This window comes from Coregonus clupeaformis, unplaced genomic scaffold, assembly GCF_020615455.1.
Source record: "Coregonus clupeaformis isolate EN_2021a unplaced genomic scaffold, ASM2061545v1 scaf0239, whole genome shotgun sequence".
In the NCBI taxonomy this organism is placed as follows: Eukaryota; Metazoa; Chordata; class Actinopteri; order Salmoniformes; family Salmonidae; genus Coregonus; species Coregonus clupeaformis.
The window spans coordinates 55,122-343,479 of NW_025533694.1; the positions used below are offsets into that span (position 1 = coordinate 55,122).

The following is a 288,358-nucleotide window of genomic DNA, read 5'->3' on the forward strand; positions in this document are numbered from 1 at the left end:
AACTGTTCTGCTGTTGATCTTGTTCAAGACAAAAAGAAACAAATTGTTCCGAACACAGAGAGCAGAGAAAATAACAGATAAATAGCAAAGGATTTCAGATTTTTAGGGCACAGTCGTTGTACAGGCATTTTAAAATCACAGCAGTCCCTCTCCTGGTGATAGTATTGTTTCATCTTCCTCTGTAAGGATATATTTCTTACATTCATTGTTTTAGAACAAGATCTACATTTATGCCTGAAAATAATAAAAATGTTTACTTTGCAGTGTAACTACCTCAGGTGTGTGAGACAGTTCAGTTCCACAGGCCTCCCTCCCTCCCTCCCTCCCTCCCTCCCTCCCTCCCTCCCTCCCTCCCTCCCTCCCTCCCTCCCTCCCTGCCTGCCTGCCTCCCTCCCTGCCTGCCTCCCTGCCTGCCTGCCTGCCTGCCTGCCTGCCTGCCTGCCTGCCTGCCTGCCTGCCTGCCTGCCTCCCTCCCTCCCTGCCTCCCTCCCTCCCTCCCTCCCTCCCTCCCTCCCTCCCTCCCTCACTGTTACACCCCAGCTGTGATAAAGATGGAACATGCTCTGGGAGCGCGTCATGCTACACTTCTCGTTCTGCTGCACTGCTATTCTGACACTGATCGCCATCAAACTGTCAACGTCGGAGGGAGACGGAAAGGACGTGGATGTGTGTGTGTGTGTGTGTGTGTGTGTGTGCGAGGGTCTGTATAGTGGTCTACCTTATTTTTCCCCATTAATAATTTTCACTCCACCAAAATGAGCAATGAACTGAAGCTGGATTTCCTATTAATTTCCCCTCTGTGTTTTTTCTCTGAGAGGAAATTGAGATAGATGATGTTTCACCTTTACTCTGGTTGGCCTGTCATGACCAGTCTGAGAGGAGAGTGGCGTTAGGCGTTTCCTGGTTTTCGGTCACAGCCCTGAGTGTGTGTGAGGATTAGACAGGCTCTTTATTCAAGTCACTGAGAGGGATCAGGCTGAAAGACACATGGGCACAGCAACTCACTCACTGGAAGACCTTCACGTTTAACGTTCTCCTGTTGGTAAACCAGTAATGGTAATCAAATCCAGGTGTTTCTCTACCCCTTTACTTCTTCTACCATTTGACCTCAGCAGAAATAGTTTGTTGGCAATTTGCCATGCAGTCCTTTACTGTTAGAAGCCACTCCTGTGACACTGTGGGGTAGTTCTGCATATTTGCCAGAACACTTTTTGTTATCATTCATGAGCACATTTGCTAAGCTGTAAAAAGTCCAGTGTTGCAACTCGTGATAACATCAACGTGAGTCAGAAACCAAACACACACTCACACACACACATATTTTAATTCCCCCTGTCTCTGTCACTCTGTATCTTTGAACTATGTGTGTTGTGCAGAGCTTTAAAGCCTGTAGTCTTGTTGAGTCCCTCAGCTCAACGTGTGCAGGGCCCCACAGCCCAGAAGCAGCAAGCGTTGGGCGGCTATAGTCACTATTTTAGCAAACCAAACATTATTAATGCTACCAATTGACTGGATTACTGAGCGCATTCATCAAAGATAGCCTCTCCGGCTCTCCGCTCCTCTCCGCAGCCCGACAGGCACACACACGCTTGCCAAGATAGCAGCAAGTGTAGCAATTGATTTCAGACCGGCAGAAGGCAGAGTCAGAGTATTAAAAAAAGAAAACAGACTACTTTTAAATGGAGTGTGTTTTTATTTCTCATGAGTTCAACCAAACAAAAGGAAATTAAATGTTGCTTAAAATTAATGTACTGATGGTGATGCATTCATTTTATCCTCAACTGGACAAAGCTGAGCTTTTATAGGAAAAACAGATTTAAAAAACAAGCTTTGGTACAGAAGAGTATCAAAACTCTGAAATTATATGGCCTATCCCCCATCTAGTACAGTGAGGGAAAAAGTATTTGATCCCCTGCTGATTTTGTACGTTTGCCCACTGACAAAGAAATGATCAGTCTATAACTTTAATGGTAGGTTTATTTGAACAGTGAGAGACAGAATAACAACAAAAACATCCAGAAAAACGCATGTAAAAAATGTTATAAATTGATTTGCACTTTAATGAGGGAAATAAGTATTTGACCCCCTCTCAATCAGAAAGATTTCTGGCTCCCAGGTGTCTTTTATACAGGTAACGAGCTGAGATTAGGAGCACACTCTTAAAGGGAGTGCTTCTAATCTCAGCTTGTTACCTGTATAAAAGACACCTGTCCACAGAAGCAATCTATCAATCAGATTCCAAACTCTCCACAATGGCCAAGACCAAAGAGCTCTCCAAGGATGTCAGGGACAAGATTGTAGACCTACACAAGGCTGGAATGGGCTACAAGACCATCGCCAAGCAGCTTGGTGAGAAGGTGACAACAGTTGGTGCGATTATTCGCAAATGGAAGAAACACAAAAGTCTGTCTATCTCCCTCGGCCTGGGGCTCCATGCAAGATCTCACCTCGTGGAGTTGCAAGGATCATGAGAACGGTGAGGAATCAGCCCAGAACTACACGGTAGGATCTTGTCAATGATCTCAAGGCAGCTGGGACCATAGTCACCAAGAAAACAATTGGTAACACACTATGCCGTGAAGGACTGAAATCCTGCAGCGCCCGCAAGGTCCCCCTGCTCAAGAAAGCACATATACAGGCCCGTCTGAAGTTTGCCAATGAACATCTGAATGATTCAGAGGAGAACTGGGTGAAAGTGTTATGGTCAGATGAGACCAAAATCGAGCTCTTTGGCATCAACTCAACTCGCCGTGTTTGGAGGAGGAGGAATGCTGCCTATGACCCCAAGAACACCATCTACACCGTCAAACATGGAGGTGGAAACATTATGCTTTGGGGGTGTTTTTCTGCTAAGGGGACAGGACAACTTCACCGCATCAACGGGACGATGGACGGGGCCATGTACCGTCAAATCTTGGGTGAGAACCTCCTTCCCTCAGCCAGGGCATTGAAAATGGGTTGTGGATGGGTATTCCAGCATGACAATGACCCAAAACACACGGCCAAGCCAGTCTCCAGACCTTAATCCCATAGAAAATCTGTGGAGGGAGCTGAAGGTTCATGTTGCCAAACGTCAGCCTCAAAACCTTAATGACTTGGAGAAGATCTGCAAAGAGGAGTGGGACAAAATCCCTCCTGAGATGTGTGCAAAGCTGGTGGCCAACTACAAGAAACGTGTGACCTCTGTGATTGCCAACAAGGGTTTTGCCACCAAGTACTAAGTCATGTTTTGCAGAGGGGTCAAATACTTATTTCTCTCATTAAAATGTAAATCTATTTATAACATTTTTGACATGCGTTTTTCAGGATTTTTGCTGTTGTTATTCTGTCTCTCACTGTTCAAATAAGACTGAAGAAAATAGACTGATCATGTCTTTGTCAGTGGGCAAACGTACAAAATCAGCAGGGGATCAAATACTTTTTTCCCTCACTGTATACTACTTTTGATCAGAGCCCTATGGAAATAGAGTGTTGGTATAGGGATTAGTGTGCTATTTCAGACTCACTTATTGAGGGTGATTGAGGCTAAGTCCATTCTAAGCCTTCAGTGAGAATCAGGTCTAGACTTATTTCGTATTACAATGCTAATGCACTTATTCTTATAGCAACTTTTTGGTTGTGTCAGTTTAACATTCTGGTCACCCTAAACTTGCAGGATAAGCACTATCTATCTTCTCCCTGTACGCAGCCTGTGCCTTTGTCATAATTGTATTTGGCTGCAGGCACACTCAGCGGGGTCTCAGAAAAATCGGCAACATCCAGTTTTCAGGGCAACAGTATCTTCAACCTAGCTTCCTTTTTCCCCTGAAAACCGGATGTGGGGACCACGCTCAGGTGTTTATTTTACGCATGCTACGTTAGATTAGGCTGCAGGAGATGGCTGGCTTTGACAGAGCCCGTTGATTGTAAACTGAACAAAAATATAAACGCAACATGTGTTGGTCCATGTTTCATGAGCTGAAATAAAAGAAATTGTGTGCACAAATGTGTTTATATACCCGTTAATGAGCATTTCTCCTTTGCCAAGATAATGCATCCACCTGACAGGTGTGGCATATCAAGAAGCTGTTTAAACTGCTTGATCATTACACAGGTGGACCTTGTGCTGGGGACAAAAAAAGGCCACAATAAAATGTGCAGTTTTGTCACACAACACAATGCCACAGATGTCTTAAGTTTAGAGGGAGCGTGCAATTGGCATGCTGACTGCAGGAATGCCCACCAGAGTTGTTGCCAGAGAATTGAATGTTCATTTCTCTACCATAAGCCATCTTCAGCGTCGTTTTAGAGATAGTATGTCCAACCAGCCTGACAACCGCAGACCACAAATATGGCGTCGAGTGCCCCATGGTGGCGGTGGGGTTATGGTATGGGCAGACATAAGCTACGGACAACAAACAAAATTACATATATTCTATGGCAATTTGAATGCACAGAGATACCGGGATGAGATCCCATTGTTGTGCCATTCATCCTCCGCCATCACCTCATGTTTCAGCATGATAATGCACGGCCCCATGTCGCAAGGATCTATACACAATTCCTGGAAGCTGAAAATGTCCCAGTTCTTCCATGGCCTGTATACTCACCAGACATTGACCATGTTTGGGATGCTCTGGATCGACATGTTCGACAGTTTGTTCTAGTTCCCGCCAATATCCAGCAACTTCTAACAGCGATTGAAGAGGAGGGGGACAACATTCCACAGGCCACAATCAACAGCGTGATCAACTCTATGAAGAAGATGTGTCGCACTGCATGAGGCAAATGGTGGTCTGATCTACCTTTTTTTTAAGGTATCTGTGACCAACAATCTGTATTCCCAATCATGTGAAATCCATAGATTAGGGTCTAATGAATTTATTTCAATTGACTAATTTCCTTATATGAACTGCAACTCTGTCAAATCTTTGAAATTGTTGCATGTTGCATTTATATTTTTTGTTCAGTATACAGTATATTGACATTCCAAAGTAGTATCAGTTTGGCCCAAGGTTAAGACTGACTTACTCTACAGGAGTTGATGCTGATGCATCTCTTCTAAAGGAACAGAAAAGGTGCAGACCAGAGGAGGCAGGTGGGAGGAGCTATAGGAGGACAGGCTCATTGTAATGGCTGGAATGGAATTATTGGAACAGAGTCAAAAGTGGTTTCCACGTTTGATGTGTTTGATACCATTCCATTTAATCCATTCCAGCCATTACAATGAACCTTTCTACCTATAGCTCCTCCTAACAGCCTCCAGACTCCTCTGGTGCAGACTCATTGTGATGCAGGAATTATATTACCAATATTTGGTTTGAGGCAACTCAATGACAATATTGATCAGCTTTTGGAGAACTCAGTGGTTTCCTATCAAAGCTGATTGATCAGCTAAGAAATATGAATTTCACTATCATTCATCTCTATTTGGTTTTCATATTGCAGCAAGAGAATTATGATTTCTCCTTTGTCCACATGTCTGTCAGTATGCTGCCTTATGATGTGGCCAAACATACTTACTGAGATTTAAATTAGGCTATACACTCCCTTCTTGGCACAGAAAGATGTGGATGGTGTGATAACATTGATCGTGGCGCTGGTATCCTTGTCAGATTAATAATTCAGGGATGCTGAAGACCCCATTGATCATTAATTAGGGGTGTTAATAGTGATGGGTTTTGATGGATGTATGGGCTGAGGAAGACACAGTAGTCTGATCACAGAACACATGTCACCAGCTGAGAGGGACAGGGCATTCTCCAGTGCCCACACTGATCCATTCATCAAGTGTCTCAGAGCAGGAGTGTTTATCTGTAATCTTATTTATTGTGATCTAGCCTAAACTGATCTTGAATAAGCACTCTTAGATGCTTGGTACATACAGCCCCTTGGCTTCAGAGTTACCATGGGTAGGTCTACAATATCATGGTGCCAACAGCAGCAGGATACAGCCTTCAGTTGTGGCCACTCAAACCAAGGTACATGTTTTTTGTGACAAACTATTGCTTGAGATTTTGGTTTGTGATCTGTTCTGGGACAGAGCTCAAGAAGATCTGTTTGGCTAGGTTGGGCCACACGGCTCTGTAAACTCTCTGTGATTGGTCGGAGTAGTCATGTTGGGGTGAGTGCAGCACTGTGGTTAGTTTGTGTCTGTTAATGTGATTTCCCCAGATTTATGAAGTGTTGATGTAATTCTCTCCTGACTGATTGCTGTGCTGAACCGGTCTTTATAGCGTATGGAGGGGATATCCTTCTTGGTTCAACACACACACACACACACACACACACCCTCTACGCTCGTGTCCCTGTCTCCAACAGTGTCTCAAAGCCCATGACCCTTTGTGACCTCTGACTTGAGTGTTTTGGGGATCAATATTATGGTGATTTTGCTCCTATTTCTTCTACATCAGGTATTGTGAAAGCTGGCATTGCAAACGCCATGCTCTACCAACTGAGCTACATCCCTGCCGGCCATTCCCTCCCCTACCCTGGACGACACAGGGCCAATTATACGCCACCCCATGGGTCTCCCAGTCGCGGCCGGCTACGACAGAGCCTGGATTCGAACCAGGATCTCTAGTGGCACAGCTAGCACTGCGATGCAGTGCCTTAGACCAATGCGCCACTCGGGAGACTAGCTTCCGCATTGTCATATTCACACTACACACACACCTGTACCTATCCATACATTCATTCTCCCTTGTAATCGTATTATACCATTCATATTCAACTTCATAGAGTTAACCTTTCACCCACCTATACCATACCTATACCACTTCATTCAATTCATCAGTATGTATGGTTCTCATACATTGACCTTCAGTTCAATCTGCTTTATACATTGCTCACATTTTTCATGTCAATGCATACTTATCGTAACCTATAGTACAAAGGAGTTACACATTACACATATTCATATTCATCCACCTACTCCCTCCGTCATGTCTTCGCATGAATCTGTCCAGTCTGATTCATCTTCTTCTTTCACATTCACATGGTCGTTTAGTCATTCACTCGCTTCTCTTCTCTCCTCTTTCTTTCAATTGAGCCACAGAGACATTCTCTTCTCAGCAAGAAACGGTGCTTCTGTCATGTGAACGGACCGATTCCGAACGCTCAGGCTTCCAATTATAGTACATCCCGATTAACTGATGCTTATTAATTCCCTCCAACTCATTATGGCATGCAAAATAGAGCTCTCCCACGAGAAGAATACTAATGAGAGAGAGGAGAGAAACCTTTCTGAGTCGTGTCTTGTTGCTGCTTCTGCAAGTGGCCCGGTCCTCTGTTTAGTTACTGCTTTTGGAGTTCTACAGTAGGAGTAAATAAACCATAGAATTTACTGACGGCTTCCTCTGACAGACAGACAGACAGACAGACTGTGAGCCAACGGGGCAGGCCAAGGGGCTAACCCAAACAAAACACTTCAATCTCCTGCCGTTGTGCTCCAGCGCTCCCCAAGGGCTTGATTGATTGATCCGCCGGCCAATCAGGGCACATTGATCTAAGAGTTCCACCCCCTCCCCTCCCAAGCCTCTCCGGCAGCCATTCATCTGCTGGCTGTCAGATGAATTCACCGGAGGGCCGTTGGCTATACAGCCGGCACTTTTAAACATACTTTCCACTCCAGACTTTCTGAAGAGAGTGCATCACTCTACAGTACATAACAGGAGTTTCTCTTACAGTAGTACATCCCCCTGGATCAGATTCCTGTTGGAAACTGTCCAAGCCTTAAAGTGTCTGAAAGCTTTTGCTTCAATCACGTGTCAGTGTTAAAAGTACCCCCATAGCCTGAGTAAAAAAGTACCCCCAGCTGATGTGATGTGCAAATTATCAGTCTCATTTTCATTGTATCGATGGACTTGATGGAATTACTGTATATTTTCAATATTTTCTATATCTTGTGAATTGTATTTGACTAACCTTTCTATTTAAATTAGGAGATTGTTGAATTATGAGTACAAGACAGAACAGCATAATCACACACAAGTATGTATGCAACTAGAAATGAGTCAAGAACAATCCTCTCTCTTCATTAAATCTGATTTTATTAACCACTTCGTTCAATTACTGTACTAACCAACTGTCTGTTGTCTATCTGTTTGTTTTCAGGAGGAATATTCGAGTCCATTGAGTCGGGGCCGTCAGGTGCTGAGGAACTAGCCTTTAAATTTGCTTTAAACACAATCAACAGGAACAGAACCCTACTGCCAAACACAACGCTAACATACGACATCCAACGGATAAACATCTACGACAGCTTCGAAGCCTCCAGAAAAGGTCAAGTATTATGAATACAATTCAGAAAGCTACATTCACACCCACATGCTGTAGATTCATCACTGGTGCTGGTCCCCTGAACAATATTCATAGAACAAGTGGTCAAATTTTAAAATATTGATCTGACGTTTGCTTGCTATTTGTGTGACTCTCCTATCCTGTTTAGCATTGTTAGTGTGTTCCCACCCACCCAGTGAAAGTGGGCTCATGCGTAGTTCATTGGTTGGATTGGGACAATTATAATCAGGCGTAGAGAGAGGATGGTTGCATCCCAAATAGCAACCTATTCCCTATAGGCTTTATAGTGCACTACTTTTGATCAGGGCCCATAGGGCTCTGCTGAAAAGTAGTACCCTATATGAGAATAGGGTGCTATTTGGGATGCATCTGATGTCTGTGCAGTTGAAACGTAAACCGAGACAATTGATTGGCTTCTGCTAAGGACTCAGCAGTAATACTAATTCACAGAGCTGGTTGTCTCCCTGGAGACAGGTTTATAAACTGCAATAATCTATCATTTTACTGGGTTGCATTAGGCCTGACATTTCAAAGGCTGCATCTAAAATGGCATCCTTTTTCCGATAAAGTGCACTATTTTTGTCCAGGGCCCATAGGGCTGCCCCATAAGGGTCTGTTCAAAAGTAGAACACTATAGGGAAAAGGGTGGTTTTTCATACGCATCCAAAGTGTCTTATCGATTACTGGCCATTATATCATTTTTCTGTGATTGAAGCGTTTTCTCCTTTTATCAAATTAAGTAATTTGAATGCACCATGTTGTTGTTACAAACTGTTGCAAACCTTTTAATATATTATGGAGGCATACATTGTATAGATCTTGCTCATTCATTTTACACTGTCACTGGCTTCCTTTCAAATATGCTTCATGATGGTCATTCAAAATCATACGAATGGATAGCTTGCCATAGTGGAGTGGGAAATCAATTACTTATCCTCCAGTAACTAACATTAGCATGTCATATAATACTGAATAAACCACTGAATAAAGGATGTAACTGAACGTTGTCTCCTTACCTCAGCCTGCGACCAACTATCTCTGGGGGTGGCGGCCATCTTTGGCCCCTCCCACAGCTCGTCGGCTAATGCGGTCCAGTCCATCTGTAACGCGCTTGGCGTGCCCCACATCCAGACCAAATGGAAGCACCAGGTGTCTGACAACAGGGACTCCTTCTACGTCAGCCTCTACCCAGACTTCACCTCTCTCAGCCGGGCCATTCTGGACCTGGTTCACTTCTTCAAGTGGAAGACGGTCACCGTTGTCTATGATGACAGCACAGGTAAGACCCCCGGCCACTTACCTCACATCTTCATGGTCAATGACGACAACACAGCAAGGCTCACTTCCCGTCTGTCCACCCACTATACCTCACAGCATAGAAATAGAATGAATAGAACAGGCTTGGAACCACCTCATTGTAGTTCTCTGACTCATACCTTCACATTCACAGTGGTCTATGACCACAGAACAGGTTCATTCACAGTGGTCTATGACCACAGAACAGGTTCAGTCACAGTGGTCTATGACCACAGAACAGGTTCAGTCACAGTGGTCTATGACCACAGAACAGGTTCAGTCACTGATCACTTATTGTACTGTACCTCACACCTTCCATCAGTCCTACTTTTTCTCACAGTGATTTAAACAGCTTAGAGAGTTAGACAGAGCATGGTACTGGCCTGGCATCATAAGGGTTGTGGGTTCCATACCCGGATGGGACACATATACTAAATATATGTCCATCATTGTCGACAGTTCTGTAAGTCCCTTTGGATAAAGGAATCTGCTAAATAACAATATCAAAAGACCCAAAAGGCTTGTCCACCTTCACCGAGGGTAGGTGCGAGGTAAGTCTATAATATAGACTATGATTATAGTCCTGTACAGTAGAGTAGCCCTGTAGCCCTACCCCCCCATTCGTCCCCAGATGGCCAGTGTTCCAGTGTTAAAACAGCAGGCACCAAACGTCTCAGCGGGCAGGGTACATGTGCCATATGCCAGGGGTCGAGGAAGGAGCCAGCCTCAGGACAGGATGAGTGTGTGTGTGTGTGTGTGTGTGTCCAGGCTCAACACATGCTTTCAGAAACACACTGGGGCTCCATTGGCCAGTATTTTATCACTTAACCCATTTCGCTTTCGATTTAATTCAGTTGAAATCTATTTCCCAAAAAACTACAACAGAAAACCAGAGAAGAATGTCCAAAACAACTACGTTTTTTTGACAAATTAAAGGTTACAGGTTTCAATATGTTCATCCTGTAGCTAATAATTCATATTTTAGATATTGAGAAAGGCATTGCATTGAAATGAAGGTTATGTACAGTAGGCTTTTCAATAAACCAATATGTGTGTGTGTGTGTGTGTGTGTGTGTGTGTGTGTGTGTGTGTGTGTGTGTGTGTGTGTGTGTGTGTGTGTGTGTGTGTGGTGTGTGTGTGTTAGGCTTGAATGGCGGGAACCCGGTTACCGAGATTTACTGGGATTTACCGCCCAAAACCACTCCCTTTTCCCATGATAAATAACTGTGAGAAACCGGTAAATTATATTAAATTATTTATATGAACAGCATGGTGTAAAATGGAACTGTTAAATTATGTGTGATGTCTAAATCTGGCTTCTCTGCTGCCTCTGCATGAAGAATCAATGCTCAGTGTGGGGACAGACAGCCCATCTCAGTATGGAGATCAGTTCACAATGCATGTAGACCTATCATCTCAATATGGTAACTTATTTTCTTTTGACAGGTACTGTAGGCCTACATTTGCTGCAGCATAGTCTATGCTACAGTAATATATAGACCGAATGCGCGTCTAATTTATCCATCTCCATCTGCCTTTCGGGGTCACCTTGTTTTTTAATTGTAAAGATATTTGTCTTTATTGCCGTTTTAAAACAGCCTATCACTCGAATATTGTTGCTTTAAATCAGTGCATGCGCGAGTACTCTCGCAGTCTTTCTCTCTCTCCATCAACTCCATTCAAATTGCATCCAAAATAGAGCATCCTGTTCTAGATTGATATATAGCCCTATATATAGATGCCCTAGCCTACCTCTTTCAGGTAATACATTCAATACAGTATTAGCCTTATATTTAGCTAATTAATTATGGGTTCTGCATAATAAGCTTCTAACTTATAGCCTTTTCTTTTGCGCATGCGTGATGGCGGTAGGCTATAGCAATTATTTAATCAGACCCATAACCATTCAATCTTCGTGAAGAGAAGAGAAAGCCTTTTGCATCTAATTCTAGTCCTATATTATTTAAGGAGGTCATTAGAATGATGAAGGTAAGGACAACGAAACTTCACTGTAGAAAGTGAGGAAGGAATGAAGCAACAATAGAGAGAGAAAGAAGAGGTAGGCTAATAACATTATGGGAAATATTATGAAAGTGATATATTTGTCAGCCTATTAATTATACAAATAGGCCCTATTATATTTCAAAATTAAAATCAAATTCGCTAGCCTATACTTGTAACTTTGTAGGCCGCATTTGCTGCACCAGAATCTCATGTTCTCTTCTTCTTTATCATGGTTTGAACAATGTGCGTAATTCTAATCCATATACAGTGTCTTGCGAAATGATTAACCCCCCTTGGCATTTTTCATATCTTGTTGCCTTACAACCTGGAATTAAAATGAATTTTTTGGGGGTTTGTATTATTTTTTATTATTTTTGTCATTTAGCAGACGCTCTTATCCAGAGCGACTTACAGTTAGTGAGTGCATAATTTTTTTTTCATACTGGTCCCCCGTGCTCTACGCCATGCTCTACCAACTGAGCTACACAGGACTACACAACATGCCTACCACTTTGAAGATGCAAAATATTTTTTATTGTGAAACAAACAAGAAATTAGACAAAAAAATTAATAAAAACTTGAGCGTGCATAACTATTCACCCCCCAAAGTCAATACTTGGTAGAGCCACCTTTTGCAGCAATTTCAGCTGCAAGTCTCTTGGGGTATGTCTCTATAAGCTTGGCACATCTAGCCACTGGGATTTTTGCCCGTTCTTCAAGGCAAAACTGCTCCAGCTCCTTCAAGTTGGATGGGTTCTGCTGGTGTACAGCAATCTTTAAGTCATACCACAGATTCTCAATTGGATTGAGGTCTGGGCTTTGACTAAGCCATTCCAAGACATTTAAATGTTTCCCCTTAAACCACTCAAGTGTTGCTTTAGCACTATGCTTAGGGTCATTGTTCTGCTGGAAGGTGAACCTCCGTCCCAGTCTCAAATCTCTGGAAGACTGAAACAGGTTTTCCTGAAGAATTCCCTGTATTTAGCGCCATCCATCATTCCTTCAATTCTGACCAGTTTCCCAGTCCCTGCCGATGAAAAACATCCCCACAGCATGATGCTGCCACCACCATGCTTCACTGTGGGGATGGTGTTCTTGGGGTGATGAGAGGTGTTGGGTTTGCGCCAGACATAGCGTTTTCCTTGATGGCCAAAAAGCTAAATTTTTGTCTCATCTGACCAGAGTACCTTCTTCCATATGTTTGGGGAGTCTCCCACATGCCTTTTGGCGAACACCATACGTGTTTGCTTATTTTTTTCTTTAAGCAATGGCATTTTTCTTGACACTCTTCCGTAAAGCCCAGCTCTGTGGAGTGTATGGCTTAAAGTGGTTCTATGGACAGATACTCCAATCTCCGCTGTGGAGCATTGCAGCTCCTTCAGGGTTATCTTTGGTCTCTTAGTTGCCTCTCTGATGAATGCTCTCCTTGCCTGGTCCATGAGTTTTGGTGGGCGGCCCTCTCTTGGCAGGTTTGTTGTGGTGCCATATTCTTTCAATTAATTTAATAATGGATTTAATGGTGCTCCGTGGGATGTTCAAAGTTTCTGATATTTTTTTATAATCCAACCCAACCCTGTACTTCTCCACAACTTTGTCCCTGAGCTCCTTGGTCTTCATGGTGCCGCTTGCTTGGTGGTGCCCCTTGCTTAGTGGTGTTGCAGACTCTGGGGCCTTTCAGAACAGGTGTATATATACTGAGATCATGTGACACTTAGATTGCACACAGGTGGACTTTATTTAACTAATTATGTGACTTCTGAAGGTAATTGGTTGCACCAGATCTTATTTAGGGGCTTCATAGGAAAGGGGGTGAATACATATGCATGCACCACTTTTGCGTTATTTATTTCTTTAGAATCTTTTTAAATAAGTTATTTTTAAAATTTCACTTCACCAATTTTGACTATTTTGTGTATGTCCATTACATGAAATTCAAATAAAAATCCATTTAAATTACAGGTTGTAATGCAACAAAATAGGAAAAAGGCACTGTAATACAGTATAATACAATACAGTACAGTAATACAGTTCACACTCAAAAAGATTAGCCTACTGGAGCTAGTGTCGTTTATTTACCCAAGAGAGCATATAGCTAGTTACATCTATGGGGTTTTATGTTTTTCTGTCGTGCGTAATGTGCTGTAGCCTATATCATATATGTATTGGATAATGACACAATCATTTGGGCTTTTTTGAGCTTGGGCTCATTAAATGTCGTTAATGTATGGCTCATAAAATGTATTTAATATATGGCTCATCAGGCTCAGGTAGCATCGGGTTTGAATTTTCATACTGATCAAAGCTCCAATCAAATCCAGACATACAGTATTTATATGCTTTATAATGCTTTTGAATGACACTTCCGTTTTGGACTAGAAATACCGGGTTACCCGGGAGAAAAGTGATTTATTCTCGGAATGTAACATTTGTAAAATCGGGGAAAATATTCAACCCTAGTGTGTGTATGTGTGTGTGTGTTTGTAGGCTCGGCCCCGATTTCTGCTCTCTGTCACCTGGAGCTGCAAATGGTCCAGGAACACAAAGAAAGCACAAAGGACAATGCCAAGAGACTAGTCAGCCCTTCCCCCTCTGAGGGGCCAACATTTATCTCTCTGTTACAGTATCCAGAGGACTGACTATTGAATGTGTGATAGAATAATACTATGGTATCCATGTCTGGTATCTATCTGAAACTTGTCCCCTAAAAAGGACTCTGAAGCTATATGCATGTGGTAACTTGTATCTCTTTACAGGGAGAACTCTAAATTACTCTATGCAAAGGGATTTATGGTCCTCTCAGGAATTCTGTCTTATTTACATTGGTCTCATCCCCCACACAAGCCATTACATACTGTGACACCCTGTGGAGATTTGGTCTTGGTCTTTACAGCTTACACTGTAAACTTGGTATCGTTTGATTGGTCAATGGTGGTTGGTTTTGAGTTGAAAGAGTTACACCTTCAGATGTTATCAATGGAATTAAATGCCTTTGTTCTCTCTCTTATCCTGTATCCAGTCCATGAAGGAAGGTTGTATGATCAATTCTCATATCCTAGGCTTCTATGACTCTGGACTAATGGGCATCTCTTTGTTCATGCTTTGTCTTCTAAGTTAACTTTAGGATCTACAGTTGAAGTCGGAAATGTACATACACCTTAGCCAAATACATTTAAACCCAGCTTTTCACAATTCCTGACATTTAATTCTAGTAAAAATTCCCTGTCTTCGGTCAGTTAGGATCACCACTTTATTTTAAGAATGTGAAATGTCAGAATAATAGTAGGGAGAATGATTTATTTCAGCTTTTATTTCTTTCATCACATTCCCAGTGGGTCAGAAGTTTACATACACTCAATTAGCATTGCCTTTAAATTGTTTAACTTGGGTCAAACGTTTCGGGTAGCCTTCCACAAGCTTCCCACAATAAGTTGGGTGAATTTTGGCCCATTCTTCCTGACAGAGCTGGTGTAACTGAGTCAGGTTTGTAGGCCTCCTTGCTCGCACACGCTTTTTCAGGTCTGCCCACACATTTTCTATAGGATTGAGGTCAGGGCTTTGTGATGGCCACACCAATACCTTGACTTTGTTGTCCTTAAGCCATTTTGCCACAACTTTGGAAGTATGCTTGGGGTCATTGTCCATTTGGAAGACCCATTTGCGACCAAGCTTTAACTTCCTGACTGATGTCTTGAGATGTTGCATCAATATATCCACATAATTTTCCTTCCTCATGATGCCATCTATTTTGTGAAGTGCACCAGACCCTCCTGCAGCAAAGCACCCCCACAGCATGATGCTGCCACCCCTGTGCTTCATGGTTGGGATGGTGTTCTTCGGCTGGCAAGCAACCCCCTTTTTCCTCCAAACATAACGATGGTCATTATGGCCAAACAGTTCTATTTTGTTTCATCAGACCAGAGGACATTTCGCCAAAAAGCATGATCTTTGTCCCCATGTGCAGTTGCAAACCGTAGTCAGGCTTTTTTATCGCAGTTTTGGAGCAGTGGCTTCTTCCTTGCTGAGCGCCTTTTCAGGTTATGTCGATATAGGACTTATTTTACTGTGGATATAGATACTTTTGTACCTGTTTCCTCCAGCATCTTCACAAGATCTTTGCTGTTGTTCTGGGATTGATTTGCACTTTTCTCACCAAAGTATGTTCATCTCTACATTTAAGTCATTTAGCAGACGCTCTTATCCAGAGCGACTTACAGGAGCAATTAGGGTTAAGTGCCTTGCTCAAGGGCACATCGACAGATTTTTCACCTAGTCGGCTTGGGGATTAGAACCAGCGACCTTTCGGTTACTGGCACAACGCTCTTAACCACTAAGCTACCTGCCGCCTCTCTAGGAGACAGAACGCATCTCCTTCCTGAGCGGTATGACAGCTGCGTGGTCCCATGGTGTTTATACTTGCATACTATTGTTTGTACAGATGAACGTGGTACCTTCAGGCATTTGGAAATTGCTCCCAAGGATGAACCAGACTTGTGGAGGTGTACACATTTTTTTCTGAGGTCTTGGCTGATTTATTTTGATTTTCCCATGATGTCAAGCAAAGAGGCACTGAGTTTGAAGGTAGGCCTTGAAATACATCCACAGGTACACCTCCAATTGACTCAAATGATGTCAATTAGCCTATCGGAAGCTTCTAAAGCCATCATTTTCTGTAATTTTCCAAGCTGTTTAAAGGCACCGTCAACTTAGTGTATGTAAACTTCTGACCCACTGGAATTGTGATACATTGAATTCTAAGTGAAATAATCTGTCTGTAAACAATTGTTGGAAAAATTACTTGTGTCATGCACAAATTAGATGTCCTAACCGACTTGCCAAAACTATAGTTTGTTAACAAGAAATGTGTGGAGTGGTTGAAAAACGAGTTTTAATGACTCCAACCTAAGTGTATGTAAACTTCCAACTTCAACTGTATATGCCTAGAAGTATGCTTTGTTAATGTCAGTATTGCCTTGTAACTTAAGCTTTATGCCTTTTATATGAATCCATTAATTGTACAATGTTAATTAAATATCTGCCTTTCATAACGTGTACGCTGGGAGTCGGAAAGCAAGTACAGGGAGTGAATTTAATAATAAAAGAACATGCAACAAAACACGAAACACAAGTAGCGTACAGACATTAAACACAAGAACAGAATCAATAACGCTTGGGGAAGGAACCAAATGGAGTGACATATACAGTGGGGAAAAAAAGTATTTAGTCAGCCACCAATTGTGCAAGTTCTCCCACTTAAAAAGATGAGAGAGGCCTGTAATTTTCATCATAGGTACATGTCAACTATGACAGACAAAATGAGATTTTTTTTTACAGAAAATCACATTGTAGGATTTTTTATGAATTTATTTGCAAATTATGGTGGAAAATAAGTATTTGGTCAATAACAAAAGTTTCTCAATACTTTGTTATATACCCCTTGTTGGCAATGACACAGGTCAAACGTTTTCCGTAAGTCTTCACAAGGTTTTCACACACTGGTGCTGGTATTTTGGCCCATTCCTCCATGCAGATCTCCTCTAGAGCAGTGATGTTTTGGGGCTGTCGCTGGGCAACACGGACTTTCAACTCCCTCCAAAGATTTTCTATGGGGTTGAGATCTGGAGACTGGCTAGGCCACTCCAGGACCTTGAAATGCTTCTTACGAAGCCACTCCTTCGTTGCCCGGGAGGTGTGTTTGGGATCATTGTCATGCTAAAAGACCCAGCCACGTTTCATCTTCAATGCCCTTGCTGATGGAAGGAGGTTTTCACTCAAAATCTCACGATACATGGCCCCATTCATTCTTTCCTTTACACGGATCAGTCGTCCTGGTCCCTTTGCAGAAAAACAGCCCCAAAGCATGAAGATTCCACCCCCATGCTTCACAGTAGGTATGGTGTTCTTTGGATGCAACTCAGCATTCTTTGTCCTCCAAACACGATGAGTTGAGTTTTTACCAAAAAGTTCTATTTTGGTTTCATCTGACCATATGACATTCTCCCAAACTTCAGACGGGCCTGGACATGTACTGGCTTAAGCAGGGGGGACACGTCTGGCAATGCAGGATTTGAGTCCCTGGCGGAGTAGTGTGTTACTGATGGTAGGCTTTGTTACTTTGGTCCCAGCTCTCTGCAGGTCATTCACTAGGTCCCCCGTGTGGTTCTGGGATTTTTGCTCACCGTTCTTGTGATCATTTTGACCCCACGGGGTGAGATCTTGCGTGGAGCCCCAGATCGAGGGAGATTATCAGTGGTCTTGTATGTCTTCCATTTCCTAATAATTGCTCCCACAGTTGATTTCTTCAACCAAGCTGCTTACCTATTGCAGATTCAGTCTTCCCAGCCTGGTGCAGGTCTACAATTTAGTTTCTGGTGTCCTTTGACAGCTCTTTGGTCTTGACCATAGTGGAGTTTGGAGTGTGACTTTTTGAGGTTGTGGACAGGTGTCTTTTATACTGATAACAAGTTCAAACAGGTGCCATTAATACAGGTAACGAGTGGAGGACAGAGGAGCCTCTTAAAGAAGAAGTTACAGGTCTGTGAGAGCCAGAAATCTTGCTTTTTTGTAAGTGACCAAATACTTATTTTCCACCATAATTTGCAAATAAATTCATTAAAAATCCTACAATGTGATTTTCTGGATTTTTTTTCCTCAATTTGTCTGTCATAGTTGACGTGTACCTATGATGAAAATGACAGGCCTCTCTCATCTTTTTAAGTGGGAGAACTTGCACAATTGGTGGCTGACTAAATACTTTTTTTCCCCACTGTATAGGGGAGGTAATCAGGAAGGTGATGGAGTCCAGGTGAGTCTCATAATACCGCGCAGGTGCATGTAACGATGGTGGCAGGTGTGCGTAATGAACAGTCAACTGACGACCTCGAGAGCCGGAGAGGAGGAGCGGGAAAAGACGTGACACCTTTGATATAGACAAATCTCAGACCAATTCTTGCTAGTCAACGTCAACTCATTGCCTAATGCTTGCTTTTATATTTTACTTATCTTTATGGAGTCAGATAAATATGTTAAAATGCTAATTGCATAGTCTTATTACAAGTTGCATGTGAGTTTGCAAAAGTTTGGACACACCTACTCATTCAAGAGTCTTTCTTTATTTTGACTATTTTCTATAGTGAAGACATCAAAACTATGAAATAACACTTATGGAATCATGTAGGAACCAAAAAATATATATATACATACATACATACACATACATATATCCATACATACATATAAATACATACATATACAGTGGGGAGAACAAGTATTTGATACACTGCCGATTTTGCAGGTTTTCCTACTTACAAAGCATGTAGAGGTCTGTAATTTTTATCATAGGTACACTTCAACTGTGAGAGACGGAATCTAAAACAAAAATCCAGAAAATCACATTGTATGATTTTTAAGTAATTAATTTGCTTAATATTTTGTACAGAAACCTTTGTTTGCAATTACAGAGATCATACGTTTCCTGTAGGTCTTGACCAGGTTTGCACACACTGCAGCAGGGATTTTGGCCCACTCCTCCATACAGACCTTCTCCAGATCCTTCAGGTTTCGGGGCTGTCGCTGGGCAATATGGACTTTCAGCTCCCTCCAAATATTTTCTATTGGGTTCAGGTCTGGAGACTGGCTAGGCCACTCCAGGACCTTGAGATGCTTCTTACGGAGCCACTCCTTAGTTGCCCTGGCTGTGTGTTTTGGGTCGTTGTCATGCTGGAAGACCCAGCCACGACCCATCTTCAATGCTCTTACTGAGGGAAGGAGGTTGTTGGCCAAGATCTCGCGATACATGGCCCCATCCATCCTCCCCTCAATACGGTGCAGTCGTCCTGTCCCCTTTGCAGAAAGCATCCCCAAAGAATGATGTTTCCACCTCCATGCTTCACGGTTGGGATGGTGTTCTTGGGGTTGTACTCATCCTTCTTCTTCCTCCAAACACGGCGAGTGGAGTTTAGACCAAAAAGCTATATTTTTGTCTCATCTGACCACATGACCTTCTCCCATTCCTCCTCTGGATCATCCAGATGGTCATTGCAAAACTTCAGACGGGCCTGGACATGCGCTGGCTTGAGCAGGGGGACCTTGCGTGCGCTGCAGGATTTTAATCCATGACGGCGTAGTGTGTTACTAATGGTTTTCTTTGAGACTGTGGTCCCAGCTCTCTTCAGGTCATTGACCAGGTCCTGCCGTGTAGTTCTGGGCTGATCCCTCACCTTCCTCATGATCATTGATGCCCCACGAGGTGAGATCTTGCATGGAGCCCCAGACCGAGGGTGATTGACCGTCATCTTGAACTTCTTCCATTTTCTAATAATTGCACCAACAGTTGTTGCCTTCTCACCAAGCTGCTTGCCTATTGTCCTGTAGCCCATCCCAGCCTTGTGCAGGTCTACAATTGTATCCCTGATGTCCTTACACAGCTCTCTGGTCTTGGCCATTGTGGAGAGGTTGGAGTCTGTTTGATTGAGTGTGTGGACAGGTGTCTTTTATACAGGTAACGAGTTCAAACAGGTGCAGTTAATACAGGTAATGAGTAGAGAACAGGAGGGCTTCTTAAAGAAAAACTAACAGGTCTGTGAGAGCCGGAATTCTTACTGGTTGGTAGGAGATCAAATACTTCTGTCATGCAATAAAATGCAAATTAATTACTTAAAAATCATACAATGTGATTTTCTGGATTTTTGTTTTAGATTCCGTCTCTCACAGTTGAAGTGTACCTATGATAAAAATTACAGACCTATACATGCTTTGTAAGTAGGAAAACCTGCAAAATCGGCTGTGTATCAAATACTTGTTCTCCCCACTGTATATATACATATCCTTTAAAAATATATATTTCCCTTTATTATTTTCCAACACCACCAGCCATTCCCTAATTGGAGTAAACTATTTAACAACAATGCTTAGTCCTCTACTTCCAGCTTATGCATACTATATACATTTTATGGACACAGTCAATTTGACAATAATTCTATTTTGTTTGTTTTTACTCCTGATCTTCCTCTACCCTCAACCTCTCCGATCATTTTCATGATGTCCATCCGGTTTGCTTCTATATGCCATGTCTTTCTAACTGTGCTTTCTCACAAAAGCTCTCAACCTATAACCTATATACTTATTATGGACAGAGTATGCATTACATTAGTTATCTTGTTGTTATTAGTTGTTGTTAGTTGTTTTTAGTCCCATCCTTCAACTCCATTCAACACCTCCCATCTATCTCTTAACACCATCCATATTGGATTTCTATTTGCCATATATTCTTAACTGTACTGTGATGTTTTACAAAAGTTCTGAACCCTTCTATTCTCAATGTTTCTACAGATTGTAAATTGAAAATAAACATTCAAGCTAAAAGTATTATTATATTATTGATCGAATGACTATGACTTTTCAGATCACCCAGTAGTGCTATCTGCAGGGTTAGCTCCAGGTAAATATTGCAATCCTTCAGCCATTCCTGGACCTGTGTCCAAAAACAAGCTACAAATGGACAGTACCAAAACAAATGATCTAATGATTCTGTCTCTTCGCAGCAAAATCTGCAGAGCTGGGAAGATTGTATCCCCCATATAAATACAATTATATTGGTAGCAAGAATTTTGTCTAATAATTTAAATTGATAAATTGTAAGTTTTGAATCCGGCGTCGTTTTGCGTATCAGTTAATAAACACTATGCCATGGAATCGGTACGTCAAAGATCTCTTCCCAACTATTTTACAATCTATATGGGACGGCTGTCAATCCTTTGGTCCTTAAATGAAACTGGTATACTTTTTTATTTATCAAAATTATCTTTACCCAATTATGTTCTTTAATGCAGGGCCGACAGACAAGTTCCTTACTTTTCCCCCCTTCCACTTTCCTCTTCCATTTTTGCGGTAATGCTGAAATTATTTGGTTGTAATTTTGGGTAGAGCAGACATTTCCATATGTTTTTGTTAGCTGCATGTGCGACATAACTTCACCAGTCCTACCTATGATATAATTTACAAATATTATACTTTTTTTTAACATTTCTTCAAAAAATAATATTTTTTAATAAATTAGTATATTTGAGTTTAACCACAATATTTGTTGCATTATTTGTTCTGTCGTTTCTGGAGGATTAAATTGAAATTGCAACCAACTTTCTATGGCTTGTTTCAGAAATAGTGATATTTGGGAGATTATTTCCTTTTCAAATAACTCAAAGTGAGAGGTTGTAATCTGAATAAAGGGGAAAAGGCCATTCTTGAACATTGGGTGAGACAATCTTACTAATTCGCTAGAGAACCAGTTTGGATTTAAGTATTACTTTTGTATGACTGAAGCTTTTAGTGATAGGTCTAGTGCTTTAATATTTAATAATTTCTGTCCTCCGAATTCATATTCATTATATAAATATGCCCGTTTAATTTTGTCTGGCTTGCCGTTCCAAATAAAATATAATATTTCTTTCTCATAACATTTAAAAAATTGTTCACTAGGCGTAGGCAAGACCATAAGCAAATAGGTAAACTGGGATAATACTAAAGAGTTAATCAGAGTGATTTTTCCACAAATTGACACGTATTTACCTTTCCATGGTAGCAAGATCTTATCTATTTTTGCTAACTTTCTGTTAAAATGTATTGGAGTGAGATCATTTATTTCCTTTGGGATATGTATTCCGAGTATATCCACATCATCATCAGACCATTTTATTGGTAAACTACATGGTAATGTAAAAATTGTATTTTTTTCACCTTATATAGTACATTTATCATAATTTGGTTGTAATCCAGAGAGGTTAGAACATGTATCTAGACCCTCTATGAGGCTGTGGAGGGATTCAATTTGTGGATTTAAAAGAAAACATGAATCATCAGCGTACAATGACACCTTTGTTTTTAAGCCCTGGATTTCTAATCCCTTGATATTATTGTTGGATCTGATTTTAAAAGCTAACATTTCGATGGCCATAATAAATAGATATGCCGATAGTGGACAACCTTGTTTCACTCCTCTTGACAGTTTAAAACTTTCGGAGAAATAGCCATTATTTACTATATTACACCTAGGGTTACTATACATGATTTTAACCCATTTTATAAGAGATTTTCCAAAATTGAAATGCTCCAGGCATTTATATATAAACCCCAGTCGTACTTTATCAAATGCCGTTTCAAAGTCTGCTATGAATAGCAGGCCTGGTTTCACAGATTTTTCATAGTGTTCTATTGTTTCCAGTACTTGCCTTATATTATCTCCAATGTATTGTCCATGTAAAAAACAAGTCTGATTAGAATGAATAATGTCCGACAATACCTTTTTAATTCTATGCCCTATACATTTTGCTAGAATTTTTGCATCACAACACTGAAGTGTAAGGGGCCTTTATATTTTCCGCTTGTATCCTGTTTCAGTAATAATGAAATCATACCTTCTTCTTGAGTGTCTGGTAATCTACCATTTACATAGGAGTGGTTAAAACATGCTAATAACGGTCCTCTGAGTATATCAAAAAAGGTTTGGCATACCTCGACTAGTATACCATCCAACCCTGGTGTTTTCCCGAATTTAAAGTATTTAATTGCATCCAGAAGTTCCTCCTCTGTAATTTCACCTTCACATTAGTATTTCTGTATGGCTGTTAATTTTACATTATCAATAGAAAAAAAATCTCTACAATTAGCTTCAGTTAGAGGAGATGGAGGCGACTGAAATGAAAACATATGCTTAAAGTACTTTGCTTCCTCTTTCAAAATATCATTTGGTGAATCATGGGTGACCAGTTTCAGTAAATTATTTTTGGTAGCATTTCTATGTTGAAGTTAAAAAAGAATTTGGTGCATTTTCCCCATATTCCATCCAGTTTGCTTTATTTTTTATAATATATTACACTTGATCTTTCTTGAATAAGTTTCTCCATTTCTTTTTGTTTTCTCTCTAATTTATTCTGAGCCTCTATTTTTATTGATATCTATCTGTTCTGTTAGACCTTCTATTTCCTTTGTTAGTATGGACTCTTTTGACCAAATTGCTTTTGTTTTCGAGATGAGTATTGAATTGCATGGCCACTAAAGGCACATTTAAAAGTGTCCCATACAATAAGGTGATTTGCTGTACCTATGTTATGTTGGAAAAAATCAGTTATAAATTCCTCTGTCCTAGTTAAAAACAAGTTATCATCCAATAGGCTTTGTTTAATTTCTAATATCCTCGCCCATGTGGAAATTCAGTAAGAGTAATGTATATGCCAATTATATGATGGTCCGACCGCATTCTGTCCCCTATCAACACTTTTTAAACTTTTGGTGCCAACGAGAATGATATAAGAACGAAGTCAAGACGACTAGCTTGATTGAGTCTCCGCCATGTATATCTCACTAGATCAGGATATTTAAGCCTCCATATATCTACTAGTTCTAATGTATCCATGACATTCACAATTTCCTTAAGAGCATGAGGGTGATAGTTTGTAGTGTGATTTCCTTTACGGTCCATTGAGCTATTTAAAACAGTATTATAATCTCCCACCATAATATTAGAGTATTGAATTGCTTGCAGGGTTGATAATTTATTATATATATTGTCAAAGAAGTGTGGATCATCATTATTTGGTCCGTAAAGGTTAATGAGCCATATCTGTTTATGGTCCAATAACATATTTCAAATAATCCATCTACCTTGCGGATCTGTTTGGACAATTTGCACATTCGGATCAAAATTACTGTTAATTAATATCATCACCCATTTTGAGTTTCTTTGCCCATTGGAGAAGTATATTTTTTAACAGACACATCTCAACATCAACTGTTCAGAGGAGACTGCGTGAAATCAGGCCTTCGTGGTCGAATTGCTGTAAAGAAACCACTACTAAAACAAACCAATAATAAGAAGAGACTTGCTTGGGCCAAGAAACACGAGCAATGGACATTAGACCAGTGGAAATCTGTCCTTTGGTCTGATGAGTCCAAATTGGAGATTCTTGGTTCCAACCGCCGTGTCTTTGTGAGACGCAGAGTAGGTGAACGGATTATCTCCGCATGTGTGGTTCCCACCGTGAAGCATGGAGGAGGAGGTGTGATGGTGTGGGGGTGCTTTGCTGGTGACACTGTCTGTGATTTATTTAGAATTCAAGGCACACTTAGCCAGCATGGCTACCACAGCATTCTGCAGCTATACGCCGTCCCATCTGGTTTGCACTTAGTGGGACTATCATTTGTTTTTCAACAGGACAATGACCCAGCACACCTCCAGGCTATGTAAGGGCTATTTGACCAAGAAAGAGAGTGATGGTGCTGCATTAGATGACCTGGCCTCCACAATCACCTGACCTCAACCCAATTGAGATGGTTTGGGATGAGTCGGATCGCAGAGTGAAGGAAAATAATCCAACAAGTGCTCAGCATATGTGGGAACTCCTTCAAGACTGTTGTGCATTCCAGGTGAAGCTGGTTGAGAGAATGCCAAGAGTGTGCAAAGCTGTTGTCAAGGCAAAGGGTGGCTACGTTGAAGAATCTCAAATATAAAATATATTTTGATTTGTTTAACACTTCATAGTTTTGATGTCTTCACTATTATTCTAATATGTAGAAAATAGTAAAACATAAAGAAAAACCCTTGAATGAGTAGGTGTGTCCAAACATTTGACTGGTACTGTATATATAATATGCTTATATGATAATTATTACCCCACTACAAGTGTGCCCTGCTGGTTCTCTACAGCCCTGGTTTCCAAGGGCTCAGTGTGAGATAGGCAGCGTTGGGGAAGCATTGATTCTGGCTGATCCCTAACACCCTGTTAATGAAGGTGTTAGTGGACATAGCAGGTTGACACAGGGTGAGCCAATAGATAGTGAATAAATGCATGTGCTCATCGAGCCATAGGTTTAAGATATCAGGGTGAGAGGGAAGGAGACCTGATTGGGATGTTTGGAATGGTTTAGGTAATCCTCTATAAAACACGGAAATGTGTAGGCCTGTTTTACTTTGCCTGTTTTTATGTGTGTGAAAACATATTGTCCAACATATTGGATAAGTCAGTGTACCAGAACCCCTATTTTGCCATTTAATTCTCTCAGAAGGGACCCATCTATTCTAAGCCATGTTTCCTTCACACCACCCTTGCCCTCCTGCTGTTTCCTCAGAGTGGAACAGGAAACAGCTTTCTCATTGGGCTGTTTCTCCATGAACCAGAGCGCATACAAGTAAATCAATACCCATAATGGCCTTCTTCTAACAGCTCAACTTTGTAATGGCAATGGCATCTACATCCTGCGTTGTGGTGGTAGTATTCATAGCCACACATCCCAACGTTATGGGAGTCATGTTACACTGGAGTTGTATTGGGTAGTGAGGGAGAGATGGAGATGGTAGGATGCCCAATGTGCAGGGTTAGAGGGGTTACTCCTATAAATATTCCCCCCAGTCCCCCTTCCTTCATTGATGGCAGGAGGGAGAGAGTGACAGTTTAACCACCCTGGCTCTATGTTTATGGCCCGGTTTCCATGACAACATCCTCAGACTGCAACCGACCAACCGTGGAGGTGGTAGACTAGAGGAGGGAGTCCCTAAGAGCAAAGAGAGGTTTAACGACCCAACGACCAGCCGCTCCATCCACACCACTCTATAGCCACTCTATAGCCATCACTCAGTTTTCACTCAGTTTTCCTCTATATAGCTGTCAGCCAGGATCCCTTCGAGAATTCCTATGGTTGCATTTCATGAAAGAACAAAACAATATATATATATATATTTATAAAAACAACACAACAAAAAACATAATTTAATTGTACAAACAGCATTTCACCGCATGACTCTTCTTAGGAAAAGGTAATTTACTGTGTCAAATGGGTGTAATTCTGTTATGAGTGAGGGTTTGACCCATATCTGCCTGACATTTTTTTCATTGCATTAGTTGAAAGGTCAGCCTAAACCCCAGTGTAGCAAAATGTTTACAGAGGAGTGGCTGATTGCCTCGTTGTAATCAAAAAGGGGTTGTTTTATTTAATTCAATTTTTTACGGAACGATTTGGCATTTGAAGAAAAGGCATTTCTGATTTGCTATTCTATTTATTTGGGTGTTGTGAATGTGTCCCCTTGTGTGTGCGCACGTACGTCCTAGCGTGTGTCCATCCGTGCGTATGTGTGCAGTGTGTGTGTGTGTTTGCTTAGGCTGAGAGACATTTAAGTGTGCTTGAGACTGAGTCAAGTTGAGTGGAAGTGATTGGCTCTAGAGTCCTAGGACCCCTTCAGTAATCTGTTTCAATTTCATGTGTGTGAGTGAAAACATACACAGACACACCAGCCGCACCATTCCCATCATTCGCTCCACTACCACGCTACAGATTGTTTAGAGAGGCCCGCTAGCTGTCGTTCTACTAAGTGCCATGAGAATTCAGCTTTGGCTGCGTTGGGTTAATAAGTACTGCTGTGATGATGTAGCTTGCAAAACGCCATTTTCATAAATGCTGTGATCATTTGGATTTTCTAAGCGATTTTAATCACTTTGGTTGTACTTTTTGCTTCTCTGTTACTGTCAATTGAATTCTGCTGGTCTGGATAGTTTTTTGGGGGTTTTCTCTCAAGTGCTGTTTGTTTTATAGTAGGTTCAAATTACTCTGATGGTACTGTAGTAAAATAGATATCTTGCTAATATGGGATGTTTTTACAGTGAACAGGAACAATTTTCAAATAGAAATAGACAAAAAAGTACTTGTAGCCTACTTTCACAATTTTATTCCGGTAAACTTTTAAGATTGTTTTATTGAACCTGTCACGACAGTGTTGTTGGTGACATGCAGTGTTAATTAAAGACCACCAGCTGTTATGTTATTGTGCCGACTACGCCATGCATAGCAACAGACGGCCAGATGTTCCAGGGAACTAACTTTAATGAGTCCACATTGTGTTCTTACAACATGGCAGCTACAGAAGAAAGCATCAGTTAGCAGCACACTTCTGGTGTAGTGTCTGTTGTGTCTGTCTAACATCTAGTGAAGCACAGTGCAAAGAATGTGGTTTTAGTAAAGGCATTGCTGAGAGAATGTGGGCCATTGGTGTTCCCTGAGGGAAAACTCCTTAAGGCCTTAGTTATAATGACAGTTGTAAGCTCAATACATAGAGTAAAGTGGTCCACAATTTATAAGCAGAGACCTTCCTTCCACATTCCTGAATGACTATTAAAACCTTTGACCGGAAACACGTTTTAATCTTTTTTCAATTTGTTCAACACGTTTAATGGAACATATATAAGGCCGGCGATGCAGACAGGGCTACATTAACCTTGACCAGCAGATTGTTGGAGAGGCGTGTGACTCACGCAGCCATTACTCCACTCACTCCGTTCTCCCAGCCTCCCACTTCCCATCATGCAACACTCACTGTGCCATAGATAGACCTCCAGGAGAATCACACAATAGGCTAAAGTGGCTTCCTCTCCTATCCTTTCCTTCATCATCTGCACGGATCTGAAAACATAGTAAATGTGAAAACAATAATGATGCATGCTTTGAGGAGGCGAGGAGAGGATGGAATTGTATACAATTGATGAAGGAGCCCAGGTATTTTAACATTTGAGCAAAGGGAAGGAGACAAGGACAGGAAACCAGACCATTAGACTATTGAGATACACGCTATATGTGGTTCAACATTGGTGCAGACAAAGGAAAGGAGACAAGGTCAGGAAACCAGACTATTGAGATCCACACTGCTACATCTCTACCTCTGATGGATGATCTGCAGTGAAGCACTCCCCCTATGAGGGGTTCTTTGAGGAAGTTTGGAGGGGAATACTTGAGGAGAGGGTTAGTGCTGCTGCGTCTTCGCCTCACAGGATATTCATCTAAGGGCTGTTCTGTTTTACGCTCAGGAGACTCCCTGACGGCCCCTAATAAACGCTTTGAGTGGATGAAATATTCATGCAGAGTTAAATATGGATCCTGGAGCAGGCAGTCACAAGGCATTAGACACAGTCAATACAGATCACCACTTCCCTCTCCCTCTCTCCATATTTTTCTCTCTGGATTGCTGTGGTCTCAGGCAGAGAGTTGGGATGGTGAAGGGGGGTGAATCAGCCAGGTAGAATAGCACGGGAGACAGCAGAGGAGATAGACAGGGGGAGAGGGGGGAGAGGAAGAGGGGAGAGAGAGATTGAGTGGGGGGAGAGGAAGAGATAGACTGAGAGAGAAAGAGGAAGAGAGAGAGTGATGGAGAGAGAGATGGAGAGTGAGCGGGGGGGAGAGAGAGATGGAAAGTGTGTGAAAGAGAGGGCGAGGGCGAGAAAGCGGTACTCTGACATGTTGTTTATGATGAGCAAATGCAGCAGTCGGAGGTGTCAGGATGGTTTTATCAATGTTAACTAACTAACCGTAAAACACTGAGCGCTGCTCCTGCAGTGGAAAGCTCACGCAACACTAAGCACCCCAGCCAGATTGGACCACATTCAAACATCACACACGTATGCACACACACACACACACACACATTCACATACTGCACGTTCCAATATTTGACAGATTTATAGATTGCGATTGAAACAAACGATCATAACTCTTTAATTGATTTAAGAACAACCGCTTTTCACAAGCTCCTCCATCTGCTTAACATTCACTGTGATCACCATGGACCTTTGGGGTCAACAACAAAGCAGCTATTTAAACTAACTTTGATGCTCAGTTTAGCTTGTTGTCAAAGGTCTATGGTCAGGTAATGAACATTTTGAAACAAGCTGATGTGCAATGAAGTCTAACTTAGTGTTTCTGTTAGAATTGAGAAGACCAGCTGGACTTATTCATAGGCTGCATCTGAAATGGCACCGTATTCATTTTGTAGTGCACTACTTTTGACCAGGGCATGCACTATAGGGGCACTAGGAATAGGTAGCCATTTCAGTCACAGCCATAGTCTGTAGCCATAGCTACACTGCTTCCTGTCTCTGCCTCATCGTATGTGTATTCTGCAGTGCATGAATTAAGTTAATAGTGACCCACAGTGGGCGAGGTCCTCAGCCCTCCACTGTGTCTACTGTGTCCACTTTGTCACGGACAATGACGCATCATCAGCGTGCGACTGGGCACCGCCGTGGGGCATCATCATCAGTGTGCGACAGAGTGTTGTAGTGATTTAATGAAGGCTTGGGAACTGGCTGCTGCTCAACACTCAACAGCAGGCTGTGAGCTGAGCTGGGCTGGTGTCCCATGGTGCCGTGCGCTCAAGTAGAAACAGGAAGTAAACAAATAATGCCATGGGCCAACCAGCTGGGGACTGACTGTATGGCTGCAGGTTGCAGAAAATAACAACTACATGGTTGTGACTGTGACTGTTACTGTGGCAGGTCTATATGGTACTGAACCAGGGAACAGACTATTGATTGCACTTACAGAAGGACTGGAAACACTTGTAAGAATTATTCAGCCATAGTGGCTCTCTGTCCTATATCTCTATGTAGGAATTGAGATGTTAGCTCAATGACATGCTAGCTGTTCCCATAGACTTCCAGTCATTGTGCCAACGACTATCCATTTAAAAGCATGTATCGGCAGAAATATATATATCATGTAAATCATCGTTTTTGCAGCGGTGGAAATAATTTAGCAGCGGTGAATTCAATGTATCAGTGATGAATGATGATGTTGATGATGAAGTCTGGTGGAGTATTGATAGATGTCATTTTGGTTTCCTTTTCAAAGGGGAATGCACACTGTTGTGATCCGTTTTCTTCTGGCATCAAGGTCTGTGGTACTGGCTCTGGTAAGATACAGTGTGGCGCCAGAAAAAAACAGAGCTTTGAGAGAAAAATAGATGGTGGTGGTAGAACAGGAGGGATACAGACAAAGATGAAGAAATAAGGAAGTGGAATGAAATGTGCGATAGTGCAAAGAAGGGAGAGAAAAGAAGAGGGAGAGGAGGAGGATGGAAGAGACAAGTTGACAGAGGGATGGATTTCATTAAAATTGGAATGACATTAGACATCTATTCATGGAGCTTCCTTATCTATTACTAATTAAAACCAAGGTAGTCAAATTAATACAGAGTATAACTTCAATTACCATAGATACATATTTGTAGTTTCTCTTTGGAAAATGGGGAGCCTGCACTGTTTGTAACAGCAACGGAACTAACATGATATATTCAAAACGGTATATGTATTGTACATTGTACATTGCTTAATTCCCCCACTCTCTCTCTCTCTCTCTCTCTCTCTCTCTCTCTCTCTCTCTCTCTCTCACTCAATCACTCACACACTCATTCACTCAATCACTCTCTCTGTTTCTCTGTCTTTCTCTAACTCGCTGTTTCTCTCTCCCTCTCTCTCTCTCACACACACACACACACACACACACACACACACACACACACACACACACACACACACACACACACACACACACACACACACACACACTTACTCCTTTTTTTGTCTCTTTGTGTTTCCTCTCAAGGTCTTATTCGGTTACAGGAGCTCATAAAGGCTCCGTCTCGCTACAACATCCGCTTGAAGATCCGCCAGTTGCCAGCGGACACCAAGGACGCCAAGCCTCTCCTCAAGGAGATGAAGAGAGGGAAGGAGTTCCACGTCATCTTCGACTGTGGCCATGAAATGGTTGCCGGGATCCTAAAACAGGTGTGTGTGAGGAGGGGAAATTATGTGTGTCTGTGTTTGTGGGTGCATGAGTGAGAAGTCCCAATCCCCAGTCAATTCAGACAAGTTTTGTCAAACTGTGTGCAAAAGTTATTTTTTGTACATTTCCTTGAAAGAAGGAATGTCCTCTAAGGTCCTTTTAGTCATGCAGGATATCAGCTACACCTGAAACAGAAAGAGTATGTTTTATACTGACTAATTTAAAAACATTCATATTCCTCCTCCTGCTTCCAGGATGTATCAAATATTAAAGATAACATGATTCAACCTAGTAATCACTCTTTCTCCCTCACTCTCTCCCACTTGGCTTTTTTAATAAATGTGGTAGCTGGTGATTGGTTATGAAGGTCAAGGACACCTATCATTAGCTAGTGGCTTGTGAGCTACTCCCTGGTAATGGGGGGTAATGAAGGACTTTTCTCTGATTTCCTCATTACAAGACATCCGCCTGACTCAGTGAGGGAAGGATTCCTCTCCTCATTTCACTCGGAGATGACAGTCATTATATCCTTTAGAGCTGCAGTTCCATCTCCTACTGTACAATAAACAACTGGTGGTAGTTTATCATTCATAGTGCCATTGTGGGTCTGCATGCTAAATATCCAGCTTCAAATACTTCATAAGTTAACCTCTATAGGCCTACCTCTACAGTTGATATGCAGTTGGCCAAATGCTCATGATATGCAGGTGCTAAAATATCATTTTGCTTCTGATCCCTAAACGACAAGATTAAAATTACTGCAGATTTCCCCAATCCCTCTGTGGTGTCCATGGATATAGTGCAGTGTATAATAGGGTTGAAGATATCTGATTGGCTAAGAAACACAGAACTCCATCAGGTCCATTCAATAAAGAGGAACATTTTAATGTTGTCATCTTATTGAAAAAGGAAATACAATCATTTACATTCTGCACCGTTATTGGCTATGTAACCTCAATGGCCGGTGGTAATGCTAGCTGCATTATTGGTGAGTAGATTAGAGTATTTTCAACCCACCTGGATACTTACCGTACCCACCTGACACCGGCAGCAATTACTGGCCTGACCCTTTCCCATTTAATCACTCTCCATTTCCCTACACAATCATCATCTGTGATTCCTTATGGTTTAGCGAAGCTGTCAGAGAACTGCAGCACGACTCACCTGTCCCAGCTGCCTGGGAGACCAAGCCACATTTATATCGCTTAAATAGGGTGGGCACTCAGCCAAAGTCCCTAACAGACACACACAGAGTAGACTCACAATATAATGCTGCCATAACAGGGGCTTATTTTTCAAATGGCCTTGTGAGATGTTCACCTATAAGACATAATGTCCCTATAACAGGTGTTATAGCGATATAGAGGTGAGGAGTCTGTAATTCTGTTAGCAAAACATGGCCTTCCCCTGATCAGACCAAGGTAATGACCACAGTCATCTGTCTGTCTGCAGTGATATCATCAAAATTCAGATAGAGTGAGGGAAAGAGAGAGAGACACAGAGAGAGAGAGAGAGAGAGAGAGAGAGAGAGAGAGAGAGAGAGAGAGAGAGAGAGAGAGAGAGAGAGAGAGAGAGAGAGAGAGAGAGAGAGAGAGAGAGAGAGAGAGAGAGAGAGAGAGCTGCAACTATTTTCACTTTTCTCACTTCTGATAGAGATCAGCGTACAGTATATTCACATAGGCAGAGAATGAAGTAGAATCATCCTCCTCACTCACAGCGTTACCTCTCTATCCCTGATGAGAGTGTATCCTGGCCTTTAGGTCTGCTTAATTGCTGTCATTAGTGAGTAATGTGAGCCCTCACTGTTGAAGGGCAAATGGATGGATGGGTGGATAGAGGGGAGGGAGGTATGCAGGGATGGTGGGATGGATGGAGGAGGAGATGGTTCCACCAGGCTTAAAAGAGAGTGGATGTGAGGTTTATATATTTTTATCGCAGAAACACACATAACTCTGTAACATACACACGCAGGCATGCACACACACACACACACACACACACACACACACACACACACACACACACACACACTCACTTACTTACTTACTCACACACACACTGCAAAATGTATACTGTAGATTCACACATTCAGCAATTATATACTCACACAATCTGATTTTACTATCTCTTTATCTCTCTCTCTTTCTCTCTCTCTTTCACTCTCTCGCTTTCACTCTTTCTCTCTCTCTCTTTCTCTCTCTCTCTCACTCTTTCACTCTCTATCTCTCTCTATTTCTTTCTCTCTCTCTCTGTCTCTCTCTCTCTCTATATATCTATCTATCTATCTATCTATCTATCTATCTATCTATCTATCTATCTATCTATCTATCTATCTATCTATCTATCTATCTATCTATCTCTCTCTCTCTCTCTCTCTCTCTCTCTCTCTCTCTCTCTCTCTCTCTCTCTCTCTCTCTCTCTCTCTTCGCTCTCGCTCTCGCTCTCGCTCTCGCTCTCGCTCTCGCTCTCTCTTTCTCTAGGCTCTTGCTATGGGGATGATGACAGAGTATTATCACTACATCTTCACCACACTGGTAAGTAAAGTACAGTCGTATGTTCCACTGCCTGCCGAGATGCTTCACCATCATTTTGCCTGTCTAGCTTTTGTATCCATCTGGAAACTTCTGACACAGTGAAGGTGTGAGCTAAACAGAGTCGCTCTTCAATCTTCATGTTTTCCCTCAAACTGACTAACAGCCAATCCAAAAGTCCTGAAATGTGAAATATTCATGCATCAAAAGTAAAGCAACAATCTATTTTATGTCTTAGGTGTGAGAAAGAAAGTGATATCAGAATGGTTTAGCTCATGTGCGGTGATGATCAAGGGTAACAAGAACATTGAATGTGAAAGTGAATGACAGCCTCCCTATCCTTCCCTGGAGGAGCACAGGGAAATCTGGCAGAGAGGAGAGTGTCAACTTTCATTTCTCTCTTGAAAGAGAGAGATATAGAGACAGAGAGAGAGAGAGAGGGAGGGAGTGGGAGAGAGAGCGTGAGAGGGGGGGTCAGATAGCTGTTCAGTTCTGACACCCCATGGTTGTGTAACTGACATGGTCCTTGGCCTACTTCAGAGGGCTGCTCTATTTCTCTCTTTCTGCAGAGATTATCACACACACATGCACACACACCCTCTACATTATCCCTGACTCCCTCTCTCTCTCTCATACTCACTCCCTGTCCCGTTGTCAGGTCAGAAACATTATTCAAGTCCTACTCCTATTAGAGCCATATCTCTCATTCATCTAACACTAGCTAGAGTTAAGATCAAAACACTCACTTTCTCTTTTGACTCTTCCTGCCCCACCCCCTCCCCCCAGCCAGAATATGAACATCCTTTGAACTAAAACCTTCCGTTTTTTTCACTGTCTGAGCTTTTCATCAAGAGAAAAATAAATCCTTCCATTTAAACGTTTGAAATGAAAGATCTAAATGTCCACATTCTCTTTATAGAAGCCATTCAGTGTATCACAATGAACGCAATTAAGTCTGGCGAAGCCATTTGCAGGATGTATGAAATGAGAAAAGTGAACATGAGTGAAGATGAGGAGTTGGGGAGGGACTGAGGAGAGGGAACAGATATGAGGACGTTCTAACATGTTCCAATGTTGAGTTTGGCAGAGAGGGGACCCAGTACTGAGAGCTTAATTCTCCCACCAGAGTGAACAGCCTATCCACATCGATGAACACATATGGCAGCCATTTTCTGCCAGATTTTACTTTTACAATACTCCAGTGTTAGCTCCAATTGAGGAGCACACAGACACCACACATTAACTCACAATGCTACCATGTCCTTGCATATTCACAATCAGCATTCCTATTTAATTGTTAGTCTATACTTCATCCTTTTTGCTCCTAGTGGAGGAAATGGCTTTGTTTATAACACAATTATAACCCCTCTTTAGCGTATTATATATACAGTGAGGGAAAAAAGTATTTGATCCCCTGCTGATTTTGTACGTTTGCCCACTGACAAAGAAATGATCAGTCTAATTTTAATGGTAGGTTTATTTGAACAGTGAGAGACAGAATAACAACAAATAAATCCAGAAAACGCATGTCAAAAATGTTATAAATTGATTTGCATTTTAATTAGGGAAATAAGTATTTGACCCCCTCTCAATCAGAAAGATTTCTGGCTCCCAGGTGTCTTTTATACAGGTAACGAGCTGAGATTAGGAGCACACTCTTAAAGGGAGTGCTCCTAATCTCAGCTTGTTACCTGTATAAAAGACACCTGTCCACAGAAGCAATCAATCAATCAGATTCCAAACTCTCCACCATGGCCAAGACCAAAGAGCTCTCCAAGGATGTCAGGGACAAGATTGTAGACCTACACAAGGCTGGAATGGGCTACAAGACCATCGCCAAGCAGCTTGGTGAGAAGGTGACAACAGTTGGTGCGATTACTCGCAAATGGAAGAAACACAAAATAACTGTCAATCTCCCTCGGCCTGGGGCTCCATGCAAGATCTCACCTTGTGGAGTTGCAATGATCATGAGAACGGTGAGGAATCAGTCAGAACTACACGGGAGGATCTTGTCAATGATCTCAAGGCAGCTGGGACCATAGTCACCAAGAAAACAATTGGTAACACACTACGCCGTGAAGGACTGAAATCCTGCAGCGCCCGCAAGGTCCCCCTGCTCAAGAAAGCACATATACAGGGCCGTCTGAAGTTTGCCAATGAACATCTGAATGATTCAGAGGACACCTGAGTGAAAGTGTTGTGGTCAGATGAGACCAAAATGGAGCTCTTTGGCATCATCTCAACTCGCCGTGTTTGGAGGAGGAGGAATGCTGCCTATGACCCCAAGAACACCATCCCCACCGTTAAACATGGAGGTGGAAACCTTATGCTTTCGGGGTGTTTTTCTGCTAAGGGGACAGGACAACTTCACCGCATCAAAGGGACGATGGACGGGGCCATGTACCGTCAAATCTTGGGTGAGAACCTCCTTCCCTCAGCCAGGGCATTGAAAATGGGTTGTGGATGGGTATTCCAGCATGACAATGACCCAAAACACGGCCAAGGCAACAAAGGAGTGGTTCAAGAAGAAGCACATTAAGGTCCTGGAGTGGCCTAGCCAGTCTCCAGACCTTAATCCCATAGAAAATCTGTGGAGGGAGCTGAAGGTTCGAGTTGCCAAACGTCAGCCTTGAAACCTTAATGACTTGGAGAAGATCTGCAAAGAGGAGTGGGACAAAATCCCTCCGGAGATGTGTGCAAACCTGGTGGCCAACTACAAGAAACGTCTGACCTCTGTGATTGCCAACAAGGGTTTTGCCACCAAGTACTAAGTCATGTTTTGCAGAGGGGTCAAATACTTATTTCCCTCATTAAAATGCAAATCAATTTATAACATTTTTGACATGCGTTTTTATGGATTTTTTTGTTGTTATTCTGTCTCTCACAGTTTAAATAAACCTACCATTAAAATTATAGACTGGTCATTTCTTTGTCAGTGGGCAAACGTACAAAATCAGCAGGGGATCAAATACTTTTTTCCCTCACTGTAGGCCTATGTATGTTATTTTCCTACTTGCCTGAATCCTTAACTCTTCCCTGTCAGGACCTGTTTGCGCTGGACGTGGAGGCCTACCGTTACAGTGGGGTGAACATGACTGGCTTTAGGATCCTGAATACGGAGAACAGCCAAGTGGCCTCCATCATAGAGAAGTGGTCCATGGAACGCCTGCAGGCCCCGCCCAAACCTGACTCTGGCCTACTGGACGGCTTCATGACGGTGAGTCATCACTACAGCTACTGTATGGGGCCAATCGAAAATAGCGCCCTATTTGCTAACCCTTATTCCCTATAGCCTTTAGTGCGCTACTTTTGGCCAGAATAGGGTTCCATTTTGGATGCAGCCGCTACTATGATAGGGATATATGTCTATAACTCTTTGTTGCTCTTCTCTTCTGCAAAGTTATGAATATTATTACTATGGAATAGGGACTGCTATGTGGCAGAGAAATCCATTCCACCATTAGATTTATTCCTAGTTAATTTAGATATCACATTAGACATTTGATGGAGGAAGGCAGGAATGTTGTTTGGACATAGATTATGCTTTCTCTGTGTGTGATTGTTGCCAATGCATTCGCCGTGGTGAAACAGCCATGCTTCCTGTGAGCACCCAGCCTGTCCCAGAGGACTGAAACACACAACCTCCTGGGTCCCTGGGCTCTGAGCCCAGGGTGATAACATGGCTCCTGTTGCATGGATCCAACCCCTCTCTGATAACAGCACACAACCAGTAATGACTGTTCTACAACAGTCCTGCTACACCGCTACTCTCTCTTATCTGGGAGCACTGCCAAAATATGAACTCACCAGAGACAGGGAGAGAGATGGAGGACAAGGAGGGCGAGAGAGCGAGAGAAAGGGAGCGAGATGACTGGAATTAGGTTTCCAGAACAACTGTTAAGGTGCTAAAAGTGACAAGTGGCTGGACTGACTGGTCAGATTCCAGTTGGAGGGAAGCGGATATTGATAGCTGTGGCTTGCCACTGGAGGATAGAGAGCTTCCTTTTATGTTCAAGGAAGCTTGCTGAAGAGTTAGTTACAGGGTTGCACTGTATCTTAGACCTGTTTGCCTCTTTGTAAGAGCCTTCTGTTGGATTAGTGGGTCAGTTGGTGGTGCTTCTCTCTGGAGGCCTCCAATAGACTGTGAGGATAATTGATGTATTTCTCTGACACATAGTCAATTGAAATCTAAGGAATCAACTTACTTGGTGCTTCACCCTCCACACTCATGTACATAAACTAGCTCTCTCAGATCAATAGGTCTTCACTCCAGTATTTGTAGTGGCAAGGACAACTGCAAAGCCCTCTATCTGCTGTTTGTGTTCCCCTCTGTTCCTTATGTAGTCTATAAGGCTGGATGAGTATTACCTCATAAGACTGTTATTTTTGGATCAGAGGCATCACAAGATTTATTCCAGTGGAGGAATGTGCTGTGACCCCGCTCATCAGGGAATTAATGGCATAGTTGGAAGGCGGGGATTGATTCATTAGACAAATGGCAATCAGTCAGCAGCTAATGCATATTGACATGGCGAAAGGTTCTGTAAACGTTTGATTAACGGATTCATTTGTGAGCTGTATTTACAGTCTTGTGTGCTTAAGTACTGAACCGCTGATGTAACTTATGGACTGGCGATCATGACAGATTACACCCAGAGCAATACAAAGACTCAGCTATTTTTATACAGTACAGCTCCTTTTTTGGGGTACCATTTTCTGTGTATTTTTTGAAGCACTATGGAAATGTGCATTTCTTTGTGTGTGCGTGCGTTTGTGTGTGGATGGATAATTTATTCTACCAATGATGTTGAAAAGAATGGAGAGTAGATGGAGAACAGGAAAAATCATATCCACCAAAAAGGTGTGAAGGGGTAGACAAATCCTAGTCCAGGCACCAGGTTTGTTAAAACAACTTTTAACACTTTAGATTGGACTTTTCTGTGTGATTTAATCCCTGTTCCTCTCCCACTGTTTGATCTGCAGAACAGAGCACTCTGAGAGATTAGAGAGAGGTGGTCCTCTCCCACCTAGCTTGGTTGCAGCCTTGTTATTTCGGCTTAAAGTGGATCTTGGTGCCTGCCTTATTTGGCTGTGACTCTCGAAAGATTCCTGTCGCCTGTAAAACCTCAGAAACAAACACCAGTGCCAAAGAGGATAATGATTAAACCGGCAAATTTTCATTTTCACCCGAGGAGGTTTTTTTCTCCTTCTTCCCTTTTTTTTTTTTGATGTGTTTGTGTGCTGCAGTGCTGTATAATAACGCTTCATTCTGCACCTCATTCCTTTATGCTACAATGAATCTTCCTTTGGAGAAGAAAGTCCTGCCCTGTCACGGCTTAACACGCATAATGAAAATGACCTAACAAGCCCTACAGGCTCATTAGCATAATTTATCCTCCTTGCTAATTGCTATAGCTGCTGTCAGTTTCACTCTGAGGCAGCTAGGCTAATCTCAAGGAGATTCCGAAAACACCCAGGCATGACCACACATCCTACAATTTATCTCCCTGTCTTGAGTTGGAGAGGGGAGGCATTAACTTTTAACCGCCTCTCTCTTTGGGTCAGGGCAGATAGATATCCCCACGATTTGAATGTAGTTGGCCGCTGTTTTGTTTTTGTCAGGAGTTTGAGGATAAAATGGTGTTCATATAATTGAAACCTAGCAACCACACCATCGGTAATCATACCAATACTTTCCCCATGAAGAAAAATAGACATACTGTAGATCCAGGGCAAATTCAAATGGACATGTCTGTGCTACTGGGTGGGATGCCATTTTGTGATTTGACAGGTAGGCTATCATTGCATGTCCGGCTTTAGCGGAAATGGGAAAATACTTTTCAATACCAGCAGTCAAACACATATGGAATCACATTACTCAACCATCCACATATATCATAATGCAGACTGAAAGATTTGCAGAAACTCTTACAGATGTAAAGAATGAAACAGACATAGAGAGAGTATCGAGACAGAGACAAAGAGACCGGTTGAATGGAGAAGGAGAGAGATTGAGAAAACGGAGGAGAGAGAGAGAGAGAGAGAGAGAGAGAGAGAGAGAGAATAGTGAGGAGACATTGAGAGATGAATTATTCTGTGCTCTCTTAGCCGTCCCCTCGGCTCAGCCCCTTCTCCTGATCGATCTGTCCATCATGCCGTCACCATGGCATCTCCGGGGTGATCTCCCTGAGTGGCAGCAAGGGGTGGTGAACATGGCTGCTGCCTGCCAGAGAGGGGGGAGCTGTCCCTGGCCAGTTAGCAGGCTGCTGGACAAGCACTGGACACACCTGAATCACACCTGAACACACCTGAACAGCCCTGGCTAGACATGGCCAGCAGGGTCATCCCCCATTGTCTTCCGACAGGTGGCGTCATTCTAATGTGACATGCATTGCCATCGCTCTATCTGACGTTAAACAATGGGTCAGTCCCTAAACAGCCCTGGCAAGCCAGCAGACCCCTGACACAGCCCTGGACAGACCCTGGACAGACCCTGGACAGCTCATATCCTGGGATAATCCACATTTTATTCCAGTGCTGTGACAACGCTCCAATAGAAGTGAGAGCTACATATGGGAGTGGGCGATATTTCTTTACCAGATATTGGCCTCCTCTTCAATCTTGGTTTTGTGATGAACCCCATTTGAACCCTATTTCTCCACCCCACAGATGAAGCTCCTCTATCTAAGCAGTGGCCGTCTGCTTCTCTCTGTACTTCAGGCCAGCTCGCTCTTTTTGTGGCTGAGGGTCTTAGATTTGGGATTTGGCGCTGCATCTGTCCACATGCGGGGAGAGGAATTTGGAAGTGGAAGATGCCGGGGCATTATTCTGGCAGCTGGGTTGGCATGTGTGGTAGCTGGCAGAGACAGGCAGTGCCCCCCTCTTATCCCAAGGCCAGAGGCTCTACTGCCACTGAGATGACCCAAAGCTAGACCAGTCTCATCCTTTATCCCATTCATCACACCATATGGTTTTAGGTCTTCCTATTGGATTACTATTTGACAAGCTTTTGCTATATTATATAATATACCACAACATTTATTGAAACCTCTTGAATCTGATTGGTTAAACATCCAATTATTTAGTCCAATCAGTGGAAGCAGATTATAGCCCAGTTAAAACACAGAGATATACATACAGTAGTATGTGTGTCCATTTTGTGTTCTGGCTGAGCTGCTGTCATTTGTTTTTGGCGCTGTAGTGGCTGTGTGTAGCATACTGATGGTGTGTGTGGGTGTGTGAGTGTAGGTGTGTGTGTGTGTGTAGCGGATGTGTGTGTTTGTGTGTTTGCGTAGCCGCTGTCACATGCATTTTTGCACAGACACACGGGGCTGCATTAATAACTACGTGCCCCACGGTGTCGCCGCCAGGTACCAGCATAGACAGGTGTCCCCGGAGATGGGTTACTGTGGAAACGGAGTGATAATCTTGATTTTGGAAACAGGGCTGGCATGTCGTCCTCCCTCAATCCCCCATCCCCCCAATCTGACATCCCCCTCTCCTCTCCTCTCCTCTCCTCTCCTCTCCTCTCCTCTCCTCTCCTCTCCTCTCCTCTCCTCTCCTCTCCTCTCCTCTCCTCTCCTCTCCTCTCCTCTCCTCTCCTCTCCTCTCCTCTCCTCTCCTCTCAGGGGCGGCAGGTAGCCTAGTGGTTAAGAGTGTTGGGCCAGTAACCGAAAGGTTACTTGCCCGAGCAGGCAAGGTGGAAAGAATCTGCCGTTCTGCCCTTGAGCAGGGCAGTTAACCCCCAACAACAACTGCTCCCCAGGCGGATTAAGGCAGCCCCCCGCACTTCTCGTATTCAGAGGGTTTGGGTTAAATGTGGAAGACACATGCAACTGACTAGGTCTCCTCTCCTCCAGGGACTGCTGCCAGCTACATACCTCATCCCACTGCTCCCCTGAGAGCGATGAGCCATGTTACTCTATCCCACTATCAAACTTCTACTCTCAGTCTGAAATATCTCCCTCCATGTTTAGGATCTGACTCTATACCTAACTCTTATAATCTCCCTCCAATTCCCCCCCATATACACTGAGTGTACAAAACATTAGGAACACCTTCTTAATATTGAGTTGCACCCCCTTTTGCCCTCAGAGCAGCCTCGATTCGTCAGGGCATGGAATCTACAAGGACGCCGGCCCATGTTGACTGCAATGCTTCCCACAGTTGTGTCAAGTTGGCTGGATGTCCTTAGGGTGGTGGACCGTTCTTGATACACACGGGAAACTGTTGAGCGTGAAAAACCGAGTAGCGTTACAGTTCTTGACACACTCAAACCGGTGCGCCTGGCACCTACTACCATACCCCATTTCAAAGGCACTTAAATCTTTTGCCTTGCCCATTCACCCTCTGAATCGCACACATACACAAACCATGTCTCAATTGTCTCAAGGCTTACAAATCCTTCTTTAACCTGTCTCCTCCCCTTCATCTACACTGATTGAAGTGGATTTAACAAGGGATCATGTGGGGATCAATAAGGGATCATAGCTTTCACCTAGATTCACTTGGTCAGTCTATGTCATGGAAGGAGCAGATGTTCCTAATGTTTTGTACACAGTGTATGTATTCTCATTTGAACTCAGGATAGAATTCACTACTTTGAGCGCAAGGAATGAATAGAAAAATAATAACACAAGGAATAAATACACAATGAGTAACGATAACTCGGCTATATACACAGAGAGAGGAAGAGAGAAAGCGAAAGAGGGAAAGAAAGTCAGAGGATGGATGAAAGAAAAGCAGGAGAAAAGGAACGATTGACATTGCCATGTCTACAGAGTAAGTGAAGAGTTTATTTCCAAGACGCTATATCCACAAATGTTTCACATTTGTGTTTTCTCATCAGAAATTATTGCTTATGGGTACAATATTGTGTATGTAAAAAATATTAATGTTCTCAGATGTTTTATTAATAGATTTTAGATGTGTATTAAAATGTGTTATTTTTGCAAAACACTATGTATCCATTGTTTGTATATTTTACTGTGATATGTAGTTGTCTCACGTAGCTATCTTAAGATCAAATGACTAAAATGTAAAATGTAAACGTTTTACATATACAGTTGAAGTCGGAAGTTTACATACACCTTAGCCAAATACATTTAAACTCAGTTTGTCACATTTCCTGACATTTAATCCTAGTAAAAATGCCCTGTCTTAGGTCAGTTAGGATCACCACTTTATTTTAAGAATGTGAAATGTCAGAATAATAGTAGAGAGAATTATTTATTTCAGTTTTTATTTCTTTCATCACATTCCTACTGGGTCAGAAGTTTACATACACTCAATTAGTGTTTGGTACCATTGCCTTTAAATATTTTAACTTGGGTCAAACGTTTCGGGTAGCCTTCCACAAGCTTCCCACAATAAGTTGGGTGAATTTTGGCCCATTCCTCCTGACAGAGCTGGTGTAACTGAGTCAGGTTTGTAGGCCTCCTTGCTCGCACACGCTTTTTCAGTTCTGCCAACAAGTGTTCCTTAGGATTGAGGTCAGGGCTTTGTGATGGCCACTCCAATACCTTGACTTTGTTGTCCTTTAGCCATTTTGCCACAACTTTGGAAGTATGCTTGGGGTCATTGTCCATTTGGAAGACCCATTTGCGACCAAGCTTTAACTTCCTGACTGATGTCTCGAGATGTTGCTTCAATATATCCACATAATTTCCTTCCTCATGATGCCATCTATTTTGTGAAGTGCACCAGTCCCTCCTGCAGCAAAGCACCCCCACAGCATGATGCTGCCACCCCGTGCTTCACGGTTGGGATGGTGTTCTTCGGCTTGCAAGCAACTCCCCTTTTCCTCCAAACATAACGATGGTCATTATGGCCAAACAGTTCTATTTTTGTTTCATCAGACCAGAGGACATTTCTCCAGAAAGTACGATCTTTGTCCCCATGTGCAGTTGCAAACCGTAGTCTGGCTTTTTTATGGCGGTTTTGGAGCAGTGGCTTCTTCCTTGCTCTGCAGCCTTTCAGTTTATGTCGATATAGGACTCGTTTTACTGTGGATATAGATACTTTTGTATCTGTTTCCTCCAGCATATTCACAAGGTCCTTTGCTGTTGTTCTGGGATTGATGTGTACTTTTCGCACCAAAGTACGTTCATCTCTAGGAGACAGAACGCGTCTCCTTCCTGAGCGGTATTGTCACGCGTGCTGTAGGTGGGTGTAGTGGTGGAATCAAACGCAGGACACCGAAGTATAGTCCAACAGACTTTAGTAACTCTCCAACAAGGAAATTACGAGAACACTTGCCCGTAGGCGAAATAACGCACGAAGGCGAACAAAACAAATGCGCACTACACAGGTGCGTAAACACTCCACGCAGTGGAGGGAAGCTCAACCGAGCGAAATAGCGAACATCAGCCCTACACACGACAGACAAAAATCAATAACACACAACACCTGACAAACACAACGAGAACTAAATAGGACACTAATGACACTAAATGAAAACAGGTGTGACAACAATCAGACAAAAGCAAACGAACATGAAACATACAACGGTGGCAGCTAGTATTCCGGAGACAACGAACGCTGAAGCCTGCCCGAACAAGGGAGAGAGGCAGCCTCGGCCGAAACCGTGACAGTACCCCCCCCTTGACGCGCGGCTCCAGACGTGCGCCGACTCCGGCCTCGGGGACGACCCGGAGGACGCGGAGCAGGGTGCGTCGGGTGCCCACGATGGAATTCCGTCAGGAGAGACGGGTCCAAAATGTCTCTCCTCGGCACCCAGCACCGCTCCTCCGGACCGTACCCCTCCCACTCCACTAGATACTGGAGACCCCCATCCGACGTCTCGAATCCAAGATGGACCTCACGGAGTACGCCGGTGCCCCCTCGATGTCCAATGGGGGCGGAGGAGTCTCCCTGATCTCACTTTCTTGGAGTGGGCCAGCTACCACCGGCCTGAGAAGGGACATATGGAACGAGGGGTTAATACTTTTATATTCAACAGGTAGCTGTAATTTATAACACACCTCGTTCAACCTTCCCAGGACTTTAAATGGCCCTACAAACCGCCGACCCAGTTTCCGACAGGGCAGGCGGAGGGGCAGGTTCCTGGTAGAGAGCCAGACTCGATCACCAGGTGCGTACACCGGTCCCTCACTGCGGTGGAGATCGGCGCTCGCCTTATGACGTCGGAGGGCCCGCTGCAGGTGGACGTGTGCAGCGTTCCATGTCTCCTCCGAGCGCCTCGCCCACTCATCCACCGCAGGAGCCTCGATCTGGCTCTGCTGCCAGGGTGCCAGAACCGGCTGGTAACCTAACACACATTGGAAAGGGGTTAGGTTAGTGGAGGAATGGCGTAGGGAATTCTGGGCCATTTCGGCCCAGGGAACGTACCTTGCCCACTCCTCCGGCCGGTCCTGGCAGTATGTTCTAAGAAACCTGCCCACATCCTGGTTTACACGTTCCACCTGCCCATTACTCTCCGGGTGGTAACCCGAGGTGAGGCTCACCGAGACCCCCAACCGCTCCATAAAGGCCCTCCAGACTCATGAGGTAAATTGGGGACCTCGATCAGACACAATATCCTCGGGTACCCCGTAGTGCCGGAACACATGGGTGAATAGGGCTTCGGCAGTTTGCAGGGCGGTAGGAAGGCCCGGCATGGGGAGCAAACGACAGGCCTTAGAAAACCGGTCCACAACGACCAGTATAGCGGTATTCCCCTGTGAAGGAGGAAGGTCAGTAAGGAAATCCACCGAGAGGTGGGACCATGGTCGTTGTGGCACGGGCAGGGGTAGTAACTTACCCCTAGGCAGATGTCTAGGCGCCTTACACTGGGCGCACACCGAGCAGGAGGAAACATAAACCCTCACATCCCTTGCCAACGTGGGCCACCAGTACTTGGCACTAAGACAGTGCACTGTCCGGCCGATACCCGGATGTCCAGAGGAGGGTGACGTGTGAGCCCAATAGATCAATCGATCCCGAACCTCGAGCGGAACGTACTCCGACCCTCCGGGCACTGTGGTGGACTAGGGTCGGTGCGTAACGCCCGCTCGAGCTCAGCATCGACCTCCCACACTACCGGTGCCACCAGACACGACTCCGGCAGTATGGGAGTGGGCTCCACGGACCTCTCCTCCATGTCATACCGCCGAGACAGCGCATCTGCCTTACCGTTCTGGGACCCAGGGATGTACGTGATCTTAAACGTAAACCGGGTCAAAAACATATTCCATCTAGCCTGCCGAGGGTTTAGCCTCCTCGCTGCCCGGATGTACTCCAGGTTACGGTGGTCCGTCAAAATGAGGAAAGGGTGTTGAGCCCCCTCAAGCCAGTGCCTCCACACCTTTAGGGCCTGTACCACGGCTAACAGCTCCCTGTCCCCTACGTCATAGTTTCGCCTCCGCCGGACTGAGCTTCTTGGAATAAAAAGCACAGGGGCGGAGTTTAGGTGGCGCGCCTGATCTTTGTGAAAGCACGGCTCCTATACCGGCCTCAGACGCGTCCACCTCTACCTGAAATGGTAAAGAGGGATCCGGATGCGCCAGCACCGGAGCCGAGGTAAACAGGTCCTTCAGCCTCCCAAATGCCCTGTCCGCCTCGGCAGACCACTGCAGACGCACCGGGCCCCCCTTCAAGAGAGACGTGATGGGAGCTGCCACCTGTCCAAAACCCCCGGATAAACCTCCGGTAGTAATTCGCAAACCCCCAAAAACTGCTGCACCTCCTTCACAGTGGTTGGTGTTTGCCAATTACGCACGGCTGACACCCGGTCTACCTCCATCTTCACCCCTGACGCAGACAACTGATACCCCCAAAAAGGAGACCGACTCCTGGAAAAACAGACACTTCTCTGCCTTAACATACAGGTCGTGCTCCACCAGCCTCCGCAACACTCTGCGCACCAGGGCCACATGCTCGACACGGGTAGGCGAGTACACGAGAATGTCATCTATGTACACCACGACCCCCTGCCCCTGCATGTCCCTGAAGATCTCATCCACGAATGATTGGAAAACTGACGGAGCGTTCATCAACCCGTATGGCATGACAAGATACTCGTAATGGCCCGAGGTGGTACTAAAGGCTGTCTTCCATTCATCGCCCTCCCTGATGCGCACCAAGTTGTACGCGCTCCTGAGATCTAATTTAGTGAAGAAACGCGCCCCATGCAAGGACTCAGTCATGGTCGCAATCAGCGGGAGTGGATAACTGTACTTCACCGTGATCTGATTGAGACCACGGTAATCGATGCATGGGCGCAAACCACCATCCTTCTTCTTCACAAAAAAGAAACTCGAGGATGCAGGGGAAGTGGAAGGCCGTATGTATCCTTGTCTCAGAGATTCGTCTATGTAAGTCTCCATAGCTTTCTTCTCCTCCTGAGACAGAGGATACACATGGCTCCGTGGGAGCGCAGCTCCTGCCTGGAGGTCTATCGCACAATCTCCCTGCCTATGGGGCGGCAACTGCGTTGCCCTCGACTTACTAAACGCAATAGCCAAATCCCCATACTCAGGGGGAACGTGCAATGCGGGCACCTGGTTTGGACTCTCCACCGAGGTAGCCCCTACGGAAACGCCTAAACATCTACCCACACACTGGGCAGACCACTCCATCAGAGCCCTCTCCTGCCACGAAATAGATGGGTTATGGGTACTCAACCAGGGCATGCCCAGCACCACCGGATACGCAGGAGAGTCAATCAGAAATAGCTGAATCATCTCCTGATGACCCCCCTGCGCACACATCCTAAGTGGCGCAGTGACCTCCCTGATCAAGCCCGCACCCAACGGACGGCTATCTAGGGCATGAACGGGGAAAGGGACATCAACAGGAAGAAGGGGAATCCCTAAAGCTAAACAAAATTTCTTATCAATAAAATTCCCAGAATCCCTGAATCTACCAGCGCCTTATGCTGGGAATGAGGTGCTACCTGTGGAAAACTCACAGGCAAACAGAAATGTGCAATAGAGAGCTCTGGGTGAGTGGGGCGCCTACTCACCTGGAAGGAATCCCCAGTGCGGGACCTGTCGTCCTCTCCCCTAGGAGGCCATCCCCAGCACCTAGCCGCGGTGTGTCCTCCCGACCACAGTTGGTGCAGGGGATGGACCCCCTAGTAAGCCGACCCCTCCTCTCTCTAGCGCCAGCACCCCCGAGCTCCATGGGACACGGCTCGGAGGCGCTGGAGGGTGAAATGGACGGACCCCCTCGGAACGTCCCGCGGGTAGCTAGTAGGTTATCCAGCCTGATGGACATGTCGACCAACTGGTCGAACGAGAGGCTGGTGTCCCTACAAGCCAGCTCCCGACGGACGTCCTCTCGTAGACTACACCTGTAGTGATCGACGAGAGCCCGATCATTCCACCCTGCATCTGCCGCTAGAGTACGGAATTCGAGGGCGAACTCTTGCGCACTACTCCTCCCCTGCCGGAGGAAGACCAGACGCTCCCCCGCCGCTTTCCCCTCCGGGGGATGGTCAAACACCGCCCTGAAGCGGCGGGAGAACTCGTCGTACGTGATGGTGTCCGCGTCGATCTTCCTCCACTCCGCGTTGGCCCATTCCAATGCCTTCCCGGAAAGGCAGGAGATCAGGGCGGACACGCTCTCATGTCCCGAGGGCGCCGGGTGCACGGTGGCCAGGTACAGCTCCACCTGGAGAAAGAATCCCTGACACCCGGCCGCGGTTCCATCGTAGGACCTCGGGAGCGAGAGTCGGACTCCTCGGGGTTCCGGTGCTCGAATGGGCGGACTGGCCGATGGTGCTGGCAGGGAGGGTGGCGGTGGAGGCGTTCCCCAGCCTCGAATGGTGGTGATCACCTCCTGCAGTGCCGTCCCCATCTGCAGGATCTGGTCCCGTTGTTCCCGAACCTGGTCCTCCAGCGTTGTCTGGGCTGCTGCGGCTCCTGCTGATTCCATTTTAAGGTGTGTTATTCTGTCACGCGTGCTGTAGGTGGGTGTAGTGGTGGAATCAAACGCAGGACACCGAAGTATAGTCCAACAGACTTTAGTAACTCTCCAACAAGGAAATTACGAGAACACTTGCCCGTAGGCGAAATAACGCACGAAGGCGAACAAAACAAATGCGCACTACACAGGTGCGTAAACACTCCACGCAGTGGAGGGAAGCTCAACCGAGCGAAATAGCGAACATCAGCCCTACACACGACAGACAAAAATCAATAACACACAACACCTGACAAACACAACGAGAACTAAATAGGACACTAATGACACTAAATGAAAACAGGTGTGACAACAATCAGACAAAAGCAAACGAACATGAAACATACAACGGTGGCAGCTAGTATTCCGGAGACAACGAACGCCGAAGCCTGCCCGAACAAGGGAGAGAGGCAGCCTCGGCCGAAACCGTGACAGGTATGATGGCTGCGTGGTCCCATGGTGTTTATACTTGCGTACTATTGTTTGTACTGATGAACGTGGTACCTTCAGGCATTTGGAAATTGCTCCCAAGGATGAACCAGACTTGTGGAGGTCTACAATTTTTTTTTTCTGAGGTCTTGGCTGATTTCTTTTGATTTTCCCATGATGTCGAGCAAAGAGGCACTGAGTTTGAAGGTAGGCCTTGAAATACATCCACAGTTACACCTCCAATTGACTCAAATTATGTAAATTAGCCTATCAGAACTTCTAATGCCATGACATCATTTTCTGGAATTTTCCAAGCTGTTTAAAGGCACTGTCAACTTAGTGTATGTAAACTTCTGACCCACTGGAATTGTGATAAAGTGAATTATAAGTGAAATAATCTGTCTGTAAACAATTGTTGCATAAAGTAGATGTCCTAACCGACTTGCCAAAAATATAGTTTGTTAACAAGAAATTTGTGGAGTGGTTGAAAAACAAGTTTTATTGACTCCAACCTAAGTGTATGTAAACTTCCTACTTCAACTGTAGATGTCCTAATAATGTATTGATTATTATAATAAAAAAATGTATGTCACAAATGTATCATTGTACAGTTCTTTATAAAAAAATCATTTGACTGTGTAAAACCTAGCAGTACCATCAAGTGATAGGTTTCAAACAAATACATATCTGTCATTGAACAAACCCATGCCATGATTAGATAGTGAAAAAACACACCAATCTCTTTCATAAGTTCTTTAATCAATAAAAGCTAATTTACCAACATTTCTGAAAATTGATATATAGCGTTGTGCAAAGAAACTCTTCAAGTATAGTTCAAGGCTACATCCAGCATCATAACAGGGCACAGCTTTATAACAGAGAGAGACCTCAATGTATGGATGCACTCAAAGCCAGCTCAGTACAATCTTGAATCCTATTCCATTTGCTTTGACCTTCATCAAAACAGTATATCTTCTCATCTTTATTGAAGGTCATTGTAAATAGCAAGTAATGTAGTGTGCCTATCATGTTAGACGTTATTCAAATTTCAAACACATTCAATTTTAAATATTACACTAAAATTGCTGCTCGTATCATTTTACATATATTTTACCCACATCCTGTATAACTGATGCTCATTATAAACATACATATTAAACTGTAGCTCTGCTCAGAGAGCCCTTAAAGCAGATTCCTCCTTTTTGCTCATTATCTATCGTTGCTGGGGAAACCACCAGATTCAGTTGAATGTTTAAGACTGTTAATCCTCCTGATGCTGTGTCTTAGTCACACCACCCTGGATTCTGCTAGTTGAGCACTCTGGTTCTGCGCACATGCACACGCACACACACACACACACACACACACACACACACACACACACACACACACACACACACACACACACACACACACACACACACACTGCACAGCTCTCTGCTCTGCTCTGAGGCTCCATGTCTGTAGTCTGCAGCAGACCCTATTCAAGGCTGGCCTGGGCCACATTTGTATGCCTGACAGAGTGGGGCTCTTTTTAATTGAAAAAGCTCCTCTTAAAGACTTAAAAACTCATTTAAGTTCCTGAGAGCTGAGATCAAATGGTACGCAGGGGGAGGAGGGGGGGGGAGAGAGGGTGGAGGGGGACGAGAGTGGGAGGAAGGGGGAGAGATCACGGGGGGTCGGCTATATAACCCCTCTGCATCATCCTGTCACGTCCACTCAGAGCTGGGTTGGAGAAGGGAGGCTAAACCCCCATCTCTTTATCACTGTAAGACTGTAACCACATTGGACCTCAGAAACCAACATCTCAACATCTCACTACACCCACTCTATGAGTGTGGCACCCCCTTTACTGTTCTGGACTGTCAGGACTAAACTCACTCACATAATCTGAACAGTTGTAACTCACACAGGGTTTATGGTAAGAATTAGCTATATATAGATAACACAGATTATGATATTAAACTAATCTAGTTCTCACACAATAATACACGTTAAAGTGTTCACTCTCATCAGTACCCACATCGTTCTCTCAGAATTACTCATGATGCAGTGTTTTGTTGTTCAGGGATGTAATGTCACTGTGAGCCACGGGTATAAACCTGCAGCTGCTCAGACATGTACACACACACACACACACACATGCACACAAACACACATGCATGAACAAAGACAGCTCAAAAACAAGGCCTCTGGCCTACCTTCCATCTCTTCAAATCAAAAAGACTTCAAGAAAGCCAAAGGGAATCTGACGGCATGGTCTCCCTTTGAGTCTTTTCTTACCTTGACTGAAAGGGTCTCTCATCAGACAGCTAGCTGCTCACAGGGCTTCTTTAGGTGTTAAAGAGCAGTGACATTCTTCTTCTATTCAATCCCTTACCTCCAGGATTATAGGCAGGGCCTGGAGGACATTTTCTTTGTTGTTTGAATGAATTATATTAAATACAAGGTCACAGTCATGTTATAGAACTGGATCGGGTGATGAGCCACCATGATAAACATCTCATGCAAAATCCAATAAGAAAAGATAATACCACAGTCCTAGCTTTGCAATGGATATTATCCAATTCACATTTATTCTGGCAATAATACCAAGGATGTGTAAAGAATTGTTGCAATTTACTGTTAGGCTCACAATGACAGACTCACAAGAGCTGGAGGTTTAGAATAGACTGTCTATTCAAAATCCTCGTCCAAATTTCCTAACAACACATCTCACGCACACCAGGCTAACATTATCATTATATTAGACCTCTGTTATATAAATGAAAGCTCACTTAGAAAAGAACACTACCCTATGGACTGTGGCCAAACAGATTACCTGTCCAATTCAACATTTGGTTACATTTTGAAGGGTAATGTAGTCTTGGATGACCAGTTCTTCCACATTGGTATGGTTCTTACATGTAATGTCTTGTCATATTGTCCTGAGGGTCAAATAAGGGATGGGGTCATAAAGGTCTTAGTTCAGAGTTAATGACATGACAATGCTCCCTACTTGCAGTCACTGTCCTCTTATTAAAGAGAGGAAATCAATTAGGCAGATGAACTATTTAGTCACAATCCAGGATCCTATTCATTAGGCACCAAACGGAAGAAAACGGACTGAAACGGGGTGGGATCACCAGAACAGGTCCAATCAGAAACGTTTGTTTTTGTATTCCGTTGCAAAATGTTTTGCGACCGTGTGTCCTAATGAATAGGACCAGGTGTCCAGTCTGCCCTGTGGATCCTGTCTGCACTGGGGTGGGGTGGGGTGGGGGAGAGAATGGTGAAGGGGGCTCTAGCGGAAATCAAGAGAGACAATAAAACAGACACACAGCAAAAGTGTGAAGCAGCTTGATCTTGAGACTCTTCTTCTTCTTACAAGATGTGATTTTCACGGAACATGAAAGCAAATTCACTAAGCTACAGTCAAAGTACCTGAAGGTATAAAACCAAAGCTTGCCTCTATTAAATACATCTTAGAAAGGAACAAACCGTTTTTCTTCCTTTTTCTTTGAGTTGCTGCTGCTTTTAGACTGTACTCCTCCAGTGGGAGTGTGACAGCGCAGTGAGGTGGAAAGGTTTTGCTCAGCCTGCGGCGATTCCTCATGGTAGCAACCTGATGGCAGGCGCTGGTGATCCGCTAGACTCTGCATTTGCGTTTGTGTGAGTGTGTGTGTGCGCACGCCTGCGCGCATTGCTCCCTGAGTCTATGCAACCTCTGGGTGACAAGTCTCTAGTTAGGTGTGAGTTGTGAGATCTGTTCAGTGTGGATTACAGGAGAGCAAAGAAGTGAGAGAAGTAGAGTATAACATTAAGAAAGGAACTAAAATTAGCAGGTGTGTGATGTAATGTGTTTTGATCAACAGCCAACAACATCTCACATCTATTTGTGGACACAGCTAATAATAAAACTTCTGCTTGGAGGTTTTTATGAGCTTTAATTCCTGGATCTATGTGTAGTCAAGAGAGACACTCAGTTGTGTTTCCATGATATTTCTCCACCACACACTGTTCACCCCAAGACAAAACAAGCCATAGGGAGAGCCAAAGAACTCTCCTGAGAGGACAGATAATCCACACACCCATTCAGACCTCTGCTCTCCCCAGCTAATTACTTTTGGTGTAACTATCACAAAACTCAGTTGTTTTTCAATCAGTTTCTCTGTTCCCTGTTTTAAAGTCATAATGCCTGATGACTCTCCTCATGAGTTTGGCCATTAAGGAGAGAGAAAATGGACTAGTTAATCTGGGTAGAGGAGGGCTATTTGTGAGTGTGCGTGTTTGTGCGCGTGCATGTGTTTGTGCCAGGAAGGGTGAGTCTATCAGGTCCCTAATGGAGAAACCCTGCTGGGGGGAGGTACTTGTCGTCTGGAAGAGGGGTAGTGAGAGCGAGCACAGACCCACATTACAAGCCCAAATGGTCCTATTGTGAACACGCAGTGGAAAAACTGCCCATGCTAGATTAGATAACCTAGGGCCCTCAACAACAGCAATGAGGCTATGTGTGTGTGTGTGTGAGAGAGAGAGAGAGAGAGAGAGAGAGAGAGAGAGAGAGAGAGAGAGAGAGAGAGAGAGAGAGAGAGAGAGAGAGAGAGAGAGAGAGAGAGAGAGAGAGAGAGAGAGAGAGAGAGAGAGAATAAAGTAAACAGGGAAAGTTGGCAAAGAAAGAGAGGGAAAAAGACTGGGTGAGAGGCAATGACATTAAATGTGTGGCTGAAAACAGATGATTTCCTATTTAACACACCATTGAGTTCCCCCATCATTTTGGGTCCTGGCTGGAGCCATGATGGTGGCAGTAGTTTCCCCCTGGTTCACAATAACAGCCATCTGCAGCCACACACTGCTGCTTCAATTTCCCCACAATGGAGCCAAGGAGAATATCAGACATGCTGCAGTACACTGGAGTGTGTGTGTGTACACTGGAGTGTGTGTGCATGTGTGTGTGTGGGTGTGTGTCTGTTTGTGTGCACAGTACCCTGCCCGACAGACTAACAGCAATTAACAGCCCACCCATCACCATCTCAGTAATAGGGAGAAGGGGTTCAGTAGGCGACATTGTCAACAGATGTTTTCTGTGGAAATGATCTTGCAGTGAAAATTGGAGGGACTTTTCATTTTCTAGTATGACAGAATAGCATCCAGTAATGGAGGAATAGAGGGAGAGAGGGGAAGAGGAAGAGAGGGAGAGAGGAAGAGAGCTTTTCATGTTCGCCTCACACACAGTGTGTCTGATTCTGGTGTGTGGTAACAGACTGTAATGGTGGACCAGAATTGAATGATTTGTTTTTCCTGTTTATTAAAACACATAGCCCCATAAATAAATACCAACAGATACCAGGTAGCAGTTTTAATGTGTGCACTAGTCTTAGTAGTACTATCACAGTCTAGGAAGGGAAACACACCCACCCATCAGTGTGTTTGGGCTCGTGAGAGAGGGAGAGGAGGGAAAAGAAGAGAGGAAGAGAAAGAGAGATAGAAAGAGCAAGAGGGAGACGGAGGGACAGACAGAGAGATTGTGGAAGGGAGAAGGAGAGAGAGAAGAGGGATATCCAGATGGAGAGATGGTGGGAGACGGGGGAATGTGACACTGAGACTGTGTGGAGGATAATGAGACACAGTGGCAGCCTGGGCCTCGGTATGCTTTAGGACTGTTTGCCAAACAATGAGGCCCTGCAAACCCAATTAAAGGGCAGATTTCCCCCAGGAAGAAAGAAAATGTGAAATTATCCCTGCTTGTTAAACCTGTCACTTAATTTCACTCAAATTATTAGTTATGATCCCAGGGACCTCTCTGCTAATTGTTTTTTTCTCTCTCTCTCTCTCTCTCCTCTCCTCTGTTTAGGTTTCAGTGACAGGGAGAGGCTGTTCTGTGTCTGGGTTTATCATAGATGTGTGTCTGACTTTGGATGCATTATTTCTCCACTGTGGCTTACGGACAATATTCATGGTGAAGTGATTATTAACCGACCTGTGACCTTTTTTACAGTGGTAGTGTCAGCAGTAGGGGATATATTTAGATGGTTTACTTTGTATTTCTCGATGGCGGATTATCCAGGTGCACATTTTTCCCTTTTGCATCAGTTTCCTTTTCCATGTTTTCCTTTTCTATTGTGTTATTGTGATATGTACCAAAGCTACATTAGGCTGTTAACAGACAGACAAAGGACTTTAATGTTCCACTGGATTATTACAGTTATATTGTGTTGATGTTGATGTGTTGATGTTGTAGCCTTGTGCTCCACAGAGAGCAAAGAGGAGTAAGTAAGTAAGCTATCCATAGACAGACAGAGGTTCTAAGGTGGTTGACTACAGTTTCATAGAGATTCTACCCATAGACAGACAGAGGTTCTAAGGTGGTTGACTACAGTTTCATAGAGATTCTATCCATAGACAGACAGAGGTTCTAAGGTAGTTGACTACCGTTTCATAGAGATTCTACCCATAGACAGACAGAGGTTCTAAGGTGGTTGACTACAGTTTCATAGAGATTCTATCCATAGACAGACACAGGGTTTAAAGGCTTTAGGGTCGTTGACTCCAGGCCTGATTGTAAAACTGAGCCACCATTGAGCCCATCACTAATGAAAGGCTTCTGTAATGACATATGGAAGAAGAAGAGCAGATCAGTTACTGTGAATGAGCGCTGCTTTGACATAGAGAGAAAGTCCTTTCTGAAAGTCACACAGAGCTACACTCCAGCAGTAAATCAACCCTAGAACTATTGCAGAGGGATAAAGGGTCTCGTCTTGAAATGACTTCCTCCATGACAGAGTTTGGAGAGATGAGTTGACACATACTGTATATAGTAGATGCGCACACGCACGCACACACACACACACACACACACACACACACACACACTGCCCATGGAATACGAGAATGCAAGGCTTATTGTGTACATTATTTAAACTTACTGTAAAAACACAATCAATATTAACATTTTAGTCATTTAGCAGACGCGCTTATCCAGAGCGACTTACAGTTAGTGAGTGCATAATTTTTTTCATACTGGCCCCCCGTGGGAAACGAACCCACAACCCTGGCATTGCAAGCGCAATGCTCTACCAACTGAGCCAACTGAGCCAACTGAGTAACACAAAAAACCTTGTATCCATCGGGACACAGATGCCAGCCTACAAATAAATTCAAATCAAATCAAATCACAATTTCTTTGTTACATGCTTCATAAACAACAGGTGTAGAGTAAAAGTGAAACGTTTACTTACCAGCCCTTTTCCAACAATGCAAAACATTTCAATAAAAAATAGAAATAGTGACTCGAGGAATAAATCCACAGTGAATATCGAATAACAATAACGTGTAAAAATAACATGGCTATATACAGGGAGTACCAGTACCGAGTCCATGTGCAGGGGTACCAGGTAATGACATGGCTATATACAGGGAGTACCTGTACCGAGTCCATGTGCAGGGGTATGAGGTAATTGACGTACAGTAACTATGTACAGTTGAAGTCGGAAGTTTACATACATTTAGGTTGCAGTCATTAAAACTTGTTTTTCAACCATTCCACAAATTTCTTGTTAACAAACTATAGTTTTGGCAAGTCGGTTAGGACATCTACTTTGTGCATGACACAAGTAATTTTTCCAACAATTGTTTACAGACAGATTATTTAACTTATAATTCACTGTATCGCAATTCCAGTGGGTCAGAAGTTTACATACACTAAGTTGACTGAGCCTTTAAACAGCTTGGAAAATTCCAGAAAACGATGTCATGGCTTTAGAAGTTTCTGATAGGCTAATTGACATCATTTGAGTCAATTGGAGGTGTACCTGTGGATGTATTTCAAGGCCTACCTTCAAACTCAGTGCCTCTTTGCTTGACATCATGGGGAAATCAAAATAAATCAGCCAGGACCTCAGATCTTTTTTTTTTTGATCTCCACAAGTCTGGTTCATCCTTGAGAGAAATGTCCAAACGCCTGAAGGTACCACATTCATCTGTACAAACAATAGTACGCAAGTATAAACACCATGGGACCACACATCCAAATTATTTGGATATATAGAAGCAACATCTCAAGACATCAGTCAGGAAGTTAAAGTTTGGTCGCAAATGGTTCTTCCAAATGGACAACAACCCCAAGCATACTTCCAAAGTTGTGGCAAAATGGTTTAATGACAACAAAGTCAAGGTATTGAAGTGGCCATCACAAAGCCATGACCTCAATCCTATAGAAATGTTGTGGGCAGATCTGAAAAAGTGTGTGCGAGCAAGGAGGCCTACAAACCTGACTCAGTTACACCAGCTCTGTCAGGAAGAATGGGCCAAAATTCACCCAACTTATTGTGGGAAGCTTGTGGAAGGCTACCCGAAACGTTTGACCCAAGTTAAACAATTTAAAGACAAAGCTACCAAATACTAATTGAGTGTATGTAAACTTCTGACCCACTGGGAATGTGATGAAAGAAATAAAAAGCTGTAATAAATCATTCTCTCTACTATTATTCTGACATTTCACATTCTTAAAATAAAGTGGTGATCCTAACTGACCTAAAACAGGGAATTTTTACTAGGATTACATTTCAGGAATTGTGACAAACTGAGTTTAAATGTATTTGGCTAAGGTGTATGTAAACTTCCGACATCAACTGTACATAGTAGGGGAAAAGTGACTAGGCAACAGGATTGTGAAAGTGTGTGTGTGTGGGCGTTTGTAATGTGTGTGTGTGTATGTGTGTGTTGGGGTGTCAGTGTAAGTATGTGTGAGTGTGTGGGTAGAGTCCAGTGTGTGTGCATAGAGTCAGTCTATCTGACCCAGTTCACTAAGAAACATGCCCCCGATGCCTGCAGACAGATATTTCTAGCGTGAATACTCCCAAAGAGGTTCTCTCGGCAGTCTTCAATCTTCCCACCCTGAGGAAATTTTAAGCAGAGGATTAGCTTTTCTAATTTGTGAATTGAAACTTGCATCATTGTCTACATTTAATCAGGGCCTTGTTTCAGACCAGCAACAAAAAAATGCCTGAGGAAGGAACGAAGGAAGGGTAGACAGAGAGGGAGAGGGAGAAACACACAGTGGTGTATTATAGAGAAATGGATTAAAAATAATATCATATCACACTCTGTTGAAAAGAGGCCTAATCTGGTGGAGGAGAATGGAGGGAAGACTCCATTGAAAAGAGGAATAATTAAGGGAAATCTATTACGGCTTTGCTAATGAATTTAAAAAGTAAGAGATCCATCTCTCCAAGGTAACTATGGGCTCTATGAGAAGATAATAGAGCTGAAGAAATCATCACTGCACTGTTAATGTCTAAAGCTTTACAGCGCATGGCTGCAGGCTGTACTGCTGTACTGTGGAGCTAATGCTATATATAGTATGGTGATACATAATATGATTTTCTATTTCTCCACTGAAAGACTGTTGTTACTGGCTGAAGGGCTGTGCTGTTGTATGATGTAGTGGTACAGTGGGGAAAAAAAGTATTTAGTCAGCCACCAATTGTGCAAGTTCTCCCACTTAAAAAGATGAGGGAGGCCTGTAATTTTCATCATAGGTACACGTCAACTATGATAGACAAAATGAGAAAAAATATTCCAGAAAATCACATTGTAGGATTTTTAATGAATTTATTTGCAAATTATGGTGGAAAATAAGTATTTGGTCAATATCAAAAGTTTCTCAATACTTTGTTATATACCCTTTGTTGGCAATGACACAGGTCAAACGTTTTCTGTAAGTCTTCACAAGGTTTTCACACACTGTTGCTGGTATTTTGGCCCATTCCTCCATGCAGATCTCCTCTAGAGCAGTGATGTTTTGGGGCTGTCGCTGGGCAACACGGACTTTCAACTCCCTCCAAATATTTTCTATGGGGTTGAGATCTGGAGACTCCAGGACCTTGAAATGCTTCTTACGAAGCCACTCCTTCGTTGCCCGGGTGGTGTGTTTGGGATCATTGTCATGCTGAAAGACCCAGCCACGTTTCATCTTCAATGCCCTTGCTGATGGAAGGAGGTTTTCACTCAAAATCTCACGATACATGGCCCCATTCATTTTTCCTTTACACGGATCAGTCGTCCTGGTCCCTTTGCAGAAAAACAGCCCCAAAGTATGATGTTTTCACTCCCATGCTTCACAGTAGGTATGGTGTTCTTTGGATGCAACTCAGCATTCTTTGTCCTCCAAACACGACAAGTTGAGTTTTTACCAATAAGTTCTATTTTGGTTTCATCTGACCATATGACTTTCTCCCAATCCTCTTCTGGATGCACTCTAGCAAACTTCAGACGGGCCTGGACATGTACTGGCTTAAGCAGGGGGGACACGTCTAGCACTGCAGGATTTGAGTCCCTGGCGGCGTAGTGTGTTACTGATGGTAGGCTTTGTTACTTTGGTCCCAGCTCTCTGCAGGTCATTCACTAGGTCCCCCCGTGTGGTTCTGGGATTTTTGCTCACCGTTCTTGTGATCATTTTGACCCCACGGGGTGAGATCTTGCGTGGAGCCCCAGATCGAGGGAGATTATCAGTGGTCTTGTATGTCTTCCATTTCCTAATAATTGCTCCCACAGTTGATTTCTTCAAACCAAGCTTCTTACCTATTGCAGATTCAGTCTTCCCAGCCTGGTGCAGGTCTACAATTTTGTTTCTGGTGTCCTTTGACAGCTCTTTGGTCTTGGCCATAGTGGAGTTTGGAGTGTGACTGTTTGAGGTTGTGGACAGGTGTCTTTTATACTGATAACAAGTTCAAACAGGTGCCATTAATACAGGTAACGAGTGGAGGACAGAGGAGCCTCTTAAAGAAGAAGTTACTGGTCTGTGAGAGCCAGAAATCTTGCTTGTTTGTAGGTGACCAAATACTTATTTTCCACCATAATTTGCAAATAAATTCATTAAAAATCCTACAATGTGATTTTCTGGATTTTTTTTCCTCATTTTGTCTGTCATATTTGACGTGTACCTATGCTGAAAATTACAGGCCTCTCTCATCTTTTTAAGTGGGAGAACTTGCACAATTGGTGGCTGACTAAATACTTTTTTCCCCCACTGTACATATGATGCTGCCATTCACTACTCAAAGACAGTTTTATCTACAAAGCTATTATGTATTTTGATGGTTTATGTTTGCTATAGTTCCTTGAGATCTTTGGTAAACTGTCGAATAATAGTCTTTGGTATATTCAGAATCCCTTGATACACATACATTATGTAAGTATTTGCCCAAATCCTTTCATGATTTAAGTCTTCTTGGTAAAACAACATTCTGTGAGATGGCCATAATCTGAGAATTTGATGTAAGAACAACAACATATGTATATATTAGTAGGAAAGCAGTGCATGCTTTACTGGTTATCAACATTCTGTGTGTAGGGAGAGAATCCTGACATTTGGTCAGTGTGTGTGTGAGAGGAAGGTTGTTGAACATGTAGCAGGGTTTATTGCAGTACATGAGCGTGTTCAAGAGATGCCCAACCAGGATCAATAAACACCCATGATGGTGGGCTGGAGTGGACCAGAGGCCCTGTTCTCATCACACAGTCATCTCTACACGTTGGGGTCGCTGACTTGGAGATTTGTGATTTGTGTGTGCGTGTGTGCACACACACACATATGCACACAATTGTTGGCAACCATCAGCCAGTCATCTTCAAGATTAATTTCCTGGCATAATTTCAGACATAATGTTTCAGACGGTGATGGGGTGGAGAGAAAGAGAGAGAGAGAGAGAGAGAGAGAGAAGGGGAGAGCAGAGAGAGAGGAGGGAGGGAGGGAGGGAGGAGGGAGGGAGGGAGGGAGGGAGGGAGGGAGGGAGGGAGGGAGGGAGGGAGGGAGGGAGGGAGGGAGGGAGAGCATATTATCATTACAATGGAAAACACCAGCCATAATAATGCTAGGTTTAACAGCCAATTTCCTCTCCTATTGAGCCTCAGTCTCGTGACCAGATTCTACAAATGGTAAATGGTAAAAGGTGCAGTCAGTCTCTTACTCCACTCTATTGTTACTTCCTTCCAAGGCCTTTTATTCACCATTTTATCTCTAAACACAAAATGACCTTTAGTTGAACAGAGATCTTTCTACATTTACAATTTTTTTGAAGACATCAGAGGCAGATTGGAGGAGAACAGTCAGCGCCATAGGAAATATTTAGAAGTAAAACATTTCATTTTGGTTAAAAGCAAAGCACATTAAACCATCTGGAATATGGCCTGCCAGTCACAGAAATAAGCAACAGCCTCAAGGGAGTCCTCTCTCTGCTCTACACAGGCACACACACACACACACACACACACACACACACACACACACACACACACACACACACACACACACACACACACACACACACACACACACACACACACACACACACACACTCACTCTGTCTCTTATCAGTCTTTGAGTTGTTTAAACACTGTTTAATGTTCACTATAATGTTTGATAGTGCTGAACAGCTACAAAACAGTATTCAGGTTGTTCAATAAAATAGAAACATCTAACATACATCAAGAGGTTTATAGTTCATACTGAGAGAGGTGCCATAGAGATGTTTAAATGACCTGTAGTTTGGCTTCCCCTCTGTCTCCTTCTTCTGAGGACCTCCACAGTCCCAAAATGTACTGCAGCTGACCATGCCGACAATAGCCAGAGTTGATTGACAGCTGTAGTAAATCATTGAGTAAGTCCCTCCGTGTTCTCTATGTCACCTTCACTCCCCCTAGGCTGCCACATACCTGTAACAAACTCCTTACTCAACATGCCAGCCCACAATAACACCCAGAGACAGGCCAATTTTATGATTAATTTAGCTCAATAAAGAGCCGTTATTAAAGTTGACTTACTTATCAACAATAGGCTGGCTGTGTGTGTGTTATTGGGCCTGGGCCTGCGAGCTGTGGAGAATTGGAGCTGATGGAGAGACTAGAGGTGTAGAGAAAGAGGAGAGGAGGGAGGCATGGATGGATTGGAGGGGGCTTACTCTGCTCCTGCTGAGTGTGTTACCTGTATGAGCAGGGTGTAATCAGGATATCTAAACACACACACACACCGATCTCATATCAACACCAGGACTCAATTTATCTAACTCTCAATTGCACAGGAACATGCACAATCACGATTGCCTACACAATTAGACATCCCTCTAGTTCTCTGCAGTAAGGCCTACAACAACATGGCAGTACAACACAGGCAGAACAGAGGGGCTTGGTATTTGTTTTGCCCACTAATAGATGTCATGTCTATGGTGAAAGCAAGTGGGGGGTTGAGATGGAGAGAGAGAGAGAGAGCGAGTGAGAGCGAGAGAGAGAGCGAGCGAGAGATAGAGCGAGAGAGAGAGAGAGAGAGAGAGAGAGAGAGAGAGAGAGAGAGAGAGAGAGAGAGAGAGAGAGAGAGAGAGAGAGAGAGAGAGAGAGAGAGAGAGAGAGTGAGAGACGAAGACGGGAGACAGAGGGGGGAGGGAAGGGGGAATGTCAGGGTGATTTAGGTGTGAGTGAGAGGGGAGAGAGGGGAAAGAGGGTGAGGAGACACAGACCCGGGGCCTCAGCCCTGGCTGATGAAATACAGATTTTAATCCGAGAGGCTGGAGATCCAGAGGCCCCTAAGGGGCCCGACGCATCACATGGCATTACAGCACAGACAAAACAACACCAGCACCCAGACAACCATCCCAGCCCCCAAATAAAAGAGAACCCTGCCAACACACATCACCATCATCATCACCCAGCCCACTGCTGCCTCGTCCTCCAACACTAATTAACTTCATTGAGGGGATAAGTGACACATCCTAATTGTTTCTTTAGCCTTGCTGTCTTTATTTTCTTTAATAGTAGGGCTTGTGATTTTTTGGAATAGTCAGATCATAGTCATTATTATATGTGTGATTTAAAAACCAAATTAAGAAATGTGCATGTTAAATTAAATACATTTTCATTTAACTTTTTAGTTTTTTCATCTGAAGCCATTAAATGGTCTGTGAATAGCGAGGGCAGGATCTTTGTATGGACTAGTGATGCACTGTAGTATCATAACGTGACATATAACTACAGTATACATGTGTCCAGTGGGAGTTAGGGTAGTGTGAGGGTTTCCGCTGATACAGGTTGGAGTGATGGGGACTTTTCAGTGGGCCTGTGCTGCCAGCGGCTGGCTGGCCTCATAGCTGCTCTGCTCTCTACAGCCTTTCCTTTCCCCCTGGCAGCTCATCTCTCCAGTGGCCCCGCTTCTCTCAGGGTGTTTATGTTCCAATCAAAAGAGCCAGAGCGTCATGACTGAGCTAGACTGTCCCTGTGACCACCAGAGCGCCGGCTTGCAGGTTGCAGCTACGTCGCTCGTGTCACTACTTTAGGCCATGCCACCCAATCTCTTTCCAACCCAGAGGCTGCACGCCGACTTCGGAGGCACCACATCAGGCCTGGGCGTTTTAACAATTTATAAAAAGTATTGAAATCAATCTGAGTTTAGGATATTTAATAAATCTCTAAGACAGAGATAAGACAGAGAGAGAGAGAGAGAGAGAGAGAGAGAGAGAGAGAGAGAGAGAGAGAGAGAGAGAGAGAGAGAGAGAGAGAGAGAGAGAGAGAGAGAGAGAGAGAGAGAGAGAGAGAGAGAGAGAGAGAGAGAGAGAGAGAGAGAGAGAGAGAGAGAGAGAGAGAGAGAGAGAGAGAGAGAGAGAGAGAGAGAGAGAGAGAAGAGGGAGAGATAGAGATAGAGAGAAGATAGAGCAGTGGAGAGAGAAGAGGAGGAGGCAAGAATGAGGCGGAAGAATAGACAGCGTCAGGGGTAATGTTCATATTGGCTAACACAAGGGAAAAGCCAGCTTTTAAAGCGTTTAGCTTTAATTTCATTCAGGAGTGACATAATTGATTTTAATGAGATGTTTAGAGAGTGAAGTGGCGGTGTTGCTAAATCATTTGCAAGGCTTGCTGCCTGCTTGGTTCTTCAGAGGCTCACACAGCACTGGGGAAGAGAGAGAAAAGCACTCAAGTATCCACTGCCAAAATTCACACAGTTCCCCTTTCTCCCCCCACCCGCCCACCCACCCGCCCACCCACCCACCTTTTTACATCCATTCATCCTTGTGTAAACTAGCTGAATTCGGGGGGTTTTCTTGGTAATACTTTTTTGTTTTTTACATTTTGTTTTTATGTCTTTGCACTAGTTATAGTAGATCCACATTGGTGATAATTGTCCATTACGAACTGGGCGTAGGGGTGTTAATTGCGGCAGCATTGTTCCCTGTAAATGTCAATTTGAATTGTGTGTTTCTCATCCCAAGAACCACCCACTTGCATGGCAGCCAACACACTTTCACCACAGTGAAAAATCACAGTGGCAGCAGTAGTAATAATGGCATCTCAGACTTAAACCACCCTCCCCACTTCCCCATCCCAGCCAGCCCACTCTGTGGCCCACCTTCTCTGCACTGACTGACAGGTGTGATTGACAGGTGATGATTGACAGGTGCCACACTACACCAGAGTGATTATAAAGACACTTCTCTCTGGGAAGTTACTGAGGCAGTGTGGACAGCATAGAATGGCCCCTTTCCTATCCTTCACCCCCTCCACCCCTCATCCCTCAGGGAAAGACAGACTGCCGCTCTGTAGCTGGCGACCACACCACTCCACCACCGCCCGTCCTCCTTTAGCACATCTGCCTCCAGAGTGTCACCCACCCTGCAGCAGCTTCACTTCCCTTTTATCAACACCTTTTAAAATAGACATTATTAATATCACAATATTTTATTCCTTAACTCCCACACCCTGACACGACTGACAGTAACCACCCACAACACCATATTATCATCCAAACTGCCGTCACAACATTCAGCTTCCGGCGAACAATCAGGACAAGGGTGGGGAAATGACAGGTTTAGGTCCTGATTTATTCAGCAGGACAGCGGTTTCCAACGGCAACCCTCAGGCATGATTTCCATACAACAAACGTAGGGAGCTATTGTGATTGCTTTCCAATCAAGCGAGACAAACACTAATTTGATTTTTTTGAGGTACTGTGGAATTAGGGGTATGGAACTTGGAGCGTGGATGACTGGCATTTCTCTCTGATAAATTGCTCTCATATCAGTCTCCTTGCGCACTTCTGTTTACTGTCAGCCGTTTATTATTACAGAGAGTGAAGGAGTAAGCTGCAGATTCTGTGTGAGTCGCAAATGGCACCTTATTCCCTATATAGTACATTGCTTTTGACCAGGGCCAATAGGGCACTATGTAGGGAATAGGGTGCCATTTGGTACACACCCAGTATGTTTTCAGAGATTAGAGATGTCTGGGTTTATCAAACCTTTTTATGATTGTTTGCATAATGTGTTGTGTGCTGTAGATGTCATGTCACCATGGTTATTTGGCATATTAGAAAATACTCTTTCTTTGCTATTCTTGCCCTCTTCCCTGTTCCTTTCTCTCCCCTCTTTTTGTTTCATATAATAACATTGTGTATTTTCATGATGGAAGTCTCACAGTCCAACTAAGTTAGGTAGGCAACGAGGATGCAACAGTTTGAATGGTTGACATCCCAATGAAATTATATCTACATGACACAGACATTCCATTGACTGTGATGTGATAATGTGATGATATGAATGATCTGTGATGTGGTTGGTGGTGATGATGACACATTGTCTCTGCTGTTGGAGACGGAAGCTGGTGTCATATTTCTGATGGTTGATATCCCACTGAGTTGGTGACGTAACCTAATGACGGTGATGTGATGACATGACGAAGACACATTCTCTCTGTTGTTTCACAGACAGACGTTGTGCTCATGAACATATGTAGGATCTTTATTTGATCACCCTGTTGCAGGAGAACTTTCCTGCAATGCAGAAAATGTAAAACTTGTAGTGTATTTTAGGTTTAATAAGGCTTCTGGATTTAGTCATTTCCACTTAGAAATTTCTGACTTGATTTTCCCTTAAGAAAAATGTATCAACCCCTTAAAAAAATCTCCATTACTTATAATCCACATAATAATTCACATTTCTGTTGCTGCAGGATTATTTTCCTGCTGTAGCAAACTGACTCATATTAAGATCCTACATCTGTAGACTGATACATGTGATGTGCATGTGGTGTGATCTAGTGATATGTGATGATATGTGATTTGTGATGACACATGGTCTCTCTGTTCCACATACAGACACTGCGTTCATGTCCGATGCTGTGACGTAGGCATCCAATTGACTGTGAAAATCAAATCCAATCAAATTTTATTGGTCACGTACACATATCTTTCAGATGTTATTGCAGGTGCAGCAAAAATTAACCTTGGCGTGACCCTGGACAACACCCTGTCATTCTCTGCAAACATCAAAGCAGTGACTCGCTCCTGCAGGTTCATGGTCTACAACATCCGTAGAGTACGACCCTACCTCACACAGAGAATGGCGCAGGTCCTAATCCAGGTACTTGTCCTCTCCCGTCTGGACTACTGCAACTCGCTGTTGGCTGGGCTACCCGCTTGTGCCATCAAACCCCTGCAACTTATCCAGAACACAGCAGCCCGCCTGTTGTTCAACTTTCCCAAGTTCTCCCATGTCACCCCTCTCCTCCGCACACTCCACTGGCTTCCAGCCGAAGCTCGCATCCACTACAAGATCATGGTGCTTACCTACGGAACAGCAAGAGGAACTGCCACTCCCTACTTTCAGGCTATGTTCAAACCCTACACCCCAACCCAAGCACTCCATTCTGCCAGCTCAGGTCTCTTGGCCCATCCACCCCTATGGGAGGGCAGCTCCCGCTCAGCCAAGTCCAAGATCTTCTCTGTCCTGGCACCCCAATGGTGGAACCAGCTTCCACCTAAAAACCTGAACCAGCACTAGCACTTGATCCCCCCCGCCCTTTCTAGCTCCGACTCTACTGATAACTACTTTATTGAGATTAAAAAAAAAAAAAAAAAAAAATATATATATATATATATATATATATATATATATATATATATATATATATACAGTGGGGAGAACAAGTATTTGATACACTGCCGATTTTGCAGGTTTTCCTACTTACAAAGCGTGTAGAGGTCTGTTATTTTTATCATAGGTACACTTCAACTGTGAGAGACGGAATCTAAAACAAAAATCCAGAAAATCACATTGTATGATTTTTAAGTAATTAATTGCATTTTATTGCATGACATAAGTATTTGATACATCAGAAAAGCAGAACTTAATATTTGGTACAGAAACCTTTGTTTGCAATTACAGAGATCATACGTTTCCTGTAGGTCTTGACCAGGTTCGCACACACTGCAGCAGGGATTTTGGCCCACTCCTCCATACAGACCTTCTCCAGATCCTTCAGGTTTCGGGGCTGTCGCTGGGCAATACGGACTTTCAGCTCCCTCCAAAGATGCTCTATTGGGTTCAGGTCTGGAGACTGGCTAGGCCACTCCAGGACCTTGAGATGCCTCTTACGGAGCCACTCCTTAGTTGCCCTGGCTGTGTGTTTCGGGTCGTTGTCATGCTGGAAGACCCAGCCACGACCCATCTTCAATGCTCTTACTGAGGGAAGGAGGTTGTTGGCCAAGATCTCGCGATACATGGCCCCATCCATCCTCCCCTCAATACGGTGCAGTCGTCCTGTCCCCTTTGCAGAAAAGCATCCCCTTTGCAGAAAAGGGGTTGTACTCATCCTTCTTCTTCCTCCAAACACGGCGAGTGGAGTTTAGACCAAAAAGCTCTATTTTTGTCTCATCAGACCACATAACCTTCTCCCATTCCTCCTCTGGATCATCCAGATGGTCATTGGCAAACTTCAGACGGGCCTGGACATGCGCTAGCTTGAGCAGGGGGACCTTGCGTGCGCTGCAGGATTTTAATCCATGACGGCGTAGTGTGTTACTAATGGTTTTCTTTGAGACTGTGGTCCCAGCTCTCTTCAGGTCATTGACCAGGTCCTGCCATGTAGTTCTGGGCTGATCCCTCACCTTCCTCATGATCATTTAAAAAAAAAAAATATTTCACCTTTATTTAACCAGGTAAGCCAGTTGAGAACAGGTTCTCATTTACAACTGCGACCTGGCCAAGATAAAGCAAAGCAGTGCAATAAAAACAACACAGAGTTACATATGGGGTAAAAAAACATAAAGTCAAAAATACAACAGAAAATATATATATAGTGTGTGCAAATGTAGCAAGTTATGGAGGTAAGGCAATAAATAGGCTATAGTGCAAAATAATTACAATAGTATTAACACTGGAATGCTAGATGTGCAAGAGATTATGTGCAAATAGAGATACTGGGGTGCAAAAGAGCAAAATAGATAACAATATAGGGATGAGGTAGTTGGGTGGGCTAATTTCAGATGGGCTGTGTACAGGTGCAGTGATCGGTAAGGTGCTCTGACAACTGATGCTTAAAGTTAGTGAGGGAGATAAGAGTCTCCAGCTTCAGAGATTTTTGCAATTCGTTCCAGTCATTGGCAGCAGAGAACTGGAAGGAATAGCGGCCAAAGGAGGTGTTGGCTTTGGGAATGACCAGTGAGATATACCTGCTGGAGCGCAGACTACGGGTGGGTACTGCTATGGTGACCAATGAGCTAAGATAAGGCGGGGATTTGCCTAGCAGTGATTTATAGATGGCCTGGAGCCAGTGGGTTTGACAACGAACATGTAGTGAGGACCAGCCAACAAGAGCGTACAGGTCACAGTGGTGGGTAGTGTATGGGGCTTTGGAGACAAAACGGATGGCACTGTGATAGACTACATCCAGTTTGCTGAGTAGAGTGTTGGAGGCTATTTTGTAAATGACATCGCCGAAGTCTAGGATCAGTAGGATAGTCAGTTTTACGAGGGCATGTTTGGCAGCATGAGTGAAGGAGGCTTTGTTGCGAAATAGGAAGCCGATTCTAGATTTAACTTTGGATTGGAGATTCTTTATGTGAGTCTGGAAGGAGAGTTTACAGTCTAACCAGACACCTAGGTATTTGTAGTTGTCCACATACTCTAGGTCAGACCCGTCGAGAGTGGTGATTCTAGTCGGGTGGGTGGGTGCCAGCAGCGTTCGATTGAAAAGCATGCATTTAGTTTTACTAGTGTTTAAGAGCAGTTGGAGGCTACTGAAGGAGTGTTGTATGGCATTGAAGCTCGTTTGGAGGTTTGTTAACACAGTGTCCAATGAAGGGCCAGATGTATACAAAATGGTGTCGTCTGCGTAGAGGTGGATCTGAGACTCACCAGCAGCAAGAGCGACATCATTGATATACACGGAGAAAAGTGTCGGCCCAAGAATTGAACCCTGTGGCACCCCCATAGAGACTGCCATAGGTCCAGACAACAGGCCCTCCGATTTGACACACTGAACTCTATCTGAGAAGTAGTTGGTGAACCAGGCGAGGCAGTCATTTGAGAAACCAAGGCTATTTAGTCTGCCAATAAGAATGCGGTGGTTGACAGAGTCGAAAGCCTTGGCCAGGTCGATGAAGACGGCTGCACAGTACTGTCTATTATCAATCGCGGTTATAATATCGTTTAGGACCTTGAGCGTGGCTGAAGTGCACCCATGACCAGCTCGGAAACCGGATTGCATAGCGGAGAAGGTACGGTGGTATTCGAAATGGTCGGTGATCTGTTTGTTAACTTGGCTTTCAAATACTTTCGAAAGGCAGGGCAGGATGGATATAGGTCTGTAGCAGTTTGGATCTAGAGTGTCACCCCCTTTGAAGAGGGGGATGACCGCGGCAGCTTTCCAATCTCTGGGGATCTCAGACGTTATGAAAGAGAGGTTGAACAGACTAGTAATAGGGGTTGCGACAATTTCGGCGGCTAGTTTTAGAAAGAAAGGGTCCAGATTGTCTAGCCCAGCTGATTTGTAGGGGTCCAGATTTTGCAGCGCTTTCATTGATGCCCCACGAGGTGAGATCTTGCATGGAGCCCCAGACCGAGGATGATTGACTGTCATCTTGAACTTCTTCCATTTTCTAATAATTGCGCCAATAATTGTTGCCTTCTCACCAAGCTGCTTGCCTATTGTCCTGTAGCCCATCCCAGCCTTGTGCAGGTCTACAATTTTATCCCTGATGTCCTTACACAGCTCTCTGGTCTTGGCCATTGTGGAGAGGTTGGAGTCTGTTTGATTGAGTGTGTGGACAGGTGTCTTTTATACAGGTAACGAGTTCAAACAGGTGCAGTTAATACAGGTAATGAGTGGAGAACAGGAGGGCTTCTTAAAGAAAAACTAACAGGTCTGTGAGAGCCGGAATTCTTACTGGTTGGTAGGTGATCAAATACTTATGTCATGCAATAAAATACAAATTAATTACTTAAAAATCATACAATGTGATTTTCTGGATTTTTGTTTTAGATTCTGTCTCTCACAGTTGAAGTGTACCTATGATAAAAATTACAGATCTCTACATACTTTGTAAGTAGGAAAACCTGCAAAATCGGCAGTGTATCAAATACTTGTTCTCCCCACTGTATATACAATGCGTTCAGAAAGTATTCACACCCCTTGACTTTTCCACATTTTGTTGTGTTACAGCCTGAATTTAAAATAGATTAAATTGATATTTTATGTCACTGGCCTACACACAATAGCCCATAATGTCAAAGTGGAATTATGTTTGTAGATAAAACAATTATTAGAATAATAATTAAAAGCTGAAATGTCTTGCGTCAATAAGTATTCAACCCCTTTGAAATGGCAAGCCTAAATAAGTTCAGAAGTTAAAATGTGCTCAACAAGTCACATAATGTAATTTTCATCATAGGTACACGTCAACTATGACAGACAAAATGAGAAAAAAATTCCAGAAAATTACATTGTAGGATTTTTAATAAATGTATTTGCAAATTACAGTGGAAAATAAGTATTTGGTCAATAACAAAAGTTTGTCAATACTTTGTTATATACCCTTTGTTATCACGAACAGAAGAGGACCCAAGAGCGCAAGTTCAAATTCAGAGTTCTTTATTCAAGGTTACAGGCGGGAAGAGGAGTCCCAGGGGTGTCAGGGGTCTTTCAGGGTCCTCCTGTGGGTACCTGTGCTCCGGGGGTCACCAAATGTCCGGGGGTGTCCAGTCCAAGTGCTTAGTGTGTGTGTTCCCCAGTGATGGAGCGGCGTATCGGGCTGAGGGTGGTGAAACGTCTGGGCACGCTCATCTGGTGGTCGGAGACCTGGGGGAACACACACACACAACAGCAATATGAATGGCAGGCAGAAGTACAGATCAGGGCTGGGCAAATATCGTGGTAAGAGACAGAAGGCAGAAACGAGTTACCGGAGGGGCTGAAGATCGGAGAGTAGTCGAGGTCCAGAAGGCAGGTTGGGATAGACGGGGCAGTAGAACAAGGAGGCAGTCAAGAAAGGATCGGTATCACAAACAGGAGTCAGAGCGCAGACAGGCAGGATACTGGTCCGGGTTTGAAGACGATCTGACAGGGCTTGGCTGAAAAACAGGGCTTGATATACTGGGAGAGGTAGTGGGGAAATGCAGTTCAGCTGGCAGAGTAATTAGAACAGAGTGAGGCAAGGTGAGGATGGTGAGTGGGAAATGCAGTGCAGCTGGCCAGGTAACAAGAGCAGAGCAGGGCAGGTGGAGCTAGTTAGGCTGAGTAGAGAGAGGGAGGTGAGCAGAGTGGAAGATAATTGAATGCAATTAATGTTGCTACCAGGGAGAGAGAGTGCTCATGACAGGACCCCCCCTCCAAGGGACGGCCCCAGAAGTCCCAAGAACAACATCATGCCGGGAGGGTGGAGGGGAGCAGGCGGCGGGTCAGAACTCCTCCGAGCGGTCCGAGTGAATCTCCTCATCCTCAGAAGGAGCTGGAGGGTCACGGTCGGGAGACAGGACAGGCACTGAGACAGGAGCAGGGCGGGCCGGACGGCTAGGAACCCCTCTTGGACGGCCCCTACGGATTGCAGGCTGATCAGGATGTAGTCGGTGGAAGTCAGTGATAAGGGTCCGGTCCACTATCCTCCTGGCCGGGATCCAGGTCCTCTCCTCTGGACCATATCCCTCCCAATCAACGAGGTACTGGAGACCCCTACCCCTTCGCCTAGAGCGGAGCAGCCGCCGGACGGTGAAGACAGGACCGCCCTCTACGAGGCGCGGAGGAGGTGGCGCCGGAGCTGCAGGGACCAGGGGACTTTCATGGACCGGCTTGACCTTGGAGACGTGGAAGGTGGGGTGGACCCGCATGGAAGCGGGCAACTGAAGTCGGACCGCCGTTGGACTGATGACTTTCTGCACAGGAAAAGGACCAATGAAGCGAGGGGCCAGCTTTCGTGATACAACCCGCAGCGGCAGATCCCGGGCAGACAGCCAGACCTTCTGACCAACCCGGTAAGTAGGTGCTGGGGTCCTCCGTCGGTTGGCACCGACGGCGTAGCTGGTTCCAGACTTCAGGAGCACAGTGCGAGCCTGGGCCCAGGCGCGGCGGCAGCGGCGGGCATACGCAAGAGCAGACGGACAGGTGGCATCCGCCTCCTGGCTGGCAAACAGTGGAGGTTGATACCCGTAGACACACTGAAAGGGGGGAGAGCCCGGTGGAGGAACTGGTGAGTGAATTATGGGCATATTCCACCCAGAGCAGGTGTTGAGCCCAGGCCCGGGGATTTTGGGAAGCCACACACCTCAGTGCCTTCTCCAGCTCCTGGTTCATGCGTTCAGTCTGGCCGTTTGACTGCGGGTGGAATCCAGACGATAGGCTGGCGGTGGCCCCAAGGAGATGACAGAACTCCTTCCAAAAGGTTGCTGAGAATTGCGGGCCCCGGTCTGACACTATATCCTGGGGTAGGCCATGGATACGAAACACATGTTCCAGGACCACCTGGGAGGTCTCTTTAGCAGAGGGTAGTTTGGGAAGGGGCACGAAGTGGGTCATCTTACTAAAGCGGTCAACAATGGTAAGGATGACTGTGTGTCCGTCAGAGGGCGGAAGGCCCGTAACAAAGTCCAGTGAAACGTGGGACCAGGGCCTCTTGGGTATGAGTAGGGGTTGCAGCAACCCAGCAGGAGGCTGGTTGGGAGTCTTGTTTCGGTTACAAGTGGGACAAGCTCGGATGAATTCTCGGACATCCCGTCTCATCCCCCGCCACCAGAACCGCTGGCGGACCAGATGAAGGGTGCGAGTGATGCCGGGATGACAGGCCAGACGGGATTCGTGCCCCCACTGAATCACAGGTGACCTGAGATTTGCTGGAACAAACAGACGGTTGGGGGCGCTGGTGCTTGGACCTGGCTGGTCCCGAAGAGCCTCCATGACCTGCTTCTCGATCTCCCAGGTGAGGGCCGCTACGACCAAGTGGCTGGGAAGAATGGGAGCTGTCATGGCGGTGGTCTCGTCCTTCTGAAACATCCGGGAAAGAGCATCAGGTTTGATGTTGCGAGATCCCGGGCGGTAGGAGAGCGTGAAATTGAAGCGCGTAAAGAACAGAGACCACCGCTGTTGACGGGAGTTCAGCCTCCTGGCTGTTTGGATATACTCCAGGTTCTTGTGGTCTGTCCACACTACGAATGGTTCCTTTGACCCCTCTAACCAGTGCCGCCATTCTTCAAGGGCGAGCTTGACAGCCAACAGCTCGCGGTTCCCAATGTCGTAGTTGCATTCGGCAGGGGTTAGCCGACGGGAGTAGAAGGCACAGGGGTGCATCTTGCCATCCTCAGCTGCTCTTTGAGAAAGCACTGCACCCACTCCCACGTCCGAAGCATCTACCTCCACCACAAACTGCCTTGCTGCATCTGGCATCTGGAGGATGGGAGCAGAAGTGAAACATGTCTTGAGGATATTGAAGGCCTTATCAGCAGCTGATGTCCATTGGTACGGTTGTTTAGTGCTGGTTAGCGCCGTGAGGGGTGCAGCCACTGTGCTATAGTTTCTGATGAATCTCCTATAAAAGTTGGCAAAGCCCAGGAACTGTTGCAACTTCTTCCGAGACTCAGGAACTGGCCAGGAAGTGACAGCCGACACCTTCGTGAGATCCATCTGAATGCTGCCCTCGGTCACCACATACCCCAGGAATGAAACGGTCTTGGCATGGAACTCGCACTTCTCTGCCTTCACGAAAAGAGAGTTCTCCAGCAGGCGGCGCAGGACCAACCGGACGTGGTGCGTGTGTTCTGACAGAGTCTTTGAGAATATTAAAATATCGTCAAGGTACACAAATACGAACGTATTTAGCATGTCCCTGAGGATATCATTCACTAGGGCTTGAAAAACTGCTGGGGCATTGGTGAGGCCGAAGGGCATGACGAGATATTCATAGTGGCCGGTTGGTGTGTTGAACGCTGTCTTCCATTCGTCTCCCTCCCTCATCCGCACCAGATGGTAGGCATTGCGAAGGTCCAGCTTAGTGAATACAGTGGCTCCCTGCAGCAGTTCGAAGGCAGACGAAAGTAAGGGCAGTGGGTAGCGATTCTTAACCGTGATGTCGTTCAGACCCCGGTAATCTATGCATGGACGAAGAGAACCGTCCTTCTTGCCGACAAAGAAGAATCCCGCTCCTGCGGGGAAGACGACGGTCTAATTATCCCGGAGGCAAGAGAGTCATTAATGTAGTCCTCCATGGCCTTTCTTTCCGGGGCTGACAGTGAATACAGACGACCCTTGGGAGGTGCTGTGCCAGGCAGGAGATCAATCGCGCAGTCATAGGGTCTGTGTGGGGGGTAGAGATGTCGCCTTGGATTTGTTGAACACCTCTTTCAGGCTGTGGTAACAGGCCGGAACATTGGATATGTCGGAGGTAGCGCTAGATCCTTCCCGGTGAACGGGCAGGGTGGCCCCCTTAAACAGGTCTGGTGACAACTCCTTCCCCACTCACGGACTGTTCCTGTCTCCCAGTCGATGTGGGGGTTGTGCTGACGGAGCCACGGGTATCCAAGAATGAGTGGTTGGCCAGGTGAGTGTAGGAGGTGAAACTGGATGGACTCCTGGTGGTTTCCTGACAGCAGGATTGTCACAGGGGCGGAGATATGAGTGACAGTGCCAAGATGATGCCCATCCAGGGCTCGTGCAGGAATGGGTTGTGTCAGTTGATGATGGTTCACGCCCAGTTGCTGTGCAAGCTCAGGGTCCATGATGTTTGCTTCGGCCCGGAATCCACAAGGGCGGCCAATGTATGAGTCTTGTCAGAAAGCTGAAGGCGGAGATGAAGCAGGGTCTTTCGGATGGAGGGAGACTGAAGGCTTGTTGAGCTCACCCGGATCTCCCCTACACCTGGTGAGCTGCGGCTTTTGCCGGACAAGTAGCGACACGGTGATTCTCGCCACCACAGTAGAGGCAAAGGTTGGAGCTTAGACGGCGCCCGACGCTCCTCGGGAGTCAGAGAGGCACGGCCAATCTCCATGGGCTCAGGCTGATTGAGTTGGCTATGGGACTTGACAGGCAGGGGCTGGACAGAAGCGGTATCGACCCGAGTACGGATGGCAGGTTGACTGAGACGGCCCTTCTCCCTCCTCCGGGTCTGTATACGGCGGTCAATGCGAACGGCAAGGTCAATGGCGGCATCAAGCGTTGAGGGCGGGTCATGGGAAACAAGCTCGTCCTTGATATAGTCCGCCAGGCTATGGAGGAAGGCTTGCACCAGTGCCTCTGGGTTAAACGAGCTTTGACTGGCCAGGGTACGAAAGTCAATGGAGAAGTCTGCCACTGTCCGATTGCCCTGACGGATGGTGAGCAGAGCTTGTGACGCTTCGGCTGTTGGCGAGCCTAGGTCAAAGACCTTTAACATCTCCTCCTCAAAGGCACTGAAGGAGGCACAGGCTGGGGTTTGCCGGTCGAATTCCGCCGTTCCCCACAACCGAGCTCGACCGGTGAGATGTGTGATGACATACCCCACCTTGGCTCCCTCTGTTGAGAAAGTCCTGGGCTGTAGTGCAAACTGGATTCGGCAGCTGCTCAAGAATGGTCTTACTTGCTTCTGGTTGCCATCAAAACGTTCCGGGTTCCCAATCCTTGGTTCAGGAGCGTGGGGATCTGGTGGCAGCACTGCCGGGCCTGCAGCATTGGGACCTCCAGCGGAGGGATGAAGGAGTATCGGTGGTACAGGAACAAAAGGACCAGGGGGGGTGCAGGTGGAGTAGCCGGGCTTGAGAGTAGTTGCAGGGCTTGGGCTAGCTGTTGTTGCTGCAGTTGGAACTGTTGTTGCTGCTGGTTGAATAGCTGGAGAAGGGAAGCGATGTCGCCAGCCATCCGATTTATGTCTCCCTCAGAGCGTTCCAGTCGCTGTAGGGCAGTCCTCTCTGGCTCTTCCTCCATCGTGGTCAGGGGAGTGCGCTGGGTCCATGATGGTCAGATCGTTCTATCACGAACAGAAGAGGACCCAAGAGCGCAAGTTCAAATTCAGAGTTCTTTATTCAAGGTTACAGGCGGGAAGAGGAGTCCCAGGGGTGTCAGGGGTCTTTCAGGGTCCTCCTGTGGGTACCTGTGCTCCGGGGGTCACCAAATGTCCGGGGTGTCCAGTCCAAGTGCTTAGTGTGTGTGTTCCCCAGTGATGGAGCGGCGTATCGGGCTGAGGGTGGTGAAACGTCTGGGCACGCTCATCTGGTGGTCGGAGACCTGGGGGAACACACACACACAACAGCAATATGAATGGCAGGCAGAAGTACAGATCAGGGCTGGGCAAATATCGTGGTGAGAGACAGAAGGCAGAAACGAGTTACCGGAGGGGCTGAAGATCGGAGAGTAGTCGAGGTCCAGAAGGCAGGTTGGGATAGACGGGCAGTAGAACAAGGAGGCAGTCAAGAAAGGATCGGTATCACAAACAGGAGTCAGAGCGCAGACAGGCAGGATACTGGTCCGGGTTTGAAGACGATCTGACAGGGCTTGGCTGAAAAACAGGGCTTGATATACTGGGAGAGGTAGTGGGGAAATGCAGTTCAGCTGGCAGAGTAATTAGAACAGAGTGAGGCAAGGTGAGGATGGTGAGTGGGAAATGCAGTGCAGCTGGCCAGGTAACAAGAGCAGAGCAGGGCAGGTGGAGCTAGTTAGGCTGAGTAGAGAGAGGGAGGTGAGCAGAGTGGAAGATAATTGAATGCAATTAATGTTGCTACCAGGGAGAGAGAGTGCTCATGACATTTGTTGGCAATGACACAGGTCAAACGTTTTCTGTAAGTCTTCACAAGGTTTTCACACACTGTTGCTGGTATTTTGGCCCATTCTTCCATGCAGATCTCCTCTAGAGCAGTGATGTTTTGGGGCTGTCGCTGGGCGCACGGACTTTCAACTCCCTCCAAAAATTTTCTATCGGGTTGAGATCTGGAGACTGGCTAGGCCACTCCAGGACCTTGAAATGCTTCTTACGAAGCCATTCCTTCGTTGCCCGGGCGGTGTGTTTGGGATCATTGTCATGCTGAAAGACCCAGCCACGTTTCATCTTCAATGCCCTTGCTGATGGAAGGAGGTTTTCACTCAAAATCTCACGATACATGGCCCCATTCATTCTTTCCTTTACACGGATCAGTCGTCCTGGTCCCTTTGCAGAAAAACAGCCCCAAAGCATGATGTTTCCACCCCCATGCTTCACAGTAGGTATGGTGTTCTTTGGATGCAACTCAGCATTCTTTGTCCTCCAAACACGACGAGTTGAGTTTTTACCAAAAAGTTCTATTTTGGTTTCATCTGACCATATGACATTCTCCCAATCCTCTTCTGGATCATCCAAATGCACTCTAGCAAACTTCAGACGGGCCTGGACATGTACTGGCTTAAGCAGGGGGACACGTCTGGCACTGCAGGATTTGAGTCCCTGGCGGCTTAGTGTGTTACTGATTGTAGGCTTTGTTACTTTGGTCCCAGCTCTCTGCAGGTCATTCACTAGGTCCCCCCGTGTGGTTCTGGGATTTTTGCTCACCGTTCTTGTGATCATTTTGACCCCACGGGGTGAGATCTTGCGTGGAGCCCCAGATCGAGGGAGATTATCAGTGGCATTGTATGTCTTCCATTTCCTAATAATTGCTCCCACAGTTGATTTATTCAAACCAAGCTGCTTACCTATTGCAGATTCAGTCTTCCCAGCCTGGTGCAGGTCTACAATTTTGTTTCTGGTGTCCTTTGACAGCTCTTTGGTCTTGGCCATAGTGGAGTTTGGAGTGTGACTGTTTGAGGTTGTGGACAGGTGTCTTTAAAACTGATAACAAGTTCAAACAGGTGCCATTAATACAGGTAACGAGGAGCCTCTTACATAAGAAGTTACAGGTCTGGGAGAGCCAGAAATCTTGCTTGTTTGTAGGTGACCAAATACTTATTTTCCACCATAATTTGCAAATTAAATCATTAAAAATCCTACAATGTGATTTTCTGGAATTTTTTTTCTCAGTTTGTCTGTCATAGTTGACGTGTACCTATGATGAAAATTACAGGCCTCTCTCATCTTTTTAAGTGGGAGAACTTGCACAATTGGTGGCTGACTAAATACTTTTTCCCCCCACTGTATCTGTAAGGTCCCTCAGTTGAGCAGTGAATTTCAAACACACATACAACCACAAAGATCAGGGAGGTTTTCCAATACCTCGCAAAGAAGGACACCTATTGGTAGATGGGTTTTAAAAAAGGCAGACATTGAATATCCCTTTGAGCATGGTGAAGTTATTAATTACACTTTGGATGGTGTATCAATACACCTAGTCACTACAAAGATACATGCGTCCTTCCTAACTCAGTTGCCAGAGAGGTAGGAAATCGCTCAGGGATTTCACCATAAGGGCAATGATGACTTTAAAACAATTACAGAGTTTAATGGCTGTGATAGGAGAAAACTGAGGATGGATCAACAACAGAGTTTTTTTAGGTTACAAATAAATGGAATAGAGCTAAGCACAGGCAAAATCCTATAGGAAAATCTGGTTCAGTCTGCTTTCCAACAGACACTGGGAGACAAATTCACCTTTCAGCAGGACAATAACCTAAAACATAAGGCCAAATATACACTGGAGTTGCTTACAGTGCCTTGCAAAAGTATTCATCCCCCTTGGCGTTTTTCCTATTTTGTTGCATTACAACCTGTAATTTAAATGGATTTTTATTTGGATTTCATGTAATGGACATAAACAAAATAGTGCAAATTGTTGAAGTGAAATGTTCCGTATTGACTGACCTTCATGTCTTAAAGTAATGGACTGTTGTTTCTCTTTGCATATTTGAGCTGTTCTTGCCATAATATGGACTTGGTCTTTTACCAAATAGGCCTATCTTCTGTATACCACCCCTACCTTGTCACAACACAACTGATTGGTTCAAACGCATTAAGAAGGAAAAAAATCTCCCCCGACCACTGTTGTGTCGTCAGCAAACTTGATGATTGAGTTGGAGACGTGCGTGACCACGCAGTCATGAGTGAACAGGGAGTACAGGAGGGGGTAGAGCATGCACCTTTGTGGGGCGCCCGTGTTCATGATCAGCATGGCTGAGATGTTGTTGCCTACCCTCACCACCTGGGGTCGGCTCGTCAGGAAGTCCAGAATCCAGTTGCAGAGGCCCGGGTTTCAGACCCAGGGCCCTGAGCTTAGTGATGAGCTTGGATGGCCTTATGGCGTTGAAGGCTGAGCTGTAGTCAATGAACATACACAGGTATTCCTTTTGTCCAGGTGTGATAGGGCAGTGTGCAGTTCGATGGCGAATGCGTCGTCTGTGGATCTGTTGGGGTATAAAAATTGTAGTGGGCCTACGGTGTCGGGTAAGTTAGAGGTGAAATGATCCTTAACTAGCCTCTCAAAGCTCTTCATGATGACAGAGTGAGTGCTACGGGGCAATTACATTTTACATTTTAGTCATTTAGCAGACGCTCTTATCCAGAGCGACTTACAGTTAGTGAGTGCATACATTATTATTTTTATTTTTTCACACTGGCCCCCTGTGGGAATCGAACCCACAACCCTGGCGTTGCAAACGCCATGCTCTACCAACTGAGCTACATCCCTGCCAGCCATTCCCTCCCCTACCCTGGATGACGCTGGGCCAATTGTGCGCCGCCCCATGGGTCTCCCGGTCGCGGCCGGCTACGACAGAGCCTGGATTCGAACCAGGATCTCTAGTGGCACAGCTAGCACTTGAAGCAAGTGGGGACAACAGACTGATGAAATTATATTGAACAAAAATATAAACGCAACATGTAAAGTGTTGGTCCCATGTTTCATGAGCTGAAATAAAATATCCCAGAAATGTTCCATACGCACAAAAAGCTAATTTCTCTCAAATGTTGGCCACGCATTTTTTTACATCCCTGTTAGTGAGCATTTCTCCTTTGCCAAGATAATCCTTCCACCTGACAGGTGTGGCATATCAATACGCTGATTAAACAGCATGAGCATTACACAGGTGCACCTTGTGCTGGGGACATTAAAAGGCCACTCTAAACTGTGCAGTTTTGTCACACAACACAATGTCACAGATGTCTCAAGTTTTGAGGGAGCGTGCAATTGGCATGCTGACTGCAGCAATATCCACCAGAGCTGTTTCCAGAGAATTTAATGTTAATTTCTCTAAAATAAGCCGCCTCCAACATTGTTTTAGAGAATTTGGCAGTATGTCCAACCGGCATCACAACTGCAGACCACGTGTAACCACGCCAGCCCAGGATCTCTACATCCGGCTTCATCATCTGCGGGATCGTTTATATTTTTGTTCAGTGTATATAAAACATTTAAATCATACATTCTCTCTGTTGTTTTCCAGACGGACGCTGCGCTCATGTACGATGCCGTGCACGTGGTGGCCGTGGCCGTGCAGCAGTCTCAGCAGATCACTGTCAGCTCCCTACAGTGCAACAGACACAAACCCTGGCGCTTTGGGAACAGATTCATGGCCCTCATCAAAGAGGTACGTAGCGTTATACATTACACACCGGCCCACTGGAAAGGCAGGGGTGAGATGGACATGGAGAGAGAGAATGAAAGAATGAGAGATAGCCTACACACACATAGGAGAGAGAGGCACAAGAGAGCCATATAGAGACACAAGCTAGAAGGGCACAGGGGGGCAATCAAAGAAATCAATGTAAATGAAATAGAAAGTGAAAGGCTTTTTTTTACTGCATTCTTACAGTTGTACTTTCATACTATTCCGAGAGCAGCAACCATCTTAATCTTAAAACTGTCTCTCTGTTTTTATATAATATCCCTACAGAATGGGTCTAAATGATCTTAATCTGGGCTAATTATTCCTCAGTGTGCTAGATAGATTCTGGAAACTGGGGCGGTTAATCCAAACCTCCCTGTCTGTCAGTTAGGCAGTTAAAGAGCAGGATTGGCCCAGGCTATATTTAGGGTCTGTAAAGCCTAACTACCCTGTTCTGTTCTGTTTGCTCTGAGAGATGTCACCAGAACCCTGCTAACACTCACACTACTGCCGGCTGGGGGGTGGTGGGTGGCGGGGGTGGAGGGTGGCGGGGGTGGAGGGTGGTGTGGGTGGAGGGTGGTGGGGGTGGAGGGTGGTGTGGGTGGAGGGTGGCGGGTGGTGGGGGTGGAGGGTGGTGGGGGTGGAGGGATGAGGGGATGAGGGGATGAGGTTTTTGACACATTATAGCACTTTGTCTCGAACCGCCGCACAAATATTCTCACATCTCGCCACTTCGAGTGCTCTCTCTCTCCAAGCCTGTGGACCAGTATAGGGTGGACGCCAGCCCTCGTAAAAGACACTGCTGTTTAGCCTGATGGCCTTTATATACCACTGCACTGTCGATCCAGAGTGACACACAGGCTAACATTACACTATCACTGCATCACCACTGTATCACAGGCTAACATTACACTATCACTGAATCTCCACTGTATTACAGGTTAACATTACACTACTACCACTACATATTATTGCATCACAGGCTTACATTACACTGAACATACTACATGTATTTAGTACGGATTTATTCAAATGTATTTCATATGTGTTTATTTAAATGTATGAGATACCCAACCAAGATTATGACACATTTCCACTGTTATTTTCAACATAACCACATCAAACCACATAGGCAGGTAATTGTGGCTATTTCTTGGAAATTCACAGTCTTCTTTAATCTAGTGCTCTCTTTCCAACAGAGAAGAACAATGTGACTTTTATGATCCTGTAATAACATGACGTTAGATGAGTCATACTGCAGGTTCTTTCTGAAAAAGACATCCGCTTTAAGCCAGTTGCCCCTGCTTCTCTAAGAAAAGGGCACATAATTCAACACTTGCTATGCAATGTAACACAAGAGAGTTCAGTGCTTAGGGCCACTTCTATGCTCGATTTTCAGCATTCCAAAGCAGTGTCTGTATCGTTACAGATTAGGTAATAACTATCTCACTGTTACTAAAGCAACGATCAGAATTACATCCAAAAAGCATCTGTGTCCTGGAGAAAGCTGTATCGAGTTTGTGTGTGTGGTATTAATAAGTAATATACAGTGTGTGTGTGTGTGTGTGTGTGTGTGTGTGTGTGCAGCATACCTTTGTGTGTTTGTGCGCCTTGCTTAAAGGTGAACTCTAATGAATAATGAATGTGTCTATTTTGCTGAGAATGAGTGAGCTCCTGTGACCTCTTGCTCGTCTGGTTATGATGAATCTCTCTCTCTCTCTCTCTCTCTCTCTCTCTCTCTCTCTCTCTCTCTCTCTCTCTCTCTCTCTCTCTCTCTCTCTCTCTCTCTCTCTCTCTCTCTCTCTCTCTCTCTCTCTCTCTCTCTCTCTCTCTCTCTCTCTCTCTCTCTCTCTCTCTCTCTCTCTCTCTCTCTCTCTCTCTCTCTCTCTCTCTCTCTCTCTCTCCAGGCCCACTGGGATGGCTTGACTGGGCGGATCACTTTCAACAGAACCAACGGCTTGAGGACAGACTTTGACCTGGATGTGATTAGTCTGAAGGAGGATGGACTGGAGAAGGTACTGTGTGTTTGTTTGTTTGTGTGTATGTGTGTGTTTGAGTGTGCATATTTACAATACACGACCATGTGTGCACATCTATGGAGGAGATAACTCATAAACAAAAGCTTGCCAACACAACAGATCCAAACATCAAACCACACACGCACGCATGCACACACACACACACACACACACACACACATCCTCCTTATACACATGCTCCCCTGTGTGTGCCTCTCAGCTGCTCCTGACCTCCCCGTCTCTCTCTGTGACGTGTGTCTGCACCTCCATGAATAATTTACTCTATTAATGAAAAAACCTTCAGGAGCCCTCCAGTGTCATGAAGGCTGAATTAAAGAGTTGATTTGCAATTACAAAGAAGCCATCTCTAAGGCCTCAGTAGTGGGCATCAGAGAGAGGAGCAGAGCTGTTGGGGCTGTAGTTGGTTGGTGCTGCAGAGCAGAGTGTCTGCTGAGATGAGAGGCCCTATAGCGTATAAGAGAATAACACAGCCAGGGTGAGAGGACCCTGCAGACTCGTCCCCTCTCCTCCTCTTCTTTCTCCTTCCGCCAACCCCTCCTTACACATACTCTCACATATACACACATATGCTCAGTAGTGTGAACTCTTAACTCTTAACCTGCGGGATATGATATAAGAGCTGATCTAGGATCAGGATCTGCCCCATGCTCTCTGTGGAAGAGGAGTATGTGGGTTTGTGTGTGTGTGTGGGTGGGTGCGTGTGTGTGTGAGTGTGTGTGTGTGTGTGTGTGTGTGTATGTGTGTGTGTGTGTGTGTGTGTGTGTGTGTGTGTGTGTGTGGGTGCATGTTTGTAATTAAGTACCTCATAGACACACTCTCTTCCCTGAACAGTTTTTCTGCATGGAAGATATAACTGAAGTGCACTAAATGCTAATGTTTTGCATGTGTTTTTCCCCTCAGATTGGAACATGGGACCCTCCTAGTGGCTTGAACATGACAGACCACCAGAAGGGGAAGACATCCAACGTCACAGACTCCTTAGCCAACAGATCTCTAGTTGTCTCCACCATACTGGTAAGTACCGTTCACTCTTTTCTCTGGGGTAGACACTTTTTGTCTATTCACAGAGAAATGAAATTGCTGTACTAACTGTCATTAAAGCTGGGTGCTATAACGGAGTTCTATCATGTCTATCTAAGTGATTATGAATGCCCAGAACTGCTCTAAGACTTAATTGACTCCTTGGGAAAGGTGTCATTCCTTTTTAGTTTTTAGGTCATTTTCTTTGAAAAGTGCTCCACTTGAATTTCTCAGGATGGTTGTCAGCCTGTGATTGAATTGAATAGAAGTAGCCCAAAATACACCACTTTTAAATTACCAGTCCACACTTCACTGCTGTGGAGAGGACCCTTTCCAATGGGTTGAGAACAGTTTCAGGCAGGGCTAATTGGCTGATTGATTGTCCAATAAGATTTCATGGTTTAAGGCTCTCTCTCTCTCTCTAGCATTTTATTAGTCCCTCTATTGAGGAGTTGTTTCTCTACCCAGTCATGCTAAACCCAGGCATTCAGGGGAACTCTGGGAAGTTAAACAGTGCCCTAGGATCTCTAATGCGTCTCTATGAGTCACACAGACCAACTCATAGCTGTATTTCCTCAGGCTTCATCCAACCATATTTGGCATTTTAGAAAAGCGCTACAAAAATCTGTTGTATTGTTATTATTCACACTATAGAAGATTTATTTAAAAAACACTTAGCTTCAACAATGAGCTTATCACGCCCCATCCTGTGGCGTCTATCTGTTGGGGTGGAGTTGTCTGTGTGTTGTAAATAAAGTCTGCTCTGGTGCTGTAGTGATTCTGTAGGCTACACGACGACTCCATCCCTCCGTCTGAAAGCTATACCAGAGCCCGCCGCAAGTGACTCATCACGACTAAACAGGAAGCTTCTTGAATCAAGAAAATTAAGGCAATTTACGATCCTATTATTAAGAAGCAGAGCGTAAAAATAACAATATCAACCAAATTGCGGTTTGTCATTATTTATCCCGTGCTGCGCTTGCCTTACCTCTCCCATGCATGCTGCCGCTGTGCGCTGATTGAATTGCTGTTATTAGTTAAGACTCTACATGTCTGTAATTGGTGTATCAGGATTGAGTCATGGGGAGATCTCGGATGGCTTTGAGGGGAGGAGAAAAGAGGAGGTAGGGCTGACAATAATTGGGTTTGTTACATTTGATTGATGCAGACTTTTATCCAACTTCTCTTCATTTTCTCCATGGCAGACTGAAGGATTACAAGCCCCTCTTTAAAAGGTGGAGCTGTAATTAATCAAAAGAGTTTTGGCCATTTTGTCAAGACCTCATACTGGTAATAGACTGGTGGTTAAAGTCACAGTACTTCTAAGACCTCATACTGGTAATAGACTGGTGTTAAAGTCACAGTACTTCTAAGACCTCATACTGGTATTATACTGGTGGTTAAAGTCACAGTACTTCTAAGACCTCATACTGGTATTATACTGGTGGTTAAAGTCACAGTACTTCTAAGACCTCATACTGGTAATAGACTGGTGGTTAAAGTCACAGTACTTCTAAGACCTCATACTGGTAATAGACTCGTGGTTAAAGTCACAGTACTTCTAAGACCTCATACTGGTATTATACTGGTGGTTAAAGTCACAGTATGCCCATGTGATAGTTGAAGAAGTCGTAGTATTTCATAACTGGTTTACTGCAACGGCATGAATCAGATGACTTTTTAACATTATCAAACGTGTGATTTACCTGCTCATAAGGTTGGGTTTGAATCCCCGAGCCTTCAAGGTGGAAAAATCTGTTGTTCTGCCCTTGAGCAAGGCAGTTAACCCCCAACAACAACTGCTCCCCAGGTATTATGCTCTTTTTCACTTTAGAAATTGTCCAGCTGATATAAAAAGGCTTCTTCTCTAACACATCATTACATATACTGTACAGTGGGGTCCAAAATTATTGACACCCTTGATAAAGATTAACAAAAATGACTGTATACAATAAATAATTAAAATGCTGAGCTATATTGTATGCTAAAAAATTTTATACTAGTAGAATTGCTCAGAAAAATAGATTTTGTTCAGCAAGTAATATTTTTTTCAATACCTTTCAATACCTCCCCTTATGAGGATAATGGCACAGAGCCTTTCTCTAAAATGTTTTATGAGTTGGAGAACACATTGGGAGGGATCTTAGACCATTCCTCCATACAAAAGTCTGGAGACTTGCAAAATGTTGATTTTGTGGCCAAATTACAATTTATTTGTGGATTTTGATGTGTGCTTGGGGTTATTGTCTTGCTGGAAGATCCACTTGCGGCCAAGTTTCAGCCTCCTGGCAGAGGCAACCAGGTTTGTGCCAAAAATGTCCTGGTATTGGGTAAAGTTCATGATGCCGTTGACTTTAACAAGGGCCCCCGGATCAGAAGAAGCAAAATAGCCCCATAACATCAAAGATCCACCACCATATTTTAAAGTAGGTATGGGGTTATTTTCTGCTCATGCATTCTCATTTTGACACCAAACCCACCACTAGTATGCATGGCCAAAGAGCTTTATTTTCATGTCATCTGACCAAAGCACCGGTTCCAATACAAGTTATGGGGCTATTTTGCTTCCACTGGTCCTGGGTCCCTTGTTATGGTCAACGGCATAATTAACTAATTAACGGCACAAAGATATTGTTAATTTGACAGACAATGTCAATTTTGGAATGACCATCTCAGTCTCCGGACTTGAACCCCATTAAAAACATGTGATTTGAATTGAAGAGGGCAGTCCATAAGCGCAGACGAAGGATATCAAGGATCTAGAAGGATTCTGTATGAAGGAATGGTCTAAGATCCCTCCCAATGTCTTCTCCAACTCATAAAACATTTTAGAAAAAGGCTCAGTGCCGTTATCCTCGTATGTGAGGTAATGAAAGGTATTGAAAATTGGTGTCAATGATTGACTCCTACCTTTTTGAGAAAAAAATATATTACTTGTTAAACAAAATCTCTTTCTCTGATACTGAGCTATATTATATGCAACAACAAAAAATTGGAAAATTATATTATTTTATACTAATACAATTGTATTAGTATAAAATAATATAATTTTCCAGTTTTTTGTTGTTGCATATATATAATATAGCTCAGTATTTGAATTATTTACTTTATACAGTTATTATTGCTCACCTTTACCAGGGGTGTCAATCATTTCAGACCTCACTGTATACAACACTAGAGAATCATCCTCACCTGGGGCACCAATCGTAGTAGTGCACACAAACAGATCCCACCTCCTATAGCCCCGTTTCCCCTGTGGGGGGGGCTCGTCTCTGCCAATAGGCTTTTAGTCTGCCAGACATGAGGAACAATTAATTAAAACAGAATTTGATATGAGACTTTTATTTACGAGAGAGAGAGAGAGAGAGAGAGAGAGAGAGAGAGAGAGAACGAGAGAGAGAGAGAGAGAGAGAGAGAGAGAGAAAGAGAGAGAGAGAGAGAACGAGAGAGAGAGAGAGAGAGAACGAGAGAGAGAGAGAGAGAGAGAGAGAGAGAGAGAGAGAGAGAGAGAGAGAGAGACAGGAGAGAGAGAGAGAGAGAGAGAGAGAGAGAGAGAGAGAACGAGAGAGAGAGAGAGAGAGAGAGAGAGAGACCATAATATGACATTTGAAATGTCTCTATTAATTTGTTCATTTTTTATTGTTTATTTCACTTTTGTTTATTATCTCATTCACTTGCTTTGTCAATTTAAACATATGTTTCCCATGCCAATAAAGCCCTTTGAGTTGAATTGAATTGAGAGAGAGAGCTCGAGAGAGAGAAAGAAACGATGAAAGTTAGACTTAATATGAACATGTTCTGTGCTCAGGTCTAGATCTGTGCTTCTTCCCTTTGTGTTATCGGTATTCTATGCCTTTTAATGGGCTGTGAGAGAACGCAAACACACAAACACACACACAAGCAATGCAAACACACAAACACACACACAAGCAATGCAAACAAGCTGTGGATAGCCTCACAGTATAATAATGATAATGAACGAGACAGATGTGAAAAACTCATTAATTACCTCACACTGACAAATAACTACTGTAAAGGTTCATTAAGCTAAATGATGGTATAATCAACCATAAGTAGCTAGTGCAACACTATATCCTGTTGATTACCTGTTCTACCCATCATCTGTCAAACGTCTCTCTGGCTCTGCACACCTGCATTGGTTGGGGGATCAGCTTTATATGCATTATATTAGAAACCCTTTTCCCGTACAGCGGACTCTGATTTTACACAACGCTTATCAATGCCCCAAGGATAAGGAGTTGTTACTAAGGTAACGGGGATCTAAATAAATGAATAGACAAATCAACCTTTCAAGCTTATTTACTTTCTTTCTTTGTCTTTTCAAACACTTCTCTTTTGGTTTCTTTAGTCAAAGCACAGACACTCAAATCACTGACTATCTTCACTAACCAACTTTGAAATCAAACCTGTTTCAAATATACACTACATTACCAAAAGTATCTGGACACCTGCTCGTTGAACATCTCATTCCAAAATCATGGGCATTAATATGGAGTTGGTCCCCCCTTTGTTGCTATAACAGCCTCCACTCTTCTGGGAAGGTTTTCCACTAGATGTTGGAACATTGCTGCGATGACTTGCTTCCATTCAGCCACAAGAGCATTAGTGAGGTCGGGCATTGATGTTGGGCGATTAAGCCCGCAGTCGGCATTCCAATTCATCCCAAAGGTGTTCGATGGGGATGAGGTCAGGGCTCTGTGCAGGCCAGTCAAGTTCTTCCACACTGATCTCGACAAACCATTTCTGTATGGACCTCACTTTGTGCATGGGGGCATTGTCATGCTGAAACAGGAAAGGGCCTTCCCCAAATTGTTGCCACAAAGTTGGAAGCACAGAATCGTCCAGAATGTCATTGTATGTTTTAGCATTAAGATTTCCCTTCACTGGAACTAAGGGGCCTAACCCGAACCATGAAAAACAGCCCCAGACCATTATTCCTCCTCCATCAAACTTTACAGTTGACACTATTTATTTGGGCAGGTAGCGTTCTCCTGGCATCCGCCAAACCCACATTTGTCCGTCGGACTGCCAGATGGTGAAGCGTGATTCCTCACTCCAGAGAATGCGTTTCCACTGCTCCAGAGTCCAATGGCGGCGAGCTTTACACCCTCCAGCCGACACTTGGCATTGCGCATGGTGATGTTAGGCTTGTGTGCGGCTGCTCGGCCATGGAAACCCATTTCATGAAGCTCCCGACGAACAGTTCTTGTGCTGATGTTGCTTCCAGAGGCAGTTTGGTACTCTGTAGAGAGTGTTGCAACCGAGGACAGATGATTTTTACATGCTACGCGCTTCAGCACTCGGCAGTCCTGTTCTGTGAGCTTGTGTGGCCTACCACTTCGCGGCTGAGCCGTTGTTGCTCCTAGATGTTTCCACTTCACAATAACAGCACTTACAGTTGACCGTGGCAGCTCTAGCAGGGCAGAAATTTGTCGAACTGACTTGTTGGAAAGGTGACATCCTATGACGGTGCTACGTTGAAAGTCACTGAGCTCTTCAGTAAGGCCATTCTACTGCCAATGTTTGTCTGTGGAGAATGCATGGCTGTGTGCTCGATTTTATACACCTGTCAGCAACAGGTGTGGCTGAAATAGCCAAATCCACTCATTTGAAGTTGTGTCCACATACTTTTGTTTATATAGTGTATATTTCATAAATAGGGTTTTCGTAGTATTTATTTTAATGTTGTTCAACATAATTTTTAGTTTGACCATTTCTAACTATAAGAGTTTGTCATGTTGTATAATGATTAGAAGACAGGCGCAGGAATACGTTTTAGGGGTTTTATTACTCCACCCAACACAAACATGTATATACAGTGGGGAAAAAAAGTATTTAGTCAGCCACCAATTGTGCAAGTTCTCCCACTTAAAAAGATGAGAGAGGCCTGTAATTTTCATCATAGGTACACGTCAACTATGACAGACAAAATGAGGGAAAAAAATCCAGAAAATCACATTGTAGGATTTTTTATGATTTTTTTTGCAAATTATGGTGGAAAATAAGTATTTGGTCAATAACAAAAGTTTCTCAATACTTTGTTATATCAATTTTATTTTATTTATTTATTTTATATAGCCCTTCGTACATCAGCTAATATCTCGAAGTGCTGTACAGAAACCCAGCCTAAAACCCCAAACAGCTAGTAATGCAGGTGTAGAAGCACGGTGGCTAGGAAAAACTCCCTAGAAAGGCCAAAACCTAGGAAGAAACCTAGAGAGGAACCAGGCTATGAGGGGTGGCCAGTCCTCTTCTGGCTGTGCCGGGTGGAGATTATAACAGAACCATGCCAAGATGTTCAAAAATGTTCATAAGTGACAAGCATGGTCAAATAATAATCAGGAATAAATCTCAGTTGGCTTTTCATAGCCGATCATTAAGAGTTGAAAACAGCAGGTCTGGGACAGGTAGGGGTTCCATAACCGCAGGCAGAACAGTTGAAACTGGAATAGCAGCAAGGCCAGGCGGACTGGGGACAGCAAGGAGTCACCACGGCCGGTAGTCCCGACGTATGGTCCAGAAGAGGATTGGGAGAATGTCATATATACCCTTTGTTGGCAATGACACAGGTCAAACGTTTTCTATAAGTCTTCACAAGGTTTTCACACACTGTTGCTGGTTTTTTTGGTCCATTCCTCCATGCAGATCTCCTCTAGAGCAGTGATGTTTTGGGGCTGTCGCTGGGCAACACAGACTTTCAACTCCCTCCAAAGATTTTCTATGGGGTTGAGATCTGGAGACTGGCTAGGCCACTCCAGGACCTTGAAATGCTTCTTACGAAGCCACTCCTTCGTTGCCCGGGTGGTGTGTTTGGGATCATTGTCATGCTGAAAGACCCAGCCACGTTTCATCTTCAATGCTCTTGCTGATGGAAGGAGGTTTTCACTCAAAATCTCACGATACATGGCACCATTCATTCTTTCCTTCACACGGATCAGTCGTCCTGGTCCCTTTGCAGAAAAACAGCCCCAAAGCATGATGTTTCCACCCCCATGCTTCACAGTAGGTATGGTGTTCTTTGGATGCAACTCAGCATTCTTTGTCCTCCAAACACGACGAGTTGAGTTTTTACCAAAAAGTTATATTTTGGTTTCATCTGACCATATGACATTCTCCCAATCCTCTTCTGGATCATCCAAATGCACTCTAGCAAACTTCAGACGGGCCTGGACATGTACTGGCTTAAGCAGGGGGACACGTCTGGCACTGCAGGATTTGAGTCCTTGGCGGCGTAGTGTGTTACTGATGGTAGGCTTTGTTACTTTGGTTTCAGCTCTCTGCAGGTCATTCACTAGGTCCCCCCGTGTGGTTCTGGGATTTTTGCTCACCGTTCTTGTGATCATTTTGACCCACGGGGGTGAGATCTTGCGTGGAGCCCCCAGATCGAGGGAGATTATCAGTGGTCTTGTATGTCTTCCATTTCCTAATAATTGCTCCCACAGTTGATTTCTTCAAACCAAGCTGCTTACCTATTGCAGATTCAGTCTTCCCAGCCTGGTGCAGGTCTACAATGTTGTTTCTGGTGTTCTTTGACAGCTCTTTGGTCTTGGCCATAGTGGAGTTTGGAGTGTGACTGTTTGAGGTTGTGGACAGGTGTCTTTTATACTGATAACAAGTTCAAACAGGTGCCATTAATACAGGTAACGAGTGGAGGACAGAGGAGCCTCTTAAAGAAGAAGTTACAGGTCTGTGAGAGCCAGAAATCTTGCTTGTTTGTAGGTGACCAAATACTTATTTTCCACCATAATTTGCAAATAAATTCATAAAAAATCCTACAATGTGATTTTCAGTATTTTTTTTTCTCAATTTGTCTGGCATAGTTGACGTGTACCTATGATGAGAATTACAGGCCTCTCTCATCTTTTTAAGTGGGAGAACTTGCACAATTGGTGGCTGACTAAATACTTTTTTTCCCCACTGTATATATATACATATCAAAGGGATGTAACCCAAACAAAGAGCGAGGTGTAACCTCTACACAATACACGGAACGAGACCCGTAAACAACAAGAGCACAATACACGGTACTCACGAGACCAACGGACATGGGACAATTATTGACAAGGACAATAGGGAACAGAGGGCACATATATACACATACCAATCAGGGGGAATGGGAACCAGGTGTGTGTAATGAGACAAGACATTCCGGGGTTGGTGGTAATGATCTAGTTCAGTGACACCTAGAAGACCGGTGACGTAGACCTCTGGAGCTGGTGAACGGAATGAGCAGCAGTACCGGGAGGATCCGTGACAGAATTCAACTTTGATTAGACAGTAATCCTATGGGTTCCATGACTCCACATGAGATTTTGCAACTGATAAGGTTGCACTATGCTCTTTTTCACTTTAGAAATGGTGCAGCTGAGGTAAAAAGTATTCTTCTCTGACACAATACACACATACAACACAAAGAATCATCCTCACCCGGGAACCAATCATATTAGTGCACACAAACAGATCCCACCTCCTATTGGCTACACTAATCGTAGTAGTGCTCACCAAGAGATCCCACCTCCTATAGCCCCCTTTCCCCTGTGGGAGGGGCTCGTCTCTGCCAATAGGCTTTTAGTCTGCCAGACATGAGGAACAATTCATTCAAACAGAATTTGATATGAGACTTTTATTTACTACTGTTGCATGATCTATGCGTCGCTGATCGGGATGTATTAAAAGGTACAAATCCACACACGCTCAGTTGGGCGCCCCGAGGATCAAAGGTGTCACAAACGAGGAGACAGAGAGCGAGAGAGAGAGAGAGAGAGAGAGAGAGAGAGAGAGAGAGAGAGAGAGAGAGAGAGAGAGAGAGAATCAGCTTTATATGCATTATATTATAAACCCTTTTCCCCGTACAGTGGAATCTGATTTTACACAATGCTTATCAAGGCCCCAAGGATAAGGAGTTGTTACTAATGTAACAGGTAAAGGGGATCTAAATAAATGAATAGATAAATCAACCTTTCATGCTTATCATCTACTTTCTATTCTTTGTCTCTTCATACACTCTTCATGGCTATGATATAGTACAAGTCTTTCTCCTGCTGTTTTCAAGGTACAGACATTCAAGCAACTCTCTATCTTCACTAATTGACTTTTAAATCAGAATTGTTTCAAATATATTTCATAAACAGCATTTTGGCGATATTTGTTGGGTATTTCACAATTGTTCATCATTATTTCTAGTTAGACCATTTCAGATTGTAAGAGTTCAACTTTGATTAAGCAGTGAGCCTATGGGAAGTATTCCATGACTCCACATCACACGAGGAGAGCCCTGAGTGGGTTCTCTTTGTTCTTTCCTCTAGGCAATAGCCTCGTAGCATACTGGCCCAATAATGATAAAACTAAAAGAAATGTTCAAATGAGCCAGTATCATTTATTTTCATTGGGACACATAATCGATTTTTAAATTTACGAGTAGAAGAATCAAGATGATTTTGCATTCAAGGGTGAGTGAATCGCCGGATCAGCAGCATAAAATACAGAATTACTTTAATGAGGTTTGTTATACAGAGATAGCTAGCTAGTCCTTTTCCTTATTTTTTTCCTCCCTCACTGTTTTTAATTAAAGATGCTACTAGGTCTTCACCACACGAGACAGGGTCAGGAGGTGGCATGTAAGACCTTCCACATGTAGCAGGTGGCTAGCGTGTAGGTACTCCTGAGTGGCGCAGTGGTCTAAGGCACTGCATTGCAGTGCTAACTGTGCCACTAGAGATCCTGGTTCGAATCCAGGCTCTGTCGCAGCCGGCCGCGACCGGGAGACTCATGGGCGGCGCACAATTGGCCCAGCGTCGTCCAGGGTAGGGGAGGGAATGGCCGGCAGGGATGTAGCTCAGTTGATAGAGCATGGCGTTTGCAACGGCAGGGTTGTGGGTTTGATTCCCACGGGGGGCCAGTATAAAAAAAAAAAATGAAGATATGTATTCACTAACTGTAAGTCGCTCTGGATAAGAGCGTCTGCTAAATGACTAAAATGTAAATGTAGGTAGCGTGCAGCGTTGTCAGACACTTCCTGTGGCCCTGAACTCAGCCCCCCCACACACACACACACACACAAAGCGCGTCTGCACATACGCATGCAGGCATGCACACAGAGAGAGAGAGAGAGAGAGAGAGAGAGAGAGAGCATACGCAACAACACAAGCTTATTCAGTGCAGAGCTCAAATGTCCGATTATTTATTTATGTGGTTGCATGTGTGTGGGTCTGTGTTTATATGATTAATTGGGATTAAAGCGCTGTTATCCGCTAATAATTCAATTTCCAGGGAGGAACATTTCCGCAGAATGTATTCAGGACCACATTGAAAATAATGTAATCATGGTGAAAAATAAGTGTTGTATAATACTTTCATGTGTCATGGACAGAGACAGACAGACTAATAAAATAGTGTTAGGTGTTAATGGGCCCACTGCCTGTTTATGATAATTACGCTCTTTCACAGTTGACAGAAGGTGAGAGGTTATACGCTGCTAACGGGCTGACAATAGCTACATTGTGCTCAATGTGCTAGATAACACATATTCCAATGGAAAACATGGCAGCACTGAGAAAGAGGCCTATTCAGAGAGAGGATATTACAGTTTATGTCCAGCAGTGGGAGGGGGGCTAAAGTCCACGTCCATTACAAATGAGCTAATTAGCATACTGGAGCATTCATGTATGTTACAATTGATGTCCTCATGGGTGAATGTTTTACATTGGTCATTATTGTGGACTACTCGTTAGCACCTATCTTTGTTGTATGAGAGGTTGTGATTCTGCCTTGACCTTTTACTGCAGTGGGCTAAATCAGGGTAACACAGGGTGTTTCTTGATATTCTTAAACAAACCTACATTGAAACCAAAGTGTACACCTCACAAACATGGTTATGGGCTTTAAAAAAATAAGACACCTGTACCATGTCAGATATAGAGTTGAAATGTATTCCATTTTGAGTTTGCATCCCAATAATACACTTTATATACACAACAGAAGAATGAGATATAACAAAACCGTTTGACATACACTACCAGTCAAAAGTATGGACACACCTACTCATTCAAGGGTTTTTCTTTATTTTTTTACATTTTTTTACATTGTAGAATAATAGTGAAGACATCAAAACTATGAAATAACACATATGGAATAATGTAGTAACCAAAAAATTGTTAAACAAATCAAAATATATTTTATATTTGAGATTCTTCATAGTAGCAACACATTGCCTTGATGACAGCTTTCGACACTCTTGGCATTCTCTCAACCAGCTTCATGAGGTAGTCACCTGGAATGCATTTCAATTAACAGGTGTGCCTTCTTAAAAGTTAATTTGTGGAATTTATTTCCTTCTTAATGCGTTTGAGCCAATCAGTTGTTTTGTGCCAAGGTAGGGGTGGCATACACAAGATGGCCCTATTTGGTAAAGGACCAAGTCCATATTATGGCAAGATCAGCTCAAATAAGCAAAGAAAAACGACAGTCCATCATTACTGTAAGACATGAAGGTCAGTCAATACGGAACATTTCAAGAACTTTGAAAGTTTCTTCAAGTGCAGTCGCAAAAACCATCAAGCGCTATGATGAAACTGGCTCTCATGAGGACCACCACAGGAATGGAAGACCCAGAGTTACCTCTGCTGCAGAGGATGTTCATTAGAGTTACAAGCCTCAGAAAATGCAGCCCAAATAAATTATTCACAGAGTTGAAGTCACAGACACATCTCAACATCAACTGTTCAGAGGGGACTGTGTGAATCAGGCCTTCATGGTCGAATTGCTGCAAAGATACCACTACTAAAGGACACCAATAAGAAGAAAATACCTGCTTGGGCCAAGAAACATGAGCAATGGACAATTGACCGGTGGAAATGTGTCCTTTGGTCTGGAGTCCAAATTGGAGATTTTTGGTTCCAACCACTGTGTCTTTGTGAGACGCGGTGTTGGTGAACGGATGATCTCCGCATGTGTAGTTCCCACCGTAAAGTACGGAGGAGGATGTGTTATGGTGTGGGGGTTCTTTGCTGGTGACACTGTCTGTGATTTATTTAGAATTCAAGGCACACTTAACCAGCATGGCTACCACAGCATTCTGCAGCGATACGCCATCCCATCTGGTTTGGGCTTAGTGGGACTATCATTTGTTTTTTAACAGGACAATGACCCAACACACCTCCAGGCTGTGTAAGGGCTATTTAACCAAGACGGAGAGTGATGGAGCGCTGCATCAGATGACCTGGCCATGGAGTGCTGCATCAGATGACCTGGCCTCCACAATCCCCCGACCTCAACCCAATTGAGATGTTTTGGGATGAGTCGGACGGCAGAGTGAAGGAAAAGCAGCCAACAGGTGCTCAGTATATGTGGGAACTCCTTCAAGACTGTTGGAAAAGTATTCCAGGTGAAGCTGGTTGAGAGAATGTCACGAGTGTGAAAAGCTGTCATCAAGGCAAAGGGTGGCTTTTTGAAGAATCTCAAATATAAAATATATATTTGATTGTTATTTTATGTGTTATTTCATAGTTTTGATGTCTTCCCTATTATTCTACAACGTAGAAAATAGTAAAAATAAAGAAAAACCCTTGAATGAGTAGGTGTGTACAAACTTTTGACTGGTACTGTAGAAACACCAGATTTCTGTCTTTTAATAAAAAATAAAACAAGTTTATTAGTTATGAAATTAGGATAAATATATATGAATAACATTCCACCCATGAGGTCACTAGTTTGACTGCAGGAAAGGGCTACAGCAGGGTATTTAATTTACATTTAAAATGTTCAATTCTCTGTTAGGTTTATAGTAGCTTTATACAGTAGAAGCTTTTCGGTCACCTTTGTCAGTGTCTGTCTTCTCTCTCTCTCTCTCTCTCTCTCTCTCTCTCTCTCTCTCTCTCTCTCTCTCTCTCTCTCTCTCTCTCTCTCTCTCTCTCTCTGTCTCTCTATCTCTTGCTCTCTCTCTCTCTCGCTCTGTCTCTCTCTCTCTCTCTCTCTCTTTCGCTCTCTCTCTTTCGCTCTCTCTCTTTCACTCTCTCTCTTTCGCTCTCTCTCTTTCGCTCTCTCTCTCTCGCTCTTTCTCTTTGTCTCTGTCTCTCTCTCTCTCTCCCTGTCTCTCTTTCTCTCTCTCTCTCTTTCGCTCTCTCTCTTTCGCTCTCTCTCTCTCTCTCTCTTTCTCTCTGTCTCTCTCTCTCTCTCTCGCTCTCTTTCTCTTTCTTTCTCTCTCTCTCCACCTGCTCTGATGTCTAGATATTCTTAATTGGTTTCCCCCTTTCAAATACTATACATCAAACACTTTCTGAGTGCACTGTACAGAGGCCGTGTCCACTTCAAAGTTAAACTTCAGGTGGCTTTGCCAGACTACCCATCATGCATCGCACCTTTATGCCCTTGAATGCCCTCCTCTTTTTACCTGGCTCATCACCACTCCTCTGACTAGGTTACAAACAGAGAGAGGAGAGCTGCTGATAAGGTCTATAGATAGAGAGGGTGGGAATGTTTAAAAGGACCAATTCAGGCGACAGGATAGAAAGAGAGAGCTATTGAGAAAACAAGACAGAGAAAGAGGGGGAGAAAGAGATAGAGACATCTCTTTGAGTTGGATAGCAGGTCATTAGGCACTGTTATGCTAGTCAGCTATGTTATTGATCCCTTTCAATTTCCTGAGAGAAGATTGTTGGAGTGGTTAGAGAATAATCTCACCAAACCAAAGCAATCAATTTTATCACTCTGTATATACAGTATATGATGTTTTGCTACTATCGTATATTAGATAGCCCCAATGTGTCACAAAGCCTTTCCACAGCACAGCCTCAGACTGAAGAGATGTTCAAGGTCTAAGACATTCAAGTATTACTCTCAGACACCCTTCAGGAATGGAAACTTGAATGTCAAATTCCTTATAGGGAGAAAGACAATAAACATGCTGCTTGACCCACTAAGAATCCAATATTGGAGGATATCTCAATGCAAGGTCAGCAATTCATTGGTACTAAAGTCGGTCTATCTCGCTTTGTGTTTAGATGAGTCAGTGTGAAAGGAAAGCATCTGTGTGGGTTTGAAAAACAGACCGCCATGCACAATCATTCACTCTCGGTCTGTAGAATACCATGGCTCCGTTTCCATGGTGATACACACATACGCAAACAGGGCTTCCAGAAACTCACAGCTTGGTGGGTTATTTGACGGAGAGCTTGTGGAAAACAAGACAGCTCCCTCAGCTTGTGTGTGTGTGTGTGTGTGTGTGTGTGTGTGTGCACGTGCTTGTGTTTGTGTATTCTCATCGTCACTCTCGGATTGAGCCATAATGTGGACAGTACGGTACTTTTTTTGTTTCCATTCTGTCATGAAGATTTCATCATTAAACTGAGCATTTTATAGCACCCTAGGTGTGCTCAGGCACTGTCAGATAACAGCTAGATTGTCTGTGACTGTCTAAAACCACAAGATTGTCAATCAATGGCAGCGGCTGATATGAATTATGAATATGTAGAGGCTGTTATAGACTGAGAAGTGTTTGGGGGTGAAGGGCGATATAACCTTGTTTTACAGTATCTTTACCAATAGATGCTATTACATGTGTTAGCATCTCCTTGTTCTCATAAAATCTCTGAGCCAGTAAAATGTGTGAAAGCTGGTTGAGATCAGACATGATTTTGTTTGTACTGTGGCATGCCACAATTATATGGTAATCAACACCTGTTTGATAATATGTTCTTTGCCTGATTTTACTGCGAGAGACGGGGGTAGAAGGGAGAGAGGGATGGAAAGAGAGAGAGATGAGAGAAAGAGAGAGAGAGAGAGATAGTGGAGAAAGCAAGTGAGAGGGTGAGTGGGGGAGAGAAAAAGAGAGAGAGAGAACGAGAGAGAGAACGAGAGAGAGAGAGAGCGAGAAAGAGGAGAGAGAGAGAGAGCGCGAGAGAGAGAGAGAGAAAGAGAGGCAGCGAATGAGAAAGGGAGGGGGAGAGAGGGAAGAGGAAGAGAGGATCCAGAGAGTGAAAGAGGACATTAGTAATCTCCCCAGCTGTTAGTCCTAACAAAGAGGATGTGCTGGCTCCTGTTCTTTTGTGTCAGTTTATCATTATCTCTGATCTTATTTACAAAGCTTCTGGTGGCCTGAGAGCCAGGGACGGGGACGGGGACGGTGCAGGCCCCCAGCCAGTACGTTCAGCCTGAGAGGAAAGGAGGGGAGCACCGAGTCAGAGATATGGAGGATTATCTCTTATTATGGTCATGCTTCCATCACTCCATTAACCTTGTACTGCATTTCTGAGACTGCATGCCAATATTCCACAGACACACACGCGTGCGCACACACACACACACACACACACACACACACACACACACACACACACACACACACACACACACACACACACACACACACACACACACACACACACACACACACACACACACACACACACACACACACACACACATACACACACACAACCACACACACAACCACACACACAACCTCACACAACCACACACACACCCTCCTGGTTTTAGCAGCAGTGGTCCTTCCTCCTCTGTTCCTCTCCCTCTCTCCTGTAGCCAGTGTGTGTCCAGGCACATCAGGCTCAAAGCCTATCTCACACATCATGCACACTCACAGAAAGGCCTTATCAGAGTGGAAAAGATACCAATCCTTACCTCCAGAGACTGATCCAGCGTTGCTCCACCCCTCTCCTCTCCCCAACCTAACAGGTGGAGCCCTATGTGATGTTCAAGAAGTCGGACAAGCCCCTTTACGGTAATGACCGCTTTGAGGGCTACTGCATCGACCTGCTGAGGGAGCTGGCTAGCATCCTGGGGTTCACCTACGAATTACGTCTGGTGGAGGATGGCCGCTACGGGGCCCAGGACGAGACCACGGGCCAGTGGAATGGCATGGTCAAGGAGCTGATCGACCACGTGAGTCTGGGCCTACCTCACTACTCAGAAATGATCTATGTAAATTATTGATGATTAATTTATGAGGTGGTAAACAGCTAGAGGGCGTGGGGAGTGGGGATGTATTTTGTCTGAAGTGTGTATGACAAGGGTTTGTATAGGTGTATTTTGTATGACAAACATGTTTTTGGTTTAGAGAGAGAGGGAGAGAGGGAGAGAGAGGGAGAGAGAGGTAGAGAGAGAGAGGTGGAGAGAAAGAGGTAGCGAGAGAGAGGTAGAGAGAGCGGTAGAGAGAGAGGTAGAGAGAGAGAGGTAGAGAGAGAGAGCGTGAAAGAGAGAGCGTGAGAGAGGTAGAGAGGTAGAGAGAGAGGTAGAGGGAGAGCGTGAGAGAGGTAGAGAGGTAGAGAGAGAGAGGTAGAGAGAGAGAGCGGTAGAGAGAGAGAGAGAGAGAGAGAGAGAGAGAGAGAGAGAGAGAGAGAAAGAGAGAGAGAGAGAGCCATCAGCTCCCATACTCGTTCCTGACCAGGTGTACAGCATGGATTCTGGTTTGACTCGTTTCCTCTGCAGAGCTTATTAAAACAAACACTCACACACACACACACACACACACACACACACAGTGCCACGGACTAGATCATTAAATTTGACAACGTAAGACCCAGATAGTATAAGCTCTGCGCAGGCAGGCAGAAAAATAACAGGCTCACCACATCCAATACTCAATATCTGACCCCATTAAATAACACTGCATCTCCCTCAACTGTGGTACACTGGTCCGACGACCATGTTTGTTTTGATCATGCAGAGGCTGGAGGGAGAGGGATCCCAGGGATTTGACACACAAATGGCCCAATTCCTGCAAGGTGATTGGAGCGTTGGCCGTTATGTAGATATAGAACCACCTATCTCTAGACAGCATCCCAAATGGCACCCTATTTCCTACATGCTGTAGTGCACTACTTTTGACCAGGGCCCTAAAGTAGTGCACTATATAGGGAATAGGGTGCCATTTGGGACGCATATACAGTTGAAGTCGGAAGTTTACATACACTTAGTTGATTGTGCCTTTAAACAGCTTGAAAATTTCCAGAAAATGATGTCATGGCTTTAGAAGCTTTCGATAGGCTAATTTACATAATTTGAGTCAATTGGAGGTGTACCTGTGGATGTATTTCAAGGCCTACCTTCAAACTCAGTGCCTCTTTGCTTGACGTCATGGGAAAATCAAAAGAAATCACCCAAGACCTCAGAAAAAAAATTGTAGACCTCCACAAGTCTGGTTCATCCTTGGGAGCAATTTCCAAACGCCTGAAGGTGCCACGTTCATCTGTACAAACAATAGTATGCAAGTATAAACACCATGGGACCACACAGCCATCATACCGCTCAGGAAGGAGATGCGTTATGTCTCCTAGAGATTAATGTACTTTGGTGCGAAAAGTGCAAATAAATCCCAGAACAACAGCAAAGGACCTTGTGAAGATGCTGGAGGAAACAGGTACAAAAGTATCTATATCCACAGTAAAATGAGTCATATATCAACATAACCTGAAAGGCCACTCAGCAAGGAAGAAGCCACTGCTCCAAAACCGCCATAAAAAATGCCAGACTGTGGTTTGCAACTGCACATGGGGACAAAGATCTTACTTTTTGGAGAAATGTCCTCTGGTCTGATGAAACAAAAATAGCTGATTGGCCATAATGACCATTGTTGTGTTTGGAGGAAAAAGGGGGTTACTTCCAAGCCGAAGAACACCATCCCAACCGTGAAGCAAGGGGGTGGCAGCATCATGCTGTGGGGGTGCTTTGCTGCAGGAGGGACTGGTGCACTTCACAAAATAGATGGCATCATGAGGAAGGAAAATTATGTGGATATATTGAAGCAACATCTCAAGACATCAGTCAGGAAGTTAAAGCTTGGTCGCAAATGGGTCTTCCAAATGGTTAATGACCCCAAGCATACTTTCAAAGTTGTGGCAAATTGGCTTAAGGATAACAAAGTCAAGGTATTGGAGTGGCCATCACAAAGCCCTGACCTCAATCCTATAGAAAATGTGTGGGCAGAACTAAAAAAGCATGTGCGAGCAAGGAAGACTACATACCTGACTCAGTTACACCAGCTCTGTCAGGAGGAATGGGCCAAAATTCACCCAACTTATTGTGGGAAGCTTGTGGAATGCTACCTGAAATGTTTGACTCAAGTTAAACAATTTAAAGGCAATGGTACCAAATACTAATTGAGTGTATGTAAACTTCTGACCCACTGGGACTGTGATCAAATAAATAAAAGCTGAAATAAATCATTCTCTCTACTATTATTTTGACATTTCATATTCTTAAAATAAAGTGATGATCCTAACTGACCTAAAACAGGGAATTTTTACTAGGATTAAATGTTAGGAATTGTGAAAACTGAGTTTAAATGTGTTTGGCTAAGGTGTATGTAAACTTCCGACTTCAACTGTATACTGTAGTCTATACTAACTAACCAGGACATGGCGAATTGAGCTGAAGAAGCTGAACATATCCAGTCAAATGGAGTTGAAAGAAATCACTTTTGCTCTCTGACTAATGCTTAGAGACATATAACTAGAGTACTGTAGATGCACCTGGATACATTCAGTTGAAATAGGACCTGTTCATGAGCTAGATTAAATGATCTAAATAGGATCGGGTCATGTCACTTGGCCTTAAATTACATGGAACAAATAAAGGCAGCCTACCTCGTATGACTACAGATGATGTCCTGTTTAATATCAGAAATAGTTCTTCAAACATTATAGTTCCTGGGACCAAACCACCTCATTCAATCTAGATTGATGTATGACAACCTTCATGGCGACGAACAGGATATTTACTTGAGAAATTATGTTGCTGACCTTGCTGTGAGTGTTTAGCATGTACCTGTGTCACAATGGAGCCACAGATTTATCAACCACACAGAGGTTTAACCCCACATAGAGAGACCGGATTGGTTGGGACGTTTCGGATGTGACTCGATTGAAAGGTCAAGGTCAACACACTGTATTAACATGAAGAATGACTCCCACTCTGAGCCATGGCGGAGGGATACTTACGGATGGAATATGAGTGATGAGACTGTGGAAAGATTGTAGATCAAAAAGTAGAACTCCTGATTCAGGGTTGTGAAGAAATAGGGTTATTTTGAAATAACATCTAAATATGATCCTCTCAGATCAGAGACACAATATAAGATGTAGATTTCTGTGTTCTTATGAGAATGACGATGGTTCAACGTTATCTTGTTTTCTGGGCACAATTTCTTCCATCACTCACGCCCTCCCTCCTCCACCCTGAAACTCCTCTGCCCCAGTGGCTGTGGTCGATAGGACCATAGAGTTTTTTTTTTATTGGTTTAGGTTCAATGTCGGACAAGGAAAGGAGAAGGGGGATAGAAAGAGGATATAAAAGGGGGGGGGGGTTGAGGGAGAGAGTGTGTGTGCGTGTGTGTGTGGCAGCGAGGGAGTGTGTGTAGGAACGAGAGAGAGAGAGAGAGAGAGAGAGAGAGAGAGAGAGAGATAGAAAGAGAGAGAGAGAGAGAGAGAAAGAGAGAGAGCAAGAGCTAGAAGGGCTCTAAATATCCTCCTAAGTGCCATGGGACAGACTCTGTGATGTGTAAAGGCCCTGTTTTCTTAATTTGATTGGCTCTAAACGCTTCCTGCGCCCCTGATTTACAGCCTATCCCTCTTCCCTTTTATGTTGTCTGTTGACAGAAAGCTGATCTGGCAGTGGCTCCCCTGGCCATCACCTATGTGAGGGAGAAGGTCATCGACTTCTCCAAGCCCTTCATGACGCTGGGGATAAGTATCCTCTACCGCAAACCCAACGGAACCAACCCTGGGGTCTTCTCCTTCCTTAACCCCCTCTCACCCGATATCTGGATGTATATTCTGCTGGCTTACTTGGGTGTCAGTTGTGTGCTGTTTGTCATAGCCAGGTAACATGTCAGTTCCAATGATCACAGCTAATTAATTCACACACTATTATATGCGCTAACGTCTTAATTAATTAACCTCACCCCATCTGACTAACAGGATAATCTCTCTGTGATTATGTTATGATCTTGACACTAAGTAGACTATATCTGTTAGTGTATTGTCTCCTACTCACTCAGATGACACAGACTTTATAGGCAGCCCCATACTGAAAAACTCAGAAACACATTCACTCAAACTTTTAATAATGCAACCAACTTTGAAGAAAAAGGTACATGGATAAAAGTCTATATATCTGAGGAAAGTAGATTTTCCAGCATTCAAAAGACAGTTCCCTATGGTTCCCTTTCAGCCTTCTCTCCCAGTATAATGGAGGAAGGGCAGAGTGCTCCCTATCAGCAGGCCGCTCTAGAGATGCAGGCAGGCAGCTGCTGTTAAGTGATTCCTGGGTTGTCGCTGTGTCTCCACACATCACTGCTGTTCCCTGGTCTGCCACAACGATCTGCTGCTCAGGAGATAATGCACACAAACACAAACCTTACGAGCAGAGACGTTAAACCAGCCGTTTCAGGACTGCGTGTGTGCGGTATGTGTGTATGTATGTGTGTGCTCCTCGGTGTGAACGGCTGCTGCCTCCTTTTCGCTTTAGTCTCCAGTGTCTCAAAGTCACTACTGTCTTTTCTTTTCTGTTTTTTTCTTCACCTTGCCTCAAACATACCGGGTCATAGAATCTACATAGGAATAATATAAGCACAGTAAGAACATATTAGTTATGACAGTCACTTAGAAAAAAACGACAGATGTGGCTGACAATTAAAAAAGCTTGATCACTTGTAAGGTTGATCACTTGTTTGTACAGTATAGATTGTCTGGGTTTTTGTAGGATTATTGTAGAAGCGAAGAGAGGGTATGAAGAGTGAGGCTTTTATGTTTGTTGTCAGGACGCGAGGTAAGCTGGTGTGTGTTAGAACTTGAGGTAAGATGCTGTGTGTTAGAACTTGAGGTAAGCTGGTGTGTGTTAGAACTTGAGGTAAACTGGTGTGTGTTAGAACTTGAGGTAAGATGGTGTGTGTTAGAACTTGAGGTAAGATGGTGTGTGTTAGAACTTGAGGTAAACTGATGTGTGTTAGAACTTGAGGTAGATAGTGTGTGTTAGAACTTGAGGTAAACTGGTGTGTGTTAGAACTTGAGGTAAACTGGTGTGTGTTAGAACTTGAGGTAAGATGGTGTGTGTTAGAACTTGAGGTAAACTGGTGTGTGTTAGAACTTGAGGTAAGATGGTGTGTGTTAGAACTTGAGGTAAGATGGTGTGTGTGTTGTCAAACTCATCAGGATTAGTTGATCGGCTAGTTATCAGCATCTGACCCTGCGCATACATTGGGTTGATCTGATCCCTAATAACTGGCTTTGTCCAAAATGGCACCCTATTTCCTATATAATGCACTAATGTTGATCTGGGCCCATGGGGCTTTGTTCAAAAGAAGTGCACTATATAGGGAATAGGGTGCCATTTCAGTCTCAGCCACTGGTCCACTGGTGGAGGATAGGGCCAGTCCTGTAGGAACTTTAGCATAACGTTTACAGAGAACGCTAACATTTTATTGAAATATTCAATCATGATGTAGTGTAGAAGATTTAAATGTAATTTAGCTTTTACCTGTGATAAACTGTTTTGTGTTGACATTTTATATTGATGGATACCATATTGGTTAGGATGAATTTTTACCAATAGTAGTACGTTTCAGTTCAAGCATTCTTATATTTTTCATCTTGACCTTAAAGGCTGGATATTATGATTGAAATAAGAGCAATGGCATTGTAGATGGTCTAATGCTAAGCAAAATACGTTTTTATGTGGGTAGTAGTTGTGTATCTTTTGTTTTTTTTGTTCAGGCTTAGTTCTCAGGCATGGGAAAGTAGGGCAGAGTTTGACATTTTTACATTTACATTTTAGTCATTTAGCAGACACTCTTATCCAGAGCGGCTTACAGTTAGTGTATTCATCTTAAGATAGCTAGGTGGGACAACTACATATCACAGTCATAGTAAGTATGGGGGGGGGGGTATTTAAGATACTCTTTGAAGAGGTAGGGTTCCAGATGTTTTCGGTAGATGGGCAGGGACTCTGCTGTCCTAGCTTCAGGGGGAAGCTGGTTCCATCATTAGGGTGCCAGGACAGAGAAGAGCTTGGACTGGGCTGAGCGAGAGCTGCCCTCCTGCAGGGGTGGGACGGCCAAGACACCAGAGGTGGCAAAACGGAGTACTCAGGTTGGGGTGTAGTGTTTGAGCAGAGCCTGAAAATAGGGAGGGGTAGTTCCTCTTGCTTCTCCATAGGCATGTACCATGGTCTTGTATCACTCCCCTTGATCTGGTGGCTCTCATCTCACTATGGCCAACGTTTGAGGCACGGTGGAGAAGAAGAGACAGAAAAGTTCATGTTAACTCTAAAACTTTTGGGGGAGCGTAACTCCTTTGAGTTGTACACCCAATAGTTTTACAGTTAATGCACGTGTGTTTTCCAATGTTACTGGCGATATGATCACACAAGAGAATAAAACGCTGCAACTGTCATCTAAGTTGGTTCAGAATATGCACCTATCTTTTTTAAATGATCACAGTAAGTAAGTGTTGTTGGGTAAGTGTTAAAATATCCCTTTCACTCTGTTTGTTGCCCCCCTTCAGACACTAGGCATGGTAGGGCATCAGTAGCATGCATATATACAGTACAGTGTAGTGGCACAAGCCTCAGTCGTTCTCTGGAAAGGTAACTAAGCTAACTGTACATATTTATGTGTGTGTACACATTTTATCTATGTACGCTTGTGTGTGTTCTGTATGTGTGAGGGGGTTTATGCTACTGTATGCATGGGTGTGTGTGTGTGTGTGTGTGTGTGTGTGTGTGTGTGTGTGTGTGTGTGTGTGTGTGTGTGTGTGTGTGTGTGTGTGTGTGTGTGTGTGTGTGTGTGTGTGTGTGTGTGTGTGTGTGAATGCCGTATAGGTGACATTATAAGGTCTGGTTTAGGCTCCCCAAACTGATCTACATGCCATATTTAGAAACACTGTCAGGATACAGTGGGAAAACCACAAGATTACATGATTTAATAAGTTATCCTCCTCAATATCAGCAGTTGTTGTTGTTGTTGTTGTTGTTGTTGTGGTAGGTGTTGTTGTTGTTGTAGTTGTTGTTTTCCTCTAATATCTTTCTTACACTGCTCCTTCTTCCTTTGTTATGTAGGTGATGAAATGAAACAGCTGAAACAGTCTCTATTGTACATCCCACCGCCTTCACACCATCTCTGTGCATTATCACCTTGTTACAGTTTGGGGGAATCAAATTTCCTGCCTCTTCCTTATCAAATGAAATTTAAAAAGATAAAACTTGGAGAGGAGCGAACGAGCTCTCTTATCGTCAACAATTTATCAAAACATTTATGCAGGATTCTCTCTTTCTGTCGGCCAATCGTTTAATTATGTAGTCTCCTACTATTGTTACATGTTGTTGTCACATGCCTGGTGGATAGAAGACTGCCTCAATATTACACAGTCTCTCCTTCATTTGTGTTACTGTGAAACATAGTACATCATATGTTCAATACACAGTCTAACACCGTCTGCTTCATTAACTGCAACATGTTACAACATGCTCATATAACAGGCACATTTCCCACCCCTTGTTCTACATTTGTAGAGAGGGACCGAATGTAATGGAATTTCTATTAAACTCTTCTGCATTTCTCATCCATTAGTAGAATGAGACTCTCAGTGTGCTCTCTATAACCCCATGCCTCTCACTGCAACACTACAGATATAGATTTTTGATCATCCTGGAAATAGAAGCAAACAACAGCATTTGATTGAGCTTTTCTGATTGGTTGCAAGGTTTGTGTATAGAGAGACATATATAAATGTATTTTTTCAAGCCATATAGAATAGTATACGGCAACAGCCTCATTCTAACGCTGTTGATTGCTTGGAAGGTTCATAGGAAGCCTATAGAGATATATAGCCATGTCTTTTCCACAGCCATTTAGAATAGAAGAGACCAGCAACAGCCCCATTGTAGTGCTCTCTCTGTGTTGATTCATCTCCCCTGACATTGGTGTTATCAGGCGTATCATCTGTTGAGTTTTCAGCAGGATGACCCTATAAAAAGATAAAAGCCATTGTTTCTTCTCCGCTGCTGAGTTCCCTTCTTGCCTGCCTGCCTGCCTGTCTGTGGTTATCTTTCTCTCTCTCTCTCTCTCTCTCTCTCTCTCTCTCTCTCTCTCTCTCTCTCTCTCTCTCTCTCTCTCTCTCTCTCTCTCTCTCTCTCTCTCTCTCTCTCTCTCTCTCCCTCCCTCTCTCTCTCCCTCCCTCTCTCTCTCTCTCTCTCTCTCTCTCTCTCTCTCTCTCTCTCTCTCTCTCTCTCTCTCTCTCTCTCTCTCTCTCTCTCTCTCTCTCTCTCTCTCTCTATCCGCTCAGTGGTGACCTTACTCAAAGTCTCTCCCTCTGCGGCTCTGATGACCTGAGATAACGTAAGGGCGGTGTAATTGGATCAAACTGACAGCTAACTGAACGGGATGGGGCCGGCGGAGTGGCCGGGCAGCGCTACCTTCAAAGGCAGGTTAAGCTGCTGCTAGTGGTTCTCCTCGTACGGCGACGGGATTGTTTAGTATTCCCACCGCGGTAAGGTAACTCCCCGCCTCTTACCCCACCCTTTCCTAGTATGCTCAGGCCATCTACGGATGTAGGATGACAAGCTGGCCCATTTGTTTTCCTGGCTTGTGGTAATTGGCTTTGCTCAGAGAGATCTCCACTAAGGGGGTCCAGCCAGGGGTACCAGTCACTAGTCACATACATCTTGCCAAGGTCACAGTTCACATGAACTCAATTTGGCATTGCAAATTGACAAGCAAGCAAAGCTGGGGCAAATTGAGTAGACAGATTGATTTAGGGCCAAGGATTGTGTTAAAACAAGGAATGGTGTGATCTAAAGGACATTCAGAGGTCTTGGAGCTAGACTAGAATACCACCTTGAGTGTGACATGGTGGAAAGGGAGCGTGCACTAACCACATTATAATGGCCAAGCCCATTATTAAATGACAAGGTGCATGTTCTGATGCTGTCATATTATCCATACTGTAATATGTCTTAATGCTGTCACCAATATATAGCTATATAGACTAACCGGTGACCGTAGACTAGCCGGTGCCCCCGCACATTGACTCTGTACCGGTACCCCCTGTATATAGCCTCCCTACTGTTATTTTATTTTACTGCTGCTCTGTAATTATTTGCTTTTTTTATTTTCTTAAAACTGCATTGTTGGTTAAGGGCTTGTAAGTAAGCATTTCACTGTAAGGTCTACACCTGTTGTATTCGGCGCATGTGGTAAATAAAATACAATTAGATTAGATTTGATATATCTAAGCCACCAAGACCCTAGAAAATGATACTAAGCTGACAAGTAACCCTGCTGGATTGTATACTGTTTAATTCTTTCTATGGAAAATCTGATTTTTTTTCATTGGATATTATTGTGGACTTTTGGAATTTAATAGCTTCTAGTGAGTCAAGTCCACAGATTACATCCATCGTCTATTCAATTTGATTAGTCATATACTTCAACCAGGGGGAAAAAAAAGATATTGCTCCTATGATTCCACAACTACAGCACAAACCAAATTGGGTCAGGATGCTTAATTGTAGCCCAATCAACCTTTACTAATGTAATGTCACTTTTATTTAACGTGAATAAATGGGAAATCTCTTTGCTTGAGGAGTGAGCTGAGCTGAAGCTGGAGCAGAGCGGAGTGAGTGGGAGTGAGTACCGCACAGCACAGCACAGGCAGGCAGGCATGATGGGAATTAACTGTTTGATCTGTTGAATTTTAATGCCATCTGTAGATTAGAAGGATTATTAGTGCTTTTCTCAAGTGACATTTAAGTTCTTTTCAGATCCCATCGATTAAATGATGGAGTAAATTGCCTTTGATATGAGCATGTCAACATGAGCAGTGTGTTTTGGACTGACAAGTGGTAAGAAGGGTTGTTTAAATACTTCATCTGTCATCTCGAAGAGATAATAACAAATGCAGACCTGAGTGACATGTAAAGGGATGGTGTACGTCATATTGTTGTTTGGGATGTTTTGTTCGTTTAACCGACATGTTACACTCTAATTGATTAATTGTCCTAACAACAACTAAAATACATTAGCGTACAATGACAATTTCTAGCGTTACCTTGTCGGGCAGTATATTTTTTTTTTTTTTTTTATTTCACCTTTATTTAACCAGGTAAACCAGTTGAGAACAAGTTCTCATTTACAACTGCGACCTGGCCAAGATAAAGCATAGCAGTGCGATAAAAACAACAACACAGAGTTACATATGGGGTAAAAACAAAACAAAAATCAAAAAAAATACAACAGAAATACAATTAATATACAGTGTGCAAATTTAGCAAGTTATGGAGGTAAGGCAATAAAATAGGCTATAGTGCAAAATAATTACAATTTAGTATTAACACTGGAATGATGTGCAAGAGATGATGTGCAAATAGAGATACTGGGGTACAGATGAGCAAAATAAATAACAATATAGGGATGAGGTAGTTGGGCGGGCTAATTTCAGATGGGCTGTGTACAGGTGCAGTGATCGGTAAGGTGCTCTGACAACTGATGCCTAAAGTTAGTGAGGGAGATAAGCGTCTCCAGCTTCAGAGATTTTTGCAGTTTGTTCCAGTCATTGGCAGCAGAGAACTGGAAGGAATTGCGGCCAAAGGAGGTGTTGGCTTTGGGGATGACCAGTGAGATATACCCGCTGGAGCGCAGACTACGGGTGGGTGTTGCTATGGTGACCAATGAGCTAAGATAAGGCGGGGATTTGCCTAGCAGTGATTTATAGATGGCCTGGAGCCAGTGGGTTTGGCGACGAATATGTAGTGAGGACCAGCCAACAAGAGCGTACAGGTCACAGTGGTGGGTATTATATGGGGCTTTGGAGACAAAACGGATGGCACTGTGATAGACAACATCCAATTTGCTGAGTAGAGTGTTGGAGGCTATTTTGTAAATGACATCGCCGAAGTCAAGGATCGGTAGGATAGTCAGTTTTACAAGGGCATGTTTGGCAGCATGAGTGAAGGAGGCTTTGTTGCGAAATAGGAAACCGATTCTAGATTTAACTTTGGATTGGAGATTCTTAATGTGAGTCTGGAAGGAGAGTTTACAGTCTAACCAGACACCTAGATATTTGTAGTTGTCCACGTACTGGGGTATATGTTCCCAATATCAAGATGCCAAAGTATCACATATTGTTGTTGTGATCAATAACTGACTAACCTTTGTTCCTCTTCCCTATCTCTCCAGGTAGGCCAAGCCAAGCCAGTACTGGTCTGCAACACTGTCTGTCTGTTCTATTAGTGCTGAACACAAGTGAAATAAACGTGTGTATGTGTGTGTTCTCTGTCGATTGCCACAGGTTTAGTCCCTACGAGTGGTATAACCCCCACCCCTGCAACCCCGACTCGGATGTAGTGGAAAACAATTTCACCCTGCTAAATAGTTTCTGGTTCGGAGTTGGAGCTCTCATGCAGCAAGGTAGACGCCTCTGCCTGCCCCTCTTTAGCACACGTCCCACTCTTTTGCTGGGGGTACAAACTTGCTCATAACCTGGCCCACAACCATGCATGGGGGCCTCTGTGCATGTAGCTGGAAGCGGACTGACTGACTGATTTGGTTGCGTCTGTCCGTCCACAGTGTGGATCTTGAGATCCTGGATGATGAGCGTGATTGATTGATTGATTGATAGGATAGGAGAGCCAGGCGTTTTCCCCCCCTCTCCTATCTCCCATCTACTGTACCCCTCCTCTGTCCCCAACCCCACCCCACCTGCCTCCCTCCCTTCCCCACAGGTTCCAGAACAGGTAAGTGCTGTCCCCCATGTGTCAGAAGGTAAAGAGCTAGGTGCAGAGAGAATGAGAATGAGAGCTAAAACAGTGTGCTGTCTCTTAGCCTGCCTCAGTCTGGTTTTGTTTCCTTCTGCCAAACCGATGCCATATCTTCTCAACTAGTGTTTGCGTCTTTAGATTGAGAAAAGCAAAACTAAACTAAAGGAACTGCATTAGGGCATCACATGAAATGAAATGGAATGATTTCATTCAGACTTGTCATATCGACTGAGACTGCATGCCAAGACGAGATATGTTGCATTTTCTAATACATTATTTTTTTCATTCCCTGAGCAATGCAACATATTTGAAAGCAGCGTTAGTTAAGTTAGCGATGATGACAGTAAGGTCTGCAGCATGGTTATAACAGCCTGTGTCTGCCCTGCATCTGATTTGGACCATGGAATGGAACATGGAGAAGACTGACTTACCTAGGCAAAGTTCTGCCCGGATATGAATCTTTTGGAGAACAATTTTCCGTTTTTTTTTTTTTACTGGCCATTGTTGATGGCTGGTTGCATGCAATGAATTGGCATGCAAGCCTTAATACTATTTTAAATGAAGTTGATTGAGTGATTCTTTTGCAGGTATAATAATTGTAGATTTGAATACTGTGATTGGTAAGAGTCTAAGTTTTAAGAAAATAAACACATTGAAATTGACAAAATCTAACGGTTAGAACTCTTGGGACTCTTATCCACCTTGTGCAGGTGTGTATAATGAAGATACCCATTTGGGTAGGTTTTTGGCCTCTGTATTTGTGTTAGGCAATTCTACATATTGCACAGGTTAAAGATGCATCATGGCTTGAGAAATGTTAGCTTCTGTATGGGCCATGTTAAATGTGTAATGGATATTCTAGGGTATCTTAGAGCTTGCTGGAATGTTTTCATAAGTGTGTCAAGGGTAGGTCAGGGTATCTGAGTGTAGTAAAGTATGCTGTAGAGTAGGTCTTATATACCTGTCAATGTAACGGTGTTAAGTCCTGTAGTTGAGAAGATGTGGCTGTAGGGCAGAAGGGTTTTGGGGGTTGAGACAAACAGAGGAGCACACTGTGCCTGTCTGCATGGCGTCTCTGTGACGACCGCGCTGGCCTACACTGTAGAGAGGCTCCCCTGCTCCCGCGGCTTGGCCCCGCCCCCAGAAAACTGTGGGATGTGCAGTTTGGACATGACGTTACCTTGGGTACATGACAGTCAGCCCCAACCAGGTTCAGTTGCTTTGGCTCTGACGCGCTCCGCTCCTGGGCGGTTGGTCGGTCTGTTGCATAGTATTGAGCCTCTATGGCCTCAACGGGGTAAGGTCTCTGAGCTGGTATACAATGTTGTTCCACTGAACACAAAGCTGTCTCTGTTTTTCCTGGTCATGTCATGTGTCTTGCTACTGTGTCTTTTCTGTGTTTGTTTTCATATAGTTTGTCTTTTTTTCCTAATTTGAGTGGTTTGACCAATGAGCAGTGTGGGTTACAAGGCATCCTGGGTAATGATGGTGTGGCTGTTGAATCATGTTACACTGTGTGTCTGGCTGGTGGGGGGGAGTGGTGGGGGTGAGAGGAATCAGGGAGAGTGAGAGGAGATTTGGGAAGGGACATGAGGGAGTGGGGGGTGAGATGATGTGAGGGTGGATGTGCGGAGCGGATTGAGTGCAGTGTGTCTCTCTTTGTTCCCCTCCACATTCTCTCTCTCTCTCTCTCTCTCTCTCTCTCTCTCTCTCTCTCTCTCTCTCTCTCTCTCTCTCTCTCTCTCTCTCTCTTTCACTCTCTCTGGTGGACAGGGCTTTGGGCATGAATTCAGATGTTGCTGGACGAGGCTGTCAGGTCTCTGCTCTCTCACCATATCTCTCCCTGAGTGACGGCTCACTTCCCGGACTGGGAGAAAGTTATAAGAGGCACCTCAGAGGCAGAGTGAGATGAGTGGGAGATTGAGTCTCACCTAAGGAGAGAAGTGGAGTTCTTATCCTCCTATCTTTACCACAGTTCATCGCCTTTGAGTGAATGTGCGAGATCGCAGCTTTAAATTGCCTTGAGCTACTTGAGGAGAATGATCTTCTCGCTGCCCGGTCAGACCTCAATCAACGCCCCCAGAGGAAGACCTCACTCCACCCACTCACACAGGCCCCTCCTTAAGAACACACTAAGAGGCAAAAGTTCTGAATAGCATATAGCCTGGAAACTATCCATCTACATGCGGACATTTTGTCAGATGTAAATCAACCATCTAGGGATTTTGATTAAGTGATTTCAGACGAAGCACCTCAAAAGAAGAGAAGCTTTGGTGTATCTACAGTTTTCTCCAGTGTGAGTGAATGCTAAAATAATATGCAGCCAGAGCACACAGTAAAAGCCTGATTCAAACTGCCACCATGTGGCCGGATGCGCATCACAGGCCCAACAATGCACTGCCGCCCTAGACTGCCCAGGGTATGTGTGGATGTGCGTGCGTGCGTGTGAGTGTGTGTGCATGTGCGTGTTGTCTGTGACCCGGTGGGATGCCGAGGTCTGGGCTGGCCCTGGTCCTCTGGCTGGTCCTCTGGTGGTTGCTGCTGGCTGGGTCTCTCCTCTTGGCTCCAGGACCCTGCCGGGGCTGACCCCTCTCTCTGCTCCTCTCCTCTCGCCCCCGACCAGGCTCTGAGTTAATGCCCAAAGCCCTGTCCACCAGGATCGTAGGAGGCATCTGGTGGTTCTTCACCCTGATAATCATCTCTTCCTACACGGCCAACCTGGCTGCCTTCCTCACCGTGGAGAGGATGGAGTCGCCCATCGACTCGGCTGACGACCTGGCCAAGCAGACCAGAATAGAGTATGGAGTGGTGGAGGACGGATCCACTATGACCTTCTTCAAGGTGGGTCACATAGGGCATTGAGCCATACTGTAAATCTATCAGTCTATTCATCTATCAGCCAGTCTATCAAGCAATCACTCTATGTATTTGTGCATCTACTGAACAAGGATACATCAATCAGTCGACCAAATCATACAGTATGTTTACAACATGTACATAATGTACAGTGTGTTGCACCAATAAAGGACACATGGTTAGAGAATACTTGGAGGCAAATGTAAATGCATTTCAGATGTATTGACATGTAAGGAAAAATACAAATAAATTGGTAAATAAATTGTCAAAGAGCTCAGATGATCTGTAGAATCTAGTTCAACAGTAAATCTGTGACAGCTAGAAATTCTCAGGACAATAGAATGGAGTGTTCCGGAAATAAAGATTTTAACGAACAGTATAACACGTTGTCATAAGGTCGGTTACAGCTGTAGTTCGTGCTGCCTGTGAAATTGGCTGCAGCGTGTTTTACAGTTACAGTACTGTATATTTAAGCAATAAGGCCCGAGGAGGTGTGATATATGGCCAATATACCACGGCTAAGGGCTGTTCAAAGCACGACGCAATGCGGAGTGCCTGGTGCCTGGATACAGCCCTTAGCCGTGGCATATTGGCCATATATCACAAAGCCCGAGGTGCCTTATTGCTATTATACACTATTTACCAATATAATTAGAACAGTAAAAATAAATGTTTTGTCATACCCATGGTATACGGTCTGATATACCAAGGCTTTCAGCCAATCAGCATTCAGGACTTGAACCACCCGGTTTATAAAAAAGTATAGCCTTTCTATTTGTTCATTCTCGCCAGCTCTCTCCTCTCCTCTACAATCCCCTCACTGGTTGATCATGTGGAGTCACTGCAGCATATCAAGGGTATCTTATTAAGCCAGCAGTGTTTTAGGGTATTCTACAGTATTCTCTATGCACAAGATCTCCCTGCTGTGTGTCTCTGATTACTCTGCACTGTTTGTCTCTCGTATCCACACCGCCGTGATGCACGGACAGCTCTATGCCAGATGGAGGGAAGATCTGTCTCTCTCAGACTGCTGCAATGGATCTTGATGGCTTCTGGTGTTTTTTTTATTTCACACTTTTCACACTTCACACTTTTTTTATCAGGTCTGTGTGTGTGAAGTGTGAACACATTCTCAAAAGACACACCCATGAAAACACATGCATACTCTCTCTCTCTTTAACAAATATACACATACGTGTGCGTTCAAACACACACACACACACATACATACGCACCCACCAATTCATTACTGTAGCTAATATGGCACGGTGTTAGCGAAGCTTTAAATAGTATTTTTACCATTCCGTAACAAATTACTGAAAACAACAGTTGGCATGAGGGAGCACACACAATCTATTCTGGTGAAGAATTTTACTTATGCTGACATCCCATTGCAACAATACTTTTCTTTGCTGTAATCATTTTTCAATTAAATGTTTCTTTGTTGCCCAACATCCAAAATATTTCGTATTTTAGCTTGTGTGTGTTCAGAAGCCTGGCACAGGAGGTCAATTATTCTCTATCTGGTCATCAGAAGGATTCCATCCAGAGATTTCACCTTTATTTAACCAGGTAAGCCAGTTGAGTTCTCATTTACAACTGCGACCTGGCCAAGATAAAGCAAAGCAGTGCGATAAAAACAACAACACAGAGTTACATATGGGGTAAACAAAACATAAAGTCAAAAATACAGAAAATATATATACAGTGTGTGCGAATGTAGTAAGTTATGGAGGTAAGGCAATAAATAAATAGGCCATAGTGCTAAAATAGTTACAATTTCGTAATTAACATGATAGATGTGCAAAAGATGATGTGCAAATAGAGACACTGGGGTGCAAATTAGCAAAATAAATAACAATATGGGGATGAGGTAGTTGGGTGGGCTAATTTCAGAATGGCTGTGTACAGGTGCAGTGATCGGTAAGCTGCTCTGACAACTGACGCTTAAAGTTAGTGAAGGAGATAAGAGTCTCCAGCTTCAGAGATTTTTCGTTCCAGTCATTGGCAGCAGAGAACTGGAAGGAATGGCGGCCAAAGGAGGTGTTGGCTTTGGGGATGACCAGTGAGATATACAGTGGGGAAAAAAAGTATTTAGTCAGCCACCAATTGTGCAAGTTCTCCCACTTAAAAAGATGAGAGAGGCCTGTAATTTTCATCATAGGTACACGTCAACTATGACAGACAAAATTAGAAAAAAAAATCCAAAAAATCAAATTGTAGGATTTTTTATGAATGTATTTGCAAATTATGGTGGAAAATAAGTATTTGGTCAATAACAAAAGTTTCTCAATACTTTGTTATATACCCTTTGTTGGCAATGACACAGGTCAAACGTTTTCTGTAAGTCTTCACAAGGTTTTCACACACTGTTGCTGGTATTTTGGCCCATTCCTCCATGCAAAACAGTGATGTTTTGGGGCTGTCGCTGGGCAACACGGACTTTCAACTCCCTCCAAAGATTTTCTATGGGGTTGAGATCTGGAGACTGGCTAGGCCACTCCAGGACCTTGAAATGCTTCTTACGAAGCCACTCTTTCGTTGCCCGGGCGGTGTGTTTGGGATCATTGTCATGCTGAAAGACCAAGCCACGTTTCATCTTCAATGCCCTTGCTGATGGAAGGAGGTTTTCACTCAAAATCTCACGATACATTGCCCCATTAATTATTTCCTTTACACGGATCAGTCGTCCTGGTCCCTTTGCAGAAAAACAGCCCCAAAGCATGATGTTTCCACCCCCATGCTTCACAGTAGGTATGGTGTTCTTTGGATGCAACTCAGCATTCTTTGTCCTCCAAACACGACGAGTTGAGTTTTTACCAAAAAGTTATATTTTGGTTTAATCTGACCATATGACATTCTCCCAATCCTCTTCTGGATCATCCAAATGCACTCTAGCAAACTTCAGACGGGCCTGGACATGTACTGGCTTAAGCAGGGGGACACGTCTCGCACTGCAGGATTTGAGTCCCTGGTGGCGTAGTGTGTTACTGATGGTAGGCTTTGTTACTTTGGTCCCAGCTCTGTGCAGGTCATTCACTAGGTCCCCCCGTGTGGTTCTGGGATTTTTGCTCACCGTTCTTGTGATCATTTTGACCCCACGGGGTGAGATCTTACGTGGAGCCCCAGATCGAGGGAGATTATCAGTGGTCTTGTATGTCTTCCATTTCCTAATAATTGCTCCCACAGTTGATTTCTTCAAACCAAGCTGCTTACCTATTGCAGATTCAGTCTTCCCAGCCTGGTGCAGGTCTACAATTGTGTTTCTGGTGTCCTTTGACAGCTCTTTGGTCTTGGCCATAGTGGAGTTTGGAGTGTGACTGTTTGAGGTTGTGGACAGCTGTCTTTTATACTGATAACAAGTTCAAACAGGTGCCATTAATACAGGTAACGAGTGGAGGACAGAGGAGCCTCTTAAAGAAGAAGTTACAGGTCTGTTAGAGCCAGAAATCTTGCTTGTTTGTAGGTGACCAAATACTTATTTTCCACCATAATTTGCAAATAAATTCATAAAAATCCTACAATGTGATTTTCTGGATATTTTTTCTCAATTTGTCTGTCATAGTTGACGTGTACCTATGATGAAAATTACAGGCCTCTCTCATCTTTTTCAGTGGGAGAACTTGCACAATTGGTGGCTGACTAAATACTTTTTTCCCCCACTGTACCTGCTGGAGAGCAGACTATGGGTGGGTGTTGCTATGGTGACCAGTGAGCTAAGATTAAACGGGGATTTGCCTAGCAGTGATTTATAGATGACCTGGAGCCAGTGGGTTTGGCGACGAATATGTAGTGAGGGCCAGCCAACAAGAGCGTACAGGTCACAATGGTGGGTAGTATATAATAATAATAATATGCCATTTAGCAGACGCTTTTATCCAAAGCGACTTACAGTCATGTGCGCATACATTTTTATGTATGGGTGGTCCCGGGGATCGAACCCACTACCCTGGCGTTACAAGCGCCATGCTCTACCAATTGAGCTACAGAGGACCACATGGGGCTTTGGTGACAAAACGGATGGCACTGTGATAGACTACATCCAATTTGCTGAGTAGAGTTTTGGAGGCTATTTTGTAAATGACATTGCCGAAGTCAAGGATCGGTAGGATAGTCAGTTTTACGAGGACATGTTTGGCAGCATGAGTGACGGAGGCTTTGTTGCGAAATAGGAAGGCGATTCTAGATCTAACTTTTGATTGGAGATGCTTAATGTGAGTCTGGAAGGAGAGTTTACAGTCTAACCAGACACCTAGGTATTTGTAGTTGTCCACATACTCTAGATCAGACCCGCCGAGAGTAGTGATTCTAGTCGGGTGGGCGGGTGCAAGCAGCTATCGGTTGAAGAGCATGCATTTAGTTTTACTATTGTTTAAGAGCAGTTGGAGGCTACGAAAGGAGTGTTGTATGGTGTTGATGTAGAGGATCCATCCGAATGACCATTTTTCCGAATGGCATGCTTCTATTTTCCCCTCATAGACCTAGGACCTGGGCTCCCGAGTGGCGCTGCGGTCTAAAGCCCTGCATCTTAGTGCTTGAGGCGTCACTACAAACCCCTGGTTCGATTCCAAACTGTATCACAACCGGCCGTGATTGGGAGTCCCATAGGGCAGCGCACAATTGGCCCAGCGTCGTCCGGGTTTGGCCGGTGTAGGCCGTCATTGTAAATAAGAATTTGTTCTTAACTGACTTGCCTAGTTAAATAAAGGTAAAATAAATAAAGGTTACTGATTGATAGATGGATGTTATGACCAAAAGGACTGCAAGTCCTCATCGATTTAGCATTGTTCTCCATACTGTAGACATTCAGACAGGCATCATGTCCTTATTACTTTTTTTAAAGATATTATTTTATTTTATAAACAATTCAAAACATACACATACAAACGACAACATCATGCAAACATCAACTACGTCACCCCTGCCCAGCCCCACTAGCACACATCCCCATCTCCATCAACTACCTCACCCCTGCCCAGACCCACTAGCACACACACCCATCTCCATCAACTACATCACCCCTGCCCAGACCCACTAGCACACACACACATCTCCATCAACTACGTCACCCCTGCCCAGACCCACTAGCACACATCCCCATCTCCATCAACTACATCACCCCTGCCCAGACCAACTGGCACACATCCCCATCTCCATCAACTACATCACCCCTGCCCAGACCCACTAGCACACACACACATCTCCATCAAACACGTCACCTCTGCCCAGACCCACTAGCACACATCCCCATCTCCATCAACTATGTCACCCCTGCCCAGACCCACTCGCACACATCCCCATCTTCATCGACTACATCACCCCTGCCCAGACCCACTAGCACACACACCCATCTCCATCGACTACATCACCCCTGCCCAGACCCACTAGCACACACACCCATCTCCATCAACTACGTCACCCCTGCCCAGACCCACTAGCACACATCCCCATCTCCATCAACTATGTCACCCCTGCCCAGACCCACTAGCACACATCCCCATCTCCATCAACTACATCACCCCTGCCCAGACCCACTAGCACACACACCCATCTCCATCAACTACATCACCCCTGCCCAGACCCACTAGCACACATCCCCATCTCCATCAACTACGTCACCCCTGCCCAGACCCACTAGCACACACACACATCTCCATCAACTATGTCACCCCTGCCCAGACCCACTAGCACACATCCCCATCTCCATCAACTACATCACCCCTGCCCAGACCAACTGGCACACATCCCCATCTCCATCAACTACATCACCCCTGCCCAGACCCACTAGCACACACACACATCTCCATCAAACACGTCACCTCTGCCCAGACCCACTAGCACACATCCCCATCTCCATCAACTATGTCACCCCTGCCCAGACCCACTCGCACACATCCCCATCTTCATCGACTACATCACCCCTGCCCAGACCCACTAGCACACACACCCATCTCCATCGACTACATCACCCCTGCCCAGACCCACTAGCACACACACCCATCTCCATCAACTACATCACCCCTGCCCAGACCCACTAGCACACATCCCCATCTCCATCAACTACATCACCCCTGCCCAGACCCACTAGCACACACACCCATCTCCATCAACTACATCACCCCTGCCCAGACCCACTAGCACACATCCCCATCTCCATCAACTACGTCACCCCTGCCCAGACCCACTAGCACACACACACATCTCCATCAACTACGTCACCTCTGCCCAGACCCACTAGCACACATCCCCATCTCCATCAACTATGTCACCCCTGCCCAGACCCACTAGCACACACACCCATCTCCATCAACTACATCACCCCTGCCCAGACCCACTAGCACACATCCCCATCTCCATCAACTACATCACCCCTGCCCAGACCCACTAGCACACACACCCATCTCCATCAACTACATCACCCCTGCCCAGAACCACTAGCACACACACACATCTCCATCAACTACGTCACCTCTGCCCAGACCCACTAGCACACATCCCCATCTCCATCAACTACGTCACCCCTTCCCAGACCCACTAGCACACATCCCCATCTCCATCAACTACATCACCCCTGCCCTAACCCACTAGCACACATCCCCATCTCCATCAACTACGTCACCCCTGCCCAGACCCACTAGCACACACACACATCTCCATCAACTACGTCACCCCTGCCCAGACCCACTAGCACACATCCCCATCTCCATCAACTACATCACCCCTGCCCAGACCCAATAGCACACACACCCATCTCCATCAACTACATCACCCCTGCCCAGACCCACTAGCACACATCCCCATCTCCATCAACTACATCACCCCTGCCCAGAACCACTAGCCCACATCCCCATCTCCATCAACTACGTCACCCCTGCCCAGACCCACTAGCACACATCCCCATCGCCATCAACTACATCACCCCTGCCCAGACCCAATAGCACACATCCCCATCTCCATCAACTACATCACCCCTGCCCAGACCCACTAGCACACACCCCCATCTCCATCAACTATATCACCCCTGCCCAGACCCACTAGCACACACCCCCATCTCCATCAACTATATCACCCCTGCCCAGACCCATTAGCACACACACCCATCTCCAGCGCCAGCATCACTTTCCGCCACATGGCCTGAAACTGCACCATTATGTTTCTCTCCGTAGCCCACGCACTTTCAATATTTAAATAATAAATCATTCGATTTTTTTCCCTCATTTGTCTGTCATAGTTGACGTGTACCTATGATGAAAATTACAGGCGTCTCTCATTTTTTTAAGTGGGAGAACTTGCACAATTGGTGGCTGACTAAATACTTTTTTTCCCCACTGTATAAGTCACAAGTAAAAGCCTTGGGTAGCGAGTTGATACTATTCCAAGTCTGGAAGGTTAAAACCACCATCAGACTTAGGAAGATGTAAAACTTTCCTTTTTATTCTATGAATTTTATTTACCCATATAAAGTCTGTTATGTCCAAGTATACTTTAAAAAATAATAATAATTGTGGAGTAATTGGTATTACCGAAAAAAAAATACAAAAACTTTGGCAGCCATGCCTGTAAGATTTATGGGAAGATTATTCCATTTAATTAGATCTGTTTTCATATTGTTGAGTAATGGAATGAAGTTATCTTTATATATGTGTTGTTTGTTGTCACTTATTAGGCATCCTAAGTATTTCATATGTTTTGTGGTCCACTTAAAGGAGTGCTGTAGACCGTGAGCAATTTTTTTCTCCATTCTTTTGTTTTTTTTAACGTTAATTTTATATCCTGAGATTTTGTATTATTCTGAAAATATTTTTAGCAAAGGGGGCATTGAGTTTTCAATATTGGCCAGGTAAACTACGTGACCAAAAGTATGTGGACACCTGCTCGTCGAACATCTCATTCCAAAATCATGGGCATTAATATTTTAGTTGGTCCCCCCTTTGCTGCTATAACAGCCTCCACTCTTCTGGGAAGGCTTTCCACTAGATGTTGGAGCATTGCTGCAGGGACTTGCTTCCATTCAGCCACAAGAGCATTAGTGAGGTGGGGCACTGATGTTGGGTAATTAGGCCATCCACGACAAGCTCCTCCAATATCAGCTGGATCACGTCGATGGAAAGGTCGTCTTTTTCCTCGTCTTCTTGTAGGGACAATATTCTCATATTATTTTGTCACAATATGTTTTCTAGCCGATCCAGTTCATCTTCTAAAGTTTGCACCTTTGCTTCCAGAAGGCCAATTTGGTTGTTTTGTTCATCCACACGCGATAGACTCTACTTTCCTTTCGAGCAAATCTACTTTTTTTACAACAGATTGTAACAGTTTGTTTGTTTTGGTGAGCATCAAGAGCCTTTTAGCTATGTTTTCCTGGTTATCATTCAGCTGTTCATTACTCTCATTTGCATCTCAATGTTGTTCTTAGTCTTTTCCTCTAAGGGAAGTAATGGCGTGTTGGGTTCGAGTCTCGGCGTCACTTTACTCACAGATTGGTTCGCTGTTGTGTATAACGGACCGCTCACTCTCTCCCGGTTGCTTGGGGATATATTGATCTAACGATTTAATGGCTTCATTTAAACTATGTTGTCTGGCTTCTACATGTAATCACGGTTTTGACGGTACAAATCTGAGCTACTATCTCCCCATGCGTCCTATCGGTACATGCATGTGAGTCCTTATTACTATTCAACAACAGGGAAAATGTCATCCCTGCCGTTTGGGTAATTATTGACTCAGATATGTTCTGGAAAAATGCATGTCTAATGGCGGCTAATTATGAAAATGCCAGCATGGGGTGACTCTCTAAAGCCTCCGAAATACACATCTCTCACTCCTCTTTTCTCAGTTTTCCAGCCACGCCATTCTATCCAGCCCTTACGGACTCCTTTTACAATAACACTGAATTATTCAAAAAGCACACACCACTGTGTATCTCTTATTGCCTAACAAAATCACGTCCTATTAAGGACCCTGGCAATGCTATTATTTCACCTCACTGATGTAATCCCTACACCGGCGGAATCCTAGTACCTCAGCAAGGAAGTAGGCCCCTTGCGTCACCACGGCGATGAGGATCGAGATCGCCCCAGGTTATGGGTTGTTTTGCATTAGCTGTGAGACGGCCGTCAAGGCGTAGAGTGTGGCATCACAGGAATGATGATTTAAAGAGAAAAGCAGACAGGGCTTATAGAGATGATGAGTGTGATACCTGCAGGAGGAGAGGAGAGGAGAGAGGAGAGGGAATGAGGGAACATCAGGGGGAAGACAAGAGGAAGAAAAGAGGAATAGAAAGGGGAGGAGGGTGGGTGTTGTTCCCGCTCCTCAGCCCCACAGGCCTGTGCTGTATAGTGTGTTGCTACATTCCTTCAGTTCAGCAGGAATCCCCTACTGTAGCAATAATACTGTAATTCCCCTTCCACAATTTACCCTCACAATTCAGCTGATTTGAACCAAGGTCGATTTCCTGTCAGACTTTTATTTTCTCTCTTGCTTCTTCTTGCACAAGCCCTTTTTGGTTCCAGGGATAACCCTTTTTGGTTCCATGTAGAAACCTTTTGGGTTCCATGTAGAACCCTCTGTGGAATGGGTTCTACATGGAACTCAAAAGGGTTCTACCTCGAACCAAAAAGGGTTCTTCAAAGGATTCTCCTATGGGGACAGCCGAATAACTCTTTTAGGCTCTAGATATCACCTTTTTTTTCTAAGAGTGTTTGGAAGCATAAAAAAACTAGAGTTGGATGATTAAGCCTCTACTTCACACTGTTTTCCTCTGGTTCAAATGTAGTCTCTGATACTTGCCTCCAGTCCAGAGGGTGTTGCTCTGTCTAGCCTTCAGTCTAACCACTGCCTCTCAGGATGGCCTGTGTCACGTCTCCTGCCGTTGCTCCCCTCCGGCGCTCTGATTCGCCGGTCTCCTCAGTACTCGTCACAGCCTGGCTCTCTGGTTTGTGTTAGCCCACAACTCCCAGAACCATGACTGAGACACTTCCCTCTTCTCTTTTGTGTTGGTTGCCTCCATAGTACAGTTCATCTTTGCTTTGAAGCATCCTGGTATCTGTCACATACGTCACAGCCAGCCCCATCACATCAAAAGCATTGTGATCTAGCTAGCAGAGAGGCAGATTGGGTTCTGTGGCTCCTCTCCTGGCTAGTTTGTGTGTGTGTGTGTGTGTGTGTGTGTGTGTGTGTGTGTGTGTGTGTTTTAGGCTCTGCCCGTTCACTAGCCTCTCCACTCCACTACATGCAGACATTTTTTTGCTGAGCAAAGCACAGCCAGTCTCACCTGAACTCCTCTGCCCTTCAATGCTTTCTGCCCCTCCGTTTGTGGAACCGTCTCTCTTTATTTAACAACCCTGATACTGGCATCATCGGTTTTTGAAATTTGTTGTGTGGATGTATTCCAGTATTGGATTAAATCTATGTCCAGCTCTCCCTTTCCTCTCACCTAGCCTCTTCTCTCCATATTTCTCTCTCTCCTTCCCTTGCTCTCTCTCTTCCCCTCTCTCTGTTCTACTTTTTTTTTATCTCTTTCTTTCTCTTTCATAAAAATATCAGATGTAATTTTTTTCTCACTCTTTCTCTCTCCATTCTATCTATTTTTCTATTTCATCACAAAATTGTCACTGAGCCCTTGAGGACTTACCAGTAGTCAGCAGTGAGTTCATTGGTACTGATGACTCACCAGTCTTGAACCAAGCTATTCTACAATACAGACAGTGGTACTTACCAAGCTATCCTACAATAGTGGTCTTGAACAAAGCTACCCTACAGTAGAGACAGTACTGAACCAAGCTAGCCAACAGTACAGGCAGTACTGAACTAAGCTGTCCTACAATACAGGCAGTACTGAACCAAGCTATCCTACAGTATAGACAGTTGTCTTGGACCAAGCTATTCTACAGTACCGACAGTGGTTCTGACCAAGCTATCCTCCAGTACAGACAATAGTACTTACCAAGCTATCCTACAGTGCAGGCAGTACTGAACTAAGCTATCCTACAATACAGGCAGTACTGAACCAAGCTATCCTACAGTATAGACAGTGGTCTTGTACCAAGCTATTTTACAGTACCGACAGTGATCCTGACTAAGCTATCCTACAGTACAGACTGTGGTTCTGACCAAGCTATCCTCCAGTACAGACTGTGATCCTGTCCATGCTCTCCTATAGTACATTTACATTTACATCATTTAGCAGACGCTCTTATCCAGAGCGACATACAAATTGGTGCATTCAACTTATGATAGCTGTAATGAATACTCGGACAGAGTGGTAAGATCCAATCGCAGAATTGCGATGCTTTAATAGAGTACAGACCAGGGAATAGCTTAATCGTGGTCTGGCGAGCTGTGGTCAAAACCGGGCAAGGCAGAGACAGGCAGAGGTACCAAGGGAGCGGGCGTAGTCGTAGTCGAGGGCACGGGCACAGGTTCAGAATACGGTAATCACTGGGATAGACAAGCAGAAGATTAAGTAATTCGGGGAGTCAAACAACGAAGCACAGGTCTGGTACACTGGTAATCAAAAACAAACTCTCTCTCTCTCTCTCTCTCTCTCTCTCTCTCTGAACAAAACGCTTAGCAAGTCACAAAGGAACAATACCTCGCACCGACTGAACTTCTGAGCACACCTTATATCCTACTCTAATTACTGACAGGTGTGCTCAGAACTCAGGTGAAACAGATCGAGTCTGATGACTCCCCCTCTCAGTAGATTGGGGAAGTGTCAGACTCTGTCTAGATCCAGCCAAACCCCGATCCCTTATAGTATCCCCCTCCCCAGGGCCGGCTCCTGACGGCCTTCTACCTCTACTGGGTGGTCTTCCTCTGGGTCGGGGTCCTGGATGATCTGGGTGTTCAGCGTGGAAAGTGGCCTTGAGAGTGGGATCCAGTATGTCCTTCGCAGGGATCCAGGACCGTTCCTCAGGTCCATATCCCTCCCAGTCCACGAGATATTCGATGCCCCCTCGTCTCCGTCTTGACTCCAGTATCTCGTGGACTGTATAGGTGGTGTCCTGTTCATCCTCCAGAGGTGGTGTAGTAGGTTGTTGAGCGATTGGGGGGTACATCGGGCTATAGTGGACAGGTTTCAACAGCGAGACGTGGAACGTAGGGGTTATCCTGTAGTGTCGGGGAAGTAACAGACGGTAGGTGACAGGGTGAATACGTCTCAGTATCTTGAAAGGCCCGATGTACCTGGGTTGGAGCTTCTTACAGCTCCGTCGGAACCGCAGGTCCCGGGTAGACAGCCACACTCGTTGCCCGGGTTGATAAGTGGGAGTAGGTCTCCGGCGTCGGTCGGCGTAGGTCTTTTGCTGTTGTGAGGCCTGACTGAGATGTTGATGGGCCGTCTCCCAGACCTGCGCACTCCGACGGAACCACTCGTCGACAGCCGGTACCATCCCTGGTGCAGGATCCCACGGGAACAGAGGTGGTTGATACCCTAGAACACACTGGAAGGGCGTTAGATGTAGGGAGGTGTGAATGAGGGAGTTCTGAGCATACTCTACCCAAGGAAGAAATCGGCTCCACTCCTGCGGCTGCCGCGAACATTGTTGCCGTAGATATTTCCCAATTTCTTGATTGAGCCGTTCTGTCTGCCCATTGGCCTGGGGATGATATCCGGAGGTTAGGCTCACCGAGATGCCCAAGCGTTCGCAGAAGGCCTTCCATACCCGGGAAACAAACTGGGGTCCCCGGTCGGACACAATATCCTCCGGAACACCAAACTGCCGGAACAACTGGTTAAACATAGTCTCAGCCATCTGAGTGGCGTTAGGCAAACGGGTCATGGGTACTAACCGGCACATCTTGGAGAATCGATCGATGACCACGAGAATTACAGTATGGCCCTCTGATTCTGGGAGATCTGTAACAAAGTCCATAGCAATGTGCGACCAGGGTCGTTGAGGAGTTGGCAATGGCATCAGCTTACCCTCCGGTAGTGCACGAGGCGCCTTGGATTGCGCGCATACTGGGCAGGATAAGACATAGTCTCGGACGTCATCTGTAAGGGAATCCCACCAGTATTTTCGGCTGATGAGTCGTGTAGTTCGAGTAATTCCGGGATGACCAGATCCCAGCGATGTGTGGCACCATTCCAACAGTTGCGGTCGAAGCGGAGCTGGTACAAACACCTTAGACACCAGGGTTTCTGGAGGGGCTGGTTCCGCTTGTAGGCTCTCCTGAATGGTGTCATCAATAGCCCACCTCACAGGACCAGCACGGCAACTCATGGGGAGGATAGGTTCTGGTTCCACGGGTCTTTCCGCGCGCTCGAACCGTCGGGAAAGCGCGTCCGCCTATCCATTCTTGGACCCGGGGATATAAGAGACAGTGAATCGGAAACGGTTGAAGAATAAAGACCACCTAGCCTGTCGGGAGTTAAGTCGTTTAGCACTGTGAAGATACTCCAGGTTGCGGTGGTCCGTGAGCACTTGGAATGGATGCTCTGCTCCCTCCAGCCAATGTCTCCACTCCTCCAGTGCTAACTTCACTGCCAGTAATTCACGATTACCCACGTCGTAGTTCTGCTCGGCCGAATTCAGTTTCCTTGAAAAGAAAGCACAGGGTCGTGATTTAGGCGGCTCACCTTGGCGCTGGGATAACACAGCTCCAACTCCAACCTCCGAGGCGTCCACCTCCACGATAAACGGCAAGGTAGGGTCCGGCTGATATAAAATAGGAGCGGTGGTAAAGCGTTGTTTCAACGTCTCAAAGGCACGCACTGCCTCCTCCGTCCAGTTCAGACCGCGACCCTTGTAGCTGGTCATCGCCGACAGGGGAGCTGCGGTTGTGCTGAAATTACGCACAAACCGTCTATAGTAATTGGCAAACCCTAAGAATCTCTGGAGCTCTTTCACCGTCTGGGGTTGAGGCCAGTCTCGTACCGCTTGCACCTTGGATTCATCCAGTTTAACCCCATCGGGAGTGAGTATGGCCTCAAGGAAGGAAATCATAGTGACATGGAATTCACTCTTTTCTGCCTTCACGAACAGGGAATGTTGTAGGAGTCGGTCCAGAACCTGTCGTATATGGGACACATGTTCACTCAGAGAGTTTGAATAGATTAGGATGTCATCAATGTACACTATAACAAAGCGATCAATGAAGTCCCTGAAAATGTCATTCATGAACGCCTGGAATACTGAGGGCGCGTTGGTAAGTCCATAGGGCATGACACAATATTCATAGTGTCCTCGATGTGTGATGAAGGCGGTCTTCCATTCATCCCCTTCTCTAATGCGCACCAGATTGTACGCACTCCTGAGGTCCAGTTTACTGTAGATTGAGGCCTGCCCCACCTGCTCGAGGGCTGCTGGAATCAAAGGCAGGGGGTAACGATTTTTGATGGTAATATCGTTCAAACCTCGATAGTCTATACAAGGACGCAGTCCGCCATCCTTTTTCTTAACGAAGAAAAAACTGGATGCGGCGGGAGACGTAGATGGGCGAATGGCCACTTGCTGTAGCGCCTCATCTATATACTTGCTCATCGATTCTCGTTCCGGCTGTGACAAAGGGTAGATTCTTCCACGAGGAGGTGTAGCCCCGGATAGCAGATCAATCGCGCAGTCCCAGGCCCGATGAGGTGGTAACACGGTAGCCCTCTCCTTGGAGAACACCTGCGCGTAATCCTGGTATTCTGTTGGAACAACAGTAGACACCACACCCTGCGCATCCTCCACAGTAAACGTTTTGCACGGTAAATTGAGGCACTCTGCCCTACATACCTCACTCCAAGCAGTGATATCGCCAGATTTCCAGGAGATGACCGGATCATGGGTGACGAGCCAGGGGTGGCCGAGAACTAGCAGCTCCCGTGGAGCGGAGATGACGAACAGAATGATGTTCTCATGGTGTATGGAGCCCACTTGTAACTTTATTACCTCTGTACGGTGCGTAATGAACCCAGTGCCCATGGGCTCACCGTCTAGCGCGTTGACTCGCAGGGGAGGTTGAATTGCGATAAGTTGAACTCCCAATTCCTCAGCGAGACCCATATCCATAAAACTGGCAGCCGCTCCGGAATCAATAAGACCTTCCAACCTGCGCACTTTCTCTCCGACAGATAAGGTAACTGGCACATACATTTGTTTAGATGTAATGTTGAAAACTTGAGTCTCACTCACCGGTTTGGCAGTTCCGAGGCGATATTCTGGGGTACGGTTTGGTCGTACGGACATTGACGAATGAAATGACCCGACTGACCACAATACAGGCATAGTCCGTCTTGCCGACGTTGTTGTCTCACCGAACTTTGTAAGGGCGACCGTCCCAGTTGCATGGGTTCCTCCTCAGATTCTCTCCTCCGCTCTGTCGATTGCTTAGGACCTGTGACCGAGGGCTCCCGGACTGCGGATACCCTGTGTTGCACTATCAAATTATCAATAGAGATGGCTATGTTGATAAATTCATGTAGCGCAGTGATATCTCCCCCGACAGGCCAACTCAGTCTGTACTTCTTTGCGCAGCCCTCTTCGGAAAACGGTGAGCAAAGCAGTCTCGCTCCAGCCGCTACCAGCTGCTATAGTCCGAAACTCTAAGGCGTAATCGGCTACTGTGCGACGGCCCTGCTGAAGTTCGCATAGTTGGTCTCCCACGCTACGCCCAGATACTGGGTGGTCGAACACCTCTCGGAACAGTCTCTTAAACTGGACTTCCACATTCAACTCGGGGACCTCAGCTGCCCATAGCGCAGTAGCCCAATCCAGTGCTCTTCCCGTTAGCAGAGAAATCATGAAATCCACCCTGCTACGGTCATCGGAAAACATAGTACGATTATAGGACATATACAGGGACGTCTGAAGTAGAAACCCCTGACATTTGCCAGGTTCCCCATCGTACTTAGTCGGTAGAGAAATCGGAGGTGCATGACGAGGACTGACCATGCTCGGGGTGGTGCCTTCAGCCGCACCAGCGTTGAGTAGTTGCAGGAGTTCATCCATCCGTTTTTCCTGTATCTCCCATCGCCTCTGTAATTCCGCTGGATCCATGGTTGAGGCGAGGTATTCTGTAATGAATACTCGGACAGAGTGGTAAGATCCAATCGCAGAATTGCGATGCTTTAATAGAGTACAGACAAGGGAATAGCTTAATCGTGGTCTGGCGAGCTGTGGTCAAAACCGGGCAAGGCAGAGACAGGCAGAGGTACCAAGGGAGCGGGCGTAGTCGTAGTCGAGGGCACGGGCACAGGTTCAGAATACGGTAATCACTGGGATAGACAAGCAGAAGATTAAGCAATTCGGGAGTCAAACAACGAAGCACAGGTCTGGTACACTGGTAATCAAAAACAAACTCTCTCTCTCTCTCTCTGAACAAAACGCTTAGCAAGTCACAAAGGAACAATACCTCGCACCGACTGAACTTCTGAGCACACCTTATATCCTACTCTAATTACTGACAGGTGTGCTCAGAACTCAGGTGAAACAGATCGAGTCTGATGACTCCCCCTCTCAGTAGATCGGGGAAGTGTCAGACTCTGTCTAGATCCAGCCAAACCCCGATCCCTTATAATAGCCAGTGGGACAAACCCATTTTCTTTCCTTTTTTTTATGGGGGGTGGGGGAAGAAGGATTACTTTATACTATTCCAGGTATTCCTTAAAGAGGTAGGGTTTCAAGTGTCTCCGGAAGGTGGTCAGTGACTCCGCTGTCCTGGCGTCATGGGGGAGCTTGTTCCACCATTGGGGTGCCAGAGCAGCGAATAGCTTTGACTGGGCTGAGCGGGAACTGTGCTTCCGTAGAGGTAGGGGAGCTAGCAGGCCAGAGGTGGATGAATGTAGTGCTCTCGTTTGGGTGTAGGGTCTGATCAGAGCCTGAAGGTAAGGAGGTGCCGTTCCCCTCACAGCTCCGTAGGCAAGCACCATGGTCTTGTAGTAGATGCAAGCCTCAAATGGAAGCCAGTGGAGTGTGCGGAGGAGCGGGGTAACATGAGAGAACTTGGGAAGGTTGAACACCAGACGGGCTGCAGCGTTCTGGATAAGTTTTAGGGGTTTAATGGCACAGGCAGGGAGCCCAGCCAACAGCGAGTTGCAGTAATCCAGACGGGAGATGACAAGTGCCTGGATTAGGACCTGTGCCGCTTTCTGTGTAAGGTAGGGTCGTACTCTGCGAATGTTGTAGAGCATGAACCTACAGGATCGGGTCACCGCTTTGATGTTAGCGGAGAACGACAGGGTGTTGTCCAGGGTCACGCCAAGGTTCTTTGCACTCTGGGAGGAGGACACAATGGAGTTGTCAACCGTGATGGCGAGATCATGGAGCGGGCAGTCCTTCCCCGGGAGGAAGAGCAGCTCCGTCTTGCCGAGGTTCAGCTTGAGGTGGTGATCCAACATCCACACTGAGATGTCTGCCAGACATGCAGAGATACGATTCGCCACCTGGTTATCAGAAGGGTACACAGTACAGACAGTGATTGCTCTGGAGCACTTAGTCGGTAAAGCAGGAGATTTTACATCTGATTCAATCAAGACACTAATTAATCAGATACAATTAGAAGGCTTTTATAGCGGAATAGGTCTGCTTCCAGTCAGGATCCATAAAAGTTTTCATTTCTGAAAAAAAGGAAATGCAATTTGTAATGTGTATTGTCATTTTGCAATGCTATATTTTTTATGATTGATGTATCTTTAATCTTAGAACATAAACCTGTATTACATTACTACCACCACAATCCCCTTCCTTAGCAGCTGGAGAACTTGTGTGTTGAACTTGGGAAATGTTTTTTGTGTTTTGTCTTTATGAGCACTACTGTTCAGTGTTATCAATGTATCGTAAAAAAAATATCTGTCAAATGTAGTCTAAGCGTATGATAAGTGTTGTTTGTGGTGACAGAACTGTACTCTGTTTTCTTCCACTTTCTCCATGCCTTTGATTACAGGCTCTTTGAAAAATATGCTAAACACTTTGCAGAGCAAGACGTGTTGACAAGCCTAACAATAGAGAGTATGCTGGTGGTCTGTAGTGGGAGGGGGACCCCAGGGAGAGGATTAATCTCAGTCAATGCTCCTGCTCCTTACAACACCATCACTCAACCTCCCCGAGAATGGCCTCTCTCTCTCAAGGCCACGTGTAAAACAAGTACATGTACACGCAGACGTGCACACACACACGCACACATGCAGTCACGCCCACACACACAAAAGCATGCACCCGCACATTTATACTCACACACATATTCACTTCCAGCTTTGCAGTACACTACCTATATAAAACAGTTTACATCAAGTTCACTGCCGAAAAATAGCACACGGAAGAGAGCAACATCACCTCATAAAGCCAAGAGACAAATTATCCTTAATTGTTATTATTTACCAAATCACATTATTCTGGATTAGACTGTGGCCAAGCAGGCAGTGACTCACATTATCTCCACTGGAAAGCCTTGAGTGGGTCTAAGGTGAGAGGCAGGCGCGTCATGCACCCATTATTTTAGAGGGGGCACGAAGTACGTGAGGATGGAGGGGAGTGGTACGCAGATTTCACCTGGTTGTGTGAAAATTGTCGGAGAACAGTTTTTTCCGCAACAATCTAGAGCCATAATCATTATACCTAATGATATGTCTATGTCTATTTTTCTGCATAGGTTATTGAAGCATATTTCTTTACCTGTTCAATTGTCATTTTAATGAATGATGCACATTGATTCTTTAAGAATTAAAGCAATTGTAGAATTTTCTCAAGTCTAGCAACCTTGCCAGCAGGCATCCCAGCTAAGGTAGTTAGACAAGCTAGTCTAACTTGATTGACAGCCTGAAATGGCTTGGTAGCTGGTTATGAGGGTGGGAGATTGGGAACCTATCTAGCTGGCTAGCTAAAGCCAACTTCATAAAAAGCTAGTATTACAGAGAGACAACATTTCAGTTTTATTTATTCATCAAGACGGAATCAATATGCTACATAGCTTGATCAAAATCAAATTAATGTACAATCATACCTCCTGCGAGTCCTGCCCATCACAGGCAGCTAATATCAAATCAAACGCTGTGTCTGTCACTTGTCACTCTCTCTCCTCTTCCACTGATGATACTGTCTGCAACCACTAGAGTATCTAGTATCTGCCTAGCATGTCTTTGCTCTGTGGTGCACCTTGGAAGGAACCATTTACTAGGGAGAATGGGGGTTCAGCTTGAGGCTTTGCCTGGTCCAGTCAGTGTGCCCCCTCTGCAAAATATATTTCAGACAGATATTTTTATAAATATGACAAAACGTGGGCTTAAAAATGTATGTTTTGTAATTAATTTTGTCATCTGAAAAATAAAAAACAGAACAAATCTATTGGCATGACGCCTCTGGTGAGAGGGACCTGAAGGTGTATGGTTGATTAGAGTTTATGTCTTGGTACTCCCTGTAGTGCCGTTGTGTATCAGGGCTAACAGCTATTAGCATCACAATGTAGAAATAATAGATTTATAAGAGGAAGAGCTTCCACGGAGACATTAACCTCCACTTCATCTAATGAGGCCATTAGACACATGCAAATCAATTCAGAGATTTCACCCTGAAACATGCTAAACAATGCAAGCGTTGAACATACACAACCTTGCCAAGGCCCCTTTGTGCTTGTTTGTAATGGGGCCACAAGCCTGTAATGGCACATGTACATGTGCAACAAAAACAACACATTTAATTGGGCACTGATATTCAAATATGTGTTTGTGTCCATGCAAACATGACCTTGTTAATGTGTTTGTTTGCCTGTGAAGCATAGTGAAGATACAATGCAACCAAACCTCCATCTGGGTTATTCATTTTATTTCCTATTACTATCCTACTCCTATTGTGTGTCTTGTACCAATGTGGGTAATAGCCATCTACAGTGGGGAGAACAAGTATTTGATACACTGCCGATTTTGCAGGTTTTCCTACTTACAAAGCGTGTAGAGGTCTGTAATTTTTATCATAGGTACACTTCAACTGTGAGAGACAGAATCTAAAACAAAAATCCAGAAAATCACATTGTATGATTTTTAAGTAATTAATTTGCATTTTATTGCATGACATAAGTATTTGATACATCAGAAAAGCAGAACTTAATATTTGGTACAGAAACCTTTGTTTGCAATTACAGAGATCATACGTTTCCTGTAGGTCTTGACCAGGTTTGCACACACTGCAGCAGGGATTTTGGCCCACTCCTCCATACATTCCTTCTCCAGATCCTTCAGGTTTCGGGGCTGTCGCTGGGCAATACGGACTTTCAGCTCCCTCCAAAGATTTTCTATTGGGTTCAGGTCTGGAGACTGGCTAGGCCACTCCAGGACCTTGAGATGCCTCTTACGGAGCCACTCCTTAGTTGCCCTGGCTGTGTGTTTCGGGTCGTTGTCATGCTGGAAGACCCAGCCACGACCCATCTTCAATGCTCTTACTGAGGGAAGGAGGTTGTTGGCCAAGATCTCGCGATACATGGCCCCATCCATCCTCCCCTCAATACGGTGCAGTCGTCCTGTCCCCTTTGCAGAAAAGCATCCCCAAATAATGATGTTTCCACCTCCATGCTTCACGGTTGGGATGGTGTTCTTGGGGTTGTACTCATCCTTCTTCTTCCTCCAAACACGGCGAGTGGAGTTTAGACCAAAAAGCTCTATTTTTGTCTCATCAGACCACATGACCTTCTCCCATTCCTCCTCTGGATCATCCAGATGGTCATTGGCAAACTTCAGACGGGCCTGGACATGCGCTGGCTTGAGCAGGGGGACCTTGCATGCGCTGCAGGATTTTAATCCATGATGGCGTAATGTGTTACTAATGGTTTTCTTTGAGACTGTGGTCCCAGCTCTCTTCAGGTCATTGACCAGGTCCTGCCATGTAGTTCTGGGCTGATCCCTCACCTTCCTCATGATCATTGATGCCCCACGAGGTGAGATCTTGCATGGAGCCCCAGACCGAGGGTGATTGACTGTCATCTTGAACTTCTTCCATTTTCTAATAATTGCGCCAACAGTTGTTGCCTTCTCACCAAGCTGCTTGCCTATTGTCCTGTAGCCCATCCCAGCCTTGTGCAGGTCTACAATTGTATCCCTGATGTCCTTACACAGCTCTCTGGTCTTGGCCATTGTGGAGAGGTTGGAGTCTGTTTGATTGAGTGTGCGGACAGGTGTCTTTTATACAGGTAACGAGTTCAAACAGGTGCAGTTAATACAGGTAATGAGTGGAGAACAGGAGGGCTTCTTAAAGAAAAACTAACAGGTCTGTGAGAGCCGGAATTCTTACTGGTTGGTAGGTGATCAAATACTTATGTCATGCAATAAAATACAAATTAATTACTTAAAAATCATACAATGTGATTTTCTGGATTTTTGTTTTAGATTCTGTCTCTCACAGTTGAAGTGTACCTATGATCAAAATTACAGATCTCTACATACTTTGTAAGTAGGAAAACCTGCAAAATCGGCAGTGTATCAAATACTTGTTCTCCCCACTGTATATAGAAAGTTTCAAGCAAAAGTTAGAAACATCTTCCAGTTTCAGGCTCCAGAGATATTTTGGTAACACTTTACTTGACACACAGTCATAACCATGTCATAATATGTCATAACAGCTGACCTAACTTGTCATAACCTGTCATAATAACCCTGTCATGACCCATATATTTACACCTGTTGTGACATATATTCGTTTTTTTTAATGTCTGGTTATGACATCTACATGAGACTGTAAAAAACTTCATTTATTCAAATGTGGTTTTTCACTGCCAAGAAGTTTCCTTTCGTATTTTAAATAACTTGTAGAAAATACACTTTATGACCATCATAATTATATAAGCCAGATAGACCTATCACGTACATGCATGCCCTTATGCCAGTCATCAGTCAAAAAGAAGGTGTCTTGTCCTGCTCTTAGAATCTGCCCCTGCATTCATCCCAGTCATCAGCAACAGAGCATTGGGGTACATTTTACATTTTAGTAATTTAGCAGATGCTCCTATCCAGAGCGAGTTACAGTTAGTGCATTCATCTTAAGATCATTTTTTTCTTCTTGTTATTCTATAATTAGGTGCATGTCTGACATCAATGTGTGCAAAATTATAATTATAATTGAACTACAATGATCAATTTCAGAAAATGTTATTTACCCTAAACATACTGTTGACAAGTAGGCTATGTTGTAATGGAATGTTTTGCTTTGTGTGGTAGGTTTTGTGGGTTTTGACACTCTTTTATATACTGTAGGTGTCATAACCAGCCATAAAATAACTACCGTGGTAGGTTTTGTGGGTTTTGACACTTAGCAGACGCTCTTATCCAGAGCGACTTACAGTTAGTGAGTGCATAAATTTTTGTGCTGGTCCCCCGTGGGAATCGAACCCACAACCCTGGCATTGCAAGCGCCATGCTCTACCAACTGAGCTACACGCTACCACTTATGTAGGTGTCATAACCAGCCATAAAATAACTACTGTGGTAGGTTTGTGGGTTCGGACACTCTTATGTAGGTGCCATAACCAGCCATAAAATAACGCAATACATGTCACAACTGGTCTAAATATGTATCATGACAGTGTTATGACCATATTATGGCAGGTTATGACAAGTTATGTCAGCTGTTATGACACATTATGACATGGTTATGACCTTGCCATAACATGTTATGATGCTGGGTGTCAAGTAAGGTGTTACCGATATGGTATATGCAGGGATAAATGTACATTGTTGTGTTTCATGTTAGAGTATTGGGATAATTACGATTACCTTGTAGTTTTGTTTTCTCAGTCCCTAAGGTCCCCCAATGCCCACTTTGGGTTTGATTTGTTGTTGCGATGACTCAGCAGATGTTGGCCAGAAATTGGGGCTTCATAGTTCTTGTGTTCTACTACCTGATTGATGAGTTTCACACCTTCCTGACCAAGACGACTCCTAACGGGACTTTTTGGAGGAGTTTTGAACTGAGAACAATTAGCTGTTTATTTTTAGGTACCTTCCAACGTTTTTATATTCTATAACTGTCTGGTTAGGTGTAGCAGGGTTTTCTGTGGTACTTAAGTTAACTTTTCATTAACAAATGGGAAGTTAGTGTTTAGTTTAGCACTTAGTTGTCTGAGTGTTTTCTTTCCCCTGGCATTCTCAGAAGGTGTCTGTCTGCACTAACACAAAGAGAGAAGTGTGATACCCTTTTCTTTTTCCCTCTTTTGTTACTATACGCAACAGAACCCCCCAGACAACTCTGATCTGAACCTGATCAGTGTAACTAACAGCATATGAACTGCAAAATCACACATCACACTCAAAACCCATATTCAACTCACTTTAGCAATGATTATTCACTCAAGCACTACTGGTAAGATTCCTCATTGGCAGTCACCATCACGGCCATATTATGGTTGACAATGGTTTTACCGCCTGTTCTCTCCCTCTCAACTCCAATAATTCAGTGGCGGTTAAGACCTGACTGCGTGCCGTTCCTTCGTTCAGCACTTGAGTTCGAATCTCACGGTAAAGGCGGAGGTATTATGTGTGAGGGAGAGTGAGAACAATGATGAAGATTCTGTTTGGGAGTGCACTGCATAGCATAGTGAATTATTATTTCAGCCTCTAGAACACATCTGGATCCCGGAGTAACGTTAGATTGTAGCGGTGCTAATCTTCAGCCACTTCAGCATGATCAAAGGATTAGGCAGAGCAGTGTTCTAATCATCCCAGGCGCCCAGCGGAGATATGGGGACGCACGTCTCCGCCGAGAAGAATGTGTGATTCTGAAAACAGAGAGGCGAAATAAGAAGAGATGAAAACCTCATTTAAAAAACAGACAAGTTGAGGAGAGGCAAAGGAGAGGAGAGTCCAAAACTATTTTAAAAACTCTAATATTCAGTCCTATGAAAACTCTTGTTCTTCAAACTGTCGTTAATATCTTCTTAAGTTACTTTCTCACAAATATAAACATACCAACTTTTCTAATATAAACTCTGCAAATGCTCTCTCATTTAATGCATTCACGTTTAACAGCTATTTGTGACTCAGTCAAACTTCAATGATCTCGATACCTGTTAGTCTTCTTCCAAGTATCTCATTAGCTTTGTGTGATCAGTGCAGGTATTTTGTAGTCGCCGGTGATTCTGAGGGAAGCCCACCTCTGTACTGTGCAGTGTGTGAGTTAGTGTTAGCTAACTATTTGGTTATCTGCCTCCCCTTCCATGTATTCAGAGCCAGTGCCCCTGCCTTATCAGCAGTCTGTAGCTTGCATGCTCAATCGCCTGATTTGTCAAGGGTGACTCCAAAAGATTCTGATAGGCACTTCGCAAATCACCCAGTTGATCTAAAATATCGACCAGCCACAAAAAGTCATTACACACAATAATGGCGGGCGGGACCTTGGAAGATGTGACTTAATCAGGTTTCAAATGCCTTCAAATGTCTGGGCCCTGGGAGAGTAACACACACACCCCTGGGTCTTCACTGACATTACAGCTGGAGAAAGTCTCCTACTGCTCTTACTGATACACAATCATATTAACTAACTACAGAAATGGAATTGTTTGATCATCCTAATGCTATTATCATTATACTGTTACAACTACTACTACTACTACTACTACTACCACTACTACCACTATTACTACTACTGCCACTACTACTACTACTACCACTATTACTACTACTGCCACTACTACTACTACTACTGATACTACTACTACTACAACTACTACCACTACTACTACTATTACTACTACTGCCACTACTACTACTACTACTACTACTACTACTACTACTACTACTACTACTACTACTACTACTACTACTACAACTACTACCACTACTACTACTATTACTACTACTGCCACTACTACTACTACTACTACTACTACTACTACTACTACTATTACTACTGCCACTACTACTACTACTACTACTACTACTACTACTACTACTACTACTACTACTACTACTACTACTACTACTACTACTACTACTACTATTACTACTACTACTACTACAACTACTACCACTACTATTACTACTACAGCCACTACTACTACTACTACTACTACTACTACTACTACTACTACTACTACTACTACTACTACTACTACTACTACTACTACTACTACAACTACTACCACTACTACTACTATTACTACTACTGCCACTACTACTACTACTACTACTACTACTACTACTACTACTACTACTACTACTACTACTACTACTACTACTACTACTACTACTACTACGACTACTACCACTACTATTACCACTACTGCCACTACTGATACTACTACTACTACTACTGATACTACTACTACTACTACTACTACTACTACTACTACTACTACTACTACTACTACTAATGACTTATATCACTACACATAATAGATTCAGAATAATACTTTCTGTTGAGGTGTACAATATGCACACTTTGGCTGTATAGCTCATAATTGCTGTATCGCTGTAGAGCTGTAATTATTAGATATGCTTTAGATTGCCATTTTGTGAGGGTGATTACAGTCATTAGCATGTTCTACTCTATTGATTTCTCTCTCTCTCTCTTTCTCTCTCTGTCTGCTCAGTACGAGATAATGATTAAATGAGGGAGGAAAGGAACACCAGAAAGTCTCTCAACAATAAATGACATGCATGTAAATTGTGTTGATAGGAATGAAAACATGCCTGGTGTTTAAATGAGTATTCTATTTAGCATTTCTCTGCTTGTCTGTGGGTGTTTGGCTCTCTGCCAACCACAGTGTCATTGGAGAATCTATATTTTAGTGCAAGGTCTCTTTTTCTGCGTCACAAACTGATGAGAATATTTCTTCCTATCTGCACTGATTAAATGACTTTCCTTCTGAGCTCATTTCAATTTGTTCAACCTCGCAGGCACATCTTTTGATAGGAGATGATCCCGACCAATATTTATAAATTCACCATGATATATCTAGCTATTGAAACAAAACTCAAATAAATAACATTCTGTTTTGATTGATTTAGAGTTTGTGTGTGCATCGGTACTACTGTATAAATGTCTGTTTTACACAATAAACGCACCAGGAATATCACTATCAAGACTGACTCTCCTCCAACTCCTTTTATGACATGATTGAATCGTAGCCTAACTTTCACCTTTCTCTCTGTTTCTTCCTTGCTGTGTAGAAAACCAAGATCTCCACATACGACAAGATGTGGGAGTTTATGAGCAGTCGGAAGCACTCTGTGATGGTGAAAGATATTGACGAAGGGATCCACCGAGTCCTCACCTCGGACTACGCCTTCCTCATGGAGTCCACTACCATCGAGTTTGTCACCCAGCGCAACTGCAACCTTACCCAGATAGGGGGTCTCATCGACTCCAAAGCCTACGGCGTGGGAACCCCCATGGGTACGTCCTCCTCTCAACACCTATAGCTACTTCTCAAGCACAATTTCTGCAAATACTTGATCCTATTTCGACAGTTAGGACAAAGGACTGAGCCATACTCCCACCCACAGTACATTCTCATAACCCTGAGACATGACCCATGCAATAACATTCAATGTAATAGCACCATGCAGTAAGATAAGGCTTATTATGCTATTTAATAACACAGTCCACCACACAATAGCATGTGTCTCATTTAATAACCCAGCAAACATACTACATGTATAATGCTTTCATATTATTCAATAAAATTATTTGATAGTACAGCACACTAATCTATAATAGGAAATTCTAATTGTATTCGTCACATACACAGTTTACAGCAGGTATATAAAGTGCAGCGAAATGCTTGTGTGCTAGCTCCCTCAACACTGCAGTACAATAATCAATATCAAATATGAGATTTGCTCTCTCTGGCTTTTCTAACAGAACGACTCCTTTGCACTAATGGGGCTCGCTAACTAGACTAGTGCCAGTCCTTCTGAACATCATCTTTCGTCATGTAAGCCATGGCTCTGTGTGTGTATGTGTGTGTGTGTGTGTGTGTGAGAGAGAGAGAGAGAGAGAGAGAGAGAGAGAGAGAGAGAGAGAGAGAGAGAGAGAGAGCATGTAAGCACCCAGGGACCCTGAGGGGTCAAGCAGCCGATGAAAGAATGGAGAGAAGAAATAACTGACATAAATAAATAAATGAATGGAGAGGGTGTTGGGCGGTGGCACGCTGGTTTACACGTTGTGTGCGGGGGTGCAGGATTTGATTATGGAGCTCAGCAGCAGATTGTCTTAATCCTGTTACACATGCAGCCCCCGGCAGCGGCTGCCACAAATGAAAAGGAAAAACTCCTTGTAAGTACCTGAGTTATAAGGGTAAGATCGCTCTGAGGCGTCGCTACAAGACAACTTAACACAATGACCTGCATGCAAAGGAGGCTGTTTTTTTTGTGTCTTCTGTCATTTATTTGGGGAGAGGTTGTCTGTCTTTCTATGTTTGGGCCACTGAAGAATTGTGGCTTTTATACGCTGCGTAAATGAACTCTAAAAGGTTTTGGTGTAACAGCCTCCCTGTTATTTAGCGTGTAACACATTGTTCAGTATGCAGCAGGACACATGCCTTTAGAGAACACAACACGTTGTGTCCCATTTCCATAAGAGGATGGATAATTCTGTCCTTTATAACATCAGTGGCTATTCGCTCCATTTGTGTATGCTTTATGTATTTCTCGGTCAGAAAGCACAGGGCCATTCAGTAAGTGACTGTATGAGAGAGCAGCAGAGAGGGTGTGTTTTCTGTGTGTGATTGTGGTTTCTGAGTGATTTGTCCTGCAGGAATATTTGCTATGTGTGACCAGGGTGTTGGCGACAGCTGGAATGGAATATGCTTCATGGGCTGTGATGCGTTTGCTAGGCACAGTGCAGGAAAGGGTTTGTCATTGTGTGTGTGTGTGTGTGTGTGTGTGTGTGTGTGTGTGTGTGTGTGTGTGTGTACGTGTTTGAGTGTATGTCTGTGCATGTGCGCATATCTGGCATTCATGTGTGTGCATTTGTATTAAGTGTGTGCTGTGTGTGTGAGTGTGTGTGTGTGAGTGTGTGTGTGTGTGTGTCTGTCAGGCAAAGGGTCAGGTTGTGCATCGCACACATCGTCGGTCCATGCTGAAAAAGGATGTTTAGCATCATCACTCCCTTGTGGCCCATTCACACAGAGCAGAGAACAAGGCATTTAAATTGCTAATCCTACCCTTTTAGTACCCGCTACCATATGTGTCCTGTATTCCCATACAGCCTGGCCATTTAGCATATATCTCATTGACTTTTACAGAGAGGAGTCTGCCTGCATTAGTACCTGGGCCTTGATAGTTCAGTGGTGTACTTGGTTCTGAGTCCCTCTGGCAGCCACTCCCTGTCACCACTTCCTCTGAAGCTGCCTCCCCTCCTTGTTCAGGCAGGCTTCGGCGTTCATCGTCACCGGCCTTCTAGCCACTGCCGCTCCATATCTCATCATTCCATTTGTCTTGTCTTGTCAATTACACACACCTGGTTCATATCCCCTCATTAGTCCGTGTATAAGTGTAGCTCGGTGGAGCTACTCGTACCTTGTATTGCTGGAGTAGATTGTTCCCCTGTGCCTGTATTTTGTTGGAGCTACCCGTACCTTGTATTGCCGGGGTAGATTGTTCCCCTGTGCCTGTATTTTGTTGGAGCTACCCGTATCTTGTATTGCCGGGGTAGAATGTTCCCCTGTGCCTGTATTTTGTTGTCGCAATCCAGCGCTACTGTGTACGACGGAATAAACTCTGTATTCGGTGATTTACCCTCCTGCGCCTGACTCCTTCTAATCACACTCATCACACTCCCTCTGTCTGCACTGTAATGGACAGAGTTAGTGTTAGTTAGCACGGCCGTCCAGATGTTATCCATCTCTAACTCTAATGGGATATTTACTGCATTGGCAACTGCTGTTGATTCACAGTATAACATTTAGCCCATAGAAGAGGAGAGTACACCAGAGCGAAGTATATACATCTGGTAGCTGATGATATTAGATGAGAAGAGCTGAAAGTAGGACCACGGTGAAGTTTGTATCTAAAGGGGATTGTTGTTGGCCTACATAAGGTGGAGTGGAAGGCGGGAGGGACATCTTCCGTACAAGGTTTCCTCAGAGGAAATCTGATGTTAACTATTTGTTGTTAGAGTGAGTCTGTAGGATTGTGTTCAGTCAAGGTAGCTGCAGTGTTATTTTCCCTCTGGGTTGTGTTCATATCACAGTAGATGTGTAGCTGTGTGTGTCCACATTAGAGAGTGAAGCCCCATAGTGAGTAGTCCTATTGTACCTATGGGGATAGATCTCCCCACTCAGCCTTTAGTGTGTCTGTGTGCTTGTCTGTGTGTGTGTGTGTGTGTGTGTTTTGTGTGTGTGTGTGTGTGTGTATGGACGTCCTCCCTGGAGAGGTCATTAAGTGGAGGCATGCACAGTAGCATATCAAACATCTGTCACAGGTTTGTTTACGCAACTCGTGCCACTCGGCCGCTTGTGAGTAAACTGTTACTTCCTCTGCTCCATACGTCCATATCTCATGAGGCTCTGTCACTGCCCTCCTTCCTTCCCTCCTCTTCTCTCTCTCTCTCTCTCTCTCTCTCTCTCTCTCTCTCTCTCTCTCTCTCTCTCTCTCTCGCTCTCTCTCGTTCTCTCTCGTTCTCGTTCTCTCTCTCTCTCTCTCTCTCTCTCTCTCTCTCTCTCTCTCTCTCTCTCTCTCTCTCTCTCTCTCTCTCTCTCTCTCTCCTCTCTCTGCCCCCTGTCTCTCTCTCTCTCTCTCTCTCTCTCTCTCTCTCTCTCTCTCTCTCTCTCTCTCTCTCTCTCTCTCCCTCTCGCTCGCTCTCTCTCTCTTTCTCTCCCTCTCTCTCGCTCCCTCTCTTTACTATCAATTTTAATTTTGTTTCATTAGGCCTTCTTAATCACTTACAGTATTAGGGAAGTGCATATTTTGCATTTCAGCAGGCTGTCGTGTGGTGCGGTGCGGTGCGGGGAAGTTGTCGCCATGGTTCCCCTGTGGGTCGTTTAGCTTCGGATCATAAACGACAGAGAACAGCTCTGTAAGACCTGAATGGAATGCTGGGAAATGGGACATCTCCAAGAGCGTGACCCGCCTTCTGTTTGGGCGGCGACCTTCCTGTCCTAGTCCTGTACATCAGAAATAGAAAGAGAGAGAGAGAGAGAGAGAGAGGGAGGGAGAGGAAGGGACAGAGGGACAGAGAGAGGGAGGGAAGGGGTGAGGGAAGGAGGGAGGAAGGAAGAGATGGAGGGGGTGGGGGGGAGGGAAATTAGGACAAAATTGAGAAAATATGACAGACCTGGCTGGGGCAGAATTAAGATTTCAGTCTAGAAGCGTCTGTGAACTACAGTTTACCAGAAAGCATATGAGAGCACAATCAAAACACAGGGCGGAATATGTTTGCAGAATATTTTTTATAATAACAGTATTCTCCAGGCATTTAGAGGTAATTGTAGGCCCTAAAAGTAATCATTTTAAATATTTACACACATCCATTTGCTCTCTTTTATATTTCCCCCTGATCGACTTAACATGCAAAACACATCTTGAGATGTATTACAAAGAAGGAAAACAAAATCTTAGAACAGGGCTAAAAATACGACATGTACTGAAGTGTGCCAGGCACATTGTAATTTTCCATGCTGTTTTGTGGAGAGATGCATTAAGGGTTGGTGTGCTATTACTGAGCTTTGATCTGACAGATTACAGCTATGTGTCTTATTCTGGAGTCACAATGGTCTGTCAGTTCCCTCTCCTCTGTTTCTTCTGTTGGAGAATTAAGGCTCTACATGTATGGCTACCCCATGCTGCGAGGGCCTGTTTTCAGCTCTTCACATTTACATATTCTGTTTATCACTGAGAAACACAACGGTGCTAAACTTTCTCCTCCATCTCTCACCCAGTAAGACTCAATAGAAAGAGAGTACTTAATTTCCATTTTCTAACTGCTTCTTCACCCGTCACTCCATTGGAAGACACAAGAGAATACACAGTATCTATTAACCATAATACACCAAAGACTGTGGACTTTATAGTGATCTCAGGCTACTGCAAACACATTTTCATGTTTGTTAACTTCAACTAATTTATCTAATTTTTTTAAAGAAAAGTCGCATTACAGTGAGAGAAAAAAGTATTTGATCCCCTTCTGATTTTGTACGTTTGCCCACTGACAAAGAAATGATCAGTCTATAATTTTAATGGTAGGTTTATTTGAACAGTGAGAGACAGAATAACAACAACAAAATCCAGAAAAACGCATGTCAAAAATGTTATAAATTGATTTGCATTTTAATGAGGGAAATAAGTATTTGACCCCTCTGCAAAACATGACTTAGTACTTGGTGGCAAAACCCTTGTTGGCAATCACAGAGGTCAGACGTTTCTTGTAGTTGGCCACCAGGTTTGCACACATCTCAGGAGGGATTTTGTCCCACTCCTCTTTGCAGATCTTCTCCAAGTCATTAAGGTTTTGAGGCTGACGTTTGGCAACTCGAACCTTCAGCTCCCACCACAGATTTTCTATGGGATTAAGGTCTGGAGACTGGCTAGGCCACTCCAGGACCTTAATGTGCTTCTTCTTGAGCCACTCCTTTGTTGCCTTGGCCATGTGTTTTGGGTCATTGTCATGCTGGAATACACCATCCATGACCCATTTTCAATGCCCTGGCTGAGGGAAGGAGGTTCTCACTTAAGATTTGACGGTACATGGCCCCGTCCATCGTCCCTTTGATGCGGTGAAGTTGTCCTGTCCCCTTAGCAGAAAAACACCCCCAAAGCATAATGTTTCCACCTCCATGACGGGCATGTATATGTGCTTTCTTGAGCAGGGGGACCTTGCGGGCGCTGCAGGATTTTAGTCCTTCACGGCGTAGTCTGTTACCAATTGTTTTCTTGGTGACTATGGTCCCAGCTGCCTTGAGATCATTGACAAGATCCTCCCGTGTAGTTCTGGGCTGATTCCTCACCGTTCGCATGATCATTGCAACTCCACGGGGTGTGATCTTGCATGGAGCCCCAGGCCAAGGGAGATTGACAGTTCTTTGGTGTTTCTTCCATTTGCGAATAATCGCACCAACTGTTGTCACCTTCTCACCAAGCTGCTTGGCGATGGTCTTGTATCCCATTCCAGCATTGTGTAGGTCTACAATCTTGTCCCTGACATCCTTGGAGAGCTCTTTGGTCTTGGCCATGGTGGAGAGTTTGGAATCTGATTGATTGATTGCTTCTGTGGACAGGTGTCTTTTTTTACAGGTAACAAGCTGAGATTAGGAGCACTCCCTTTAAGAGTGTGCTCCTAATCTCAGCTCATTACCTGTATAAAAGACACCTGGGAGCCAGAAATCTTTCTTATTGAGAGGGGGTCAAATACTTATTTCCCTCATTAAAATGTAAATCAAATTCTAACATTTTTTACATGCGTGTTTCTGGATTTTTTTGTTGTTATTCTGTGTCTCACTGTTCAAATAAACCTACCATTAAAATTATAGACTGATCATTTCTTTGTCAGTGGGCAAACGTACAAAATCAGGAGGGGATCAAATACTTTTTTCCCTCACTGTACATTTGCACACATTGAAGTAAACCACAATTCAAATCAAGCTGGGAAATTATCAAATGACATAGATGTTGTGGTTCGAGTAGCTTACACTTGTCATCCTCCTTCAGTTTGTGAGAGAGGGGAATTCAGAAATCATTCTCTAAAGACAGTCGGACCACAATCACATGATTTCACTGTCCATTTAGTTGTTATGGAGGATTATGAAGTGCAGACAATGATTCTACTGAAATGCCATGTTCCACTGCCCTGTAAAATATTTAGTTTGGCCTCTGCAGCATTGCTGTTAACTTGACGGAATTGAATGATTAAACCAGCCATAAGCCAAGCCAGCATTATGTGATATCATGCTGGAGCTTTGCTGGATCAGAAAATCCTCATATTAATGTTTCCCCATTGTGGGTTCTCTGGGGTTTCTCAATTTGTTTTGCTACCATAGCACTGGCTCTGGCTAGTATTTCAGGGCTGCCTTTCCCTTAGTTTCCTCAGTCCTAGGGCTGTAGGTAGAGAGTGAGTGATCTGACACACTGGGCTAGCTACAGTAGTGAGTGATCTGACACAAATAGGGCTAGCTACAGTAGTGAGTAATCTGACACACACAGGGCTAGCTACAGTAGTGTGTAATCTGACACACACAGGGCTAGCTACAGTAGTGAGTAATCTGACACACACAGGGCTAGCTACAGTAGTGCGTGATCTGACACACACAGGGCTAGCTACAGTAGTGAGTAATCTGACACACACAGGGCTAGCTACAGTAGTGAGTGATCTGACACACACAGGGCTAGCTACAGTAGCTGTTGTATGAATGAGACACCTGAAGAGAAATGTATTTAGATGGAAATGAATTATACGAGAGTTAGTGCTGCGTGTTTCACATTAGTTATCACCATGGGGATAGATGTTTTGAAACATGTACGCTGGGTTCTGCCTGTCTGTTATTTTTCTGATAATAAAGAGAGAGAGAGTGACACACACACACACACACACACACACACACACACACACACACACACACACACACACACACACAAAGCCTTGAGCTGAGGATGAAGGACAAAGCACATCCAAAAGTATTCAAAGGTGGCCTGGTGACCACAGCACCACTATTCTCTGCTCTTCAGGCATAGCAACAGCACAGTGAGGAAGTGTTACTATGGAGATTGTCAATCACTGCGTGCCTTTTTGTCTGCCCAGATCCTGTTGCTATTGTGTTGGTCCTCATACATACTAACAACTAGCATTGTATTGTTCTCTGCATGGTTGCTTCTCAACAAACAGCCTTGATACTTAATATTCATCAAGCAATGTTGTTTTCCCCTCTCCTCAACACCAAGCTGGCTAAATTTCTGAAGAGTTGTTTTCCCCTCTCCTCAAAACCAAGCTGGCTATAGTTCTGAAGAGCTGTTTTCCCCTCTCCTCAACACCAAGCTGGCTATAGTTCTGAAGAGTTGTTTTCCCCTCTCCTCAACACCAAGCTGGCTATAGTTCTGAAGAGTTGTTTTCCACTCTCCTCAACACCAAGCTGGCTATAGTTCTGAAGAGTTGTTTTCCACTCTCCTCAACACCAAGCTGGCTATAGTTCTGAAGTGTATGAGATAATAATAAGGGAGTGTGATTGAGTTTTAAATAATTCAAGCAGCATTAACATCCTGATTATATAGGCCCCTAGCCATAGGGAGAGCTCTCCAGTCAATGATATGAAAGGGGGTCGGGGAGATTTCAAGTGTTTTCACTTGGTTTCACCCTTCAGGTCTAATCAGAAAGCTCTGCGTGTGACTGGGTTTGATCTGGCCAGCAGGGAACACGAACACGCCAGCCCTGTTTACCTGGCTGGTGCGGGGAGGCCTTGAGGCTGCTGGGAGTTTGGGGAAATTCTCCCGGCACTGTGGAGATGCCGTGAACTCACACACACACACACACACACACACACACACACACACACACACACACACACACACACACACACACACACACACACACACACACACACACACACACACACACACACACACAGGGGCAGAGGGGAGCACTTCAAAGCAACATGTCGGCAGGACATTTATTTATTAAGCAAAACAAAACAATGCCCACTAGAGATATTACCGCTAATTAAGCTAATTAAGCAGTTTTCATTAGAGAAACAAAAAAGAAGCAGATAAAAGGAGGTAAATTGCTGGTCCCTGGAATGTATTTCGGGTTTATTGGTGTATTGTTTGTGAAGCCCCCGTGGGAGCTGCATGGCAGAATCTATGGTGCATTCAGCAGCAGCCAGGACACTGTGGTTGGGATGATGGTGCCACACACACACAGACACACACACACACACACACACACACACACACACACACACACACACACCTACACACACACGTACACACTCACACGATCTCAACCTCACCTGCCTTTTTTGGTCCCTCAGGCTCTCCGTACAGAGACAAGATCACCATAGCGATCCTGCAGCTGCAGGAAGAAGGGAAACTGCACATGATGAAGGAGAAGTGGTGGAGGGGGAACGGTTGTCCGGAGGATGAGAAGAATAAGGAGGCCAGCGCTCTGGGGGTCCAGAACATCGGTGGCATCTTTATCGTCCTGGCGGCTGGACTCGTCCTGTCCGTGTTCGTGGCAGTCGGAGAGTTCATCTATAAGTCCAAACAAAATGCACAACTGGAAAAGGTAAAGCAACATCCTTTCACGTATAGCCAGGTTGCAATGACAATGTGCCTGTGTGTGGTTCTTATTATACCAAGATTTTTGACAAGGAGACAATTTTTCTACTTTTCTATTAGCTTTGTGTTTTGGCCTAGCTTACATTTATTTTGTGGTTTACAAAATATACCATTTTTATCACATATTTTTATTTCTATCACAAAATGCACAACATGATGAAAGTAGAGACATTTAGTCTCATTGTATTTGCACTAAACCATCCCTCACCTCATACTCAATAAAGTGCCATTGATGTTTGGATACGGGTGGAGGGGACATTTACTCATGTGTTCAGTATTAACACTTATTTGAATGTACATGATGTACAAAAAGGACAGACAGACGGTAGCCATTTTAGTTACACTGAGATCACAAGGACAATTTTACATGATGATAGTCAGGTCAGCTCCTGAAACACTGATGTTTATGTAGATACAGTAATGCACCATATTCTTTAAGACACAGTAAGTATGGGTTCATTTTCTTGCCTTTATCCACTTAGCCCCAACGGCACCAAGGTGATAGGAAGCGTGAGGAGTTCTGCTGTCACCACGGACCCTCCAAGCAGCTACCTGTAGACTTTAACCACCAGCTCAAATGACCTCCAGAAAGACTCCAGAGACTCCAGTCATCTACGATTACCTTAAAATGCACAAATTGTATTTTATTTTACTTCAGATAGTTCCCGATTGGGAAGTTTCCTGTCGAAAGAACTGGCAGCAATGTTATGGTCACACACCGTTTGAATGAAAAGTTGCCATTGGTGCATGGTTGAGTGTATGTGTTCGAAAGGTGGCTCTAAAATTATAGGTGCACGGTTTCACACGATGGGAAGGTTGGCTCAAATGCATGATCCATAACGTTCATGTAAATGTACCAGTCATACGCCTTGCCACTCTCGTCTTCATGTCACCCTCAACACACAGCGACAGACATCCTCTCCCAAAAAACGAATAATTATTAACAGACACACACTTTTGGACAGACAAGCCAAACTGAATCAAGCTATAATTGCAAACTCTCTGAAGGCTTAGTTTTGGAAGCACATGTAAGCTTTCAGATATTATAACATATTAATGACTATATTGAATAATCCCATATTGAAAGTAAAATGCTACAACAATACATCACTCATCGTCAACAGCATGTAAACCTTTTGATATTCCCCTGAATACCATGTTCTGTCCTTCCTGTCCTGTCCTGTCCTTCCTGTCCTGTCCTGTCCTGTCCTGATCTGTGTTTCCTGTCCTGGCCTTCCTGTCCTTCCTGGGATTCCTGTCCTGTCCTTCCTGCCCTGTCCTTCCTGTCCTGTCCCGTCCAGTCCGGTCCGGTTCTTCCTTTCCTGTCTAACACAGTGCTCTCTCACCCAACAACAGTCTCATAAATCTCAAATGCCGACCCCTACTTAGCTCTCCACAGGAGCCTGGTCTGCACTAAGAGCTTTTTTCGACACCATCCATCGATCGCACAACGCAGTGATGCTGCTGCTTGGCCATAAGCCCCCATATCGATGATTCAGAGCTCCTAGTCATGAAGTGATGTTCACAGAGTCCTTCTGTCAACGACAACACACACAGCACAGCACTACACTCACAGACCAGCCAGGGTAGACAGGAGGGGAGGTCCCCCATCAATAAATCAAATCAAATCAAATTTTATTTGTCACATACACGTGTTTAGCAGATGTTATTGCGGGTGTAGCGAAATGTTTGTGCTTCTAGCTCCGACAGTGCAGTAATATCTAACAAGTAATATCTAACAATTTCACAACATATACCCAATACACACAAATCTAAGTAAGGAATGGTATTTAGAATATATACGTATATGGACGAGCAATGACAGAGTGGCATGGACTAAGATAGAGTAGAAGAATATTATAGAAAAGAGTATATACATATGAGATGAGTAATGCAAGATATGTAAACATGTGATTAGTGTTCCATTTCTTAAAGTGGCCAGTGATTTCAATAGACAGCAACAACCTCTAATGTGCTAGTGATGGCTATTTAACAGTCTGATGGCCTTGAGATAGAAGCTGTTTTTCAGTCTCTCGGTCCCAGCTTTGATACACCTGTACTGACCTCGCCTTCTGGATGATAGCAGGGTGAACAGGCAGTGGCTCGGGTGGTTGATGTCCTTGATGATCTTTTTGGCCTTCCTGTGACATCGGGTGCTGTAGGTGTCCTGAAGGGCGGGTAGTTTGCCCCTGGTAATGCGTTTGGCAGACCACACCACCTCTGGAGAGCCCTGCGGTTGCGGCGGTGCAGTTGCCATACCAGGCGGTGATACAGCCCGACAGGATGCTCTCAATTGTGCATCTGTAAAAGTTTGTGAGGGTTTTAGGTGCCAAGACAAATTTCTTCAGCCTCCTGAGGTTGAAGAGGCTCTGTTGCGCCTTCTTCACCACACTGTCTGTGTGGTGTCATTGGATGTCATTGAAATAATCATAATGAAGTATAAGGCTAATACAAACCCATAAGGAAGGTTGGTAGTGAGTAGAGTAGGGAATAATAGACAGCCGAGCCAGAGAAAAGAGAAGGAGAGTGATGATTTAATAGAAACCTCAACATCTTTTGATGTTGATCATGATCTCTTCTTGGTGTTCTTCAGCATGTCTTTGTGTCAGACACAGCAGTTGAAGAAGATAAGGTTCACACTCTTATCAGCTCAGAACTAGGTGGAGGAGCGTGTCATACAGATAGCAGATAGATCTAGACAGAGAATAGACCTCACTCACATATCTGTTTTCAGGAAGACTTGAGTAGTTGTCAGTTGTCAGTCCATTTCCAAAAGTTTTTTTGTGTAGCATAACATTTTATTTTCACACTAACTGTGCCTGTATGCTACAATTATGTAAGTTATGTACCTCAATATTTTAACATCCAATTGATAACCAACAAAGGTGTGTATTGCTTTTCATAAATTCTCATAATCATTTTTATTTTTAATGTCAGATCATCTGTGAAGCAATACATGTTTTACACATCCAAAGCAAAAAGACATTCACCAAGAGATTTGAGCCTCACACAACCACAATGTGTAGGTTAGTATGTGTGGTACATTGCTACTGTTTTAACTGTAAAACCTTGACACGATATGCAGTGTACCAAGTATTCCCAAATCAATTCAGTAATTCGTCACATTTGAAAATACCTGATATTGTATTTAATTGCACAAGATCCTTTACTTGAATGTGTCTACAGTACAGGGTTGTTTTTCACCACGATGCTGTAAGTGTCAACTTGAAAAATGTGTTACTGAGCATCTCTTTGTTGGGTTAGTCATGCTTGATAGCGCACACCCTGCAATTTGCATTTTATAATTACTTATTTTTTGTAACTTTGAAAGGATAAAGAGAAAAATAAATAAATAAAGGAAGTAATTTATTTAATGTTATGAGCCATACACCTTATAATGTGAGCATTTGTTAATATTATTTGCCAAATCCAAAAATACATGTAATGACATTAATTGTATGTTTATTTGAAATTATTTAAATTTACTTAACTCAGATTGTGATACAGAATAATTAGGTTTTCAGTCTAATATTTTCCACTTGTTATTAACTTTAATAAAAGATTGAGAAACATTTGAGGTTTTAGTAGGCTTGTCATTCTGCTTCACCCAATGAGGACTTTCTCTCATAACTCCACACATTTCCATCATCACAACATGGCTGGCTTTCAGAAAAATACCATGATCACCATGGTTATCCTCTTCCCTCTCTTCCTCCTCTTCCTTCTCCTCCACCTCTTCCTCTTTCTCATGCCCCTCTTCCTCCTCTTTATCCTCCTCCTCCACCTCTCCATCCTTCTCCTCTTCCTCCTCCTTCAGCTCCTCCTCATCTTCCTCCCATTTCTCCTCCTCCCGCTCCTCCTCCTGCTCTTCCCTCTCTTCCTGCCTGCTGCTGAGGGTGCTGCAGAGTAACCTGGCTCTCCAGGGACAGGGATCACCAGCTGTGTGTGAGGAACCATCCAGCTCCCCGCTTGCACACACACACACACACACACACACACACACACACACACACACACACACACACACACACACACACACACACACACACACACACACACACACACACACACACACACACACACACACACACACAGGAATGTATGCATGCACTTATATATGTGCACACACACACACACCTGCTCGGACAGATGTGCACACACAGACACCCATTGACTACACACAAAAAAAAAGTGACTATTCATCTCTTGCTTGTCCTCCATTTCTCCATCATGCTGTCATGGAGTGAGAGCTGGAGCTGGAGCTACTTTAGTGTCTTTCCATCCCAGCTGTTATACCCAACCTGAGCAGCAGCTCTGGGGGTCTATAGATCCTTGTAGGTGGTGGTACAGACTGACTGGGCTGTACTGTACATGGGCAGCCTGCAAAATACCCACCATGGCCTTCTTCCATTAAGGTAGTAAAAAAGCTGTAAGGCAGTAAAAGTGTTGGATTTATTATTTCTCCATCTCACCTCCTTAAGTGGACGTTTTCTTCCTGTCTTCCTCTGAGCCAGCCCAGTGTGCTCTGAGACCTGAGACTGTTCAGCTCAGGATTGGGTTGCTGGTGGTTGGGAAATGTCGTCGTAAATACTCTGTAATTCAATAGCCACCACTAAACAGCCACCATCAATCCAACCATGAGCCCAGCAGCCATGAGGCCATGATGGAGATGTGTCCCCTGAGTCAGGGAGGGTTTTCTTAGCCTGCCTGGAAAGCCAGATGGGTGGGGTTTTACTTTTGGGACTTTTCTATTGGTCCTAGATGGCCACTAAGCCCACACACTTTATGAGTGGAATGATATCCTAGGTAGAACATGCTATTCAATCTCTCTTTCCCAGAGAAAATCAATAGCCATGAAAAGCATGTTTTCTGAAGGGCTTGTAGTCAATCAGCAGGACTTCAAGGAGTAATTCCTGCAACTCCATTTGTAGCTTTTTACTGTACGTTTTTTTTTCGGGAAGAAGACGAACAATATGATATGATATAGATATGATTTATGAATATGATATACACATACTAACATATAATAACATATACACTCAGATAGGTGTATACCTTCATACACAGCTTATACACCCATATCCAAATACTCCATATGAATAGAATTTTGATTGGTGGTGAATTGATATGATTGTTGGTATGCTGGAAAGCAAAAGCATTAAAACATTTGCATGGGTGGGAGTCCTATAGCCAAAACTATAGAATGTGTTAATGTGAGATACCTGTTCATTAGGACAACTCATAACAATGTCATAACCCAACAATTGGTCATAGATGAGGAATAAATGCACTAAGGAGAAGGCTGCCTGTTAGGTTAGCATTGGCATGAGTCACTGAATGACACTCAATCACTAGCTGACTTAGCAGCATAAAGTCTTCACTGTTTTCTTCATCCCTGTGTTCTTGTTAGTAGACCAACCCAGCCTTCAATTGCTTGAGGTGGGCAGAGGCCTTATTTCTCTTGACAGGATGCTTGACCCCTTTCACATTCCAGCTAGTAAGGTAGACATCCCTGTGTTCTCTATCAACTCAATTGAGGTTCTCAATTATTTGGCATACGTACTGTACCAGACATTACCATAGTGACGTTGTAAAATACAAGTTTTGTTTTTATGTGAATGATTTAACCTAGACTCGAAAAACGACCCCCTCTTTTCAGCTGCAAACAACATTGTATTAGTCCCTTGAAATCTGTTTCCCCAATAGTACCTCCAGGAATAGCAGTCTCAGGTTTAGTTGAGTCACTCTGCGTTGTTCAATGCATCATTCGCAAATGCCAGAGTAGCTTTTGAGAAAAGGAGAAGGAAGCTGAAGAGGCAGCATCGTAATTGGCCATGCAGCTACATGGAATTTGAGTCAGACGAGATGTAATATGCATCAATAAGTCATGCTGCTATCTGGGCCTGGGCTCCGGCTGGGCTGCCTGGCAGAGAGGGGTGAGGGAAATCTGCCATGGAGAAATCGCTTTAGCTAGCCTAGGATGCTCACTGTGTGTGTGTGTGTGCATGTGTGTGTGTGTGGTGTGTGTGAGTGTGAGTGTGTTTGCGCACTTGCGTGTGTGAATGTGTGTTCGCTCGTCCATGTGTGTGACTCCAGATGGACTCCAGCATCTCGGCACTGTGCACAGCTTTCCTTCTAACCCTCTTCAATCCACCCTTCCCAATGCATTACCCCCCCCCCTAGACCATCTAGCCCTTCCTTCATCCCAACCCCTCCACTCACCAACCAAACTTCACACCTGTGCTTGATTTGAAACTGAATCGTTGCCAGGGATAAAGGCATGTTTTAATTAGCAGTATGTCAACACATTTTAATAATTTTAAGCTATTAATGCAAGCCACCATAACCAGGTGTTGCTGTACATGATCAAATAGCTGTACCGTTGTAGTAAAGATACTTATGATACTGTAATAACAGTCTGTGGATAAAGTTAATGTTTCTCATCTCTTTGAAAACATCATGTTCTTAAATCTCTTGTCTCCCAATGCAAGCAGAAGCCCTGCCAACCTCCAGTGCAAATCCTGTCCCGATTCCCACCTACATCTATCCCCCTTATCCACCTACTACACTCAAAGACTATGGACATGCAACCTCCATTCAAATCCCCCAGCCCCAGCTAGAACTCCAGCCCCAGCCCACCCACCCTTTCCTGAGCCAGCTCCTCTCTCCCTTGCCTGCTCTGTGTCACCATGGCAGCTCTCAGAGAGGGGGCTGTAGAAAGCCTGCCCTGGGGGAGGAGCAGCTCTGCAGTGGTCTGCTTCTTTACTGGAACTAGAGGAAGATCTCTCTGAAATCCCTGTTTCTCTCTCTCTCTCTCTCTCTCTCTCTCTCTCTCTCTCTCTCTCTCTCTCTCTCTCTCTCTCTCTCTCTCTCTCTCTCTCTCTCTCTCTCTCTCTCTCTCTCTCTCTCTCTCTCTCTCTCTCTCTCTCTCTCTCTCTCTCTCTCTCTTTCTCTCCTACAGAGGTCCTTCTGCAGTGCCATGGTGGACGAGTTACGGGTGTCCCTCAAGTGCCAGCGGCGCCTCAAACACAAGCCCCAGCCGCCCGTCATGGTCAAGACAGAAGAGGTCATCAACATGCACACCTTCAATGACCGCAGACTGCCAGGCAAAGAGACCATGGCCTAGAACAGGGCTCCATCTCTCTCTATCCCTCTAACTCTTTCTCTCTCTTTATATCTCTCTCTCTGCTGGAACTGGGAGGCGTGTAGGGTGCAGAGACACTGGGGGAGGGAGAAAGGGTGATAGTTGATTTATGTGAGTGTATTTGGGGGGGTAAGATAGATGGGAGATGAGAAGAAAAGAGAAGAGAAGAAGAGAGAAGAAGAGAGAAGAAGAGAAGAGAAGAGAAGAGAAGAGAAGAGAAGAGAAGAGAAGAGAAGAGAAGAGAAGAGAAGAGAAGAGAAGAGAAGAGAAGAGAAGAGAAGAGAAGAGCAGAGGAGAAGAGCAGAGAAGAGAAGAGAAGAGAAGAGAGGAGAAGAGAAGAGAAGAGAGGAGCAGAGAGGAGAAGAGAAGAGAAGCGAGGAGAAGAGAAGAGAGGAGCAGAGAAGAGAAGAGAAGAGAGGAGAAAGAGAGGAGAAGAGAAGAGAGGAGCAGAAAAGAGAAGAGCAGAGGAGAAGAGAAGAGAAGAGAGGAGAAGAGAAGAGAAGAGAAGAGAGGAGCAGAGAGGAGAAGAGAAGAGAAGAGAAGAGAAGAGAAGAGAAGAGAAGAGAAGAGAAGAGAGGAGCAGAGAAGAGAAGAGAAGAGAAGAGAAGAGAGGAGAAAGAGAGGAGAAGAGAAGAGAGGAGCAGAGAGGAGAAGAGAAGAGAAGCGAGGAGAAGAGAAGAGAGGAGCAGAGAAGAGAAGAGAAGAGAGGAGCAGAGCTGCTCTGATCACTGACTGGACTGACTGTCTGTCTTCGTTGTTTCTAAACACTTAGCTAGAGATGAAAAGAGATTCAACAATGTTTCCTGTGGAAATAACTTGAACCAACATGGGAGCAATTCAATGTGAGTTACCTCATTACTCTACCTGGCAATGCACCTGAGCAAGGAGTGACCAAGTGGTGCTATGATTTAGTATTAAAAAAAGAGAGCGATAAACCCAGGATTCAGAGGAAAGGAGGGAGGGCAGGTTAAATTGAAAGTATAGAATATCATACAGGTGTATGTTTGGTTGTCCCTTAAATATTGATTCAATTTGGACCTGTGTTCTCTATCCCAACCACTCTCTCTCGCTCACTGAGTAGACCACATGCAGAGCTTGGTTAGGTAGAATCAGGGGAACGTACATCACTCACTCATAGTTATGGAGCAAACACATAGACAGACACTAATAGAAGAAACTGAGAGAAAATCAGTTGGCGAGTGTGTAAAGGATACATCTTTTTTTTTTTTTTCAACCATAGAAGAAGAGGGAGACCAGATGGGCTAGAAACAGCCAGTTCCAAATTAAACCCAAAGCCCAAAACACATTGGTGAGCAGGACAGAACTGCTCCCAACATGTACAGAGGCATTGTTTATTCATATGGTCCAATGTTGATGATTCAAGTTTGGAAATGCTACAGTACATCATCCATCAGGCAATAGGTGATTTCATTTATTTGTGTTGCAGAGTACTAACACTTTGTTAAATCATGGAGGATGTGAAACTTTTTTTGAATGAAAAAATATATACATATATAAATACAAGCAGAGACAGATTAGCGGGAGAGGGGCAATGATGTAATAGAGGAATTAGGTGATAGGAACTGGATGTGACATGAAGAGTGGCGGACATGATGAAAGTAGTAACCTTGGAAACCTTAGTAGTTTGAATTGAAGGAAAGCAGGACAGCAGGATTAGATTTTAAACAAAATTCACAGCAATCACACAACATGAGGAATTTATTTATTAAAGTATTTATTATTTTATTTATGAATTTCTTTATTTATATTTTCATGGACTGGATTTTCACAGCAGCTGCAAGGATACAGTACACACCTCATTTTCAGATTTGATGGGTACAATTTTGTTGTTTTTCTTTTTTGTTCGATGTCAAGTCTCAAGTTTCTTTTTATACTCTTGTGGCTTTTATTTTAGTAACAAAATCCTCACATTTACTTGTGCAAATGCAATTTCTATGAAAAAGTGTTTTTGTATGAAGAAAATCAAAAATTTTGTAATAATTTTTATCCACACAAAACATACCGTGGGTGTCAACACGGCAGACAGCGGGCCTCTCTCTCCACTGTGGGCCGTGTGGGTGTGGCTGTCCCAAGGGATAGCAGCCCCATCTAGTATAGCCCCGTCAGGCCTAACATAACCCCCTCCAGGGGGTCACGAGAACAACCCTCCATGGACCGGCTCACACCGATGGGGTCTCCGTGTCTAGTTAGAGGGGCACAAGAGCATTCTGGTAGAGCTTCAGTGGCATAATACATGTTTTGGAAAAACCTATTTTTATCATGTAAAGGAATCATATTTCAAAGAAAGATATTTTTACTTCAGGTGAAAGAAGAGTAATGATTACACAATAATTTGAACAATAAATATATATATATACACACACAAAGAAGTTGAAGTGAAAAGGACTGCCAACAATGCTTATCATTCTACACCCCTGATTTCCAATAGACTGCTAGTTCTCAGTGCTGAGAAATTGCGTGTAAATGGTTTTAAAAATGGAACAATATGTATTTAACAAAATAAAGAACACCTAACTAATTTTGAACATGTTATGAAAACTAAACGATGTGCACACAGTTTACTGTTTGAAGTTGATGCACAAGTTTAAAGAAAATAAAAAAAAATCTTCACAACTTTGTGGTGTCGTTCATTTGACACCATTACATTGTAACAGCTTGGATCAGACGCTAAACAGAACAAATATCAAAATGAACATGAAAGAAAACACAATAGAAGACTGATGGAATATGGGATTTATATATATATATATATATATATATATATATATATATATATATATATATATATAAATATATAAAAACACACACATCTAATGAAGAACAAAGCAAGTTGACATTGGGCGCAAAAGAAAAAGAAACCACAGCATTTGAACAAAAAGACAATTGTTCTCATAAGACTCCTTCAGTACTTTTTTTTCTGAAACGTTTTTTACCATACAATGTTGACTATGTGGCCTCACTCTGCATTTTTGTATACCATATCCCTCCATCTGGAGAGCAGCTGTGGAAACACTGACATTAATTAAAAAACAAAGGGCAATCAATCTATTAGGTCTATTTGAAAATCCATCTTTGACAGCCAGGTACACATGAAAGGATTCCTATTTGAAAGACACAAAATGTACAGAAATCTGCCATACATCTCCATTAATGCATTTATATTAGCAGTTAGTAATGAGTACACTATACAACAGTCCAGCTCATCTCTGAAATACATTTCTAGATGATAACAAGTAAAACGTGATTATCGAGGTACAGTGGGGAAAAAAAGTATTTAGTCAGCCACCAATTGTGCAAGTTCTCCCACTTAAAAAGATGAGAGAGGCCTGTAATTTTCATCATAGGTACACGTCAACTATGACAGACAAAATGTGGAAAAAAAATCCAGAAAATCACATTGTAGGAGTTTTCATGAATTTATTTGCAAATTATGGTGGAAAATAAGTATTTGGTCAATAACAAAAGTTTGTCAATACTTTGTTATATACCCTTTGTTGGCAATGACACAGGTCAAACGTTTTCTGTAAGTCTTCACAAGGTTTTCACACACTGTTGCTGGTATTTTGGCCCATTCCTCCATGCAGATCTCCTCTAGAGCAGTGATGTTTTGGGGCTGTCGCTGGGCAACACGGACTTTCAACTCCCTCCAAAGATTTTCTATGGGGTTGAGATCTGGAGACTGGCTAGGCCACTCCAGGACCTTGAAATGCTTCTTACGAAGCCACTCCTTCGTTGCCCGGGCGGTGTGTTTGGGATCATTGTCATGCTGAAAGACCCAGCAACGTTTCATCTTCAATGCCCTTGCTGATGGAAGGAGGTTTTCAATCAAAATCTCACGATACATGGCCCCATTCATTCTTTCCTTTACACGGATCAGTCGTCCTGGTCCCTTTGCAGAAAAAACAGCCCCAAAGCATGATGTTTCCACCCCCATGCTTCACAGTAGGTATGGTGTTCTTTGGATGCAAATCAGCATTCTTTGTCCTCCAAACACGACGAGTTGAGTTTTTACCAAAAAGTTCTATTTTGGTTTCATCTGACCATATGACATTCTCCCAATCCTCTTCTGGATCATCCAAATGCACTCTAGCAAACTTCAGACGGGCCTGGACATGTACTGGCTTAAGCAGGGGGACACATCTGGCACTGCAGGATTTGAGTCCCTGGCGGCGTAGTGTGTTACTGATGGTAGGCTTTGTTACTTTGGTCCCAGCTCTCTGCAGGTCATTCACTAGGTCCCCCTGTGTGGTTCTGGGATTTTTGCTCACCGTTCTTGTAATCATTTTGACCCCACGGGGTGAGATCTTGCGTGGAGCCCCAGATCGAGGGAGATTATCAGTGGTCTTGTATGTCTTCCTTTTCCTAATAATTGCTCCCACAGTTGATTTCTTCAAACCAAGCTGCTTACCTATTGCAGATTCAGTCTTCCCAACCTGGTGCAGGTCTACAATTTTGTTTCTGGTGTCCTTTGACAGCTCTTTGGTCTTGGCCATAGTGGAGTTTGAAGTGTGACTGTTTGAGGTTGTGGACAGGTGTCTTTTATACTGATAACAAGTTCAAACAGGTGCCATTAATACAGGTAATGAGTGGAGGACAGAGGAGCCTCTTAAAGAAGAAGTTACAGGTCTGTGAGAGCCAGAAATCTTGCTTGTTTGTAGGTGACCAAATACTTATTTTCCACCATAATTTGCAAATAAATTCATTAAAAATCCTACAATGTGATTTTCTGGAGAAAAACATTCTCAATTTGTCTGTCATAGTTGATGTGTACCTATGATGAAAATTACAGGCCTCTCTCATCTTTTTAAGTGGGAGAACTTGCACAATTGGTGGCTGACTAAATACTTTTTTTCCCCACTGTAGCTATGTAAGCCTATAGAGTAATGTCCCATGGGAAGATTCTGCGTGTAGACCGAGATAATCTTCCTGGACTGAATGGGATACGTGAATTCCGAACAGCATTAGTTCCAGTTTTGGGGTTTTCATCACTGGTTAGTTTGGACATATCAGGATTGGGCAAAGGAGGTGCTTAAAATGCCTCGCCTGGAGTGCTTTGTGCGTTTGCCCACACGGATCGGAAGGGGAGGCATTGGCTGAGAGTTCCCGTTTGTGAGGGTGGAGACTTCATTTTTGCCGGAACTGTCGATTTTTAACACGTATGAATACAGAGGTTAATCAGGCATCTGACCAAATTACGCAAGATTTTACTTAATATGCCATGCCATTTAGCAGACGCTTTTATCCAAAGCGACTTACAGTCATGCGTGCATAAATTTTTTGTGTATGGGTGGTCCCGGGGATCAAACCCACTACCTTGGCGTTACAAGCGCCGTGCTCTACCAGCTGAGCTACAGAGGACTACTTCTGGGTTAACAGAGATTAATAGAGCAGTTGTACAATTATTCCCAACCCATTGAAATGACACAAAATATATAAATGCAAGACTGTTTGTGAGGGTAATAACATGCACACTTAATGCACAAATGTATGTGCATACACAATGATAAACGGGTCCCAGTGACTCACAGGCTTTATTGGATGGGGATTGTTGTGGATGGGGAGACACTGTCCTTGATGGTAAGAGGAGAGGAAACTGCCTTCTAGCGTCGAGGAATTAAATATCCATAATGAATTAAAATAGAGGGAATTAACACAGTGAGTGATAAATAAAGCCAAATGACTGTCGTTAAGGGACAGTGGGGGTAGTGAGAGTGTGGTGGTAGCCTGCGTTACTTGTGGACCACGGTCACCAATTCACCCAGAAACAGACTCAGTCAGCAAACACAGGGAGGGTCAGACAAGGACATCACTTCCTCTTAGCCAATCCCTGATCTGACGATGACCCCTGACCCATACCCAGGGTATGACTCAGCAGAATGCTGTGGCTAATCAGATTAACTCTCCATCCTCACCCTGACCTGAGAGGTGGGATGGATAGGATGGAATGAATCTGGGGCAGTATTGTAGAGATGCAGCCAACAGATTTCATTTAGAAACATTTGTACTTAACCTGACTAACCTGCTGGTTTAGAAAGCTTTCCTCTTTTTCGACCTGACCTCTCAGTTTGCCAGTTACTTCATAACTGGATGTAGAGGACCCTGATCACTGTTGGCCTTTTTTGTTGTGTGTTGGTTGTGGCATAAATCTGCTTCAATACGTAGGTGACTTCTAAAGTTCAAAGTATCTGATAAGTGCAGATCTATCTAAGCAAGCTTTATGAATAAATAGCTTTTGAATACATTTGTAAAAATCAAATGGAAATGTACTTGTTTTGAGGTTGATACAATTGAACAGTAATAGATAGAATTTAAGGTTCAACAGAGGCAAAAACCATGGTATAGCTTCACCATGGATTCACCTTAGGTCATTCAGCAGCAGGAAAACGCTCTGTCCAAAAGACAAACCAAAAGCACACACCAATGTCCAAATTAGCAGTGGAACAGTGGTTTCCGCTGGTCGGCACTGTCTTCACCCTCAGAACTAACAAAACAAACAGTGGTGTGTAGCTAGCTTAGTGGGTAAGAGCGTTGTGCCAGTAACCGAAAGGTCGCTGGTTCTAATCCCCGAGCCGACTAGGTGAAAAATCTGTCGATGTGCCCTTAAGCAAGGCACTTAACCCTAATTGCTGACGTAAGTCGCTCTGGATAAGAGCGTCTGCTAAATGACTAAAATGTAAAATGTAAATGGTGTCTGTGTCCAGCTCACCACCAAGATACCAGCTCATTAAAAAACATTCCAATAGTAAGAAAACACATTCTGTGGAGGGAGAAAACATCCTTATCTGTGCCCTGCATCCTCAGGACTAATGCTGCCATTGTGTGGATCATTAGAACCTAGCCTGTGGTGTTTTTCTGTGTGTGTGTGCGGTCCCGCAGCCTGTTCTCAGCCATTCCATTATCAGATTGACGTTTCCACACAAGGTGCCGCATCAGACGGGCCCTAATCTTCACGCCTCTGCCAGGCCGAGGGGGGAGGGGGGAGGCAGATAACAAACGCACACGCCGGATCCCATTAATTGCCTAATTATCATGGCTGGTGGGGAGTGCCAGTAAACTGGAGATGGGGAAGGTAAAGCCATGTCCCCTCTACGCTCCTCTCATCCCCCAGTCAAACCTTGTTTATCAATCAACAGTTTTAATGAAGACTGAACAGGACACGGCCATACGTGGTGGCGACCGAGAGATGGCCGCCGTCCTTGAGACATGGGGCTTCAGGCCAAGGGTTTTGTTAGTTGTGTCTGAGGTTCTCTCTCATAGCTAGATATGGGAAATGACTGAAGTTTTCATTATTTCGGAATACTTACTAACAAGATAATAACCCTCTTGGCTAGGTCTCCCTGGAAAAAGAGATTCCTATCTAAATTATTTCATTAGATCTCTCTCTCTCTATGTTTCTCATTGACCTGATTTAAGGACAGAGAGGTTATGGTTGCCATGCTGATGGGAAAGAGGAGAAGAAGAGCAGGCGGGAGTAAGAGGGGAGGAGAGGGAGGAGAGGAGGGGGAGAGGGGGGAGAGGGGAGGAGCGGGAAAGGGGGGAGAGGGGAGGAGAGGAAGGGGAGAGGGGGGAGAGGGGAGGAGAGGGGGGAGAGGGGAGGGGGGAGAGGGGAGGAGAGGGGGGAGAGGGGAAGAGAGGGGCATCTGTGTTAGAAACCCACCATGAGTTTCTCTGATGTTGTGTTAAACCAGAGGAGTAAGCCAGCCCAGACCTATCATGTTACAAATGCAATAAGATCACCTTCAGCCATGGCAGAGATGAGATGAAACACACAAGATTCCAAAGCTAAATCCTTCAGATAAAAAAACAAAGTGGAGAGAGAGAGAGGGGGGTGGGGGGGTGGAGAGAACAGTAGAGAAACGAAACATCCCACGTGGAATTGTGTCAAGATGTGTGACACTTCATCATTTAATCTCTGTGTGTGATTTGGCTGAAAAAATCAAGTGTTAAAAGTAAGGGACAGTATGGAGGTTTCCCCCCCAGCAGCCTCTGTAGCTGGTAGAGATTATCGGCCCAGTAAACACAGGGCCTGAATGGTTGAGAGGAGAAACTGCGAAAAGGGAAAGTCACAGCCGTTTATCCTCCTCTGATCCCCACCACAGGAGCTTTACAGACATAATCCCAAATTACACTTGGGGAGAAAGCACCCGCCACCCGGACCTTATGGGCCGTGACCAGATTACACTGCCTGAGACCCCCCCAGATCTAATGGAGCGTGACCAGATTACAGTGTGTGTGTGAGACCCACCTGTAGTGAGGACATGGAGGATATGCAATCTCCCCAGCTAGTGACGCCATTCATGCCATGGACCAGGATAAAAGGGTGTGATGGAGGAGAGCTGGAGAGGAGTGTGTGGTCTCTGATTCTGGGCCAGGGGACGAGTGTCCTTACACACAAGCACACTGGCCAAGACCACAGCCACAGCCAGTGGTGGCAGGTGCAGTGCCATCGGGATATTAAACAGTATTAGTACAGATGCAATGTTTGTCTGCTCTCTGTTGTATTAGCCAATAGCGGTATCTCAAAGCAAACACACAGAAAATGAGATATTCATCTGTAAATCACTACTTTAATTTGTTACCGCAGCAACAAGTTGATTCTGATTCTGCCTGTGGCTGTGGATGGAATGAGAACCAGACAATGCCATCGAGAGGGTGTGTGTGTGTGTGTGTGTGTGTGTGTGTGTGTGTGTGTGTGTGTGTGTGTGTGTGTGTGTGTGTTGTGTGTGTGTGTGTGCGTGCATGTCATTGAGAGGAAAGGCTAGACCTTCTCCTTTAATCTTACCCCAGGATACAGCTCATCACACAAAAAGTTAATATTCTATCTTTTGTTTGGTGTAGAACAGCGTGTCACGCTGCATTGTGTGGTATCAGGCAGATAGACTCAGATGAAAATAATGAAAACAGGGTCTCATAATGGTACATTCTAATAACATAAACTTGTTATCCTTAGTGTTTAATGAATGTAGGGAATATGGTTTTCTGACACTGCATAGAGTATAATGTGCTCCACGTCTTCTCGGCCTTGGGTGGATGTTTGATGCGTCAACAACATATTATAGACTTTGTATTGCATTTAGAGATTAGAGAATCATTAAGAAATCACAGCTTACTTTACAGACCAGTATTGAGGGATACACAGTACTGCCTCTTCCCAGAGCCTGGGCTTTTGTAGAACAGGTCGTTAGTCACTCCCCTCTGCACGATAGGAGCCACGGCTCGGGTCCCCAGTGCAGCTCTCCTGCTACAATATTGTATATACCAGTATTATGCTTGAAATTGCTTACAAAATACATGTTTTTCTACTGTGCGTAGACAAAATATAGGATATTTAGGCTGTATAAAAGCAGTAAGACACTACTGTATCCTCACACAGAGTGAGTGGATAAATAAAGTGAAGCTTAGTGACAGGCAGGCTAACTCTCATTACTTGATCATGCAATATTAATTCTGAATGTTTTATTCATGTGGGAGCAGCTAGCGGAGCTCCTGGATGTGGCCTTTCCCCCGCTCCTTTCCTTTCCCTGTCTGCTCTACCCTCTGTCTCCCTCTCTCTCTCTCTCTCTCTCTCTCTCTCTCTCTCTCTCTCTCTCTCTCTCTCTCTCTCTCTCTCTCTCTCTCTCTCTCTCTCCCTCTCTCTCTCTCTGTCGCTCTCTCTTTCTCTCTCTCTCTCTCTCTCTCTCCCTCGCTCTCCCTCTCGCTCTCGCTCTCTCTCTCTCCCTCTCTCTCTCTGTCGCTCTCTCTTTCTCTCTCTCTCTCTCCCTCCCCTCCCCCTATTCCACTCTCCCTCTTCCTCTCCCTCTCCCTCGCTCCTACCAGGAGGTAAGCTTGTTTTCTCTATCCACCTGCAAATCTCTCCTCTTCCCCTCCAGCAACTATTCATCCCTCTCTTTTCACCTGTCCACAGTGTTGCAGCCGGCTGTCTATGCTGCCTGCCTGCCATTCTCTCTTTGCATAAGATGATGTTAACCCAGTATGCATGTATGTGTGATTGTGACCAGTGGGATTTCTTACCATTTGAATCAAGGTGGTGCAGTTCTATGTGGTGAACTGTTGAAACTATTGTAGTTCTTAGGTTGGAACAGATTGTCATGACAAGAGCGAGGGACAGGATGTTTATGTCAGGATGCCCACCCTTCTGTCTTTGACTTACAAGCAAGATAATTACACTTTTAATAACATGGAGCAGATATTGACCACTGTTCAGGCAGATTGGACCAATTCAAGAGGCTGTTTTAATCAAATCAGGTCTGGTCAGTTTATCATCATTGGCTCCTTAGTAGCCTATCAGATCACTTTAAATCCTTAGAAGTGTCACACCAGCCTTCGCTTTGGCTCACTCTCCTGTCCAGCTCAGGTGTTCGGTGTCGCCGGCCTTCTAGCTGCTGCCGGACCTACTGCTGGCAAACGCCCTTCACTCATCAACCCCGGACTTGTCTCGTCATCATTACACGCACCTGGTTCCAATCCCCACTCTATCACTGTATAATTACTCCCTCTACCATTTGTCTTTGTCGGTCATTGTAAATGTTACTTGTTATCCTGAGAGGAATCTCCCCTACTATTTCTTGAGTACTTTATTTTGCACTTTGGGTTCGCCCTGTGCCTTTTGTTTATTGAGATATATTTTGAGCACAACAGCGTTTGGGTTTCGTTCCGCTTTGATCTATGGTGCTTAAATAAGTTCAGTAGTTCTAAACCTGTGACTGCCTCCTGCCTACTCCTCTCTACACCAGTGACAAGAAGCTTATCAGACCACTCATTAAGAAGAGTGTTTCCTGTATTATCCAGTGTCTCCTCTCACTCTCAATAATAACCATAATTTGGGGCCACAACAACTTTTTGAACGCATTTGCTATTCCATGTAAAATAATGGCCGCCTGCGATCCTCCTTCTAGGGGGATGAGCCTGTCTGGGATTCATGTAGCTAAGATAAGCTTTAAGATTTCATGTGAATAATAAAATGAAACCAATTATTGAGAGATGTTAGTTTTTATGTCCTTTATTTTGTGTAAGTAGTATTGTCTCCTTCCCCACATGTTTCAGAATAGATATAATGTATCTAAAGCCATGCTCCTCCAATCCTTGGTGGTATTATATAAACTGTTGTGTTTTTAATAAGGGCAACCATTGAAGAGAGGAGAGGAGAGGAGCTCTCAGTGATCCCACGCATATCTGTCTGTCCATTCACAGGTCCCTTTATTCTGCAGCCCAGTCTGCCTGTGTCACGGTATACTTGTGGATGTGGTGGTGAAGTCAGGCGCAGGACACAGCGGATAAGTCAAAAGGCTTTACTTGACTCAATGACACAATACAAAATAAATGGCCTCGAAAACACAGGAGGCGAAAACCTACGCGCAACGCGTAAAACACTAAAGCACAACATATACCAAAAGGACAAACGACAGGCGGACAACAACACACAACTCCAAAACATAACACAGGGAAACTTATAGGTGACATAATCAGGACAGAATACGAAAAAGGTGCACTAAACTAGACATGACCAAACAAACATCGAAACATCAAACGGTGGCAGCTAGTACTCCGGGGACGACGAACGCCGAAGCCTGCCCAAACAAGGAGGAGGAGCAGCCTCGGCGGTATTCGTGACAGTACCCCCCCCCTTGACGCGCGGCTCCAGCCGTGGACGCGGAGCAGGGCGCGTGGGATGGTTTCGGTGGAACTCCGTCAGGAGGGAGGGATCTAAGATATCCCTCCTAGGCACCCAGCACCGTTCCTCCGGACCGTACCCCTCCCACTCCACGAGATATTGTAGACCCCCCATCCGACGTCTCGAATCCACGATGGACCGGACTGAGTACGCCGGAGCCCCCTCGATGTCCAGTGGGGGCGGAGGAGTCTCTCTTATCTCACAGTCCTGGAGTGGACCAGCTACCACCGGCCAAAGGAGAGACACATGGAACGAGGGGTTAATGTGATAATCATTAGGCAGTTGTAACTTGTAGCATACCTCGTTCAATCTCCTCAGGACTTTAAATGGCCCCACAAACCGCCAACCGAGCTTCCGGCAGGGCAGGCGAAGGGGCAGGTTTCGAGTCGAGAGCCAGACTCGATCTCCGGGTGCGTATACTGGACCCTCACTGCGGTGGAGATCGGCGCTCGCCTTCTGTCTACGGATAGCCCGCTGCAGATGGACGTGTGCAGCGTTCCACGTCTCCTCCGAGCGCCGAAACCACTCATCCATCGCAGGAGCCTCGATCTGGCTCTGATGCCATGGTGCCAGAACCGGCTGATACCCTAACACACACTGGAAAGGGGTCAGGTTAGTAGAGGAGTGGCAAAGAGAGTTCTGGGCAATCTCTGCCCAAGGGATATAACCCGACCACTCCTCCTGCCGGTCCTGGCAATACGATCTCAGAAACCTGCCCACATCCTGGTTCACTCTCTCCACCTGCCCATTACTCTCAGGGTGAAAACCCGAGGTAAGGCTAACCGAGACCCCCAAACGTTCCATGAATGCCCTCCAGACTCTAGAGGTGAATTGGGGACCTCGATCAGACACTATATCCTCGGGAACCCCGTAGTGCCGGAAGACGTGGGTAAACAAAGCCTCTGCGGTCTGTAGGGCAGTAGGGAGACCCGGCATTGGGATGAGACGACAGGCCTTAGAGAACCGATCCACAATGACCAGAATGGTGGTATTCCCCTGGGAGGGAGGTAGGTCAGTGACAAAGTCTACCGAGAGGTGAGACCACGGCCGTTGTGGAACGGGCAGGGGCTGTAACTTCCCCCTGGGCAGGTGTCTAGGCGCCTTACACTGGGCGCACACTGAGCAGGAGGAGACATAAACCCTCACGTCCCTAGCCAATGTTGGCCACCAGTACTTAACACTAAGGCAGTGCACTGTCCGGCCAATACCTGGATGTCCAGAGGAGGGTGACGTGTGAGCCCAATATATGAGACGATCACGGATCTCGAGCGGCACGTACGTCCGCCCCCACTGGACACTCCGGAGGAGTAGGGTCGGTGCATAACGCCCGCTCGATTTCCGCATCGATCTCCCACACCACCGGTGCCACCAGACAAGACTCCGGCAGTATGGGAGTGGGCTCAATGGACCTCTCCTCTGTGTCATACCGCCGGGACAGTGCGTCTGCCTTACCGTTCTGGGACCCTGGGATGTACGTAAGCTTAAAGACAAACCGGGTCAGAAACATGTTCCACCTAGCCTGACGAGGGTTCAGTCTCCTAGCTGCCCGGATGTACTCCAGGTTACGATGGTCAGTCAGAATGAGAAAAGGGTGTTGAGCCCCCTCAAGCCAATGCCTCCACACCTTTAGGGCCTGAACTACGGCTAGCAGCTCCCTGTCCCCTACGTCATAATTTCGTTCCGCCGGGCTGAGCTTTTTTGAATAAAAAGCGCAGGGCCGGAGTTTAGGAGGCGTGCCTGAGCGTTGAGACAATACTGCCCCAATACCGGCCTCTGATGCGTCCACCTCCACTTGGAACGCTAAAGCGGGGTCCGGATGCGCCAGCACCGGAGCCGAGGTGAACAGGTTCTTCAGTTTATCAAACGCCCTGTCTGCCTCAGCCGACCACTGCAAACGCACCGGGCCCCCCCCTTCAGCAGGGAAGTGATGGGAGCTGCCACCTGTCCAAAACCCCGGATAAACCTCCGGTAGTAATTGGCAAAACCCAAAAACCGTTGCACCTCTTTAACAGTGGTTGGAGTCTGCCAATTACGCACGGCTGACACACGGTCAATCTCCATCTCCACACCTGACGCGGACAACCGATGACCCAAAAAGGAGATGGACTCCTGGAAAAACAGAAATTTCTCTGCCTTGACATACAAGTCATGCTCCAACAGCCTACCCAACACTCGGCGTACCAGGGCTACATGCTCGGCTCGTGTAGACGAGTACACTAGAATGTTGTCAATGTACACGACCACACCCTGCCCATGCAAGTCCCGGAAGATCTCGTCCACAAAGGATTGGAAGACTGAAGGAGCATTCATTAACCCATATGGCATGACGAGATACTCATAATGACCCGAGGTGGTACTAAATGCTGTCTTCCATTCATCTCCCTCCCTAATGCGCACCAAGTTGTAAGCGCTCCTGAGATCCAGTTTTGTGAAGAAACGCGCTACGCGTAATGATTCCGTCATACTCGCAATCAGAGAAAGAGGATAACTGTATTTAACTGTGATCTGATTGAGATTACGGTAATCAATAAACGGGCACAACCCTCCATCCTTTTTCTTCACAAAAAAGAAACTCGAGGACACAGGGGAAGTGGAGGGCCGTATGTATCCCTGTCTCAGAGACTCGGCTATGTATGTCTCCATAGCCGCCGTCTCCTCTTGAGGCAAGGGATACACATGGCTCCGCGGAAGTGCCGCACCCGCCAGGAGATCTATCGCACAATCTCCCCGTCTATGAGGTGGCAAACGCGTCGCCCTAGTTTTGCTGAACACGAGTGCCAAATCCTCATACTCGGGGGGAATGTGCATTGCGGGCACTTGGTTCGGACTCTCCACCGTGGTCGCCCCTACGGAAACACCTAAACATCGCCCGACACACTGGTTAGACCACTCCTTGAGAGCCCTCTGTTGCCACGAAATGGTGGGATCATGGGCGATTAACCAAGGAAGCCCCAGTACCACGGGATACGCAGGAGAGTCGATCAGATACAACTGAATAATCTCTTCATGACCCCTCTGCGTCCTCCTCTTAAGTGGCGCTGTGACCTCCCTAATCAACCCAGATCCCAACGGACGGCTATCTAGGGCGTGAACAGGGAAAGGCACATCTACTGGTCGGAGGGGAATCCCTAACTTAACACAAAAATTACGATCAATGAAATTCCCAGCTGCGCCTGAATCGACTAGCGCCTTATGCTGGGACTGAGATGCAACCTGAGGAAATACTACAGGTATACAAAAGTGAACAACAGAGAGCTCTGGGTGAGGTGGGCGCCTACTCACCTGGAATGACTCCCCAGTGCGCGACCTGCTGCCTCGAACCCCTGGAGACCCTCCCCCAGCACCTAGCCGCAGTGTGTCCTCTACGACCACAGTTGGTGCAGGGACGGCCTCCCTCGGTATCTCCCTCCTCCTCTCTCTAGCGCCAGCACCCCCGAGCTCCATAGGGCTCGGCTCGGAGGTGCTGGGGGATGGAATGGACGGCCCCAACTCCGGACGTCCGCGGGTGGCCAGCAGGGTATCCAGACGGATTGACATGTCCACCAGCTGGTCGAAGGTGAGATTGGTGTCCCTGCAGGCCAACTCAAATCGAACGTCCTCACGCAGGCTACACCGATAGTGGTCGATGAGGGCCCTCTCATTCCACCCCGCATCCGCCGCTAGAGTCCGGAAGTCCAGGGCAAACTCCTGTGCGCTCCTCTTCCCCTGTCGAAGGTGGAACAGATGCTCTCCCGCCGCTTTACCCTCAGGGGGATGATCGAACAATGCCCTGAAGCGGCGGGAGAACTCTGCGTAGCTGATGGTGGCGGCGTCTATTCCCCTCCATTCGGCGTTGGCCCACTCCAACGCCTTGCCGGAGAGACAGGAGATGAGGGCGGAAACGCTCTCGTATCCCGAGGGCGCCGGGTGTATGGTAGCCAGGTAGAGCTCCACTTGAAGGAGGAACCCCTGACACCCGGCTGCGGTGCCATCATATGCCCTCGGGAGCGAGAGCCGAATGCCACTGGACTCCGGAGCTGGTATGGTGGGGCTGGCCGATGGTGGTGGTAAGGTAGGAGGAGGTGTGGGCAAACCTCCTCTCTCCCATCGGCGCAGGGTGTCCATGACCTCCTGCATGGCGGATCCGAGTTGCTGGATCCTGGCGTCCTGGAAGCTGACCCGATCCTCCAGCGACTCGGTTCCCGCCGCTGCTCCTGCTGACTCCATAGTAAGGTGTGTTGTTCTGTCACGGTATACTTGTGGATGTGGTGGTGAAGTCAGACGCAGGACACAGCGGATAAGTCAAAAGGCTTTACTTGACTCAATGACACAATACAAAATAAATGGCCTCGAAAACACAGGAGGCGAAAACCTACGCACAACGCGTAAAACACTAATGCACAACATATACCAAAAGGACAAACGACAGGCGGACAACAACACACAACTCCAAAACATAACACAGGGAAACTTATAGGTGACATAATCAGGACAGAATACGAAACAGGTGCACTAAACTAGACATGACCAAACAAACATCGAAACATCAAACGGTGGCAGCTAGTACTCCGGGGACGACGAACGCCGAAGCCTGCCCGAACAAGGAGGAGGAGCAGCCTCGGCGGTATTCGTGACAGCCTGGGCAATGTGCAGCCAACCAACCAACATACACTCACACTCTGAATGTAATACGCGCTTCAAAGTCCAACCAAGGTCGAAATGACATGTAGCACATTATACTATGCAGTGTCAGAAAAGCATATTCCCTAAATTCATTAAAAACTAAGGATAACAAGTTCATGTTATTAGAATGTACCACTATGAGATCAGACCCCAGCTGTTTTCCTTCTTTTCATATGAGTTTGCCTGATACCTCACAACGCATGACACACTGTTCTACACCTTTATTGATTTCCAACAAAAGATGGAATAATTACTTTTTGTGTGTTGAGCTGTATCCTGGGGTAAGGTTAAATGAGAAGGCCTCTCCTCTCAATGACACACACACACACACACACACACACACACACACACACACACACACACACTTAGTATACAACACGGCCATGGAGGTCAATCCTCCGTCACTGACATCCTGATGCATCGATCCCCCCTTTCCTTATGAAAATGAACTGTAATTACAGAAAAAGAACAGAAAGAGGGAAGCTAGAAAAAGAGACGTAAAGAGAGAGATGGAGAGAGGGATGTGTGTTAGCGTGGGAGAGAGGAGGACAGCGAGAGAGGAAGAGAGTGAGAAAGTGACATGGAGATAGAGAGAAGAGAGGAGGAAGAATAAAGGAGAAAGACTGACAAATAGGAAGAGAGAGAGAGAGAGAGAATGATTGATTGGCGGTTGATTGGGTTCTTTTGAAGTGAAACCCCATTAGTACATAACGTTACAGAAAAGCAGCCGGCCTCCGCTCCACCAAGCCCCACAATTACACCCAGCTGCACCATCTACCATCAGCTTGATAGTCACTAACTGTCCAACAAACACTGTCATTAAACTGATGCATCCATCCACCACCACCTTTCTGTCCGGCAGCCATTTGCATGCCGCTCAAAGACAAGCGTTTATGGCCGTTTGTAGAGACGAGCCGTCAGACAGAGAATAAAGAGGAAAGTAATGCAATGCCCCTAATGGGACACACACACACACACACACACACACACACACACACACACACACTGCTCCCATTAGTACAGTAGACAGCCCCTCAGAGGTGAACATAACCTTGACTCGGAAAACAGTCCAATTTATTTCTCTCTCTCCCCTGGAAATTATTTCTCATGCAATTATGTCCTATTTCTCTGGTGCTTCATATGTCAGGGTCAAGCTTCAAGCAGATTGTATTTGACTTCTTTCTCCAACTCATTGCACGTTCATCACGCAAACTGAAATCAATTATGATGCCATACAGCAGGGTTTCCCAAACTCGGTCCCCCCCGGTGCACAGTTTGTTTTGTGCCCTAGCACTACAAAGCTGATTCACATAATCAAAGTTTGATGATGAGTTGGTTATTTGAATCAGCTGTGTAGTGCTAGGGCAATAAACTAAACGTGCCCCAGGACCGAGTTTGGGAAACCCTGCCATAGAGGGCTTCTGTATCGATAGGTGCCAGTCTTATACCCTCCCAAACAGGAATGTTTTACTGCCCAGCTGAGCAAACTAAATCCCTTGAATCATAATCAGGGAATAAACAAATTACTTTAGAAATTAACAGTTTAATATATACATTGGTTTTAATTAAACGCCTCATGAGAGACTTAATTAAAGATGTCACCTTTTGTTTTCCACATGAAACTCAAGCTGACATGCAGTGCTTCTCAGCTCAGCCCTGGTAGATTATTACTGCTGTTGCTGTCGGTTTTGTTGTCTTCATTGTATTTGTTGTTGTTGTTTATTGGAGCTGGGATACTCTTAATTCTCACTGGCTCTTTTCAATCTATATTGCTGAGTGTTACAGATTGCACGATAGAAATGTAAAGGAAATTTCCTATTGAGCCGACATCTGCAGCGTTTACCAGGAATGCAGTCTCTGCTAACGCGGGAACATTGCCTTTAAATTTCAATCACGCTGTAACGGTAAATTTACGTGATATGAATAGAATAGAGACCTTAACCTTATCAGTCGTATACATGGTAAATGCAATGCCAACCATTTACATTGTTTCGGTTGTGTGTTTTTATTTTCTCATTAACTGGTAAGCCTGGGTCAGACAGGAAAGACTGACACAATGTAGGCCAAAAAATAACACCAGAAGAGAAAATAATTTACTGGGGTTTCTCCCCCAAGAAAGAAGGTTTTAATATTCAAGCAATTTTCGTATATCAGGCTTCTCCACCGATGCTTTGGCAGGTCTCTGCCCTTATCGCTGCAGAGAAGGAAATTATAGCTCTATCTTCTGCCCCAGAAGCCATGTCAACCCAGCCCGGTCACACACACCCACAGCACCTCCCCCTTCATCCCCACCACCACCCCACCTGCTCCAATTTCATCTGTTTATTAATTTATTGTGAAACAGTTACAAAGGTTGCAAAAGTACCGATGCATAAAACTGTTTACATTAAAACGAATAGTAATAGTTAGAACCAGGAAGAAATAGTGAGAGATACAAACACAATATGCAGTTTATCACGTCTGAGACTCAGGTGTCAAAGTGTGCTCTCCCTTCCTTCCTGGAACTCATGGAGTAGTGAAGATAGAGGATCCACTGGCTGGCTGGCTGGCTGGCTGGCTGGCTGGCTGGCTGGCTGGCTGGCTGTCTGTCTGTGTATGACAGCTCCTATCAACCACCACAACAACAATGCTACGCCTTATGCCTTCCTTCCACATCAGGGGCTGGGGCTGATTCAATCGGACCAGCGATGAAGGCAACCCTCACAGGACCGCTGATGGGATTTGATTAGGGACAGTTCATGAGCACCTGACGAGAGAGTAAGAGAGAGAAAGAGAAAGTGAGAGAGAGAGAGAGAGAGAGAGGGGTTGACAGAGAGAGCTATCATTAATGATGCGCTCTTCTACTATAAAATGATAGTGAAGGGACACCAGTTGATTTGAAGTGAAGACGCATCAACATCAAACACAGGCCAAATGTAATTATGGCACAAAGAGACCTATCTCATTGATGATGGGTTAATTTGATCAGTTCTGGCAGAGGGAAGCAGCTTTTATTAAATGCCAATTTCAGCGGAGGCTGGTGTCTAGCGTTGGAGGATGTGGATGGGCGGCAAGGCGCAAAGCAGAAACTCCATTTACACATACCTGCCACACCACACTACCCCCAGCCTCCCCCCGGCCACCCTCCTTCAACTAACACTATATACAGTACATCCCATTGCCTTTGTCTCTTCACTGTATACAGGGTTACTGGGAAATCTCTCCCTATATCTCCATGTTCTCCAGGCCTACATCTGTAGTGATCCATAAAAACTCCTTAAACATTTCACCAATATCCACATTAGTTAAACACATCACTTCACAGGTTGTATCATTTTAATTTCCCAAATCTTTTCATGAAAACGTCATAGCCTGTCATGGTTCCGTGGCCCATTGCACAACAACACAGACACCCACACATTGACTTAGCCCTGTCTTCTCTGACACCCACACCTTGACTCAGCCCTGTCTGCTCTGACACACACACCTTGGCTCAGCCCTGTCTTCTCTGACAACCACACCTTGACTCAGCCCTGTCTTCTCTGACACCCACACCTTGACTCAGCCCTGTCTTCTCTGACACCCACACCTTGACTCAGACTTATCTTCTCTGACACCCACACCTTGACTCAGCCCTGTCTTCTCTGACAACCACACCTTGACTCAGCCCTGTCTTCTCTGACACCCACACCTTGACTCAGCCCTGTCTTCTCTGACACCCACACCTTGACTCAGACTTATCTTCTCTGACACCAACACCTTGACTCAGCCCTGTCTTCTCTGACACCCACACCTTGACTCTGCCTTCTCTGACAACCACACCTTAACTCAGACCTGTGTTCTCTGACACCCACACCTTGACTCAGCCCTGTCTTCTCTGACATCCACACCTTGACTCTGCCTTCTATGACACACACACCTTGACTCAGCCCTGTCTTCTCTGACACCCACACCTTGACTCATCCCTGTCTTCTCTGACACCCACACCTTAACTCTGCCTTCTCTGACACCCACACCTTGACTCAGCCCTGTCTTCTCTGACACCCACACCTTGACTCAGCCCTGTCTTCTCTGACACCCACACCTTGACTCAGCCCTGTCTTCTCTGACACCCACACCTTGACTCAGACTTATCTTCTCTGACACCCACACCTTGACTCAGCCCTGTCTTCTCTGACAACCACACCTTGACTCAGCCCTGTCTTCTCTGACACCCACACCTTGACTCAGCCCTGTCTTCTCTGACACCCACACCTTGACTCAGACTTATCTTCTCTGACACCAACACCTTGACTCAGCCCTGTCTTCTCTGACACCCACACCTTGACTCTGCCTTCTCTGACACCCACACCTTAACTCTGCCTTCTCTGACACCCACACCTTGACTCAGCCCTGTCTTCTCTGACACCCACACCTTGACTCAGCCCTGTCTTCTCTGACACCCACACCTTGACTCAGACCTGTCTTCTCTGACACCCACACCTTGACTAAGCCCTGTCTTCTCTGACACCCACAGCTTGACAGCCCTGTCTTCTCTGCACAGTGTTAGTTCAGAAGCAGGGTGGGTCTGCCACAGAGACCCAGGTGGCAGAGGTCTAATCCTGTCAACCAGTCTGAAACATGCTCGGCCCGCTGATCAATCGATAACTTCCGCCAAGCCCCAGATCCAGGATCTAGGCTAGTAATGGGGGTGAGGGGTGGGGGAGTTGAGGCTGCTGGGGGTAGGGTTAGTGTTAAGGGTCCTCTGGGTTATGGTCCTCTGTAGCTCAGTTGGTAGAGCACAGCGCTTGTAACGCCAAGTAGTGGGTTCGATCCCCGGGACCACCCATACACAAAACATTTATGCACGCATGACTGTAAATCGCTTTGGATAAAAGCGTCTGCTAAATGGCATATTATATTATATTATATAAGGGGTCTTGAGACACTTTCCCATGCTGCCCCACGTCATTATGATACGAGAACAGCAGGAACCCAAGGGGGATCACCCTCTCCTGTCTCCTATAACCACCCCCAATTCAATCTAGGAGGTTTCTCTCCTCTAATAAGGCTTAGTGATTAACAGGCTACAGGCAGGAGGCAACAGGACAGAGTGGAGGGGAGGCAGGGTGGAGGAAGGCAGGCAACACTGGTCCAAACCACCACCTCCCTGGGTTTTCTTTTTAAAAACTTTGCCCATAAAATATACCCTGTTTATATGATACTCTGCCATAAAGCATCTTCCTGAACGCTGAGATATGATGGAGGGAAAAGAACTGGAGCAAAACAGAGCATTAAAAGGTTTGTCAGGTGGGGAGATAGGAGCAGCAGGGAAATAAAGAGAGGGAAATGACATTTAGAACCTGCTGTATGCACAGGGAGATAGACGCTCTTCATTGAAGTGTGGCGGAATGGACAAAAAGCAGCTCCCTCCTCCCCCACAGATAATTTGTTTTTACTGTATTCTGTGTGGGAGTAAGACAGAGGGAGAGAGGGAAAGAAAAAGAGAGATTAAGAGAGAGAGAGAGAGAGAGAGAGAGAGAGAGAGAGAGAGAGAGAGAGAGAGAGAGCGAGAGAGAGAGAGAGAAATTGAGAGAGAGAGAGAGAGAGAGAGAGAGAAATTGAGAGAGGAAGAGAGAGGTCGAGAGAGAGACAGGGAAGGGTAGGGAGATGGAGAGAGAGAGAGGGACAGAGTGTCAGAGAGAGAAAATATGTATTTCACACAAAAAACAACCAGAATTCACAATACTAGATAATTCAATTAAAAACATTTTTTTGGGTGATATTCATAAGAAGGCATTCGTCAAATAATTGTCTTATATCTGCTGACTTTTGTCAAGGGGGAGAAAAACCAAAGGGTACATTTTCCATAACCAATGCATTCTCACACCATTTTGTTTTTGTGTGCACATACAATACGGTTTTATGTGCTGCTATGATCATTGGTCACTTTCAGTTGTGTTTATTTTTCTCTCCACAATCCCCCCTGGCCTGAGCTATAAAGGTAAGGTACGGTATCATCTCTGGGGAATCCCTGAGGCGTGTCTGTCTGTCTTCCATGGCTTGGTGGTCCTCATCTCCTTCAGAATCCCCATCCTCAGTGACTGATGCCTTGTCGCCAGTCTCCTGTGTCCTGCTCTATCCCCCTAACGGAGAGGCTACAGCCATAATAGCCCTTTAGCTGACGAGTGCATATTAGAACAGGCAAAGTGCTCCTCGCTTTTTCATTATCCTATGATAATGTACTCCGCACTCCCCAGTGTGTGTATGTGTGCGTGTGTATGTGTGTATCCACCACCCACCACAGCCCACAACCCCCCCTCTCTGTTAACAACATTACATTTGCTCTGTCCTTGGGGATAGGACTGGGGATGAGAGTCATCTGAGACGGAGCCAAGGAAGCATCATACCACCCTGCATCCCACTGCTGGCTTTCCTCTGAAGCTAAGCAGGGTTGGTCCTGGTCAGTCCCTGGATGGGAGACCAGATGCTGCTGGAAGTGGTGCTGGAGGGCCAGTAGGATGCACTCTTTCCTCTCGTCCCAAAAAAGATATCCCAGGGCAGTGATTGGGGCCATTATCCTGTGTAGGGTGCAGTCTTTCAGATGGGACATTAAACGGGTGTCTTGACTCTCTGTGGTCACTAAAGATCCCATGGCACTTATCGTAAGAGTAGGTGTGTTAACCCCGGTATCCTGGCTAAATTCCCAATCTGTCCCTCATACCATCATGGCCACCTGGTAAAATAAGGGTAAAATAAAAGTAAAAAATTAATAAATACACAATGAGCAACGATAACTTGGCTATATATATACTGGGGACCAGTACTGAGTCAATGTTAAGGAGTGTGATGAAATTGAGGTATACATATACACTACAGGACCAAAAGTATGTGGACACCTGCTCGTCGAACATCTCATTCCAAAATCATGGACATTAATATGGAGTTAGTGCCCCCTATGCTGCTATAACAGCCTCCACTCTTCTGGGAAGGCATTCGACTGTTGGAACATGGCTGTGGGGACTTGCTTCCATTCGGCGTTCCAATTCATCCCAAAGGTTTTTGATGGGGTTGAGGTCAGGGCTCTCTGCAGGCCAGTCAAGTTCTTCCACACCGATCTCGACAAACCATTACTGTATGGACCTTGCTTTGTGCACGGGGCATTGTCATGATGAAACAGGAAAGGGCCTTCCCTAAACTGTTGCCACAAAGTTGGAAGCACAGAATCGTCTAGAATGTAATTGTATGCTGCAGCATTAAGATTTCCCTTCACTGGAACCCGAACCATGAAAAACAGCCGCAGACCATTATTCCTCCTCCACCAAACTTTACAGGTGGCACTATGCATTGGGGCAGGTAGCGCTCTCCTAGCATCCGCCAAACCCAGATTAATCCATCTGACTGCCAGATGGTGAAGCGTGATTCATCACTCCAGAGAACGTGTTTCCACTGCTCCAGAGTCCAATGGTGGCGAGCTTTACACCACACCAGCCGACAATTGGCATTGCGCATAGTGATGTTAGGCTCGGCCATGGAAACCCATTTTATGAAGCTCCCGATGAACAGTTCTTGTGCTGACGATGCTTCCAGAGGCAGTTTGGAATTCGGTAATGAGTGTTGCGACCGAGGTCAGACTATTTTTATGCACTACGCGCTTCAGCACTCGGCGGTCTCGTTCTGTGAGCTTGTGTGGCCTACCACTTCGCAGCTGAGCCATTGTTGCTCCTAGACGTTTTCACTTCACACTAACAGCCCTTACAGTTGACCGGGACAGCTCTAGCAGGACAGGTGGCATTCCTATGACGGTGCCACGTTGAAAGTCACTGAACTCTTCAGTAAGGCCATTCTGCTGCCAATGTTTGTCTATGGAGATTGCATAGCTGTGTGCTCGATTTTATACACCTGTCAGCAGTTTGGTGGTTCCAAACTTCTTCTATTTAAGAATGAGGGAGGCCACTGTGTTCTTGGGGACCTCCAATGCTGCAGAGATTTTTTAGTACCCTTCCCCATATCTGTGCCTCAACACAATCTTGTCTCGGAACTCTACGGACAATTCCTTCGACCCCATGGCTTGCTTTTTGCTCTGACATGCACTTTCCAAATCATGTCCAATCAATTGAATTTACTACAGGTGGACTCCAATCAAGTTGTAGAAACATCTCAAGGATGATCAATGGAGACAGGATGAATCTGAGCTCAATTTCGAGTCTCATAGCAAAGGGTCTGAATACTTATGTAAATAAGGTATTTCTGTTTTTTATTTTTAATAAATTGGCTGTAGTATATACAGTTGAAGTTGGAAGTTTACATACACTTAGGTTGGAGTCATTAAAACTCATTTTTTCAACCACTCCACAAATTTCTTGTTAACAAACTATAGTTTTGGCAAGTCGGTTAGGACATCTAATTTGTGCATGACACAAGTAATTTTTCCAACAATTGTTTACAGACAGATTATTTCACTTATGATTCACTGTATCACAATTCCAGTGGGTCAGAAGTTTACATACACTAAGTTGACTGTGCCTTTAAACAGCTTGGAAAATTCCAGAAAATGATGTCATGGCTTTAGAAGCTTCTGATAGGCTAATTGACATAATTTGAGTCAATTGGAGGTGTACCTGTGGATGTATTACAAGCCCTACCTTCAAACTCAGTGCCTCTTTGCTTGACATCATGGGAAAATCAAAAGAAATCAGCCAAGACCCCAGAAAAGAAATTGTAGACCTCCACAAGTCTGGTTCATCCTTGGGAGCAATTTCCAAACGCATGAAGGTACCACGTTCATCTGTACAAACAATAGTACGCAAGTATAAACACCATGGGAACATGCAGCCATCATGCCACTCAGGAAGGACACGCGTTCTGTCTCCTAGAGATTAACGTACTTTGGTGCGAAAAGTGCAAATCAATCCCAGAACAACAGCTAAGGACCTTGTGAAGATGCTGGAGGAAACAGGTACAAAAGCATCTATATCCACAGTAAAACGAGTCCTATAATGACATAACCTGAAAGGCCGCTCAGCAAGGAAGAAGCCACTGCTCCAAAACCGCCATAACAAATCCAGACTACGGTTTGCAACTGCACATGTGGACAAAGATCGTACTTTTTGGAGAAATGTCCTCTGGTCTGATGAAACAAAAATAGAACTGTTTGGCCATAATGACCATCGTTATGTTTGGAGGAAAAAGGGGGGCCTTGCAAGCTGAAGAACACCATCCCAACCGTGAAGCACGGGGGTGGCAGCATCATGCTGTGGGGGTGCTTTGCTGCAGGAGGGACTGGTACACTTCACAAAATAGATGGCATCATGAGGAAGGAAAATTATGTGGATATATTGAAGCAACATCTCAAGACATCAGTCAGGAAGTTAAAGCTTGGTCGCAAATGGGTCTTCCAAATGGACAATGACCCCACGCATACTTCCAAAGTTGTGGCAAAATGGCTTAAGGACAACAAAGTCAAGGTATTGGAGTGGCCATCACAAAGCCCTGACCTCAATCCTGTAGAACATTTGTGGGCAGAACTGAAAAAGCGTGCGCGAGCAAGGAGGCCTACAAGCCTGACTCAGTTATACCAGCTCTGTCAGGAGGAATGGGCCAAAATTCACCCAACCTATTGTGGGAAGCTTGTGGAAGGCTACCCAAACCGTTTGACCCAAGTTAAACAATTGCTACCAAATACTAATTGAGTGTATGTAAACTTCTGACCCACTGGGAATGTGATGAAAGAAATAAAAGCTTAAATAAATCATTCTCCCTACTATTATTCTGACATTTCACATTCTTAAAATAAAGTGGTGATCCTAACTGACCTAAGACAGGGAATTTGTACTAGGATTAAATGTCAAGAATTGTGACAAACTGAGTTTAAATGTATTTGACTAAGGTGTAGGTAAACTTCCGACTTCAACTGTATGTGTGTACATAAGTTCATGCATTAAGCTGTGTGTGTTTGTATCAGTGCAGTCTACATCAACATACCACATCCAGCATGGTGGAACGCTTCCCAGAGGTAATGGATGTGAACAGTGTGAGCATGGTGGAACGTTTCCCAGAGGTAATGGATGTGAACAGTGTGAGCATGGTGGAACGTTTCCCAGAGGTAATGGATGTTAACAGTGTGAGCATGGTGGAACGTTTCCCAAAGGTTTTCGATGTGAACAGTGTGAGCATGGTGTAACAGTTCCCAGAGGTAATGGATGTGAACAGTGTGAGAATTGTGGAACGTTTCCCAGAGGAAATGGATGTGAACAGTGTGAGCATGGTGGAACGTTTCCCAGAGGAAATGGATGTGAACAGTGTGAGCATGGCATTGGAGAGGTGTACAGAGTCATTTGTTAGAGGTGTGCTGTGCCCGCCTAGGCAGTACAGCAGCCTGTTAGACACATACACGTACTCACACACACACACACATGCCTGTATTCACACACAAACAGCCTATTTGTTGAATGCATTTCACGTCTCACTGCAGGACTGTGTGACATTCATCAAGTACAAGTCTCCTCACTGCATTACCAATCACCAAACAGAACACATACACCAGTGTTTGATCGTTGTCTATCTGGGCAGCCAAAACCCAGCTGCCACTGTCTAAAACATGGCATGTTGTTCTGTTCATAGTACAGAACATAGTACATACTGTAATTGAAATCTGATCAGGAGCACCTTGAGCTAAGGACCTGCAGTAATACAGTATGATAGAACACACTAATGTTCTGGCACGGTAGTTAATCAGCATATGTTAGAACAGGGATAATCAACTAGATTCAGCCGCGGGCCGATTTTTTCTTGAGCTGATGGTCGGGGGGCTGGAAAATAATTACAAATAATTTGTATACTGCAAATTGATTGCAACAAGCCCAAACAGATACAATATTTGACTAAAACATAATCATTTTAAACCTTGCCTAAATGTGTATAGGATCACACATCTCGCTATTATGCGTGGGAATGCTTGGGAACAGAATTCCAAAATTAAAATAACTTGGAGCTGATTTTCTGGTGTTTTTACAGTTTTTTATGTCGGACAATACAAATAAATAAATGAACATGCTCAGAAAACTTGGGGGGCCAAATCAAACCACCCTCGAACCAGTTTGCGGAACCCTGCATTAGAGGGTGCTTGGGTTAAACGAAATGGTCACTAAAGTCTTCTCTGTCTATATTATCTTCTGTCTTGTGCCTGCTTTGTTCCATGGGATATCTTTACAATACCTTCACTAGGGCCATGTTCAGTATGACACACTGTATCAAAACGCTTTGCAACAGAAAACAGAAATCTGTATTCTTATTGGACTAATTCAGGTAGTATCTCAGTCCATTTCACTCCGTTTTCTCCCTACTGCTCTCCACCCATATTTCCAGTTAGTGGAGGGACTGACTCAGATATTCTCCCCACCTCTCTCACTTACTGACAGACAGTGGCCATTGAAGAACGATGTGATGTTTTGAGGGCTGTCTGTTAGCGGTATGATGAAGTGGACTGTCCAATAGTATCTGTGTTACATACCATCTGAAGAATCCTTGTAACATAACCTTAACTGCTCCATATGTCTTTCACTAGATGTTAAATCTCAAAACAATCCAAATTGTCATTGTAGATACAGAACATGAATACTTCTATTTGATATTCTACCACATGCATACAACCTCAGACAGTGATATCAAAAGTAAAGACAATGAAAATGCTATTATATGGTTTCAGAATGTCTTTTGTGTTTTAAGTTAACAAGGTTATTTGATAAAGAGCTGCATCTAATTGGTAGATATCTTTTCCATCTCCATGAATGAACAGGGATTGCGTCCTTGCATGTTGATGTCACTATGCCCAGATATCCACAGAGACTTAGGCCTTCTATACACGTATAACTGTAGTGGTTAAGGCTTCTAGAAGAAGTGACTGGGTGAATATCAAAAGTCTTTCCTCAATTCCTAGCGTCCTTTCTCCTTCTCAAAACATCAGAGGCGAGGAGAGCATTGGAAGAGAAGATCCTCTCATCTATTGCTCTCCTTACTCCCAACTTAGAGAAAGAGAGGTGAGAGAGAGAGTACGTGAGGAAAGGAAATGGCAGAGCCTCCAGATGTGTCTTATCCTCCACTTCCTGCTCCAGCCATTCTATTATGCAGATGAAGAGTTTTATCCTAATGGAAAAACCATTAGGGTAAATATTATGCAAATTAAAAGGTCCATTCCTTTCAACTCTGTTTCGGCGGCCTAAGGGTTAGATAATGAGCTTTTATGTTTTCATGGAATGACAATTAAACTGCAAAATCTGGAGGATGGATGGAAGTAACCAGCTAGGGAATTAAAAAAGGTTCATACTTAAACACTCGCCTGAAACAAGTATGTCAAAAAAATACTAAAACATGTATGTCAGTTTCTACACTATAGTCTCTGGTCCTTTGCGTAGGGTTTTGATAAAACGTATTGTATGGTGCCAAACCTTCAAGGCTGTATGTTTTTTAGTGTTGCCATATGAACATGCAAGTAACAATGGCTACATACAATAGTTACAAACTAGTCTACTAGAGTAGACAGGCACAAGAGGTTGAGAAAATATGTCCCCATTATCTGCAGTGCGCATGAAGGGGAATCCACATTATGTAATAATTCTGGGTATGAAACAACATAAAGTATAGAAAATATGACGTAATTAAATGAAACAATTATTCCATGAAGGTTATTAATGTATTTGCACACCGTTGTGGACAATGTGTGCATGCATTGTCTCCATATTGCAATTTCATTATCCAACAGCAAAGCAAAAGGATTTTGTACAGCTTAGATTGAACAGTTGCCATCACCCTTAAATGATTCCGATGTCTAAAAGCTTATAATAATTTTTGGCATTGATTTCTGAGGCGGCATTGAATCAGAGCTTAATGTTTTGAGGGAATAACAATTAATTTGCGGGGCTGATTGATGTCAGGAAAACTAATTTTGTCCCCCAGAAATAAAACAGTATCTGACACCGTCAACAGCAACCTACATTTTACAGTGTTGCTGTAATCTCATTAACAGGAGAGAATTTATAGTAAACTGAATAAATCCCTCTCTCAATATCTTCACTGCACTGTAGGACTGGGTAGCTATACGTGGTCACATACAGTCCAATAGAAACAGACAACTCTGTCTAAACATACCATGGACTTACTCCTCCGCTTGGAGCAGTCCTTTTAGTACATGCTGTAGATGTTTCTACACACTACCAACAAACTGGTATGTTGGAAGACAAGCAATGCAGACACAGAACACAATTCAGAAATCCAACTAGAAATTCTGCCTAACCCTGCTCCCATCCAGCCTGGATGAGGTTTAGAGCAGACTGCTAATAATAACACTAACTGAGGGATTGACTCGTAAAAGCATGCACCCATCCAAATGCAACCATTTGCATCACAACATTCTCGAACATGGAATCCTGTAACTATTTTTCCTCTATGAACATTTTCAGTGGTGGAAAAAGTACTAAATTGTCATACAGTACTTGAATAAAAGTAAAGATACCTTTAATAGAAAATGACTCAAGTAAAAGTGAAAGTCACCCAGTATAATACTTATTGAGTAAAAGCCTAAAATGTACTTAAATACAGTGGTGGGAAAAGTACTCAATTGTACACAGCCAGGGGCACACTCCAACACTCAGACATAATTTACAAAAACAGTATTTGTGTTTAGTGAGTCTGCCATATCAGCGGCATTAGGGATGACAACGCGTTAAATTGAACAGTGTGTGAATTGGACCATATTGCTGTCCTGCCTGAGCTTTGAAATGTAACAACTACTTTTGGGTGTCAGTGAAAATGTATCGGAGTAAATAGTACATATGTTCTTTAGGAATGTAATGGAGTAAAAGTAAAAGTTGTACAGATACCCCCAAACAACTACTTAAGTAGTATATCAAAGTATTTGTACTTAGTTACTTTACACCACTGAACATTTTTCTCTTCCTAATGTCTGGTTTGGCTGGAGTAAAATCACTGACCTAGAAAAGTTGTACTCAGTTTTTTCAATCCATAAAGGCTTCACTAGCAACCCTATTAGAGAGGACTATAAACATTGATCTAAATTAATCATAAGAAGCTAATTAATTTTCTTTACTGAGTTGTATTGACAGCAGACTCTACAATGACTCAGCACAATTGATCTATAGCTGCTATACTTAGGAAAAAGATGTCATACAAAGTATAGATATTGAGATATGAATTATGGGGCTTTTCTTGTACTGTTTATATTACTATTTTGAGGTAGTTTGCTGCATTAAGGTCTCCCATGGTTTGATTTGAGCAATTCAGGCAGGATCTTACTTCTGGCTTCGGCCATTTGTGGCTGAGATTCAATAGAGTCTAGACTAGACTATTGTCATGGAATATCACATCAGACAATTACCATTGATTTCTGAGCTATTGTGCAATATCGTTTCTTGTGCTCACTCCTGCCTGTACACTGTCATTCAACAATTCTACAATCACAACCAAAGCGAATGCACCATGCGCTCATAGATAGAGTACACTTTGAGAGCAACCTGAGGTAATACGCTATGCGCTATGCACCAAAATATATAAATAAATACAATTTAAAAATGTGGTAGACCAGAATGTCAGCCGATTTGATGGGAGAAAACATGTGCCTGATCAGATTTCCTGAGTCTTTGATCTCATCAACCCATCGTTGCCTCTGGGAGACAGAAGGTATTCAGGAGAGAGCACCTCAAGAACAATTTGGGAGTTACATGTAAGACACTGGCAATGGGCTGCAGGAGAGGTAGGATGGGGAAGAGTTAGAAATGTCCTTGTTTTCGAAAGAAAAGCAATTTTTTTGTCCATTAAAATAACATCAAATTGATCCGAAATATAGTGTAGACATTGTTAATGTTGTAAATGGCTATTGTAGCTGGAAACTGCTGATTTGTAATGGAATATCTACATAGGTGTACAGAGGACCATCAGTCCTGTGTTCCAATGGCACGTTGTGTTTGCTAATCCAAGTTTATCATTTAAAAAGGCTAATTGATCATTAGAAAACCCTTTTGCAATTATTTTAGCACAGCTGAAAACTGTTGTGCTGATTAAAGAAGCAATACAACTGGCCTTCTTGAGACTAGTTGAGTATCTGGAGCATCAGCAATTGTGGGTTCGATTACAGGCTCAAAATGGCCAGAAACAAAGAACTTTGGGGTTATTAAGTGCCAAATAAAGTAACAGGGTTGAACGTAACAGGGTTAATAATTTCATTCTAAATCAGCCACAAATCCCCTTGTGACAGGGGGAATGGAAGCATGTTGTGTGCAACAGGGAGGGGCAATTGAATGCAAGCTTCACTATTTTTTTATAAAAATTGTTAAAACATTTCAAGCCTGTCTGTCTATGGGTAACATAGTTGGTGTGTTATTCTCGACCCGCTCAGTTTTTCACCACAAAACACCAGAAATTGGCCAGAAATAGTAGAACCAGCTCACCTGCTTTTAAATGATGATTTTACTATTAGAGAGATGTTCACTGTTTCTTTTGAAAAAACATTTCAAAAGGAATAGTTTCACCATATTAAAACGAGACCTCGCGTAATAGGGTTGACCTTAAAATGAGGGACAGATGTATATGAATCACTAATCACATGAAATAAATAATAATCTTCAGAAATGATTTTGTCAAAGCAACAAAATAATAGGGCTTTACAATGATGGTGAAAACTTTGAGAAATGTTGAGGTTAAGTGGATTAAAATGTGTGAATTAGAGGGACATGTCAAAATGCTGAATTTATTCAGCAAGTCTTTATTCCTATTAAAAGTCTGATTTATTGAATTCTCCATGTGGTCTATATTAAAGGGCACTTCATTTAATATAACAGGCATTTAAAATTCAATATTGGTGCACAATTTATACTTAAAATATCAACGGGATGCAAAAGGCAGTCTTTTTGTGGAACGACCCACCCATCTTCAGTATTTTTCTGTCTTTGATAAAGTTATCATGAGAGTGATGACATCTATACTGAACAAATATATAAACACAATATGCAACAATTTCTAAGATTTTACTGAGTTACAGTTCATATAAGGAAATCAGTCAATTGAAATAAATTCATTAGGCCCTAATCTATGGATTTCACATGACTGGAAATACAAAGATGCATCTATTGGTCACAGATACCTTTAAAAGAAGTAGGGGCGTGGATCAGAAAACCAGTCAGTATCTGGTGTGATCACCATTTGCCTCATGCAGCACGACACATCTCCTTCGCATAGAGTTGATCAGGCTGTTGATTGTGGCCTGTGTACTGTTGTCCCACTCCTCTTCAATGGCTGTGCGAAGTTGTTGGATATTGGTGGGAACTGGAACATGCTGTCGTACACTTCGATCCAGAGCATCCCAAACGTGGACAATGGGTGACATGTCTGGTGCCATGTCTGGTACGCAGGCCATGGAAGAACTGGGACATTTTCAGCTTCCAGGAATTGTGTACAGATTCTTGAGACATGGGGCTGTGCATTATCATGCTGAAACATGAGGTGATGGCGAAGGATGAATGGCACAGTATCTCTGTCCATTCAAATTGCCATCGATAAAATGCAATTGGTGTTCGTTGTCCGTAGCTTATGCATGCCCATACCCTAACTCCACCGCCACCATGGCACTCTGTTCAAAACGTTGGCATGAGAAAACCGCTCGCCCACACAACGCCATACACGTGGCCTGCAGTCAGCATGCCAATTGCACGCTCCCTCAAAACTTGAGACATCTGTGGCATTGTGTTGTGTGACAAAACTGCACATTTTACAGTGGCCTGTTATTGTCCCCAGCACAAGGTGCACCTGTGTAATGATCATGCTGTTTAATCCGCTTCTTGATATGCCACACCTGTCAGGTGGATGGATTATCTTGGCATAGAAGAAATGCTCACTAACAGGGATGTAAAACAAAATGTGTGCACAACATTTGAACGAAATAAGCTTTTTGTGCCTATTAAACATTTCTGGCATCTTTTATTTCAGCTCATGAAACAGGGGACCAACACTTTACATGTTGCGTTTATATTTTTATTCAGCGTATTAACGTTTAGTAATGTATGAATACTAATTTGTTAATATTGCGTGTATTACCTATAAAGGTAGTGGCTTATAAATTAAAGTAAAATTACAAGAATTTAAGAGTAACTACACAATAATAAGAAATAATCTGATTCAAACCACAGTTCCATTTGTAAATATTTGCAGAAAAGTGTCTCTTAAAATGTTGTGTTCTTGATCATTTTGTAGCAAATGTGCTGTGACTACCTGTTCTCTCCTGTCAGTTTCTTTGTGAATGGTGTTTCTGAGAGGGCCACTGCTGTGTTTGAGTACCCAGGTCCCTGTCATTGAGTGACATTCAGCAGGAGCTGCCTCTAGAGCACTAAAAGCCTGCCACATACAATATTAACTCTCTCTTAGCAAGCAGGGAACATTAAAAATATAACCTTCATCCCTGAACCGGACTTTGAATAACAACCCCTGGGGATTTAAATACAGGTCACAGGTTGAAGCAAAGGCTGGGCTTGTAACTTTCAATCTGCTTTCAATCTGCGTACGCATTGGAAAGCCCATGGGATTCCTCCCACTATAACTCTAAGATGTTGTAATTGTGGTTTGCTATACGGTTATAAAGATGGCAGAGGACTCCCAAGTCTGTGGTAAAATCCAGCTGACATCCTAAAAGGTGAAATAACACCTCTTTGAGAAATAAGTGCTTGTCGCTCTGAACTGGATCAGATCCTAAGGTCGGGTGGATGCGTATGTCACAGAACTTCTGATGATCTGATTGATTCTTAAGGGGGATTTATGTGTTGCATTGCATCTGATGTGGCCCTCTGTCTCTGTGTTTGGCTGAGAACTGCATTTTCAACCCACCGGGGCCTCTACAGTGCCCACCGTGGCCTCTACAGTGCCCTGCAACCATGTACAGTAGAGGCCCTCTCTTCCCTTCCCCAGTCCCCAGCTCCTGGCCCCCAGCCCCCAGCCCCCAGCCTCCAGGGTCTCTTGGCTCACCTTTATTCCTACAGTGAAGAGATGAGGTCTCCAGAGAAACTAGCTACTACTGTACATCCCCTAAAGACACATCCAGATAAACAAACTACACCCCCCAAAGACACATCCCAAGGGTCAGAGGTCAGGGGCTGGATTCTCTCAGAGCCTGGGGGGATTCACCATGGTCTGGCCTGAGGTTAGATCAACTGTACTCTGCAGGGCAAGCACTACATAATGACGACAGCTGTCTGTCAGTCCAGCTAGCTCCTAGCCACTTACATGGCCGAACAGTGCGCCATTTAGTGTGTCTATTTTACTGTAAAGTGCATTGAGATGTTTAAACGCAGTAAAGTTTTGATTTGATTGGATTTGATTCTTCATTTTATACCTGATACACAGTATTATTCTCTGCAACTTGGGATGCCACCTCACCTTGTAAAAGTCATTCATTTCAAGGAGGCAAAGTAATAAAAATTGTTATTTTCCTGTCAAGTCTTTACCCAATGTAAAATAGGAAATGTTATGCGTCGTGAGCAGAGTTAGAGAAAGAGGAGAAATGGTCAGGGTCTTTCAGAGAGATATTTAGTCATAGAGGTTGGTTGTTTATTGTTTTGCTGCTGCAGCAGGGCACAGAGGCACATAGGCCTCTAGTGCAGCCTTGATCAAGCACTTTGGCAGTTACCTTGGTTACCAATTCTCCCTATGCCTCCCTCCACTGTCAGCAGTTTGAGATGGCTGTGTGGTTACCATACCACTTTGACTGAAATGCAAAGATCACATTACTTAGCCGTGAACTCGAGGAGAAGGTAATGGCTGCATTCTAACTTAAAAATAAGGAAAACAAAATAATAATACATTGTTTTGAATAGAGTTAGCTGGCTTTTGATAGAGATAGCTGGGTTTTAAAAGAGATAGCTGGGTTTTTTGTTTAAAGTCCATTACAACAAGCACGTGACTACATGCATTGTTATTGTATGAGTAAGCCTAGTATCGTAAAATAATGGACATTTTTGTCCCGGCCTGGGAAACATTTGCTAAGTCAACACTAACTTGATTGATAATGCTAAATCAATCAAGCAAAACAACAGATCAGCAGTCTGTCAAATGATGTGCAATGTTCCCTTCCTATACAGGCCTCCTGAATCTGCATAGTGACAGTTAAGTGATTTAGGCTATATGTAGCTATTACACGAAGACGTGTGCCCATAGTGACAGCAGTCATATCTGCAGTTGCTAATGAACACCTGGACATTCTAATGTGGTTGACAGGAGACTTATGGTTATTCAAAGCTTCTCCTCTGACAGCACCAGGTAATTTGATCAGAGTTGATGTGTTCCTGTTAGAAGATGTCATCTTTGAAATGTATAAGAAATAACTCCCTCATCAATGTAAACTTGTAACCTACAAGCTGAAGTGCCTACATACTGTTAGTAGTGCATGTTAGCTCATTCCACGGAGGGCCGAGTGTCTGCGGGTTTTCGCTCCACTCTTGTACTTGATTGATGAATTGAGGTCGCTAATTAGTAAGAAACTCCCCTCATATGGTTGTCTACGTCTTAATGAAAGGAAAAAACTAAAACCTGCAGACACTCACTCTGCCCTCTGTGGAATGAGTCTGACACCCCTGGTTTGGAGCATAGGGTGCCATTTCAGATTTACCCAGTGTCTCACACCATCTCCCAGGAACAGCAGGGGGGCGAGCTTCCAGGATACCAACAGTATGAGGTCATCAGTAGTCATATCACATCATTGTGTTCCAACTGCAATTTTCAGCCGCTCAACATACGGCTGAGGGTGTAGCAGCCAGAGAGAGGGAGAGGGGTACCGCATATGCTAGACAGTAAATTACAGCAGTCACCTCTCTCTCCGTGGTGAAGGAGGCAGACTAATGGATGGGTTTGGAGGCTGTAGACTGCAGTCGGGCTCTGTGGAGGAGGGACTGAAGATAAGGAATAAGAAACAACGCCTTGCCAACAACGAGGCCCATAATACAATAAGGCCAATGTAATGGCTCCCTTGTCCAGCAATGAATGACAAGTGACTGGGTCCTGAAAAATGAGAATCACACTTTCTATGACTGTGAAACATTGTTTCTATGTCAGAAAGAGAAAATAAAGGCGGAAAAATGTGAATTCAATACCAGTGAAATCCTGAGGTTAAAGAAAATGTCCATTGGCAGGTAAGTTTGGGGACTGATTAGTTGGCTAACTACATCTCCCTGAAGATCTAGTCCAATTAAGATCACCAACATGCCTAAAGACATATATGCGTGTCTTCCAGGAGATTTTTTTTTTTACATGATTCATATGTGAGTTAAATCTTAGCATCAAAAGTAGAATCAGAATGAGTAAATGACTATCTCATCAAGGACGGTGTTACAGAACTGAAAGAGCCAAGCGGATAAAATAGATGATGACGAGAGAAAGCTCAGTTTCTCTTTCTCTTTGAACTACTCTGAACACTCTCTCAGTCTCTCCACACTCTTGCAATGTGATGATTTGGTCTCATTACCACTGTCTGTGCTAGTGTAATGCCATTGATTGGCTAGTACTTGGAGGCTATCCTCTCAGACGTGGACAGGATGTTAAACATTCAGACAGACAGAAGACACTAGCTGAGCTCTGGGTAACACTGCACCTTAAGTTGCCCATATACCTGTGTAACTACACAGTAATAATAATAGTAACAACATTCTGCTTACATAGGTATTGTGGCAACTTAAGGTAAAGGGCTCCCAGGTGCAAACAACCCTTTTATAAATTGACTCTACCCTATTTTAGCAATTAAGTCAACATATTCTATGCGAAGAGAAGCAAGTGGCAAAAAAAATTACAATTGAATGAGAATATTTTTTGCCTGGCATATACTCTAGGCCTACGTACACACTGCAGGCTGATAACCAAGTCTTTCAATATGATTTCATTGTTTTATTATTTCATTCCAGGAACCTGTTTCAAAGATTTCAATGGCTTGGCATCATCCTTGGTCGTATATTTACAAGCTTTTTGATGTTTCCACACCGACAGGCAGTGCATATGAATAGTTCCCCCTGCAGCTTTGATCTGTTCTTCCCCACTTCATTGAAATATGTTTTGAAGGAATGCATTTTTCCTTTCTGGTTATTGTCTTACTGTGATGTGATTATTTACTCCAGTCATCATAACCACTCTCACTTATAACTCTCATTGATCTGTGATGCAGATGGAGCCGATGGGATGAGACACATTAACTTGCATGCATGGGATCCAATCATGTACCCCCCAAATAAACAAATCTCTCGCTACGTCATTAGGCTATTCTTGTGTCACTATCAATAATGAAATATACTGTCAAGACACATTTTGGAGACTATTTTAACCAGACAATAGAGTCTGTGCTAAATTATGTGGCTCATTTAGATATATTTATGATATAAAAAAGTGAAGGACGATTCATAAATTAGTCATTATGACGAACTTGGATTCAGACAGTACTAGTTTGGATGTTTGATGAAACAAAAAAGAGAAATAGACTGAAGGATGTTCTACTTTCATTTGTTGAATCACCGTAATTGTTGCGCTGAAATGCCAAGGACTGGCCTCCAACATATCGGAAGCCAAAAGTTCAATTTGCACCCGTTTCTTTTCAGCCCCTTTGTCAACCACATCACCTTGGCAACAGATGCTGTCTTGTGTGTTGTCTAAAACCCAGACCCTGACAAGAAAGTAAGAAAAAGGAATTTGTGAGTATTTTTCCTTATCTTACCTGAAGTGATCTATCCTTACAGGAAGTTCCACTTGTACTCTTTCAAGGGGGAGATGTCAGTGATGTATTAGAAAGAAACACAGCATTAGTACACTAGAGGATCATGGGACAGGTTTTCTCCTGGATATAGACCACACAATCTGTCTTCATATGATTAATGGAATGGAGAGGGGTATATATAGGAAATACTCCTTAATTAGTTATATTGAAGCCTACACACCGCACCTCAAAAGAACTGTCACTTGTCAACGCCCAAGGATGACACATTCCTTGTCTTATTTAAATATAGTATAGATTACACTAAATATACTGCATCTATTATTAAGTGATTTTGTCAGATTATTCATATTTGGCTCTTTTTGACTGTTTGTAATAAATCAGTTTGTCATTGGTTATCAGTTTTGCATATAATTTTGGGTTGGCCTACGTATTTGATATATACAATATGTCCTACAAGGGCCCCAAAAACATCTCATTGCAATTTATCTCATTTACTTTATATCCTCACTTACTCTTGTACTTATTGATTAGATCATAAAATGGATGCATAGTATACCCTATTTGATGTTGTTGTAAAATATTATACTGTGTATCTAATAGAAACACTTCAGTTTGAGCTTTTGTCTTAGAGGGCAGATTAATGAAATGTTACAGGAAGCAATCAGGTTTATGTTATCCTGAGCCGATCAATAGTCTGTCTTCTGTTTAGCTTGGCAATCAACTTTCTCCTTCTCTTTTTTTGCACTGAAAACAATTCTTCACAATAGAGATGGAGTGGGTTATAATAAACTGGATTAAATATCCCTGGAGAAATCTGACAGCATTATACAGTACAAAACCCATCCCCCTGAGTCTCACAACATTAATTTGGTTAAATTGTAAAGACACACACAATGCCAGCCTGGGACATTATTGACAGGGAGGATATTTCATTATGATAAGCTAGGAAAATCTAATTTATCATTCAAAAATGTGAGTTGATTAATTTAAATCATCTTTTGAAAGGAGTAAAATTAGAAGGAGTGGTGAAAGGAATGCAAAGGAGAGGCTGGAATGAGCCCTGTGCATTTGAAATGAGTGATGGATTATTTTCGACGGTGTAAAGGATGATGAGACGAGAAAGAGAAAGGATATCACTGGAGGGAGAGGACGAAGAGTGGAAACTTTTTACTGTGCCTTTACAGAACCCTTTACACTGTTTAATTACATGTAACTTTCTGTTTAACTCCCCTCCCCTCCACTATTGAACTCCCCTCCACTGATGAGCGATAGCAGAGAGGCGTTCAAATAATGTTTAGATCAAACACTCAGGAACCTGCCCACCAGCCAATCTGACATCCCACGGTTGGGCGGGACCCGCCAATCTGACATCCCACGGTTGGAACTACAGCTAAAACCAGGAACAATCTCACAACTTCCAATCAGAAGTGACAGAAGCCAAACATCCAGAGCTCTACTGCAAATGTTATTGGACTGAATGAAATGGCTGATATGATATACACAACATCAGCCCAGTGGGCAAAACTGCTTGAAATGACATCGTTACAACCAGAAACCCATTGTATTAATGTCATTATGAGGTCTTTTCAACCGGTTTTTCCTGCTGGGACACCATCTCTTCCTTTTTCTCCCTTTCTCTCTGTCTCCCTGTCTACCTCCCTCCCTCCTGTAGCTCAGTTGGTAGAGCATGGCGCTTGCAACACCAGGGTTGTGGGTTCGATTCCCACAGGGGGCCAGTATGAAAAATGTATGCACTCACTAACTGTAAGTTGCTCTGGATAAGAGCGTCTGCTAATTGACTTAAATGTACAGTATCAAGTGAGAAGTGTTCCAATCTGATCCAAGTGAGGGACGGCGTCTTCACTAAACAAAGAAGACAACCTGCAGTTCTCCAGGGATTTAAACACCTCTAGGGAATTCCAGCCAGTTGATCAGGGTGTTGATTAAATGATCTTCCCTCCAGCGCTAGCTAGTCCTCCAGACCCTCAGCAGCATTGCACTAACATCAGCATGGCTGCACAAGCTGTAATCACTGAGACCTCAGAGACATCGCTGCCCAAATGAAATGTTCAAAAACCTGCCCGTTAGTTTCCCTGGAGCACGGAGAGAGATGGACAATGTTTTAAAGACTGTAATTTGAAAAGGCCTCTGTCGATTCTCCTCCTTCCTCTTTTTAAGAATGAACCAGGTGGTTGGCCAGTTTCTGATTGCATAATTTAAAACCCTTCTTGATCAACTTTGATTACTCAGCTCTCTCTCTCTACCCTCTCTCTCTCTCTCTCTCCCTCTCTCCCTCTCTCTGAGGCAAGGTTTAAAGAGCCACTGAACATGCCGATTTGCACATGTTTTTCTATTGCTCATTAGAAAAACGAGATTCAGTCTTGGAGGTATGTTTCCTGACCGGTTCCGCATTTGGTTAATTAGGTTTGTCCCCCATGAGACACTGTAGACGCGGAAGCCTTTTTCACTTCCTCAAAATCCCCAGATTGAATGTAAAATATCTGTAATTAATTTTGACGTTTTGGCCGAGGATGTTTTAGTTGTGCAATTTTATATCTAACTAAGGTGTTTGGTGCAGTATTTCTCAAGTTAAAAAATGTGTTGTCTTATGTAAACAGTCGCAGCTGCTGGGCATGTCTGTCTCACTGTCTATGCAATTTGATAAAGAGCAATCACCGTAGCTGTTCACCCCACGTTAGGGGGCAAATGGACATCTTCAAATCAAAACCCATTTTAGACGAGACTGACTTCATGAAATATGTTTTCCTATTTACACTTTGTAGTCCATTTTAACTTGTAGAATAACTATTTCGGACTCATATCGATGCCACATAGGCCGTTTTCAAAGGGATTCGTTGCTTTATGAAGGCAGTCATTCTTTAAGCCATCTGTCAGAGTTGGCTGATGACGTTCTCATGGCATCTTGCTGTGCGTACCCTGGCACCAAACTGGGTCTCTAGAAGCTGTACTGTGGCACTCAAAGGTTTCTAAAGTGGAATTTCATAAAGTGTGTTAGTTAGGGCACTGTAAGTGTTAATGGCTGCTTATCCTCAAGAGAAAAGTTGGTTTCAGAATTGCCTGCAGTTAGCTGTCAGAGATAACTGTGAGAGTACATGAGAATGGTATGTGGAATCAGGAGATATATCTAAGGCATATGGAACCGTTTGGAGTGTAATGTATGGAAAGTTAATGAGCATGCTTAATCATGAAATACAATAATTTATAGGCACAGCATTGTCTGTCATCCAAAGCTAAACAGGCCACAATGGTAAAATTAAGGTGAGACATTCAGCAATTGAATAGGTAATAGTCCTCAATAGATTTCAATGAATAGCCTGCACCTCAACAATAGGATAAATACAGTACTTGGTTGGGTTGGTTGTATGAAAACTCTATTCTATTTACCTCACCTTTCCTGGAAATCAGTTGGGAAGAGTTTGATAGGGAATGATAAACAACCAACAAACAAACAATCCAAGAGGCAAATAGACCGACCGTTGAGGGAAAAGACACGCAGACGCCATGGCAACTGCAGAACGTTTGAGAAGTTGGGTTGCCGGGAGCGGCAGCCACAGCTAGCGTTGCGTTGAGTCGTTGGTCTGGAACAGATATACCTTAATTGGAAGTAAATCTGACAGCTCCCAGGGAGAAAAGAGGTGCAGCGGCAGGGAGGGAAGAAACGCCATCAGCAGACTACTAGAACCCATCCATGAATACAGCAATGAGCTCCCCACATCTGAAGAGAGAAGGGTTTCAAACATGTTGTCCTCATTATGTATTTATTATGTGTATTCTAGTCTGTGTTTTATATTTTACCGCTTTGTACCTTGGCTTTATGCACAGGACTTAAGGAGAGGGGGAGGGAGGGAGGGAGGGAGGGAGGGGAGGGAGGGTGAGGAGAATGTCATGCATTTTGCTGTTTTATTTAGCAAAGATAAGTATCTTAAAAATCGCTTGGAACCATTTTGTTTGTCTTGCGTGTGAACTTCACAGGAGACTAATCAAGAACAAACAGAATAGAGGAGTGAAGGCCTCTATGACAGGATGGGAAAGGATGGGGGGATGATGGAGTATAGGAGGATGGGTGCGGAGGAGGGAGCGGGGGTTAGAGAATGAAAGCAATGCTTTGGAGCTTTCAGGTCGGACTCTGCGGTTTTTGAAGCTGACAGCTACCCCTACCACCTAAAAAGAGCACGGTAGGAAGTCGGGGAGAAATGGTCCATGAAAGAGAGGAAAGAGAGGGAGAGAGTCTGTGTTGAAACCCACTGCCAGAAAAACCTGAGATAAAAGGAAAGGCAGCCATTGTGGAGAGACAAATGGAAGGAGGGAGGAGAGGAGGAGATGAGGGAGGGGGTACCAAGAGCAGATAACAGCCAGGGGGAAATAATAGAGCTTTATGTAACTTCCTGAAGAAAAGATGGGATTTATCTAGAAAGGCTTCCCATTTTAATAAATAGCGCTAAATGCCGCTGTGATTGTTCTTGAATGAACGGCCCTCGGCTGTGAGGAGAGAGGAATGGAGGAGTCAGAAACGAGAGAAGACATGTTTATAGTGGATATAGATACTCTCAATTAAGATTATTGTGGCACGGCACAGTAAGAGAGATGATTATCTGAGTGACTAGGGATGCACTGTATAGACCATGTGAATCTTTACTCATAAAAGGAGACGCTGTCATGTTTAACTCAGTTGTACATTAATTTATGATACTGTAGGTATACTGTGATCAAGTGTAACAAGAGGTAAACTTAAAGCCTATCTAGAAAATTGGAATACTTCTCCCTTAGTGCACACTTAGTGCACACTGTTAGCCAATCACACACACACAAGCGCACGCACACACACACATACACACAGGTCTAGCAATCAGACTGGAGATGGCCTTGGAAATGTGTTTGTTTTTCTCTGTCATCAACACCGACGGAGTCCCACTCCCCTCCTTCCCTTCCTCCCTCATTCCCTCCCTCATTCCCTCTATTATCTCTCCTTCTTATAATCAGTGCCAAGATGAAAACCGATGTCACAGGAAAAGTGTTCCTGCCAACATCGGGGGCTGCACAGGTATTTCCCTTGTCATTCACTTCATCTGAATATTTGATAACAGATTGGCACAGTGCCAATTTGCCCCTGGCTCCATTGGTTGTATTGTTACCATGTGGTTAGACACAGACAAATGCTCTCTAACATCTAAACTGCACTTGGCATGTTTCACGTACCATGCTAAAGGCTTTGTTTTTCCCATGCTATCATGAATACATAAATATAACCCATTAGAAATATTAACACTACGACTTTCAAGGTTGTAATTGTGGAGTGGGGTAGTTGTCAGTTATGGGTATGTTCACTCGTTAATGTGGCTGTGCTTCTGAATAACTGGATGATGTTTTTCACTACTATGGAAACTGAATGGAGAAACTACCATGTCAATGGTTATGGTCAACTCTCCATTCATTTATGCACTATAGAGCTATGATATTTCCATGGATACTTTTACCGCCAGAAAAGTATATTATTATTATTTTTCCACAGGATAAAATGAGCTAAATCATTTCTGGTTAGTAAAAATGTCTCAGGGGAATAGCAGGGAGCATTTGAACCTCTCTAAGATACACCATAATATCCTCTCCCAATAATTTAAATTTTTTCTACAGGATTTCTCCCTCTCTGAAGTCTGAGATGTTTTCATCTAATTTAAGTGCCCCATATTACCATGGTGAGCTCCGGGGGGATCTTGTTCCATCACAGTTTTTGCTGTGTCCACTGTTTTGCTACTAGACCCTAAAGAGAGGTTAGCCAGCTTAGCGAGCCTGTGTAGCCACAGCTGTTAGGAAAACACAACACAAAACCCTCAATACCTCCCAACCATGACGGGAGTGTTTTCTTTGGTAAATGAATAGTGCACATATCAGGGGTTTGCGAGGTGTTTAGAGTTGCCACTACCCGTCTCTACCCTTGTGTTCAAATGCAAAAGAAGCTTGATCCTTAGTTGGAGCCCCTTGAGCAGAGCGAGACAGAGAGACACAGAGCAGGTTTAAAATGTGTTCTGTTTAATCTGCTATCGCTCTAATCTTTTGTCTTTGAGAATTCAACTGTGTTGCTTTAATCATGGTGTGGGCTGAAAATCTCTCCGACAACGTGTGAAGACAGAAAAGCACAGTGGATGTGAGGCGATAGCAGCACTGTTAGAAAAGCCATCTACAGAGCAGAACCCATTTGATCAGAAATAATAAAATACATGCTCTGCCACAAAACTCACAAACACATCCATAGGACTACTACACACAATAAGATGTCACAGAAAGGTTACATACATGCAAGAAACAAGCTGTCTCCTCTATTTTACAAACTATCACTGTATAGATTTTTCAAATCACACCGCTCCATATAAAGTATTTTTTTTTTTACTTCTCCTTCTTTCATAATTTTCTTTAAAAGTTCAATGTCAAAAATGTAAGCAATGTTTTAAATGTCTCAGACTCCTTGTGAAAATGAGAGAGAGTTGTTTTATGTGAGTTCGCATGTTCAAGAGTGTGTGTGCGTGAGCGTGTGCGTGCGTGTATATATGTGTATACAGTTGCGGCCAAATATATTTTGTTGTATATATCCAGTTGCCGTACAACCTGGAATTAAAATGGATTTTTTGGGGGCTTGTATGATTTGATTTACACAACATGCCTACCACTTAGAAGATGCAATATATTTTTTTGGGGGTGAAACAAACAAGAAATAAGACAAAAAGCTGAAAACTTGAGCGGAACTATCCCCAAAGTCAATACTTTGTAGAGCCACCTTTTGCAGCAATTACAGCTGCAAGTCTCTTGGGGTATGTCTCTATAAGCTTGGCACATCTAGCCACTGGGATTTTTGCCCATTCTTCAAGGCAAAACTGCTCTAGCTCCTTCAAGTTGGATGGGTTCTGCTGGTGTACAGCAATCTTTAAGTCATACCACAGATTCTCAATTGGATTTGAGGTCTGGGCTTTGACTAGGCCATTCCAAGACATTGAAATGTTTCCCCTTCAACCACTTGAGTGTTGCTTTAGCACTATGCTTAGGGTCATTGTCCTGCTGGAAGGTGAATTTCTGTCCCAGTCTCAAATCTCTGGAAGACTGAAACAGGTTTCCCTCAAGAATTTCCCTGTATTTAGCGCCATCCATCATTCCTTCAATTCTGACCAGTTTCCCAGTCCCTGCCAATGAAAAACATCCCCACAGCATGATGCTGCCACCACAATGCTTCACTGTGGATGGTGTTCTCGGGGTGATGAGAGGTGTTGGGTTTGCGCCAGAAATAGCATTTTCCTTGATGGCCAAAAAGCTCAATTTTAGTCTCATCTGACCAGAGTACCTTCTTCCATATGTTTTGCCGAACACCAAATGTGTTTGCTTATTTTTTTCTTTAAGCAATGGCTTTTTTTCTGTCCACTCTTCCGTAAAGCCCAGCTCTGTGGAGTGTACGGCTTAAAGTGGTCCTATGGACAGATACTCCAATCTCCGCTGTGGAGATTTGCAACTCCTTCAGGGTTATCTTTGGTCTCTTTGTTGCCTCTCTGATTAATGCCCTCCTTGCCTGGTCCATGAGTTTTGGTGGGCGGCCCTCTCTTGACAGGTTTGTTGTGGTGCCATATTCTTTCCATTTTTTAATAATGGATTTAATGGTGCTCCGTGGAATGTTCAAAGTTTCTGATAATTTTTTATAACCCAGCCCTGATCTGTACTTCTCCACAACTTTGTCCCTGACCTGTTTTGGAGAGCTCCTTGGTCTTCATGGTGCCGCTTGCTTGGTGGTGCCCCTTGCTTAGTGGTGTTGCAGACTCTGGGGCCTTTCAGAACAGGTGTATATATACTGAGATCATGTGACAGATCTTGTGACACTTAGATTGCACACAGGTAGACTTTATTTAACTAATTATGTGACTTCTGTAGGTAATTGGTTGCACCAGATCTTATTTAGGGGCTTCATAGCAAAGGGGGTGAATACATATGCACGCACCACTTTTCCGTTATTTATTTTTTAGAATTTTTTGAAACAAGTAATTTTTTTCATTTCACTTCACCAATTTGGACTATTTTGTGTATGTCCATTACATGAAATCCAAATAAAAATCCATTTAAATTACAGGTTGTAATGCAACAAAATTGGAAAAATGCCAAGGGGGATGAATACTTTTGCAAGGCACTGTAACTGCCACAAATGCTTATTGTAGCCATCAATGAGATTGCTGCACTCTTCAGCAGCAAACTGCTCTAATTCTTTGTTTGAGGGGTGCCCTCCACCAACTGCTGTTTTCAGCTCTCGCCATAGGTTATGGATGTGATTCAGATTTATTCTCTTCACTAGGCACTCCAGAATAATCCAGCGTTTCTTCTTGAACCATTACAGGGTGCTTGTTATTTGTGTTTGTGGTTGTTGTCCGACTGGAAGACCCACAACCTTCAACAGAGACACCGTTTTTGGACACTGCGTTGAACATTGCTCTCCAAAACACCTTGGTTTTATGTTGTCTTGCACACATTCAAGGTCCCCAGTAGCAAAGGCGGCAAAGCAACCCCACAGCATTATCGAACCTCCCTCATAATTGATTGTAGGGAGGGTGTTATTTTCTTTGAATGCTTAATTTGGTTGTTGGTAAACATAGTAAGACCCCACTGTTGAAGGAGACACAACAAAGCCTGATTGAACTTCTCAAAAACCCACCAAATGAAAATCCTGGGGAAATTGTTGAAGCTCTTTGGCAATACAGATCAGTGATTACTGAACACAAATGAAGCATTCAATGAAAAGAACACCCTCCCTACAATCAAAGACTGGGGAGGTTTGATAACGCTGTGGGGTTGCTTTGCTGCCCCAGTGGTGTGTATTCATAGATGCCAACGGAAGCCAGGCTTGCCCAAAAATGTGACCAATAAAACATTTAACATTCTTAAACAATTTCTCTTTCATCTCTCTGTGTTTTCATAATTTTCTTTCAATTCACAAATGGCTGAATCTATCTCACCGGAGAAATCGTCTAAGCGAGGGAAACAGCACCCCTCTGTCTCAGCATGTGTAGCCCATGTATCTAATACTGTCTGGCCAAAAAGAGTATGACATGTTGCTGCCCGTACCATTGAGCATTTGGCCTCCCTTGATAAAACAATTATAGGTGGTCCTGGCGTTTGGCACCACACCAATCAAATCCCATCAAAAGCAAAACATCATTGTCAGAAACACTTGCCTGTTTCTGGTCTGCTTGTGTTGTTGTCTTGCAGTAGCTAGCTAGCTAAATTGGCCCTTTCCTAAGCCATGGATGGAGATGAGGATTTGGACTTATGGTTTTTACTTAATTCTCCATACAGGCCAATGATTATATTGATCTAACAAGATATTCATACATTGAGAGAGTTGAAGTTCAATATGTAGCCTAGATGTAGCAGGCTCACGTTAACTAGCTAGCTAGCTAGCTAACTTGGCTAGTTCATTGTTGCCCATGCGACAGACTGGTCTCATAGCCTAGACGTAACATAGTAAATGTATATCTGGGACACTCAAATTAGTATGATATGTTCCGTTTGGTATGGTTACATAAGACAGAAGGTTACTGAAGGAAAAAATGAAAGGAGGGTGGTTGGTTTGGGTGGATGGGTGGTAGTATAACGTGAACGTGTTCGAATATCATCACGGACAACTTAAGCATTTGAGCCAGTTAGCAACTTTGTAACTACTTACTACTTATAGATAATTTGCAACTACTTAGCATGTTAGCTAATCCTTGCCCTAACCCTAACCTTAACACTTTTGCTAACCCTTCCCCTTCCCCTAACTCTAATCTTAACCTAAATCCTAACCCTAACCTTATCCCTAACCTTAACCCTTAACCTTAACCCCTACCGTAGCTAACGTTAGCCAGCTAGCTAACTTTAGCATTAGCCACCTACTGTAGCAACCCCTAGCTAACATTAGTAACAATAAATTGGAATTTGTAACTATCATATGTTTAGCAAATTCGTAACATATAGTATGTTTTGCAAATTCAAAACATATTGTACAAATTGAAATTCATAACAAATTGTACGAATTGCAATTTGTAACATATCATACGAATTGTAATTCGTAACATATCATACGAAATTGATGATGGACATCCACAAATGAATGCATACCATACGAAACATAAAATAACATACTAAATGGAGTGTCTTGAATTTAGGTACAAAACAATACGAAATACTCTGAGACCACGTTGCATGTGAGAAAGTTAGGCTAGCAAGCATTTTAGTCAGATAGCCTTGTCTAGGAGGACAACAAAAACTAAAAGTGTGTACTACTTGTATGACAGAGTCATAGACCATTTTGCCAACATGAACTCAATATTAGGAAGGTGTTCCAAATGTTTGGTATACTCAGTGTATATGCGCCAAAACATATTACAAATGGCAATTAGTCTTACATATGATAAGGAAAGACATACACTAGTAATACAATATTAATAAAACAATCACTTTATTGAAAGAATAAGGTTAGGAGAATACATTGCCACATTCAAACCTGACAACAAAGTGTAAGTTACATCACTATCATAACCAAAACATTATATATAACATTCACCATAGGGATATATTTTATTTATTTTATTTTTATTTCACCTTTATTTTACCAGGTAAGCCAGTTTACAACTGACACAAGGAGTCACACACACTGGAGTGCCACAACATAAAACAATTTTGGTCCCTTACGATGCATAACTGCTTGCCCATTCAGGTGCTACACAAACAAACCACATCATATTCTTCTTTCTATCTTTCCTGTAACAAAGCCAACAATTTCTAGAGTAGTCCTCCAGTACATTGAAGTTCACCTAGGCTCACCTAGGCTCACCTAGGCTGTGAGGGTGTGTCCTGTGAGGATGTGAGGGTGCAGCATCTTGTCCAGTCTCTCCAGCCCTTGCCTGTCCTCACGAAGGTCTGAGAGCTGACAGTCCACCACAGTGTCAGAGAGAGAGAGAGAGAGAGAGAGAGAGAGAGAGAGAGAGAGAGAGAGAGAGAGAGAGAGAGAGAGAGAGAGAGAGAGAGAGAGAGAGAGAGAGAGAGAGTTAAAAAACACTGAGTGGCCAGTTTCTTAGGTTCACTCATCTAGTACCGGGTCGGACCACCCTTTCCCTCCAGAACAGCCTGAATTCTTCAAGAGATGGATTCTACAAGGTGTGGTGTTCAAAAGTTTCTCAATTGGTATCAAGGGACCGTTCTTGTCATGCAAAAGACTGCTGGTCTCATGTAATTGGCCGTTAATTAACATAAACACATTTAGCATCTCCAGGCCTCCACACATACAGTACAAGCTGCTGATGCATGCCTTTGGAACATCTACTTTTTAAAAGGTCTAATAAATCAATTGAATATACACCATCACAATAAATCTATTATTTATTTTTGTCAGGTCTAAAGAAACATTATGATATGAAGAAAATGTATTTCAGAAGAACAGAATATGAGTTGGCCTACTGTATGTTAGTTACTGTATCTGGCTATGCTCCATGCCGTAGACTGTAGGCTTGTTCATTTAGCTGAAAATATACGCTTATAAGTCCCTTGCCATTATTTTATTTTATATGATTTTATAGTAAGAAGAATATTATTGAACTTAGCTGAATAAAATAGAAAGGATATCTTTCCCATTATGGAGCGAGTGCGCATATGAAGTGGCTATAATGAGCATAACGGTGATCATTTGAAACAGGTCCTATATGCTAGATTTAGAGTTATTTGGCAACTTTGGTTGTGAATGATACAAACCTTAGAATGTCTTAGAAATCAAAACATACAGTAAATGGGCTGCATGGTGTGACTATAGGCTATTGATGATTTGAGAAAGTAGCAAAAAAAAGCTTGTGCTCTGTTCCTTGCCCCAGGCTGCACAGCTGTTCTCTCATCAAGTGATCATATTTTCACCTATCAGACTATTCTCCATTTAATCTTGTTTTTGTTTTTTGTTTAAATGGGCAGGACCAGGGGCAGGGAAAAAAGACATGTCATCTGTATGCACTCGAATAACGAATGGAGGCTGCACGCTTTCCCGCCAGTCCGTTTTGTAGCTACTTCGGTTTTATTGCGGAGCATGTGCTTATTATGAGTAGCTGAAATTAAATATAAGAACACATTTCACTCCACGCATCAACAGCTGCAGGAACAAGGTTGGAGAGCCCATGGCATACAGAGTTTTGGCGGAATAACGCCCAGTGCTTAATTTGGGAAACAAAGTTACAGTGGGGAAAAAAAGTATTTAGTCAGCCACCAATTGTGCAAGTTCTCCCACTTAAAAATATGAGAGAGGCCTGTAATTTTCATCATAGGTACACGTCAACTATGGGCTCATAAGTCTATGCATAAGCTCTAATATGTGTATGGGTGTTTTGAATTAATCATCACCTTAGAAAGCACTGTCCATTTCGTTGTGTTAGGCTTTGAAACAACATCCACAACAGCCATGTTTTACATTGTTTCAAACTGCTGTTGAACTTCTTTCTTCAAATTGATCATCACAGTGAGGTGAGTTTTAAAAGTACAATAGGCCTACTGTTTTTATGATAAGTGTTTGATGTGATTTTGATGGCATTTGCATTGATGTCAGAGTGGTTAGAGGGACAATAGAGCCCTGAGTACCAGACCATTAGGACCTGATGGTAGTTATCAAGTTCGGTACTACCAAAGCATGTGCATAAAAGGAGATTACCATGACTCAACAGTCACATGGAATTTTACTGTGGTCATGACTCATGACTGCAGTGTGGCGTAATACTGTCACTGATATACTAATCCTGTGGGCCACATATTTACACCACCGCCAGCAGCCTGTACCGTTGACACCAGGCAGATGGAGCCATGGACTCATGCTGCTTACGCCAAATCCTGACTATGCCAACAGCATGACGCAACAGGAACCGGGATTCGTCGGACCAGGCAATGTTTTTCCACTCCTCAATTGTCCAGTGTTGGTGATAGCGTGCACACTGGAGTTGCTTCTTCTTGTTTTTAGCTGATAGGAGTGGAACCCGGTGTGGTTCCACTCATGTGAGAGACGCAGACTCGGTCTCAACCTTTAAGTCTTTACTGAAGACTTATCTCTTCAGTAGGTCATATGATTGAGTGTAGTCTGGCCCAGGAGTGTGAAGGTGAACGGAAAGGCTCTGGAGCAACGAACAGCCCTTGCTGTCTCTGCCGGGCCGGTTCCCCTCTCTCCACTGGGGTTCTCTGCCTCTAACCCTGTTACAGGGGCTGAGTCACTGGCTTGCTGGTGCTCTTTCATGCCGTCCCTAGGAGGGGTGCGTCACTTGAGTGGGTTGAGTTACTGACGTGATCTTCCTGTCTGGGTTGGCGCCCCCCTTGGTTTGTGCTGTGGTGGAGACCTCTGTGGGCTATACTCGGCCTTGTCTCAGGATTGTAAGTTGGTGGTTGAGGATATCCCTCTAGTGGTGCGGGGGCTGTGCTTTGGCAGAGTGGGTGGGGTTATATCCTTCCTGTTTGGCCCTGTCCGGGGGTTTCTTCGGATGGGGCCACAGTGTCTCCGGACCGCTCCTGTCTCAGCCTCCAGTATTTATGCTGCAGTAGTTTATGTGTCGGGGGGCTGGGGGTTAGTTGGTTATACCTGGAGTACTTCTCCTGTCTTATCCAGTGTCCTGTGTGAATTTAAGTATGCTCTCTCTAATTCTCTCGTTCTCTCTTCTCTCTGAGAACCTGAGCCCTAGGACCATACGTCAGGACTACCGGGCATGCTGACACCTTGCTGTCCCCAGTCCGCCTGGCCTTGCTGCTATTCCAGTTTCAACTGTTCTGCCTGCGGTTCCGAAACCCCTACCTGTCCCAGACCTGCTGTTTTCAACTCTTAATGATCGGCATGAAAAGCCAACTGAGAGACCTGAGCCCTAGGACCATACGTCGGGACTACCGGCCGTGGTGACTCCTTGCTGTCCCCAGTCCGCCTGGCCTTGCTGCTATTCCAGTTTCAACTGTTCTGCCTGCGGTTATGGAACCCCTACCTGTCCCAGACCTGCTGTTTTCAACTCTTAATGATCGGCTATGAAAAGCCAACTGAGATTTATTCCTGATTATTATTTGACCATGCTTGTCACTTATGAACATTTTTGAACATCTTGGTATGGTTCTGTTATAATCTCCACCCGGCACAGCCAGAAGAGGACTGGCCACCCTCATAGCCTGGTTCCTCTCTAGGTTTCTTCCTAGGTTTTGGCCTTTCTAGGGAGTTTTTCCTAGCCACCGTGCTTCTACACCTGCATTACTAGCTGTTTGGGGTTTTAGGCTGGGTTTCTGTACAGCACTTCGAGATATTAGCTGATGTACGAAGGGCTATATAAAATAAAATTGATTGATTGATTGATTGGTTGTCTGCTGCGATAGCCCATCCATGACAAAGACCGACGAGTTGTGCATTCCGAGATGGCGTTCTGCATACCACTGTTGGACTACGCTGTTATTTGCCTGTTTGTGAGCCACCTGTTAGCTTGCACGATTCTTGCCATTCTCCTTCGACCTCTCATCAACGAGCTGTTTTCACCCACAGGACTGCCGCTAACTGGATGTTTTTTGTTTTTTCACACCATTCTCGGTAAACCCTAGACATGCGTGAAAAGCCCAGGAGGCTGACCATTTCTGAGATACTGGAACCGGCGTGCCTGGCACCAACGATCATAGAGAAGCTCAAAGTCGCTTAGGTCACTCGTTTTGACCATTCTAACATTCAATCAAACAGTAACTGAATGCCTTGATACCTGTCTGCCTGCTTTATATAGCAAGCCACGGGACTCACGGTCTGTAGGAGCTAACCATTTTTGTGAACTGGGCGGTGTACCTAATAAACTGGCCACTAAGTGTATATAGGCCTAACAGTACATAACAATAATACATTATTGACCGTTACCTTCCAGTCAAAAAGCTTGGCTGAGAGGCAGCAGCATCACGTTGTGGCTTCTCAACTTCCTCAGGCTCCTCCATTTCAATCTCATCCACCTGGTCCTCGTCTTCACCAAGTACCGGTGACCTTTCAGCACATAAAAAAAGAAAATCATGAATGGAAGGGAATTATGTAGCTATTGTGTAGTTATTAATCGTCTTTTCACTCTAAAATTGGAGAAAACATTTATCAAGTTCATATCTGATAGCCCATAAATGAAATGATATGATAATGTATAACTGTAAGTAGTAAAGTCACAAAACCAGCTAGACCTGGATGATTTAGTTACCAAGCTGACTACCAGCTCGCGCTTTCAAAAGTGATTATCTAGCTATCTAGCTATCATCATAAGGGTTATGCTTCAGGCATAGACTATATTACTTATTGTAATCAACAGTCAGCAGGCTTAAATACTGTTTTTAGGAATCATATGACATATCACAGATAAACAGACACCTAATGATTTATCTAGCTATGTAGTTATCTAGCTAGCTAGCTAATAATTATAGCTATGGGGATCTACATTTTACTGGTAAAATAGCAATCCAGCAGCAGCCCTCTCTGACAGCTGGTGACACTGTCTGTGATTTATTTAGAATTCAAGGCACACTTAACCATCATGGCTACCACAGCATTCTGCAGCGATACGCCATCCCATCTGGTTTGGGCTTATTGGGACTATCATTTGTTTTTCAACAGGACAATGACCCACAACACACCTCCAGGCTGTGTAAGGGCTATTCTACCAAGAAGGAGAGTGATGGAGTGTTGCATCAGATGACCTGGCCTCCACAATCCCCCGACCTCAACCCAATTGAGATGGTTTGGGATGAGTCGGACGGCAGAGTGAAGGAAAAGCAGCCAACAAGATGTAGCAAGCTCATTGATGGCTACAATAAGCATGTGTCTGCAGTTATCTTGGCCTAAGGCTGTACAACCAAGTACTAGCTATGTTGTGCCAATCATTTTGTTTAATTTCTCAATTAAAATTGTAAACTTAAGTATATAATATAATATAATTGGTTCTGCAATGTTGAAAATCCAATGTCAATAAAAAAAAAATCTTCCAAATGCAATTTATTTGAGAAGAAATAGGGAATTATTTAAGAAAAGTGCAAGGTGCCACTGTGTGTGATTATGTATATACGTGTACAGTGAGGGAAAAAAGTATTTGATCCCCTGCTGATTTTGTACGTTTGCCCTCTGACAAAGACATGATGAGTCTATCATTTTAATGGTATGTTTATTTGAATAGTGAGAGACAGAATAGCAACAAAATAATCCAGAAAAACGCATGTAAAAAATGTCATGAATTGATTTGCATTTTAATGAGGGAAATAAGAATTTGACCCCTCTGCAAAACATTACTTAGTACTTGGTGGCAAAACCCTTGTTGGCAATCACAGAGGTCAGATGTTTCTTGTAGTTGGCCACCAGGTTTCCACACATCTCAGGAGGGATTTTGTTCCACTCCTCTTTGCAGATCTTCTCCAAGTCATTAAGGTTTCGAGGCTGACGTTTGGCAACTCGAACCTTCAGCTCACTCCACAGAGTTTCTATGGGATTAAGGTCTGGAGACTGGCTAGTCCACTCCAGGACCTTAATGTGCTTCTTATTGAGCCACTCTTTTGTTGCCTTGGCCGTGTGTTTTGGGTCATTATCATGCTGGAATACCCATCCACAACCCATTTTCAATGCCCTGGCTGAGGGAAGGAGGTTCTCACCCAAGATTTGACGGTACATGGCCCCGTCCATCATCCCTTTGATACGGTGAAGTTGTCCTGTCCCCTTAGCAGGAAAACACTCCCAAAGCATAATGTTTCCACCTCCATGTTTGACGGTGGGGATGGTGTTCTTGGGGTCATAGGCAGCATTCCTCCTCCTCCAAACACGGCGAGTTGAGTTGATACCAAAGAGCTCGATTTTGGTCTCATCTGACCACAACACTTTCACCCAGTTCTCCTCTGAATCATTCAGATGTTTATTGGCAAACTTCAGAGGGGCCTGTATATGTGCTTTCTTGAGCAGGGGGGACCTTTGCGGGCGCTGCAGGATTTCAGTCCTTCACGGTGTAGTGTGTTACCAATTGTTTTCTTGGTGACTATGGTCCCAACTGCCTTGAGATCATTGCCAAGATCCTCCCGTGTAGTTCTGGGCTGATTCCTCACCGTTCTCAATGTCATTGCAACTCCACGAGGTGAGATCTTGCATGGAGCCCCAGGCCGAGGGAGATTGACAGTTATTTTGTGTTTCTTCCATTTGCGAATAATCGCACCAACTGTTGTCACCTTCTCACCAAGCTGCTTGGCGATGGTCTTGTAGCCCATTCCAGCCTTGTGTAGGTCTACAATCTTGTCCCTTACATCCTTGGAGAGCTCTTTGGTCTTGGCCATGATGGAGAGTTTGGAATCTGATTGATTGATTGCTTCTGTGGACAGGTGTCTTTTATACAGGTAACAAACTGAGATTATGACCACTCCCTTTAAGAGTGTGCTCCTAATCTCAGCTCATTACCTGTATAAAAGACATCTGGGAGCCAGAAATCTTTCTGATTGAGAGGGGGTCAAATACTTATTTCCCTCATTAAAATGCAAATCAATTTGTAAAATTTTTGACATGCGTTTTTCTGGATTTTTTTGTTGTTATTCTGTCTCTCACTGTTCAAATAAACCTACCATTAAAATTATAGACTGATCATTTCTTTGTCAGTGGGCAAACGAACAAAATCAGCAGGGGATCAAATAGTTTTTTCCCTCACTGTACATGCATATACATATATGTGTGAACTCAAGCATACATTTGTATATCACATATACAATGAGGGGCTAATTTGTTACAGAGTGAAGAGGCTGAAAGGTAAGGCCATGCAGCTGCAGCCATGGGCAGTACTGTAGGAGTGACCACCATGCCATTCCATGGAGGACTGCCAAAGGTCATACATCAAAATCAATATTGCCTCAATTTTGATTACCCTGAAGATTAATTAAAGTTGATATACGGAGCGATCACACTGTGCTGAATCAATGCAGAGAGAGCAGGCTTGCTGTGTCCATGACCATCTCTCGTACTGAATATGATAAACAAACACCTTCTTACAATTTGTACAACCATTAAAGTACCACATAGCTGTTCTGTTTAGGAGTACTTTCTCAAGAGTTGGATTAGATGAATAAGTTCAAAACAAGTGTACGTACAGTACAAAACATATATCTTAGATATCTTAGAAAATATAGACACGCTGTTGAATGCTTGTGTATACTTAATTGTACCTCAACCAGAAGGTCTTCATCAAGATTAGCAAAATATTGGTATCTATTTATTTGATTTTATAGGATGGATACCAGTTATTAAGAGAGAATATGTATTTCCAATACTGTGGCCATTGGATATCAGACACACTGAGCATGGTCAGTCAACAGGGCTGGAAGTGGTCTGGTAATTATTGTTGATGTGAAAAGTTTAATTCCAAAACTCTATATATCCACTTTCAGAAATGTTGACAAATTAGCGTTTATTGTTTAAATATATTATGAAAGAGATTGGTTTTTTCACTATCTATTCATGGCATGGGGTTGCTCAATGACAATCATGAATTTGTTTAAAATCTATCACTTGATGGTTTCATTTCAGAGAGACATATAATCATATATCTTCCTCACACTCAGAGAAATAAGTAGTACTGCTAGGTTTTGCACAGTCAAATGTAACAAATAACTGCATGTTTAATAAAGAACTGTACAAATGATACATGTGACATCAATATCAATTTTTTTTATTATTAAAAATAATATGAGATCTGAATGTTAAATATTTACAATTTACATTTTAGTCATTAAACAGATACTCTTGTCCAGAGCAATTTACAGCAGTAAGTGCATTCATTTTAAGATAGCTAGGTGAGACAACCACATATCACAGTTAAATATACAGGATACAAACATTCCATGCCAGCTAAACAATGGATATATAGCGTTTTGCAAAAACTACAGTAAAAAAAATCTAAAATCTATTAATTTAAAATGTTAGAACAGTAATATTTTTTACACATACGAAGCAACCCATAATCAATCATTACTGATGAAAAAACACAAATGTGAAAAATTGGTGGATATAGCATTTTGGAAATAAACTCTTCATGTTAAAACTATAGCATTGGTTCCCTGGAGGTTTGATATTGCAAAATGCTAGTGCTACTCACAGAGGACCTCTTCTCAGAGACCGTTTGGGCCACTAACAAGGGTTTTGATCTATAGTTGGGGAGAGAGATTGTTCTGTATGTTAGGCTGACTGGTGTGTGGTGTGTGTATAACAGACTTGCATTCTGGCAAGGTACTGTAGTATGTGATGGATGGCAGAAACTGTTGGTTGATTCAATGCTTTGCTGTCACACGTGATTTCAACTCAAGTGACATATGAAAATTGAAGCAAATCATACAATGCACAAACATATCCATAATACTAGTATGTGAGTGGATGGTTCATAGTTCATACCTGATCATAGTAGTCAGTCAGTCAGTCAATCAAACTAAACCAAAGCTGCATTTCAAATGTCCACTTTCAACCCCCTGCCTTAGTTATCTGAACCATTAAGGAGCTAAACAGCACAGTATACAGTCTCCAGCATAAATGCCACTCCTGCTTTAACTCATTAGGCTGAGAGACGGACAGAGACAGACAGACGGCAGGAGAGAGAGAACGAGAAAGAGAGAGAGCGTAAGAGAGCGTGAGTGGAGAACATTGTGCCCTTGCCTACCGTTGCTAAGCAGCCAGTCAGTCGACCATGGCCAGGCTGACAGGCCTTCTACTTCCTGAATATGAGAGAGAGAGAGAGAGAGAGAGAGAGAGAGAGAGAGAGAGAGAGAGAGAGAGAGAGAGAGAGAGAGAGAGAGAGAGAGAGAGAGAGGAGAGAGAGAGAGAGAGAGAGAGAGAGAGAGAGAGAGAGAGAGAGAGAGAGAGAGAGAGAGATGGGGGTTCATACAGCAGTACTGTAGTAACCTGAATTGCCTCTGTAAAAACTTACCAATGTGACAATGCCATTAAATGTGGTCTAGTCTTAATTATATTCATAGTTTGCAATCCTTTGTTTGGTTTGACTCTCCACGATTCGGGAAACCCCCACGGAGCCTTAATGAAATGCTACAGTACAGTATGTGTGAGACACAAGTTAACAGGAAAAGAGAGACCGTGGAAGACGAATTGAAAGGGAAAATTGAATGAGGATATTTTTGGGAGAGTAGATTGCGTAACTAGATTTAGAAGAGGAAGGACATGAATAAGAATCAGAACACCTCAGCCTAGTGTGTTTTTTATTGGAACACACTCAGGATGGTTTAGGAAGCATTATGGGTATTACAGTTAAGTCTTTTGTAGCTTACTGTTCCCTGAAAACTCCCTCTCAATCTGTTTCTCTGGGTTCTCTAGCTCTCTCTTCCTCTTTCTCTTACTCACTCTCTCCTCTCTTTCTCGGCAGCAGTGTAGCAGCAGAATTCCAGTGGACGAGCCGTTCACGTCACACACACAGTCACACAGCATTATACTGTACATGAAGCCAAATGACAGTAAATACCCACCCAGCAGTTTTACTTTACTTTCCCCCTCAAATAACAGCTTTCTTCCTGGCGTGTGTCGGGTATCACGGACCATCCATCAAAAGACACAACTGTGTGTTTCTATCAGTAAAGACCCTCATGCATTTTTCAACATTCAAATAGCTTCAAGCTCCAGGGATGGATGAATGCTGCCTTCCTTCCTGCCTGCCTGCCTGCCTGTCTATTAGCCTCTACGACAACAACAAAATAGTTATAATATTAGAGGGATGGAAGCATTGCTTCCTATCATTCCTTCCTCCCTCCCTGTTTTGTTGTGTTACACCATTCCTCTCACATGGGGCTTTGTTGAGATTTGTAAACTCAGAGTTTGGTTTATTCCCCCCTCCCCTTCGCCCTTGCGCTTCTGCTACATTTTCTCTCATTACCCACAAACCCCTGGATAACCAGGCTGCATAATGTTTATATGTTTACAATAAAAGTAAGCAAGGCCACTGTTTCAAAATATAACTTTTTTAGAATTAGGCCTATTGGTTCTTCCACAGGTGCTCACACGCAACAGTCAGCAAGGTTGTTTAAGAAAAATATATTTTATATTTCATTCTGTTTCATTCCATTATGTTCTTACTGTAAAATATGAAATATATGTGTGTTGTTGACTGTGATAAAGGCACAGGATTATAAGCATGTCTTCTCTAAATAAACAAATGAAATAGGGCCTAGGTATAGGCATGGCGCTCATACACAGCATGGTCACAATATTGATTCAGGACCACGGACAGTTACCGCAACTGTCCGCGAGTGTCACGTCTACTCCTGCTCCTCCTCTCCGGCGTTCGATGTCGCCAGTCTACTAACCACCGGTCCTGGCAACCCTTCATTACGCACACCTGCGCCTCATCATCAGGCACACCTGAACCTTATCACTTCCCTGATTACTCCCCCTATATATATCACTCCCTTGTCATTTCCCATCAGGCGTTATTGCCTCTGTTTCCATGTTCAGACGCATTCCTTGTTTTTGTATCGTTACGTGTTCGTTTATATTAAACTCTCCAACTGCACCTGCTTCCTGTCTCCCTACGTATACATTATAGAATAATACCTCACCACATGGAAGCAGCAGTTGATTCTCTCCTATGTGTCGACCCAGTGAGCCAGCATCCCAGCCCATCTAGCAGTCCGTCCAGGTCAGTGGGGTCCATTTGTCCCTCCCGGACAAATACGATGAGACTCCATCAAAATGCCGTTGCTTCCTACTCCAGTGCTCCCTCTATTTCGCTCATCAGATGGGAGCCCCCACCATCAAGAGGTCCAAGGTTGCCATGGTTATTTCCCTGCTTACTAGACGCGCGTTGGAGTGGGCTACGGCCATCTGGGAGAGAGGAGAGGAGGAGCTGGATTCGTATGAGGGGTTCATGGCTCTGTTCAGGGGGGTCTTCGACCATCCACCAGAGGGCAAAGATGGAGGTGAGCGCTTAATCCACCTACAGCAGTAAGGCCAGACCGCTGCGGAGAGCTTCAGCAGTATCCGATATGTCCCAACCCGGGGTCCACAAGAGCAGAGGGACGGTCCCGTGATCGTCCGTCTCCTGGGTTTGGCGTGAGTATTCCACCATCCTCACTTTCCTCCAAACCCTTTCTAGTATCTGTATCACTAGCTGGCTGTCCCTCATATGTTGTATCTACTGCTCTAGTGGACTCAGATGCCGCGGGGAAATTCATTGACCAGGCTCTTGCCTCCTCACTGAACTTCCCCTCATACCCACTCTCCTCTCCATTTCCGGTTCAAGAGTTGAATGGTCGACCACTGGGATCCGGGAATGTCACACACATCACAGCACCACTCACCCTCACTGTGGGACCTATGCACCAGGAAAGCCCTCCCTTCCTCATCATCACTGCACCCACGCACAATGTCATCCTCGGCCTCCAGTGGCTTCTACATCATAACCCCACCATCTCCTGGTCGAGGATGAGAATCACAGCGTGGGCACCAGGATGCCGGAGGACCTGCTATCCCTCACCTTGTGGTTCCACGTCTGTTGAGAGTCCGGGTAGTGCCCACCAGCCTCCAGCCTATCCCTCCCTTATCGTTGGCCCCGTGTTTTGGGACGTAGATGTGGACATCCACCAGGCTCTGGAGAGGGAACCCGCGCCCGATACCTGTCATCCTGGACGCATCTACGTCCCCTCGGAGGTAAGGGATAGGCTGTTGACCTGGGCGCACACGGATATCACCTGGATCACCAGGTATTACTTGCACCATTCACTCCATCTCTGAAAAATACTGGTGGCCCACCTTGGCGGAGGACGTGGCTCACTATATCAACTCATGCTCAGTATGTGCTCAAACAGAATCCCCCCGGCACGCTCCAGCAGGGAAGCTCCTTCCCCTTTCCATGCCTCAGCATCCCTGGTCTCATCTGTCCATTGACTTTGTCACCGATCTCCCCTCCTCTAACGGTTTCACCACCATTCTGGTGGTTGTGGACAAATACTCTAAATCATGCCGTTTTATTCGTCTCTCTGGACTCCCTACCGCTTTCCAGGTCGCTGAGGCACTGTTTCAGCAGGTCTTTCGGTACTATGGTATTCCAGAGGACATCATCTCCGTCCGTGGCCCCCAATTCACGTCACGGGCATGGAAGGCATTCATGGAGAAATTAGGGGTCATGGTCAGCCTTACTTCTGGTTACCGGCCTCAGTCCACTGGCAGGTGGAGAGGATGAACCAGGAGCTGGGGAGGTTCCTCAGGAGTCACTGCCAGGACCGGCAGGGGGAGTGGGCCCAATTCCTTCCCTGGGCGGAGTAGGTCCCAAATTAATTACGTCACTGCTCCACCAGGCTGACTCCCTTCCAGTGTGTCCTGGGTTATCAGCCAGCCCTGGCTCTGTGGACTCCGAGCCAGACCGAAGCCCCTTCAGTGGACGAATGGTTCCAGCGCACAGAGGGGGTTTGGAATGATGAACCACGTGAGGCTCCAGTGTGCCATCCGCCGCCAGGAGGAGCAGGCTGATCGGCACCGCAGTGAGGGTCAATGAGGTTACATACAGATTACAGCTCACCTTCTTTTCATGTTTCTCTCCTCAGGCCAGTGGTTCCTGGTTCCCTGGCTGAGGCCGTCCCCAACGGCACCCCTCCGCCTCCTCTGGACATCGAGGGAGGTCCCGCCTATGCTGTCAGATCCCTCCTGGACTCCAGTCAGTCATCGTGGGCGTCGACTCCAGTACCTGGTGGACTGGGACGGGTACGGTCCAGAGGAGCTGTGTTGGGTCCCGGTGGTCAACATTCTAGATCCCCAACATCCTCTGAGATTTCTACCTTCGCAGTCCGGACCGGCCCGCTCCTCGCCCTCGGGGTGTCCTCCTGCCTGGTGACGTCCTCCGGCTGAAGCCGCTCGTCGGGGGGGGGGGTACTGTCACGTCTACTCCTGCTCCTCCCCTCTGGCGTTCGACGTCGCTAGTTTACTAACCACCGGTCCTGGCAACCCTTCATTACGCACACCTGCGCCTCATCATCAGGCACACCTGGACCTTATCACTTCCCTGATTACTCCCCCTATATATATCACTCCCTTGTTATTTCCCATCAGGCGTTATTGTCTTTGTTTCCATTTTCAGATGCATTTCTTTTTTTTTGTATCGTTACGTGTTCGTTTATATTAAACTCTCCAACTGCACCTGCTTCCTGACTCTTTGCGTCTACATTACAGCGAGCTATCGCAAAGAAAACAGGAGCGTGGCCTCTGCCATTTCAGCACCACCAGCTGGACAGAGCTTCTCCAGCATTAGGTCTTTGCAGTGCTTTTTTACAGAAAGTGACATGGCATACCTTAAAAGCATTTCCTCCTTGTTTTCCAAGCAGCAAACTCTGCAAAGATGTCATTGAAATCAAGTGACCTGAGTATATCACTATCAAGAGCCAAATAGTTCAGTCTTTCCTGTCCCATTGTTAATCTCAGTCTGTTTTTGACAAGAGCCAGCTTTGAAAATGACTGCTCCCCTGATGCATTGGTTACAGGAAAAGTCAAGAATATTCGCAAGGCAAATGACGTTATGTACATGTGCCATATTTGGTTAACAACTTTCTGATTGGATTATTGATCGACACATCTCACACAATTTACCAGTCGTATACTCACATTTATTTATTATGCTTTTTTAAAATGTATTAATCAGTTACCCAACCATGGCAGGGCACGCCTACCTCCTCTCCTCCCCCAAACGGATGATTACTAGAGCGGCAGAAGTGCTGACTCCTGTGGTTGGCGGTTCCAGTAGAAAATAAATATAGTACCAGTCAAAAGTTTGGACACACATACTCATTCAAGGGTTTTTCTTTATTTTTACTATCTTCTACATTGTGAAATAATAGTGAAGACATCAAAACTATGAAATAACACATATGGAATCATGTAGTAACCAAAAAAGTGTTAAACAAATCAAAATATATTTTATATTTTGCCTTGATGACAACTCCTTACACTCTTGAAATTCTCTCAACCAGCTTCATGAGGAATGCTTTTCAAACAGTCTTGAAGGAGTTCCCACATATGCTGAGCACTTGCTGGCTGCTTTTCCTTCACTCTGCGGTCCATCAATCTCCTTCTTGGTCAAAAAGCCCTTACACAGCCTGGAGGTGTGTTTTGGGTCATTGTCCTGTTGAAAAACAAATGATAGCCCCACTAAGCGCAAACCAGATGGGATGGCGTATCGCTGCAGAATGCTGTGGTAGCCATGCTGGTTAAGTGTGCTTTGAATTCTAAATAAATCAATGACAGTGTCACCAACAAAGCACCCCCACACCATCACACCTCCTCCTCCATGCTTCACGGTGGGAACCACACATGCGGAGATCATCCGTTTACCCACTCTGCATCTCACAAAGACATGGCGGTTGGAAACAAAATTCTAATTTGGACTCATCAGACCAAAGGATAGATTTCCACCGGTCTAATGTCCATTGCTCATGTTTCTTGGCCCAAGCAAGTCTCTTCTTCTTATTGGTGTCCTTTAGTAGTGGTTTCTTTGCAGCAATTAGACCATGAAGGCCTGATTCACGCAGTCTCCTCTGAACAGTTGATGTTGAGATTTGTGTATTACTTGAACTCTGTGAAGCATTTATTTGGGCTGCAATCTGAGGTGCAGTTAACTCTAATGAACTTATCCTCTGCAGCAGAGGTAACTCTGGGTCTTCCTTTCCTGTGGGGGTCCTCATGAGATCCAGTTTCATCATAGCGCTTGATGGTTTTTGCGATTGCACTTGAAGAAACATAAAGTAATGATGGACTGTCATTTCTCTTTGCTTATTTGAGCTGTTCTTGCCATAATACGGTTTTGGTCTTTTACCAAATAGGGATATCTTCTGTATCAAATTAAATCAAATCAAATTGTATTTGCCACATGTGCCGAATACAACAGGTGTAGACATTACAGTGAAATGCTTACAAGCCCTTAACCAACAATGCAGTTTTTAAAAGAAAAATGTAAAATAAAAAAGTGTTAATTAAGAAAAAATTAAAATAAAAGCAAATAGCTAAAGAGCAGCAGTAAAATAAAATAGCAGTAGGGAGGCAATATACAGGGGGGTACCGGTTCAGAGTCAATGTGCGGGGGCACAGGCTAGTCGAGGTAATTGAGGTCATATGTACAGTTGAAGTCAGAAGTTTACATACTCTTAGGTTGGAGTCATTAAAAATCGTTTTTCAACCACTCCACAAATTTCTTGTTAACAAACTATAGTTTTGGCAAGTCAGTTAGGACATCTACTTTGTACATGACACAAGTAATTTTTCAAACAATTGTTAACAGACAGATTATTTCACTTATAACTCACTGTATCACAATTCCAGTGGGTCGGAAGTTTACATACACTAAGTTGACTGTGCCTTTAAACAGCTTTGAAAATTCCAGAAAATGATGTCATGGCTTTAGAAGCTTCTGATAGGCTAATTGACATAATTTGAGTCAATTGGAGGTGTAACTGTGGATGTATTTCAAGGCCTACCTTCAAACTCAGTGCCTCTTTGCTTGACATCATGGGAAAATCAAAAGAAATCAGCCAAGACCTCAGAAAAAACATTGTAGACCTCCACAAGTCTGGTTCATCCTTGGGAGCAATTTCCAAACGCCTGAAGGTACCATGTTCATCTGTATAAACAATAGTACACAAGTATAAACACCATGGGACCACGCAGCCATCATACCGCTCAGGAAGGAGACGCGTTCTGCAGCAAAGGACCTTGTGAAGATGCTGGAGGAAACAGGTACAAAAGTACGAAAAAACGAAAAAACAAGTCCTATATCGATATAACCTGAAAGGCCGCTCAGCAAGGAAGAAGCCACTGCTCCAAAACCGCCATAAAAAAAAGCCAGACTAGGGTTTGCAACTGCACATGGGGACAAATAACTTACTTTTTGGAGAAATGTCCTCTGGTCTGAGGAAACAAAAATAGAACTGTTTGGCCATAATGACCATCGTTATGATTGGAGGAAAAAGGTGGGAGCTTGCAAGCCGAAGAACACCATCCCAACCGTGAAGCACGGGGGTGGCAGCATCATGCTGTGGGGGTGCTTTGCTGCAGGAGGGACTGGTGCACTTCACAAAATAGATGGCATCATGAGGAAGGAAAATTATGGGGATATATTGAAGCAACATCTCAAGACATCAGTCGCAAGCTTGGTCGCAAATGGTCTTCCAAATGGACAATGACCCCAAGCATACTTCCAAAGTTGTGGCAAAATGGCTTAAGGACAACAAAGTCAAGGTATTGGAGTGGCCATTACAAAGCCCTGACCTCAATCCTATAGAAAATGTGTGGGCAGAACTGAATAAGCGTGTGCGAGCAAGGAGGCCTACAAACCTGACTCAGTTAAACCAGCTCTGTTAGGAGGAATGGGCCAAAATTCACCCAACTTATTGTGGGAAGCTTGTGGAAGACTACCCGAAATGTTTAACCCGAAATGTTTAACCCAAGTTAAACAATATAAAGGCAATGCTACCAAATACTAATTGAGTGTATGTAAACTTCTGACCCACTGGGAATGTGATGAAAGAAATAAAAGCTGAAATAAATAGTTCTCTCTACTATTATTCTGACATTTCACATTCTTCAAATAAAGTGGTGATCCTAACTGACCTAACACAGGGAATTCTTACTAGGATTAAATGTCAGGAATTGTGAAAAACTGAGTTTAAATGTATTTGGCTAAGGTGTATCTAAACTTCAGACTTCAACTGTACATATGGGTAGAGTTAAAGTGACTATGCATTAATAGTAAACAGAGTAGCAGCAGCGTAAAAGAGGAGGATGGGGTGGGGGGGGGGGGGCAGTGCAAATAGTCCGGGTAGCCATGATTAGCTGTTCAGGAGTCTTATGGCTTGGGGGTAGAAGCTGTTGAGAAGTCTTTTGGACCTAGACTTGGCGCTCCGGTACCGCTTGCCGTGCGGTAGCAGAGAGAACAGTCTATGACTAGGGTGGCTTGAGTCTTTGACAATTTTTCGGGCCTTCCTCTGACACCGCCTGGTATAGAAGTCCTGGATGGCAGGAAGCTTACCCCAGTGATGTACTGGGCCGTACGCACTACCCTCTGTAGTGCCTTGCGGTTGAAGGCCGAGCAGTTGACATACCAGGCGGTGATGCAACCAGTCAGGATACTCTCGATGGTGCAGCTGTAAAACTTTTTGAGGATCTGAGGACCCATGCCAAATCATTTCAGTCTGCTGAGGGTTGTGCCCTCTTCACGACTGTCTTGGTGTGTTTGGACCATGATAGTTTGTTGGTGATGTGGACACCAAGGAACTTGAAGCTCTCAACCTGTTCCACTACAGCCCGTCGATGTAACTGGGGGCGTGCTCAGTCCTCTTTTTTTTCCTGTAGTCCACAATAATCTCCTTTGTCTTGATCACGTTGAGGGAGAGGGTGAAATCCTGGCACCACATGGCCAGGTCTCTGACCTCCTCCCTATAGGCTGTCTCATCGTTGTCTGTGATCAGGCCTACCACTGTTGTGTCGTCGGAAAACTTAATGATGGTGTTGGAGTCGTGTCTGGCCATGCAGTCATGGATGAACAAGGAGTACAGGAGGAGACTGAGCACGCACCCCTGAGGGGCCCCCGTGTTGAGGATCAGTGTGGCAGACGTGTTGTTACCTACCCTTACCACCTGGGGGTGGCCCGTCAGGAAGTCCAGGATCCAGTTGCAAAGGGAGGTGTTTAGTCCCAGGATCCTTAGCTTAGTGATGAGCTTTGAGGGCACTATGGTGTTGAACGCTGAGCTGTTGTCAATGAATAGCATTCTCACGTAGGTGTTCCTCTTGTCCAGGTGGGAAAGGACAGTGTGGAGTGCAATAGAGAATGCATCATCTGTGGATCTGTTGGGGCGGTATGCAAATTGAGTGGGTCTAGGGTTTCTGGGATAATGGTGTTGATGTGAGCCATGACCAGCCTTTCAAAGCACTTCATGGCTACAGACGTCAGTGCTACGGGTCGGTAGTCATTTAGGCAGGTTATCTTAGTGTCCTTGGGCACGGGGACTATGGTGGTCTGCTTGAAACATGTTGGTATTACAGACTCATTCAGGGACATGTTGAAAATGTCAGTGAAGACACTTGCCAGTTGGTCAGCACATTCTCGGAGTACACGTCCTGGAAATCCGTCTGGCCCTGCGGCCTTGTGAATGTTGACCTGCTTAAAAGTCTTACTCACATAGGCTACGGAGAGTGGGATCACATAGTCATCCAGAACAGCTGATGCTCTCATGCATGCTTCAGTGTTGCTTGCCTCGAAGCGAGCATAGAAGTGATTTAGCTCGTCTGGTAGGCTTGTGTCACTGGGCAGTTCGCGGCTGTGCTTCCCTTTGTAGTCTGTAATAGTTTTCAAGCCCTGCCACAACCGACGAGCGACAGAGCCCGGTGTAGTACGATTCAATCTTAGTCCTGTGTTGACTCTTTGCCTGTTTGATGGTTCGTCGGAGGGCATAGCGCGATTTCTTATAAGCTTCCGGGTTAGAGTCCCGTTCCTTGAAAGCAGCAACCCTTTAGCTCAGTGGGGATGTTGCCTTTAATCCATGGCTTCTGGTTGGGGTATGTACGTACGGTCACTGTGGGGACGACGTCATCGATGCACTTATTGATGAAGCCAGGGACTGATGTGGTGTACTCCTCAATGCTATCTGAAGAATCCTGGAACATATTCCAGTCTGTGCTAGCAAAACAGTCCTGTAGCTTAGCATCTGCGTCATCTGACCACTTTTTTATTAACCGAGTCACTGGTGCTTCCTGCTTTAGTTTTTGCTTATAAGCAGGAATAAGGAGGATAGAGTTATGGTCAGATTTGCCAAATGGAGGGCGAGGGAGAGCTTTGTATACGTCTCTGTGTGTGGAGTAAAGGTGGTCTAGAGTTTTTTTGCCTCTGGTTGCACATTTAACATGCTGATAGAAATTAGGTAGAATGGATTTAAGTTTCCCTGCATTAAAGTCCCCGCCCACTAGGAGTGCTGCCTCTGGATGAACGTTTTCCTGTCTGCTTATGGCCTTATACAGCTCATTGAGTGCAATCTTAGTGCCAGCATCAGTTTGTGGTGGAAACTCTCTTGGTAAATAGTGTGGTCTACAGCTTATCATGAGATACTCTACCTCAGGCGAGCAAAACCTTGAGACTTCCTTAGTATTAGATTTTATGCACCAGCTGTTGTTTACAAATATACACAGACCGCCACCCCTTTTCTTACCGGAGTCAGCCGTTCTATCCTGCCGATGTAGCGTATAGCCCGCTAGCTGTATGTTATCCATGTCGTCGTTCAGCCACGACTCAGTGAAACATAAGATATTACAGTTTTTAATGTCCCGTTGGTAGGATAACCTTAGTCTTAGGTCATCCAATTTGTTTTCAAATGATTGAACATTGGCTAATAGGATTGATGGAAGAGGCAGTTTACCCGCTCGCCGTCGGATCCTTACAAGGCACCCCGACCTACGTCCACGATATCTCTGTCTCTTTCTCATGCGAATGACGGGGATTTGGGCCTTGTCGGGTGTCTGTAGAATATCCTTCGCGTCCGACTCGTTGAAGAAAAAATCTGAGTAATCGCTGTCCTGATATCCAGAAGCTATTTTTGGTCATAAGAGACGGTGGCAGAAACATTATGTACAGAATAAATTACAAATAACGTGAAAAAACACACATAATAGTACAATTGGTTAGAGGGCTGTAAAACGTCAGCCATCTTCTCCGGCGCCATTTTATACCACCCCTACCTTGTCACAACACAACTGATTGGCTCAAACACATTAAGAAGGAAAGAAATTCCACAAATTAACTTTTAAGAAGGCACACCTGTTAATTGAAATGCATTCCAGGTGACTACCTCATGAAGCTGGTTGAGAAAATGCCAAGAGTGTAAGAAGCTGTCATCAAGGCGAAGGGTGGCTACTTTGAAGAATCTGAAATATAAAATATATTTTGATTTGTTTAACAGTTTTTTGGTTACTACATGATTACATATGTGTTATTTCATCATTTTGATGTCTTCACTATTATTCTACAATGTAGAAAATAGTTTAAAAAAAAAGAAAAACCCTTGAATGAGTAGGTGTGTCCAAACTTTCGACTGGTACTGTATATATACATTTCCATTTTTCTCTGCCTCAATAGCCCCCTACAGGCTTGGGAACCTGGGCTTCAGCCCCTGTAAACCCCTGCAATAATCTGGCCCTGTCAGTGACAACAGCAAGCAAATAAAAATATTACTCATTAAATATAAATATATAATTTGACAGGATCTTAGCAGCAGGGAGGCCATGCCTGATGTATTATAACAGCAAGCAGGATGGATGTTAATAATAAAAACTTTGAGCCAACTGCAACCCCCTGTTACTGAATCATCTCTCTATCTGATCCACTGAGCCAAACCCACCTGTTACTGAATCACCTCTCTATCTGATCCACGGCAAACCTGAATACTCTCTATCTGATCCACTGAGCCAAACCCACCTGTTTCTGAATAATCTCTCTATCTGATTCACTGAGCCAAACCCAACTGTTCCTGAATCATCTCTCTATCTGATCCAATGAGCCAAACCCACCTGTTCCTGAATAATCTCTCTATCTGATCCACTGAGCCAAACCCAACTGTTCCTGAATCATCTCTCTATCTGATCCAATGAGCCAAACCCACCTGTTCCTGAATCATCTCTCTATCTGATCCACTGAGCCAGACCCACCTGTTCCTGAATCATCTCTCTATCTGATCCACTGAGCCAAACCCACCTGTTACCGAATCATCTCTCTATCTGATCCACTGAGCCAACCCCACCTGTTCCTGAATCATCTCTCTATCTGATCCACTGAGCCAAACCCACCTGTTCCTGAATCATCTCTCTATCTGATCCACTGAGCCAAACCCACCTGTTACTGAATCATCTCTCTATCTGATCCACTGAGCCAAACCCACCTGTTCCTGAATCATCTCTCTATCTGATCCACTGAGCCAAACCCACCTGTTCCTGAATCACCTCTCTATCTGATCCACTGAGCCAAACCGACATGTTCCTGAATCATCTCTCTATCTGATCCACTGAGCCAAACTCACCTGTTACTGGAAGAGGTATAGAGACAGGTAGAGATAGAGACACTTCATAGAGATGGATACAAACTTCATTTCATAGTCATGGTGTTGGTAAAGCATAAGAGATAAATAGTGGCTATTTACTCCATGTGTTGTGAGTCTTGTTCCTAGTACATGCCTTTTCAACACAACATCTTCAAATTGCCTGTTTAATTGGTTCAAGTGGAGATTGTCATAGGTTCATCGAAATATTATTGCAATATGTCTAATCCTAGCCTCAACCCTAACGTTAACCCTAACCCTAACTCTAACCCTAAAGCTAACTCTATGTACACATCTCGGCTAAACCTTAACCCTCAACCCTAACCCTAATTTGTTTCAACCGTAATCCTAACTGCCCCACAAAGGACTCCCCCATCTTTAATTCCCAATTTAACCCCTGAAGAAGACCGTTAGTACTACTAGGAATACTGATGCACATCCGTTAAAATGTTTCCCCTCACATCAGAGCTTTCCATTTGCCATGCACCAACAACCCTAGAAGCTGAGGATAGTGTTGAGAGGCTAGTGCCTTGTGGCTATTGCTTCTGAAAAACGAGGTAGTGTACGCACCATTGCAACTTCCCATAAACTGTCTGCGGACACCATCAAAGATATCACATCTTGTATATTCTGTAGGCTCCACAACCTCATATTCTTGTTTTCAGTTAAACATTAAAACGACAAATAATGACATTACGTGTTTGTGAGGAAACAAAGTGAATCATCCAAAAGCAGCAGGCTTTATATTGGAAGTGTGTCATTGACTAATCACATACCAACAGTAATGTTCTCTCCCTCTCTCCCTATGTTAGATTGGTGCTCTGTTACATGATGAATCATCTCTGAGTCTCCAAAACGCTGCGTTTGGAAATGTGGTTTTCTGGTTTTAATTTGGACACAGACACCGTCTCAATTTCGTCTCAGCTGTGAGACACCTCGCTTTCATTTGTTTTCTCAAAGTTGCAGATGCGACCAAGGTTGCGTCTGAAATAGCACCCTGTTACTTATATAGTGCCCTACTTTTGACCAGAGCTCTATGGGTCCTGGTTAAAAGTAGTGCACTCTATAGGGAGGGTGTAAGGGAGCGATATCCTCTGTGTTTTTAGAGGGATTATGATGAATTGATTCTTCCCCCCTCCTATCCATGTGCTACCTACACACATGCCATTTATCAAAAGGGACCAATAAAAACAAAGATGAGCCTAGGAGCTGTGCTACTGCCACAGTATGGAGGTTGTGGGAGAGAGACCACTACACTACAGCTGGTGGGGGATACCACAGGGCTAACTGCCCTGGGCCAAGTGGGGATTACACACACACACACACACACAACTCTGTCTGTGTGTTAAGACTCTGATTGACACTGTTTGTGATAGCTGCAGTTGTTTGTAATCTTCAAATGTATCTGCAACTTGTGACACTGTCTTTTGTGTGTATTTTGTATTTTATGCATTTTGTGCCAGCTCTACGCTACAGACCCCCAGTGCGCCTCCACAGCCCGGAACGGCCTGTGCCAGCTCCTCGCACCAAACCAGTGGTGCCTGTCACCAGCCCGGTACGCCCCGTACCTGCTCCCCGCACCAAACCAGTGGTGCGTGTATCCAGTCCAGTACGGCCCGTACCTGCTCCCCGCACCAAACCAGTGGTGCGTGTCGCCAGCCCGGTACGTCCCGTACCTGCTCCCCGCACCAAACCAGTGGTGCGCGTATCCAGTCCGGTACGGCCTGTGCCAGCTCCTCGCACCAAACCAGTGGTGCGTGTCTCCAGTCCGGCATGACCCTTGCCTGCTCCTCGCACCAGACCAGTGGTGCGTGTTCCCAGTCCAGCTCCGGTCAGCTGCTCCACTCCGGAGCCAGAGCAGTCCGCTCCACCGGTGCCCAGTCCAGCTCCGGTCAGCGGCTCCACTCCGGAGCCAGAGCAGTCCACTCCACCGGGGTCCAGTTCAGCTCCGTCAGCGGCTCCACTCCAGACCCAGAAGTCAGCCCCTCTCCAGGGTCGGGGCCTCCCACACCAGCGTCCAGACAGGGCTTGGTGCATCGCGGGAGGATTGCCGATCCAGGCCCAGACGTCAGCCCCTCTCCAGCTTCGGGGTCTCCCACACCAGGGTCCAGACAGGGCTTGGTGCATCGTGGGAGGAAGGAGAGGGGAAGCATCGCGCCAAGGTCCAGACCAGACCAGGGGTGCAACGGGGAGGCAGAGAGGGAGAGGTCGTCACGCCCGGAGCCGGAGCCGCCTCTGAGGCTGAATGTCCACCCGGACCCTCCCCTAATGAGTCAGGTTGGTGCGCCCGGAGTACGCACCTTTGGGGGGTACTGTCACGCCCTGACATAGAGTTGGCTATTTGGTGAGTCAGGGTGTGAATATAATATATGTGTGGGAATTTCTATGTGGACATTCTATGTCATTGCATTTCTATGTTTGGCCGGGTGTGATTCCCAATCAGAGGCAGCTGTCGCTCGTTGTCTCTGATTGGGGCTCATACTTAGGTAGCCATGTTGCCTACCTTAGTTGTGGGATCTTGTTTGTGTTCACATTTACATTTACGTCATTTAGCAGACGCTCTTATCCAGAGCGACTTACAAATAGGTCCTGTTAGGCTTGTTGTGTGTATAGCCCATAGGACTTCACGTTTTCGTTGTTTTGTTATTTTGTCAAGTATTTACTCGTCTTAATAAATATGTATGCATATCACGCTGCACCTTGGTCTGACCCGTCTCTCAACGATCGTGACATGGTGTTTCCAAGCATTTGGCACGTCCTTTTCATTCTGCTGATGATTACTTCTGGTGACTGAGTAAATTCCTGTCACCTTCACTAAAGGAAAGGAGAGCAAGACGTATTGTTTTGCTCCTTGAGATGGTGACGGGCTCCTTGATATGGAGACGGATGTGCTGGCAATATGCTGACTGGTCATACACACTCTCTCACACACACAGGAGAGGAACACACTTGGAAAAAATCAGTCACACATGAGTTTCCGGGGGGGTTGGAGTCCTTGGCATGTCCATGTACTCTGAGGATAAAGTATTTTCAGTGATTAATGTGTTGTGACAGTGAGTGTTGGACCATTTGGTTAGCCATAAGGCACACTCTTCAATGGCCATAAGGCTATACCAGTGACAAATACAGATGTTATATGGCCCCTCCACACACCCTCACACACATACAGTGTCACACAATTGTTCATGCAGTACCAATCAAAAGTTTGGACACACCTACTCATTCAAGGGTTTTCTTTATTTTTACATTGTAGAATAATAATGAAGACATCAAAACTATGAAATAACACATATGGAATCATGTAGTAACCAAAAAAGTGTTAAACGAATGAAATTATATTTGAGATTTGAGATTGTTCAAAGTAGCCACCCTTTCCCTTGATGACAGCTTTGCACACTCTTGACATTCTCTCAACCAGCTTCATAAGGTAGTCACCTGGAATGCATTTCAATTAACAGGTGTTGAATGAGTAGCTGTGTCCAAACTTTTGACTGGTAGTGTATATATGTCAATTTTCTTCTGCAGTACGCTGTGTGATGTTTCTGCACTTTAGAAATGAGAGGCTGTTCTGAGGTGACTCAGATGTCTGTTATTGCTTCATATGAGCCTTAAGGATCATACCCTTGATTTTCAATTTTCGCCTAAAATGACATACCCAAATCTAACTGCCTGTAGCTCAGGACCTGAAGCAAGGATATGCATATTATTGATATCATCTGAAAGGAAACACTTAACAGTTTGTGGAAATGTGAAATTAATGTAGGAGAATATAACACATTAGATCTGGTAAAAGATAATACAAACAAAAAAACATGCGTTTTCTATTTATTATTTAGTTGAATCGTCTTTGAAATGCAAGAGAAAGGCCAGACAGTGATGTAGGAATGTAGGTGTAATTTAGAGTTTGTCCACATAATGGCAGCATTGTGTGTGCAAAGTTTCAGACTGATCCAGTGAAGGAGCCAGAGACAGCAGGGGGTCAAACTATAGAACCCAGTTCCTACATTTGAATATAAAAACGGATTTTATCAAACAAAACTATGCTACATTTTATCTCTGGGATCCTCAGGATGACAAATCAGAGCAAGATTACTGAATGTAAGTACATTATTTACCTTCAGAGGTGAAAGTATCAAACCAGTTACCGTGACAGAAGTGTTTTGTTGTTGCGCACTATCCTCAAACAGTAGCATGGTATTTTTTAGCTGTAATAGCTACTGTAAATTGGACACTGCAGTTAGATTAACAAGTATTTAAGCTTTCTGCCCATGTCTATGTCCTGGAAAGTTCTAGTCACATATCGCATATTGAGCAGCAACCGTCCCGGTATAGGGACGCCAATCCCGTAGAGGTTAAAGTCTTCAACCATAAGAGCCAGTCTTACACGCCATTACAGGTCTGCTTTTCAAACTATTATTTCATTGAGGGGTTTATGAACATTATTATACAATTTGCTGCTATTCCACCTGGGCCTTAGTTCTATAGCTTTAGGTTGATAATAGACACTCAGTCACAAGCGTTATGGTGACTCATCAAGGACAAGACAAATGCCACAGTATTCACCTATATCTGTCCCTTAGTGAAAAATACACTTCTATTAAAGCACTGAATGCAAGTTGGAAGCATATTATCTCATTGTATACACCGTATAGTACAGTACATCATTTCAAACCGATATTTCATTCAACCAAGGTTCTTTGCTTTATGAATAATACATGAAAATGTCCTGCAACACATAAACGCCCATAAAGGAAAAAACATCAATTTGGTGTGTGTTGATAATCTCTGTCAGACTGGGGGAAACAGATGGCATAGATGCTATGTTGGACAAACTCCAGACAGACCCACTCTCTGCTCAGTGTAGAGTTGACTATGAAACACGTCCTTGACTCTGGCAGGGTTACTCGCTGAGAGTTTCTCAGAGATCTGTACTGTAGATCCCTGAAAAGTTGTGTTGTACTGGAATGACTTCAAGGCAGTGGCGTGTATTCATGGATGCCAAGGGAAGCCAGGTTTCACCCAAAAATGGGCAATTTATTTGTATTTAAAAAAAAATATTTGTCCTTGGTCTCACTGTGTTTAATAATTTTCCTTAAATTTGCAAGAGGCTGAATGTATCTCACCGGAGAAAGCATCCGAGCGAGCGAAACAGCGCCCCCTCTGTCTCTGTATGTGTAGCCCATCTATCTGATGCTGTCCGGTCAAAAAGAGTATGATATTGTTGCCACCCATAGCATTGAATGAAAGTGAAGCCAGCGAGCATTTGGCCTCCCTTGATTAAAAATAAATAAAATAATAGCCAATCAACGTTAAGCTAAAGTGAGTGAGCTCAAATGTTAAATGTCCTGGCACACCAAAAAACAGTGTTAAGGGAAGCCAGTTTGGATTTGGCTTCACACCAATCACATCACATCAAAAGCCAAATGTAATTGACAGAAATAACTTGAATTGTTGCATCTCGTTGTATTGTTGTCCTTCGGTTGCTAGCTAGCTAGCTAAAATTGGCCCTTTCCTAAATTAGTCATGGATCGAGATAGGGATTTGGACTTGTGGTTTTACTTAATTCTCTGTACTGGCCAATGATTATAAAGGAGATTCTGATCCAAGCATAAATTCATACGTTTTGCCCATTGCCTGAGAGGATGGAAGTTCAATATGTAGCTAGATATAGTAGGCTAATGTTAACTAGCTGGCTCATTGTTGCCCATGAAAGGAAGTTAGGCTAGCAAGCAAGCATTTTAGCCTGGTAGCCTAGGACAACAAAAACTAAAAGTGTGTACTGTAAAAAATTAATAAATAAAAATAATAATAAAGTGTGTACTGTATGATAGAGTCATAGACCATTTCGGTAAAATGAAAGAGAGGAGGATGGCATTGGCATTTCTCTACAAGTAGGGTGAGACAACATATTTGTTTCTACTTGCAAGCACACACACACACATGCACAGAGAGAGAAATCAGTAACATGGACAGCCAAATCATATTAAGCTTACTTTGATTGGACTAAATTGTTTTTTGTATCTTCTAGTTAGCATAGGTGATTTGATGATGTTGAAATGTCAAAGTTGAAATGGTGCTGGCTGGAATAGTGGAGGCAACTCCTGTTTTCTTTGCGACTTGCGGTAACTGTCTGTGGTTCTAAATCAACAGTTGTTTAGTAGTCCGAAAATGTCGGAATCATTAACTTGCTTGACCATGCTGTAGGTCATGTAACTGTTTGTTACATGCAATATGCTTTGTGGACTTCACCGGACAGATGTTGCTCTCCAGTTTTGTGATGAAACCCCTGTGTGGTTGAATTTATTCTACCACTGTGTCTTCTTATTGTCTCGGCCTTAGGCATATATATCACAGTGGCAAAGAATATGAACTAACAGGTTATAGAGCAAACAATGCAATTATCAGAACATATAGGTTGTAATATGGCACATTTTTCCTTTCTTGGCTTCCTCAGTGAATTTACCCACGCACCGCTACCGCTTCAAGGGCAGAATATATAACAACTCCGTGTCCAACTTCTAAGTCTTCGTCATCTCAGAGACTATATAGAGGCCAGAAATTGCCTCTGCACTTCAGAGTAACCCTACCCTCATTCCTTCTCCAACAAAAAACTCCTCTATGGCTGAGATGGGGGAAGAAAATCAGAAGTTAGAGCTGAGACACACTGGGGTTCGCTGAGGGTGTTCAGTTTGATTTGTGACAGAAAGCATTATTAGTGGGAACCCCTCCTGTGACCCTTTATTTAAATTATGCCTATGAGGGTTTGGTGAAATGGGGCTCAGCCTGTAGGCGGTGTGGCTCTAGCCCTGTCCTACAGAGAACCTGATTGAAAAGGCAGAGGGAAACAGCTATAACTGCACCGCTCAGAGTTTAAGTTTAACCCAACGCCATTTCAGAAGGCTTTTTGATTTGATTTTATCAAGGCATAAGGATTTCTGGAGGAAAAGTAAGAGGCAGAAAGAGAGAGAGTGAGAGAGAGAGAGAGAGAGAGAGAGAGAGAGAGAGAGAGAGAGAGAGAGAGAGAGAGAGAGAGAAAGAGAGAGAAGGAGAGATATGGAGAGAGATAGGGAGAGAGATAGGGAGAGGGTGAGGGAGGAGGGAGAGAGAGAGACAGAAGGCTTATTGTCTGATGCCTGCGTGTTCAGTATTCAAATGGCTCTCTCTTTTGCAACAACTGTTCAACCCACAGTTGCCCAAATGATTTGGCCCTATTTACTGAATATTTGCTTTGCAAAAATATTGAATATGTTGGAAGGTGACATATTTCCAGCAGCTTCCGAGGGTCTGTTTCTATTGTTCCATGGCATACCAAAACTGATTAAATCCCAAATGTTGGTTTCTGTGTCACACACATAGGAATGAAAGTGGTTGTTTGGACCAATGAATGGATAGACAGACAGACAGACAGACAGACAGACAGACAGACAGACAGACAGACAGACAGAGAGACAGACAGAAGTCTGTATGTGTCTTTTGGCTTCTTCAGATGGCTTCTGTACTGAGAGCTGGGAAATGGAAGCTGAAACAGCCTTTTCCTTTGTCTTTCTGATGATCAATAACCCAGAGAGCTAAGAAGCGGCTAACGATCAGCATAATCACTCAGTCCCCAGAGCACTCAGTCACCTCCAGTGGTACTTTATAATGTGGAAGGATAGATATGATAGAGAGCTGCTTTTCTCAACAATAATTGGCTGTAAATATTATACGTGCTGTATTATTTATGCTCTGTTTGAGGTGCGTGCAGGTTCAGTATGTATGCAGTCCATAAAATGTAAATGCATATGTACAAGAGGTGAGGGAACGGAGGAAAAACTCAGAGTTGTTTTATTTGTTGGAACAAGGGAGGAATGGAGGGATAGAGGGATGGGGTAAGACTAAGCAGAAGAGGTGTTTGGTTAGATAGCTTGTCCCCAAAGGTAGCAATACGTACATATCAATTTCATGAGAAATCTGATTCTAACTAAAGAATGCAAATGTTTTAATGACTGAACCTCAAAACGTGTGTGTTTGTGTGTGTGTGTGTGTGTGTGTGTGTGTGTGTGACTGAATGTCGGCAATAGGGAGGACACAAGTTAACATACCAGGGAGGATGTCACGATCGTCATAACAAGTGGACCAAGGCGCGATATGCATACATCTTTTAATGAGTACTTATTAACATTCACAAAACAACAAAACGATACGTGAAGTCCTAAGGTTAACAAAACACAAACCTCTCCGGAACATGATCCCACAAATAACAAGTGCAAAACAGGCTGCCTAAGTATGGTTCCCAATCAGAGACAACAAGCCACAGCTGCCTCTGATTGGGAACCACCCCGGCCAACATAGAAACACATGAACTAGAACATGAACATAGAACACTAAACATAGAAACTAACACCCTGGCTCAACATATAAGAGTCCCCAGAGCCAGGGCGTGACAGTAACCCCCCCAAAGGCGCGGACTGCGACCGCGCCACACAAACTCAAGAGGGTAGGGGCTGGGTGGGCATTCCGCCTCAGAGGCGGATCCGGCTCCGGGCGTGACCACCACTCTCTCGCTACCCCCCCGTAGCGCCCCTGGTCTGGTCTGGCCCCGCTGGCCGGAGCTGGACTGGACACCGGTGGAGCGGATTGCTCAGGCTCCGGTGTGGAGCAGCTGACCAGGCACGGGCTGTGCCTGACCAGGCACCGGTGGAACAGGCACGGGCTGTGCCGGACTGACGACGCGCACCACTGGCTTGGTGCGGGGAGCAGGAACGGGCCGGACCAGGCTGACGACGCGCACCCCTGGCTTGGTGCGGGGAGCAGGAACAGGCCGGACCGGGCTGACGACGCGCACCCTGGCTTGGTGCGGGAGCAGGAACAGGCCGGACCGGTCTGACGACGCCGCACCCCTGGCTTGCGCGGGAGCAGGAACAGGCCGGACCGGGCTGACGACGCGCACCACTGGCTTGGTGCGGGGAGCAGGAACAGGCCGGACCGGGCTGGCGACGCGCACCACTGGCTTGGTGCGGGGAGCAGGAACGGGCCGGACCGGGCTGGCGACGCGCACCACTGGCTTGGTGAGGGGAGCAGGAACGGGCCGGACCGGGCTGACGACGCGCACCCCTGGCTTGGTGCGGGGAGCAGGAACAGGCCGGACCGGGCTGACGACGCGCACCACTGGCTTGGTGCGGGGAGCAGGAACAGGCCGGACCGGGCTGGCGACGCGCACCACTGGCTTGGTGCGGGGAGCAGGAACAGGCCGGACCGGGCTTGCGACGCGCACCACTGGCTTGGTGCGGGGAGCAGGAACAGGCCGGACCGGGCTGATGACGCGCACCACTGGCTTGGTGCGGGGAGCAGGAACAGGCCGGGCCGGGCTGGCGACGCGCACCACTGGCTTGGTGCGAGGGGCAGGAACAGGCCGGGCCGGGCTGGCGACGCGCACCACTGGCTTGGTGCGAGGGTCAGGAACGGGTCGGGCCGTACTGGGAACACGCACCACTAACTTAGTGCGGGGAGCAGGAACGGGTCGGGCCGGACTGGGAACACGCACCACTAACTTAGTGCGGGGGGCAGGAACGGGCCGGACCGGGCTGGCGACGCGCACCACAGGCTTGGTGCGGGGAGCAGGAACAGGCCGGACCGGGCTGTGGAGACGGACTGGAGGTCTGGAGCGAAGAGCTGACACAACCCGTCCTGGCTGAATGCCTATTACTACACACTCTGTGTGAGGCATCAGCACAGGACGTACAGGGCTGTGCACTCGTACTGGCACTACAGCAATTGGGACTGGCGCAGGATATCCGGGACCGAGGAGGGGTACTGGAGGCCACGAGCGTTGAGCCGGCACACTCCGTCCTGGCTGCATGCCCACCTTAGCACGACACGTGCGTGGTGCTAGCACAGGACATACAGGACTGTGCCGGACCACTCGCGGCACAGTATGCAGCTCCGCATACCTCGGAACCTGCCCAGTCTCACGCTGCCTAGCCTGAGTACTGGGAGTTGGCTCTGCTCTACCTCTAGGCTCCGCCAACCTCCCTTCCAGACCCCCAAACCCGGTGGCCTCCTCTCCTAATCCGCCGATACGTCCTGTAGCTGCCTCCAGCATCCCCGTCGTCCATGCCGTGTACCCCCCCCCAAAAAATTATTGGGGTTCCCTCTCGCCTGTCCGACGACGACCCGGTTGCCGCCGCTTCTCCTCTCCTGCCTGGGCATCCTCCCTCATCGCCCTCCGGTAGGCGGCGGAGGCTCTAGTGGATCCTCCTCGGTTGGGGAAGATCACCGAGGAGGACATCCACTAGCGTTACCTCCGGCGTTTGCTCCTGGACACGCTGCTTCGTCCTTATTTGGTGGGATCTTCTGTCACGATCGTCATAACAAGTGGACCAAGGCGCAGCGTGATATGCGTACATCTTTTAATGAGTACTTATTAACAATCACAAAACAACAAAACGATACGTGAAGTCCTAAGGTTAACAAAACACAAACCTCTCCGGAACATGATCCCACAAATAACAAGTGCAAAACAGGCTGCCTAAGTATGGTTCCCAATCAGAGACAACAAGCCACAGCTGCCTCTGATTGGGAACCACCCCGGCCAACATAGAAACACATGAACTAGAACATGAACATAGAACACTAAACATAGAAACTAACACCCTGGCTCAACATATAAGAGTCCCCAGAGCCGGGGCGTGACAGAGAAAATGAAAAAGCTACCTAGGAAATATAAAATGTTAGCATTGAAATTCTCCTCACAATTTTACCATCTTGAATCCAAATACATTTTTACCATACTGCTGTTCAAGCCAGACTATTGTCCTCAGCACATCCAAATTCCCTAAGATGGTATTTGCAGTGTTGAAATAGACTCTTTAATCTTGAGATGCTTCAAAATGTACATGCCTGAAGACATGTCAAAGAACAATTCCTCAGAAAAACAAGCAAAGAGAGTTTTAATTCCCACAGAGCCATCTATTTATATGGCTGTATCATCTAACTCCCCCTCCTATATGGGAGGAGAACACACACACATCCAAATACACACAAACACACACACAGAGAGAGGAGCAATGAGGAGCTTTGTGTTTGCATAGACGCTCAGGAGAATGTCTTTCTCTATTCCTCTATCTCTTTCTCTATTCTGTTTTCCTATTGACAAAAGGTCCTGAATATACTTCAGAGGTGCTAGCATGTCAGACACAATCATAGGTATGCTGGTTTAAAGGTTCAACACACACTCCTGCATGGAATTGAAATGTAGCTGAGAAAAGAACAGCAAGAAGAATGTCCTTGAGTCACCATAGTTCCCCAGAGACAGCAATCCTGATCGCTCATTACAAACACCATGGAAACGACAGACCAGATGCATGCCAACCATCACCTGCCACTCACTTGTCATCACTGTCACAGACACAGACACACACATACAGACACATCCCCCCCTTCTCTCTCTCTCTCTCTCTCTCTCGCTCTCTCTCTCTCGCTCTCTCCCTGGCACAGGGTTACACATAGATCTCAACTTAATTTTAAAACGAGTGTGTGGGTGTGTGTGTGTGTGGTGTGCTCTTGAGTAAATGTACATAAATCCATCAAAACAGACAGCAATTTTAGTCAATGCCACCTAGCCCTTCAACAGTGCAGCCTAGGAGAGGAGAGAGAAAAGGGAGTATTTGTCAAACAGAACTCTGCCATCCCCCTGTATTGCCTTGTTGTGTTATGCACAGACCCTGATATGGCAGACAGCCCTCAGACTTTGTCCTTTAATAATCCAATCACTGAGGAGGTACAGACGAGGCGACGAGGAGGACCAGTAGGAGGAGGAATATTTTCAGGCTTCATTTGTTGGTATCATAAAAAGTTTTTGTGATGTTGTTTAGTTTATTTGTTCTTAAACAAAAAATATTACCTCCCTGTGTTATTTTCTCCTGTAAGGGCACTGGCCCTCTAACTGAGGTGAAGTGGCCTAGCGTGAGGTGTTTGTTTATTTTTCTGGAACATGACTCTGCTCTCCTGTATAACAAGGAGTGGAGGTATTCAGAACACTAGTGGAATACACTTTACAGTACACAGTCAAATATACTGTTCATCCACCAATGTTTGGAGTCTTTTTTTTAACATGTTTTTTTTAAACATATTCCTAATCAGGGTACTTTCCATTCTCTCTCCTCTCTCTGTCTTAGTCGATTAAATACATTGTCGCACCACACACACGGATCAATGTTATCTGATGGCCAAGCCGAGTCTGTGATTGCACACGGAAACAGTGTGTTTGTTTCCTTATTAACGTGTGAGCTGGCACTCCAAGGGGGGGGGCAACGTCAACAGCCAGAACAGCTAGAAAAACCCATCTCCCAAGGGTAACCATGGGGAACCTGTCAATAGATCCCTCTGCGCTGCATGGAGATACCAGCCTCAGCTCTACCAGCCTCAGAAGACTCCAGGTGATAAGGCTTTGATGTATCACTGAAACTGCAACATGATTATAACAGCTGAAGAACCATGAAATATCACCATGGATATGAAATATACCAGTAATCATTATTGAATATGAGTTGGAGTAAATGCTTCCTGTCCTAATCCCTCTGCCTTCTACAGCCCCCCTCTTTCTTTATTTTCTCTCATTCCCTCTTTTAAACCGTGACCCTCTGGCCCGGCAGGTGCCGTGTGACTCACCAGGAGAACATGTGTCATTAGGAGCATGTAATATGACCATGCCTGTAACAAGCACACAGCACAGCACAGAACAGCGGCTCTGGCCCTCAGCTGACAAATGCAGTGTGTAACCAGGCTGTCTGTACCTGGACAGGATAATGCCTGGCTTCAGATCCCTAAAGGGGAACTATTCTCCCACAGCAGGAGCATCTCTCTCCCAACACAGCCCTGACTGACTCAAAGAAGAGGAGGAGGAGGAGGAGGAGGAGGAGGAGGAGGAGAAGGAGGAGGAGGAGGAGGAGGAGGAGGAGGAGGAGGAGGAGGAGGAGAGAGAGAGGGCTAGGTGAGAGGAGGATAGAATAAGCTGAAATGGGAAGGGAAAATAGTCCTTATACTCCTTTGTGGCTATTTGGAGAAAAAACACAGTGATAGGAGATACAGTACCAGTCAAAGTTTGGACACCCCTACTCATTCAAGGGATTTTCTTTATTTTTTAAACTATTTTCTACATTGTAGAATAATAGTGAAGACATCAAAACTATGAAAGAACACATATGGAATCATGTAGTAACCAAAAAAAGTGTTAAACAAACAAAAAAATATTTTATATTTGAGATTCTTCAAAGTAGCCACCCTTTGCCATGATGACAGTTTTGCACACGCTTGGCATTCTTTCAACCAGCTTCATGAGATAGTCACCTGGAATGCATTTCATTTAACAGGTGTGCCTTGTTAAAAGTTAATTTGTGGAATTTCTTTCCTTCTTAATGCGTTTGAGCCAATCAGTTGTGTTGTGACAAGGTAGGGGTGGTATACAGAAGATAGCCCTATTTGGTAAAAGACCCATATTATGGCAAGAACAGCTCAAATAAGCAAAGAGAAACGAAAGTCCATCATTACTTTAAGACATGAAGGTCAGTCAATACGGAACATTTCAAGAACTTTGAACGTTTCTTCAAGTGCAGTCGCAAAAACCATTAAGCGCTATGATGAAACTGGCTCTCATGAGGACCGCCACAGGAAAGGAAGACCCAGAGTTCATTAGAGTTTACTGCACCTCAGATTGCAGCCCAAATAAATGCTTCACAGAGTTCAAGTAACAGATACATCTCAACATCAGCTGTTCAGAGGAGACTGTGTGAATCAGGCCTTCATGGTCGAATTGCTGCAAAGAAACCACTACTAAAGGACACCAATAAGATGAAGAGACTTGCTTGGGCCAAGAAACACAAGCATTTTACATTTACGTCATTTAGCAGACGCTCTTATCCAGAGCGACTTACAGTTAGTGAGTGCATATATTTTCATACTAGACCCCCGTGGGAATCGAACCCACAACCCTGGTGTTGCAAACACTATGCTTTACCAATTGAGCTACACGGGACAAGCAATGGACATTAGACCGGTGGAAATCTGTCCTTTGGTCTGATGAGTCCAAATTTGAGATTTATGGTTCCAACCGTGTCTTTGTGAGAAGCAGAGTAGGTGAAAAGATGATCTACGCATGTGTGGTTCCCACCATGAAGCATGGAGGAGGAGGTGTGATGGTGGGGGGGGTGCCTTGCTGGTGACACTCTCAGTGATTTATTTAGAATTCAAGGAACACTTAACAAGCATGGCTACCACAGCATTCTGCAGCGATACGGTTTGCACTTAGTGAGATTATCATTAGTTTTTCAACAGGACAATGACCCAACACACCTCCAGGCTGTGTAAGGTCTATTTGACCAAGAAGGAAAGTGATGGAGTGCTGCATCAGCTGACCTGGCCTCCACAATCACCCGACCTCAACCCAATTGAGATGCTTTGGGATGAGTTGGACCGCAGAGTGAAGGAAAAGCAGCCAACAAGTGCTCAGCATATGTGGGAACTCCTTCAAGACTGTTGGAAAAGCATTCCAGGTGAAGCTGGTTGAGAGAATGCCAAGAGTGTGCAAAGCTGTCATCAAGGCAAAGGGTGGCTACTTTGAAGAATCTAAAATCTAAAATATTTTGATTTGTTTAACACTTTTTTGGTTACTACATGATTCCATATGTGTTATTTCATAGTTTTGATGTCTTCACCATTATTCTACAATGTAGAAAATAGTAAAAATAAAGAAAAACCCTTGAATGAGTAGTTGTGTCCAGACTTGTCACTGGTACTGTACATTACATAGAGAAAGTAAGCTTAGTCCTGTCCAAATATGAGTTACTTTACTCAACCTTTCTCTTTGTTTCTCCTGATATTTAGGGATAGACCAGGAGTTGTGTGTGTGTGTGTGTCCTTGCTTGCTTGCTCCTGTGTTTCTTGCCTCTCTCTCTATGTGTCGGCAGTAAAGCAGCTTTTGTGAGGGCTTAATGAGGGACTAGGGCGGAGAAGAGGAGCAGCAGCCTTCTCCCCTCCAGCCTGCTGGCAGCTCTGAGGTGACAGTAGCCCATCATTACAACTTTACACATGGCCATCAGTTAGTCCACACCGGCCTACTCTGACATCTCCTCTGCTGCCTCCATCTTTAATGTGTGGCCTTCATGTCAGATCATATCAGGATCTGATCCCAGGAGAAAAAAAAAAGAAGGAAGGAAGGGAATTAAAGGAAATGAATCCAATAAAACTGAAAGGATCAAATACAGATCTGTGGAGGGATGTAAGGCCTACTGTAGTTCAGGTCCAGGGATCGTTATGAAGTGAGCCTTGGTTCAGGTCCAGGGATCGTGTGGAAGTGAGCCTTGGTTCAGGTCCAGGGATCGTGTGGAAGTGAGCCTTGGTTCAGGCACAGGGATCGTGTGGAAGTGAGCCTTGGTTCAGGTCCAGGGATCGTGTGGAAGTGAGCCTTGGCTCAGGCACAGGGATTGGTGTGACGTCTCAGGGCTGGAGTTTAACGAAGGTGGTTCGCTGAACCACGCTCGGGTGATAAGTAACCTTCTCTGAGATCAGAAGACTTGTCAGCTCCCCTTGCTTATGCATTTATCAATGGGCTAACAGTCTTGTGGCATGCAGGAGAAGTTGTCCACCCAAACAACTCTTCCACGCTCAATTTGAAAGCATAATATTGCTGGTATGAATCAGAAGTGGCAGTTCATGTTTGTACTGAGGACTGAGGTCCATATGCTGTTGTTATGTCCTTGGTTTGAGGCATGCTATTCAGACTGATCATTCTTTCATTTCCTTTGCTGACTCACTCATTCAGGGTCTCCTTAGCTTGTTCCGTACAAGTGTTTCCTTTGGCACATCACATTTCTATTTTCACCACATTACGGTCGATCAAAAACACATCCTCTTTACGCAAAGATCCCTACTCCATTTTGTCCAGTTCAGACCATTTCTGCCAGTTACCATACTCAGTTTAAAGTGTTAACCAGGTGCTAATAACGTGTTAATGATATACTGTATGCAGCATTTCAGCTCATTCCTTTGCAACTCATTCAGCAGGACGTCTGCCAGTCAGTGTGGAGAGTTTAGTCATTATATTCTCATTACGGAATCCCTGGATGCCTCCCTTGTCCCCAGCCAATGCAGCGCCACACAGCGAGATGAAGTGTATGCATGTGCGTGTGTGTGTGCCAACGCTTGTGTGTGAGATAAAACTTGCATTCCAGGTACTTCTTCTTCATGCGTCATTTGATTAATAGATTAATTCTGAAGTAACATGTTCTTATTCATTGTTTTCTCTGCAGGGACTCGATGGAAAAGCCTTGATTAATGGGTTGGAGAATAGGAAATGGTAATCTGCACTTTTTACAATTTATGACCTACATACTTTGCACTAGTTTAAAAATCACACACACACACACATTCCCCAACACTTTAAATGGGCCGGGGCATCTTGACTCTTTCTCAACACCTACCATCATCTTGGTGGTAATAGATTATACTGTAGATCTGTTGACCCTTGTTTTTCTCTCCATGCAGTCTTCTTTGGTGATGAAGTTCAACTAGAGAACCAGATAATAAAAGTGGGGCTGTGTCAACCTTCCCAGAGCTCTGTGTTAAACAGGGAGAACCTCCTCCTATCATGCTGCCATAAACACCAAGATCTTATTATTAAAATAACATAAAACAGAGAGGACCTGTTGCTATTCCTGTGTGTGTGTGTGTGTGTGTGTGTGTGTGTGTGTGTGTGTGTGTGTGTGTGTGTGTGTGTGTGTGTGTGTGTGTGTGTGTGTGTGTGTGTGTGTGTGTGTGTGTGTGTGTGTGTGTGTGTGTGTGCATGTGTGTGTTTGTTTCGTTTTTACTTCTATCACATCAGGGGTGCTTGTTTATTGTTTGCCTTTTGAGTCTTGGAGAAAATATTTAAACTTTCTGAAATGAAAGACGATCAGTTTTAAAAGATACAACTATCTCGTTACCTGGGTAGTTGGTTTTCTGTGTGTGCTTTTTTGTAGTTGTTGTTGGTCATGTAGATCCATCGCCCATTTTTTCAGCAGTCTTAGCAATGCCATTATTGATTGTGTATGTATTTTTTTCAGGGTGAAATATCTGCATGTGATTCTCTACAAAACATAAATAACATGGCTTCCAGACACCAACACTTCTTGGTGAGCATTGTCGTGGTGACGTCTTTTCCCTTCACCGTCACAGACACCTCTTTGACTGACCCCCAGCTCATGGAGCGATCTTCAAACAGCGTTTTGTGCGCAAGAGGAGAGCAAGGACAGCCAGGGACTAATTCCCCCCTTCATTACCATATCAATTATATCTGCAGCCTGGAAGAGAAGATGGTGCCGGTCCAGTTTGAAGAATGTATCTATGTGTTTGCTGCAGTCGTTGATATTCCTAAAGACGGATGAGATTAAAGGAGAGGCATCAAGTGGTAAGTCAAGACTGGCCTTGGACAGCACCGCCACTGACCCTTCATGAATAGACCAATCATGGCAACCCTAATACCCCTGGATGAGCTAACCCCGTACCCCCATGCTTCGTGAGCCACACACTGTGATCTGCCTTTGACTCTGTGAAGTCATCTCACACATAAAGATGAAGGAGACGAGACCAGGAGAGAAAAATGTGACATAAATGTCAATTAATTACCACAGAAAATGGCAGAGAATGTTTTTCTACAATACTTAAAGTCTGGAGAGAATATATGGTTAAATATCTCCCTAAATAATGGATGATTGTCTATTCATTTAATTAACAAAATCTCTAAGGATAAAATCCATACGTCTCTCTCATCAGTCTCTGGTTGGCGTTTTCCTGTATTGTGAAATAAAAAAGCATCTGATGTGCTGCACCCCTCTTTCTTCTCTTGCCACTGTCTAGGCCTCCATTCAGCCATGAAACCCTCCCCCGTAGATGGACGCACACTTATAGAAGTGGAAGAGGAACAGAGCTGTCTATCACTGATCAGTCATCACACACAGTGAGCACATCTCCACCACATATACACTGTAGATATCTACAAGTACTATGTTCAGTTTACATCCAGCTCTCTTTTTAGCAGTCCTTATTCTGGCCTCAAAGAAAGCCAGAAAAGAGTAGAAAAGGTAGAAAATACTATAACATTTCAAACTTGTCTCTGTACCCTCGGTATTAAGCATAGTTTGAGGAGGCAGAAAAGAAAGAGTGGAAAGAGAGCAACATTTATAACTTCTCTTGGTATCCTCTGCAGTACCAAGCATAGATTGCTGCGACATAGATCGATCCTTTTCCCTACAAAGCCTCCAAGCTGCTTCAGTACTGGAGCTAATTAAAATTCCCCCGACTCCCTCCTCTGTCATCGGTAATATTACACACACACACACGCAAACGGTAATATTATTTTAGATCAGCCGTAACCTGCTTTCTTACTGCGACCTTTTTCGCAAGAGGAAATATTGCCTGAAATTGATTCCGTTTCTTTGCATTCTTAGCTGTGGCAAAGTACTGTAGAAGATTGGGAAGGAGAAAGAAAACAATGTAAGAAGCTTCTTCATCATGGGGAGACAGGCACAGTCATTACATTACTGTGTGTGTGTGTGTGTGTGTGTGTGTGTGTGTGTGTGTGTGTGTGTGTGTGTGTGTGTGTGTGTGTGTGTGTGTGTGTGTGTGTGTGTGTGTGTGTGTGCGTGCGGTGTGTGTGTGTGTGTTTCTAAACGTGTCATTAAAGGGACTCTTTGTGATTTGACATGCATGGCCTTTTCAGTAAGGATATCAGAGTCTGAATGGGGATTTGTGAAGATTACAGCAGAGGTACAAACAAATCAACACACCTTCACCCTGTTTCAACATAATGTGTTGTCTTCCTGTTTCAATGAATATTTTCTCTCTTTTTCGTTGAGCATTGCAGGCAGCTAAGTATGGTTTCAACGACATGGCAACAACACAGCAACCCATAAACCAATCAGCTCTCCCTCTGATTAATATGATTAGCTTGCAAATATTCAGATTCAGGACAGTGAACATTAATCATCTGCAGATCCTGTGGAATTACATATGCTTAACCAATCACGGGTTTTATTCCCTAAAATGCACTCCTCCCTAATATCCATAGATCATATGTACAGTTGTATATGTAGCCTAACTAACCAATATTCATAGTGTAGCTCCTCCATGTATTCCATATCCTTAATAAGCACTAATAAACCAAATCAGAATGTTTGTAAACAAAGCCATTCTGGTTGTTCTCTAGAACGCATAGGAATGCATAGAGAACTACAGTGGGGAAAAAAAGTATTTAGTCAGCCACCAATTGTGCAAGTTCTCCCACTTAAAAAGATGAGAGAGGCCTGTAATTTTCATCATAGGTACACGTCAACTATGACAGACAAAATGAGAAAAGAAAATCCAGAAAATCACATTGTAGGATTTTTTATGAATTTATTTGCAAATTATGGTTGAAAATAAGTATTTGGTCAATAACAAAAGTTTCTCAATACTTTGTTATATACCCTTTGTTGGCAATGACACAGGTCAAACGTTTTCTGTAAGTCTTCACAAGGTTTTCACACACTGTTGCTGATATTTTGGCCCATTCCTCCATGCAGATCTCCTCTAGAGCAGTGATGTTTTGGGGCTGTAGCTGGGCAACACGGACTTTCAACTCCCTCCAAAGATTTTCTATGGGGTTGAGATCTGGAGACTGGCTAGGCCACTCCAGGACCTTGAAATGCTTCTTACGAAGCCACTCCTTCGTTGCCCGGGCGGTGTGTTTGGGATCATTGTCATGCTGAAAGACCCAGCCACGTTTCATCTTCAATGCCCTTGCTGATGGAAGGAGGTTTTCACTCAAAATCTCACGATACATGGCCCCATTCATTCTTTCCTTTACACGGATCAGTCGTCCTGGTCCCTTTGCAGAAAAACAGCCCAAAAGCATGATGTTTCCACCCCCATGCTTCACAGTAGGTATGGTGTTCTTTGGATGCAACTCAGCATTCTTTGTCCTCCAAACACGACAAGTTGAGTTTTTACCAAAAAGTTATATTTTGGTTTCATCTGACCATATGACATTCTCCCAATCCTCTTCTGGATCATCCAAATGCACTCTAGCAAACTTCAGACGGGCCTGGACATGTACTGGCTTAAGCAGGGGGACATGTCTGGCACTGTAGGATTTGAGTCCCTGCCGGCGTAGTGTGTTACTGATGGTAGGCTTTGCTACTTTGGTCCCAGCTCTCTGCAGGTCATTCACTAGGTCCCCCCATGTGGTTCTGGGATTTTTGCTCACCGTTCTTGTTATCATGTTGACCCCACAGGGTGAGATCTTGCGTGGAGCCCAAGATCGAGGGAGATTATCAGTGGTCTTGTATGTCTTCCATTTCCTAATAATTGCTCCCACAGTTGATTTCTTCAAACCAAGCTGCTTAACTGTTGCAGATTCAGTCTTCCCAGCCTGGTGCATGTCTACAATTTTGTTTCTGGTGTCCTTTGACAGCTCTTTGGTCTTGGCCATAGTGGAGTTTGGAGTGTGACTGTTTGAGGTTGTGGACAGGTGTCTTTTATACTGATAACAAGTTCAAACAGGTGCCATTAATACAGGTAACGAGTGGAGGACAGAGGAGCCTCTTAAAGAAGAAGTTACAGGTCTGTGAGAGCCAGAAATCTTGCTTGTTTGTAGGTGACCAAATACTTATTTTCCACCATAATTTGCAAATAAATTCATTACAAATCCTACAATGTGATTTTCTGGAATTTTTTTCTCTCAATTTGTTTGTCATAGTTGACGTTTACCTATGATGAAAATTACAGGCCTCTCTCATCTTTTTAAGTGGGAGAACTTGCACAATTGGTGGCTGACTAAATACTTTTTTTCCCCACTGTATATGCAGACCACCACCGGGCTAGCTAGATTATCTAGTTAATATAGTCAGTTTTCTAACATTTCTATAAAATCATCAACACTACTCTCTTGTTGTCAAGCCTCCATTTTTCTATGTTGTCAGCTAGATAGCTAGTTTGCTTCGTTCATGGAGGAAATGCTAGCTAGTTAAAAAGCTACATTGCCTTGGTTGCAGCTGACCTGTATGCTAGCCAGAGCCATGTATTTGAATGTATGTTTTTCTAAATGCATAGCCAGCCAGCTAGCTCTAATTGCAATGTTGGATAGATAGCTAATCCGTATTTTACTTTATCCAATCTTAATCCCCGGCACTGTGCAGCATGCATGTATGCAAAAACAGTAGCTATCTAATGTTAGCTAGCCCATCTGGGTTGGTCCCCTGTAGCTCAGTTGGTAGAGCATGGCGCTTGCAACGCCAGGGTTGTGTGTTCGTTTCCCACGGGGGGCCAGTATGAAAAATGTATGCACTCACTAACTGTAAGTTGCTCTGGATTAGCTTGTCTGCTAAATGACTAAAATGTAAAATGTAAAAATCTGTAGCCTACAACTACCAAGCTAACTAGCTAGTTAGCTAGCTGAGTTTTCAGTTATTGTTTCATTATTTTTCAGCTATCTTGTTTGAACACTGAATGACCACAAGCTGCCTGCCAGTGTGTGCGGTAGCTAGCTAGCTATCCCTGCCTTGCCATTTCATTGGCTATCTTGCCAGCATGCATGGATGAATGCAGACGTCAGTCATGTAACTTTAGCAAGCAAAGACAACCCTCGTTTTCAATTAATAAAATGGCTTGGTAGCTAAATCAGCACACAAATATTTCCTTACCCGATGCCGATGATGGTTCCATAGCCTACCATATGTTGAGCTGGGGCTACGAGGTTAGCAGAAAATGTAATAGCTAGCCATTTCAGAGTTGTTTTCCTCTGCTAGCAATCTAGCTATCAGGTTTGGGCTAGTTGCCTGCTTGCTTGATAGTAGCTAATGATATACACAGAAAATAACAACCTCTGTTTAAAATAATATAATATTGCTTGACTGTGATATCCTTCATCTATGAATGAGTGAACAGGCATGGACTATCATATCATTGCTCGTTGTTTATTGCGAACAAACAGTTTTGGATGTGGCACACGAACCTCACAGTCAGCTAATGGAGGTAGTGGCTCACTACAGTCATCTGCTGGATAATTTCGAGATTACATAATTAAATAACACTGCGACATTGACAATGGTTCATGTTATTGGAAAGTTGATTTTGCCGGTTCCCTAACCGTACTGTCAACTACATTATCTGATTATTGATTTGTAAATACAGAGCACAACCATGCACAGAACGCAATTTTCTCCACCCGGAACTACATTTGCTTGCTATTGTGACATCATGGTGATCTCTCGTAGACTGCATAGGTGGTAACCCCATCAGTCATTGTGATTGTTATCTTAACCACACTGGTGCATATCCACCTTCCAAATATGACATTCCCTCTCAAACCTCTCAATCATTTGGAATGTCTTATGTTATCACGATGTTGCTGTAAAATATATTCATCTGTTCTCTTCAAAATCACCCACACACACATTGTCCATTATGATATCCATGAACTACACATTAACATTATTTCAGCCCACTAAAATCCAGGGAAATAGGTTAAATGTCTCAGTACGTTCACAATCCAATAACACAATTTACCATGTCCCTTCCTCTGCCTACTACTACCACTGTACTCCTCAGAGGACCATCCTCCTCATTGAATTTCAGAAGGAAAAACAGAGTTAAATGTTTTTTTTTAAATTAGCCTTTTTAGATAAAAACTATACTAAATATATTCACATTTCACCAAATAATTTATCAAAACACACTGTTTTGCAATGAAGGTCGACAGTAGCCTCAACCACACTCTCTGGGGTAGCACCATGGTGTAGCCAGAGGAAAGCTAGTTTCTGTCCTCCTGTGGGTATATTGACTTCAATACAAAACCTAGGAGGCACATGGTTCTCACCCCCTTCCATAGACTTACACAGTAATTATGGAGACTTCCAGGGGATGTCCAACCTATCAGAGCTCTTGCAGCATGAACTGTCCACCCAGTCAAAACAGCAGATAATGAATCTAGCACTGAAAGCATAAGCTACAGCTAACTAGCACTGCAGTGCATAAAATGTGGTGAATAGTTGACTCAAAGGGAGAGAAAGACAATAGTTGAACAGTTTTTAACAAATTGTTTTCTTCAAAAATGAAGGAGAAGCAAAAGAGAGAGAGAGAGAGAGTTAGCTATATTTCGTTGTATTTTTTTCACTTTCACTTACTTAGCTAGCGAATGCAGCTAGCTAGTTTAGCCTACTCAAACACCCGGCTCAAACAGAGTGGGATGCTATGTTAGCTAGCTGGCTAAGGCTATCCAACACTGGAACTCAAGTCAAGGTAAGCTTTTGGTTTAATTCATTTATTGCCACTGGGGCCCGCCGGTGTAACTGCTAAACTGGTTGCTGTACACTGTAATGCATGATTGTAGTGGGTTTACTAACGCGTTAGTTCTAGTAGCTCTGTTGACTATGATGTTAGCTAATATGGTGACAATGATGTAGGCTGTGTGTAGCGGTTAGCGGTTATGGTATGAAGGTTTGGCTTGGAAAGTTTTTTCCGCCTGGTCCCACACGTGAAGGGAAAAGGTGAGAGGAGGAGAGCGCGTAGATGCGAGAAGGAATTTTACAATGAGCAAAGTGATCAATATTTCAGGGGTGTATTCATTCCGCTGATTCCGTTGAAAAAAAAATCTAAAACGGAAGCAAATGGGGATAAACATACCTGAATTTGTCCAATAGAAACTCTAGTTTTCAACTGTTTGGACTAATGATTACATCCTACTGGAGATCAGCTAGATGAAGGCAAGAGTGTGCAAGGCAGTATTGAATGTGTCACTGTCTGTTGCCTTGATTACTAAAATGTTTATCTCGACCTGTGCACCTACATTGTCAATGTTCATTCGTAGGCAAGGTTGTAGCAACCTCATAATGTGTATAGGAAAAAGTTGAGTATCATGTAGTAGCCTAAACCTATCGATGTTTCATTGAGCTGAGTGAATGGAATATGAATGACAGTCATCCAATATGATGTAATAGAAATAAGGCCACGCTCATAAAAATATAAATCGTCTTCCCTAATCTTAAACGGCAACAACTGCCACTGTTGGACTGTATATGTGTGTCATCACACAGACAAGATGTCTGGAAGTGTTCTATTTTTACCATGGTGGTGTCACAGAGGGGGTCTCAGCAGCCCAGCGCGGCAACACCAGCGGTCGTGACCAGAGGTTCTACAAGTTCACTAGACTGTCAGAGCTGAACTGAGAGAGACCCTGCCATGGCTGCCCTGCTGTAGGGAGAGAGAAAAATCCTGCCCTAATGGAGCTCTGACTACAACAACATTATACAGTGTCACACACACATAGGGTGCAGTCAGACAGTGGTGTGTAAGCCTACACACAGCATACATACTGTGTTGTCACAGAGAGACAGAGAGAGAATGAGAGGGAGAGAGAGAGAGAGAAAGAGAGAGAGGGGGAGGGGAGGGAGGGGAGGGGAGGGGAGGGGAGGGAGGGGAGGGGAGGGAGGGAGATAGGAGAGAGACAACACACACACACACACACACACACTACAATCATTCATAAGGGACTTGTTCATGGCCTGGTAGTAGAGGGCCACTGTGACAGCCTGTTAGACCTCTGGGACAAATGAAGCATTCTACAGCCCCTTCCACAGAAACATCACACTTGTGGTAAAGCAGGTTGCTACCACAAGGAAAATCTATACCGTATTTCTTGAGAAAAAAATAACACATGGTTACTATACAGAAGGACATCCACAAAATGATGTTTGATATTGTTTATGGTAAACATCTTCAGTATAAGCATGAACTTACAGTAGATGTGTTGCGCTGTATGTAGATTTGCCACCTAGTAATTAGTATTTTTCTCGTTATCCTCCCAACCCACACACACCACTAATTAACTGTGGATCATCTGCTCAGGTCTTTGTCTATTCATTTAGCTAAACACCGGCTGGAGATATCGCCAGTACCATTCCTAGTCCTGTAACAGCACAAATAACCTGACAGAGAACACCTGTGTCATTAACAGTACATCCTTTCTAATGTATCTAATACAAACATGTAGCATTAACATGTGATAAGGGCTTTCACAAGAGAAAATACTACAGTCTAGCTTTTTGCATCGTTAGTGTTTTATTATGGTGCCCTTGTTCTTGGAATATTTGTGGAATGAAGTTGTTGTCAATTACTCCCTTGTCTTGCTTGTCATATTAATGTAAAGTGGTTTTTAATGGAATAACAAAACGTTGACATGCTACATTTGTGTTTTCCCCAGATGGATGCCCACATGCTCTTAAAGTTTTATTTGAATTCATAACTTGGACAAGCTGTCGCACTATGTCACCAATGCAAACACAGTGAAACAAGTTTCATGAGAGAAGCTCATCTTAAAAGAGTGCCTAAATCTGCTGAAGAAAGCACATAGTGGTCGCACAATTTTCAAGTAGACAACATGCATATACAGTATCAATCCTCATATACAGAGCAATGCACATGTATACACACACACATTCTCACACACGCGCGCACACACACTGGGCGAAAAGGGTCCATATCAGGGGATATCTTTACATGACACGTTTTTGATATTCTGGAGAAGACAGACCATTTCCAATGCACATTTTGAGTTTTGTGGATTTGCACCATATCCTGACAAATTCTGAATCCAGATGTGTCTTTTAGACATATATGATATTGGGATTACTACGGATATCACACATGGACATTTCCTATGGTCGGAAATGGACTCATTCAATATCCTGAGTTATGTGACATCCTATTTTCTCTCTTTATGTTGACAAATACTGACTGTATATATCGCATATCTGTGTTTTCTCAGCACGTTCAAGATACATGTATATCCCTGGACTCACAGCAGCAGGGAGATTTCAGAAGTTCGGATTGGATGCATGTAGAAACTGTCCCATTACGGAGAATATCCTAGCTCAATATATGAAATTAAGGGCATGGGTATCTGGAGCATGTCTACTCCTTATAATTTCAGATATCTGGATATATATACAGTGCCTTCGGAAAGTATTCAGACCCCTTTACTTTTTCCACATTTTCTTAGGTTACAGCCTTATTCTAAAATTGATTTTTTTTTTTTACCCCATAATGGCACAGCACAAACAGGTTTTTAGAAATTTTTGCAAATGTGTTAAAAATTAAAAACTGAAAAATCACATTGACATAAGTATTCAGACCCTTTACTCAGTACTCAGCACCTTTGGCAGCGATTACAGCCTCAAGTCTTCTCGGGATGACGCTACAAGCTTGGCACACCTGTATTTGGGGAGTTTCTCCCATTCTTCTCTGCAGATCCTCTCACGCTCTGTCAGGTTGGATGGGGAGTGTTGCTGCACAGCTATTTTCAGGTCTCTCCAGAGATGTTTGATTGGGTTCAAGTCCGGGCTCTGGCTGGGCCAGTCAAGGTCATTCAGAGACTTGTCCCAAAGCCACTCCTGCGTAGTATTGGCTGTGTGCTTAGGGTCGTTGTCCTGTTGGAAAGTGAACCTTCGCCCCAGTCTGAGGTCCTGAGTGCTGCAGAGATGGTTGTCCTTCTGGAAGGTTCTCCCATCTCCCCAGAGGAACTCTAGAGCTCTGTCAGAGTGACCATCAGGTTCTTGGTCACCTCCCTGATCAAGGCCCTTCTCCCCCAATTGCTCAGTTTGGCCAGGCGGCCCGTCTTGGTGGCTCCAAACTCTTATCCAGAGCGACTTACAGGAGCAATTAGGGTTAAGTGCCTTGCTCAAGGGCACATCGACAGATTTTTCACCTAGTCGCCTCGGGGATTAGAACCAGCGACCTTTCGGTTACTGGCACAACGCTCTTAACCACTAAGCTACCTGCCGCCCCAGCGGATGCACCTGAGCTCAATTTCGAGTCTCATAGCAAAAGGTCTGAATACTTCCGTAAATAAGCTATTTCTGTTTATAATTTCTAATACATTTGCAAAACATTCTAAAAACCTGTTTTCGCTTTGTCATTATGGGGTATTGTGTGTAGATTGCTGAGGAATATTCTTCATTTAATCAATTTTAGAATAAGGATGTAACGTAACAAAATGTGGAAAAAGTCAAGGGGTCTGAATACTTTCCGAAGGCACTGTAAAATAAAGATACCCTTTTCGCCCAGTGGCATTTTAAAACTATTATTCACACAATGCTAGGTCTATTTGACTGTTGAATACAGTCTTGACCAGTCTTGACCAGTCATGAAGTACGTTTGGAAAGCCCATCTGTTTGTGATCGGTGAGTACTGTGTGCCAACCAACTCTCTAGGGAAAGCTGAAGTACTAGACTGTGGCTAGTACCACAGTCTTTCTTTCAGCTGAATCTACTTGAAGTGAGTTCACAAAACAAACTCAGCCACTGCCAAATCAACAAGACAGTCTGTCAAACCATCAACAAGACAAACTTCTCAGCAGCTTAGTCCAACCGACCAGGCGTTGCCGAACTGTGTTTGACGTCGTCCAAAAAGGTGGAACAGACGGAGAAGAAAGACATTACAAATAGATAGAGATAGAGAGAGAGAGAGAGAGAGAGAGAGAGAGAGAGAGAGAGAGAGAGAGAGAGAGAGAGAGAGAGAGAGAGAGAGAGAGAGAGAGAGAGAGAGGATCCACAGATGTCTGTGCCAGGCAGATAACGGGCAGATTGACCAATCAATCGTGTAGATGCAGTTAAACACACAGCGGATGGAGTTGGTCAATAAGGAGATTAGGCCCTCAGAGAACACTGGTCTGTCTGCAAAATTAGTTTCTCCACGAGTTTTTGCTCATCCCGGCTAGAGGAGCGGAACGGAGTGGAGCCTCTAACAACCACTGTCCTCAACACACGTCTCCAACATTATCACGCTGATGTAACCAACTACAAAACGCTTGCGTGATGAATAACCTTGCCAGAGACCTGAAGACTTGTGTAAGGGTCCCCAAATTAATGCTTAGGCTTTGGTTCAGCGGGCAAACACAGTCTTCATGGCGAGCCGGAGACATGTTCAAATCAAAGTTATAAACCACAGTGATAGGCAGTCTTACAAATGATCGCATTTGGGTTGTTGAATACTTCCTGGTGTCTAGGGTTGTAAAACAGGACTACAGGCATATCATTTTGGATGAGTGCTACTTCAACCAATTACCTGCCTCACATCAGTAGTCACTGCAATGTTTCATTAAATGTGGAGCTATTTGCAAATCAAATCTGTCTCGTGATAATATCAGATCGCTCAAGTAAAGCTTACATTCACTGTGCAATGACAATTTGATACCAATATTTGACTTTAAAGCTGCAGAGAGAGAAACAAATGAGGCAAAATTCAAATGTGAGGCAAGACCTGGCTATAATATGACAGTGAAGATAAAATACACCAGAAATAAGACTATATTTTCCCCTGACATCTCAGTGTCCTCTGTTTCTAATATGAATATGAAAGGGATAATAGCATTTTGTCAGACATCCCTTGTTCAACATGGATATGCTTCAACACATTGCATTATTTGTGTGAACAGATATTAACTTTAACATGTTTTCAAATCACATCAGCAGGGCTAAAAGCCCTGAAACAAACACATAAACAAACAAACAAACAACAATGTTTCACACAATTTTTTTACCCAAATCAAGCTCAATCTTTAGTCATCAATCCACTAAAAGGCATCAAAAGAACATCTTGGATTATTACCGTTTTAGAAACGGAGATGCATTTTGAAACGATCCCACTAAGCTGTAAACATGTTGGAATCCTTTCAATTCTCTGGTTTTGTAAAAAGGAGAAATCCCCAAATCATCTTTTTGCAGAACAAGTTTCTTTTGCCAAAAACTGGGTCGTTTTAGTTAATTTACCTGTTACGCAAGGCTTTTCATTTATTTCCAGAGGCAAATGCTCAAATGACATTTCTAAAAATAAGAAATTAAGTCTGGACCAGCGGCTTAGAGATGCTGCAGCAGCTACAGAGACCGAACAGAGAGGGAGAGGCAGTGTTAGCAGTAGATAATCACAGTATATTACATAGGCCTAACATAATGTTAGAATCATTACATTGGAATAACACATGAAAATACTCGACAACACGCTAGTACAGTATATGCAGTTAAGAGGTGCGTGTCCCCTTTGCAATCAGTTTAGGCATTTACTTAAAGGGATAGTTCGGGATTTTGGCAATGAAGCCCTTTATCTACTTCCCCGGAGTTAGATGAACTTGTGGAAATCATTTTTATGTATCAGGGTCCAGTATGTAGGAAGTTACAGGTCGTTTCGTGAGCAAATGCTAACAACTAGCATGCTCACGAAACTACCTCTAACTTCCTTCATACTTGATGCAGATACATCAAAATGGTTCCACAAGTTCATTTGACTCTGGGGAAGTAAATCCTGAACTACCCCTTTAAATAAATGAATCAATTTGTAGTAGTTATTCTGTAGCACAGTAATTCCCTGGTTGCATTGTTTTAGAAGTTTGACCTACATATGTATTATATTAGCAAGTACAGTATTACAAATCAAGACACACTAAATGTCTCTATAAAGCTCAGTATGGACATAATTCAGCAGTAAAATGCATACAACTCCCTTTACTGTATGTGACGGCCTTTCAGCAAGGAAAGAAAGAGGGACAAACAGCAAAATTCCCTCAAGCATTATGACATACTCAGTAAAAAGCTTTGTTTAAATGTTTAATTAAGTCACACTCATATTTTAATAATGAAAAACCAAATCTCTGAAATATACTTCCTAGTTTTTTAAATGCACAGTCAACCTGCTCCTTTGAAAGGCATTTCAGATAAACTCAGTGAGAAGCGAAGCCGTGACCCTTCAACCAGTTTGCTGACAAACTCCCTTGTATATTTTCTTTAAATTTTAATTACGTTGTTGAATTATTGAGTGTTAGAGCTTTGCGCCTTCTCCCCGAGGTCGGAGCTAGCCATGCAATAGCAGAGCAACAGCAACAGTCCATTCACATTCATATGCAGGGCAACCCTCCCCAGTCGCCATTCTGCTTCCAAATTATATTTTGATGCTACCTGATAAAACACTTTAAAGATTAATTTGATTGTGTCTCTTCCAAAACGCAGAGTGCCTCTGTGAATATCTGAAGCAACCTGTGGGTTTTGTGTTAGATCATAAGAGCGTAATGTAATGATGAGTAGTGCTGGTGACCACTTCATAGACAATGCTGCCTCCTTTCTTCCACTGGTCCACAGATTCCGACATACACATACACACGCGCACACACCACAGTACACACACACATACAGTACTACGGTACACACACACACACACACAAGACTGGCCAGTAATGGCAAGTTTAACTCTCATCTCTCTCCTCGTCTGTTAGGTTACACTTCACACTCCACCTCTCTATGTCGTTTACTCTGGCTAAGCCTCTTACAGTGGCCCTTTTCCTCTCTCTCTCTCTCTCTCTCTCTCTCTCTCTCTCTCTCTCTCTCTCTCTCTCTCTCTCTCTCTCTCTCTCTCTCTCTCTCTCTCTCTCTCTCTCTCTCTCCATCTCCCTCTTCCTGTCTCTCCTGCTCCCTCTCTTCCCCAGTATAGGTCGTTCTGATGTGTAAACGCACTCAGGGGATGAGGCCATTTGTCCTGATTTAAGTCCACTACGCGAGGTCCCCGTATCAATCCATGCTCCCAGATTAAGGTGGACACAGGCGTGTAAATGACCCTATCCCTGGGCAGTCAGCCAAAGCACAGGGAGGGACACAGACAGAAGCTTCACCTCTATTGCTGTCCCAGTTTACACTGCAGAAGACTGTACACACAGACAGAGGCCTTTATACTGGTTGAAACAGTCACTTTTAAAGATGTGCTTGGGGCTTGGGCATTTATTGCATGGCACACGTCTTTGCACTTAGTCTTTACACTTAAAGACAACAATACAATTTGATGAATTCATGTGTGTTACTGTATCTCTATCCTCATCACAGAAGCATGCTGTCATTTGTCTTTCACACAAACATAACAGAGAGTCTCATCCAGCATATACACTGTAATCAACAGCCATTCTGCTGCCTGCATGGTGCTGGGGTGGAAATGTGCTTTTGATAATAGGTTTTGCCACTATGGCATATTTATGAAAACAAGAGACAGACTAATTTTGTGACATTGTGTGTTAATAAAATGATATGAAAAATAACTCATACCATTGTTTCTAAATATTATTATTTATTAGCGCGGTATGTTGTGGTACAGTATCCCTAATGAGCTGATTTGAAGAGATTTTTGTCAGAACATGTGAATAAAGGTGTCCAAAGGAGAGCTTGTTTTGCCTAAAAGTACTTTTCCATCTACAACCATAAAACATGAACATCTACCCTCACCACCAAATTTCAATGAAGGTAATTGCAAATTAACATTTTTATAGAAGAAATCCCAGATCAACTAAACTCTGGAGCACATTATTTTACTGTGAGACATTCCAATAGGCCATCCATTCCACGCATCTTTTGTTTTAGTTGTTGTTTTGCCACAGTTTTATTGCTTTTTGAAATAGTCTCTTTTCAATTCAATCTATTCGCCTCATTCACCCCGCAGTACCCTACGCATTGTCTCTGCACCTTAAACTCACTCAGCTCAATCAATCCAACAGTGATGGCTATCATAAGGAGTGATCATTTTAACTACCCTGCAAACTGCAAATGGAGTTTGGATGTGATTGAAAAACAGCTTTTTAAAGGTACAGGCCCCGTCCATCGTCGGGACAAACACAATCACAGAGGGAAACGAGTGGCATTGTTGGTTGCCGTGTGAGGTAAAAAGCTACTTCCTGATGCCTTCATTAATATGTAAATTCAAGCCCGTAAGTGCATCTTCACATCATTACAGAGTCATCAAGTCCGTTCTTACACATTACGTTAACGAAGCATGAAAATGACAAAGGGAAAGGAAACACATTAAACGCGAAGAGAAAACAATCCATGCTTCTTTACTTGAAGCACCATAAGAAAATGTTGGACTGAACGTGACTAAAGTACTGTAGCAATGTCCGAAATGTGGTATAACTTAAAATGCTGCACTGCCAACTCTCATCTGACTTTTTTCACTCAGGTTAGGTTACATTCCATTTGAATTTAGCAGATTTAGGAGAAGAATTTAACTTAAATGTATTAATGGAATTACAATTGACTTCCTGACATTCCCAGTAGAAATGGAATTGAGCCTAATCCCGCCTCTCACTTTGCACATTCTTTACATTTCTTTAGTAATTTGATTGTGATTCTTCAGTGAATGAACACATTTCAATGTTTATTTCTATTTTTTTATATGAGAACAAGCTTTAAAAACTGTTACTGTCACAGAAATGTCAGTAGCAAACCCATTAAAGTCAAAATATTTTTGGGAGAGTGAAAATGAATGGCTACAGTATATGAAAGAGAATAAAAGTATTTTTTCACATGTTTTTATATCTATAGTAGCTGAAGATGAGTGGGTGTTGCTAAGTGGTAGTGTGACAGGAGTGGGCGCCTAGTCTCTCCTGCTGTGACAGGCCTCTCTCTGATCCTGGGTTGATTGACATGACCCACCCCTACACAGGGCCAGGGCCAACCCCGTCTCACTGTGTGAAGCCTTATCTCTACAGCTAACATTTATGACCACTCTATTGAAAGGCATCTATAAAAGCCTAACTCTTGAAAACTACGAGAACTAACTGGGAAATTATTATGTTGGTTTTTTATGCATATCGAGGTTGATGACACTGACACTTTTATAAGTCAGAGTGTTTTTAGTCATCAACACACTTAATGCCACTTAATACATCAGAACTAAAAACTCTTAATTTAAAAACTCTTAATTGAACAGTACATTACTACTTTTTTATATTATCATGCACATCAAGCAAAATATTGTAAAATACCCCTTTTCAAGGTGATTGATGAGAAAAGTATCGTCCAACACCCTCCCTCTCTCTCTCTCTCTCTCTCTCTCTCTCTCTCTCTCTCTCTCTCTCTCTCTCTCTCTCACTTTCTTGCTCTCTCTTCCCCCTCTCTCTCCCTCTCTCTTTTCCATTGTCTAGACTACAATCCCTTTGTCTTCTGACGAATCTCTTATAGGACACAGATAAGATTATCTGTAGATCACACAATAATTACGTGAGGATTTGGGAGATTACAAAGTGGACATCTCCACATCAGGAGGCACTATCAGAGGATTATCAAGAGGTAATCAGCCAAGGACCTGTCAAACAGCGTCAAGATCAAACAGCAGAAGAGGAGGAAAGAGAGCAAACAGCTAAAAAAAGAAAGATGGGAAAAAACCCTAGCTTATTGTCTTTATACCAAAGAGGATCTGAGCATGACAACATATAATTTACAACTGGATACTAGGAAATGATCGGACATTTTGAACTACTTATTGGTTTTCTAAAGTAGAGCAAATGCAAATATGACCCGTATTATAGAAGTTATCTTATTTAAAATCTTGGACGTTTTTCTTTTGAAATGTTAATTAGCTGCTGTAAAGAAATCTGCAGGAATCTGTGGAACTTTAAAGCAGGAGACAATGTAAAATATTAATACAAAATGAATAAATAATAATTAGATGATTCTATGGCATGATGACACCGAGGCACAGAATGAGCAGTTGTGAAGTAAAAACCCAGTGATAATTGCTTAATTTCTCTTTCATTTGCATCAGAAGGGGAGAGGAGCCTGTTGTCAATGTGATTGTACTTTAATAACTTTCTCCCCATTAGAGGAGTGTGATGGGATCTCCCCATTATGAGCTATGCAGCCCTGTTCCCTTTAGGTTCTTAAATCCATTTATATGCAGATGATGTCCATTCTGTATCTCCCTCTGTCATAATTGGGCCTACAATCTGCAAAGGAGTGAAGTGTACCCTCACTCTTATCACATACTAGTGTATGTGTGTGTGTGTGTGTGTGTGTGTGTGTGTGTGTGTGTGTGTGTGTGTGTGTGTGTGTGTGTGTGTGTGTGTGTGTGTGTGTGTGTGTGTGTGTGTGTGTGTGTGTGTGTGTGTGAGTGTGTGTGTGCGTAAATACGTGTGTATGCTATGCCTGAGTGTATGAAGCTTACACTCCAAAACCACACCAGCCTCCGCGGAGAGATAGTGTACGCAAAACGAGACCTCACGTCTCAGAGGTCTTGGAGAAACGAACCAAGACAGGGGGAATCACAAAGACAGACACGTCTCAGATGTTAATTTGAAAAGGAAGGATATCGCTCATGCTTTTTCATCCCCCACTCTTAGGGCAATGTTTAGATCTCCAGAGGGCCCTCCAAAATATCTAAGGAAGGGGGTTTATCTGTTTGCCTGTTTCCTCTCTCTCTCTGGAGGAGACGACAGTGTTTCATTTCTGACTGTGTGTGTGTGTGCTCCATGTTGATGCATTATCAGAAGCATCCATTTCATTTCTAGCATAGACAGCTTCTTAATATATGACCTCCTCTGTCATCAAGGTTACAGTGGCTTTATTAGGAAGGCCAAACAAACACCCAATACAATGCAGACAGCAGGTTGTGCAGATGGTGCCTGCCAGAGGAGATACCCTCTAGATTTTAATTTGCTCAAAATTGTTGTCAAATTTCCTTTTTCCAGGTTCGATATCACTTAAGAGGGCGCTTTCACAGATCTGCCGTCTAAAAATCAATTGGAGTTAGTCATCCTTACAAAAGGACATGCACAGCGGCTCGATATGGTTCAGTCACAACACCCGACTCTCACACACAGGGTAGAAAAGACACCATCATCTCCTGGGTTAAACCATTCACCTCCCAGGCTAAACCATTTAACAGGACTTCCATGTAAGAATTGTATCCAAACAAGAGTTAAATCAACCCCAGATTTTTGTTTTTGTGTTGAGCTCTGCAATGTGAGGAGATCGTCATCTACCTTGTCAGAAGTAGTACTACTTCTAGTGTCAGTGCACACCCATTGTGAGTGAAGGTCCTGTTAGAGGACAGCTCATTTGTAGAGGTGTCATTGTTTCGGTTGAACAGCTGAATCAGCCAGCAGGCCCTAAGTGCCCACAGCCAGACTGTCATATAAAACCAGCTGCCAGCGCCTGTAACTGTCTCTGTCTCTAGTCTTGAAGCAAGGGACGGTCACTCACAAGGACTACAGTTCTCTACCTGGTCTCTCTAGCACGATGGGTCGAAACATTGCACAATAGAACTGCATTCAACAAAATTATCTAATTATCTTTTGAGTAGGACACCTTCTAATTCAGAAAGTACTCACACTACTTGACTTTTTCCACATTTTGTTGTGTTACAGCTTGAAATTAAAATGGACAAATTTGAGATTTTGTGTCACTGGCCTACACACAATACCCCATAACGTCAAAGTGGAATCATTTTTTTACTAATTTTTTACAATTAAAAATGAAAAGCTGAAATGTCTTGAGTCAATATTTATTCAACCCCTTTGTTATTGTTAAGCCTAAATAAGTTCAGGAGTAAACATTTGCTTAACAAATCACATAAGTTGCATAGACTCACTGTGTGCAATGATAGAGTTTAACATGATTTAGAATGAGTACCTCATCTCTGTACCCCACACATACAATTATCTGTAAGGTCCCTCAATCGAGCAGTGAATTTCAAACACAGATTCAACCACAAAGACCAGGGAGGTTTTCCAATGCTTCGCGAAGAAGGGTACCTATTTGTAGATGGGTAAAAATAAATTAAAGCAGATATTGAATATCCCTTTGAGCATGGTGAATTTATTAATTACTCTTTGGATGGTGTGTCAATACACCCAGTCACTATAAATATACAAGCGTCCTTCCTAACTCAGTTGCCAGAGAGGAAGGAAACCGCTCAGGGATTTCACCATGAGACCAATAGTGACTTTAAAAGAGTTAAATGGATGTGATAGGAGAAAACTGAGGATGGACCAAGACCATTGTAGTTACTTCACAATACTAGCCTAATTGACAGAGTGAAAAGAAGGAAGCCTGTACAGAATAAAAAATATTTCAAAACATGCATCCTGTTTGCAACAAGGTACTAACGTAATACTGCAAAAAATGTGGCAAAGCAATTCACTTTTTGTCCTAAATACAACGTTTTATGTTGGGGGCAAATCCAATACAACACATTACTGAGTAACACTCTCCATATTTTCAAACAAAGTGGTGGCTGCATCATGTTATGGGTATGTATGTAATCATTAAGGACTGGAGAGTCTTTCAGGATAAAAAACAAACAAAATGGAGCTAAGCACAGGCAAAATCCTAGAGGAATACCTGGTTCAGTCTGCTTTCCACCAGACACTGGGAGATTAATTCACCTTTCAGCAGGACATTAACCTAAAACACAAGGCCAAATCTACACTGGAGTTGCTTAACAATAAGACAGTGAATGCTCCTGAGTGGCTGAGTTACAGTTTTGACTTAAATCTACTTGAACATCTATGGCAAGACCTGAAAATGATTGTCTAGAAACGATCAACAACCAATTTGACAGAGCTTGAAGAATAGTGAAAAGAATAATGGGCAAATGTTGCATAACTCAGGTGTGGAAAGCTTTTAGAGACATTTTGAAAAACATGTTTTCACTTTGTCATTATGGGGTATTGTGTGTAGAAAAATCAATGTAATCATTTTGAATTCAGGCTGTAACACAAAATGTGGAATAAGTCAAGGAGTATGAATAAAAAACACACACTGTAGGTGACTCTCCTCACACGGGGCACCATTTATGGAAGGGATTCACTGTGTCTGCTTTATATGTGGCCAATAAACTGTTCCTATATGCCTTATCTAACATTCAAATTCCCAGTCTGGTGGGGGGTTGTGTTGGATTGGAGTGACACGTCATGGGATGTAGGTTGAAAGGTTAAGACTCTCAGTGCCATAGGAAGTAAGCACTGAGCTCTCAGAAAGGCGTGTCAAACTTAATTTACCCAAGTGTCATCTTCGTCAAAGTCAGCTCCTTTAAACTGATTGGTCTCGCCGTAGTTCAGGAGTTCTCTGGGATTTCGGAATGGAATAGCACCGTTTATGTCAGGGATTCTCCTCCTTTCATTTTCCATTGCTCCCTCTTTAACTTTACATTGAGTCATCTGGCTGTCATGGATCCCACTCTCTACTGGTTGAAGCTATGTACGCCTCTGTGTGTGTGTGTGTGTGTGTGTGTGTGTGTGTGTGTGTGTGTGTGTGTGTGTGTGTGTGTGTGTGTGTGTGTGTGTGTGTGTGTGTGTGTGTGTGTGTGTGTGTGTGTGTGTGTGTGTGTGTGTTTGTATGTGTGTATGTGTGTGGGCGTGTATGCCTGCATTTGTGTGCGTATGTTACACACTCCTCGTCTGTCCGTGTCTCCATGTCGTCTTCAGCCCTTCGTTGAATGTTTTTTACCCAGAGTACCCTGATTCCTCCTCTCCCTGTGAGCTGTGTAGCAGCCTGCTTTGTTCCCACCCAGCAGATGACACAGTCTGGCCTCACCGTACATAATGCTCCTCAAACAGACGTGAAGAGGAATCACCTCCTAGACTCCCGCTATGGAGACAGGTGTTGTTAAACATTAAAGCAGAGATCTTCATTCATGCTACGTCTGGCATATGGCTGGCTACCTGGGTGCTGTAGATGGACATTCCATGATTCACTCAATCAATCAAGCAATAAATCAATAGATCCATGAATCAAGCAAGCAAGGAAGCAAGCTATCATAGTGTCTTTAAGTATGGTACTCTAAAAGATGAGCCATTACAATGATCTACAGAGAAGAGGTTGAGGAAGCGTGCCCTTGACATATTCACCAGACCAGACCAGACTGTCCACAGTAACTTCAGAAATGGAAGTCATTTAGATGAGGTACTGTAGCATGTTGCCTTCGGGACTGTGCTTTTGTGTGGAAGATTCATTTATTTAACTGTATTTCACAGAATGTACACACCAGACGGAGGTGTTTGTGTGTGTATTTATAATATTAGAATATTATGTACTGTTTGTGCAATGTCGTCCCTGACTTAATTGAGACAAGCGTGCAGATGAAAGCAGTGAGTTGTCGAGGACGCCACACACACAAACAGGGTAATTATTATTACAGAGTAATGCTATCGCCCTAGGTGCTGTTTGGAGAACAGGCGGAGAGAAAGAGAGGTGGAGAGATGCTACACAGCCATGAAAGAAGAACTGAATGTTTTATTCATCCCAGGGAGAGAGAGAGGAAGAGACAGCGAGAGAGAGAGAGAGAGAGAGAGAGAGAGAGAGAGAGAGAGAGAGAGAGAGAGAGAGAGAGAGAGAGAGAGAGAGAGATAGAGAGAGAGAGAGGAAGAGAGAGAGAGAGAGATAGAGAGCGAGAGAGAGAGAGAGAGAGAGAGAGAGAGGAAGAGAGAGAGAGATAGAGAGCGAGAGAGAGAGAGAGAGAGAGAGAGAGAGAGGGGGGGGAGAGAGAGGATGAGGGAGAGAGAGAGAGGAAACGAAACCAACCTTTCTTCAGTAATCCTCAGAGGATATGAGACAACAGTCGTCGTGTCACAGTAATCCATACACACACACACACACACACACACACACACACCTGAAAATGGCCACACACTCACATAAACACATACACTTACATAGCCACGAAAACACCTCACCTTGCAAATGTGTCACCACATCACCTACCTCCTCAGATTCTATTTTCCACCTCATCTATCCTGACTCATACTGGTGTTTTACCTTCTATTCCCAATATCACAAGTATATATTGCTGTGAGGGGAGATGGTGGGGTGTCTGTGTGTGATTATGGACCTTCCCTGCCTAGCCTACCTCTGTAACTGTGCTCATCACTCCCTCACCTGCCCGTGTACTGAGTAGAGCTACCGCAGTTATTGAAAAATGTCTCTCAATGATAAGGGACAAGTGGTGTGTGTGTGTGTATGTGTGTGTGCCTGCGTGTGTGCATGTGTACATGTTGAGACAGAGTTGTGAGGATAAAGTGTTTAACCATGTGTGTGTGTTTGTTATCTACAGTCATGTGACCTTGATCTTGTATTGACACTTGAATCTGTTGATCTAAAAGCCAAGTAGGAGCAGCTCTCCAGTGGGTTATGCCTTTTAGCCAGTCCTCTATCCCTCCATGTATTTAATTTCAATTTCAATTTAAGGGGCTTTATTGGCATGGGAAACATATGTTTACATTGCCAAAGCAAGTGAAATAGATAACAAACAAAGTGAAATAAACAATAAAAAAATTAACAGTAAACATTACGCTCATCTATTCAGCCACAGGGGAGCTCTAGGGATACTTCAGCAGTCTATTAGCATATTTTCTCCTTTGTAACTTTGAACCACTCAATTGCAGGTACTGGTCATTTTAGCACTGTGCTGGACTCAGGTACCACCTGCTGCACATCAGTTGAGTGTGAGTGTGTTGAACATCAACACTCAGAGAGGTGTGAGGACCACTCAGCCACTAGAAAGTCTATTGAAGTTCCTCTGGTTTAACTAATTGGCTGTTATGGATATGGCTGCTTTAACTGCTTTAATTGGCTTTTGTTGTTTTTGTGGAAATGGTCGAGAGAATCTCCATCATGACAGGCTCTCCCAAAACTTTTTGGGGACCGATGACATGGGGGTTAGTGCAACGCAGGCTTTAAAAGAGGATAAGATGTAAATGATGCAGGAAGGAAGTGAATATTCGGAAACTAATTAAACTACGATCTCTTTGCCTCCTCCAATATGGCAACAATCTGCTGTGCATTAACAGTTAGCCCTGGGTGATCATTACCCAAGCACCCCCTCTGCGGGAGGCTGGTGCTGAGTAAAAATCTTCTCCTCCACTCTCACCCACTCCGGAATAAAGAAGGGAAGAAGAGAAGAGAGGAAGAGTGGGAAATGAAATGAAATCAAACTCCCTGTTCATCCTCTGTCTTCTTCCCCCTCCCTCCCTTTACCACATGTCAGGCGCTGTGAGGCAGAACGAGGAAACTGTAATTATTTGTCACTTTTAATTGTCCTCTTCCAGACTCTCCCTTCATCAACATCCCACACTAACATGTGGTTGTGTGCTTTTAGTTTTACCGCTTTGCCAATTCTATAAAGAAAACTTTGCATTAAACTGCTATAAAATGCTAAAGCTTATTGTTTTGGTAATTGTTTGCAACTAGGCTCAGTCATGGAGCATAATGTCTGGGATGAGAGGGCTCGGAATGCATTTAGACATCATTGACTCTCAATGGCTGCATTTAGACAGGATGCCCAATTCTGATCTTTTTTTCACTAACTGGTCTTTTGACCAATCAGATCAGAAAAATATATGATGTGAAAAGATCTGATGCGGTTGATTAAAGACACATTTGTGGAAAGAAATATCAGAATTGGGCTGCCTGTGTAAATGCAGCCATTGAGTCCCTTTTATGCAGAATCAGTTCACGGCGACACTTAACCATCTCTGCTAAATTGTGTGTGTGCGCTTGAGTGAATGCATGCGTGCCTGCATGTGTGTTTCTCTGTGCCGAGTACATCCGATAGTTCTACATTAATTAAACTTTGTACCATTCTAGTACATCTGCTTCTTATAAATCCCCCTCTGTCCTTCCGTCTATGTGAAAAATACCCCAGGAAGGAGTGCTGATCAATCATTATGCCACAAACAGACTGCAGGTGACATGCTTGCCAGGTGAACCACATGCAGCCATATATCAAGGGCGTGACAGGTACATTAGAGAGCGACATGGGGCGAGGGAGAAAGTCAGTGTCGAGTCACTCCAGATTCACACACTCTGTCAAAAACACACACTTTATTTCCTGCTGGCCATGAGTGCATGGCTGCATGGGAAAATATAAATATAGCACGCTTACACACACAGGTTCACGTGCATTCACACACGCACACACAAGCTAATATGTACATATGTGCACATATTCATATAAAGTACTATACTATATTTCTCTCACAGACACACACACACATCATTCCAATAACATACAGAAAAACACAGAAACAGCCTGCATTGTTATCCCAGAGTGACCTCATGAAGCAATAGTCAGTAATCTGTCAGAGCTCCATAGGTCCTGCTCCTCTTCAGAGCCCTTCCGTCACCTCTTCTCTCTGCTCCACTGACACCGACTCTGTTGACAGTATGGATTACAGGGCTATGTCCCTCGCTCCTCGCTCTCCTCTCTGAAACCCATTATACATTTCAACACTCCATCTGTAGTGTAGTTAGAATACGTCAATCAAAAAAGGCTTAGGGGGAGGAATTACCGTTAAAGAGAATTACTTTTCCAATATGCTACATTAGCATAATAGAGAAATATTCCATGTGATTTAATTAGGGGTATTATTGAGCAGGGGGATGATTGGAAGCCTGGATCCTATTCAGTAATGACAGATGTGGTGTGATTGTGATGTCGTTGACTGGCAGAGGGCTGTGCCAACCTGGCTCTTGGTAGCACACAGTGGGTACAAAGCACTGGAGAGGAGAGGAGAGGAGAGGAGAGGAGAGGAGAGGAGAGGAGAGGAGAGGAGAGGAGAGGAGAGGAGAGGAGAGGAGAGGAGAGGAGAGGAGAGGAGAGGAGAGGAGAGGAGAGGATGGAAGCCATCCTACTAATGGATCTTCCGCTCTCTTGTTATATTGAGTGATTGATTATTGTTTGACTTACAGTGCCCTCAGGTCTGCCCAACCTCATCCACTGTGTCCCTCCTCCATATCTCCTGGATGTCCTGGATTTAAAACAAACTTATTAGGGATGAGATTGGATGACGTTCTGGTTGTACAGTGAAAACGTTCATGTCTGAACCACAGCAGCTGAGTATGCAAAAAAGTAGTGTCAACATTAGTTCCCAGACCCTTGTAAACATTAGCTCCCAGGCCTATCAAAGACCAGAAAGCTCAGAGAGAGAGAGAGAGAGAGAGAGAGAGAGGAGAGAGAGAGAGAGAGAGAGAGAGAGAGAGAGAGAGATATGTGTGATAAGGCTGCATCATCTGTGTCTGGGCTCAGTGAAAGTGAAAGGTACAGTACTTAAACCATTTAGAACTAATTACCAGTAAAACCGTTCCATTATCTCCTGACCTGTGCCCACTTGGGTACATTATTTATTTTACCCATGGACCGAGCGCTCTATAATTTGTTTTAATTAGTCCAAAAAGACTTCCTTCTTCGTTCCCCTCTCTCTTTCTCTCTCTCCTGGGCTTAGCACAGGTCTGGCCTTCAAAAGGATATAGAGAGAGAAAAATAAGAAAATAACCACAGAAAGTCTATTATTTTTACTTGATAAATGGTGTTTGAGATTATGTTGGATAAAGAATAGACTAATGTTCCTTGCATGCAGCCGGCCGGTGGGTCGGGGCACTGAGTTTTTTGAATGCTAATATATGCTGTGCTTGGCATTTGGCCATGCATACTTGTTTTCTAATGTAACGCAAAGTTGCAGGAGGCTACGTTTTATACAAAGGCTCCATTTGTCTGCCGAGAGGCTCGCAGTCAGAGAGGCAGTCTTCCCACCGAGCTGGAAAAATAACCCGTTGCATTATGGTTCTTCAAGTTTAATATTGCTGGTTTTAGAAAACCCCATGACACCAAGATAGGAGGCTGTTTGTGCTCCGTTTCTTCTGGCTAAACAAAGATACAGCTGATAATATCGCTGATCATTTAAATTCAGATCAACAGAATGGGAATTAGCATCCAGTGATGTTGTCTAGAGCTAATTAATGTTAAATAAAAGCACTGTAGTGATCCTAAGGGCTAGAGAAGGATTGTTATGACTGATGTGTATCATATCATTACATTTGCATTACAGTCAGTGTTTGTGTCACTGACTGTATATATTAGACAAGGGAAATAGTTGGGGTCAAAGGGCCAAAGCTGATGAGCTATGGATGATTGCTTTATTACAGGACAGGTCCAGTCAGTGTATTGCCTCTCTCTCTCTCTCTCTCTCTCTCTCTCTCTCTCTCTCTCTCTCTCTCTCTCTCTCTCTCTCTCTCTCTCTCTTTCTCTCTCTCTCTCTCTCTCTCTCTCTCTCTCTCTCTCTCTCTCTCTCTCTCTCTCTCTCTCTCTCTCTCTCTCTCTCTCTCTCTCTCTCTCTCTCTCTCTCTCTCTCTCTCTCTCTCTCTCTCTCTCTCTCTCTCTCTCTCTCTCCCTATTTTTCCCTCTATCTCAGCAGATGTATGAGCCGAGGAAAGGTGGTCTCCCATGGGAGGTGTTATCCTTCATTTGGGAAGCAGCACTCTGGTAAAACAAATAACAAATCAATAATGTCCCTCACATCTCTGTAAATGAAGGGTAACACCCCACCACCTCCCTCAGTTTACAAATAAGACATGGTTCATGAAAACACTATTTAATTATGGTCCTGAAAATCCCCATAACTTCTGTTTTTAGTTTCTACCTGGTGCCCCAAGTCTAAATTGTTCCGTGATTAGAAGGGAATAATGATGACTGGCCCCTGGGACCTGATTTGAATAGGCTATACTGTAGTTGCTGTCCATGGTGCTGAACACGCCAGAGCGTGCATGGGTGCTGTCCATGGTGCTGAACAAGCCTGAGCGTGCATGGGTGCTGTCCACGGTGCTGAACACGCCAGCGAGTGTGTGGGTGCTTTTCATAGTGCTAACTATAAGGGAGGGCCAAGGCATCAGCAGAGTGGCCTTGTCACCCAGAATACACCTCCTCATCTTACTGAGAATATGATGTGTGATTATTTAATTAACCACTCTCCTCTTCCTTCCACCCTTTTTTCCCTCTTCCATCTTCTCCCTTCCCTCTTCCTCCCCCTTTGTCACCCTTCCTCTTTCCTCCAACCCCCCTCTCACATCCCTCTTCCTCATCAGCAGGAGGAGACCCTGTCCCTGTGGCAGCCATGGGGCGGGTGGTTTGTAAATCCTGCATGGTGCCCTGATGCCGATTTATTGGGAGGGTCTATAACAGAATAATTCATTAGCTAGGATTGGATGACACACACACACACACACACACACACACAGGCCTGGTGGTAGTGAGAGCTTTTCACTGTACTGTGTAATCAGCAGACAGATGCTATGGAAGGCTTTAATTACCGGTATCAGGGTGGTACGCTAGTCAAAACCCCTTCTCTCTCCAAGGCTCTCTCCTCCCTGCACTAATACATGGCTGACATTAGATCACATCAACACATCCAGGAAGGGAGTAGGAAGGAGGGATGAGCCTTCACCGTCATGTGGCATCTAAAATTAACTGTGCATGGGATTGTCATGGTAGGATTACTAGTAAACATGGAGCCCCATAACATCACTGATCAATGAGAAAGTAATGGGTATTTGTGATGTGACTGTGCACCGAGCAGAGAGTATGAGTCAAAGGGTATGAGTAAGTGGCTACTATACTGTATGTGGTACCAGGGTATGTACACAGATGAGAGCGGAGTTGCTCTGATTTTATTAGCTACAGCCCTCTCTGTCTACTCTCTCCTCCCCTCCCCTTCTCTCTCTCACTCTCACTCTCTCTCTCTCTCTCTCTCTCTCTCTCTCCTCATATCAGGCCTGTAAACACACAGACACAGACGCAGACACACACACAGCATGGTGGCCGGGGTTCACACGAGATGCCTGCAGTGTCCCATTCCTCCAGCTCCTCTCTAGCTCCTCCAGCTCTGTTGATTTGCTGTTTTATTCTGTTTACAGCCCAGATATAATGAGAAGAGACAGTAGCATTTATTCAAGCGAAGAGCTCCAGACACTGTCTGCTCCCTCTATAGAGAACACTTAGAAACACACACACACTCAGACAAACTACAAATACACACACACACAGACAGACCAACACACACACAGACACAGACACACACACACACACAAACACACACAGACATACACACATACACAGACATATGCACAAACACACACACACACACTCACTGACACACACACACACACATTATATTATACAATATAAATTAAACACAAGCATTTGTTGACACACTCATACATGGACTGAGTGCACAAAACATTAAGAACACCTGCTCTTTCCATGACATAGACTGACCAGGTAAATCCAGGTGAAAACTATGATCCCTTATTGATGTCACTTGTTAAATCCACTTCAATCAGTGTAGATGAAGGGGATGAGACAGGTTAAAGATGGACTTCTAGGCCTTGAGACAATTGAGACATGGATTGTGTATGTGTGCCATTCAGAGGGTGAATGGGCAAGACAAAGTATTTAAGTGCCTTTGAACGGGGTATGGTAGTAGGTGCCAGGCGCACCGGTTTGTGTCAAGAACTGCAATGCTGCCGGGGTTTTCATGCTCAACAGTTTCCCATGTGTATCAAGAATGGTCCACCACCGAAAGGACATCCAGCCAATTTCACACAAAGCATTGGAGTCAGTATGGGCCAACATCCCTGTGGAACGCTTTTCGACACCTAGTAGAGTCCATGTCCCTCATACAACTCAATATTAGGAAGGTGTTAGGATGCTCAGAAACAGACACAGAAACTATAACATTGTAGTACATATGTAGCAAACGTGGGGGTTTATGCACACACAAATTAGTTGTCAATGTTGTGCTGTATATACAGTACCAGTCTAAAGTTTGGACACACCTACTCAGGGTTTTTCTTGATTTTTACTATTTTCTACATTGTAGAATAATAGTGAAGACATCAAAACTATGAAATAACACATATGGAATCATGTAGTAACCAAAACAGTATTAAACAAATCAAAACATATTTTATATTTGAGATTCTTCAAATAGCCACCCTTTGCCTTGATGACAGCTTTGCACACTCTTGGCATTCTCTCAACCAGCTTCATGAGGTGGTCACCTGGAATGCATTTCAATTAACAGGTGTGCCTTGTTAAAAGTTAATTTGTGGAATTTCTTTCCTTCTTAATGCGTTTGAGCTAATCAGTTGTATTGTGACAAGGTTGGGGTGGTATACAGAAGATAGCCCTATTTGGTTAAAGGCCAAGTCCATATTATGGCAAAAACAGCTCAAATAAGCAAAGAGAAACGACAGTCCATCATTACTTTAAGACATGAAGGTCAGTCAATCCAGAAAGTTTCAAGAACTTTGAAAGTTTCTTCAAGTGCGCTGTCGCAAAAACCATCAAGCGCTATGATGAAACTGGCTCTTATGAGGACTGCCACAGGAAAGGAAGACCCAGAGTTACCTCTGCTGCAGAGGATCAATTCATTCGAGTTAACTGCACCTCAGATTGCAGCCCAAATAAATGCTTCACAGAGTTCAAGTAACAGACACATCTCAACATCAGCTGTTCAGAGGAGACTGTGTGAATCAGGCCTTCATGGTCGAATTGCTGCAAAGAAAACACTACTAAAGAAGAAGAGACTTGCTTGGGCCAAGAAACACGAGCAATGGACATTAGGCCGGTGGAAGTCTGTCCTTTGGTCTGATGAGTCCAAATTTGAGATTTTTGTCTTTGTGAGAAGCAGAGTAGGTGAACGGATGATCTCCGGCATGTGTAGTTCCCACCATGAAGTATGGAGGAGGAGGTGTGATGGTGTGGGGGTGCTTTGCTGGTGACACTATCTGTGATTTATTTAGAATTCAAGGCACACTTAACCAACATGGCTACCACAGCATTCTGCAGCGATACTCCATCCCAACTGGTTTGCACTTAGTGGGACTATCATTTGTTTTTCCACAGGACAAAGACCCAAAACACACCTCCAGGCTGTGTAAGGGCTATTTGACCAAGGAGAGTGAAGGAGTGCTGCATCAGAGTACCTGGCCTCCACAATCACCCGACCTCAACCCAATTGAGATGGTTTGGGATGAGTTGGACCGCAGAGGGAAGGAAAAGCAGCCAACAAGTGCTCAGCATATGTGGGAACTCCTTCAAGACTGTTGGAAAACATTCCTCATGAAGCTGGTTGAGAGAATGCCAAGAGTGTGCAAAGCGGTCATCAAGGCAAAGGGTGGCTTTTGAAGAATCTCAAATATAAAATATATTTTGATTTGTTTAACACCTCTTTGGTTACTACATGATTCCATATGTGTTATTTCATGGTTTTGATGTCTTCACTATTATTCTACAATGTAGAAAATAGTAAAAATAAAGAAAAACCTTTCAATGAGTAGGTGTGTCCAAACTTTTGACTGGTACTGTACATGTACCACAACACCTCCCAACATTCTGTTAGTAGCTGGTTCTGGTGCACATAGCATCCCTATGTATCACCTCGAAACAAAAAATTAAATAAAAACAACAGCTCATGTAGATATGGCAGCAGGAACCAAGATACAGTAACAATGGCTGCATCTCAAATGACACCCTATTCCCTGTGTAGTGTACTTCACTACTTTTGACCACTGGTCAAAAGGCTCTGGTCAGAAGTAGCGCACTAGGGAACAGGGCGACTTTGGGAGACATTGTATATCTCTCCACCGCTGTGCTGTGCTGCTTCTAATAAGGATAATTAATGTGATCAGTCCTGTAGGTCATTTATTATAATCCTCAGCCTAATACGTCTCTTTCAGGAGGCCTGTTTTAGAGTTCCAGCGAGCCGCTCTCCTCTGTTGTTCCCAGGCTCATTGTTAAGAGGCTCTTTTGTAGCGCCAAGCATCCAGCCGTTCAGCCATAGTGTAGCTCTCTCTCAGTGCATCCTTCATCATTAGGCCCCAACAGCCGTGGAGCTACAGCTGGAGCAGAACCAGACCCAGGTCCAGCTACACCTCCATGGTGCCTTAGTCTCTGCTGCACCTTCCTATGCCTGTCCTCTCCTCCTGTTAGTCTCTGTAGTCTCCTGTGTTATGACAACTAGGGACAACTGGTTCAACTCACTTTACTGAGCCATCACATCAACAACAGTGTTACAGTTGTATAGTTACAGATCACAACAGAATCAGCGTGGTAAAATACCCCAGTCTCCTATTCCAACATGGTAGCATTATAAATCTGCAAACGCTAACATCCAGGTATTTCAATGTCCTACATATTGTTGTGCATCTATTGGCATAAGTGTCCCCTGTTCTCTGGTGTGGTGTGATCACATGACCAGGTTGGGTTCTGTAATCACATGCCGTATGTATCCCAGATGGTCATGCTGCTGTGATGCTGTGAGCTGATTGGCCACCTACTGTACTGGACTCTAATAGCCCTATGGGCCCTGGTCAGAAGCAGTGCACTATTTAGAGAATAGAGTGCCATTTAGGACGCAACCTAAATGGTATTTTAGAACACTGCTGTGTATCCAGTGTCGCCTTTGCCTATAGGCAGACTACGCGCTGTGTGTAGGGCCCTGTGGCCGCAAGGGGGCCCCCCACCAAAACAAATGTATATATATATATAAAAAAATTTAACAGTCCCAACAGTTGAGAGATAGCATAGTAGAATACACAATGTGCAATTTCAAATTTTTGGTTGTGCATCAGCAGGTTTTCTATTGTTATGTCAGTCACTGACAGTCACTCAATTTGCCCATGTCAGCTAACATTACTAGGTAAGTTAGTCTAGCCAGCTATCTAAACCTTCATACCCAAGGGCCCTGACCTCCAGGGGCCCTGACCTCCAGGGGGCCCCCATTGATTTTGTTAGTCACCCAGATATCGTATGAACATGGTATGTTCAAGCCAAAATGTGCAGAATTGCAGGACAACCAAATTTAGCTTAGGGCCCTCAAAAGGCTAGAGGCGGCTCTGGGTGCATCTCTGGGTGTGTAACAAGGGCGGTAATGAGGGACTGTGGAGAGGTGTGTGGAGTGGTGACATGGAATGTACTTCTGTGTCCACATTCATCCATCTCACAAATAGAGTTGTGATTCAGCACAGCAGCTATCCTCTAAAGACAGCAATGAGCTACAGAGCCACATCACCAGAATAACAAGGACTACTTATGTCACCTGCTGTGGTGTTTACCCCATTATACTGTAAGATCTGCTAGAACAGATACCATGACCTTGTTTTCACATTCCATAGTTAGATTTATCTTAACAAGACATATGCTAAACATACTGCATATATAGAATAGTGTCAAAATACAGTGAAATGGCTACGTTGTTTTGGGGTTAAAGTCATTAGATGCTGAACAAAAACATAAACGCAACAAGTGTTGGTCCCATGTTTCATGAGCTGAAATAAAAGATCCCAGATATTTTCCATATGCACAAAAAGCTTGTTTCTCTCAAATGTTGTGCACAAATGTGTTTACATCCCTGTTAGTGAACATTTCTCCTTTGCCAACATAATCCATCCACCTGACAGGTGTGGCATATCAAGAAGCTGATTAAACAGCATGATCATTACATAGGTGCACCGTCTGCTGGGGACAATAAAAGGCCACTCTAAAATGTGCAGTTTTGTCACACAACACAATACCACAGATGTCTCAAGTTTTGAGGGAGCGTGCAATTGGCATGCTGACTGCAGGAATGTCCACCATAGCTGTTGCCAGATAATTGAATGTTCCTTTCTCTACCATAAGCCACCTCCAACAATGTTTTAGAGTATTTGGCAGTATGTCCAACCGGCCTCACAACCGTTGGCCACGTGTAACCACGGCAGCCCAGGAACTCCACATCGTCTGAGACCAGCCACCCGGACAGCTGATGAAACTGTGGGTTTGTACAACTGAATAATTTCTGCTCAAACTGTCAGAGACCGTCTCAGGGAAGCTCATCTGCGTGCTCGTCGTCCTCACCAGGATACACGTAGACAGTGTGTACGGCGTCGTGTGGGCGAGCGGTTTGCTGATGTCAACGTTGTGAAAACAGTGCCCTATGGTAGTGGTGGGGTTATGGTATGGGCAGGCATAAGCTACGGATAGCAAACACGATTGCATTTTATCAATGGCAATTTGAATGCACAGAGATACCGTAATGAGATCCTGAGGCCCATTGTTGTGCCATTCATCCACCACCATCACCTCATGTTTCAGCATGATAATTAACGGCCCCATGTCGCAAGGATCTGTACACAATTCCTGGAAGCTGAAATTCCCAGCTCTTCCATGGCCTGCATAATCATCAGACATGTCACCCATTGGGCATGTTTGGGATGCTCTGGATCTACGTTTACGACAGCGTGTTCCAGCAACTTCACACAGCCATTGAAGAGGAGTGGGACAACATTCCACAGGCGACAATCAAGAGCCTGATCAACTATATGCAAAGGAGATGTGCCGCACTGCATTTTTTTTATTTTTTTTTATTTCACCTTTATTTAACCAGGTAAGCCAGTTGAGAACAGGTTCTCATTTACAACTGCGACCTGGCCAAGATAAAGCAAAGCAGTGCAATAAAAACAACACAGAGTTACATATGGGGTAAAAAAACATAAAGTCAAAAATACAACAGAAAATATATATACAGTGTGTGCAAATGTAGCAAGTTATGGAGGTAAGGCAATAAATAGGCTATAGTGCAAAATAATTACAATAGTATTAACACTGGAATGCTAGATGTGCAAGAGATTATGTGCAAATAGAGATACTGGGGTGCAAAAGAGCAAAATAAATAACAATATAGGGATGAGGTAGATGGGTGGGCTAATTTCAGATGGGCTGTGTACAGGTGCAGTGATCGGTAAGGTGCTCTGACAACTGATGCTTAAAGTTAGTGAGGGAGATAAGAGTCTCCAGCTTCAGAGATTTTTGCAATTAGTTCCAGTCATTGGCAGCAGAGAACTGGAAGGAATGGCGGCCAAAGGAGGTGTTGGCTTTGGGAATGACCAGTGAGATATACCTGCTGGAGCGCAGACTACGGGTGGGTACTGCTATGGTGACCAATGAGCTAAGATAAGGCGGGGATTTGCCTAGCAGTGATTTATAGATGGCCTGGAGCCAGTGGGTTTGACGACGAACATGTAGTGAGGACCAGCCAACAAGAGCGTACAGGTCACAGTGGTGGGTAGTGTATGGGGCTTTGGAGACAAAACGGATGGCACTGTGATCCAATTTCCTGAGTAGAGTGTTGGAGGCTATTTTGTAAATGACATCGCCGAAGTCAAGGATCAGTAGGATAGTCAGTTTTACGAGGGCATGTTTGGCAGCATGAGTGAAGGAGGCTTTGTTGCGAAATAGGAAGCCGATTCTAGATTTAACTTTGGATTGGAGATTCTTTATGTGAGTCTGGAAGGAGAGTTTACAGTCTAACCAGACACCTAGGTATTTGTAGTTGTCCACATACTCTAGGTCAGACCCGTCGAGAGTGGTGATTCTAGTCGGGTGGGCGGGTGCCAGCAGCGTTCGATTGAAAAGCATGCATTTAGTTTTACTAGTGTTTAAGAGCAGTTGGAGGCTACTGAAGGAGTGTTGTATGGCATTGAAGCTCGTTTGGAGGTTTGTTAACACAGTGTCCAATGAAGGGCCAGATGTATACAAAATGGTGTCGTCTGCGTAGAGGTGGATCTGAGAGTCACCAGCAGCAAGAGCGACATCATTGATATACACGGAGAAAAGTGTCGGCCCAAGAATTGAACCCTGTGGCACCCCCATAGAGACTGCCATAGGTCCAGACAACAGGCCCTCCAATTTGACACACTGAACTCTATCTGAGAAGTAGTTGGTGAACCAGGCGAGGCAGTCATTTGAGAAACCAAGGCTATTTAGTCTGCCAATAAGAATGCGGTGGTTGACAGAGTCGAAAGCCTTGGCCAGGTCGATGAAGACGGCTGCATGAGGAAAATGGTGGTCACACCAGATACTGACTGGTTTTCTGATCCACGCCCCTACCTTTTTTTAAAGGTATCTGTGACCAACAGATGCATATCTGTATTCCCATTCATGTAAAATCCATAGATTAGGGCCTAATGAATGTATTTCAATTGACTGATTTCCTTATATGAACTGTAACTCAATCAAATCTTTGAAATTGTTGCATGTTGCGTTTATATTGTTGCTCAGTGTAGTTCCTCCTGTCCATAGCACACACAGAGCAGTGTTGTGAGTATTATGTGGTAATGCCCAAGAAGCCATGGTTTATTATAGGATATATTGTCATGCAGGGGGAGTTGTTAGGCCCAGTGAGTTAGCTGAGGCTTATATCATCCACAGTTCTCCAAAATATTTGCACAACATCTTGCCTGATATGCTCTCCTCATACGCAATCATAAAATACACAAAGGAATGCCTCTGCTTTCAGCCTGGATCTCTTCCCCAGATCCATTCCCAAGTCTCTCTGTTATTATTTCAAAGTCCACCCAGCAATGACAATTTATGCTGACGGGGACGGGAACGTTTTAATTGCAGGATCAGCTGCCTGAGAGGAGAGAGGAGCCAGCTCCAGCTCCACAAAGGAAATGAAAAGCTCTATCAGCCGAGTGGAGGATGAGATGAAAGGAAGGAGAAAAGAAAGACAGAGGCACTTTAGCGGCACGCCAAGACTGAAGACTGAGCCTCTCCTCCTCTCCTCCATGGTCTTTGAGGAGCCACTCAATCAATACGATGCCTGACATCAAACCCATCACATCGCAGGCTTAAAACCCAACCCTCCATAAGCACGTGGAGCTATGGATGCTTCTTCACATAAAGTATTATTGCTCAAGCATCTTAGTAAGGCTATACTCTTCCGCTTCAGCTCAATTCCCCCTGTTCAGACAGGAATCAGGGGAGAATAAACAATAGCTAAGAGTTGAAACAGTAAACTGAATAAATGTATGTGACTGTGTGGTAGACCTGCGTCAGTGTCTAGCTATCTACTGTACTGGGAGAGGCCCCTCCTCAGCCTGCACTCACTCTCTCTCCAAATGATATGGAGAAGACCTTGTGAAGGTCTCTCGCTGCTCCTGACCATTAACCAGGGGCTAAGAAAGGTCACCATCTCATAACTCAAAGGAACCTATACGTCCCATAATTCACTATGTTTCCATGGTGTTGCAGCCTTGGAGGAGGACTGGCAAGATGACCCCTCGCTCCGCTATTGGGGGTCTCAGACATCACATGACACCCATAACTCTTCATACGTGTAATATAACATATTATCACACATTACAGCCACTGATGGCCAACTCATGAATAATCCAGAGGGTCTGATTTATAGGCTAAATGTGTCGTGAACTGCTAGCGCTCGTTTGACTTTGGTGATGGCCATGGCATGCAATGATAAATAGCCGTTTTGAATATCATGCCAGCTAGTTATTTGATTGCATGTTTGTGTTTAGCATAAGGGGAGTTATGCTTCCACATGGAGATGAATTAATGAGGTTATATTCATTTCTACAGTTGAAGTCGGAAGTTTACATACACCTTAGCCAAATACATATAAACTCAGTTTTCACAATTCCTGACATTTAATCCAAGTAAAACATACCTGTCTTAGGTCAGTTAGGATCACCACTTTATTTTAAGAATGTGAAATGTCAGAATAATTATAGAGAGAATGATTTATTTCAGCTTTTATTTATTTCATCACATTCCCAGTGGGTCAGAAGTTTACATACACTCAATTAGTATTTGGTAGCATTGCCTTTAAATTGTTTAACTTGGGTCAAACGTTTCAGGTAGCCTTCCATAAGCTTCCCACAATAAGTTGGGTGAATTTTGGCCCATTCCTCCTGACAGAGCTGGTGTAACTGAGTCAGGTTTGTAGGCCTCCTTGCTCGCACACGCTGTTTCAGTTCTGCCCACACATTTTCTATAGGATTGATGTCAGTGCTTTGTGATGGCCACTCCAATACCTTGACTTTGTTGTCCTTAAGCCATTTTGCCACAACTTTGGAAGTATGCTTGGGGTCATTGTCCATTTGGAAGACCCATTTGCGACCAAGCTTTAACTTCCTGACTGATGTCTTGAGATGTTGCTTCAATATATCCACATACTTTTCCTTCCTCATGATGCCATCTATTTTGTTAAGCACACCAGTCCCTCCTGCAGCAAAGCACCCCCACAGCATGATGCTGCCACCCCCTGTGCTTCACGGTTGGGATGGTGTTCTTCGGCTTGCAAGCCTACCCCCTTTTTCCTCCAAACATAATGATGGTCATTATGGCCAAACAGTTTTTGTTTCATCAGACCAGAGGACATTTCTCCAAAAAGTACGATCTTTGTCCCCATGTGCAGTTGCAAACCATAGTCTGGCTTATTTAAAGAGATAGGTGTGTTTTCTTAGCTCCGCTCCAATACATAAGATATTCATGATGATATATTCATCTTTGCTCGGCATCCTTTCGATTATTTCTCTCCTCAAGCATTCCACGTGGTGATCGATCACTAAAGGCTTTTCCAATTTGCGCCGCTGAAATCCTCATGGCAATAGCGCTTCGTCCATAAAGTACATTTTCATGAATTCGTCCAAACATTTGGTCTGCTCCCTCAAACATATTTATCGTGCAACTGCAACTGTTATACAAACCAGTATCTTTTGATTTCAGTCATCCATGTTATTGGCTTCCACTTGCACTGACAGGCTATTAATCATGGGATGGTTTTTGTCCGGTGCGGCAGAGCGCTTGCTATCAGCAGGCCTAAATTAGTAGTCGGGCTTTGTGTCCCCACTTTAGCATGAAATTGAGCATCATTGTTGTATTCATCATCTTTAAACTCCTTATCTACCGCACGGCACCACCTTTCAGAAACAATTCCTCTCTATGGAAAACACTGATAAAGATTCCCCTTCCATCTTCTTAAAAACAAAACAAAAAAATGACTCTGAGGTTGTTGGGGTTTATCCTCTGTTTAGTATGTGGCTGGTAACCCACAGGCTAGAGCTCCATCTGAGGGGAACCCACCACCACCCTCTGTAGTCCTGCTCACTGCTAAAAAATAAAGGTGCCTTGACATTCAATGTGAGCACCATCTGAAGCGAGCCATTGAACCCTTTTTGGTGCTATCCAGCACCATTTCTTTAAGCCGTGCACCTTTCAGTTTATTGTAGTTAATCTGTGCTCATTTAGTTCCTGTACAAGGGTCTGTATTCGCTCCATGTCATTTCCACCTGTATTGTTCACGCAATATCTTCTCCATTTACAGAATGTAGGTCCTATGCTCTACATGCACCCCAGTGGAGGCTGCTGAGGGAAGGACGGCTCATAATAATGGCTGGAATGGAGTAAATGGAATGGCATCAAACATCATGGAAACCATTTGTTTGATGTATTTGATGCCGTTCCACCAACTCCACTCCAGCCATTATCACGCGCCCGTCCTCCCCAATTAAGGTGCCACCAACTTCCTGTGATGCGTTCTAATCCCTTCCCATAATGATAATATTTAACCTTATCCTATATGTTGACTTTAATCTACACTTTCCACATAACACTTCTATTCTTCCCATATTACATTTACTCTGTGCTCCGCATGTCTTCCTTACTCCCTTCATTTCTCAGCAGACACACACACACACACACACACATACTGTGGGTCTGTTTGACACATTTAGCGTCAAAGCTATCTCAATACTTTTTTACTTGACATTTAAGGCCTACTCTCTTTTCACTCCAAATGTGGCCGGGGCTCTTGTGTTGCTTTGACTTTCTCAGACTCCAGGGAGTGGGCAGATGGGCTACATGAGAACCAGCTAAGAATGTCTGGGCATCCATGGATGAAAGGAATAAATGATGTCCTTCCATTGACAAAGTCCATAACACATCCGAGGCTAGAGAGGGCATTGTCTCTCAAGACTAATCACAAATTAACTTCACTCAATTAAAGCAATATGCTGTCATTCTAAACTAATTCAATCTCTGTATGCCTAATGATAACCTTGAATTTAGATATTGATCTCTACTCCTTAGAGCGACCCCTCGCACTGTTAATATCCTAATGCACTGGGGACAGCAGACAGCAAAAGACAGGGTCAACAACTGAATGAGCCGAATCAAACACACTGCTTCAACACGCAGCTCAGAGGTTACACACCAGGCTTCGTACAAGGACAACCATCTATAAATCGTAACATGGGTGAAAGCAGTTCAAAATGTCCCTGGCTGATGACTGATAAGGCATCTCCAGACTATGACAGATAGGCTCCAGGAGAACCCCCTATAGATCCACCAGGTCGTCCCGCGCCGCCGGTGAAATTCCATTTCGTCACTCTAAGATAAGAGACAAGTGATAACAGATAATAATCTTTGTCAACACAAACTAAATAAAAAATGTGGAGACTTAAAATGTGATACTATCGCAACAAACATAATGCAATTTATTCTGCTAACATTACCGGTTTAAGTTCAGGAGGTTATGGATAAGAGAGAGAAAAAAATGGGTGTTGATTGATAGTTGAGGGGAAAGGACAATGGGTCTCCCTTCGTGCAGACAGGCGATGGTAGCTTTATTGGGTTTGCACGCTATCTGGGAGGGAGCATTTCCTCTAATGGGTTTTTATGTTAAAACTACAACCTTGAGATATGAGTGGTGTCAAGGAAATGCAGATCTCCAAGGTAGTTAGAAACCCAAGTGACTTCTCGAATCATATCATCAGAGTGTATGTCATTGAATGATACATAATAACACATATAAACATAAAAGTATACTCTATATGGCTAAAAGTCCTGAAGCACTGCCAATATTAAGTGCTACACGTTGCATTGCAGTATTTATGCAGAAGCAAAAAAGCAGAAAGGCTTATCTAACAGATAGATACAGTAGATGTTTGTCATTTCCAATAAGACAGCTGTATGTGCACTGGTCAGTGGGTAATAGCTAGTTGTGTAAACAACAATACAGTAAAAGCATTTCTGACGCACGTTTCATTGAGCCAGCCCTAAATCAAATAGAATGAGATAAATGGATGTCAAATAGAATATATAATACCTGTCCTTGATAAAGGGCATTACCCACCAAATCACGTGAATGTACGTATTTACTCCTGAGATATTTGTGCTGCTTTAAAATGACTGAAGATTTGGATGAATAACAGAGTGTCCGTTTTGCGTCATCCTCATGAACATGTTGTTATTTGTTATTAATAATGTGCAGTCAAAATATGACAGATTAGCTACGCCAGTATGATGATTCATATTTTGGCAATGATATGGCAATAAGGAAATTCAAATAGCACAAAAATATATAGCTAAAAAGGTGGTATTTATATATATTTAGAAGAAACTGTGCAGCACATAGGCACATATTTACAAAATGGCTCTATCAAGGGCATGAATGCAGTTACACAGGATCAGAGCTCACCTCAGATGAAACTACAGTTCTGCCAACTCAGAGATGTTCTAATGAGCTTGTTACATTAGAACGTTTCATTAGGGCCTGGTTGGGGTCCTCTGGAGGGATGGAAGATGTGGTTTTAAAGAGCAGTGTGCTCCTCTGGGGCCATGGAGCAGTGGTGTTAGTGAGAGAGCAGTCTGGCTGTGCTGCTCCTGTGTTGTCTATAGATCATCTGTGGACAAATCGATCTCAGGTGTGATTCCATGCTTTCTCTGCTTTAGCAACACAGAAACCCCTATACAGTACCAGCCCAGCTCTCTCCCTTCCTTTCTCCCTCTCTCCCTCTTTCCATCCATCCATCCTCCCTCCCTCCCTCCCTCCCTCCCTCCCTCCCTCCCTCCCTCCCTCCCTCCCTCCCTCCCTCCCTCCATCTCTCCATCCTTCCATCTCTCCCTTCCTATCTCCCTCTCTCCCTCTCTTCTCTCTCTCCCTCTCTTCATACTGTGAGACCCAATCTAAAGGTCTGTGTAATCGATACCTGTTTAGAGCAGACGTTTTGGGGGTGCCGCTCCCGCTTCGCCCCCCGTTTCCTTTTATGAGAGAGCCCGGGCTTCTGATTTCTATCCACGCGCCTGGCTACATGTGGAGCTATTGATTAACATGACACCTTTTTCTGACCTTCAGATTGCTTCTCTTCTCCACTCAACGCCACCACAAGAGTTTGAAGATTGTGACGAATATTCCTGCAACCCTTCTAGAAGCTATTTGATTCGTGCTCTGTGGCAAACATAGGGCTGTGCAGCTGCCAGAAAAGACATGGAAACAGGATTGTGTCTGATTCGAAAACTGTCATGATCATTCTGTGTGTGTGTGTGTGTGTGTGTGTGTGTTCCACCCAGCAGCCTAGGTGTGCACAGGTGTGATTGTGTTTAATCTACTTCTTGACTGACATAGAACATGGTTTGGCCACCAAGTCTATATGTTATATTGATGTGACAACAAACCAGGAAAGAAATGCTCCTAAAATACAGGAAGACTTTCTCAACGGTGTCTTGTCCACATTCCATCCAAGGTGCAGCCGAGAGGAAATCCAGATGAAGGAAGCCAGAATCTAAAAAGGGGTGTGTAGACCTTCACTAGTGACTGTACTGTGTAGCCCCTCTTCCCTACATAGTACTACCATGTGTGTGTGTGTGTGTGTGTGTGTGTGTGTGTGTGTGTGTGTGTGTGCGTGCGTGCGTGTGCGTGGTATGGATTCCCCAATTTGGATGAGAGAGAGGTAGAGCTGTTTTAGTCTAAATGAGCTCCCCTGGGCGCTTCCTTTTCTCCACAGAGTGTTTCAGTCCTTATCTCTCCCTGTAGGTATACACACAACACTGATTTCCTGACCAGCCACAACTCTCTCTCCCACACACACACATGCACACACACACACACACACACACACACACACACACACACACACACACACACACACACACACACATACACACCTACATACTGACATGGGCATATTAATGTACAGTATGACCTTCATCTGAAATGGTTTTAGCCACAACTCTCACTAGATCTCCAGTTTAGAAGAAAATATTCAGACTGATTCTTTGTCACATAGGAGATCTATCTTCGAGAAGAAATCATTAAAATTCTAAGTGTACCATGGGCCAGGTAGTTACATCCCAAATGAGGTAGACAGAAGGTCTTTAAATTCTGCACAACCTTTGCTCAAACAAACCAATTGTTTACAAGACTGCTAATTCATTCATCAGTCTTAATTACGGTAGATTTACAGCGCCAGGAAAATAATCAGTGATCCACATGATGTGTACCTGGACCAACCCATTCTACCACGTTCAGCCAACACTACCCCCAAAAGCCTGCTACAAAACGACACAGGGATGGACTGAAATGGTTTCATTGAATGACAAGTTAGTCGACAAGATACACCCACACACAGAGGCAAATAAGGTAAAATTCCTGTGCTGCAGACACACACACACATGAGTTGACACAGAAAACAGATGCATTCAGCCACCCACTTAACCAGCCCCCGCGTATAAGCTACAAAGACATACACAACACCTTGACACACATTCATACACACCACAGGAGGTTGGTGGCACCTTAATTGGGGAGGACGGGCATGTGGTAATGGCTGGAGAGTGATAAGTGGAAAGGTATCAACAACATCAAACATATGGTTTCCATGTGTTTGATGCCATTCCATTTACTCCATCCCAGCCATTATTATGAGCCATCCTCCCCTCAGCAGCCTCTACTGATAGACACACGTACGCGCACACAAGCACGCACGCACACACACGGACACACAAAGCAAACACACTCTGCAGTTGTCTACCGATTGTTATTCAGCTGATCACCGTGTTGTCGCAATCCATTCTCTCAATCAGGGACCTGGAGGAGGGCGGTAGAGGTGATGGTCTCCTCCAAATGGACTGTCACAGAAGTGCACCGAACACAGCGCTGAAAGCAATGATTTCAAATTGGAAAAAAAGAGCCACACACACAATAACAAAACAATTGTAAACAATATATATATAAACAAAAGAAGAGAAAAAAAAGAAAAAACTGCCCTTGCCAATGATGGGTATAAAAGAGACTGGAGATTGAAGCAAAACTAGTCACACTGATGCTTAGATGCCTTTTTTTCTAATCTGAATTTCGAAATAGCCATACCCCTCTCTTTTTCTCTCTCCATCTCTCTTCATCTCTCCCTCTCTCTTCATCGCTCCCTCTGTCTTCTTTCTATACTGTATCACTCTCTTACCCACCCCCTCCCTCCTTCCCTCTCTCTCTCTGCGTCTGTACCGTCTCATTGTGATTGTGTGTTGGGAGTCAGATGAGTTTATTAAGCAGGGGTGACCTGTGTTTGATCCACAGCACACAGAGAGAGAGCGAGAGAGCGAGAGAGTGAGAGCGAGAGCGAGAGAGAGAGAGAGAGAGAGAGAGAGAGAGAGAGAGAGAGAGAGAGAGAGAGAGAGAGAGAGAGAGAGAGAGAGAGAGAGAGAGAGAGAGAGAGAGAGAGAGAGAGAGAGAGAGAGTGAGAGAGAGTGAGAGAGACTCCTCAGCCGCACACAAAGACAATACTGGACCCAGCACCCGCCTGCCTAGCCACCCCACGCCATTCAATATGTGAGATGAGGCGTCTACCACGTCAGCTCTGAAATGACAAATGCCACTGCTTTTAACGAATGATTGAATGTGGAGTTACCCTCTGTGGAGGAGGAGAAGAAGGAGGGAGCGGGGTAAAAGAGAAGGGTAAGGAGGAGGAAGATTGGTCATAAAGGTGAGAAGACAAAAGGAGACTACAGAGAGAGCTTGCTAATTTACAGAACGTCTGATCTTGGCTTCAAAGTGAAGTTTATGAGCAGCGTGGTCATTCAGTGTAACTAAAGAGATATTGCACTTTTGGAAGCTTACATTTCTATACCAATGAATGGAGAGGCAGGACTGATTCTTAGGACCCTGTATATTACAATCGGTGTAGCTATTTATTATAGAACCTGGTTTATATCCTTAAGAAAATGCCAAAATAAAACAGCAACTTAACCAATGTTGCTTGACAGTGCAGAATTCTCTCTTCTGACCTCCAGCTCCTGCCTCACCCACAGCTGTACAGACAAGAGCAGCATAAGTCCCCAGGGAGAGCTGGGTAGTGTAGTCTAACACTGACCCCTGCCCCTGGTTCAAGGCCAAAGGATAAAGCAGTGTTGATTTGCTCATTCATTCTGTACATATGGCATATTCACACAAAAACATCCCTCTTTATTTACATGAAGGTCTTTGGTATAATCAGAGTTTGAAGGTCGATTGGCTGCACCATCACAGGCTGGCTTGGCCTATAGATCAGATCCCTCTTCACTATACCCACATCTGGCATATACACACTGTGATCACCGTACAGCACATACAAAGGTTAGGGAAAGTGTATCAAGATAAGTTTGTGTAACATTAAAACAACTTTCATCCAACCATGTTTACTGATGAAATGACGGCTTCTTTTCCTGAGTTTTACTTCCATTAGAGGTGTGTTCTCTTCTTCCATCCCCTTCTCCACCTCTACTTCTCTCCTCATGCTGTTTCCTGTACACCACCGACACCCATCTACCTGCCCTACCTGCCCTAAACCACACCTGACCGTGTGGTTATCTACAGGCATCTCAGAAAGCTAGGAGTGCTGAGTCGTTCTCCCTACACTCCAGGAGGAGTCTCTCTTCTGGTTTTCTTTATTTTCCTTCCTTTTTCACCCTGTCTTCCATTTTCACTCATCTCTCACTCTGTTCCAAACAAACAAGCATACACACGAAAATGCCCTCCTGTAGATTCCATTCCATTCTAAAGGTTAGACGAGCTGCAATTAAACAAATATAGGAAATACACAGAACAATTCCACATCACCGTGAAGAGGGAGGGAGGGAGGGAGCTAGGGAGGGAGGGAGGGAGGGAGGGAGGGAGGGAGGGAGGGAGGGGAAAA

The 288,358-nt window shown here is 44.1% G+C and overlaps 1 protein-coding gene across 1 annotated transcript; it reads left to right on the forward strand.

Annotated features, from left to right (window-relative positions):
• Positions 1-5,887: 5,887 nt before the first annotated feature.
• LOC121543035 (glutamate receptor ionotropic, kainate 2-like) lies at positions 5,888-156,995 on the forward strand. Its single transcript, XM_045214344.1, has 16 exons — positions 5,888-5,891; positions 8,095-8,262; positions 9,302-9,559; positions 30,994-31,175; positions 33,654-33,707; positions 36,748-36,921; positions 80,625-80,768; positions 82,694-82,801; positions 83,726-83,839; positions 99,557-99,763; positions 103,477-103,700; positions 111,163-111,281; positions 114,255-114,472; positions 140,559-140,784; positions 149,345-149,598; positions 156,613-156,995. Exons 1-16 carry the CDS (start codon positions 5,888-5,890, stop codon positions 156,775-156,777), a joined length of 2,619 nt encoding a protein of 872 aa, XP_045070279.1. The 3' UTR covers positions 156,778-156,995.
• The last annotated feature ends 131,363 nt before the right edge of the window (positions 156,996-288,358 follow it).

Coding starts and splice junctions, on each gene's coding strand:
- LOC121543035 (XM_045214344.1), top strand. Junction 9,560..30,993: donor TGTCTATGATGACAGCACAG/GTAAGACCCCCG, acceptor TTTCCTCTCAAG/GTCTTATTCGGTTACAGGAG. Junction 83,840..99,556: donor TAGTTGTCTCCACCATACTG/GTAAGTACCGTT, acceptor CCAACCTAACAG/GTGGAGCCCTATGTGATGTT.